At 27.5% G+C, this 288,358-nt stretch overlaps 5 protein-coding genes and 1 long non-coding RNA gene across 9 annotated transcripts; 5 read left to right on the plus strand and 1 right to left on the minus strand.

The window, feature by feature from the left end:
* The first annotated feature begins 16,660 nt into the window (after positions 1-16,660).
* Positions 16,661-22,650, plus strand: LOC122504610 (ribosomal RNA small subunit methyltransferase NEP1). Its single transcript, XM_043615791.1, has 4 exons — positions 16,661-16,906; positions 16,983-17,226; positions 19,601-19,809; positions 22,443-22,650. The coding sequence occupies exons 1-4, from the start codon at positions 16,763-16,765 to the stop codon at positions 22,554-22,556; spliced, it is 711 nt and encodes a 236-aa protein (XP_043471726.1). The 5' UTR covers positions 16,661-16,762; the 3' UTR covers positions 22,557-22,650.
* A 1,713-nt stretch (positions 22,651-24,363) lies between these two features.
* Positions 24,364-208,202, plus strand: LOC122504633 (rho guanine nucleotide exchange factor 12). Of its 4 annotated transcripts, none has more exons than XM_043615817.1 (27): positions 24,364-24,749; positions 34,419-34,660; positions 40,909-40,958; positions 43,172-43,229; positions 97,347-97,819; positions 103,376-103,594; positions 107,156-107,410; positions 111,055-111,330; positions 112,391-112,519; positions 114,639-114,752; positions 117,626-117,724; positions 118,241-118,333; positions 118,638-118,831; positions 118,948-119,237; positions 119,646-119,825; positions 119,946-119,999; positions 164,482-164,617; positions 171,360-171,441; positions 178,883-178,935; positions 190,595-190,851; positions 192,551-193,852; positions 200,292-200,408; positions 201,255-201,431; positions 204,025-204,239; positions 204,480-204,630; positions 205,057-205,103; positions 205,568-208,202. In XM_043615817.1, the coding sequence occupies exons 2-27, from the start codon at positions 34,477-34,479 to the stop codon at positions 205,664-205,666; spliced, it is 5,304 nt and encodes a 1,767-aa protein (XP_043471752.1). In that variant the 5' UTR covers positions 24,364-24,749; positions 34,419-34,476; the 3' UTR covers positions 205,667-208,202. The 4 variants fall into 4 exon arrangements, with proteins under 4 accessions (XP_043471752.1, XP_043471754.1, XP_043471755.1 ...); XM_043615819.1 differs by having other exon boundaries at positions 97,347-97,600; XM_043615820.1 differs by lacking the exon at positions 107,156-107,410.
* Positions 122,808-131,087, plus strand: LOC122504635. Its single transcript, XR_006301852.1, has 2 exons — positions 122,808-123,470; positions 130,947-131,087. It is a non-coding gene; the product is annotated as an uncharacterized LOC122504635 (long non-coding RNA).
* A 1,610-nt stretch (positions 208,203-209,812) lies between the features above and the next one.
* LOC122504604 lies at positions 209,813-212,037 on the plus strand. The gene is made up of 2 exons (XM_043615786.1): positions 209,813-210,101; positions 211,706-212,037. Exons 1-2 carry the CDS (start codon positions 209,967-209,969, stop codon positions 211,775-211,777), a joined length of 207 nt encoding a protein of 68 aa, XP_043471721.1. The 5' UTR covers positions 209,813-209,966; the 3' UTR covers positions 211,778-212,037.
* A 239-nt stretch (positions 212,038-212,276) lies between these two features.
* Positions 212,277-213,966, plus strand: LOC122504602. The gene is made up of 3 exons (XM_043615784.1): positions 212,277-212,561; positions 212,888-213,121; positions 213,408-213,966. The coding sequence occupies exons 1-3, from the start codon at positions 212,313-212,315 to the stop codon at positions 213,543-213,545; spliced, it is 621 nt and encodes a 206-aa protein (XP_043471719.1). The 5' UTR covers positions 212,277-212,312; the 3' UTR covers positions 213,546-213,966.
* Positions 213,967-230,069: 16,103 nt separating this feature from the next.
* On the minus strand, positions 230,070-230,828 carry LOC122504615 (secreted RxLR effector protein 161-like). The gene is made up of 2 exons (XM_043615797.1): positions 230,423-230,828; positions 230,070-230,308 (listed from the first exon to the last, which is right to left on the minus strand). Exons 1-2 carry the CDS (start codon positions 230,826-230,828, stop codon positions 230,070-230,072), a joined length of 645 nt encoding a protein of 214 aa, XP_043471732.1.
* Between the last annotated feature and the right edge of the window lie 57,530 nt (positions 230,829-288,358).

A 288,358-nucleotide genomic window follows, 5' to 3' on the forward strand; every position in this document is an offset into this window, starting at 1 on the left:
GGGGTAGCACTGAGCGTGATTTTTCGGCACATAGCACTTTAGAGGTTAAGGAGGATGGAGACTGTCTTTTCGGGGCAGGCGGCGAGAGGGGAATTCACATGCTTTTACATATATGGGATTAAAACTGCAAATACCAACTGTTTTAATATATATTTTATAAGTGAAATATGCAATACTTAATATATTAGACATAAAAAAATAGTATTTTTAATAATTCCAATTCATTATTCTTAAAAAATATTTTAAAAAATAATTATTTAATTACTTAAAAAAAATTTTGTGAGCATGGAGATCGCGACAACAGCGCATTCCATATGCATGCTAGAAACAGTGTTGGTAACACTGAATAAGATTTCATTCGTATATGATAGAGAGGTTAGAAAATCTGTAATTTTACGTCAGGGTACAGTCACACGATCTAATGCATCTGCATGATGCATGCATGCAGAAACATTTGACCGTTCACACCTCATTTTTCGCTTTCGGAAAATCAGATTTCTGGCGGGATATTTAAAATTGATTAAAATTTTAAATATCCCGCCAGAAATCTGATTTTCTGAAAGCGAAAAATGAGGTGTGAACGGTCAAATGTTTCTGCATGCATGCATCATGCAGATGCATTAGATCGTGTGACTGTACCCTCAGTTTTAATGTTATTTCTCAAAATGAGGACAGTCGGTTTACTCAATTATTTTTTAAAATTATTCCAAAAGTATTAAACTTTAAAAGAGTATGATTTTTAAAAAAAGTTTAACTTTTTTACACAAGTTATTATCAAAATAGTGCACTTCACATAACACTCCCCATAAGGCTGGAGTCCCATGGTAGCGTTTTGCGTTGCGTTTTGTAACTAGGCCATGAGTGCAAATAGAGCAAACATATATCTCTGTCTCTCTCACACTCATGGCCTAGTTACAAAACGCAACGCAAAACGCTATCATGGGACTCCAGCCTAAGGCCGCAGTCCCATGGCAGCGTTTTGCGTTGCGTTTTGTAACTAGGCAATGAGTGCAAATATAGCGAACCTATATCTTTATCTCTCTCACACTCATGGCCTAGTTACAAAACGCAACGCAAAACGGTGCCATGGGACTGCACCCTAAGAGCCCATATAAAAACATGCAATTTCAACAATTAAATTCTTAAAAACGGGACAGTAAAAAATTTAAAAAAAAATTGTTTTATAATTTAGACATTCTTAACAACGAGTTTTTTCAAATTTTAAAAAATTCTTAACATTTTTATTTGAGTCACCATTAGAGGTGTGCAAAAAGCTCGAATAGCATGGTCGAGCTCGAGCCGGGCTCGATACTCGAGCCAGGCTCGAGTTTTAGTTACTCAAAAATATTTGAGTGCTCGAAAAATTCAAGTGCTCAAAATTATTTTAGGTTTAATACTGCACGTGTCGGATGGAATTTGGTTCAAGTTCGGATTGATTCTGCTCAGCTCTGCTAGAAAAACGAAAAGCTTGAAATACTCGATCGAGCTTTTTGCACAACTCTAGTCACCATCCTCCTTAAATAATTTTTAGAAAGTTCTTCTAGAATAAATTTAGATATAATTTATTAAGATATAATATTTTCAAAATATTATATCTAATAAAGAAATTTTTAAAATTACCTAATTTTTTAAAAATATTCTTAAATAATTTTTGAAAGATAATAGTTTTTTAAATTGAAAAATTTCCAAACAATTGAAATTTGGTAAAATCTTTTAAAAATAATTGAATTTTTGAAAAATATAAATAAAAAAAATCAAAATTTTTGAAGAGTTTTAATTATATGTAAATGATTTTTTCGAAATTTTAATATGTCAGTTTAAAAAAGTAAATTTTTATATTTTTTGTAGGTATGTATATTTGAATTTTTGGAAATATGTATTTGAAAATAGAATTAAAAAAAATTAGAAGCTTATTTTCATCAATTTTCATTTTTATGAAATACATTTAAAAATTTTCAATAATTCATACCTAATATTTTGAAAATTTGCAATTAAAATCCCACACAGCACATGATATTTCCTAAATATTTCACTGAAAGATTGAAATATTTCAGTGCAACGTTCTTGAAATATTGCTGCAAACAGGAAAATGTCCGCTTATATGTGGAAATATTGACGCGAAAGTTGAGAAAATATTTCATTGAAATATTCCTGCAATATTACACATGACTTTTCTGCAATATTGTGAAAATATTTCACAAAATGAAAAAATTTGTTAAACACCTGAAACCAATAGGAATTTTTTGAAATATTTTAAAACCCATAGGACTAAAGGTACACTCTCACCTCACTGCATGCCTGCCTGCGCAGGCAGGCGCAATGAGAGTGAGAGAGAAAAAACATTTAATTTGAATTTTCTGACTCTCTTACTCTCATGCGTTACCGTGACAACCTGCAGGCAGGCAGGCAGGCAGTAGGAGTTGTGCTAGCGCCTTTAAAGTTGAGTCTCCAATGTGAGAGAGGTGCGCATCGATGTTCATAGCTATAGGTATACTAAAGTATGCTGTGGTATATCTATAGCTATAAACATCGATGCGCACCTTCTGTCATTGGAGACTCAACTTAAAAGCCAAAAACTACTGCGCAGCTCTACAGGCCATAGAAACTGAGTTCGGCCAGTGCGCATCATTTCAGTTGAACATTTCCAAAATATGTCAATGAAATATTTTCTCAACTTTCGCGTCAATATTTCCACATAAGCGGACATTTTCCTGTTTGCAGCAATATTTAAAGAACGTAGCACTGAAATATTTCAATCTTTCAGTGAAATATTCAGGATATATTTAGGAAATACAGTCAGGTCCCCATACTGTTAGATTCCAAACTGTTATGTCCTCAGTAGTGTTATGTTTTTTCATAACCTCCAAATTCAGAAGTGTTAGGTGACGTCACGTTACGTCACCAATTTTCAGGGCCGTATTCTTAAGCCCAAAGAAAAGGGGGCATATACTTCTAGGCCAAACTTGAGGTGCGTATATATTTACGTTCCTGAAAGGTGCGCAGTAGGCATACTTTGAGAACATAACAGAGCTGAGTCTGGAGGAGTGGGAAATTTCTGGAAATGTAACAGTATGGGGACCCGACTGTATCATGTGCTGTGTGGGATTCTTCAAGAATATTGATTTTCAAAAATATTGTAGCAAAATACATGAAAAAATTAATTATTTTCTATTAAATTTTACAAAATTTCAATTATTCAAAAAGATTTTTATTGTATAGATATATTTAAACAATTAAATTATCTTAAAAAATTATTCAAAAATAATTTTTGAAAGATTTGTTTATAGTTACTTTTTCGCACTATAAAAATCGAAAATTTTATACTACAAAACGTGTTATTTTGTTGCAATATTTGGAAGAAAAGTTACAAAAATCGCAATTTTTGAAAATACATAAATTGAAAAAAGTCTCAAATTTCTTTATTTCCATGACAACAAATTTTTTTTCCTGTCATTTAATTATTGCGAAGAAATTTATAGAAAATTTATAAATAATTTAATTCCTGTGAAATTTTTATTATTTATGAAAATAATTGGACTGCACTTGGACTGCGGGAACTGTTTTTGTAAATAAATAAATAAATAATTAAATATGTCACTTTGGCAAATAAAAATTGAACTCGATTTTGCCAACGTGGTGAGAATAAATAAACTGAGTTAATTAATCAAACTATTTAATTTATTTCAAAGAAGAAAAGCACTCCACAAAAATTGTCTCTCCTTTAAATATTATGTTACAATTTATATTAAAAATTTCGAGTCACTAATTATACTCCTATCTCTACTAAAGTTATTAGTCATCTGCCTAATTGTCGATTACAATGAATTGTCTCCTCTCTCTAAATCTATTGTTGCCTCTCTTCAAATAATTCGCGAAGCGACAAAATATTTGCGTAAAATTTTATTAAATTTTTTTTAAATAATTGAATTCTTTTGCAAAATTTTATTAAAATAGATAATATTGAAAATATTATATAGCGATTCATTTGTTTTTAAAAATGCAAGTTAACAATTTGAAAATTTGCGAAAATAAATATTTCAAAAAAAAATTCTCCTGATTGCCAGAATGGTTTAGCCCGCTTGAAATTCATAGGAAATGTTCATAATTATTTTAAGAACTTGTAGTAAAAATTTGAATAGAAAAAAAGGTGGTGTTTTTGAGAAAATTGATCTTATTTATTTTCAGAAAATCATCCCCTATTTTTACAATTTTAAATATTTTTTCAAATTTCAAACTGGATTTTGAAGAGGACAAGACCATCTATGAGCAATTCCACGGGAAGTGATCTGAAGAATTTTCGATGATTTTAGCAATATTAATAATACTTATACCGAATTTGTTCCCTTATATACATGGAATAAAAATGTATAAAAGTTTTTTCAAAATTTTTTGAGTTACCGCTTACTCAAAATTTTGGTCGGTTTTTCAAAAAAGGCACATACACGGAGAGAAATTTATAGTAGTGGGTAACATAATTGTGGTTAGGGTGACCATCTTTAATGCTACGTATACAGACAGCTATCTTAAAGTGACCATATGGAAATAGTGTCAATGCGGGACGCCCGCTTATTTATATGATTTAGTAAAAAAAAAAAGGTTATTTGTCACAAGAAAAAAGAATCAGGGAATTTGTTGGAGTCAATTGGAGCGGATTTGAAACAAAGGCGCGTCTTATGACATTTACATATTTATATTATGCTTATTTTGTAACATTAAATCACATATTTTTCTAACGATCGAATTTTTCTTAAAATATCACGAAGTCTATCTCTCTCACACTTATATACGCTACTGTGCTAATCTGTAGATGCAGGATATTCTTAACTATTTTCCGGGATATGCAGGACATTTTATGTCAAATGCGGGACGTTTTGTGGGACGCTGGCCTTTGCGGGACAAAGGGGAAAAATCCGGGACAGTCCCGCACAATCCGGGACGTATGGTCACTTTAGATAGTCACCGTTACCATCAATATCATCAGGAGTAACATCTTGGTAGTACGGGGTAGCATAACTATATTTTTTTAGCATCTGTGATGGTTGTCAGTAGCATAATGATAGTATCGTGTAACATCATCTTTTTAACATCAAAATCTGACTATCCATTTCTCTCAGTGTAACTTTTTTCTTTGTTAACCGATTAAGATAATTTTTTTTTTAAATACATACTCATAATAAAAAGCACTTCAAAGAAAAAAATAAAAAGAAAAAAAAAATTTTTTTTTGCCCGAAAAAATTTAAAAAAAATTTTTTGAATCAAAATTTTGAAAAAAATACCTCTTCGATTTGAAAAATTTTTTTTTGTAGTTATTGTCTATAAAATCAAGAATACTCCTATAAATTTAATTATGGGACAACAGTAACTTTACGAGAAAAAAAATAAAATGTCCAGCGCGGCATGCCGGGACTCGTGCATGTATTCGCTTATGGCGGCGCAAGTTTCGTTCCAAATCACTCTACAAGTCACAATTTTTTGCCAAAACGATTTTTCTTTTTTTCTAAATCTTCGTAATTAAGTTTTCTATCGATCTCTCGAGCCCGGTTTTGAAATTTTGTTTTTAAACATTTTTTAATAACAATAACTTTTAAAAAAATCATAAAATCGTAAAATATATTTTTTTCAGCTTCAATCATTCAGAAAATTAATCAAAAAACCTATTAAAAGAATGTTTGAGTGTTTCTGATGTATAACAAAAGTATACCAATTTATTAAATTGTTTAAACAATTAATTGTTATTTCTTTCCTAAACTGTACTTAGGGTTAGAAACTTCTAGTTTTTTTAATTGTGCATTTTTTTTGTTTAAACAATTTATTTTTTGTGAAGTTTTCAATTTACTGAACTTAAAACTAGAAACTTATTATTTAATTTATAGTTTTTTATTTTTTAATGAATTGTACTTTGAAAAAAATAGAAACTTTAGCCCTAAGTGCAATTTATGAAAAAATGGCAACAATTCATTGGCTAAACAGTTTTATAATAAATAATTTTTTTTTATCATCAGTAGATGTTTTACTCATGAAAAATTGTAACAATTGAGAAAAAACTAGAATTTTCAAACCTTAAGTATATTTTATGGAAAAGTAACAACAATTAATTTAAAAAAAGACAAATCAGTAAACTCAAATATTATATAGAAATTGTGTAGAATTAAAAAAAATTATTAAATATTATTATTATTATTATTATTATTATTATTATTATTATTATTATTTTATTTTATTATTATTATATTATTATTATTATTATTATTATTAAAATTATTTTATTGCCAAAATGCAGCCGAAAATCGAACTTAAATATAAAATCGACTTTTAATCTTAAAAATCCGCTTGGAAGCGTGAAGTTTTTAACAAAACAAGAGAAGATCTTATGTATATTCGTTTGCAATTTTATTTTTCCTGGAGCTCGAGTCGATTGTCGTCTGCATTTTGGCAATAAAATAATTTTTTTGCCAATAAATTTATATTCTTAATTATATTACAATTTTTATACTCACTTTATAATTTTTCTATAGTTATTAATATAATTTTTCTATAATTTTTCTATACAATAATGCAATTTGTAATTGTTTTTGTTTAATATTTTTGAGAGATAGGATAGATATTAATTTAGCAATAATAGAGGGGTAAATAAGGATTTTATTTAAAAAAATTTAATTGACGAATAAAGTTACAAAATTTGGTCGAAAAATTGAGATTCAATAACATATTTTTTAAAACTTTTAATTACATTATTTGGCTTTAATATAATTTTTAAAATTGTAACGGTCTGTGATACCTAATTATTTATAACTTTTTTTTATCGTCACTACATCTTAAGGCTCGATTTTAATCATCAGAGCTTCACGCTTTGATCAGAATCTAAAAAAAAGAAGTCACATATTTTAAGAGGTTAAAATAATGAAATATTTATAGAAATCAATACCATTGTCAAATAATTAATAAATTATTACTCTTTCAGGCTTCGCACTCGACAATTACTTTTAAAAAAGTAGCAGAAAGTAGCTTTAAATCTGAAAATAGTAGTAAAAAGTAGCAATCGAAAAATTAAAATTTGACGATTAAAAAAATCTCGTTTTAATCGAATCACAAAAAATTGATTGAGAATAATTTTTTTTCAATCATTAGAGGATTTAAACTAATGTAATTTGTGAAAATGTATCTTTTAGTGTCAGAAATTTGACAAAAAAAGGAGTAAATAGTATAGATTTTAGTAGATGAGTGCGAAGCCTGCTTTTTTTATATATTACGTTTCCAAAAAAAAAAATTATTTTTTAAAACATTAGGTACTGTTTTTAATATAAATACCATTAATTATAAAATAAAAATTGGAATAATTTTTCTAAACTTCCGTAATATTTGAAACTTTATAAGAAGTCTTATCATTTCTAAAAGTATGAACGTGAATTCAGAAAAACTTTTACGTTAGCTAATTTAAAACATTAATTAAATGAAATTCAAATTAGAAAATAGAATTATATTCAATATTACAATTGTTAATAAATTATATTTTATTTGTCTTCAAGAAAATTTAAGTACTTTCTAAGTTTAAAATAAATGCAATTAATTTATAATTATGAAAGTAAAATTAAGTATAATACAATAAAGAATTCTTAATCTCGTTATTTAATTAAAATACAAACTAATTCTATAAAAATAAAGAGCTTTTGAAAATATCAAAAAATCTTATTATTAAAGGAATTATTAAATTATTCCAAAGAAAAAATATAAATAAAAACGATTTAAAAATAAAATGTTTCATAAATTAGTTATTAAAAAAAATTTCCGCATTTCTTTAAACAATAATAATAATATTTATTATTATTATTATTATTAATATAAAATAAAAACAGCAACTTACCTCAAAAATGTTATCCGCAATTAATATAGAACATTTAATTAATTACCAGTTAATTATAACACTTCACTTAAATTTATTTTCACTATACGGAGCGAAATTGGCAAGAAATTGAATTCACTTGACAAATTTCTATACCGTAACGAGCGACTATTATCTCGCTCGAATCGTGATTCGATATTAATCGAAATGCGATTAAAAGTCGCGGGAAAATATAATATTAATTTTATATTTAAAATAATATCCTGTCCATAGATTGAGAAGAACTTTCTGCGTTCGATTTAGTAAATATGTTCCTAAAATATTGTATTCTTCAAATATCTCTCTATCAATAGCCGAAATATAACAAAAGATGAAATACATATGTTTCGCAGACACAGTATGTCTTTGAAAATATCGCTACAAAAAATAGTAAGGTTTAAACACATTTCCAGCAATATGAGTTTGTGTATTGTCACTCTGAAGACAATATACCCTTAAAACTCAAACACAATTGTCAACCATAAACTAAGAGAGATAACCCCAAAGATGTCATAAAAAACTGTCTTTCAATTCTCAAGTAGACCCTCTTTGGAGGTAAAACCATAAAACACATCGGTTGACCAACGTACATTTTATCCTTTTTCTCAGGATAAAATCACGTACTGGAAAAACCCAGTTTTCAATACTTTTTAGAAATGTTAATTATTCCACTACTTTTATAAATAATTGTAATTTGCATATTACATTATTTCTATCAATCTAACATCTAATCAATTATTATAATATAATTGATAATGAATTAAGACTTGTAAATAAACTACATTCAAGCTTTATAGTTAAACAATTAATTTGTTATAACTATCATGACCATCAACTATGTATAATTCTATATAATATTTACTATATTTGTAACACGTATGTGTCATGTACAGGTGTAAATATAATTATTATAAATATAAATATTATTATTAGAATGTATGCATGTGTATATATATATTGAAATAATTGTCATGTGATAATTATTGGAATCATAATGTTATGATGAATGTGTATGTATCAACATCGACAAGTATGACGTATGAGTCAGTATTAGTATTAGTGAAGTGCATAAATGTATCTACTATATAGTGGGGATACTACTATACTATACTACTGTATAGTGGGGGATGCGCGTCATTTAGAACATGCGCATTTCCTCCAACATGGACTAACAGCGGAGAACAAGTCCGCTGGACTGTAACTACAGATGAGATTTAAGTTGACTATAGACTAGAAAGGTTGCTTCTAAGGGCCAGTTTCACCAAACTAGTTCAAGCACTGAACTCGTTCAAAGTATGAGTTGAACGAGATCAAGTCTCTGCGTACGTTTCACCATCTACTTAACCACGTTCAACTCGGTTGAACTAAGTTTATATTTTAATCGCTGAATTTTGTCGGTTTAAGCAGAGTTGACCGCGTTCAACTTGCCGAACTCTCCCGAAGCGCAGTGCGAACTTTTACGATTTGTTGATTTTCTTAAGGGACCACTACCTATAGGTATAAAAAATTAATTAACATTCAGTGTATTATTTACTTAACAAAATAAGTGGAATCATTATATATACAAAGCATTCTATCCTAAACTGACCCACTATCAAAACAATATTGCATGTAGATGCTTTGTTTCAACAGATTTAACTTTATTAAATGTAAATTAAATTTAAAAAATATAAAGAAAGAAGGATTTTAACAAAAGAAAAATAAATCTGACAAATGTTTAGAAATATTCATATAAAAGCCTTTACAAATTTTAAATGGTCATTTAATTGACATTCGTATTGAAATTTACAAATCTGATCTACTACACCACAATCACAAAATATGTATGCACTATTATGTTATTAAATTAAGAAAATATAAAAAAGGACTTTAAAAAAAGTTTGGCTCTCTCTGTCTAATTTTGCTTTCAACAAAAAATTTAAATTTTGTAATTTTTGAAATAACTTTTTTCTTTATTAAAATTTTCATTTACTCTTGTCAAAATTGTATTTCTGCCATGAAAACGAATCGATTCATGTATATAAAGTATATATTTTATCAATATTTATAAAATTAATCGGACGATATTTTTATTTTTAACAAAAAATTCAAATTTTGTATTTTTTGAAATTTTTTTAAATACTTTTAAATAATTATTCTAGAATAAGAAATTAAGCAATTGGTATATATTATATTGTGGAAGCTAAATGATCATGAAAAGAACAACTTGTTTTTTACTCCACTACTCATTTTTATTAAGGTTTTAATTTAAAATAATAGATATTAAGCTCAAAAGAACCTATGCGACATTTATATTTTAGGTTAGTTCAGTTGTTTATTTACATTCCGTGGTTAGATTTAAGCGCCATAACCACTAGGAAATTCTAGGGAATGTAGATTAACTAAACGCGTTCATTTTAAACTGGGATTAGGCTGGTGAAACGCACTAGCGGTTAACTCTGACGATCAAGAGTTGAACGAGTTCAGTTGAACCAAGCTTAACCGCCAGTTGGTGAAACTGGCCCTAAGGAACCTTAGGGCCAGTTTCACCAACTGGCGGTTAAGCTTGGTTCAACTGAACTCGTTCAACTCTTGATCGTCAGAGTTAACCGCTAGTGCGTTTCACCAGCCTAATCCCAGTTTAAAATGAACGCGTTTAGTTAATCTACATTCCCTAGAATTTCCTAGTGGTTATGGCGCTTAAATCTAACCACACACTGTAAAAAAATCTGCTGTAAATTTACTATGTCCGACGTTGGAAAGTTTGGTCACTATGTCCGACGTGGTATTTTTACACGCCGACTGTAATCTACATAACCTGCAAATATTTTTTGAAATAATATTTTCAGTCGTAACTTTTTGTATTTATGAAATATAGCCCAAAACTTTTTGTTATATTATTATTTACTTATAAATTAGCATATACTTTCTATAAATGTACATTATATACACTTTTTTAGAGTTATTTATAAAAACTTGAAAATTTTTTGAAAATCTTAAAGGAATAAGGCTGGAGTCCCATGATAGCGTTTTGCGTTGCGTTTTGTAACTAGGCAATGAGTGCAAATAGAGCAAACCTATATCTGTATCTCTCTCACACTCATGGCCTAGTTACAAAACGCAACGCAAAACGCTACCATGGGACTCCAGCCTAAGAAAATTACATTCGCCATGTAATTGTACAGATCGTGCGACGTAATATTACGTCAAAGTGTAGAAATACACGCAATGTAAAAATACCACGTCGGACATAGTGATCAAATTTTCCTACGTCGGACGTAGTAAATTTACACAAAACTATTAAATTACATAGTCGTATAATGTAAAATTATTAAAAATAGTAAAACTACTTTTGGAACGAAATAAATTTACTACGTACAACCTATAATTTTGATGTGTGAAATTACAAGTTTCGTGTTATTTTACACCAGATTTTTTTACAGTGTGTGTACCGGACAATAAACGACGGTGCACATCATTATACCTCGACGTCAAACCTGCATTCTCTCATTACAACGCAACGCAAAACGCTGCCATGGGACTGCGGCCTTATACTGGCGTTGCGCTCATTCGGCCATGACTAGGGATGGGTACGTAACATACTTCATGTATGTTACCTGGGTTTGTTACTGTATGTTACCTAGTATGTTACGTCCTTACATTGTTACATCCATGTATTTTTCGAGAGTGGGGGGGTAACATACGTATGTTACCTCATGTAACATACATGTAACATACGTAGAAAACCTCGAGTCGAATGCTAAAAACATCGAATCGGCATTTAGTAGAGGTGTGCAAAAAGCTCGAAAAGCCGAGCCGAGCCCGAGCCGGGCTCGATGTATCGGGTACCCGAAATTTTCGAGTACCCGAAACATTCGGGTACCCGAATTCACTCGAGTACTCGAATATTTCGGGTACTCGAATGAATTCGGGTAACCGAAATTTTCGAGTACTCGATTTAATTCGAGCTTTTAAATTAAAAAAAATTTTTTTTTTAAAAAAAAAAAAATTTAATTAAAAATTAATGTAGAAAATTTTGGATTTTCTCAAGGGCTCGAATCAAATCGAGTACTCGAAAATTTCGAGTACCCGAAAGTTTCGGGTACCCGAAAAATTCGAGTACCCGAAATTATTCGACTTTTTATAAAGCTCGGCTCGGCCCGAGCTCGGCTCGAGCTCGAACTGAATAGGCTCGGCTCGGCTCGGCTCGAAAAATGAAAAGCTCGAAAATACCCGCTCGAGCTTCGGGTTTCGAGCTTTTTGCACACCTCTAGCATTTAGTCGAATGCTTAAAACATCGAATTGTCAATACGTCGAATGTTTAAAACGTCGAATTATCAATTCGTCGAATGTTAAAAATATCGAATCGTCAATATGACGAATGTTCAAAACGTCGAATTATCAATTCGTCGAATGTTAAAAACATCGAATTGTCAATACGTCGAATTTTCCATTCGTCGAATGTTCCAAACGTCGAATGATCAAAACGTCGAATGCTAAAAACATCGAATTCTCAAATCGTCGAATGCTCAAATAGTCCAAACGCCATCTGTTCGAAATGTCAAGTAGTAGAATGGTAAAGTAGTCGAAACGCCATCTGTTCGAATTGCCAAGTAGTAGAATGGTAAAGTAGTCGAATGTTCAAAACGTCGAATGATAAAAACGTCGAATGCTCAGAACATCGAACTGTTAATTCGCCGAATGCTCAAAACGTCGAATGATAAAAACGTCCAATGCTAAAAACATCGAATCGTCAAAAGTTGGAAAAAGTTCTTTGTTTTAAGTTAATGTCTACTGAAGACAAAGAACTTTTTCGAACTTTTGACGATTCGATGTTTTTAGCATTGGACGTTTTTATCATTCGACGTTTTGAGCATTCGGCGAATTAAGGCTGGAGTCCCATGATAGCGTTTTGCGTTGCGTCGTAATGGGAGAGAAAAAGACGCAAATATACGTTTGCTGCATTCTCTCTCATTACAACGCAACGCAAAACGCTGCCATGGGACTGCGGCCTAACAGTTCGATGTTCTAAGCATTCGACGTTTTTATCATTCGACGTTTTGAACATTCGACTACTTTACCATTCTACTACTTGGCAATTCGAACAGATGGCGTTTCGACTACTTTACCATTCTACTACTTGACATTTCGAACAGATGGCGTTTGGACTATTTGAGCATTCGACGATTTGAGAATTCGATGTTTTTAGCATTCGACGTTTTGATCATTCGACGTTTTGAACATTCGACGAATGGAAAATTCGATGAATTAACAATTCGATGTTTTGAGCATTCGACAAATTGATAATTCGACGTTTTGAACATTCGACATGTTGACGATTCGATGTTTTTAGCATTCGACATTTTTATCATTCGACGTTTTGAACATTCGACGTATTGACAATTCGATGTTTTTAACATTCGACGAATTGACAGGGATGGGTTTTGACGCGTCACTTGAGGTTTTATACGTATAATACATTTTCGACGTATTATACGTATAAAACTGTATAAAACTAGGTAAAATACATAATCATGATGGCAGACTTATTTTGACATATTTACCCTCTTTACCATAACCTCAAATGTTTGTTATTTATTATTTATATTCCCATTATTCCTATATTTAAATTTAAAACAAAATTTTGATTGATAAAAAAAGTTTTGCACATGTTACACGTACTATGACACTAGTGAATATAGGTTATGTTGTATGCTTATATTATACATCATATACATATATTACTGTGACGGATATGATTAAATTTCTAAATAAAAGAAATTAAATATGTAAAGATTTTAATTAATAAACATTTTATTTTACTATTAACAAAACGATAAAAAATTTTGTTAATTTAAAAACTAAGAAATTTCAAAATACCACCTTTCAGTTACCTAGTTACGTCATCATATGTAATATACATAATGTAGAAAACCTAGGACCAGGGTTCGGAAGTTACGCGTAACTTGAGAGTTTTTGACGTACACTGTAAAAAAATCTGCTGTAAATTTACTATGTCCGACGTTGGAAAGTTTGGTCACTATGTCCGACGTGGTATTTTTACACGCCGACTGTAATCTACATAACCTGCAAATATTTTTTGAAATAATATTTTCAGTCGTAACTTTTTGTATTTATGAAATATAGCCCAAAACTTTTTGTTATATTATTATTTACTTATAAATTAGCATATACTTTCTATAAATGTACATTATATACACTTTTTTAGAGTTATTTATAAAAACTTGAAAATTTTTTGAAAATCTTAAAGGAATAAGAAAATTACATTCGCCATGTAATTGTACAGATCGTGCGACGTAATATTACGTCAAAGTGTAGAAATACACGCAATGTAAAAATACCACGTCGGACATAGTGATCAAATTTTCCTACGTCGGACGTAGTAAATTTACACAAAACTATTAAATTACATAGTCGTATAATGTAAAATTATTAAAAATAGTAAAACTACTTTTGGAACGAAATAAATTTACTACGTACAACCTATAATTTTGATGTGTGAAATTACAAGTTTCGTGTTATTTTACACCAGATTTTTTTGAGACGCATGAATATCCCCTAATCGCCAAGTCGTCGAATGATCAAATAGTCGAATGCCAAGTAATCGAATTGACAAAACGTCGAATGCTAAAAACATCGAATCGGCATTTAGTCGAATGCTTAAAACATCGAATTGTCAATACGTCGAATGTTCAAAACGTCGAATTATCAATTCGTCGAATGTTAAAAATATCGAATCGTCAATATGACGAATGTTCAAAACGTCGAATTATCAATTCGTCGAATGTTAAAAACATCGAATTGTCAATACGTCGAATGTTCAAAACGTCGAATGATAAAAACGTCGAATGCTAAAAACAACGAATCGTCATGTAGTCGAATGCTAAAAATATCGAATCTTCAGTTAATCGAATGCTAAAAACATCGAATTCTCAATTCGTCGAATGTTCAAAACGTCGAATGTTTAAAACGTCGAATGCTAAAAACGTCGAATGTTCAAAATGTCGAATGCTCAAAACGTCGAATGATAAAAACGTCGAATGCTAAAAACTTCGAATCGTCATTTAGTCGAATGATAAAAACATCGAATCGTCAATACTTCGAATGCTAAAAACATCGAATTGTTAATTCATCGAATGCTTAAATCATCGAATTTTCCATTCGTCGAATGTTCAAAACGTCGAATGATCAAAACGTCGAATGCTAAAAACGTCGAATTCTCAAATCGTCGAATGCTCAAATAATCGAAACGCCATCTGTTCGAAATGTCAAGTAGTAGAATGGTAAAGTAGTCGAATGGTAAAGTAGTCGAAACGCCATCTGTTCGAATTGCCAAGTAGTAGAATGGTAAAGTAGTCGAATGTTCAAAACGTCGAATGATAAAAATGTCGAATGCTCAGAACATCGAACTGTTAATTCATCGAATGCTCAAAACGTCGAATGATAAAAACGTCGAATGCTAAAAACATCGAATCGTCAAAAGTTTGAAAAAGTTCTTTGTCTTCAGTAGACATTAACTTAAAACAAAGAACTTTTTCGAACTTTTGACGATTCGATGTTTTTAGCATTCGACGTTTTTATCATTCGACGTGTTGAGCATTCGACGAATTAACAGTTCGATGTTCTGAGCATTCGACATTTTTATCATTCGACGTTTTGAACATTCGACTACTTTACCATTCTACTACTTGGCAATTCGAACAGATGGCGTTTCGACTACTTTACCATCCGACTACTTTACCATTCTACTACTTGACATTTCGAACAGATGGCGTTTCGATTATTTGAGCATTCGACGATTTGAGAATTCGATGTTTTTAGCATTCGACGTTTTGATCATTCGACGTTTTGAACATTCGACGAATGGAAAATTCGATGATTTAAGCATTCGATGAATTAAAAATTCGATGTTTTTAGCATTCGAAGTATTGACGTTTCGATGTTTTTATCATTCGACTAAATGACGATTCGATGTTTTTATCATTCGACTAAATGACGATTCGAAGTTTTTAGCATTCGACGTTTTTATCATTCGACGTTTTCAGCATTCGACGTTTTAAACATTCGACGTTTTGAACATTCGACGAATTGAGAATTCGATGTTTTTAGCATTCAATTAACTGAAGATTCGATATTTTTAGCATTCGACTACATGACGCTTCGATGTTTTTAGCATTCGACGTTTTTATCATTCAACGTTTTGAACATTCGACGTATTGACAATTCGATGTTTTTAACATTCGACGAATTGATAATTCGACGTTTTGAACATTCGTCGTATTGACGATTCGACGTTTTTAGCATTCGACGTTTTAATCATTCGACGTTTTGAACATTCGACTAAATGCCGATTCGATGTTTTTAGCATTCGACATTTTGTCCATTCGATGTTTTTAGCATTCGACGTTTTGTCCATTCGATTACTTGGCATTCGACTATTTGATCATTCGACGACTTGGCGATTAGGGGATATGCATGCGTCTCGTATAAAACCACGTATTATACATCATGTATTATACGCACCCATCCCTGCAACTTGGCGATTAGGCTGGAGTCCCATGGTAGCGTTTTGCGTTGCGTTTTGTAACTAGACCATGAGTGTGAGAGAGATGGTGATTTATGTTTGCTATATTTGCACTCATGGCCTAGTTATAAAACGCAACGCAAAACGGTGCCATGGGACTCCACCCTTAGGGGATATGCATGCGTCTCGTAAAAATTTTGTAGAAGCGAAGAGGATGTTCCCAACCCTGCCAGTGTAGAAAATAACGCGTAGCTTCCCATCTCTGCTTACTCATCTAAATCCTAACCTAAGTTATACATCACGTGGTGTTTTTGTCTGTTGGCGGATATAATCGGTATAAATAAAATCAATTAATCATTATGGGTAAAAAAAGGAAAAATAATGAGAAAGACGATGAATTTGAATTTGATCCTCTTCCAAAACACCTTCAAGTTCGTCACATAAAGAATCAGGAGAAACGTCTTATTGTAATTTTAGAAAATGCCCAATTGGAATCAGTCAAAGTAAGTTAGAAATTACATTTGAATCTTTATATTTATTTATTTATACACATTGTACTATATTTGAACTTTTCAACAGGTAGGCAACAATTTTCAACTTTTGAATTGTGACGATCATGCGAGTATTTTAAAAAAAGATAACCGTCCACCCGGTAATAGTAGACCTGACATAACACATCAATGTCTATTAATGTTAATGGATAGTCCTCTCAATAGAGCCGGTTTATTACAAGTCTATATTAAAACGGAGAAAAATGTACTTATTGAAGTAAATCCACAGACAAGAATTCCTAGAACTTTTAATCGATTTGCTGGTCTTATGGGTGAGTTATTAAATGTCAAGAAAACTTTTACTTTTTGACCATGTCTATACGGCCAGTTAACTGGCAGAATAAGGTGGTTTAATTATTTGGCCAGTGACTAGAAATAAAGGAATAGCTGGCAGAATAAGATGATTAAATAATTCTGCCAGTGCACTGTCAGAATAAGGAGGTTTAATTATTTGGCCAGTGACTAAAAAAAGAGAAAAGCTGGCAGAATACGATGACGAAATAATTCTGCCAGTGTACTGGCAAAATAAGATGGTTTTACTATTTGGCCATTGTATTAATAAAGCGCCTATCAGGTATAAATATATGTTGGATGGTTGTTTGTTTATTTAAAATTTTAACCAATCTTGTACAAATTTTTAAAAAAATTCCAAAACGGGTAAATTGATTCTGCTTTAAGTGTGACATGAACTAAACTTATTAAGAAATTTTTGTTAAAATTTATATTATAATTAATATTATAAAAATAATAAATATATAGGGAAAAGAGCCCCAAGATAGACATTTCGTTTAAAATTTTTGTATAAAGTAGGAGCACCTTATGCTTTTTGTTGTTTTTGTTGTTAGTATAGAAGAAGTTCTTGATGCACATTTGAAGGAAAAAAAGCAATTTGTTTTTATTCTGCACACATTTCCTAAAATTTGTGTCTCACGAAGTTTTCTTATAATTTCTTCCTAAATCGGTAAAGTTATTTAAATTATAGCTTTTCAATAGGCCAAAAAATACCTAATATATTGTCAGGGTGGTCACAAGTTTCAGATTATCAATTTTCCTGACAATTTACTGACATTAAAATTATATTCCCTGACAAATTTTTTTTTACAGGAAAATATGAAAGTTTACGGAAAATGAGTAAAATTTATGAATTTTAATAATTTCCAAAAATAACAATTATAATCCTTTCTAAATTCAATTATTTTCTATAATTTACTACCAAACTTCATCTCTACATCAATTATTTTAAATAATTTTTCGAAACTTCTATTAGAATTTAATTATTCAAATACAAAAAGTAAATTTTTTATAATAATTGTAATTGTCCAGGTTTTTTTCTAAAGTTATTAAGGTATAATATTTTCTAAAAATTATAACAAATTTTTAATTCTTTTAATTCTTACAATTAATTTTTTAAAAATATTTTAAAATAATTTTTGAAAGATAATAGTTTTTTAATTATATACACAATTGAAAATCTTCTAAAAATAATTGAAGTTTTGAAAAAAGTATCTAAATAAAAATAATCGAAATTTTGAAGAATTTTATTTATAAATATGACCATTATTTCTCAGAAATTTAAACAATATCTAAAACAGTAAATTTTTATCAATTTTTATTTATTTTGTTCGAAAATAATTTAATCTTAAAAAATTATGATAAAACAATTCGAAGAATTAGTTATTAATAATATTTTAATGTAATTTTTCGAAAATAATTGAATTTCTTAAAAGAATTTTTGTATAATTTAAAAAAAAAACTAATTAATTTCTTATAGAATTTTAATTAAAAATTTTGAACACGTTTTTTTTCTCCAAAATGTTAAAAATAATTCTAAAATGTTATTACTTTTTGTATATATCTGAATTTTTAGAAATATGTACTTAATTGAAAATATTGAATTTTAAAAAATTAGAAGCTATTTTTCATTAATTTTCATTTTTAAAACATTTAAAGAATTTTCATGAAATTTATGATAATTCAATTATTTTCAAAATTTACAATGAAAATTCTTCAAAAGTTGATTTTCAAAAATTGTAACAAAATACTTGAAAGAAATAATTGTTTTCAATTGTTTTAAAAAATGATTCAAGAATAATTTTTGAAAAATTTGTTATAGTTTTTTTTCGCACTATAAAATGAAAATAATTTTCATTTTATACTAAAAGATGAGGTATTTTGTTGCAATTTTTGAAAATAAATCGAAAATTGGCTCAATTTTCTTAGTTTATACCTACCAAAAAAATTTGTTTTCTGTCATTTCCCTGATTTTACTTTTTCACCTTTTGCACCCTTTTTGTTAAATTGTCTCTACCTCATATATTTGGTTGTTTTTTTAATTTATCAAAATGTCAGCTTGCCCGTATATTGAAATATTAAAAACTGTTTATTTTGACTGGCCAAATAGAGTCCCTTTTTTATTTGGCCTGATTTAGATATTAATTGTATATTTTTTTAGATACACTGGCCAAATAAGAAAACTAACTTATTCTGCCAGTTCACTGGCAGAATATTTAAACCACCTTATTTTGACAGTTAACTGGCCGAATAGACACTCCGTTACTTTTTACTTTTTTTTTTAAAAATAATTTTAAAGGAGACAAATATATTTAATTTTTCATTGAATTTCATAAAATTATTTCTCTATTTTAGTTCAACTGCTACACAAATTTTGCGTCCGTTCTTCGGATAGTCCAATGAAATTATTAAAAGTTATCAAAAATCCAGTAACGAATCACCTTCCTGTTGGTTGTAAAAAAATTGCCATGTCATTCAGTGCAAAAGAAGTTAAGAATCCACGAGATTTGGTTCCTTCCGATGAACCCATTGCTATTATTGTTGGAGCAATGGCACATGGACAGGTGAGTTGATTTTTCTTTCAAAATCATCTTTTACTCTACTAAATAAATATAAAACATCGAAAAAGATACTTTGTTGTCAGTCAGGGATTTTTATTAAAAGAACCTTATTTGTTTGCCTCATAAACTATGAAATTACCACGAATTCTAATACAGAACCTTCAATTTTTTCCATTTCTGACAATAATTATTTCTTTTTAAATAACTTAATTCTTCAAGAACTATCATAAAATTACCTGTTACTTATAAATTATTTTTATTTTTATTTGTTGAAAACACTAAAAAAAATTCAATTTTGGAGAAATTACAAATAATTGCAGAAATTCAGTTATTTTGAAAAAAAAATAAAATTTTTCTTATAAAATTCAACTATGTTCAAAATTTGAAAAAAATTCTCGTAAAAATCCCAATTATCTTTATAAATTAACAAATTTCTTCTCCAATCTTCAATTATTTTCAGAAATGTCAAAAAAATTCTTGTCCTAATTTCAATTATTTGCAAAAATTTGTCTAATTTATTATTTTAATAAAATTTCCTAAAAAGAATTCAATTATTTAAAAAAAATTTTAATAAAATTGTATGCAAACATTTAATTATTTTCATAAATAATAAAAATTTTTTAAGGAATTCAATTATTATTTTCATAAAAAATAATTTTAAATTCTAGAAAATAATAATTTAATTAAAATGATGAAAATAATTTTGATGAAGTTACAGTAACAATATTCTTATAATATATAATAATGATTTTATCTCTTGGTCATCTTTAATTATTAGAAAACCTGAAGAGTCTTTGACTCGGAACAATCGATATCTTCATGTTTTATAACAATACTTTTATAAGTTATTTAATTTAAAATAGGTTTGAATTTGAAATTTTTGAATGTCTTAATTCCTGTGGAAAATCCTGTTCCAAAAATAAGATTAAAAATAGGAATTGTGCAAATATTTTTCTTCTTTTTCTAAAACAAAATAATAATTTTGTTAAAAAAATTGTGATTCATAAACAAAAATAATGCAAAATAAATTAATTTCCCATTTCATAATAACAGTGGTTTAACAATTTTCTAATTTTGTTTAGAAATAAGGAACAAAAATCTGCATAATTTCAATTTGACAAAACATAATATTTAACAAAATTTTAATCTTTTAATGAAAAGAATTGAAAAAAAATTCTGATGATTTCTATTTGTCATTACAATTTTGAATTAATTATATAATAAAAATAATTATGACATAATAATAATATACAATATATCTAAAGATAACAAAAAACAAACAAAAACAAATTAATTCAATTTTTAAAAAGTTGCGTTTACAACTTTCAAAAATAGATAAACTTCAAAAGGATTTAATTTGAAATTTTATAAAATTTTAATTTTGAATGAATTTAATTAGAAATTTTAAACAACTTAGATGTTCAGAAAATTTTAATAATTCAAATTCTTCTGAAATTAGTTAAATTTTTTAAAATACATTTAATTATTTATTAGAAATATTTGATCTATAGAAGAATTTTAGTTAAAAGCACTAAAACAAAATTGAATTTTGGAGAAGTTCCAAATGATCGTCAAAATTCCAATTATCTTTAATAATAATATAAATCTTCTCTGAAATTCAATTATTTTAAAAAAATTTCCTCAATTTAGTGATTTTCAATATCTACTATTTTAATAAAATTCTCCGACAGAATTCAATTATTTAAAAAAAATGTTGATAAAACTGTACCTACGCAAATATTTAATTATTTTCATAAATAATAAAAATTTCACAAGAATTTAATTATTTACAAATTTTTTATAAATTTCTTCACAAGAATTTCATTATTTTCATAAGTAATAAAATTTATTTTTGGAATTCAATTATATTCATAAATAATAAAATTCTTTTTTAGGAAATTAATTATTTTCATAAATAATAAAACTCATCGCAGAATTTTAATTATTTTTAATTTTAATACAATTTTAATCAAATTCCTCAAAAAATGTAATTATTCTTGAAAATTTTATTAAAATTCGCCAAAAGAATTCTTTATGAGAATTCAATTTTAAGAAACATTCAATTACCAATATTTTATTTTTTTGTATTTATATAATTGAATTCTCGTAGAATTTTTTAACAAAAATTGATTTTTCTTCAAGGAAAAAGAAATAAAGAGTACAGTAGGAATTCAATTATTTTTATAAATAATAAAACTCATAGCAGAATTTAATTATTTTTAACACAATTTTAATCGAATTCCTCGAAAAATGTAATTATTCTTAAAAATGTTATTGAAATTTATCAAAGAATTCAATTATTTAAAAATTTCTTGATAAAATTTATAATTTATAGAATGAATTTTTAGAAATAATTGATTTTTGAAGAGGTTTAAAATTTATTTATTTATTTATTTACAAAATCTGTTAAAAATTAAATTAAATTAAAATCTTTAAAAATCTAAATTTTTCATACTTTTAACTAACAATTCTTTGAAATTAATTTTTTTGAAAAAGTGTAATTGTATTTTTTTTTAATTAATTTGAAGTTTTTATTTTCTAATGTACATTTAATTGAAGAATTTCCGAATAATCGAAATTTCGTAAAATTGAATTCTAAACAAATGGATTTGAAATTAATTAAAATTAAATTGCAGGTAAAAACGGACTACATGGAAGACACATTTTCCATAAGTAATTATCCTCTCTCAGCTGCTTTGACATGTGCTAAATTATGTTCAGGCTTTGAAGAAGTATGGGGAATTGTTTAAGTTAAATATTTTAATTAAAACATACTTAGAATAAGTAATTTTCTAATAATAATAATTGTAAATATCTTTGTAATACATTTTGATAAAATTGTTAGTTCATTGGAAATTAATTAAAGCAATTTTAATTACAAAATAAATGCATTTTAAATATACGAAAATTCATTTTTAAACTTAAAGAGTAAATATGTAATCTCTTAATTTTGAATTTCAGGAATCATGTTTAAAAACTACTGATCTACTTTTATTTTTAAGTGTCTAATATTCATAATAATTTTCCAACTTTTAAAAAGTACATACATTTTAATTTTAATTTATAAACATTTGAGTTTAATTTAATTCTGCAAAATCGTTAATTAGAATTTAAATATTATTTTTATTTGAATTTTTTTTTTTTTTTTGATACATAGTTCAATTATTTATTAATATCTTTGTAAATAAATTAATTTTTAATTTATGATAAAAATTAAAAATTTAATAAATATGTAACAATAAAATCTATAATAACAGAATTCTCTTTTATCAAATTTTGAACTCTGTTTTATCATTAAAACTTTTCAATTTTTAATTAGTTAAATTTATAGGTGGCTCTACAAATATTTTCGAAATTGTTGTCTTACTTTCTGGCAATCGTATAATTATTGAAAAGTTTTTAATAACACCTTTTGATGATAACAATTTGAATATTATAAATTTTAATAAAAACAATTTTCAAATAAAAGCGGCAATAATGCCCAATTAACATGTAGCATTTATCGCATGCGCAATTAAAAAGAAAGGATCTACTTTTATTTTTAAGTGTCTAATATTCATAATAATTTTCCAACTTTTAAAAAGTACATACATTTTAATTTTAATTTATAAACATTTGAGTTTAATTTAATTCTGCAAAATCGTTAATTAGAATTTAAATATTATTTTTATTTGAATTTTTTTTTTTTTTTGATACATAGTTCAATTATTTATTAATATCTTTGTAAATAAATTAATTTTTAATTTATGATAAAAATTAAAAATTTAATAAATATGTAACAATAAAATCTATAATAACAGAATTCTCTTTTATCAAATTTTGAACTCTGTTTTATCATTAAAACTTTTCAATTTTTAATTAGTTAAATTTATAGGTGGCTCTACAAATATTTTCGAAATTGTTGTCTTACTTTCTGGCAATCGTATAATTATTGAAAAGTTTTTAATAACACCTTTTGATGATAACAATTTGAATATTATAAATTTTAATAAAAACAATTTTCAAATAAAAGCGGCAATAATGCCCAATTAACATGTAGCATTTATCGCATGCGCAATTAAAAAGAAAGGACCAAAATTAAAACAACTTACCCTTAAATGACAGTTGTTAATTAACATAATTCCGTTTAAAAATACAATTTACTATAAATTTACGATTTGATTTTTGCCTATTTACGGAAATGTAGAAAATATTTTGAAAATTTTGTCAAATTTGATATTAGACGGTTTAAATAAACGCGCGCGTTTTTCACCAATGAGCAGTCGTTAATCGACGCATGCGCAGCGATTTTCGGATCACTTTTGCTATGTGTTTCGGCAAACTTCCCTCTGGTTTCCCTCCTCATTTCTTTATATCTAATATTAAAAGAAAATCTCTTCTACTTTATCAACTACTACTTTCAATTTCACTACTACTTTCAAATTTACCGCCTCTTTCTATTTCATCTCTCTTACTGTTAAACCTCATTCACACACCAGGTCATGGCCAAATATACAGGCGCAACGCCAGTATGGGCCAACGTTAATTATATTCTATTCTATTTTGCTATGTGTCCAGAGCCGTACAAGATGGCTGACACTTGTTAGTGGTGTGTATTTTTATTTCAAGTCAATGTGCATTTTCTAACGAAATCCGAGTGCTTCGCTTCGGCGTGAAAAGCGTGTATTATTGTGAAAGAATATTATCGTTCGTTTTGTTATTATTTGAAACAATTTTTTAACCGTGTTTCGTCGCGATGTGTCGTGAAAGTGTGTGAGGCCCAATAATTACCCGTCACTCAGCCATGTTCATGTGAGTTCTTTTGTTATGACAATTGCAGTGAAATTCGCGTGTGATTATTGTAAAGTGCCTGTGGTGGGATCATTTTTTGATCAATTCGATAAATTTGATCAAGAAAATCTAACGAGATTGATAAAGTCCGAAAACAATAGACTAAATGAAAGGTAGGCGTTACTTCTCTAAATGCATTGATCTCAATACTCCCCTGTGTTCAGAAAGTCAAATGTCTTGTTCGTGAGCTCATGCAACATCGCAGGAAATGATTTTTAAGGTCACGATTGTTGTCATCTGCTCGATATGTTGTTTATCTGATAAATTAATTAATCGATTGGTTTTATATAATATTTATTTATTATTAAATTTTGTCGGAGAGAAATCTCCTCACTCTCGCGCTGTCACAAAACGAGCGTCTCTCTTTTGCGGCTGCTGCTGCTGCTGTCAAATGCTTCCTAACTCCCTGCAATATTTTCTCCATTCTTCTTAATAATTCATTGTCTTTAACTTTTAATATTTCATCCGATTCTTCTAAAAATTGTTTTATTGTCATTTTTCTTCTCTTCTTGAATAATTATTTTAAAAAATATATACAAATTCAAGAGGTTAGATTGTTTATATTGTTGACAGTTTTAAAAAGACAACAATAGACATTATCCTCGTTTTTTCCAAGTAGAATTTAATTACTCGCTTTTTAACTGCTTGAGTAGTTGATACTTCTTGTGAAGGAATAAACATAGAGCGTTACATATGGCTTTAATCTTGGGAGTGATTAAATCTTCTGACCTAATCATTCAAATCACTCGTAAATCACCGATAAACTACTTTGCTTTTACTATTCGTTATTTTCACTATTATTTCTTATTCAGAACAAGTTTGTTGGATTTATTTAGTTTCTAATATATGCATTTTATTTATTAAGTCAAATCACAAATTACTTTTTTATGTATATAATTTTTACTGCTTTGGAATTTACGACTTCTATGTGACGTGGTTCTTCCGTCTTGCGAAATGAAATCATTCCTTTTTCTTCATTTCGAAAAGAAACAAACAATTTTTTATTTTCTATTTTAGTCTAATTTTTTAGAGCACTTTTTTAAATTCAAATTTCAGTAGTTTTAATTTTGTTAAGATGAACTTGTCAATTCAAATTTTATAAATTTATTTTCCATTATTTTTTTCTACTTTATTTTGCAAAAAAAATTTGGAAAAGGTTTGTTTTTGTCTAATAATTATTCAGTCAGTCTTGAGTCATCTTTAAAAAAATATCGCATTATTATGCACAAAAATTTTACTAACCTGTTACCTTCGAGTCTTGATTTTTTTATTTTTTGTTTTCAAGAGAAAAACTAATATGTTTTTCAAAGTGTATAAATTTTCGTTTTATGAATACAAAATGATGAAAATATTGCAAATAATGGTAAATTGTAATGAAACGAAACGCTTTCACTTAAATAAATATGATACAATGATGATCGTTTTTAAAAAAACACTTATCTCTTGGATTCTGTCATTCAATTTGCATAAATCGTGTGAGAATCGACGAGTATTATTTTCAATTGTTGAATTCTTATATATATATATATATATATATATATATATAAGAGACATGGTCATGGTCACTTACGTCAAAGTTTTTCAAATATTAAATGAAGTGTTGAAATCTTACTTAAATGAATAGATGCATGCGCTTATTTCTATTGTGTTTTTATGCAGTCTATTGTTTCAACAATCAATTAAAAGAGAAACAGTTTGTTTTTTTCTTGCAAATTTTTTTGTATTCAAATAATCATGTTCTATATATATTTCAATGTACCAAATTTGCTCGTTTTTTTACATTCTCATCACATGAGAAAGTATTAGTTTTGGTCGAAAATTGACTTTTGATAATTTTATGAAATCTTTACGTTTTGAGGTCCCCTGAACCCGAAAAACATGGTCCGGCGAGTCCGTCTGTCTGTGTGTCTGTATGTCTGTCTGTCTGTCTGTCTGTCTGTCTGTCTGTCTGTCTGTCTGTCTGTCTGTCTGTCTGTCTGTCTGTCTGTCTGTATGTATGTATGTCCGTCTGTAGACCAAAATGTTGTTGACACAATAACTTTTAAAAATCTTATCTGATCGTTTTTAAATTTAACACACTTAAAGGTTGGTGAAAAAATAAAGGTTAAGTTCGTTAACCAGCCATTTTCGTTGAAAACTACAAAAACTGCGGTAGTTTCAAAATTTTGAAAACTCAATTTTTTCAAATTTCAGAATTTTTAACTTTATATTATTTTAGATTAGGAAAATACAAACAACTTTTCTTTATAACATTTTTTTTAAAAAACTTTTTTTTTTTTTTTTAAGTTTTTGGGCCCGACCAGTTCTACTGTGTTAAAAAAATTTATTGTTTTTTAAAATCTTAAAACTTTTATAAATATCTGTTGTTTAGAATACTATGTAGTTATTATTATTTTATTATTTTTCTTATCTAAAGCGCCTAAAAACTAGGGTTATTTTTAAATTTTGCAAATAATTAAGATGTTCATAAAAACATAAAGATATTTTATGATTTAATCAATTTGAGCAGCAGTTTATACAAATAATGGTTATTGACAAATGAAGGGCTGGCTGCAATAAGGGGACGAACGCGTGGTTGAAAGGAATAATACTAGTCAAGTAGCAGTGAGCGGCTTAAGGCTTGTCACTGTTACCCGACTTGTATTTTTAAAATATTGTAGCTTCTTCAACAACCCATATTTCTGCGAAAATATTTAGTAGTTAAAATAATTTCTCATTTTCGATCAGCAAGAACAAAAATTTGCATTTAAGTTCACTTAATCTCGCAATTATCAGCAAGCAAAAATATGTGATGAGAATGTAATCCTTATAAAGTCGTAGTAACTTTAAGAAAAAATAATTCCTTGAAACATATAATAGAAAAAAGGAAAAGAACACAAATAATGCACAACGGTCGTGGATGACTGCGAGCTATTTGCGCGCAACAATCCTCGGAGCGCGAAGCGCGACGACCAAAATTCGCGCGCCCCGAGGCGCGCTGAAACTTGCGAGCCTCCCGCGCGAAGCGCGGATGAGAATGTGTCCGCCCGAAGGGCGGGCAGGTTTTTTTTTTTACTATAAAAGTATCAAATTTTTCATCTCATTCAAATTTTTTTACATTCTGACTTCGAGAATTGTCTCACAAAGTTCACAACATTTGTGTTGAATAATAATTAAGAAGAATAATTATTTTTCAAAGCAAAAATATTTACAAATTTAAAAAAAAAATTTCTGATATTTAAGCAGAAAGATAAAAGTATTTCTGATACATTTTAAAAAGAAATAATTTTTGAGATAAAATATAATTCTTTTTTGCTTTCCGTGTGAGAAATAATTTTTAACCCTTCAATTGTTGATTGTAAAAGTTTTGTGAATTTCCGCTAGGTAAATTTTAAGTTTTTCGGAAAATAACATTTAAAATTCTTTTGGATAATTAATAATATAAAATTTTCATTTTTTTAAAAAATATTTTGTTTGAATTAAATTATGAAAATAATCTGAATGAAAATATTACTAAAGGAAATTAAATTAACGTTTTCGAATTAATTATAATAGACGAAAGATTTAATTAATTGTAATTGTAATAGATAACAATTGAACTGTTAGATAATAGTAAATTGCAAAATAATAGGTTTTCCATTTGTTGTTTTATTGACACTAATTATAGAAGATAATAATTATTAGAAAAAATGAACGATAATTAGGTAAACAATAGCAATTTTAACTATTATATAATTAATTAGAAGAATATTAAATTTTTTTCCAATATCTAATGATATAGAAAATCGCATTTTTTGGCCGAAAATTTAAAAGAAAAAATTACAAAAAATTTTATTAAAAAAATAAATTTAATTTTTATAATTTTAAGCATTAGAGAAAAATTATTTGAAAATTTTTAAGTGCGTTTTAACTGGAAATGGTTGAAGAAAATAATTAGTCAAAATTTATTGCAACGTAAACTTTATTTCTGAAAAGTGTTTACTTTTGTTTTCTAAGCAATTCAATGAACAATAATGTTTTGATTAGTTTTAAACATTACTTTTAAATTACTGTTTATGTTTATAGCAATAATTTTTGCCATTGCGTGTAAAAATTATATTTATTTATATTTAAATCAATGAAAATTTTATTTTTTTTTGTACTTCTTCTTTCGATTTTTTTTCCAAATATTTCAATAAAATGTAACTTTTTTGCTATAAAATTCAACTTATTTAAATTTTTACAGTAAGAAAAGTAACTATAGTCTAATCTTTCAAAAATTATTTTTTTAATGTAATTAAATTTTCGAAATAGAAAATTATAAAGATTTTCAATAATTAAAATTTTACTGAAAATCATATTTCGAAGAATAAGAATATCAAATTCTGAAAATGATTGAATTCTTAAAAATTTTAATAAAAAATCTTCAAATGAAAATTAGCTTCAAAAAATTAATTAAAAATTTTTTTTGAAAAAAGCAATTCTAAGAATTTTCTTATTATAATTAGGTTATAAAAATTCAATTATTAATTTTCAATATTTTCTATTATATTTGACTGTGAATTCAAATATCTATAAAAATAATTACAAATAAAATTTTTTAAAAATCTAATTTTTTAGAATTGTTAATATAGTTTTTAAGAAAACAATCATTCTCGTAATTTTTAATAAAATTCAGATTCTTCAAAAAATTGATTAGTTTCTTACAAATTGTCCGAAATGGGCCGAAAATTCTTTAAAAAAATTTAATTGTTTTCGAAAAATTACATTATAAAATTTTTAAAAAACTACTCCTAAAATTTTCTTTATATTTTTTTTTGAAATTCAATTATCTTTATTTTCATATTCAAATAGGTTCAGAAATTTCTGTACTAAAATGGAAAATAGGATAAATTGAATATTTATTTAGTTCTAATAAATAATTTTTTATTAAACAAAATAATGACTTTTCTCAATGAAATACAAATTAAAAGAAGTAACAAAAATATCACCGTTCATTTGAACGTTCGAAACTTTAAGAACATTACAATTGTAATTTTAGTAGAAAGTAATTAAATTTTGGGAGGTTTGAAATTGAAATTTAACAAATTTTGATTCCTGCGCGAAAGAACTAACATTGAAGTTAATGATATTGAAGGAAAAAAAATAGTTTCTTATGTTTGAACTACATTAATTTTTGTTGTAATTTCAGATTTTTTTATTGAAAAAGCATTTTTCAAAGTTTTTGGATAAAAAAAATGATAAACAAAAAGATTTTGTTTATTTTTGTTTAAATAGTTGTCAGTAAATTTTTGTAAATTCAAAACTCGACGGTGTTTGGAGAGAGAATAAAATTGAAGTTTTTTATTGTTGTGGTGAGAATTTAAAATGTATATATCTTTCATTTGAAACTCTAATTGGCACTCTCCACTTGTGGAACTTAATTTAACCCAAGAGTAATCTGCCTCACTCTAAATCTGCACAGTTTCTGCAGTTCAGTGATTTTCAGTGATATTACATGAGTGATAGTGGCTTTTAGAGTAGTACGATAGTTGCTTTTACACAGTTCGTTAAATTTACCAGACTTCCGGTTTCACAATGGCACACTCTGTTCATTCTGGCGATGAAGGGTTTTTGCCCAGGAGGCACCATGACGATATTTGCATTTTGGTTCGTTTGTAGGGAAATGTAGTTATCGCTCTAAACACCTGACAGACCACTATATACCTGAACCACTTTCTATTGTCACTACTTTATAAACCGCCTTGTTGTTTTGCCAATCTTTTTTATTTTTTTTCGTCTCTCCTCTTCTTTCTATATATGCAGAGCAATTATCAAATCGTCCTTTGCTCTCACAACCCTTGAAATTTTTCTCTCGCAATGAATTTATTTTCTGTCCCTGTGATTATTATCGCTTTAGGGACGAAGGTGCTATATTTAACTTTAAAGATTTTTTTACGCTTTTCCAATATGTTCAAGTTGAATCAATTTTACGTATTTTTGCAGGGCTCGAACTAGGTCCGTAAATTTTCTTGTCACTTTTATTGAAAAAAATCTCCATAAAGTCCGTAATTTGATTGAGAAAAGACGAAAAGTTTGTAAATTGTACGATATAATTTGAGGAATTTTAGAGAAATTAAAAATGATTGCAAAAATTCTATTATGTTCAAAAATTTTTAAAAATTCTTGTCAAAATTTCAATTATTTACAAAAATAATTCAATTTTTCTACAATATTCAATTATTTTCAAAATTTTTTGTCAAAATTCCAATTATTTTCAAAAATAGAATTCTCCTCAATTCAATGATTTTTAATATCTACTACTTTAATAAAATTTTCCAAAAGAATTCTATTATTTAAAAAAAATTTAATAAAATTCTACACAAACGTTTAATTATTTTTAAATAAAAATTCCACAGGAATTCAATTATTTACAAATTTTTTTATAAATTTTTCCACGATCAATCAACTATTTTCATAAGTAATAAAATTCTTTTTAGGAATTCAATTATTTTCATAAATATTAAAACTCATTGCAGAATTTCAATTATTTTCCATTCAATTTTAATTAAGTTCCTCGAAAAATGTAATTATTCTTAAAAATTTTATTAAAATTCGTCAAAAGAATTCAATTATTTAAAAATTTAAATTGACAAAATTTTTTATGGAAATTGAATTTTAAGAAACATTCAATTATTCAATAAAATTTTAGATTATAATTGAATATTAAAAGCATATAGAATCTTTAAAAATCTGAATTTTTCATATTTTAAACTAACAATTCTGAGGAAATAATTTTTTTGAGAAAGTTTATTTGAGTTTTTTTTTAAATTTTTGGAAGTTTTCATTTTTTGATAATATATTTAATTGAAGAATTTTCAAATAATTGAAATTTTGTAAAATTGAATTGTAAACAAAATAATGAATTTAAAATTTCTGAGGCATTTCACGTCAGAAATAGGGTAAGTGTGGGTATTCCTGCGAGTGACACAATTATTGCGATTTTTAAAAAATTATTATTTTCATTTTGAAATATACGCCTAATTTTTTCAAAATAATTACAAAATTTATTTTGAATCTTACTTGATAGAATAGCTCATAAAAATGTACATTCCGACAATTATTAATTTCTTTATTTAAATTTAAAATATATTATGACAGAATTCTGTGACATTATCAAATATGTCAGTCATGAATGCATATTAAAAACCGTTGATATTTCCAATATTCACTATAGTATACATGTTTCAGTGTTACTAATGAAAGAAGTACACTTTATTATTTGAAAAATATATTAATTTACCCATCTATTATTGATTTTTAATTAATAATACTTAAAACTATATTAGTAGCAGAATTTTTACTGCCGCATGTTAGTATTATTGCGATTTTTAAATACGTTTACTGCGCAACGCATACTAAACATAACCTCTTTTTTGACAACCAGCGCGCTATGCGACATCTGATTTTCTGCAATAATGCTCGCACAATAATTGGTGTTTCCTTCATAAATGTCACACAATATTACTCGCGAGTCAACAATAATACATGTGTTGACAATTAGTTTTTAATTTACTTTTTTAAATACAAATAAGTAACGAAATTTGATTGAGTTTAATTGTTTGGAAAATATAATAATTAAACTTTAATTTGTAAATGAAAAAACTGCATTTCATTTTTTCGTAAACTTAGACGAGCTTTGCAAAGTTAACCTACACTAAAAATTCGCAGAAATACCACACTTACCCTATCACGATTCGCAAAGGGTATGCCGATTTTCGCATAACTTAGTGGAATTATAGTTCTATATAAGAGACTTCTTTCCCTCAAATTTTTTTTAAAAAAATTCAAAATTGTTGAAGATACGCCATTTTGAATTTTAATATTAATTTTATAAAATTTTGAAAATCTCGGAATATTGTTTATGGATTTTTATGAAATTTACACATTTTGCAGGTAAAAGTATGTACTTTAAAATGCAAATAAAGTTAATAAAAAAAATTTTTAAACAATTTTTTGTTTATTTACTCCTTTCTGAGAAAAATGTTATTAGCATATTTGGATTCCTTATGAATTCACCTTTAATTTCATAAAAAAAAAATTGATGGAGACTCAACAGGTTCCGGAGATATTGAATTTTTTGTAAAAAATAGTCATAGTTACAGCAGCAATGCACGACTGCGGTAACGTACTACGCGACTTGTGCAGTATGGTGCTATGGCGCGGCGATGCTTTTTTTTTACAAAAAATTCAATATCTCCGGAACCAGTTGAGTCTCCATTAATTTTTTTTATAAAGTTAAAGGTGAATTCATAAGGAATCCAAATATGTTAATAACATTTTTCTCAGAGAGGAATAAATAAACAAAAAATGGTTTAAAAAATTTTTTTAAAATTTTTTTATTTAAAAATTCATTTTTTTTATTAATTTTATTTGAATTTTAAAGTACATACTTTTACCTGAAAAATGTGTAAATTTCATAAAAATCCATAAACAATATTCCGAGATATTCAAATTTTTATAAAATTAATATTAAAATTCAAAATGGCGTATCTTCAACAATTTTTAATTTTTTTGAAAATATTTGGGGGAAAGAAGTCTCTTATATAGAACTATAATCCCACGAAGTTTTGCGAAAATCGGCATACCCTTTGCAAATCGTGATATTTCTGACGTGAAATGCCTCTTCTCAAAGAACTTTTTTAAAAATTATTAATAATGATTATTAATAATAATTATAATTATTATAATTATAATTATAATATATAATTATTAATAATAATGATTAATTATTAATAAAATTATTAATAATGCATTTATAGAAGAATTCTATCTCCGAGTCGAAGAAAAACATTTTTTTACATTAGAAAAAAAAATTTGATCGTAAAAATAAATTAAAGATTTAGAGTAATAGTTAAATTAAATAATTCGCTTTAAATGGAAAATATAGTAAATAGTCAATATTTAATTACAAAAATAGTTAATAATTTAAAAAAAGTTTATTTCTGTCTTTTTATCTTATATGTAATGGACTAATGGTAAATTCAGAAAAATAAAATTTGAATATCATGCGTCCCACATTGTACCTATAAAATAATTTGAATTAAAAAAATGTCTCTAAAATAAATAACCGCAATTAAATATTTTTAAATATTTATTGATAAAAAAATTGATTAAAATTTAAATTGAGAGTAAAATAAAAATACTTTTCCGAGTGGAACATTTATTATTAATAAAATATGTACAAATCTAGTTTTAAAATATGATTTAGACGTTAAATATTTGAGGAGAAATTATGTTGATTAATAAATATAGAACATATATTTTCACCTCTGGACGTCTTAAAAAATTCGACAGAATTCAATTTCCGACAACACTCTTGATTTGTCAATAAATTTTAAACAATTCGCCGGATATTTCAATTACTTGGAAGAATTTAAATAATTTTGGCAAAGAACGTAACTATTTTATGACTAATACATTTGTAAATAAATAAATAAAATTATTATAGTAATAAACATCGAACGAGTAATAAACATTAAAAATAATTTTTTTTAACTGATCGTTTTTAATTTATCAATCAGTAAAAAATAATTCAAAATTGATTCCTTGACAATTATTAGAATTATTCTTTTTATTATTATTTTACTTTTGAATTTTTGCTTTTATTGAATATATATTTTTATTTTTGTATGTATTTCTTCATATTCAGCTTATTTTAAAATGAAAATATTTAAAATGAAAAATATGAAGATATTTGAAATGTAAAAAACTAAAAATTCATGTGTATAATAAATTTTTGTAATGTGGGCATTATTTTAATATTGGAATAATTTTGAATGCAGGAGTTGCGGACTGCTGGTGTCATATGCGGAGGTGAGGTGAAGCTGGAACATAGGAGGGATGAATGGAACGGCGGCTTTTCGGCACAGCGTCGGTGGAGGTGGGGGTGGTGTCGCCAGCCCAGGTGGAGGGAATCCTGGCGAACTTATACCCGTCACCATCCTCGTCATCTATAAGGATGATGCTGGATATGGAATGAAAGTGTCTGGCAACAACCCCGTCTTTATTCAATCTGTCAAGAAAGGTATAAGGAAAAAACGTATTAAATATTTTTCCTTTCACAAATATTATTAAACTGGCAAATGTTACGCGCACTAAACGCGGTATTTCATTTTATTATTTTATTATTCTGCAAGTTAAAGAATTTTTTATTAAAAGTTCCTCAGTTCAATGATTTTCAATATCTATTATTTTATTAGTATAATTTTCCAAAGGATTCAATTATTTACAAAAAATTTAATGAAATTCTACACAAATGTTTAATTATTTTCAGAAATAATAAAAAATCCAAAGGAATTTAATTATTTTCCTGAATAATAAAACTCATGGCAGAATTAAAATTATATTTTTTAAACAATTTTAATCAAATTCCTCGAAAAGTGTAATTTATTATTCTTAAAAATTTTATTAAAATTCGTCGAAAGAATTCAATTATTTAAAAATTTGTTGTTAAAATTCTGTATGAGAATTCAATTTTAATTAAGAAACATTCAGTTAGTCGATAAGTTATTTATTTTTGTATTTAAATAATTGAATTTTCGTAGAATTTTCTAATAAAAATTGATTTAAACATGAATTTCAGTTAAAATTTTAGATAATAATTGAATACCTATTAAAAGCATTATAGCTAGAATTTTTAAAAATAATTGACCTTTGAAAAAGTTTAAAATTAAAATCTTTAAATTTTTGAATTTCTCATCCTTTTAACTAACAGTTCTGTAGAATTAATTTTTTTGAAAAAGTTTAATTGAATTTTTTTCGAAATCATTTCAAGTTTTTATTTTCTAATATTTATTTACTTGAAGTGTTGGAAATCAAAAATGTTTTACAATACGCGGGTTCACTTTTTAAACTTTTGTTCTGATCTGTTTATATATTCGTGTGAATATATTCTATCGTCTTTTATTTCTAAATCATATCTTTTCTGCATTTTCTGTCTTCTATAAGCAGCACACAAATCGTGTATATCTTTTAATTACTCGTTTATAATAAATACGTTTTACCAGTTTACTTCCTTTTAAATTAATTAATTATGACCTGCTCATATGAAGAATTTCCGAAAATCGAATTTTTGTAAAATATAATTGTAATCAAATGGATTTGAAAATTCTCAAAGAACTTTTTCAAAAATTATTAAAAATAATTGACTTAAAGAAGATTTTTAGTTAAAAATTCTAGGAAACAGTAATTAAATTGAAATGGGGTTAGAATTCGTGAAATTTCCACAGAAAATAAAAAGTATTTCTTTTAAATCGAAATGTTGAAAAAACATTTCTATTTGGCCTTAAGATTGTGTCCACCAAAAAACAGAAAAAAAATTATTTTTTATAAAAGTTATTGCAAAATTAATTTTTTTGCAACTTTTTAAACAAAATTTGATTTCTCCTAAATGAATGAACCGATTTAAATGAACCAAGCGGGAATATAAAGGGGATAAAATATACTTTCGTTCAGAATTAGAAAATTTTTAAAAAGTTTATTTTTTAATAATTATTTAATAAATTTTTTATAAACAATTATTTTTTTTTAATGATCTACATCTTCTAAAAATTCGAAAAAAATATTAACATACACTTAAAACTATAAGAAATCAAAATCCGTTGAGAAAATTTTGGAGCGGCAATTATTTTAAATGATATAATGGAAATTATATTGAACGGAGATGCGATTTTGATGATTTTCAGAATAAAAACATTATTTTTTTATTTTTTACTACAAAACACTGTCAAATTAACATTTTTATTTAATTATATAACCATAAAAATTGATAAAAATGATCAAAAACTAATTTCAGCGTTGATGCACTACACTGCGCCAATATAATTTCCATTATAACTTTTAAAATAATTGTCGCTCCAAAATTTTCTCAACGGATTTTGATTTCTTATAGTTTTAAGTGTATGTTAATATTTTTTTCAAATTTTTAAAAGGTGTAGAACATTTAAAAAAATTAATTGTTTATAAAAAATTTATTAAATAATTATTAAAAAATAAACTTTTTAAAAATTTTCTAATTCTGAACGAAAGTATATTTTATCCCCTTTATATTTCCGCTTGGTTCATTTAAATCGGTTCATTCATTTAGGAGAAATAAAATTTTGTTTAAAAAGTTGCAAAAAAATTAATTTTGCAATAACTTTTATAAAAATAATTTTTTTCTGTTTTTTGGTGGACACATTCTTAAGGCCAAATAGAAATGTTTTTTCAACATTTCGATTTAAAAAAAATATTTTTTATTTTCTGTGAAAATTTCACGAATTCTGACCCAATGATAAAAACATAATTTTGAAGAAAAAAATTACTGGAATATGCAACGATTATTAATATAGAAAATAATTACAGGGTGTCTACAACACCTGGAAAACCTGGAAAATCGGGAAATGTCAGGGAATTTTTTTCATCATGACTTGAAATACTCTTGAACAATATTTTTAATGCTACCAATTAGTTTTACAAATTTTTAGTAAAAAATTAATACTAATAATTAATATTGCCTTTCTAATTTGCAATTCTATTCTATTTTGAGAAATAATATGAACCACAGACATACATATAATCAAATAGAAAAAATTGACAATATATGTCAATATATGTCAAGAAATTGATAATTCTGAAAGAAGTTGAATTTTTTGAATGCTTTTGATAGTCATAGAAAATTTAATAGACAGTTTTCTAAATTTTAGTGAACGAGTTTTATATATTGATGACAGTTTTCTAAATTTTAGCAAGCAACTCGTCACTGATTGTGACTCAAAGTATGTTATCCATTCAATGATTTTGTGTCCCGTCTCAAAGTAATATACTAGTCTATTAATGATTGACGGACTTTTTCTTTCCGTGTATTTAATTGAAGAATTTACGAATAATTGAAATTTCGTAAAATTGATTTAAAGAAGAATTTTAGTTAAAAATTTTTGAAAACAATTGAATTGATAATGATTCTATCACTCGGTTATCTTTAATTATTATAAAACATGAAGAAATCGATGACTCCGAGTCGAAGACTCGGAGTTATCGATATCTTCATGTTTTTTACATAGTTATGATTATGAAAAATTTAATTTAACTCGTACTGGTTATATTTTTGTTCGTAAATGGTACGTAATTTTTCATTTTCGTTCCGTAAAGTACGTTTTTTTAAATACTGTGTCACTGGTTCGAGCATTGATAATTTTTTTTTCTATTCAGACTTTTGTATTAATAAAACTTTTACAATGTTTCTTGAACAAAAAGTTTAAAAAGGAAAATTTTGTAAACGTAAAATGTTTTTTGAGTGAAAAACAGTTTTTTCTTTCAAATCGTTGGTGACAAACATTGTGAATACTTCTCCCACATCATTTATAAGTGATATCAAATGAAATTTAAGCAATGTATTTTTTGTAACCCTTTATTATATGTCAATTCTTAAAACCTGGGAAAAAATTTTTAGAAGGCCTGGAAAACCTGGAAATGTCAGGGAAATTTTTTTCAGATTAGTTGTAGACACCCTGAATTAGTTTTTTCAATTTTTTGGAAGATATGTAGAAAGATGAAAAAAATACTCATTAACTTTTTTATAAGACACTTTTTTCACCAGCGCATTCAGTTTGACTGAATAAAAATAAAAATAAAAATGAAAAAAATAGTTAAGCAACATTTTTCTGATTTGTAATTTTTAAATTTCATTTTTTCGACTTCTTTTATTTATTAATTATTTAATTTTTATTTCATTGACAAAATATTGAGATGTAACACAATTTAATTAAGTAAATTGTTTAAAAACCTTTTTCTTTTTAATTTTATAGATTTTAATTTTGAAATTGTTTTATATTTTGAATTTTTAATTAAAGAAACGTGATGATGAGATGGCAAATCAGTCTACCTTAGCATAATCTTATGAAAAAAGTAAATGAATGTTTTCTTTTATCTTTCTACTTAACTTCCAAAAATTGAAAACAATAATTATTTAGAAAAAATCAAATCTTTACATAAATAAAAAACAATTCAATTTTAATCCAAAATTTTCCATGAGACAAACTTACAGTTTTTAAATTCTTTAGAATATAAAAAGTTCGAACTATTAATTTTTGTAAGAATCACTCATGTAAAAAAGGCTACAGGCCTATTGTTACATTACTTGTAAATAAAAAAGAAAATAAAAAATTAATAAAGAAATAAAGAAATAAATATAAAATATAATAAATAAATAATTAAAAATACAACAAAATTATAATAATAAATTACCTGAATTAAATTAAGAATAATTATTTTGTCTCTTTATATTCTTAGAGTAAAAAAACTTTAATTAGAAAATTTCCCATTAGAATTTCAATTTTATTCTTCGGAGGAATAGTTTTGTACTCTTTTTATCTAAAATAAGATTTGAAATAACACAGTTATCAATTTACAAACAAAAAACAACTGCGTTTGTTTAGAAAATTTTTCGCAGTGTTTTTTTTAGATTTTTATACAATTATTTATCGATGATTTAATGAGCTACGTTTATATGAGAAGTGTTTTCCATTTCAAAAGGAAGTACATCACAGTCTCGTGACATTACTGCCACGGAAAAAAATTAATCTCTAAACTTGAAATAATATTAATTTGAAGTCCAATGAAATATAAGTGTATCTAAATTAAACATTATAGTCACAATTACTGTGATAAGTTGTGTTTGATTCTGTCAAACTTTATACCAGAAAACGCCATAAATTCACATCTCTGATTTAGAGATTTGTTAATTTCACAACTTTTTTTATATGAATTAGGTACATTGTGTTTTAAGTTAATCAGTGACAAAAAAGATTTAAACCATTTTAATTAATTAAGTATTAATTTTATTTTCAAATATCCAAATAAAAGCGAAGGTCTGTGAAATTTTAAGGTTACAATTGTCGCCCGACAAAATACGGCACTGACTGATTTAAATGACGTAAAATAGGTAAATAAACATTTTCCAACCACTTTTTCTCTAAACACAGACACTTTTTACAAAATAGACCAACATACAATGGGTAAGAATCTTCTTAATAACCTAAATTCAAAAGATTGTTTAAATTCATGCAGAAACGCGGTTGTCAAGCGGTTGTAAAATGTAAAATTGGAAATGATTGGAAAGTAATGTAATGACAGACAACAAGAAGCAGATTACTGCCAGTCGCCAGAAGAGGGCAGAAGCATGCAGAGAGCACAATGGTCCAGCTGTTATATTCTTAGCATTACATCACTTTCCAATTTTGCATTTTACAACCGCGTTTCTGCATGAATTTAAACCATCTTTTGAATTTAGGTAATTAAGAAGATTCCTACTCGTTGTATGTTGGCCTATTTTGTAAAAAGTGTCTGTGTTTAGAGAAAAAGTGGTTGAAAAATGTTTATTTACCTATTTCACATCATTTAAATCAGTCAGTGTCGTATTTTGTCGGGCGATAATTGTAACCTACAAATTTTACAGACCTTCCAACGCCGTTAAAACAAAAAAATGAAATAAAAATATAAAATTCGTATTGTGTTTTAAAAATATCCAACTACTTTTTTATACTTGTCAATGTATAGTTCATACAGGGAAAACAATATAAATATTTTGTGAATAATTCTCACTCCAAATTGTGATAAATTATAAATTCTTATTACATCGAGTTATTACAAAAATACGAATTATATAAATATACGATTAAGATTTTTAATATTGTTTATTCAAATAATATATTAGATTTGAATTTATTCAAGTAAGTTGATAGTTTAGAACATATGTTCCATGTCATAAAATTTGAGATTCCTAATATCATTTTTAGGCATAAGAAATACGTGTTCTTCACAATACTAATATTCGGATTAGATATAATACCAAATTTCAGTTTTAGTGATCTGCTTACATCTTACGTCCGATTCCAGTGATAGTTTATGCCTAAATCTCAGATTTAATCTCTAATTTAGAGATTAATTTTTTTCCGTGTGCGGCAAATGTAGTTAAAAAGAAAAGAAAACTTAAATTTGACATAATATTGAAATAAAGTGAATCTTACAAGTGCGATTTTAATCAAGTCTTATTTTCAAACATAGTATTATCAATGAAGATAAATCAGTTGAATTGTAAACGTTGTCGAATGATAGAGTATTGTATTGTTAAGAAAATTATTAATAGGCTAGATCCGTTTAAAAAGTTTATATATTTATACCTCTTTGCAAAGTTTCTATCAGTGTTTATATATGTATTTAGAGAAACTTAGAAAACTTGTTTTCGATAAATATATATTTATTGCAATTTTTTAATGCATCTTTATTTTCCTGTAGGCGGTGCTGCAGCCAGAGCCGGAGCTCATGCTGGAGACAAAATAATCAAAGTGAGTTTTATTTAGTTGAATATTTACTTTATAGACAATGACTCATTGCTATTTTTTAATTGTCATTTTTGTATTCTCTCTCGATTTTTTAATTTTGTTCACTTCTTTTTTACTTTATTCTGTTTAATTTCTTTTTCCCTGCTTTATTCTTTATTCTTTTTTTTACATTTCATTCTGTCCAATTTTTTCCACTTTTTTGTACCAATTCTTTTTCTCCAGTTTACTGTGTCCAATGCTTTTTTCCACTTTATTCTGTCTAACTTCGTTTTTTTCGTTCTGTCTAAATTCTTTCAATTCTACTTCATTCTAAATTTTTTTCACTTCTTTGAATTTTAAGTTCTTTACACTAGGAAAATCAAAATTTATATGTAAATTTTGTCGTTAATATTCTAATTCTATTGCGAAGTGTTTTTCTACAAAAAAAATGTACTATACTTGGTTTTTAAAAAAGTTTAAAAGTTTCGTCTTTTAAGCTTTACAACAAAATAATCTACTTGGTTTTTAAAAAAGAGTTTCAGAAAATAATTTTTTTAAAATTCATACTGAAACACTGTTTTTAAATTTTTTATTATCTGATTATCAAAAATTCGACTTTTTTTTCCAAATATTGAAACATAATACATAAATTCAACTTATTTAGATTTTTATAGTGTGAAAAATAACTACAGACAAATCTTTAAAAAATTATTTTAGAACAATTTTTTTAAGATAATAGATAGAATTTTTTGTATTCTAATTTTTTTAAATTCAATTATTTTCAATATTTTTAATTAAATATTTCCGAAAATTAAAATTAAAATTTTTCAGAATTATTTTTAACATTTTGGAAAAAATAATCTTGTTCAACATTTTTAATTACAATTATTAAAAAAATTAATTATTTTTTTTTAAATTATACAAAAATTCTTTTAAAATATTCAATTATTTTCGAAAAATGTCATTACAATATTTTACAAAAACTAATGTATAGAATTATTTTTTTATAATTTTTTAGCAATCTATTATCTTCGAACAAAGTAAATTAAAGTTTTTTAAAATTTACTTTTTTACAGTTATTGAGAAATTTTGGAGAAATCATGTTCATATTTGATAGTTGAAATTCTTCAAAAATTTGAGTATTTTTAAAATTATTTTTCAAAAATTGAATTACATACCTACCTACTTGTAAAATATTTTACGAAATTTTAAGTAATTGGAAATTTTGTTAATTGTACGTATATAATTGAAAAACTATTATCTTTCACAAATTAATTTAAAATATTTTTGAAAAACTTATTTTAAGAATTCCTTTATTATAATTTTTTGAAAATATCATACCTTAATAACTTTAAAAAAAGGACAGTTACAGTTACAATTATTATAAAAAATTGAATTTTTGTATTTAAATAATTAAATTCTCGAATAGCTTTCGTCGAAAAATGTTTAAAAATAATTGATTTAGAGACGAAGTTTGCTTAAGAATTATGGAAAATAATTGATTTTTATTTCCCGTGGAAAAACAAATTAAATATTTATTTAACAAAATCACTCAAGTTTTGAATAATTGCATTTAGAAATTAGTGAAAGGTCAGGAAAATGCAAAATAAAATTTTTGTGACAACACTGAATTAAATAAACGAATTTTTGTATTTTTTTAATCGACTAAAGCGACTTTTTTTGCGGCTCAAAGTCGGTCCGAGGCCTGAAAATATTTTTAAACTTTTGCTCGAATTCCCTACTTTTATTTTATGATCAAATCAAATGGATTCTATTATTTTGAAGTGGAAAAAATCATGAGAAATAATATTTTATAAACTAGTTGATTTATAATTTAAGGTAGTTCTCCGGCTACTTATCTTGAAAAAATTGATTTTCGATAGATTTTCTTCAAATTTTGAAAAAATGTTTCTTATAATGGCCCTTAAATGTGGTAAAAATTTCGAAATCCTTTGCGATGCTAAATTTTGAGTTATTCAAGTTCAAACTTTAACTTTTACATGCGATTATGTTAAAAATAAAAAATGTCAACCACAATATCTCGTTTTTTGACATGGCAAAGGGTTTTAAAATTTTTACCATATTTAAAGGGCACCGAAAGAAACATTTTCTCAAAATTTGAAGAAAATCTATCGAAAATCAATTTTTTCAAGAGTAGCAGCCGGAGAAATACCTTAATTAATTGATAATAATTGAGGTGTAAACATAGTTTTTTTGATTTTATTTTTAACTTTTAGGTGAATGGAGAGGATGTAATGCACTCGACACATGAGGACGTTGTGAAACTTATAAAAGGTGAGTTTTTAAACCTTTCCCTTAAATTAAAAAAATTAAATCATATTTAAAAAATTAGATCAATGTTGTACATTTAAGCAAACTCAAAAAAGATGGAATTTAAAAATTTTTAATTTTTGAATTACAAAATAAATAGTACCTACAGAAAAAAAAATTAATTAATTAATTAATAAATAAATACTAATAAAAAAATGAATAGCGAAGAAATGGCCAAATAGACCTTTTCATTTAAGACCGGAAGTTGGAGCTACGCCATGACAGACGGCGCGATTTCAAAATTTTCGAGCAACTTTGTGTCAGAATGTATATTCAGGGTGTCTAGCGAACCGGGAAATCGGGAAAAACCCGGGAATTTGGTTCGACCTCAAAAAACCGGGAAAAACCCGGGAATTTTCTATTTATAGGGTATTTTTTGAATTATGTATATAAAAAATTATAATTTTTTTCAAAATCGTCAAGGGTAAATTGATAGTATGAAGCAGTAGTAAAAATAATAACTTAAATTTTATTTAAAACTAACTTTAGTATACGTTATATTATAAAAGTTAAAGGATTTGTACTATTATTATTTTTATATAACAATTTATAGGTATACAATACGTAACAAATTTTATAAGAAGAAATTAAGAATCTTCTGTGATATAGGAAAGGCAAAGATTTTACTTTTTAACCACTTGAGCGGCAGGGCGTCAGAATTGGCGTTAGACGTAGAAGTGACAGAAGCGGCAGAAAGGCGTCAAGACTTGACTCCGATTTTCTAATTCTGTAAGGAGATTTATAATATCAAACTGAAGTATTTTTTTTTAAGATAAAAGAACAGACTTATGTCTTCTTTAATCTTAAAAAAAAGATTACTATATTTTGATATTCTAAATCTCCTAACAGAATTAGAAAATCGGAGTCAAGTCTTGACGCCTTTCTGCCGCTTCTGTCACTTCTACGCCCGACGCCAATTCTGACGCCCTGCCGCTCAAGTGGTTAAAACTAAATATGGGGCATTCCATTTCAAAATAATCCTCTTTATAAACAATTGACATTGTAAGGCAATTTTTAAATCATTATTTCTCATATTTATTGAAGCCAAACTTTATTTACTATTAGTGGTTTTAAAACAAAAATTTCTCAACTTTATAATGGTAGAAATTTTTTTTTTTAAATAATAGAATTTATGAAAAAAATTAAGTTTGAAAGATAACCTTTTTGAATATCTCAAAACACGTCGCATCCGATTTTCTTGAAACTTATGTAAAAATAAAGCTTAAATATTCTAGTTTAATTCTATGTAAACATTATAATGTGCAATTCATGGTTTGAGAAATTAATTAAATTTTACAAGTATTTCAAAGGGTATAATGTATGTACCGAGCGGAATTTTTTTTTCAAAAAAAGTTTTTCTTAAATTCCCCTGAATTGACAATTATATTATAAAGTTGAGAAATTTTTATAAGTGAATTTTGATATTCTATGTCAAGTTTTTAGAAATTATTGTATAACTTTAATCATTGTAATTTAATAAAAACAATATTTAATTACGTAAATAATGTTATTGATAAACATTTAAATATGTTTTTAAATCCTTTGTGAATATCCGGGAAAATTATTCAAGAACCCGGGAAAAACCCGGGAATTTTAAATTGACGATTCGCTAGACACCCTGATATTGTGCTAATAACAATTCAAATAAAAAACTCGATGAAAATGACATTCTAAAAGCAAAATTAATGTTTGAACAGGTAGAGAAAAATACTGTCTGTCAATTAAAAATATGGTTATAAAGTAAAGTGACCATACGTCCCGGATTGTGCGGGACTGTCCCGGATTTTTCCCCTTCGTCCCGCAAAGGCTAGCGTCCCGCAAAACGTCCCGCATTTGACATAAAATGTCCTGCATATCCCGGAAAATAGTTAAGAATATCCTGCATCTACAGGTTAGCACAGTAGCGTATATAAGTGTGAGAGAGATAGACTTCGTGATATTTTAAGAAAAATTCAATCGTCAGAACATATGTGATTCAATGTTACAAAATAAGCATAATATAAATATGTAAATGTCATAAGACGAGCCTTTGTTTCAATTCCGCTCAAATTGACGCCTACAAATTCCCTGATTCTTTTTTCTTGTCACAAATGACCTTTTTTTTGTTTACTAAATCATATAAATAAGCGGGTGTCCCGCATTGACACTATTTTCATATGGTCCCTTTATTATAAAGACGAAGTCAGTGTTTAAAGGGTAAAAAAGTCTATATTGTTTACATGTAAATAAGGTTATGTTATGTTATGAACATAACCTTACCAACAGGTCTCATTTTCGACATACTTGACAAGTTTTGCAATTACTTCGAATATTTTCATTCCTAATATTTCATTTTCTAGCTGTTAAACGGTTTTGGGAAAGAAATAAAGTAATAATTTTCAGTCAAATAAGACTTGCAACGAGTATCACTTTTGCAATTCTCAAAACAACATTTCTTTTGTGCATCAATTTTTTTCCTTTGTGGATTATTTTTCTCAGGGATACTGCTCATTTTTAATACACGCTAATTTTTTTTCTACATTCATTAGTAATATTTTTTAATTACTTTTCACTATTGGCACTGTGCATTTTGTACAAAAAGTGCTCGAAACTTTGTCGGAAGTTCTATATATATTCCGCGCTTGCGCAGTACAGATTCCTTAAATGAAAAGGTCTATTATTAGCAAAAATACACTGCGAAATGTAAATATAGAACTGGACCGAAATATGATAATTTTCAAAGAACGATAACAGGAAAAATTAACATCAATGGTAAATGTATGGATGATAAATAATATGTACAATGTGAATAGTAATTGCTTCTAATTAACATTATCGTAACGATTGTATTATGAAAAAAATTGTTTATTTTTTGTCGATCGCAATATTATTTTCTATATTTTTCTTATATGGATTTTCTGCGTGACTTATTTTTTTTCTCCATTGCGTTTCGTCCTCGCAATTTTTTTCCAATTATAATTTCATTGAAGGCCTTATTAACAGGATTGAAACTTTGTTATATCATTTTGATTACATTTTAATCACGTGAGTTTATAGCAATGACTTGTTTCAACTTTATGTCCTCTCTTTGACACTTTGAAACTCTGTACAACAGGTAAAGATCATAGAGTCATTCAGTCATTTATTCTACTTTTCTTCCAAATATTTCGACAAAATAACACTTTTTTGGTATAAAATGCAATTTTTTCGATTTTTATAGTGTGAAAATTAACTGTAGTCAAATATTTTTTTGTATAGGGTCTTTTTTTGCAAGTCTTTTAGCGCATAAAACAAACTTTTCTTCTCACTGTAAAAAATATGGTAAAATTTCAACAATATTGATAGGGAAAATTAAATGGAAAGAACTAATTTAACGTAGGGAACTATTTATTTTAACTTGTCAGGAACGAGGCTTTACAAATACTGTTAGCAAGGAAATTAGAAGAAGCGTAAGGCGTCTATTTTAGGTGACATCTATATCTTGACTGGCGCCAAGTAAACAATAATTTAAAAATGAAATGTCATAAGTGTCTTTGTTGATTCTTCAACACTCCGCCTCAATTAAAACACTGATTTTTAAAAAAAACGAAAAAGTCCCTTTAATTTACAAAACTTTAAGTCCAATTCACTAGCACATTTTTCGTGTTTCACTGCTGGAAGAGCTTTGGTCAGGACGTCTGCCGTCATCTCCTCGGTGGGAAGGTACACCAACTCTATGGGGTACTCCTGGATTGCGTTCCTGATGAAATGGTAGCGGATCTCAATGTGTTTCGATTTCGAGTGAAAAACGGGATTGAGGGCGAGTTTTCCGGCTGATTGATTGTCGTTAAATAAAATAATTCTCGATAAGTTCTTCAGATTTAACTCCTTTAATAGTGTGATGAGGTAAACTGCCTCCTTTGCAGCTTCGCTGAGACTCATATACTCCGCCTGAGTCGACGACAGTGCTACAGTCTTCTGTTTTCGGGAACACCAGGACACTGCTCCGCCGGAGACGATGAAGCTATAGCCGGTGTATGATGTTCGATCGATTGGACAATTTCCCCAATCTGCATCGGCATATCCGGTTACCTGTTGATCATTCCGTGAGTAGACGAGCTTCATATCAGCTGTGCCTTTGAGGTAGCGCAATATTCGTTTGGCTGCCTCCCAGTGACGTCGTCCATGGTCGTTGTTGAATTGGCTGAGTAGATTCACCGCGTGGGCGATGTCGGGACGAGTCCCGATTGCTACGTATGAGAGAGCTCCGATCAATTCCCTGAATGGAAACGATGTCATCCTCTCCGATGCTGATGGTTTTTCCAGCTTGTTTCCGCAGACGAGAGGAGTCTTCACCGGTTTGCACTCAGACATGTTGAATCTGGATAAAATTTCATTAATATATCCGGTTTGACATAATGTTACCTTATTTAGTTTCCAGTTTTTAATGCTTCGAGCATTCTCCTTGTTTTTCGAAGAATGACTGCGTCCTTTTCAGTTTTCACTATTTCTTCAAGAGATTCCTCTAACAATTCTGGAACTTTCATGAAAAGAAGGGTGTCGATTTCTCCGTTGAGGTAGGCCGCTGTTATATCTAATTGATAAATTTTTAGATTTGATTTTGCTGCGAGAGCTGCCAGCAAGCGGAGAGTTTCGAGCTTTGCTACCGGGGCGAAAGTGTCGACGAAGTCAATACCGGGTCTCTGGGAGAATCCTTGGGCAACTACCCTCGCCTTTCTCCTATTGACTGTACCATCCGGGTTGTACTTGTTTCGGAGCACTGTTCTGCAGCCGATGATCCGTTGATTAACTGGTTTGTCTACGAGTTCCCAGGTGTCATTGCTTATCAGGCACCTGGTTTCCTGATGAATAGCCGTCATCCATTCGTCGCGTTCGTTTCCAGTGATTGCGTCCTTTAGAGGCACTTCCGATACATTGAGGGCAAAATTGATGTCGAAGTATTCGTCGTCGCTGTTGCTCGAGCTACTGAGATCTTCCATTGGCACTGTATCTTCTGATCCACGGGAAATTGAGAGATCGTTGGTTGAATGTTCGTGATTCATTTGCCTCTCGAATCCGAGGAATGGTGATCTGGTGCCTGAAGACAGCTCGTGATCACTTTCTTGTTGAGATCCGAGGGATGGTGATCTGGTGCCTGATGACAGCTCGTGATCACGTTCTTGTTGAAATCCGAGGAATGGTGATCTGGTGCCTGATGACATCTCGTGATTACGTTCTTGTCGGAATCCGAGGAATGGTGATCTAGTGCCTGATGACAGCTCGTGATCACCTTCTTGTCGAAAACCGAGGAATGGAGATCCGCTGCTTATCGAGTTGTTTCGTTCTTCCACTGCGGGTGGATGTTGCTCATCGACTCTGGCTGTTGAACTTCGACTGACTAGTTCAATTTCGACGATTTTAGGAGCATCGATTGGAGCGTTGACTATTTTTGATGATTCTATGAGGTCCTCTTCCTTCAAAAGTGGAGAATGATTACTTTTCGGCTCAAAAGATTCGAGAAATTTTACGTCTCTGGATGAAACGACTTTTCTTTGCTCTGGTATCTAAATGCGATACGCTTTGGATTGATCTGCGTAGCCCACGAAGGTTCCTTTTATTCCCCTTGGATCAAACTTGCCTTTGGTAGGAATTTTGTCCAGGATGAAGACGTTTTTCCCGAAGGTTCGCAGGTGAGAGATGTCGGGCTTTTCCCCAGTCCATTTTTGATATGGAGTTCCTTTCTCGATACCCTTGGTGATGCAGCGATTCCGGACGTGGTTTGCGGCGGCCACGGCTTCGGCCCAGAAGGTGAGTGGTTTTCCCGATTGTGATAGCATGCAGCGAGCGGCTTCGACGAGCGTCCTATTTTTCCGCTCTGCAACGCCGTTTTGTTGCGGCGTGTGCGGCACGGTTAGGCGATGGTGAATTCCGAATTTTTTTTAGCACGACACTCAAACTTTTGTTCACATATTCACGGCCGTTGTCCGATTGAACGGCTTTTATTTTGTGTCCCGTTTGATTTTCCGACATGTTTTTAAACTCGAGGAATTTTTCAATCACTTCGTCCTTTTTACGAAGAAAATAAACTTGGCACCACTTACTGAAGTCATCGATGAATGTGACGAAGTAGAATTTCCCTCCGAGAGACTCGTTTCTCATCGGCCCGCACAGGTCGGTGTGGATTAATTCCAGTGACGCTTTCGATACACTTTTTCTTTTAGGAAAAGGGGTACTCGTGAATTTTCCCGACGCGCAAGTTTCGCACTTACTTAAATCGGTTGACACGTCAAAATTAAAGCCGGTCACGTGTTCATTTTTGAGCATGTCGATCATGTCCTTTTTGTTTAAATAGCCGAGACGGTCGTGCCAAATTTCGGTATCACTTTTGGTATTTACCACTGCACTCACTATATTTGATTCACTTGGGTTTTTACACAGATAAAATAAATCGCCAATTCGGTTTGCCGTCAGTTTAACTACTCCTTTCGCGTCTAAGATCGTACAACAGTTTTTCTTGAAATTCACTTCATAATCGTTATCGACGATTTTCGAAACGGAGATCAAATTTAGTCTTAAATCGGGAGCGTATAGAGTATCTTTTAAGTTAACTGAATTCTCCGAATTATTTATATCGAACTTCACGTTTCCCTTCGCGATTACCGGCGTCGTGGCACTGCTCGCGAGTTTGACACTTGATTCTGTTTTGACGATGTCGGTGAAAACACTTTTGTCGTGTGACAGGTGAGAGCTGCATCCACTGTCAATACACCATAGGTCACTCGCGTTTTTCGACGTTTTTTCAGAAAGGAAGCATAGGGACGTTTCTGCTACACTCGCGGATTTATTTTCGTATTTTCGTTTACAAAAGCACTCACTTTCTCTGTGTCCTTTTCGATCACAGAAATTACACTTGCCGTTGAACTTTTGTTGTTTTTTCGAATTCCGCGTTCCTTCGTTTTGATTTCCGACTGTTCGTGTTCCGGAGTTTCGAGTTCCGTCGTTTCGCGTTTCGTTTTTCGCTTTGTTGAATAAGTTTCGATTTCGGTTTACGAACATAGCGGAATCGTCTTTATCCTCCTTTCGCTGTCTCGCATTATATTCCTCTATTATTTTAATTTTTAAACTTTCCGGATCCGGCAGCTTGTCGCGGGATTCAATTGCTCAGCGAAAATTTTCGAAGCTGCTCGGAAGGCTGTAGAGTAGTATAATAGCGAGAAAGTCTGCGTTAATCTCGATTTCCATGGCTTGAAGTTTGTCGACTACGTCGAAAAATTCTCCGAGGTGTTGCTTCGCGTCGTCCTCCCCTTCCGCCATTTTATGTTGAATGAGTCGTTTAAGGAGGGTGGCTTTTCTAGCCGGTCCTTTCGATACGTAGATTCTCTCGAGTTTGGTCCAGATCTCGTTGGATGTGACACATCCTTTGGTCTGTTTTAGTTCAGAAGGGCTTATGCAGAGTATGAGGTCAGATTTTGCCTTCCGGTCGGTTTTCAGCCATTCCTTGAGCGCGGCTTCGGCTGCCGGTCGCTCTGCCTCTTCTTCTGGAATTTCGGGTTGTGGTATATCTCCTGAGACATAGCTCCATGTGTCATTTTTAATAAAGAGAGCTTCAGCCTGTATCCTCCATGTATCATAGTTGTGTCTCGACAACATTTCGATTCGTATGGAGTTCGTGCTTCCGCCGTTCGCCATTTTCGACCGAAGTGAGGTTATGCGAGAACACTCTTGATAACGGGTGGAAACGACACTCCCGAAATTACTTTCGTATTTATATCTAATTCAATAATTAGGATACGATTTTCGCGGGGTCTGGGCCCATAACCTGATAGGGAAAATTAAATGGAAAGAACTAATTTAACGTAGGGAACTATTTATTTTAACTTGTCAGGAACGAGGCTTTACAAATACTGTTAGCAAGGAAATTAGAAGAAGCGTAAGGCGTCTATTTTAGGCGACATCTATATCTTGACAGGCGCCAAGTAAACAATAATTTAAAAATGAAATGTCATAAGTGTCTTTGTTGATTCTCCAACAAATATTAATTTAGAATCTATTTTAGGTACTAAAATTTCATTTGTTTTATTTGAATACCTAACAACGACTTTGATTCGAAACCCTTTGTTCTAATTTGACAACTATTTTACAGTTCAATTATTTTCAAAAATTTTATGAAAATTTTTCGCATGAATTCATTTTTTTCACAAATAATGAAATTCTTCGCTGAAATTCTATTATTTTCAATAATGACTAATTTAATACAAAATTTTTCAAAAAAATTTGTGACGCGATCTGAAGAAAGGGACCTTAGAAGCAAATCATTTTAAGGTTGGGTTAGAGTTACTTTTTTCTTGTTTGAAAGTTTCTTTTTACTTATTTCGAATTAAAATCAGTGTTTATTAAATATTTTAGTTTTAATGAAGACTTAAACATCAATGATTTATATTGACAGTTGATCCTTTTTTTGTATTTTCATTTAGAAAATTGCAAACATAACCTATAATTTTTTGCTTCTAAGGTCCCTTTCTTCAGATCGCGTCACATTTAATTATTTAAAAAAAATTTTAATGAAATTCTTCGCAAAAAATCGGGTATTAACGTGGAATTTTGTATAAGTCATACTTCCAATTGGTTTAAAAGTTATAAATGAATATATATGACCTTGTCTATGAAAAGGGACCTTACGTGCGAAAAACCCTTGTAACTTTTTAAAATATTAATATTTTTTAATTGTAATATTGAGTGAGAGAGTATAATATATGGTCTTTTAAACATTGAAAGAAACATTTTGTTCTAAACGATGAGACTAATATTTTTTAATTAAATTTGGCTTATTTTCTTCAGTGAGGATCACAATATTAAAATAAAAAACATACAAGAAAAAATTTTTTAATAATTTTTCATATAAATTTATAACAAAATCCCCAAACATAGAAAAAATAATCTAAGTTTTCCAAATGACAACAATAAGTATAGATAAGTGATACATGTTTGTAACGGATTTCGAGGCCGCTGATTACGAATATGATGTTAAATTGACAATTTGACTGTATGTCCATGGCCTCTATAGGGCCATCGAAAAAAAGACATTTAAAAGCTAACGAATCTGGCTAGAAATGCTTACTATGGGGTTTTCGGGGTCGCTGAATACAAATCTGTGGTCCAAAATTCAAAATGGCGGCTTCAAAATAGCAAATAAAAAGATTTTAAAGTTAAGGAATTCGTTAACTTTAAAATTTTTTTAGTCCCCATTTTGAGTTTTGAAGTTTTGACCATGTCAAAAAACCTGTCAACTTTTCTAAATAATAACAAATTATCGTCTTCGTTATTTTAATTTAAATGATAACAAAAAAATCAGTTTTTTCGTATTTGTAGGGGAGGATGGGGCAAGGATAGTTAGTTGCTGTTATGCTTAGACGGCTTGCTCAAAAATTGCGTAATTCATGGTATATTCGCGTTTTAACACCAAAAGATGATTGTAAAAATTGCAAGTCAATCTGTCACCATTTGCGAAGTTGGGAGATTATTTTTGAAAAAAGTCTGTTTTGCTAAAATGTCAACGTAATGTTTATCATATTGTTTTCTACATTAGAATTTCAGAATATTTTTTACGTAAGTGTTTTCCAGAGTGTTTTCCAGAATTTCCTGCTGAACACGAATATCGTATTTATTTTCAAATTAATTCACGTCGTTCCTTAAAATTTAGAAAAAACTGAAATATGTGCTCACGGGGTAAGGATAGTTAGAGATAATGCGGCACGGTAAAATCCTGTTAATGCCATTGCAAATTTTAAAAAAGTGTTTAATTGTTCTTTTTAGGTTGATATACATAATGGTGCGTAATTATATACGGGAAGCGAAGCTTATGACCAAGAAATTGGTGGTCGTCTGAAAGAAATTGGTTAAACCTCTGATTCTAGTTCAGATGAATTTTAATACAATAATTGCAATTCAGAAAATGTTCCATACATATTTCTAATACTTGAGATATTAATATTGAATAGTCTAAATCCAGTAAAATAAAGAAAACAAAAATATTTTCATTCGTATCTCGTAGGGATTTGAGTCTACAGTAAAATAATGTACAGCAAAATTATAGCCAAATAACCAGGCTTTCCAAAAATACTTTTCATTTGCAGATACATATTCAAGTTTGTCCGCTAGATCCGAAAAGGTCTTACCTAACCATTCTTGCCCCAACCTCCCCTACTCTTGTTGCTCTTGATTTTAAACAAACTTTTAAAAATATTTAAACAAATTATGAATTTTTCGTTTTCACCATCTTATGAGGGTTTCAAACTCTATCCGAATCAACAAAAAAGTGAAAAATGATTTTTTGGCTCGTAAGATCCCTTTTCATAGACCAGGTCACATATATGGTTTTGTTTTTTATTTTAAATGAATATTTAAGCTTTTTTTTTCTTTAAAAAAAAGTGGACCGCCTGAGCTTTTAAGTTATCTGACAGCGGAAACGTGAAATAAATAGTGCGAATAGCAGCACCGCACCTAGAAACCGTAAGAAATTAAGTTCCGCGATAATCATATACGTTATCGTTTGATGTAACGAATTTTTAAGAACACAAACTAAAAAAGAAGTCGTTCTTACAATGAGTAAAGTGATTCGGGAGTGTAAAAGTAGTGTAAAATTTAAGTTTTAAAAGGTAACTTATTTTTTCCCTACTACTTTGGACATTGAAATTGTTTGTCTTAGTTTAATTAAGTGATAATTTTGACTCAAAAAAAATTATGGTGGCTGCCATAAAAATTTTTAAAATTTTTTTTCCGTATAAAAACAAACAAGAAGTATTTAAATATTTATTTAACAAAATTATTCAAGTTTTAAATAATTAAATTTAGAAATCAGTGAAAGATCAGAAGAATAAAAATAAAATTTTAGTGACGACACTGAATTAAATAAACGACTATTTCGACTTTTTTTCACCTTAAAGTTGATCCGAGACCTGAACCTTTTTCAGACCAACAAATTTTAAAACATTTTTAATAAATTAATTAACAGAAAAATAATCAAAAATATAATACAAATTATAATGTCTTAGGTGTCAGGTTCAAGGAGTGATTTTTTAAAGTCAAAAATTTTTTATGTATTATTTGAAATATTCATTAAAATACAAAATACTGTGATAATACCCACTTTTACCCTATTTAAAAAAATTAAATAAAATTCTTGGAAAGAAATGAGTTTTTCAAAAATTTGTTTATAAAAATTTAACTTTCATAAATAATCAAATTCACCGCAAGAATTCAATTATTTTCATAAATAATAAAACTCAACGCAAGAATTCAATTATTTTTCATGTAATTTTAATTAAATTATTCAATTCAATTATTTTTAATACAACTTTAATGGAATTATTCAAAATAATTAACAATTAGTTGTTTAAATTTCAATAAATTTCTTTGAAACAATTTAATTATTTTCAAAATATTTAATAAAAATAATTCGATTATTTCTAAAAATTATAATTGTAATTATTCTTCTAAAATTCAATTATTTTCTAGAATTTTTAACTAAATTTATTCAAAAGTTGAAGAATTTTTTTAAATGACTATTTAAATATTTTTATTAAATATTATCTATTAAAGTCTTCACACAATTTTAATTTCAAACATATATGTGACCTGGTCTATGAAAAGGGACCTTACGTGTCAAAAAATCATTTTTTTACTTTTTTGTTGATTCGGATAGAGTTTGAAACGCTCTTTAAGATGGTGAAAACCAAAAAGTCATAAGTTGATTAAAAGTTTTTTAAAAAAATTTTAAAGTCAAAAGAAACAAGAGTAAAAATACGAAAAAATTGATTTTTAGTTATTATACGAATTAAAATAACGAAGACGATAATTTTTTATTATTTAGAAAAGTTGACAGTTTCTTTGACAACTGTCAACAGTTAAAATTCAAATTTGATATCATATTCGTAATCAGCGACCTCAAAAACCTTATTACTGTCTTTTCATAAAAAACGATCACTTTTTAGAGAAGTTGACATAGATGTCAACTGTCAACAATTTAACATCATATTCGTAATCAGCGGCCTCGAAAACCTTTACAAACATGTGTCACTTATTTATACTTATTGTTGCTATATTTAGAAAACTTAGATTATTTTTTCTGTGTTTGGGGAGTTTGTTATTATTTACTTATACAAACAAATATTAAAAAAAAATTTCATTACTTGTATGTTTTTTATCAATTTTTTTAATAATATTCGCTAACCAACTCTGTTGAAAAATAATTTTCGAGAATGATTAAGTACCAAAAATGGGGAAAACGACTTGACGTTAGATAATTATAAGTTTGATGTCACACTGAGAGAAATGGATAGTTGGAATTTGATGGTTAAAAAAAAGATTGTTCGTGGTACCATCATTATGTTACTGGGTACAATCTACTATCCACTTTTTACAATCTAAGATGTTACCCGAGATCATATAAATATACTAACTTTCTGATTGTAGTCACTACTATCAAATATTGTCAAAGTTTAACTATGACAACACGTTTCAATGCAATTGAAAAAATTCGTGAGTGTTTTCGGATTCATCTAAAATGGACAATTTTGTAAAAAATATTGCAGTGTTGTGGAATGTGGAACCTTTGATTCCAACTATTGTCAGTTAGTTAATTATTTTTATTATATAGTTAATCAAAGACTATAAAATTTATACATGTTTATAACCTCAAAATTTCAAACGATTGGATTTTCTTTTAAAATGACAGGTCAATGCTTGCACAAGTTATTCTCATTTTACAATAAATTTTTTTAAGTGTTGTAAAGTCTTTGAAATTTGTAGGTTAAATGAGATTTCCGATATTATCGCCCAATAGAACGGCACTGAAAAAAGACCTGAAATAGGTAAACAAACATTTTCTAACAAAGTTTTCTCTGAACACAGACACTTTTTACAAAATCTGCTTGCATGCACTGAATAACCGTCTTCTAAAATATAATAACCGAAAAGATTGTTCAAATCCATGCGTAAACGGTATTATAAAATGAAAAATTGGAAAGCAATGTAATTCAAAGTATATGACAGCTCGGACATTGTGCTCGCTCTGCATACTTCTGCCCTCTTCTGGCGATTGGCAATAATCTCTGATGGTATAACCCCAACCAACCATTTTTAACATCAAAGATTGTTACCTGTACAATCAAATTTCAATAATCTTTTGATAGTAAATACTACAATCTAGATAGCTGTCTGTATACGTAGCATTAAAGATGGTCACCCTAACCATCATTATGTTACCCACTACTATAAATTTCTCTCCGTGCAGCTTCATTAATTTATAGATGTATGTAAGTGAGGAATGCAAAGTAGTATTTAATAGAGAGTGAAGATTACGCATACACATAATGTAATTATTGTAAAATGATAACAATTCTCGTATTCTCCCTCACTCTGGAATACTATATTTTACAAACAAAAAACATCTTGGAACGTATACTGACGATGTTTAAAAACTAAGACCTACTTTATAATCACAAAACGATAATAATGAAACAACAAACACTGAGATTTTTTCCATTTTTAAAACTACTGTACATTCCAATTGACACATCTGCGTCTCGAGTTATCAACTATCTTGAAGGACTTCGACAACTTTCCAAAGCAATAAGAGTCAAATTTAAAAATCAAATTTTTTATACCTTTTTCTTTCCTCTCAGTTTTTAATTATTTTATTTAATTTTTCGCCAAGTGAATTTTAATAAATAAACATAAATATATTTAATATTCAATAATTAATAAATTCTTTTTAGAATTTGAAACTTATACATACTTAACTAAAAAAAATTATTTTAATGGACAAAGTAATAAATTTGAATTAACATGTAATTTTAAACCGAATAAAATTTGATTAGACTGCAATTTGGAAAAATTATTTCAATAGACTAAAATTTGGATTAAACTAAAATTTCAATAGCTTAAAATATGAAACTGAAGTTAAAAAAAAAAATTTTTCAGGATACAAATTTTTCTTGTTTATTTTTAACCCAAGTAAACCCTCTAAACCCTAAAATAAAAAAAAATCGGACAAGTGCGAGTTTCACTCGCATTAAGATCGAGGGTTCCGTACACCAAACTAAAACTCATTGTTTATAAAAAAATTATTTCAAAAATTCTTACAAAATTTGAAAAAAATAATTAAAAAAATAGTAATATATTTTTTTAAATTTCGAATAAATATTTTTATTATTTTATTTTATTAATAAATCTTTATATTTTTTCTTTTATAGTACTTATCTTCGCCAATCACATTCTCTTTATTTTTTCTATAATTTGCACTTGAAAAAGAATATACAAGCTGAATCTTAACTCACCAGGTTTAAATTTATAAAAGTTAAAGTAGGGACAGTGTAATTTTTTCGAAAAATTCAAATTCTTGCCCTTCAATTTCGCAAATAACTCCGCCAATCAGGTTCGCTATATTTTTCCTGTAATCTTTACTTAAAACTGAAGATCCCTACCGAATTTCAGCTCAACAGATTGAGATTTGTAAAAGTTAAGGGGGGGGACAGCCCATTTTGCGTGGCTGGGACGGACACACGAGTGATTTCATAAGGGTTCCGTCAGTACACCTATGGTGTACGGAACCCTAAAAACGTGGGGAAAGTAGTGATTTTTACTTTTTTTGACGAATTTTTTTAAAAATCACGCAATTTCAATTAAATTAATAATTCCTCGCCTCGGTAGTCATTTTTTTCTTTTGATAATTGTTTATTCTGACATTAGACGTTATTTTAAAAAAAATTCAAGTGATTCCAAGTCGGGGAAAGCAGTGATTTTTATTTTTCTTGTCGAATTTGTTCCAAAAATCACGAAATTTTAAGTAAATTAGTAATTCCTCGCCTCGGTAGTCGTTTTTTTCTTTTGATAATTGTTTATTTTAATATTAGACGCTATTTAAAAAAAATTTCAAAAGATTACAAATCGGGAAAAACAATGATTTTGGTTTTTTTGGCACGGATTTTTGGAAAATTCGAGAATTTCAAGTAATTTAATAATTTCTCGCTTCGGTAGTTACTTTTTTCTTTTGATAATTGTTTATTTTAATATTAGACGCTATTTAAAAACAATTTTAAGTGATTCCAAGTCGGGGATATAGCAGTGATTTTTAACCCTAGAAGGAGTAACTGGGGTGTCTGGACACCCCAAGCAAAATTCAAAGTATTCCCATGGCTTAACCAATAATTTTTTTACGCTCAAAACTCGTTGATAATTTAGTTTGAACCTCTATCTTTTGACACCTGTATGTGCCGCCAAAAGTTTTGCTCAAGAAAGAGCTCTATCTCCTGTTAAAATATGTCTGGGGTGTCTGGACACCCCAGTTACTCCCTAACGTTAGAAAAATTGTCAAGATAAGTAAATTCAAATTTTTTTAAAAAATCGTTTTTAATCAGTTCAAATCATCTGTTAAAGTATAAATTGATAGGTTATGCATGAAAAAGTTGTATTTTATAAAAAAGAAACATTTTTATACAAAAATTCTATTTTTATGAAAAATAGACATTCTGTATTTGTAACAACTTATGAAATTTGAGTTAAGATTTATTAAAATTTTCTGTGCTCTACAGTCAGACATTAAATTCTAATACAGAAAAATGTAGTATATGACAGTCAAATTTAAATTATAAATTCTATATTGTTAATAATATTTTAACATACCGTCAACTGGGGCTATTTTGTGCATCCGGGGGCTATTTTGTGCACGCGAGTTTTTTGATGAAAAAAATTATTAAAATGAATTATTTTAATCTGCTATTTTGTAAAATGAAAGTTTGATTACATGACAATAGAGAGCACTAAATGTTATTATTTAATTCTTTGTCAATTAAAAGAAAAAAATTCCTAAAAACGGAAAATTTGTTTAAAAAATTTTGAAAGTTCGGAAAAATTATACCAGATCTTCTAGAGTTTTAATGTGTCTCATAAACTAAGTTAGATATTTGTTGTCAATTGTGTTGTGATGATACATACGTAATGCGCTAATTTTTTATTCATTATTTTAAGAGAAAAGTGGAAAAAACTGAAAAACCAGGATTCCATGGGGCTATTTTGTGCACTTAAAAAAATCAAATATTTTTCATAAATGTTTTATTTAGTAAGTAAAGAAGATTCTGTTTATCATTTTAATACAATTTTGTCTTACTTTTCTGTCAAAAAACTGTAAATACGTTAATTAAAATCATTAAAACGATTAAAAGCTCAACCGCTGCACAACGTAACCTCAAAAAATGAACATTAATTAATATTTATAAGTTTTTCAAATTAGTTTTAAAACTATTTTCTCGTTTCTCTTAAAATGACTTGAAAAGCATATAAGATATTAAATTGTTATCTATTTAACCTTAAAAATATTTATTTCAAGTTTTTTAAAAATATCATTCAAAACTATTAAAAAAGCTCCTATTGAAATGATGTTTTAAAGTTATTTATAAGTGTTTAAACGATCATTTTATAATTATATTAGTATATTATTATAAAATATATATATTAAAAAAGAAAAAAATGTTATTTACTATCTGCGTAATATACAATTTAAAGAAAGATTGTTAATGTTTAGTAAATTCAGATTTTAGCAAAATTTTAGTGCTTTATTTTATATTTTTTGTATAATATATCTACAAAAAAAATTTTACTAGGTCATTCTTTTTTTAACTTACTCTCAAATATATACACAAAAGATTTCATGAAGCAGAAACGATTAAAAAAATGTTTACGCAACATTATAGGAAAACAAAGTTCGATGCACAAAATAGCCCCATCCCGGGAGTTATTGTGTGCACGACTTTCAATGACTATAACTAAGACAAAAAAATTTTTTTCTTTGCCAAATTTATAGGAAAGCTTCAGAAGGATGTCCACAACATATATCAAAAGTTGATTTTCTTTATTCTCTTAATTCTGAATTTAAATAAATCTTTGAATAAAAAAAAAGCTATTTGGTGCACAAAATAGCCCCGGTTGACGGTATATTAGAGGTATTAAGAATTGATAATTAAAACTTTGATTAAATATTAATTTACAGAATCATTTCATAAGTTATTAATTTTAATGTTAATATATTCAGATATATTAAGTTTGTAAAATTTTAAATCTATAATACCATTTTTAATAAATATTAATTGTTTAAGTCCATTTTATAGTTCATTTTTATGATTTTCACTATTCGTCAATTGTCTTTAATTTCTTTCACTTCAGATGTTCAAATAATTATGTTTTTTGGAAGTAATACAAAAACTAATTTTTTTCCCTGAAAGTGTATCTATTTAACTTTAAAAACCTAAAATAGTTTTTAAATTAGTCAAATTTTTAAGAAACTACAACGTTTTTTGTGAAAAAAGTCAATTTTGCAATTTTTTGGTGTTTTTTTGGGGTTTTATGATTTTTTTTTTTCAAAATTTTTTTAATTTATTAAAATATGAATAATGTTATTGTATTCCTTACTAAAAAACCAATCAATTCATTATAATAAAATTTTTTTACGTCAAATATAAATCTTATAAAACAAGTTTAAAGCGTGGGGTGTCGGGACACCCCAGTTACTCCTTAGAGGGTGAGTAAATTAACGTACTCCCTCTAGGGTTAATTTTTTTGTGTCACGAATTTTCCAAAAATTCCAAAATTTCAAATTAATTAATGTTTCCTCGCCTCGGTAGACATTTTTTTCTTTTGATAATTGTTTATTCTAACTTTAGACGTTATTTTAAAAAAATTTCAAGTGATTCCAAGTTGGGGAAAGCAGTGATTTTTTTTTTATCTAATTTTTTCCAAAAATCACGAAATTTTATTAAGAATAATCAAAACGTAGAGTGTTTTCAGGACCTTAATTTTTGTCAAATAAAATTGTTTATATTGTGGCCTTGGGTCCAAAATATTTAAAAAAGTTGTTAAAAATCAGCAATTATTACTTTATTTCATCGAATGCATTTTCACTGTGAACACAGCTCATCACTTTTTTAAATATTTTGGACCCAAGGCCACAATATAAACAATTTTATTTGACATTAAGAATAATCAAAATCACTGCTTTCCCCGACTTGGAACCACTTGAAATTTTTTTTAAATAGCGTCTAATATTAAAATAAACAATTATCAAAAGAAAGAAATTACTACCGATGCGAGGAATTATTAATTTAATTGAAATTGCGTGATTTTTAAAAAAAAATTTGACAAAAAAAGTAAAAATCACTGCTTTCCCCACGTTTTTTTTTATTTTATTGTTTAGAGGGTTTACTTGGGTTAAAAATAAACAAGAAAAATTTGTATTCTGAGAAAATTTTTTTTTAAAGTTTTTCGTTAAATCAACGTTGGTAACTTCAGTTTCATAAATTGGTAATAAATTTACGATTCACTGAATTTAATGTTGATTAGAATTATTATAAAATTAATTTAAATTCAAATCAATTGTACAACTTTATTAACCAAATACTTCAGGTAATTTAAATTATCTATTAATCTATTAATAATCTATTAATTATCTATTACTTTTAGAGAAAATAAATAAAATTTAAAAAAATTATTAAAAAAAACTTAAAAATACCGTATCGCAACTACGTTGTTCAATAATTAGTGTGTCTAAGCTTCTTTTTTTAATATTATTGAAACGAAACTCTTTCATTAATTCAAAACTCTTGAAAACTTGAGTGTTCATTGCAAACAAAAATATGATCTAATCAATGACTATTGAATTAATTTCTAAATAATTTCTCGATTCTTATTCAATACACTCATCTCGACACATATCTTTCTTTTATATTTCTTTTGATTGAAAAAACACGTGACATGTATATTTGAAAACATGGCGTTGAATAACGCCAAGTGCTTCTTTCGTGATGAGATCAGTGAATGTACTTCCGCTCCAATTACGAGGAATTAATATACAATTGAATGAACGAGAAATTCCGAATCTTTGAAGAAGAGCCAAATATACAAAAAAATTGTCACATGTACACATACATATAAATATACATATATATAAACTTGAAAATTTATTTTCACAATTCTCATACATTTGAGAATTATCTCGGGGGATTTTTTTCTTTTTTTCCTTTCTGATGCTAATTGAACGTGACGAAAACTAATCAGATTTCCCTAGTGATGCCTAGTGTGGTTTAGAAGATGAGATGACAAGTGTTAAAAACTTAACGCTCCATTACACTGTTGCACAATTTCAATAGAGTGTGTATCGTTAATGTATTTAAAACTCTATTTGTTAAATGACTCTCCAGGCCTCGAATCAACTTTAAGGCACAAAGAAGTCAAAAATGTCGTTTCTTTCATTCAGGGTTGCCACAAAAATTTGATTTTCTATTTCCCTAACTTTTCTGTTGTATCCAAAAAATTTTAAACTTTTTTCATTATCCCAGGTTTCGGACTCACGCGACTGTATTGATACTTTTTGTCACTTTTTTTACTGCACGCAACTGTTTAAATTCTACGATTAATGGTACATAACTGAAAATTTTAATAATTTATACAAAGATTGCAGCAATCGACAAATTTGACAAAAAAAATTAAAAAATAAATTTTTTCAACCCCTGCACATTTTTTAAAAATTGTAGAAAAAATGTGAAACTTACATAAGTGTGATAACTTAACTCTTATCTTTAATTTAAGACCGAAAGAGTTTAAAAATCTTATTCCGTTTGTGAGATATCATTATTAACGTCCGAGCATGTTTTTTGACAAATGCATTGAATTGGTCGATTTTGAACGGTTTTTAGCTGAAAATGCTCGTCCGTTTATAATGATATCTCGCTAACCGATTAAGATTTTTGAATTCTTTTGGTCTTAAATTAAAGATGAGACTTGAATGATCACACCTATATAAGTTTCAAATTTTTTCTGCAATTTTTAAAAAATGTGCAGAGGTTGAAAAATTTCCAAAAAAAATTGTATTTTTAAAATTTTTTTTGTCAAATTTGTCAATTGCTGCAATCTTTGTATAAATTATTAAAATTTTCAGTTATGTACCATTAATCGTAGAATTTAATAATCTTTCGAATGGTATATTTGTTAATTTTCTGACTGTAATAAACGAATTAATTATTAACAATAATTTAACCGTTACAATAAAAGATTTTAAAGGAATGTTACAGGGATAAAAATCTGAAACCGATAATTCCCGACGGTAGTATATATATAGTAGCGATTTTTATTTTTCAAATTCGTCAAAAATAATGCAAAAATTTTTTTTCTTAATTCTAATAATACTTACCTATTTATTATAAAATATGACACTTATGATATAATATATTTAATTAATGAATTTCCGAATTATCGATTTATTATTCATGAAAATAATTGAATTTATTCAACAAATTTTATTATATTTTTTAAAAATAAATTACTTCTTTTGAGAAATTTTATTAAAATACCTAGTAGATTTTAAAAATATTTTAATTTCAGCGAAGAACATTATTTGTGAAATATAATTGAATTCAAAATATTGATTGGAAATCAGGGAAAAGTCATGGAAAACAAAATAAACTTTTTGTGTTAACCCTGTCTAAGTATAATAAAAATCTTTTTCAATAATTGAAATTTTGTAAAATTTAACTGCAATTTAATTTAATTTACATTATTTTCATAAAAATAATTAATTTTTTTCAAGTATTTTGTTATAATTTTTGAAAATCAACTTTTGAAGAATTTTAATTGCAAATTTTGAAAATAATTGAATTATCAAAAATTTTAATGAAAAATCTTTAAATGTAAATTTAAAAATGAAAATTAGCTTCTAGTTTTTTAAAATTCAATATTTTCAGTATTTTCAATTGTACACATTTCCAAAAATTCAAATACATACAAAACATTATAACATTTTAGAATTATTTTTAATATTTTGGAGAAAAGAAAATCATGTTCAAAATTTTTAATTAAAATTCACCAAAAGAATAATTAGTTTATAAATAAAATTATAAATAAAATAAACGATTTTTCCGACTGTTTTTGAACTTTTTTGCTCCTTAAGAGGGTATTTATTCTAAAGGAAGTCTTTTTTGTAAATAAAGTATAAAACTGTAGAGAAAATTTTTTTTTCTTCAAAATGAAAAATCGATTAGTCATTGAGAATTTGGAACTAAATAGAGAAATAGAGACGAAGAAACTAATTAAATGTCTAAAAAGAATGAAAATAATGAAAGGAGAAATATTTTTTTAAAGAAGTGTAAACTTGGAGAAAAAATTGTAAAAAATTGAATAAAACTATAAAGAAAATTTCTCTATTTGCTTGATTTCTAAAGGAAAATGTTTTGATTGTTTGTGAAGAGTAATGAAATGAATATGATTATTTGGAAATTTTCGATTGAGATGTAATGAAAGTCACTTAAAATTCTAATTAATAGTTGCAATGTACATTTTTTCTCCATAAAATAAGGAAGATTCTCCTTGGTAAAGAAAGCTTGAGAAGTTATGGTTGAAGTCACGCAGGATTGAAGTAATCGTCGTACTGCTGCTGACTCAATAAGTTTTTTTCTGGTCTTTCCTTATTGCCGAGGTTCTCAACTTTTATATTTTATTTCTAACAATTGTATATATATATATATGAGGGGCTGGATGCTATAATGTGTTACGCGCCATTCACTTAGCATGGCGCGTAACACATTATAGCATCCAGCCCCTCATATGTATATGTTATTTTTTTACTTCTTATGTAGTTTTTTTTCTTAATGTTCATGTATAGAATTTTCTAGAAACTAGTAGAAAATATGTATACATATATGTAGTTAATATAAATATGTTGTTGAATGTTGCCAGATGACGTACTAGTTCCATTTATAGAAATTACTTTTTTTTAAACAAAACTACCGTTCGCTGATTAATAAGAGCTTGTTGTTTACAGTTAATTTATTTAAATACTCTCCACTTTATTCCTCTTGATTTTATTGATTTTGTCTCTCCTGGTATTTTAGATTCTTTTTCTTCTTTTTTTCTATTTTCTTCAATTTGATAATGACTTTGCTATTTTGATTGTTTTTTGGTTTATTTAATATTTTTGCATATTTTTTATTCTTTTTGTTGTTTTCAAATAGTTTTTATTTTATTTATTCTTTATAAAATTTTATTAATACTTTATTTCTTCTTTTTTAATTTATTTATTTTGTAAATATTTTTTCAAATAATTTTTCTAAAAAATTAAACCTTCAAAAAGTTTTATTTAAAATTTTCAAAAATTAGATTTTTATAATATATATTTAATTTCTATTTTTTAAAGATAATAATTGATTTTTTATAAACACGTACCTATTTGACATTTTTTTTAAATTTGCCAAAAATGTTTTTCAAAAATAATTGAATTTTTTGAAGAATTTTATTGAAATTTTTGAAAATAATTGAGGGAAGTTAGCCACAGTAATAAATTTCATTTTTAAAATAGGGAGACACCCTTAAAGTTTGAAGTCAAATTTTTGCTTCTAAAAATCATCTTTTTTATAATTGAACTCCCTTTGAATTTTTTTGTTTCGTCACTCTGTATAGATAATCAAAAGTTTGTTCAATGATTTACGAAATATACTATTTTATTACAAATATTTTTTTATTATTTTTCAGTAAAATTGTTTTATTATTTTTGATTCAAAAGAATCTTTACCAGTTTTTTTACTATTTTTCCAATTCTTAAATATTTTTTTGCTTATCTTAAATTTAGTAAGAATTTTCAATTTCTTTCCTACAATGTGTTTTTTTTTAATGTATTATGCTAAAATCTATTAGCAAGTAAATATCGGATAATTGGACATTGATTAATCGCATAATGAAAAAATAACAGTCAATTAAACGTGACAAAGATTTTCAATCGAAATATCGATGAGAATAATGAATTTAATCAATTATTGATAAATTTTTGTAATTTGTATATCATTTAGAAAATTGTCGTTAGGAAATGATTGAAATAATATTCGTATTCATGTAGAGTAAATAAAATTATAATTTTCAAAAGGTCCATTCACTTTTCAAACATACGAGAAATCCTGTTTCATTCATATATACGTTTATATGTATTGGCTTGTTTGATTTAAATTATTAACATTTTCAAGTATCTGTATATAATATATAATATATGAAACGTTGTTAAAGTCCACAGGGTTCGAGAATTGATCTTTAGTACCAAATAAAATACGTATTCTCTATCCCTTATTGGCCGTGTGTCTCATCTTCTATCTAGGAAACGAAAATCATTCTTCCGTCTCTCTTATTCGGAGAGATTTTCAAGTATAGGTGCTAGTCCAGCAGATTATTAAATGGTTTCGAAGAATTTTAGTTAAAAACACTAAAAAAAGTTGAATTTCGGAGAAGTTACAAATCATTGGAAAATTCAATTATGTTCAAAAATTGTTTTTAAATTCTTGTAAAAGTTTCAATTATCTTCATATAAAAAATAAAATTCTTCAAAATTCAATTATTTTCAAAAATTTTTTTATTATTTTTAACAATTTTTCGAAAGAATCCCAATTATTTTTAAAAAAATTAATTAAATTCTACGCAAATATTTGATTATTTTCATAAATAATAAAAACTTCACAGGAATTCATTTTTACAAATTGTTTTATAAATTTCCTCACAACAATTCCATTATTTTCATAAATAATAAATTTTTTTACAGAGATTCAATTATTTTTACAAATAATAAAACTTATCACAGAATTTCAATTATTTTTAATAATATTTTAATAAAATTCCTTGAAAAATGTAATTATTCTTAAAAATGTTATAAAAATCGTCAAAAGAATTCAATTTTAAGAAACATTCAATTTTTTAATAAATTATTTATTTTTGTATTTAAATAATTGAATTCTCATATAATTTTCTAATGAAAATTGATAAAGAAATAAATTTTAGTTAAAATTTTAGATAATATTTTAATATAAAAAGCATTGTAGCATGAATTTTTAGAAATAATTGAATTTAGAAAAGGTTTCAAATTAAAATTTTTGATAATATGAATTTTTCATACTTTTAACTAACAATACTGTAGAATTATTTTTTTTGAAAAAATTTAACAAATTGAATTTTTTTTTAAAATTATTTTAAGTTTTTATTTTTTATATATATATATTTAATTGAAGAATTTACAAATAATCGAAATTTCGTAAAATTGAATTTTAAACAAATGGATTTGAAAATCCTTAAAAAACTTTTTCAAAAATTATTAAAAATACAACGATTATTGATATAGATAATTGATTTAAAGAATAAGAATCTGAAACCAGATGTTCGAAATTCAAAATGTCGGACGAACCTAAAATTTTTCTTATAAATTGATTAAATTTGCTTGAATCTCGCTATTCGAGGGTTTTTGAGATCACTGAATGCGATTATGAAATCAGATTTAAAAATGGTGAATGAGGTTTTTTTTAATTAATAAAATTTGATTAAATTTCGCTGCTTATTTGGAAAATACTTTGCAGGTTTAGACTTGCAATTGACTCGCATGAACTAAGGTATGAAAGAAGACACAATCTCCTTTTCTATGTAATTTTTATTGTCAAAGAAGTGTAGTTGTGAAATAGAACCAAATTCATTGAATTATATTCTTTTTAAGAAGCAGTTGAAATTATGTTTACCTTACCCCGACTTTTCAAATTCTCGGGGTAAATGTAAACAGTTTATTATTTATTAACTAAATTGACAAAATTAAAAAATCAAAATCAATAGCATTAATTAGGAATAATTATAAATTTTTGTTTGAATTTTTAGTTTATTTTTATACAAATGTGAGTATAAAAATACTAGGACTGTGAAACTTTGATTTTCAATATTTTATTTAAGAGTTAACTTGGAGTGCGACATTTTCAATTGTCAAAATAATGTATTGGCTTAATTTTAAATCATTAAATTAGTCTCAAACATCAACTGTTTACAATTACCCTAAATAACTTTGTCAATTGATAGAATATTATATAAACACATTCATTACTTATTTGAAGTGTCGTATTTCCTGAGTTGAATGCAAAAAAGAAAACTTATTTATCTCTAATCGTTTGAAAGATAAGAGCATTTAAACAATTTTGAGCAATTATTGTATCTAAAAAACACTTTTTTAAAGTTTGAAATTTTATACGAATAAATGTAATATTAGGTACCAAGTTTCAAGTGATTCGGTGAGGCTGCTCCGAAACCATTTAATAATCAGCCGGACTATAGAAGAGAAGAAAGAATTTGTATGTATTTTTTTCGTGCGCGGTCCAGTGATGTGTCTCTTTGGTTAGGTCGCGTGTTAGAGAGTGTAAACACTGGACCTCGTCATTCATATTAATATACACCTGGGCCGAGGTTCTTGGTACGAATATTACCAACGAAACGCCCGCGCTACTATATGCTAGATACTTTTGCTTTGGCTCTCGCTTTTACGCAGTTTAGTCTTTGATTCCGAAACATACAAAAGTGTGGCGGGTTGAGAAAAAATAATAATAAAGTGGAAAGAAAAATTAGTGTCAAAATATTGAGGGATTTTTTCTTTTCAGTATTCTGAATGTGCGATTATTGCTTGATTCGTCGAAACACGATCCTCTACATGAGAACACCTACCACATACCACCTGAAACGGGCCTGGGATCAAGCTCCCGTGGAGCTTTATTTGGGTAGCCACTAGTTTTCACTTTCTCGAGATTTCTTTCAATTTTGCAGGAAAAATTACATTTTTTCGTTTAAAGAGTATAGGAAATTCTGTCGAGATTTAGTGGTAAAATAATTTCTGTCAGTAAAGCAAAAATGGAAATTTACTCCCATACATTTTCGGTTTTTTATTCTTAGTCTTTTTTAGAATTTTAAGACACGTGTCATAATTCTTTCAATTTTTTATTGAACAAATATTTCTGTTGTTTGCTAATTTCGACTATTATTTTGTACAAAAAACATTTGTAATGGTTAAAAAGTAAAATATTGCTTAATTTTTTAAGAAAAAACTCGGAATCGCAATTTTTATAACGAAATCGATTTAATTTAATTTTTATTTAAATATATATTTTCCATTTTGAAAAACTAGCAAATACAGAGGGAATTAAATTTTTTAAATAATTTCAGTTTAGAAATGTAGCTTAAATTGACATTAACAATTAAAAATACATAATAATAATTTGCTATTCCGTGAACAGAAAGTGTCGTCTTTTTTTTTCTATAGTAATTAGTTTTGATAGAAATTTTGGTTATGAGTATTCCCATTTATGTGTGATAACCACTTGATGCAAAGAAATTTTTTTACAAATTGAAGAAAAATGATCAAGACGTGGATCTATTCAACTGATGTTAAAAATGGTAAATACATGTAATTTTTTCAAGAATTCTCTATTATTTTTTAAATTCTTATAAATTTAATGAAATTCTCAAACTTGGTATTGATAAAAAGTTTAAATTCTAACATCGAACAATTTTTTTTACAATATTATTCAATTAGGGAACTGAATTTTATTTGCTACTTTTGTTTGACAAAAATAAATTGATTAAAGACACTTAAATTTTGAAGTTTAAATATTTAGTATGTTTTTTATGATTAAAATAGTGTTTTTTAATTAAATCTTTAGAATTTTTATTTCTTTTGGTAAATTCAGTCTCCTATAAAATGATAATTCAATAAACTTTAAAAAAAATTCCGCATTTTTTACATTTTTTGATACTCTTGCCATTCCGGTTACGCAGAATCGGGTACTTTACTTATTTCAGAAAAAATAATACTTATAAATTCTATTAAACATTTCTTTCCTTCAATTATCAACATTTCAATGTATTCAATATATTTTTCGGATGAATACTAACAATTATTAGCGTAGGCGAACACTATTTTAAAAAAAAGTATTTTCTACACCTTTTTGTCTAAAAAGGCGATTTCTAATTAAATCTGTTTTCTGAAAAAAGTTTTTATAAAAAGTTATAATTTCTAACGTTTATTTTCCTAAAATTTCTAAAATTCCATAATTTTGATAAAAATTAGAAAATTGTTTAAAAATAAAGATTAAATTTTCTGTTTCTCAAATGTATGTGAAGTTGGCCCCCCACTTTCAAAAAAATTAAATTTTTTTTAGAGTTCTGACTTCCTCTACAATAGTTCTAGAGTTCCTGATAGTTTTTAGAAATAGTTCCGGCGATTAAATGGTAAAAAATAGGTTTTTTCATAATGGGGGGCTAACTTCACGCAGCCCCCCACTATTGAAAAAATGGATTTATTATTAGAGTTCTGAGTAGCTATAAAAGAGTTCTAGAGTTCCCTACAGTTTATTTCAATAGTTCTCATAATCCAAAATCATAAAAAAATAATTGAAAATTCCAGAATTTTTCAAAAAAATTAAAATGTTACGAAAAAAGAGTTCTGATCACAGTTCTGTTAGCCCCCCATAGTGTTCGACAAAAAACCTGATTAACAATTTTTACAAAAACTACTAAACTACAAGACTTTGAATTTTCAAAAAAAAATTTGATCTTTTATATTTTGAGAGTTCCATGATTTCTTAGTAGAGTTCTGCTAGCCCCCGATAGTATTGGACAAAAAACCTTCTATACAAATTTTTTCATAACCCAAAAACTACTGAACTACGAAACTTTGAATTATCAAAAAAAAATTTATTATAAATTGGGAGTTCCATGAGTTCTGAGCAGAGTTCTGTAAGCCCCCCATAGTCTTCGACAAAAAACCTTAATAACAATTTTTACAAAACCCAAAAACTACTAAACTACAAGACTTTGAAATATCAAAAAAAAATTTGATCTTTTATATATTGAGAGTTCCATGAGTTCTGATCAGAGTTCTGTTAGCCCCCGATAGTGTTCAACAAAAAACCTTAATAACAATTTTTACAAAACCCAAAAACCACTAAACTACAAGACTTTGAATTTTCAAAAAAAATTTGATCTTTTATATATTGAGAGTTCCATGAGTTGTGATCAGAGTTCTGTTACCCCCCGATAGTGTTCAACAAAAAACCTTAATAACAATTTTTACAAAACCCAAAAACCACTAAACTACAAGACTTTGAATTTTCAAAAAAAATTTGATCTTTTATATATTGAGAGTTCCATGAGTTCTGATCAGAGTTCTGTTAGCCCCCGATAGTGTTCAACAAAAAACCTTAATAACAATTTTTATATAACCCAAAAACTACTAAACTACAAGACTTTGAATTTTCAAAAAAAAATTTGATCTTTTATATTTTGAGAGTTCCATGAGATCTTTGCAGAGTTCTGCTAGCCCCCGATAGTATTGGACAAAAAACCTTCTAAACAAATTTTTTCATAACCCAAAAACTATTGAACTACGAGACTTTGAATTATCAAAAAAAAATTTATTATAAATTGGGAGTTCCATGAGTTCTGAGCAGAGTTCTGTTAGCCCCCCATAGTCTTCGACAAAAAACCTTAATAACAATTTTTACAAAACCCAAAAACTACTAAACTACAAGACTTTGAATTTGCAAAAAAAAATTTGATCTTTTATATTTTGAGAGTTCCATGATTTCTTAGCAGAGTTCTAAAAATTTCTTTGGAGAAAATAAAACATTACTTATTGCCGTTTCTTAATATTTTTGTAGAAAATTCTCAATTTTTATAAATTTTATAAATTCTATTCTTCAATTGCAAATTTTAATTGAATAAGAAATTATTGGAAATTCTTAATTTTTTAAAAAATAAAGGAAAAATTTCCATGTACCTTCAAATTATTAAAAAAAATTAAATTAAATTTTTTCAAAGAAATTTTAATTCTTCAAAATTACGGGTTAAAAATATTTATGAAAATAATTTGCAAATATTTGAGTTCAATTTTATTAATAAATTGAATTCTTTTAGGAAATTTATTAAAATAGTACCTACTTTTGAAAATCATTTAAATCAGGAAAATTTTTTAAATAATTGAATTTTGGAGGAGAATTTTGTTATTTATAAAGGTGATTGTGATTTTGATGAGAATTTTTTTTAACTTTTGAAAATAATTGAACTTTTATAAAAAGAATTTTGTTACTTTTGAAAGTATTAAATTTCTGCAATCATTTATAACAAATTTATATTTTATTTTTATGAAAAAAATTTGAATTTAAAATTTCTAAATTCAATTTTTTTTTAAATGGCTAATTTTATTAAAAAAAGTATGTAAGAAATTAGGCGTTAAGCAGTATAATATTAATGTAGTAAATCTATAACCTTAAATATCATGTACATTTATTCAAATACAAAATTTTTTATTAATAAAAAGAATTTACATATTTTATTTTTTAAAGAAAAAAATGCAGATTCCTAAATAGTTTTGTTTAAATTTGCTTTTATTTACATTTAATATATTATCCGTAATGACTTTTGAAATTATTCTTACAAATTATTAAATCCCCTCAATTATAAACTAAAGGAATTTAGCAAAATTAATGTAGATTAAAATACAATATTTTCTATTTTATAGAAAATTTATTTCATAAATAAAAATTCTTTTTATTGTTTTCTTGTCAGGGTTTTTACAAGTCCCAATCTCTTTTTCTATGTAATGTTACACAGCCAAAAAAGTGTGGTTGTGATTCAGTAGTTTTTTGGTTTTGAAAAAATTGTTATTAAGGTTTTTTGTCGAAGACTATGGGGGGCTAACAGAACTCTGCTCAGAACTCATGGAACTCCCAATTTATAATAAATTTTTATTTGATAATTCAAAGTCTCGTAGTTCAGTAGTTTTTGGGTTATGAAAAAATTTGTATAGAAGGTTTTTTGTCCAATACTATCGGGGGCTAGCAGAACTCTACTAAGAAATCACGGAACTCTCAAAATATAAAAGATCAAATTTTTTTTTGAAAATTCAAAGTCTTGTAGTTTAGTAGTTTTTGGGTTTTGTAAAAATTGTTATTAAGGTTTTTTGTCGAACACTATGGGGGGCTAACAGAACTGTGATCAGAACTCTTTTTTCGTAACATTTTAATTTTTTTAAAAAATTCTGGAATTTTCAATTATTTTTTTATGATTTTGGATTATGAGAACTATTGAAATAAACTGTAGGGAACTCTAGAACTCTTTTATAGCTACTCAGAACTCTAATAATAAATCCATTTTTTCAATAGTGGGGGGCTGCGTGAAGTTAGCCCCCCATTATGAAAAAACCTATTTTTTACCATTTAATCGCCGGAACTATTTCTAAAAACTATCAGGAACTCTAGAACTATTGTAGAGGAAGTCAGAACTCTAAAAAAAATTTAATTTTTTTGAAAGTGGGGGGCCAACTTCACATACATGTTTCTCAATTACACTTCTGTTTACAAAATTATAAGTTCTTTTTTGAAAATGAAGAAAAATTTTTATAAAATTACTATTTCTTATCACAATTTGTTAACAAAATTCTATTCTTCTTTGAAAAAAAATAATTTGCATCATTTTTACATTTAAATTTCCAAAGTTAATATATTTATAAAAAAATTTTTTAGAAAATTTTAAATATCTTTAGGGAAAAAATCCCTATAATTTGTTAATTACGATTTTTAACTAGATTATTTAAAAATTTTGTTAAGTAATTTGCATAATTTCTATTTTTTATTATAATTTTTTAACGAAATATCAAGTATTTTTTTAAAGAAAAACAAATTAACAAATTTTCGTAAATTTTATTTTTTAATCATATGTACTTATTGATCGTGATTACAAAAATAGAATATTGTTAGAAAAAAGAAAAATTTTGAAAATTACCTTTATTAGAAAAATAAATTTTTAGAAAATTAGCTTTATTAGAAGACAGAAAATTTCAAAATCACCTTTATTAGAAAAAAGTTTTTTAGAAATTCACCTTTATTAGAAAAAAAATTTTTAGAAAATACGATTTAGAAAAACTGTACCCCAGTCATTATTAGAAACAGGGTCAAAATAAGTGAAACCGGCCACTTGAAAAATTTTTATCTCCAATTTTCAAGTTATCTATGATTTTTAGTAGATATATGAGTACACTTTTTCCCCCTAAAATATTTTTCAAACAAAAATTTTATTTTTGAAGTAATTAGGTATTGAAGTTTTAGGTAATTTTATTTTCATTTTATTATTACTTTGAAACAAATAAAGATAATTAAGTAATTTTTTTTTAAAATTAAAGCTTAAAGTCTATACTTTAAAGATGAAATAAAGCGATTGCTAAAAAATGAAAATTTATAATTGTTATTAACAATTCTTTTAAACAATTGCAAATTGAAGAATGTTCTCAATGTTTTTGAAAGATTAAATTACGATATATTGATGCGCAAAACTATAAGGATTCATTTAAAAAAAAGAAAAATGAGTAACTTCCAATATTATAGAAATTATGTAAATTTTGCTGACAAAATGCAAGCAAAAATTGACTCAAGTTCCTGGAAAAAGATAAAATTGCAAACGAATAAATAAGATCTTCTTTTGTTTTGTTAGAAACTTCACGCTTTCAAGCGGATTTTTAAGATTAAAAATCGATTTTGGCCTGCATTTTGGCAGAAAAATCTACACAATTTCTATAATATTGGAGGTTACTCATTTTTCTTTTTTTTTAATGAATCCTTATAGTTTTGCACATCAATATATCGTAATTTAATCTTTCAAAAACATTGAGAACATTCTTCAATTTGCAATTGTTTAAAAGAATTGTTAATAACAATTATAAATTTTCATTTTTTAGCAATCGCTTTATTTCATCTTTAAAGTATAGACTTTAAGCTCTAATTTAAAAAAAAAATTACTTAATTATCTTTATTTGTTTCAAAGTAATAATAAAATGAAAATAAAATGACCTAAAACTTCAATACCTGATTACTTCAAAAATAAAATTTTTTTTTGAAAAATATTTTAGGGGGAAAAAGTGTACTCATATATCTACTAAAAATCATAGATAACTTGAAAATTGGAGATAAAAATTTTTCAAGTGGCCGGTTTCACTTATTTTGACCCAACATAAAAATGAAAATTAAAATATTTGCAGAAATTATAATTTAAATCTTTTGAGTTTGAATTTTATTGCATTTATATGAGCTTAAAAAATGTTTGAGGGATTTCATGAGAAAATTACATGTATAAAAATTACATTTGAAACTTGAGTTGAGTAGAGGCATCTTTTTCACTTGGTAATTATATTTATTTTAATAACAGAAGCCATTAAAAAATCGCAAAAAGGATCCAAGGCAAGAAAAGTAGTAATTTTGATTTTTCGAGGATTTTCTAAAAATCTCGGTATTTAAACTAAATTATAATTTCCACCCCTTGGAAGCAATTTTTTTCGTTTGATAATTATTTATTTTAATGTTAGAAGTCATTAAAAAATTTTGCAAGAAGATCGAAGGCGGGGAAAGCAGTGATTTTAATTTATTTTATATTTTAGGATTTCTGAAAAATCCGTGACAAAAAATAAAAATCACTGCTTTCCCCGTCTTCGATCTTCTTGCAATTTTTTTAAATTGCTTCTGAGACGTGGAAATGATAATATAGTTGAAATACCGACATTTTTTAAAAATCATAACTATTGTAAACATGCAAGAATATAAATTAAAATTATTAAATTTTTTCTGAATTCTTTAAATCATTCACGCGCGCATCGCGCGCGTAGGACTTTGCTAGTAGTAACAAATAAATTAGAAACACATTTTCTTGAGTAATTTTTAGAGTGAATCAGAATATTCTTTAGGGTTCGGAAAAAAATGAAAATTCTTTCTGGAAATCAGGGAAAACAAAATAAATAATAATAAATATTTTTAAAATTTCAAACAAAAAAATTTTATAAAATTCTAACGTTGATGAAGTTCATAAGTTTTATAATTATTAATAATTTAGAAAAAAAAATACTTTTTCTGTTAATATTTTTATAAATCTTTGTTAAAAAAAATGTTTACGTACTTTCTTGATCTACTAAATTAAATAATTTGAAAACAAAGAATTTGATCATTTTATTGATTAAAAAATATAATTGTTGTTAAAAAATCATTGAGCAAAGTAGTAAATTTTAATATTCTTATTATCGAATTCTATTGAAAAATAAGAGAACAGGCATTTTTTATTGTTACTATTATTATTTATTATTGTTGTTTATTTTTGTATAAACCTAATTTTTTGGTTATTTTAAACAAAGATTGTTTAACCTGAATAAATATTTATTTGACTTAAATAAACATTTCATTCAGTCTAATAAATATTACGTTCGAAGAGAGTATTTGGCTATCTGAAGAGAATTTTTATTGAGACAAATTTTTTTTTGGAAAAATTTTGTTTTTTCAAGTAAAAAACTTTTTTCTCATTTATTCGAAAGTGGAATTTTTAATTCAAAATTAATATTTTCAATTTTAGTCTGGGTAAAGAATCAATTAAAGAATAAAAAAGGAAAGGAAAGGAAGAAAGGACAGGAAGAGAAAATTGCAAAGAAAAACTATCAACAAAATTATTTCCTAAAACTTCATGTTCGAAACTATAAAAGTGTGAATATTATTTTTTTTTTATAATGACTGCACTGAAACATAATTTAAAAACATTAACTTTTAAAATTTTAAATCACAGTTTTTCTAAGAATATTAAATTATGACAAAAAAATTTATTAAAATGATGCATCACAACAATTTTGACACGTTTTTTTGTCTCAATTTGATATCTTTAGAAAAACTATGATTGCAAAATTTTTGAATTTTTAAAGTCTCTATTGTTTTTTTATCAATTTAATATTTTATCATTGTTAAAAATTATTAAAATATTCAATTTTTCTCAACTTAACTGCAATTAAAATAAAATTATACCTAATGAAGTTAAAAAATTTTCTTTTTTAGCTTTTAGTTAAGATAGGTATCATGAAATACATTAAATTTATTTTACTCAAATTTTGTTGCGTAAATCTAAAAAGTTTGTATGTAGACAAATATCACAAGTAAATGTGAAGTCAAAGCTAAATATGTGTTTTTTATTAAAAATAATTCTTTAATTGTACTTCTAATTCCCAAATAACTTTTTTTCATTTTATAGTCAAATTTTGATTTCTCAAAAATCTGCTTGTCTGCTGAAAAATAGAGAATATAATCGAGATTATTGTTTGGATTTCAATTCTCTTTGGCCGTTGCGCAGTTCGTTTAAGACTTAGATATCAGATTAAAGTCTTTAATTTCTCTCTTCCACTCTGTCAAAAAGCTTTAAAAATTTTGTAGTTTATTGAGAGCATGTGGTTCCATGTAACGTAACTGAAAATAAAAATTAAGGTCAAGGCAAATAAAACTTTAGTTACGGAATTTTTGTTTTTCTATATTTTTGCCTTCTTAATATAATTTTATACGTAGTAATCGTAGTAATAGAAAAACGTAATTTTATAATTTAGAAAAAACTTTTGAGTATCGAGGGATTTTAATAAAATATTTTTAAAATCAATAAATTATTGCCATTACGAAATATTTATATGGAATTTTTTTTACTGTTTCTTTAATTTAGAAATGTTATTTGTTTTATACTTTTTAGAGTTTTTTAATTGAAAATTAACCAACATATTAAATAATATAATATAAATATTATTAAATTTTTCTCTTGAAGCGAGTAGTGAAAAATATATACTTTTTAAAAATGTGCTTTCGTAAAATTTACTAGTCCATTTATTATTTTGATAACACTTGATGAAATTTTTTGCACAACTTTAACTTTATTTTGTTGTTTTGATAATATACTAAAGTTCGTGTTTATATTTTTAACATCTTATAAATTTGTGGACTGGAATTTGAATACTTAAAAAAATATTGATCTTTGCAGTTCTTTATTGGTTGAAAAATTATATATTTGAATTTTTAGATGTAAAATTTGCCTCTCAAGTATTTCTTTGAGTTTCTTGAAAATAAATTGAGCATTAGTCATCTTAAGGAAAGGCTTTTGGCACGAATTCAGAAATTGCCCTGTACATTTGCAAGGTTGATATTGTCACCCGGCATTTCCAAGTAATAATTAGAAAAATTTCTGAAAAGTTATGTTGACATTTTTCTGGCAAAAAGTAAACTGTCCCAGTTTTACACTTATTATGAAATTTTCTATAATTTTTTCGAAAAAAAATGTAAGTGTAGGTAATGTAATTTAAATCATTAATTTTAAGCGATTTTATACAAAAAAGAATTCACAACTTTTGTAAAATTTTCAATACTATTTATTTTATTATTTATTAATATTTATTTAAATCGTACGATTGAGCATTGAAATTAAAATTTAGCAATTGAAAAACGAGTAGTTGACTGAAATTATAGAGACTAAATTTATCAATTTTTCGTTTCCTTATTTATCGTATCAATTAATTGCGGGAAATTTCGTATTCAAGTGAGAGAAACATTTTTTATAAAAGGTTGAATTCTGAAATATTTAATTATTTATATAAATACTGGGGAAAAACTCTTGATTATATATTTCCTAGAAAGGATAAAAAAAAATTCCAACTCTCATATAAAAATGTTCAATTATTAATTTTCTTGGATTCGAGTTGTTTGTTTGAAAGTGTGTAATGGAGATTTCCGGATTCCTGTTCGCCTGCAATAATTTATTACGATGACATAAAACGCCTGGACACAATAAAGCAGAAATCGAAAGAGAAATAATTTTATTTTCAAAAGGACGAATCTGGTTGTCAATAATAATCATACATTCGGAGAGAAAGAGAGAAAAATGTAAAGGAGTTCAAGAGGAAGTTTCAGAACGCCAATGACCTACCAAAAATTTTTCATCGATGACCGTAAATCATACACTTAAAAACAAGAAAATGAGGAATCGAATACCAAAATAATTCTTTGGACAATAGGGAAAGCAAAATAAACAATCAAGCGTAACGAGAGCGACGTGCTTGAGAGAAAAATTCCATTTTTCGCTCCGAATACAATAATGAAAGTCGAAAATTCGTTTTATTCGATTTGCATTACTCTAAACTGAAATGAAAATAAGACTTTGCACTCATCATCTAAAACCTACTGTACAACTACCCAGTGCTGCCAGACCAGGAAAATCAAAATTCTTCAAACTTCTAAAACTTTTCTTCAAAAATCTTCAAAACCTTATGAAAAAAATCTTCAAAAAAATCTCCAAATTTTAAAAAACTTAGAATCAAGAATATTATGAAATTATATAATTATTATAACTAATATTTGATCTGAAAGGTTTTGCATTAGATCATAGAATATGTTTCAACCAAACAAAATTTATTCTCTGATGGTAAATTGTATTCTGCTGCAAGAGACTGTTCTTACGTATATCAGGGTGAGATACCATGTGAGCAGAATACGTCTACCGAAAGCAGAAAATCATGAGAGTGAAAAGAACAACAATATCTACCTATCTTTTTTGCACTCATGGTTTTCTGCTTTCGGTGCAAATAAAGCGAACATATCTCTCTCACATTTATGCATTTACGGTTTAGTCACAAAACACTACCAAATGGTAACAATTTACATTCATCTCTCACCATTCTAGTGTTATTTAAAAAAGAAATTAATAAAACTTACTTCTTAAAAAAATTTCTTCAAATTCTTCAAATTTCTCAAAACTACAAATTATTCTTCAAATTTGAAGAAAAATCTCCCAATCTGGCAGCACTGCAACTACCAGTGCGTCCAAGCTGCAATGGAAACAAGCGATATAGTCGGTAGTTCGGCATCTCGGGGATGATGGCGCGTCGATCGACACAAATACATAAATATTGTGTATACAGATATACAACTGTTTTAACCCTTTGCCGTTGATATGTTACGAAATGTCGTCTAGAGTCCTTTTTGGGGGAACAGCCAATGAGAAGAGGCGTTTATGCTTGTGTTGATAAGTTAGTTATGTGTGAGTATGTAAGTGTCTAAACTTGCAGGATCGTACCTTCTTAAAATTGGAACCCATTTATATTTTACAATAAATTATATTTAATTATACTAATTGATCACTAAAAATACGATTTTTTGTGTAAAGTGCAAATGTATATTTGCAATTTATTACAATTTAAAAATGGTAAATTTGATTGTTAAAGACTTTTATCAAACATAAATATCCTATGTAAACATAACCTCAAAATCAAACTAACATCCGGCCCTGATATTGTCAACGTGATTCAACTGTCAAACTGCTTGTTTCTGAGGTGGGGAAAACTTAAATATGTACGGCAAAGAGTTAATGTGTTAGTGTCAAATTCAAAACATTACATGGTTTTAATAACCAAAAATTCCAAAAAATGTTTATTTAATAAACAATAAAGAGATTTTAACAAAAATAGAGTAAGTACACGGAAAAAATTAATTTAGTACATTTTACGAAACTAATTTTGGAATAGCGGATACGGAGAGGAGTTTAGTATAAGATAAAACAGAATCAATAGTAATATATGATGACTGCGTTTCTCGAAAACTCAAAAAAAATTCTATGGAATTCACAAATGATCGGTTGGACGTTCTAATTCAAGAGTTTTGTAAAATGTTTAGCCTGAAGCGCATGCGCCACGGAAAAAAATATTCACGGAGAAAAAAACGAATAAAGCAGAAAAAAGAATTTCTTAATGTACCAATGAGCTCTCAAGACCATTTTTTCTCGTCTTCTATAGGAGATAGATGATTGGTTCGACACATGTGACTGTACTCTACAACGCAATGGTTCGCTTGGATTGGCTTATTTTATTCTGACACTAACTTAACGGAAATACGCATACATATAAATGAATTCTGACGCAACGCACATACAATATAACTCGCACTTGTAGATGAAAGAATTGAGTTTCTTTATATACTAACTGAGGAGATTAAAACTGCGCTTGTGAGAAATGTCAATATACTGAATATTAATTTTAAAAAAAATCATTTTTTTAAAAGTTATACAAAATATTTTATGGTTTTTAAAATAACATTTTTTGATTATAATTAGTTATAAAATCTCTATAAAATTTTTCAATTTTTAGAAAATAATTTTATTCTTAATTTTAAATTATAAATAAATTGACAAAAAATTTTCAAAATTAAATTCAAACTCAAAAAATGTTTATATTAAATTGTCTAAAATTTGAAGTAATAACAGTTAAAACTTGAGAAATTAATATATATATTGTCATCGGTAAATATTATGATAAACTATAAAATTTATTGGAATGTAAATTAAAAGAAATTAATAATAATTAAAAGTTTGGATTACAAAAGCACCTAAAAAAAGGTAAGAATTTGGAACAATGAAATGTGAAATATGTAAAAGAAAACAATTATCCAAATGTTACCGGCAGGTAAAGCAGTTCTCTTTTTCCTTCCACATATTATCTCTATATACAGCAGACAAATACCGACGCGACGAGACAAGCTTCAACATATCTATTTATAACGCGACTTTTGGTACACCCCGTATAGAATTTTACGAAACTTTGTGTTCGAGAATTCACGATAGACAGCGAAGTGGAAACTCAAACCACGCGTTTTTAGATTGCACGAAACATTTTTACCATTTTCTGATAAAATGTTCACCAGAAAATACGAAACATTTCTACATTCAAGCTTGTTTTATAAATTACAACACTGGTTGCAGTTTCTCGACAATTGTTCTGCTTAAAGTAGTGAAAGTTTCTGGGTTTTTGAAAAACTTCGTCAAGGAATCTTAAATATCCGCTAGTGCGAAATTAGTTTCGTAAAATCTGCTGAACTTATTTTTTCCGTGTATGATAAAAATCAATATAAAAACATTTGCTGTGATTTATATACGATAAAAATATTATAGTAGAATAAATGGAAATACAAAATAACTAACGTTTTAAATATTTTCTTACCGTTTGCGTATACATTTTATTCTTTACTGATATTTATTTATTAATTATAAACAATATTATAATTTTTTAAACTTAAGAATAAGTAAATTTTTTAAATTTAATTTATTTTCAGGTTACATGAAAAATTATAGTGAAAATTATAATGTACAATTAACCTTTCCCAAGCGAAATTGTATTTTGTATTTCCATTCCTACTATAATATTTATATCATATATAAATCATAGCAAATGTTTTTGTATTGATTTTTATCATACTTACTCTATTTTTGATAAAATCTCTTTATTATTTATTAAATAAACATTTTTTTGCATTTTTGGTTAATACAACCATGTAATGTTTTGAATTTGACACTAACACATTAAAACAGTTGTATATCTGTATACACAATATTTATGTATTTGTGTCGATCGACGCGCCATCATCCCCGAGATGCCGAACTACCGACTATATCGCTTGTTTCCATTGCAGCTTGGACGCACTGACAACTACTTTTTTTTACAATTTGTTACTGCGCTTAGATCCTTTTTTTAGATTTGTACTACTAAAAACTAATTTTCTCTTGTTTTTTCGTGAAAATTTACCGGCTAATACATATACATACATACATTATAATAATCGTAAGTTTCCTTTCCGTTAGCAAATTATCTGCATTCATTTGTTTGTTTTGAAAATTAAATTTTGTGGGTTAAGTATTGGCATTTTTTATATTTTTTAATGTCAAACTTTTTAATGTGTTTTGATGTGTTTCAATGGTTATGTTTTATATTATTATGTGTTTAATTCAATTTTTAACTTTTCAACTATCATTCATTCTGAAGGTAAATACTTTTTTATAATTTAATTTAATGTATATAATTTAATGTTAACATTATTTCAATATTATTAAAAAAAGTTATTTGATATAACATTCAATTGAATTTTATTTTCATAAATTTCTTAATTACAGAATATTTAGTTTTTTAACTTTTTAATAATTTTTTAACTTGCAAAACTCGAAATACTGTAACTATTAAAAATATAATATTTATTTTTCATAATTTTTGACAGATATAATTATTATTAGAAATAATTACTATATTATTAAAGACTACAACATAAATTTAAGTTATCAAAGTATATTTTACAAAATAGTAATTTAATACAATTTTTATTTCTTATAATTTTTATAACATAAAAATATTGTTTAATATAATGTTAATTTTATAAACTTTTAACATTTTTTTATGTTTTAAATTAATACGTGATTCACAGAATATTCAACTAATCAATGAAAATATATTGTCAATTTTTTCAATTAAGGTATTAGTCGCGCAGTTGTCTCTGGTCAAAAATTTACCGGGCCGCTTACTTGAGTGGGGCAGTGAGAGTGAGAGAGATAGTTTAACTCCCCACTCTATTCGTTCGTATGAAAATTCATATAATTTAGTTATTTTTTTAACTTTCTGTCAATATATTTATAGTTTGGCGCGGTCAAAAAATGTCATGTTTTTTTTATTTATTTGTTTCATCTAATTGAATACTTTGGTAGTTTTATTTCAAAATCTGACAATTAGTTATCATATAAATAATTATTAAACACAATCAATACATGCATTGGGTGCTCCCTCCACGCAAAATGTATGAACTTTGAATTCATTTTTTGAAACTTTGAAACGGTCAAAATTAATGAAATTGGTCTCATTCTGTAGATAAATACTTCAGGAATAAGTATTCAAAATTTGAAAAAAATCTGACGAAAACCATTTTACGCGACGTGACTAATACCTTAAAAATATATTACATCAAATATATTTTCTCTATATTTAAATAATGTTAACATTAAATTATGGACACATACCTGCCGAGTAAATGATAATAATTATAAAGTTAAAAATTCAATTAAACAACCAATGTAAAGAATTAAAATTTTGGGGCTATGGTACGCCTAAAAGTTACCTGGCATTTTTTTCGTTGTTTCTAAAAACGAATTTAGAATTTTTTTTAATTTGATGCTTCATTATATTATATTACATCTTGTAATTAAATAATTAATGCAAGTTATAATTAGTATTTTTACTACAGATTTTTTGTTTTCCAAAGAAATTAGAATTAAAAGTTGTTTAACTTTATCATTTTCAATTAATTTAATATTTTGCAGTTATGTTAGATTCGAAAGATACGGAATTCTTTGTTTAAAAAGCTAAATGAATAATTATTTTTTTAATTTTTAGAATAATTAAAAGTTTTGTTATCAAAATTATTTTTAATTTTTAAATTATTTTGAAAATAAAAGTATAAAATATGTAACAATTTTTGCGATATTCAATTTTCTTCGTACAACAAGAAAGTTTAACAGCAGTAATAGCATTTTAACAAAATTTATCGGATTCACTTGTAATTCGTTTCTAATGCGTTAAATTTGACATTAAATTTTAGAAATTCAAAATAGAACTTCCTTTTCAGGATTCCTACAGAAATCCGAATTTAAAATTCCATACCTTTTCGATGATTTCCAGGTCAAATTTTTACGAAATTCCAGTGGAATTTTAAATCTAATTTCAATATTTTTGGGCTCTTTAAAAACACTTTACTTATTTAATAGTCTCCACCCTTTGGTAAAAATTCTAAAATTATCAAAATTTATCAAAAATTCGAAAAACCGATTTTTTTAAAATTCAACATTTTTTCTTCTCTTTTATGGGATTTAGATTCATTATTTTTGTGCTCTTGGAAAATACTTTACTTATTAAATAGTCTCGACTCGTTGGTAAAAAATCTAAAATTATCGAAAATTATCAAAAATTCAAAAATCCGAATTTCTTAAAATTCAACATTTTTTCTTCTCTTTTATGGGATTTAACTTCATTATTTTTGTGCTCTTGAAAAATACTTTACTTATTTAATAGTCTCGACTCTTTGGTAAAAAATCTAAAATTATCGAAAATTATCAAAAATTCAAAAATCCGAATTTCTTAAAATTCAACATTTTTTCTTCTCTTTTATGGGATTTAACTTCATTATTTTTGTGCTCTTGAAAAATACTTTACTTATTTAATAGTCTCGACTCTTTGGTAAAAAATCTAAAATTATCGAAAATTATCAAAAATTCAAAAAACTGAATTTCTTAAAATTCAACATTTTTTCCTCTCTTTTATGAGATTTAGCTTCATTATTTTTGTGCTCTTGGAAAATACTTTACTTATTAAATAGTCTCGACTCTTTGGTAAAAAATCTAAAATTATCGAAAATTATCAAAAATTCAAAAATCCGAATTTCTTAAAATTCAACATTTTTTCCTCTCTTTTATGGGATTTAGCTTTATTATTATTTGAATTTCTATTCAAGAGAAAAAATGGAAAACTGAAAAATTTAGAAACTTTTAAAAATTTCAGGCCTTTTCCATTATTTCCCTGATTTCCAGAAGTCTTTTAAAAATTCCATACCATTTCCATGATTTCCATGATTTCCAGATTCTGTAGGAACCTTGCTTTTGTCTGACTTTCTTCTAAATTATCGAATTCAGTGATTTCTGGGGTGAATTTGGCTAAGTTTTAAAATGATTAACTTCTATTTGAATTCGTTTTTTTTAATTTAGAAAATCTGATGTTAATTTAATTTTTTTTTCGTTATGCACGGCAAAAAATATTTAGCTGGATAAACTACAGATTTTACATTAGTAGCGAAATTTTTCAGTGCTTCAATTAATACTTTCGTTATTCTAGAGAAACTTATCGCTATTTCAAGTAAAACTTTTTTCAGTGTGTAGGGTAGAGTGGGGTAAAAAAGCCACATTTTTACTTTTGATGCTGTAAAATCTGTATTTAAAATTTTTTTCTCAAATTTCCAATTGTTATTGAAAGTTTAGTTATTAAGCTTGAAAATTCTTGACGAAAATAATTTTTATCTCATGAAAGGACTAAGTTATAAGAGTTTTACGAAAGCACTGCAAGTGGCTTTTTTGCACCACCTGGTGGGGTGAAAAAGCCACCCTACGATTTTAGCAAATCATGTTATCAATTTAGGTATTTTTATAGTTTTCCTTTATTTATATGACAAATAGTCTTATTTGAAAAATATTTTAATAAATATGAAAGAGTTTTTAGCAAGCAAAATTGAAAATTATATTAAGTTTACCTGTTTTCGATTTTCACTGCCAATTTTTCGTACCTTTTTTAGAAGTTCTCTTTAAGTTTCACCACAGATAACATATTTCGTTGCAACCGTTTATTCATTGTTTATTTTTTAAATGCACTTTGAACTACTTTTTCGTCGTGTTTAATTTATTTTATTAAATAAACACGAGAAATTTTGTAAAATAAGAAGGTTAGTTTAAATAGAAAACAAGTGAATTTCACAAAATATTCAATGGATTTTTTGCCCTGGCTTTTTTACACCCAAGACCAGTTATTAAAAAAAGCAAAAATAAATTGTTAATTCAGTTCAATTTCCAAAAATTAACATTGTATACGTTTTCGGTATACTTTTCTCCTTATGTACAAACATTTACTTTTATTATTCGTTCACTTAATCAGGTTGTAATATGTTTGAAAAGTTCACCAAAATGTTTTCAAAAAAGCAACAAAAAATTAAAATTACAATAAAAACAATATTAATCTAGGTACAACATTCAAATTAGATTCAAAAGTTGCGTATTACCTAATAGTATTTATATTCTAAACAGCTGATAAATCGGCTTAATAGTTTTTAAATAAAACTCAAATGGCTTTTTTACACCATGGCTTTTTTACCCCACTCTACCCTAATAATTATTATTTCTTAAAAATGTATTTAAATTAAAATGGGTTTATAAAATAAGCAATGCAAAAGATGACCCAGATACTAATTGGAATTGTTCTATCCATAGTTTAAGTCTAGTAATGTAAATTCTATTTAAATTGAGACCATTGAGTGAAATTATTTGAATTTTAGTTATAGTTAAATCTCTTTGTTAGGTAATAATAATTATTTCTTTAAAATTTTTTAAATTGTTTAAAATAAGCAGTCCCATACAACATTCCCGCGCGCTTGCGCGCGGATAGTGTGGCTAGTAAGTGAAACAAAAGAATTATTCTCAAAAATTTTTTTTAAATTCTTAGAAATTTTTCTTATAAAAAAATTTTTTTCCCAAGATTTCAATTATTTTTGTAAATAATAAAATTTTCACAGGAATTCAATTATTTAACGTACAATTTAAAAAAAAATAAATTTGAAAGAAATCCATTACTTAAAATATTTTAATACAGGGCTCGAACTAGGTCCGTAAATCCCGTAAAAGTCCGTAACTTTGCTTGAAGTCCGTAAAAGTCCGTTTTTTTGAAAAAAGGTCCGTAAAGTCCGTAATTCGATTGAAAAAGGTCCGTAAAGTACGTAAATTATACGATATAATTTGGATAATTTTAGAGAAATTACAAATGATTGAAGGAATTCAATTATTTTCAAAAGTAATAAAGTTCTTCGCAAAAATTCAATTATGTTCAAAAATTTTTAAAAATTCTCGTCAAAATTTCAATTATCTTTAGAGATAGAGTAGAACGGGGTGAAATAGTCATGGTGCAAAAAAGCCATTTGACTTGACTTTTATTTGAAAACTATTAAACCGATTTATCAGCTATTTAGAATACAAATACTATCAGTTAATACGCAACTTTTGATACTAGTTTGGATGTTGTACCTATATTAATATAATTTTTATTGTAATTTTAATTTTTGAGTTGCTCTGCGTATAATATTTCGATGAACTTTTCGAACATATTACAACCTGTTTAAATGAACGGGTAATAAAAGTAAATGTTTGTACATAAGGAGAAAACTATACTCAAAACGTATTCAATATTAATTTTTGGAAATTGAACTGAATTTAAAATTTATTTTAGCTCTTAGAAAAACTGGTCTTGGGGGTGAAAAAGCCAGGGACAAAAATCCATTGAATATTATGTGAAATTCATTTGTTTTCTACTTAAATTAACCTTCTATTTTTACCAAAATTTCGCGTGTTTAATTAATAAAATTAATTAAACACGACGAAAAAATAGTATAAAGTGCGTTAAAAAATAAACAACGAAAAAACGGTTGCAACAAAATATGGCATCTGTGGTAAAATTTAAGGAAGACTTTAAAAAAAGGTATAAAAACTTGGCAGTATAAATCGAAAACAAGTAAACTTAACATAATATTCAATTTTCCTTGATGAAAGCTCTTTAAAATTTATTAAAATATTTTAAAAATAAGATTATTTGTCATGTAAATAAAGGAAAACTATAAAATTACAAAAATTAATAACATATTTTGATAAAATCGCAAGGTGGCTTTCTCCCCCCACCAGGTGGTACAAAAAAGCCATTTGCAGAGGTTTCGTAAAACTCTTATAACTAAGTCCTTTCATGGGATAAAAAATATTTCCGTCAAGAATATTCAAGCTTAATAACTAAACTTTCAATCCCATTTGGAAATTTGAGAAAAAAATTTTTAATTCAGATTTTATAAATTAAAATGTAAAAATGTGGCTATTTCACCCCGTTCTACTCTAATTAAATTCTTCTCCGAAATATCAATTATTTTCAAAAATTTTAATAAAATTCTTGGAAAAATTTCAATTATTTTCAAAAATTTTTCCCAATTTAATTATTTTTAATATCTACTATTTTAATAAAATTGTGCAAAAGAATTCAAATTATTTGAAAATTGATTGATACAATTATTCTTTAAAAGAATTAAATTTTAAGAAACATATGTAATTATTCAATAAATTGTTTTCTTTGTATTTAAATAATGAAATTCTCGTAGAATTTTCTCATAAAAATTGATTTATAAATAGATTTCAGTTAAAATTTTAGATTATAATTGAATATTAAAAGTATTAGAGCGTAAAGTTTTAGAAATAATTAAATTTTGAAAAGGTTTCAGATTCAAATCTTTGAAAATTTGAATTTTTCATATTTTTAACTAACAATTCAGTAGAATTATTTTTTTTTTTGAGTAAGTTTAATTGCTGATTTTTTTATATTATTTGAAGTTTTTATTTTCTAATACATATTTAATTGAAGAATTTACAAATAATTGAAATTTCGTAAAATTGAATATTGTAAACAAATGGACTTGAAAATTGTCAAAGAACTTTTTCGAAAATTATTAAAAATAATCGATTTTTAGAAGAATTTTAATTAAAAATTCTTGAAAATGGTAATTAAATTGATAATGATTTTATCACTCTATCTTTAATTATTATAAAACATGAAGTAATCGATCGCTTATCGATATCTTTATGTTTTTTAGTTATGAAAAAATCTAATTTATAGTTTTAAGTAAAATGTACTCTTATATATTTTTGTCAGTAATTGGTCCGTAATTTTCCATTTTTGGTCCGTAAAGTCCGTATTTTTAAATACTTTCATTGGTTCGAGCCCTGTTTAATAAAATTCTTTGAAAGAAATTAATTATTTTCAAAAACTTTGATGAAATTCGTTTGTAAGAATTTAATTTTTTTTAATAAAATTTTTATTTATTTTCTCGAAAGAATTCAATTTATTATTTTCAAAAATTTTAATAAAATTCTTCATAAATTCAATTATTTAAAAAAATGTAATAAAATTCGTTGCAAGAATTCAATTATTTACATAAATAATAAAATTCTTCGCTCAGGATTTTAATTATTATTATTACAATTTTAAATTAATTACTCAAAAAATTGTAAATATTTCTTAAAAATTTAGTAAAAAATTTTGATAAAATTCTTTATTAGAATTCCCCCCAAAAAAATGGAATTGAGGCCTTAGATCCAATAACTAGCCCGACGCTCGGAGGAACGCGCAACTGCCAGTCAGTGAGCAGTGAGCGCCTCTGGGCCACTCACTGCTACCCGACTGGTATTAGCGCGTGCCTTCGAGCGTCGGGCGAGTTATTGGATCCAAGGCCTCAATTTTAGAAGAATTTCAGTTGTAAATTTTTCTAAATAGTTAAATTTCAAAAAGCTTTTATATAAAAACTATTTGAAATTTTAACTAAAATATTTATTTTACAAAAATTATGGAATAGGGTCAATTGGGGTAAATGTAAACGGAATATGTATCTTTCACCAAAAACATTAGTTTTTTTTGTTAAAAGGTAAAACGGACTGATTTCTTTTGCATGAACTTGTTGCTAGTGTTCCCTAGAAAAATTTTATGAGGTACAAAAAATTATTGATGCACCTGAATCGCCTAAAACTGACTGTTTACATTTACCCCGAGATTTTGAAATTTTCCTAAAATTCGGGGTAAATGTAAACACCACTGTAGTTAAGCGAGGTTTAAGAAACAAGTTATTTCAAGTATACTACTGTTTTAAGGGATGGAAAAACTGAAAAAAATTCTTCGTAGATGTGTAGTAAATCAACCAGTTGACTGATAATTTATCATATAAAATAAACAATTAACCATTACAAAATTAGTAATGTAAAAACTTGAATAACTCGAATAAATTTTAATAGATTTTCATTCAACTTGGTGAAAAGAAGTTTTTAAGGTTGCTCAATAAAAATCTGAATCTGGCTACTCGGGGGTTTTTGAGGTCGCTGAATACGAATTTGAAGTCAAATTTTAAATTTTCAAAATGGCGGATAAACCTAAAAAATTTTTTAAAAATTGATCAAATTTTCAAAAAAAAATTTTTTTTTTTTTTTTTTTTTTTATCAAATTTTTTTTTTCAAAGAGGACCTAATTTCCTTTTCTATGTAATTTTACATTGCCAAATTAATGAAATTGTGAAATAGAAGCAAATTTATTCAATTATTTTCTTTTAAAATGTAGTTCAAGTTCTGTTTACATTTACCCCGAGTTTTCGAATTCTCGGGGAAAATGTAAACACTTAATTATCTATTAACTAAATTGACGAAAATAAAAAATCAAAGTCAATTTTTGTTAGGATAGGGCATTAATAAGGAAGAATTACATATTTTTGTTTGATTTTTTAATTTATTTTTATGCAAATGCGAGACAAAATACTGAAACACTAAAATTTTGATTTTCAATCTTTTTTGCATTAAAAAATAACTTACACTATGGCATTGCCAATTGTCAAAATAAAATATTGGCAATACTCAGAACATCTTGTAGGTGAGCTGAGGTAAAAATATTGACGTCGTACTTATTTTTAAATTTGTAAATATAGCTGAAACATCTACTGTTTACATTTACCCCTTGTTTACATTTACCCCAAATGACCCTACCTAATTTAATTTAAAAAATTAGTCTTTTGAAAAATTGTAATTAAAATTTTTTGAAGATATAGTTAAATTCCCGTGAAATTTTTTTAAAAAATAATTAAATTTCCAATTAATTAGGATTTTTATCAAAAATTTAAATTCATATTTAAAATTTTTTTTTAATTTTAAGAATTATTTTTAAATGTAATCATATTTTGATGAATTTTAACTAAAAATTTGTTAAATATTTGAATTTTTTGAAAAATTTAGAATTGAAGTTATTAATTAATTTTTTAATTTTTATTAATTTTTATAATTTATTAAAATTATAAATATTTTTTCTTAACTAAGATGAAATATTGTAAAAAGTGTATTAAGAAAATACTTTAAAAAAGGACTTGTTACACTTGACAAGGTCACGGTTGCGCTGAAAATAGCAAATATCATGAATGTGAAAGTTTGTTAATGAATTCACCGAAAGTAGTTTTTTTATAGTTCTTACATTGACCATTTTAACAAAATTTTGCAAGATCATTTAGAAACAATTAGAAAGTCAGGATTATCTTTACATAGTTTTCGTGTAATTCAGTTACTCTCTGACTTATAGCTTAATTTTGAAGAATTAATTGATTTAAAAATTTTTATTTTTTGATTTATTTGACAATGTTTTTTAGCTGAAAAAATTATAACCGGTTTTTTTATGGAGACCTTCAATTATTATTATTGCATTGATTGAGAATTTTTTGTTATTAAATAAAAAAAATAAACATTGTTGAATAATAGAAAATAAATGAATTAATTAAAAAGTAGGAAAAAAATAGTGAAAATTAATAAGTAACAAAGGAAAAAAATATTCGGAAAAATAATAAAATGAAAAATAAATAGGAAATGAAAATAAATAATAGAAATAATAATAATAAATAAATAATTTAAAGTTTGAAAGAGGAGAATGTCGCTGGCGACAACAACCTGAAAGACAATTGTTGAAGAAAAATACATATTATATCTATTTCAATAGGAAGCGATGAGTTTCTTTTTGAAGTGAATGCCTCGAGTACTGTTTTATTTTACTTTCTTCATAAGTGGCAAGACATTTCATATGTATACACATGTGAATAAAATTTTGCTGACTTAAGGAAAATTCATTGCAGTTATTCGAAATAATCCTACAATAATAATAACGTGTGCAGCTGTGTCACTGCCGCTGCCGACGACTTAAATCTGCACCACTCTGTGTATTCGTAAAGGTTTTTAGTCTCTCGAGGTAAATTCAACATATCCGTTGAAATGCATTGGTTCGTACACTGAAAAAAAAAGTATTGAACCAAGAAAATTTTTCTTGGTTGAAACAAATCGTGGGATTGAATACGGCCAAGACTATTAAAGTATTGATTCAAGAAAACGATTTTCTTGACATAGGATATTTGGGAGAAGAACATATATTCTTGATCCAAGAAAATATGGAATTCGACCAAGAAGTTAGTCTTCTTATACGAAGTATGAAATGTATTAAATGAATAAAATATTTTCTTGTTCTAAGAATATATATAGATAATTGAATTATTTTATTTGATTCATTCAATTTTTTGTAACGTTCGTTCAAGTAATTCAAGATTTAAATGAAGAAAACATTTATTTTGTGAGAAGAACAGATATTCTTGATCCAAGAAAATATGGAATTTGATCAAGAAATTAAGTAGCATGTAAGAAATGCAGAATATATTAATTCAAAATCATTTATGTATCAAATCAAGAAAGTATGTTCTCTGTCCAAGAAAATATTTTCTTGATTTGAGAAAATTTATAGATTTCAATCAAAAAAATACTTTCTCAATACAAGTAAATTATTTACTTAAATTCCCCCCCCCCTTACCCCCATCCCATCTTTTCTAATACTTAGGTCAAACATTTTTATTATTTAATTAATTAACATTTATATTTTTTATTTAAATAATTAAATAATTGTTATTTTACATATATATTTACATTTAATTATTACTTAACACAAATACAACAAATATACCTTGAAATAAAATTTTCCACGGTCGGAGGAATTGAACTCGGGTTGCACGCACCAGAAGCCGTCACGCTACCACTATGCCATCCTAGCCTCAATGGACAGTTTTCAAAAACTGATATTTAAGTTGCATATACATTTGAAGAAAAATATTTTCTTGGATCAAGAACACTGGCATTGTGTTAAGTAAAAAAAAGTTTCAAAGCAAATAAATGAAATGATTCGATTCAAGAAACATGAATTCTCCACACAATACTTTATTATTTCGCTAAAGAACATGATATTCTAGATTCAATACTTTTTGGTACTTCGGAAAAGTAAAATATTTGGTTGAAATAATTACATATTGAGTTCTGCCAAATACTAAATTGTTAATTCAAGAATTCTGTTCAATGCTAATATTTACTTGACACAAGAAAATGAATTTCTTTCTTCAAATAAATATGGGATTAATTGAATATAATTTTTAATCGACTTGAAACAAATATTTACTTATATTAAGATCTTACACTTAATTGAATTGAATAAATAAAATATTTCATTCCAGAAAATATAACATTCTCGCAAGAAATTAATGATTTTGAAACATGAGAATATAGAAATGCTTCAAGTAAAAGAAATGCTTAGATTAATTAATATTTCTTTGAAACAAAATAATTTTTAATTGAGTTGAAACAATTATTAACTTGTATTAATCTTCCCATTTTCTTGGCTCAAGACTATGGGTGTTGGATGAAATAAATAGTTGCTTTAAAGGAAATAAAAAAATTATTTGACTCAAGATACCAAATGACTCAAGGTAAATTACTTGACGTGAGAACATGATATTCTTGATTCAATACTTTTTCGAGACTTGGCGCATGTAAAACAGTTCGTTTGAAACAGTAAGATATTTACTTATGTCAAACCCATATTTTCTTATTTCAATAACTTTGATCAATGCTCAAAATTACTTGACACAAGAAAATAAATTTCTTCCAATAAGAAAATATGGGTTTGTTTCAAATAAATCAGGTCAAGAAAATGCATTTACTTGATTCAATGAACTTTTTTTTTCAGTGTATAGTCGAAATCTCGCGAAAATTACTCAACCCGGTATTTAGGGCATGAAACTTTATACATATATGCGCAATTTTATATATATAGTGATATGATTCCAGCAAATATATACATGAATATGCATTCCTTTTGTTGCATCGAAAAAACAGTTTTAAAATTTCTCAAATTTATGGTTCATTCAATTTTAATTAATTTTAAATTCTTCTTGTTTTAACGAAAATACATTTTTATTATTTAAATTAAAAATTAAAAATTGACACTGGCCGAAAGAGTAAAAAAATAACCATTGATTTTTGGGTACTTTGAAAAAATCGTAATTTTTGTCTAAAAATAATTATTTTGTTCCTGAAGAAAGGAAGAAAAATGTAAAATTAAAAATTCGTTTTCTTTTTTCACTATATAGAGTACTTGAAATATTTTTCATTACTCATCTTCTAATCGCAGTGTGCGACGATAATTTATCGAGATACAAAGACGAATAATTGTGTTTTCAAATCACTAATTAAATTATCAGTAATAGAGAGGAATGCGATTAATAAAAGTTAGTGACTTGATTACATTATACAGGAAATTATTTTGGCCTCGATTTTTTTTCGTCTAAATTAATTAATTTTATTAATTAAGGTTATTTTTTGTCATTTTCTCTTGTAAATTAATAATTTTTTGTCCCACGTGTATTGTGTGCGAGAAGCAATGTTGAAATTACAATAATAATTACAAAGAAAATTGTGTAAAAATTTACTAATTTATTTCATGTAATTTTTTTTTGAAATTTTTGTTCTTCAGAAAATAACAACACGGATGTAATAATTATTATTAAGCTCGTTTTTTTATTATTTCAATGATTATTATTAATAAATTTGCTAAGCAAATATTACAAGAACAAAAGAAATGTTGTAACGAAAATTTTAGATTTTTTTTAGTTTTAGTTCATTTTTTTATTTTATTAATTTTTTAGGGTTGCTACAGGTCAGAGAATTCAAGGGAAAGTCAGGAAAAGTTGAATTGTTCAGGGGAATCGGGGGAAAGTCAGGGATTTTTATTAAAAGTACTAGAAAAAGTAAAATTTTTAGATTTTATAAGAAAATCCTAAATTTTTGTGTCTTTTTTGTTTGCCTCATAAACTAAGAAATCACCACGAATTCTAATACAGAACCTTCAATTTTTTCTATTTCTGACAATAATTTATTTTTAAATTTTAATATAACTCTTAAAGAACTATCATACAATTATTATTTAGACGTTAGAAATTATTTAATAAATAATTTTACTTAAATATTTCAAAATTAATTGAATTTTAAGTTTCCATTAAAAGATGAATTTCTAAAGGTTTAAACTTGAAATATTTTATAAAATTTCGATTTTCAATGAACTTAATTAAAAATTTTAAAGAACTTATATTTTTGAAAAATTGTAATAATTCAAATTCTTCTGAAATTAGTTACATTTTTAAGTGTTTATTTAATTAATTATTAAAAATAATTCCATTATTTTCATAAATAATAAAATTCTTTTTAGGAATTAAATTATTTTCATAAATAATAAAACTCAACCAAGAATTTCAATTATTTTTAATACAATATTAATCAAATTTCTCGAAAAATGTAATTATTCTTAAAAATTTTATTAAAATTTATTATTAATAAATAGAAAATAAAAATAAAAATTCGTCGAAAGATTTCAATTATTTAAAAATTTATTGATAACATAAAATTCTTTCTGAGAATTGAATTTTTAGAAAAATTCAAGTATTCAATAAATTATTTATTTTTGTAGATATTTAAATAATTGAATTCTCGTAGATTTTTCTAATAAAAATTGATTTAAAATTTCACTTTCAGTTAACATTTTAAATAATAATTGAATATTAAAAGCATTATAACGTGAAGTTTTATAAATAATAGAATTTTGAAAAGGTTTCAAATTAAAATCTTTAAAAATTTGAATTTTTCGTACTTTTAACTGACAATTCTGTAGAATTAATTTTTTTAAAAAAGTTAATTTAAATTTTTTTAAAATTATTCGTAAAATTGAATTGTAAACAAATGCATTTGAAAATTCTCAAAGAACTTTTTGAATAATTAATAAAAATAATTTATTAAAGAATACTGGTCATCAAATAAAAAATAACTTGATATCTTTCCCTGAAAAGCTTGTTTAAAAATCAAAATTCGCGCTTAATAAAGAAATAAATTGATTCTCAAGGGATTGAGAAATAAAGTTCATAGAGTACATTTTTTCTTATCTCCTAGAAGTATTAGAGAAAACGTATTTTAAAAGTCCTCGGCTCTTTAGGAAGTTTACGTAAATACGTAAATGAGGCATTCCATGTCAAGTGATCCAGGTGTCTTACGGTGTAATGCTTATTTCGATAATTTTTTACTCTTAAACTATTAAACATAAAAATTTGGCAAGGTACATTTTGGAAAGGTTTTTTCATGCTCTTTCGATTGAAAATAAGCATTTAAAAAAAAAATTTTTTTTTGACCCAAAAAAATCAAAATTAAAAATAAATTTTAATTTTTTGGAAAAAAGGTCCCATTTTTTTTTTTTTTTTTTTTTTTTTAACGAAAGCTGAGGTTTTTTCCTAAAAGGACATATAAATGAAAAAGTGGGACAAGAATGTTTAAACATTGAAAAAATGAATTTTCTCGTAAACAGAGCTAAAAACCGGGTTTAGAGAGTAGAAACCTCTGTTTTTCAATGTTTAAACATTCTTGTCCCACTTTTTCATTTATATGTCCTTTTAGGAAAAAACCTCAGCTTTCGTTAAAAAAAAAAAAAAAAAAAAAAAAATGGGACCTTTTTTCCAAAAAATTAAAATTTATTTTTAATTTTGATTTTTTTGGGTCAAAAAAAAATTTTTTTTTTAAATGCTTATTTTCAATCGAAAGAGCATGAAAAAACCTTTCCAAAATGTACCTTGCCAAATTTTTATGTTTAATAGTTTAAGAGTAAAAAATTATCGAAATAAGCATTGTACTGAAAAACCCAAAAATTTAACCCCCTCCCCCTCGGAAAATATTGGACTAGGTAAAAAAATATTTTCACGAAAAATTACTATCTATTAGTACTACAAAAGCCCCAAGTTTTGCTACGATTGGAGAAAAATTTTTCTCCACCTGGATCACTTGACATGGAATGCCTCAAATATGTATTTTTGATATTTATTAAAATAACTTTTTTAATTTTTGCAGCCTCGACAGAAGTGGTTTTGACAGTGCAACAAAAACCAGTGAGTTCTGGAGCATCGGGTTTACCAGGCGATCATCCGGGACAACAGCAACAACAACAACAACAACAGCATCATTATCATCATCCAGTTGGTATCACCACAGTGGGTACAATGGTATCACCTTCGCAACCTGCCACATCCCTCCACAGGGCATTTACCGCACCAGCTGGAGGTGTATCGTGTACCGATCGCATTACTGGGCCACAACCCGTCGACGTAAGTCCCTATCATCATCATCATCGCACGAATTCTGGCATTGCTTTTCATATCTACAGCAACGAAAATAATAATAATAATCATCATCACAATACTTCTAAATCTCCACGCTTAGATTCTTATTTTTCCCCTGCTTCTTCATTCTCGCCTGATTCACCTTCACGTTTGTTACGAAATCCGAGAACTTGGAGGCTTTTTGCCAGTACACCAGTTGTTAATGTAAGCTCGTTTTTTTATTATTTTTTTTCCCATGTATTTTTTTACAGCTGTATATGAGGTGCTATATCTTACTTTAAACATTTTTTAATAATTGCAGGGATCGAACTAGGTCCGTAAATTTGCTTCAAGTCCGTAAAAGTCAGTTTTTTTAAAAAAGGTCCATAATTTGATTGAGAAAAGACGAAAAGTTAATTGTACGATATAATTTGGAGAACTTTTAGAGAAGTTACAAATGATTGCAGAAATTCAATTATTTTCAGAAGTAATAAAATTCTTCGCAAAAATTCAATTATTTTCAAAATTTTTTTTAAATTATCGTCAAAATTTCAATTATTTTTAGAAATAATTAAATTCTTCTCCGAAATTCAATTATTTTCAAAAATTTTAATAAAATTCTTGGCAAAACTCCAATTGATTTCAAAACTTTTTCCTCAATTCAATGATTTTTAATACATATCTACTTTTTTAATAAAATTTTCCAAAAGAATTCAATTATTTAAAACAAATTTAATAAAATTGTACGCAAACCTTTAAATATTTAATAAAATAATAAAAACTTTCACAGGAATTCAATTATTTACAAATTTTTTAGCAATAATTCCATTATTTTCATAAATAATAAAATTTTTACAGGAATTCAATTATTTTCGTAAATAATAAAATTCTTTTTAGGAATTCAATTATTTTCATAAATAATAAAACTCATTGTAGAATTTCAATTATTTTAAATACAATTTTAATCGAATTCTTTATGAGAATTCAATTTTAAGAAACATGCAATTGTTCAAAAATTTGTTTTTTTTGTATTTAAATAATTTAAATCTAGTAGAATTTTCTAATAAAAATAGATTTAAAAATGGATTTTAGTTAAAATGTTAGATTTTAATTGAATATTAAAAGTATTAGAGCTTGAATTTTTAATAATTGAATTATGTGGAATTAATTTTTCTGAAAAAGTTTAATTGCTGTTTTTTTTGAAATTATTTCAAGTTTTTATTTTCTAATATATATTTAATTGAAGAATTTACGTGTAATTGAAATTTCGTAAAATTGAATATTGTAAACAAATGGATTTGAAAATTGTCAAAGAACTTTTTCGAAAATTATTAAAAAAGAATTTTAGTTGAAAATTCTTGAAAATAATAATTGAATTGGTAATGATTTTATAACTCGGTCATCTTTAATTATTATAAAGCATGAAGAAATCGATCACTCCGAGTCGAAGACTCGGACTTATCGATATCTGTATATGTATTATAGTTATGAAAAATTTAATTTATAGTTTTAAGTAAAATGTTTTCTTATTTGACTTGGATTGGTTATATTTTTGTCCGTAAATGGTCTGTAATTTTTCATTTTTGGTCCGTAAAGTCCGTAAGACGATCGGGAGAAGTGTATTTTTTAAAAGAATTCGAGGCTTCACACATTTAATTATTTAAAATAAAATGTTCATTAAATTTTTTCGAAAAAAATCAATTATTTAAAAGAATTTTTATGAAATTCTTCGCGGGAATTCAAATATTTTAAATATAATTTTAATAAAATTCTTCGATGAAATTCAATTATTTTCATAAATAATAAAGTTTTCAATGAAATTCAATTTTATAAAATATACAATTTTCATAAAATTTTCGCAAAAAAATCAATTATTCTAAAAAATCTTTATAAAATTCTTTTTAGGAATTTAATTATTTTCATAAATAATAAATTTTATCTTGCAATCGCAATTTTATTTAGCTACTATTTCATCTATTTTACATTGTTTTTTTTTTTAAATTCTTTGCTTAAATGGAATCCCATTAACGTAAATATGCTTAAAACAATAATGTAATAATTTTCTAACAAATTTTAGAAATACTTTTTTGTAAAAGGTCGCTTGACTAAAATTTGCGGTACCTTCCTCCTGAGAAACACTTTTTTATTCCTTATTTTTAAGGAAGCAGGAATTTCTTTATTATTATTTTTATTAAATTTTTATATTGTCGAATAAAATACTTCATGTACGTGTTTATTAAGCGCCAAATCTAAAGTAACAGGAAATGAAGCAAATTTTCCGTTATTTTTTTTAAAGTTGGATAAGTTATTTGGAAAAATGGAACTAATTTTCCGTTCGATAAAATTTTTATTCAGTGTAATTTATCGTTTACTATAATTTGTATTTTTCAAAATTTCGACTTGGAATTTTGATTTTTTTCCATTCTTTCGAAGTCTCTGTTTGTTACAATTTTCATGCTTGACGAATTTCAGTTCATGAAAATTTCTATTTGGCTGAATTCACATTTTACAAAATGTTTTATAATAACTGAATGTGTTTAGAGAAATATATAAATTTTATTTAACAGTATTTCCAATTAAAAATAAATGCTTTAAAAAAATTTACACTTCGATACCTCCATGTATTACAATCCTATCTTACGGTGAAGGTTAATACAGTCCTATCTTGCGGTAACGTTTTATACAGTTCTATCTTGAAGTGACGGTTTATACCATTCTATCTCAAAATTTTCAATTTTTCAGTTTTTTGCTAAAATTATAGAAGAAAATATTCTGTATTAGATGGTAACACCTAAAATAGTTATATTAATTAGGATATTTATAAAAAACAGTAATTAGAAATAATAACAAGTTTTATCTTCCAAGTAAAAGTGTTCTATCTTTCTTTTGTTTTTGTATCTGTCAAAAAAAATATACACATGTGATTCGTATAATCGCGTTAGAAAAGCAAAAAAGAACAAAAGGTAGAAAATGGATATCCCTTTGGATTTAAGTATGCCATCAGGAAAAAAATTCTTTACTGAATAATAATAAAAATATATAAATTTATAAAGTGATTATTTTATCTGTTAATTTTGCTTTATTTTAACTTTTCTTACACCAGGAGAGACTTGTTCTGACGTAGAAATTGAGATCATTCGAATTCAGACTCGGATTGACTATTTTGACTAATATTACAGATACTTTTATTATTATAATTATATTGTAATTTATAATCTTGTTATCGTTTGTGAAATATATAATAAAATACTAGTATAATATAATCCTTGAAACATACTTATTAATTCTATATTGGAGTGACGTTTTCAACGTTTATTAAAGTAAAATAATGTAGATTTTTAAATTATTTTATTATTATTCTATTTGTATTCTCACTTGTGTAAAAATTTTCTACAATCAAAACCTCGTTTACTTACTTATTTAAATATTTGTATCTATACTTAAAACTCATAAAAATGATACGTTTATTTTAACTAATAATAATTGATAATTAAAATTAAACAAGAAAACTAACAACATTATTTTTATCATTCCACTATCCCGTGAAATATTAACCTGTCATAAAATTAGGTTAATTAACCTTTGTAGACGTATTAAGAATGCATTTTCTTGGCTTGATTTTATATAATTGTGTTTTATTTATGTATATTATGATAGAAAAATCTTTAAAGAATTACATAAAAATTATCTTATGAATATCAAACTGTCATTAATATTTTTAATATGGAATTTACTTTTAATTTGGCTCTTACGCAAAATTGGCAAATTTGAGATAGAATGGTATAAACGGTCACTTCAAGATAGAACTGTATAGAACGTTACCGCAAGATAGGACTGTATTAACCTTCACCATAAGATAGGATTGTAATACATGGAGGTATCGACTTAAGTAACTTTTTTATTAATTTTATTTAATAAAAGTTCTATTGAAAAGAATTCTTTTAAACTAAATTTCTGCAGAGAAGAATTTATATTTTTCCAAATCTCTATTTATCTTAAATTATTTATGCCTATAAAATATTTTGTGAAATGGAAATTCAATTAAATAGGTATAGAAATTTGATTTAGTAAAAATTTGATTTAGCAACAAATTCTTGTAAATGAAAATTCGATTTAATAGAAATTTTTCTAAATGGAAATTCGGATTAGTAACAATTTTTCTCATTGAAAATTCGATGTAATAGAAATTCGGTTTAGCAAAAATTCTTCCAAACGAAAATTTGATTTAATAGAAATTCTTCAAAATGGGCATTCGGTTTAGCAGAAATTTTTCTCAATGAAAACTTTTTTTCAATTTCCAAAATTTATTTTTAATTTACAGGAAAAATGAATGCCTACGCTTTTTTTAATTCGTAAAAATATATTTTCGTTTGTTTAAAATATTTTTCTTGATAGAAGTAAACTTTTCACTGTCAGTCAGAGCCATTAGTAAACAGAAATATAAATTAACGAGAAATATGTATTTTTGAAAATTCTTTACAATTTTCATAACTTTTTATACATTAATATCTCTTTAAAATTGGATATTATTTCTGTTTAACACTTTTTTGAATTTTTAAATTCAAGACTATGGGATTTTTTCCTACAAACATATATAGATTTTTTTTTAAAATCAATAAATTGTAAATCAGTTTTTGGAAAAGAATAATATTTTTGTCGTTAGTAGTTTTTCAGTAGATGCGTAGTACTCAAAGACATTAATGAAATGACGTATCCGGTACAACAGACTTGTTTATTTAAGGGTATTTACTGATAAAAATTATTCTTCTGCTTCTTACACTTTTTCATATTTGAAATTATCATTTTTATATTTTTTTCTCCTTATGGGCATTTTTGTAGAGTTTTATGTTAATTAAACATTTTTTTAATTAGTCTTAAAAATTTAATTTTTAGCTTTCAATTTAATTTTTCAATGAAAAGAAAGTATTTTCAGAGTAAAATTTTGTTGTTCATTACTTTTTTTTATTTAGAGAAGTAAAGATAAATTTTTGTAAAGTGAAAGAAAAGTATATAGAAATTAATATTTTACGCATGTGTTTTACTATATAATAAAACTTTCTTATTCTTTATTTGCTGTTTTCTTTAATATATATTATGCTTTTTTATTTTTGAAAGGACGTTGCATTTATTGGCAATAAAGTATTTCTTTGCAAAAGGTAATGTAAACAAACAAAATCTAGAAATCCTTAAAGTAGAAAGTTGATAATTTTAATTATACGTTGAATAATCAATTCGATATTGAAAATGATCTTTGATAATAAAATTTCCGAAATCTTTTCTGTAATTCTTTTCAAATTGATAATGAACAATCTTATATCTTAATTGCTTAATTTTTTTAAAGTGCTTAATTCTCTTAATCAAGTTCCATTTGCGAACTCTATTAAGTAATAAATTTATCGATCAATTTGAATTAATCAATAGTTTCTTATATTGTTTTTCTTTTCGAATTGTTATTGTAGAATTATTTCATATTTATTTCAAGCGCACTTATTTTAAAAATTTTAATGCTCAAATGAACGAATGTTTGTTGGAAAAAATTATTTTGTTCATTAGCAAAATTATTTCTTAAGTAAATAAAATTGTTTAATTTACGTTATTTTTTATATTTTTTATTTATTTAAATATAAATTTAGTACAAAATTTTAATTTTTCAAAATATTTGAATAGAAGGAAAATGTCTTTCATTTCAACGTTCAGAACTTTAGGAAAATTTGATTTTATCGTATTTTAAAAGATTTTTGATTGAATTGAATAATTGAATATTGTATTTCTTTTTTACAGCACGAAAAGAAGCGTGAACTAGAGACTGCAAAAGTGCATACAATTCAATTAATGTTGGAAAAGGAGCAAAGCTATGTAGACAAACTTCGCAGTGAACTAGCCAAAGTCGGAGCTGGAAACTCCAACAGCATCGCGTCATTACAAACTGAATTAAATGGAGCTGAACGAAGAGTTCGGGTCTTACAAGAAAGACTCAAAGCCGTATCGAACAATGATCATGTACGTATTTGTTTATATTTTCCATATTTTCACAAAAAAGAAAACGGAACTGAATTAAAAAAAAAATCGATTCCTCTTCAAAACCGAACTGGAATTAAAAATCAAATTCCGGTGTCGATAAAAAAATTATCTCATGATTTTTCATTATCCCTTATTAATTATTTCTTATTGAATAAGATAAATTTTCTCTTTTTTTAACAAGAAATTTTTTTTTGTTACGAACTGATACATTACTTTAAACTAGAATCAAATAACATTTTTAATTTTTTTTGTTTTTTTTTGGGTTTGAAATGGAATCAAATATAATTTTTAATTCCGTTCCAGAGTTTGGAAACGAAATATAATTTCCGTTTCAGTTGACAACTACAAGGTTATTAATATTGGTGCGGTTTATTACACGTAAAATTCGAAGGGAGATTTGGCACTTGTAAATAAGCTTTGAAACAATCGTTAAACAATAAACTTTTATTTTAAACACATCACTTTGCTTAATTTTGATGTAGTTCAAGTTTACAATGTTTTAAAATCGAAAAAATATACAAAATCAAAAACTGTTTTTCAAACCTTTGTTTATTGATAATATTGAAAAAATCCAAGTCTGAAATTAAGTAATTTATCATTTTTATTAAATATTAATTTACTGTAAATGGTGTTATTATTTTAAATTTAAATTTACTTACATTAAACGGATTAAAATTATATTTTATCATTAACATTTTTTTATTGTTACTGACTTTTGTAATTATTATAAATGATAGATCAATATTACGCTAATAAAATTCAATGATTAAAATTTTTATTTGGATTTCTTGAGAAAATTGAGTGTCGAAATTGTTATGTTTTGAATGATTGTAAAACTAAGTATATTTATTTCTTACACTGTGTACAAAAATAGGGTCAAATGAGACAACTTTGTGTTAGGAAAGGATTAACATTGCCAAACTTGAGCTACATCTTAAATTTGAAGACTGACTCATCTAACATTATAGACTAGAAATAGATTTATCGGAGATTGTCAAAGGGAGCTAGGGATTTAACAGAGAGCATGAATATTCCCTAAAAAAACTCATTATTTCGAATTTTACAGGGCCCAAACTTTTATTTAGTTAAATTTTATAAAAAAAAATTAGAATTAACATTTAACGGTAATTTTCCAATATAGAATTTTTCAATTAAACGAAGTTTTAAAAATTCCTACGATGGTCAGATTTTCTAAATTATTGATTGATTTATTTCATTTTGATTTAACCGTATTCAAATATTTTTTTTAAAGTTTCAATTTTGCCAATTGTAATATATTATAATTTAGCAAAATTGAAATTTAAAAAAAATGAAAAATTTAAAATTATTATAAATGCAATTTCAACGATCTGGAAAAATTCGCTAGAAAAAATTTTCGTTTTGCAAGTCTTTATGCGCAAAAAACAGATTTTTGTCCTCGCTGTAAAAAAATTGGCAAATTACAACAATAAATTGATATTATTTTGGAATCAATTTTAGGTACTAAACCTTTATTTATTTTATTATAATACCAAAAAACGGCTTTGATTCGAAACTCCTTTGTTCCAATTTGACAATTTTTTACAGTGATAATTGTAAATTATGAACTCATTGAAACAAATTTAAAAACTTTAATATATTTAATATTTTTAAAAATTTATTTTTGAGTTAGACTTTTTTGAAATTAAACAAAAAAATTGAATGTTTGGTTTTAAATCATTTAATTCTCGAAGAACTTTCTGAAAATTATTAAAAATATGTAATTAATTTAGAAAAGAAGTTTAGTTAAAATTTGTAAAAATAGTTGAATATTGGAAGTTACAGTAAACATTTTTAGAAATAATTAAATTTTAAAAGATTAAAATTTTTGGAAACCTAAATTTCGAGTAAATTTACTTAAAAATTATAAAAAAAACTTACACTGCCGTCGGGAAATATCGGTACGGCTGCACAGCTTTAGAATAAATGAAATTACGCAATATTGAATAGAAAACAATTAAATTTTAGACGAATTTTAAGTGTACTTTCTATTTTTTTAAACTAAAACCTATGAAGAACTTTCTAAAATTTATGAAAAATAATTGATTTAGAGAAAAATTTTATTTGAAAATTCTTTAAAATAATTGAATTTTGGAGAAGTTACAATAACAGTGTTTAGAAATAATTAAACTTTAGTAGATTTTAAATAAAAATTATTTGAAGACTTCAACTTATTTTAAAAAATTATTAAACTTTTGTATAAATTTAGTTGAAAAATCTAGAAATTATTTGAATTTTAAAATTACAGTCGTAATTTTTAGAAATAACTAATTTTTTATTATTGAAAGAAATTGTTTGTTTTTAAAAATTTCATCATAATTTTTCAAAGTAACAGTGTTTTTTGAAAAAATTATTTAAAAATAATTAAATTTTATAAAAACTTAGAATTGAAGCTATTATTATTGGAATATAAGTGAATAAAGTTAAAAGAATTTTCTATAAATCATAGAAAAACCAGGAAAATAAAAAATTTAATTTTTGTAGCAACTCTGAATAAAATAAACTACTTTGTCGACTTTTTTCGTATTCACGAATCAACCAAAAAAATTTTTTCGGCGCCCTAAAGTTTTAAAGTTTTAAATTTTTATTTTTAGATGAACTTTTTTCTAATATTCATACAAATACAAAATGCTTAAAAAAATTGAAATTTTAAATCCTTTTTTTTATTTAAAAAGGGAAAATTTTAAGTCTTAAAAAATTATAACCGGTTCTTTGATCTGGACCTACAATTCTTAAATTTTCTTTTTCACCTTATAAAAATCTTATTGAAAAATTATATTTTTGTACTTAAATTATTTAATTCTTGAAGAAATTTCTTAAAATTATTTAATATAATTAACTTAGGAAACTGAAATTTAAAAAATTTTAATTTCTGTGGAAATGTAAATAACAATAAGAACCTATTCAAATATTTATTTAACAAAATTATTAAATTTAGAAATTTTTAGAAAATTAGGATATATATAAGATTAACTTTTTTTTAAACAAAAAAAATTCTCGAGTTAATTGAACAATTTTTTATATTTATTTTATTTATTTACACACATATTTATAAATTGTACACGTTCACTTTTGTAAAAATTGATTGCAATAAATCCTTCATTGGTAATAAAAATTTTTATTTTATTTTGGTTATTCGGAATTTTTTACATTCGGTCCAGCGGCATTCGAGAAATTCGATTCGGGAAAATGACCGGATACCTCAATCACGTATAAAATAAACGACTTTTTAGAAATTTTTTGAACTTTGAATCGGCTAAAACGACTCTCCTGTGCACCTTAAAGTTGATCCGAGGCCTGTTTTTCGAAATGAATTGAAAATATATAATTTTGAAAATTCGAATCAATGATTTTTAGGGAGCATTCATACGTTTTAGTTTAAGAAGGGAGGAAAAAAGTTGTGTAGCAATTAAGTAAAATAAAGAAGGTGTCAGTGTGTTTGTGTACAATTGCGTTTGTTTGTTCGTGTAGGCTTTTTTTAGCTAACATTGTTTAACAATGCTTTTGTGTTGTGTCTTACAGCTTTGCTCGGTAACAAACACTTCATCTTCCCCAAGTCATTTGGCGGTTCTTGACTTACCCTCGAGCAGCCGTTGCTGTGATATACCGCCACCCTTACCTTCCCGAAAATCTCTCTCCATGCAAAGTCTTTCCCCACCCCCACTGCCACCTCGTCCACTACCACCCACTTCAAACACGCACAACACAGTCCAGCTGGAGCGACAACTGCTGTCACATATAATGCCTCCCACCACCGGTCATGGCATACCTTACTCTGTAAGTAGTTTAATCGCTCTCGTGACAGTAACTCTTGTCAAAAAAAGAGGAGAAGAGGAAGAAAAAATTTACATTTTCCACGATTTTATCAGCAAATAAACAGGGGTTAATTACAGAGTTCATAATAGGGGTGCTTGAACAGTTGAAACGTTTTTTAATATTAATAATCATAATAAGAAAAATGGTGTGCTTGATACGATAATCGTGATTCGAGGTGATAACGATCGGCAAGCTTATCTTTATTTTTTATTTATTTACGTATAATTAGTCAATTCTTTTATTTTTCTATTTTTCTATTTTTCTTTTTATTTATTCTTATTATTTAAAATTAAATAACGTTACATGTATAAATAATTAATCATTTTTTTTATTTTTATACTATTTCAATTATTTATTTGTTTGTTTATTTATAGCAGGCCTCGGATATTATGCCTTTTTTCGACTTATTTTCAAACAAAATAACACTTTCTTGATATAAAATAAATTTTAATTATATATAATTAAAATGTTTTGAAGGGGAGACTGCGTTGAAATTTTTAGTTATAGGTATATGAAGTAATTAATTTAAATCTCTGACAGAATCATTGTTGTAAATTGTAATTTTCGAGAGCTCAAAATTTTTAATTTTACCATTTTCAAAGCTGTTTTTTTCGATTAAAAAATATTATTTTTAACATAATTTTTAAAAATTAAAAAACAAAAAATTAATTTACAACTTTTAAAAATATTTTAGAAATTGAATAACATTTTTAAAAACAATAAGAAATAAAAATGGGATAATTACATTGAAATAAGAATTTTTTAACGTTGAACGTAAATAATTTCTAGCAAAAAAATTACTATAAAAATAATTTTCTCAAAGATTTAATCTAATTACTTTATATAGATGAAAATTTTGGCGCTATCTTATCTTAAATAATTTAAATTTTGTAAAATTTAAATAAAAATTAAGTTATTTTTACGTAATTCAATTCAATTAATTAAATTTCTTCAAAAAGTTGATTAATTTTTTAAATTGTTCAAAGATTAAATTATTTCCGAAAATTTTAATTAAAATTCTTCAAAAAATTGATTAGTTTTTTAAATTGTTCAAAAATTGTTTTAAAAAACTCAATTATTTCAGAAAGTTGGATTACAATATTTTAAAAAAAACTATTTCGAATAAAATTGTGTTATCATAATTTTTTAAAATTAAATTATTTAAAAAAAAGTAAATTAAAATTGAAAAAATGAACTATTAAAATTTTGGAGAAAAATTGTTTTTTCATATTTGTAATTACATCTTTTAAAAAACTTGATTATTTTTAATATTTTCCAAAAGTTTTTTAAATAAATTCAATTATTTCTGAAAATTTTTACTAAATTCCAATTATTTAGAAAGTTTTTCAATTCTATATAGGGTAAATGCACTAGTAGTCGGACACTTAAGGATACGATCTAATATTATGCTTTTTTTCTTGAAACAACAAATAACTACTGTATTTATATGCACATTATCAATTAAAGGAGTTCTTCAGGATTAAAAATCATATAAATTTGTTCCAAATACTTGAGTATTTAATAAAATATATGCATTTCAATGAAAAATTACAAATGCTTCAGTAGTCGGACACTTTTTTCTATATTAATATACATAACATTAGTCAAACATTTTTTATTTATAAAGTAAGAAAGATAATTTTTTAATTATTTCCTGCTGGAAAATTGAATTAAAGCTTGTTAGAAGTTAATAATATAATATTTAAATCCTATAATTCATGATATTTATAATTTTAATTATCAACAAAACTTTGTGCTACTCATTGCGCTACTCGAAAATGGTTTGCATCTATAGTCGGACACTATGATTTTTAAAATAATGAATAAAATATTTCTTGGTTAATTATTTTGTAAAATTCTATTTTCCTAAAATAGAAACTTTACACATTCGTCCAGTGTATTCTTTAAAATAAGTAAACTGTCCGACTATACCTGCACTTAGCCAAATTGAAATATTTTTTATCTTTGAAAAATTAGTTAAAAATCTATTTAAAACTATGATTTCAAAATTTGTTTAAAAATAAAATTTTTTCGGTTTATTTTTGTCAATAATTTATATTAATATCTTTTTGAAACAAATCATGAATTATCATATAGTTACAATCATTATAAAAAATTTAATTCTTATATTTAAATAATTAAATTCTTGAAGAACTTTCGGAAAATTATGAAACATTTGATTACTAAAAGAGGTTTAATTAAAAATTCTTGAAAATACTTGAGTATTGGAAGAGTTTTAGTAGAAATTTTTATAGATAATTAAGTTTAAAAAGGTTTCAAATTGAAATTTTTGTAAAAATAAAATTTTTATAACTTGAATTATAAATTGTTTATTTAAATTTTTGTAAAATTAGTTGAATTTCTTAATACATATAATGTTTAATTGAACAATTTTTAAATATACCTATAACAAAAACAATTAAATTTCTGAGTAAACTTTTTTTTTTTGAAAAATTGAATTCTCGAAGAGCTTTCATAAAATTATTAAAAATACTTCATTTAGAGAGGAATTTTAGTTAAAAATTTAAAAGAATAATTGAATTTTGGGAAATTACTGTTGTAACATTTGGAAATAATTTCATTTTAGAAGATTTGAAATTGAAATTTTTTAAATTTTAATGCCTGTAGAAAATTATATACTAATTTTTAAAATATTTACATAACGAAATTATTGCAGTTTTGAATAATTGAATTTAGAAATCAGTGAAAGGTCAGGGAAATTGAAAACGATATTTTTGTGACAGCACTGAATAAAATAAACAACTATTTTGATTTTTTTATCTTTCATAGAGTAAAGCGACTTTTTTTGGACCTTAAAGTCGATCTGAGGACTATTATAGCAATAAACGGGCTACAAGAAAGAAAATTTCGTGCAATACTATAGTTCGTATAGGTTTTTACTTTTTTCGTTCTCAATGCGATTAATTTTTTTTTATTTACTCAGGTATGTGAAGGAAGTTTGCGTCCATTGTGAATAAATACATTTTGTAAATAATAAATCATGGTAAATTCGTTGGTATAAGGTGAAACACATTTTGTAAAAAGAATATCATTAACAATTCACTCAAAATTAAACATTATTCCCTGTACACTACAGTCCTTAGATTCTCTACCATTTTTTATATAATAACATCTGTCATCCAATAACATTTGGTTTTTAGATGAATTACATTTTTTTGCAATTATCGAGTGCAATTGTTTTATTTCAATTCAATTTATTTCTTTTTTTATAGATAATTATATTTAAATAAGTAAATTTTTCATCTCTGCAGATTTTTATCTTTTTTGATTTTTCTATGTATTTTAATTCCCTGTTTAATTAGTATAATAAATTTAATTTAGGTATTAAAATTTATTTATTCAATTAAATATATATTATTTAATTAATTTAATTATTAATTATTTTTAAATATTCTTTTACTTAAAAAAAGAGAAAATTATTCTAATTTTAATATTTTTTCTATTATGAAATATGTTTAATTTGAATTATTGTGAATTTTAATATAATGAATGAGAAAATGTATGGAGTACCTAATAATAATTTGTTTATTATAAATTTTTTCTAAATTAGAATAAAAATTGAATAATGAAAAAAAACTGTATAGTTGTCGCAGGGAGCGCATTTAGGATCGCCAAGTTCACTCAATAAGCATCATCGAACGAAGTCGAGCCCCGAACAATTAAGTACGACGATGATATCGCCCGCGGAAGCCAGTAGATTATTGATTGCTTCGGAATCGATGAAAGATCTCTCTCCTCCGAGACATGGACGTCATAGTGGAATCGACCTGGATGATCCTCCTCACATCACACCTCCAGGAACTCCACCTCCTCCTTATCCTCCCAGTTCTAATAATTCGATATCTTCCGGATTAAACGATGTAAGTTTCAAGGAAACATTTATTCATAATAACTATAATATTTTCTCTGGTGATAAGAATCTCAAAATTTTAAGTTTAGAATTTGTTACTTAAGAACATTTTTTAAAAATTTAAATATTAAATTTAATTGTCAAATTAATTAAAGAAACTTTTCAAAAAATTTAATTCTTGAATTTTGATCATTTATGGAAAATTGAGGGTTCACGTGCAATAAGGGGATACGCATGGAAGTGAAAGTCCCCGCGTACAGCGATTCTGCGGCTGCGCGAGGGGTTAACGAAAAGCCTGCGCGTCCCCTTATTGCCCGTGAACCCTCAATTATTTTATTTCTAATCACATTTTTTAAGAAATGTTTATTTCAATTTAAAAACAGTTAATTAGCTTTTTTGTTAAAACGAGTTTTTTAACTAATACTTTGTAATAAAAATACGGAAATACGTATTTAGGTCCTTTTATTACAAAATTATTAATTTTTTCAATTAAATTAGATGTTTATTGTCAAGTTTATTTTTTTATTTTATTATTAAGTTAAATAAATAAAATTGATATTAAATTAAAATTATAATATTGATATTAAGAACTGTCAAAATCTCGGTTACTTAACTAAATTATATAGTTTAGTAATTAAAAATAAATTAAAAACCGTATAAATACTTTGTTTTAAATATCGAAATTTCGAATATCGAAATTTTTAAATATCGAAATTTGTAGATATAATAATTATTCTTTATTAAAAATTATATTTAAAAGATTGTGGATGAACATTTTTAATGAAATGAAAAAAATCGCCAATAAAAAAAAATCTTTTCTAATTTTAATAGCTGGATTTTTTATTTTAGAAATATTTTTGTTCAAATTTTTTTTTTCTAAATTCTGTATTTCTAAAATCTTTTTTCTTTATTAAAAAAAAATCTTTTTCATTATTTGAAAAAAGTATTAATGACTAATTTTGTGAAAAACAAATTGAATCAAACGAAATTAATAAAATATGTCAACGATAAAGAGTTGTGAATATATTTTTCATTAACTTATGTGCTAATGCTGCGTTTCTTATTTTTAGAGCTACAGTTTTTTGACGACGTCGTCACCGAAACATAATGCGAGTCTTGGCGAAAGCAGTCCTGGTCTTCCAACTGTTCAAAAACCAATTATATCGATGGAAGATGACGATATGAGTGATCAAGAAGTGGTAAGGATTTATTTCATTTATCAACAAAATATATATAATTTTTTATAAACAATTTCTCCTGTTTTTCTTTGCAAAATTTTTGTACTTTTTTTATTCTAATCGATAGAATTTCATTTTAACTGAAAATTTAGAAAATTGTAGAAAATGTTTTTTTTTTAAATGAAAAATTTGTTTTTACATTTGAGTTACTTTTAAGAAAATCGAATATCATTTATTTATATGAACGTGAGTTAAAAAAAATCTAATTTATTTTTTAATATTTCTAAAAGAAAAATATTTTTTAATTAATATAATCCAGTGATTAAACTCCTAATAGTAATTAAAAAAAATCGGTTCATTAATTTCAAAATGTATAGTTTATCTTCGATGTGAAGGAAAATTTTTTATGTGTTTGGGGATTGTTGTTCTTTCTGAAAAATTTGATGAGGATGAACTAAACAAACTCGGAGAAGGATTTCTTGTGTGATCTTCATTTTTCATTTGACATAAAGTACTGAAACAAAATTTATTTCAAAAATAATTCATATTTAACATGAAATTATTTTTGTATTGGGTCATAAAGATTTGATGAATTTAATATTACTGGTTAATAATATATGTAATTGATTATTTTAGAATATTTTTAAAGAGCAATGCTTATGATTAATTATTTAAATAGTTGAGTAATTTTGTAAATAATACGATAAATTTTTAATTATCAAACGCAATTTGCCTTTTCTTTCAACGCTGATGCACGTGAGCATAGAGTCATCATCGCCTTAGAATTTTGTATTTCATAAATCTTTCGCTGAGATGATTCCATTTCTGCTTCCAGTTCCTGAAGTCGTTTTTGTAAAACTCTATTAGCTTCACATTTTCTTTTGTACTCATCTTTTATAAAAGCGTATTTCGTTTCCTATAAATGCATTTTTTTTAAATCATTTTATTAGAATTTTATCTACATAATTAATATACAATAATAATTTAATTTTTTTAAATTTAATAATAAAAAATCATTTAATAAGTACGAAACAATATTATAATCCAAATGGCTTGTATTGAGGCATGCATTGATGTAAACAAATAGTAAACAAACTGTTCTTCATAGCTCACTATTAATTAGTGTCTCTTCTGGCTTTAAATTGTACATACCATTCGAAATGAGTAACGAAAATTTTATTCAAAAATAGAAAATCGATTTTTATGCGGCGGTTAATTTTTTTTTAAAATCAATTTTGGTACTCCCGCAACTTCTAAAATGTCATATCTTTTCAACCTTCTGTACTTAAGGCTACTTTTTACTCCATTTAATTTTCCACTTTTCACATCCTTTAAAATATCATCATATTTCTCTTGCACAATTATTTTATAATTTGCAGATTTATTTACCGCCGCATAAAAATCGCTTTTCCATTTTTGAATAAAATTTTCGTTACTCATTTCGAATGGTATGTTTAATTTAAAGTCAGAAGAGACACTAATTAATAGTGAGCTATGAAGAACAGTTTGTTTACTATTTGTTTACATCAATGCATGCCTCAATACAAGCCATTTGGTAAATTGAAAAAGAAATTCTTTCAACTAAGACTATTTTCTTATGATCAATTGCGTCATAGTAATATTTTTTGCAATAAATTTAATTTAATTCAATTTAGTTTGATTTTCAATTTGCCTAAAACGGCCTTGGCAAAACCCGAATTGCCTAGGGAAATCGGGTTTTGCCTAGGCAATTCGGGTTTGGCCTATGAATCTCTAGGAAATTCGGGTATTTCCTAAAATCATAGGCAAAACCTGAATTTCCTAGGCAATTCGGGTTTTGCCTGGACTTCGGGTTTTGCCGGTAACATATATATGGCTTTCGGCATTTGGAAAATAATACAAATTTTTGTTTTTAAATATTTAAATAATTAAAAATGAACTTTTTTTATTTTTTATTGATTAAGATAATAATAAATCAATTAAAATAGTTAAATACTCAAGTTAATAATAAATTTTACAAATTTGAAAATAATTACTTATTTTTGTTTTCATTTTGTTTAAAAATAAATAAATTATTTATTTATAAGTATAATTGTTAATTTTATGAAATAATTATTTGTAAAATAAACAAAAATATATGGTTTTAATTTATATTTTTCAGGGTCAATTGGAAGATCACGGTCCGTTTAAATATCTTTCCAAATTATGGGGGCATCACGCACATCTTGCAGTTTTTATAAATTATGTTTTGTCCACTAACGATCTCTCCAGTTTGGTAAGTTGAAACTGTTTCTTTTTTATTCTTCACTTCAGTTTTGAACGTTCAAATGAACGGAATTTATTAATTTGTTCTTCAAATTAAATTTTTATTGCAATAATTTTGTGTCACTTAACAAAAATATTAATTAAAATTGTTTCCAATTGTTAAATTTCAGTTTTTATTTTTTATTGCAAAGAATAGTTTATGCAAATTTTTTTAATAAAAAATATTTCGTTCATTTGAATGTTCAAAACTTGTGGATCATGTTCACTTTTTTCATAATACGTTTTTCCTTTTACAATTATTCAATTTAAAATCTATATTGTTTACTTTTTTAAACTTGTTGATTAGTTTTTAAAAATAACTTTTAACTATTTAATTAATAACGTATAGTAATTTTTTCTGATGGTTATTTTATTTAATACCTAACTATAAAAATTATTATCTCTTTTTTCTAAATTTATTGCTAAGTTCTTTAACCCTAGAAGGAGTACGTTAATTTACTCACCCTCTAAGGAGTAACTGGGGTGTCCCGACACCCCACGCTTTAAACTTGTTTTATAAGGTTTCTATTTGACGTAAAAAAATTTTTTTATAATGAATTGATTGGTTTTTTTAGTAAGGAATACAATAATATTGTTTATACTTTGATAAATTAAAAAAAATTTGAAAAAAAACCGTAAAAACCCAAAACAAATACCAAAAAATTGCAAAATTGACTTTTTTTTACAAAAAACGTTGTAGTTTCTTAAGAATTTGACTAATTTAAAAACTATTTTAGGTTTTTAAAGTTAAATAGATACACTTTTAGGGGAAAAAATTAGTTTTTGTATTAGTTCCAAAAAACATAATTATTTGAACATCTGAAGTGAAAGAAATTAAAGACAATTGACGAATAGTGAAAATCATAAAAATGGACTTAAACAATTAATATTTACTAAAAATGGTGTTATAAATTTAAAATTTTACAAACTTAATATATCTGAATACATTAACATTAAAATTAATAACTTATGAAATGATTCTGTAAATTAATATTTAATCAAAGTTTTAATTATCAATTCTTAATACCTCTAATATATGTTAAAATATTATTAACAATATAGAATTTATAATTTAAATTTGACTGTCATATACTACATTTTTCTGTATTAGAATTTAATTTCTGACTGTAGAGAGAGCACAGAAATTTTTAATAAATCTTAACTCAAATTTCATAAGTTGTTACAAATACAGAATTTCTATTTTTCATAAAAATAGAATTTTTGTATAAAAATGTTTCTTTTTTATAAAATACAACTTTTTCATGCATAACCTATCAATTTATACTTTATTAGATGTTTTTAACTGATTAAAAACGATTTTTTAAAAAAATTTGAATTTACTTATCTTGACAATTTTTCTAACGTTAGGGAGTAACTGGGGTGTCCAGACACCCCAGACGTATTTTAGCAGGAGATAGAGCTCTTCCTAGAGCAAAACTTTTGGCGGCACATACAGGTGTCAAAAGATATGGGTTTAAACTAAATTATCAACGGGTTTTGAGCGTAAAAAAATTATTGGTTAAGCCATGGGAATACTTTGAATTTTGCTTGGGGTGTCCAGACACCCCAGTTACTCCTTCTAGGGTTAATAATAATTTTTTAAAACTTTATTTAATAACAATAATAATTTGTTGTCAACATTATTTCATTGAATAGCTACAATCATTATTTCTTTTTTTAAATTTGTTACTAAGATTTTTATAATTAATTTCTTTCTCACAGTTTTATTTAAAATTATAAATATTATTTGTTGTTAAATTTTTTTTAACTTATTGTTAAAAATACTTTTTTATTATTAAAGTTATTTTGTTTAATAATAATAATTTGTTATTGTTTTCTTCAGTGTATACCCTTTTTAGGTTCTTACACATACTTTAGTTAATAACTAAAATTATTTATAAATAGAGATGATAACATCGATAATATCATCTCTATTATTAAATACCGCTGAATGATAAATTCAAAATAATACTGTAACTATTTTTTTTTAATTTAGATATTAATAACTTTTCTTAAGGGGTTATAGACAGTCACGATTTTTAAAAAATCGATTATTTTTTTTGCATCTTCTTAAAGTATATATATTTGCCTGTTGTGAAAAAAAATTTTATTAAGATTCGAGAAATATTTTCGAAGTTGCAGACAAAACTAGAAACGCGCGCCGCGGGGTGTAGAGTAGGTGCAGCGTCTTTAAGGGGTTCTATACAGTCACGATTGCATTTTCTTAAGATATATATATTTGCCTATTGTGAAAAAATTTTTTATTAAGATTCGAGAAATATTTTCGAAGTTGTAGAGAAAACTAGAAAGGCGCGCCATGGGGTGTAGAGCAGGTGCAGCGTCTTTAAACTCGCTTTTCTCAAAACTATGTTTTTCAAGTCGGTGAACACGATTTCTCAAAAACCGTTGAAAAATTAAAATTATAATTTTAATCAACATTTGAAGACGATTTTTTTCTTCATAAAAATGAACTTTTTTTTTCTTTGGCTGCCATTTTGTCAAAAAGTGATATTTTTTAATTCCAACGATCAAAGACTACATTTTTTCATACATTAACAGAATCTATTTAACTTTTTGATCTCAGATGATTCTATCAATTGTTATCTTGTTCACCGCGGGGCACTTTTTTTCGTGGATCTTTGGGAGATAAGCTACAGACGCCAAAAAAAATAATATTTTTACAAATGAAATATATTTTTTTAAACTTTAAAAGATGTAAAACATTGTAGGAAAACTTTCGCTTTAATAAGTTAATATTCCTTTTTAAAAAAAAATCCTGAAAAACTGCATTTTTCCGACCGCCTGACTGTATATAACCCCTTAAGAAATGATATGTTTTTACAGTTATTTTATTTAATAACGGATCTGTACAAAGAAGGGAATGCAAAGGAAATGCGAAAATGGGCATATGAGATACACTCTAGTTTTCTCGTTCCTGGCGCTGTAAGTATTTTCAAATATAATTAATTGAGTTATTTATTTACATATGTATTCCGCAGTATTTAATAGAATCAATGTGTATAATAGAATCAAATTTAATTTATTATATGCAAATATGTAAATTTTTATTTTAAATATTATTCATTTTTATTTATTAATTTCTTTTTATTATATTAAAACAATTAAAATATAAAACACTAAATGTGTAATAAAATATTTCTGGATATTTATTAAATGATAATTCATAATTAATTAATAAAAACATTAATCTATAATAGGGTCAGAATTTTTAAAACTGATCATCTAAGATTAAACAATTTTATTTTTCAATATAGAATAGATTTTTTTACTTCTTTTGAGATCGAAAAAACTATAAAAATCTATTCTTCATTGAAAAATAAAATTATTATTAAATAAATTCGAACGTTATACGTTTGAAAAATCCTGACTCAATATAGAATCTTTAATTAATTTTATTTTTAATATAGAATATTAAAATACTTTTTTTCCCATTAACAGCCTCTTCGTCTAAACAATGTGGACGAAAATGTTGCGCGCGAAATTGATGACGTTCTTTTAAAGGAGTCTGATAAAGAAGAGATTCTAAGAAAGGTATGTATAATTTTTATTGTGTATTTACTTTGATATTATATATTAATATTACTTGTAAATAAATGAATAAAATCATTAATTTGAAATAATAATTTCTTACATATAAACTTTTAATGAAAATATTACAATTGTTTCCAATTTTTTCAAGAAATTAATTTTATCCTTTTTCTGTTTTTTCTCCTTTTTAATTTTTTTCTTATGACAATTTGAATATTTATAAAGAGAAAAAATTATAATTTAAATAAAAGCTTTATAGCTTTTTTTAATAAATAATAATTACAAAACTAATTAAAAATCGTTGCAGATCTTTTGGAAAGCAAGAGCCAGAGCCAAGGAAGAATTAAACGAGCAACTCGCTGATTTTCAAGTAAAAAGAATTGCAGGTTTAGGAACATTATTTGGACCCTGCGATCCTGAACTTGATGAAAGTAAATCAGATAAAAGTCGAGAAATTAAAATTATCGAGAAATATCTTTTACCAAAAGTTGAAGCATATTTGTAAGTATTTTTTTTATAAGAAAACACTTTTCGTTTCTTTGACTTTTTTTTCTTGCTTTCTACCTGAATTATTTCTTCCAAACAATAATTTGCTTCTATTTTTGCTTTTCTTGCAGAGAGGACATAGAGAAAGAGAATGTTGATTTACGTCAATTTTTAACAGCTGCAGGTTTAGCAACAGTATTGACTAAAATATTTCAAATTCGGCCAGTGTCCATTGAACGAGTCCCAATATTCGTCGCTAAAGATAAAACAAATATTAAAGCGCGACTGCTCACGGGAAAATCGCGAAAAATGACCATCAGAGGTCATCATTTTATAGCTCATCAATATTTTACTGTAGATTATTGTAATCACTGCCAGAATATTATCTGTGGAATTGGACCTCAGGGATATCAGTGCAATAGTAAGAAAATTATTTAAATCTTACGTTTCTCTTGTTAATTAAATTAACGATTTTAATTCTCTAATTAAATTTAACATTTTTTTCAATTTAATAACCATTCACTTTTATCTTCTATTTATCTTTTTATTCTCTTTTTTTTATATTTTATTTTTGTTTTACTATTTTTTTGTAATATACTTCTTTAACATCCGAGTGTTAAGTCCATAATAAAAATAACGAAACTTTCGGGGAGTCAAAAATTAAATAATTAAATAATAATTAATAAAATTTTGTAATAAAGATTAGACTGACATTTAAATTGAATTCTTATTTATTCTTTTTTATTTAAGTCAGTTTTTTTTAGTAAAAATTGTACTGAGAATTATTTAATTTAAATTGAATTCTTATTCTTTACTAATTTCTTGACAGATTGCACTCTCAATGTACATCGTCAGTGCGTTCGAGTTGTCGAGGAAAATTGTACCGGTCCTTTAGTTCGAAAGGAAAAGGGAAACGATCGTATCAGCAAATTCATGGAACGTATTCGTCCTGAACGGAAACCACCCTCACATCATCATCACCATCACAATCAAAATCACATGCATTTCAGTAAGTTTTAGAGAACTTTCATTTTGAAAAAAGATTATTTTTACAAAAAAGGAATTTAAAGTTTCATGTTTTATTCGAATTTGAATAATGTGTTTTAAGTAGAACTTGTGTTCATTTCAGTCGAACGTATCAAAAGGTCAGAAGAAGAAGCTACGTTAACTGACGGTGAAAACGGTGAGTTTTTCCTTTAAAAAAAAACTTTTTTTTCTATTTTAAAATTTTTCGTAAAATTCTGGAAAAAATGGAAATAATTACGAAACACGTTCTTGGTATTTTTAGTAAATTTCAATGTTTTTCTCCACAATTAATTTAAAAATAATGAAAGAAGAGTTTCAACACTGATAATACTTTTCTTTTTTTGTTGTTGCTGAAATGTTTGATAATTAATTTTGATTGGACCTTTCTCTCTCTACACCTATTTTCTTCGATTCGTCATCAAAATTTATGACGCCGAGTTATTATCAGAATATTGAGCATGCCTCGAGTATATATACATTATAGAGCGTCGTGATAGAGGGAAATGCGCGTTTGATTTTTACCGCTGTTGCACTGATTCTGCTCGTGTTGTTCATAAATTTCAACCTCTCAAGGACGTGTAAGATGCTCTCAACAAGCACCACATGTTCTTTAATATACCGTATTTTCATCGTTTACGTCATGTTCAACTACATAGAAGATTCGCTGTTGAAAAAAAAATTTTTTTTCCCAAACATCTGCTACCAATCCACTAATATAGAAAAAAACAAGATTGTCGCAAATTTTAATCATCGTCCGTTGATTTTTATAGCTCATCGACTATTTTGCTGTTGATATTTTTAGTGCCTCTGACATGATGCAATTAGTTTTTTCTTTAAAAAGATTTTAATGAATTTTCATTTAATACTATGTATATTGAAATGAAATTTTTTTTTATTTTAAAATAAAAATCACAATTTGTATTTTTAGAAAATAAAAAAAGGACTTTAATTATGGAGAGAGTATCTATTTTAATTACGAAAAAAATACAAATTTCGATTATAGAGTGAAAAGTTTATACGTAATAATAAATAAATTGTAAATTTAATTAAATTGTGATTTTTAATTTCTCTTAAAAATATGATTTTTATTTTATAAAGAAATTTGTAATTTATATTATATATATATTTGCATGTAAATTACAACATTTTTTATTGTCCAATATAAACTTCAATTTTGAAATCATTTCAGATTAAAAATTACATAATATTATTAGTACATAATTATTATTGTTTATTAATTTCAAAAATTTTAATAAAATTCTTCGCAACAATTAAATTATTTTCATAAATAGTAACATTTATCGGAAGAATTCAATTATTTTTATAAATAGTAAATTTCTTTGCAGGAATTCAATTATTTTTAATGCAATTTTAATAAAATTTCATGAAAGAATCCAATTAAATTGAAAAATTTTTAGTAAAGTTTTCCAAATGAATTCAATTATTTTCTACAATTTTAATTAATTCTTCAAAACAATTCAATTATTGTTGTACATAGTAAAATTCTTGGCAAGAATCAAATTCTTTTCATAAATAATAAAATTCTTAGGAATTCAATTATTTTGAATACAATTTTTATGAAATTTAATAATGAAATTTTTAATTATAATTTTAAACAGATACGATTATTTTGAAATGTCGAAAAAACTTCTTTGTTTAATTCAATTACTTTCAAAGTTTTCAATTGAGATTATTAAAAAAATACATTATTTTCAAAAAACTTAAAGAAATTCTTGAAACGAATTTAATTATTTTCTAAAAATTCTAATACAATTTAACAATCGAATGTTTGATTTCAATTATTAACAAACATGATTATTTCAAAAACTTTAAAGAAATTCTTCTTAAAATTCAATTTTATTATTAAAGCTTTATTTAAAAAAAAGTTAAAATTTAAATTTATATGTTTTGGCTCTTGGTATATAAAAATAATTATACCTAAGTAGTGCAAGTTTTAGTTAAACGAATTATCTTTTTTGAATGAATGATTTCTGTATTTAAGAGCACTAATTTAATTTAATATTAAAAAGGACAAATTGAAGAATAGCTTGTAATTTGGAATCGAAAACAAAAATAAATCTTTCGCTCGTCTGGAAACAAAATATAAAATTATAACAAAAAGAAATCAAAATTATAAAGAAGGAAAAAGAGAATTAGAAACAAATTAAATTTATTTATAATGATTAATTTTATTTGTTTGTAATAATTATTAAAACAGTAATAATTATTGAAAGAATAATTATTTTAATAGTAATTATTAGTGACAAGTGTTTATTTGATAAAAGTTAAGGAGCCGAACACTAAAATAAATTTATTCAGTGTCATTTTTCTTCCATTTTTTTTTTTCAGAAAAATTGTTATATGGGTTAAATAGTTTGAAATCCACGTTTTAGAAATGCGTCGTTGAATCGATGATTTTTCACAATTAACGGAAATCCCTATCAGCTTAATATAAAAGCCATTAGATAAGTTGATTTTCAAGGTCTCTTCCTTCTCTAAGATTATTAATTTTCATGAGGAGAACTTTATGGCTCTGATGGTCACGTACGTGACTCTTTTAAAAGGCAGGTTTTTTTACGCCAATTGTACGAGTGCGTGAATAAGAGAACAAAAGATTTCATTGACCCCTTCAACAATCATTAGAATTATCGACAGAAATTATACTTGGTTGAATGATTTTTTTTCTTCATTTTTCAACATAATTTGAAACAAAGAAAATTATTATAGGCTATTATAGGCGTTGCTAAAAACCAAACGGAGCGATGAAAATCGAAAAACAATTCAATTATATTACGAAAAAAAGCAATCATGGAAATATTTCATTTTAGGTACTTTTTTATTTTAATTCTTCACTTTTTAACTTTCGCTTTTATTTACATTTATCGTTCCATATTTTGTTAAATTTGTTTTTTTTTTAAATTTGTATTTATAATTAATTATACTCGAAATTCGAATTTAATTAGTAAATTAAATAATTAGTGTATTGAGAATGTCGAATAAGAATAATTTTGGAAAATAATAAATTCAGAATGTAGTGTTTGAGTTATTTATTATGATAATTTTTGTAGGGAAATTAATTATTTTCAATAAAATGACAATAATATTATTTAATCGGATGTCACGTTTTTACAAGAATATTTATTTATTTTTATTTTCTCTTACGGCCCTGACGCAACGCTATACACAGTAATATCATAAGTTTATCGGCAACGTCCTGCTGAACTCGACAGAATTAAGCTAATGAGACACTGACGTTCACAGGCATCGTACCACAAGTTTCGTTTGTCGTCTGAAAAGTTTTTCGATTTTCTTCTCCCAACTCGCGCGCGCGCTATTAATTTCAATATACAAAACCAAAGTCTTAGTTTTTGTTTGTCTTTTGAAAATTTTTCACTAGTGTAATTTTTTTTCCTACTGTTTTTCCCCGAGAAGAATTAAATTTCCGATTTGAAACAAGATAATGAAAATAAAATTTTTCAATTTTAGTTAATAATAAAAGATTGTGTAAACCAGTGAGGGGGAGGGGGAGACAAAAAATGTCTAGTAGAAGTGAAATTATTTTTTCAAAATCAATTTGTTTTTAAAGTGAAAAATATTTTTAGTGATTACGTTTGGTATTTTTAAAAATGTAATTAATATTGGAGATAAGAAATATCGAAAGATAATCGTTTTATATATTCGATATTAATTTTATCAGTCGAAAGGAAATTTCTGTTCCGTTTGTATTAAAATTAATTTAGATTTTTATTTTTTTATTCTGTTTTCTAAAAAATAAAAATTTTTCCCGAAATCTAAATGTTTCAATTGAAAAAAAATTTTGTTTCTATTCAATTAGAAAATATGTATTTTATTCGCTTTTCTCGACGAGTTCGTTAACTTTTCCGTGTGTCTGTCGGAATCACAAAGAGCGTAGGCACTTATCGAGTATTAAACGCGCAACAATTAACAGCTCGAGAGAGTCTTGTTTAACAATAGATTATATCTGAGTGCAAAATTCGATACGAATGTGGGAGAGTATACCGTCCTCGTTTCGCGCTTCTTTGATAGCAAACTTGGAGAAGTGTATGTGGTGTAGAGGAAAAAAAATTGAAGAAAAAAGAGAAAAGAAAGAGAAGAAAAGAGAGAAGCGAGTGGAAGTTTGGTGGGAGACCGGAAGTTGAATATACGGTGGGAAGGAAGCAAATCGCTTTAGGAGAAATTAGTGAAGCCAGTTGATAGACGCAACGAGACGAAGTAACTGTGAAGGTCGCAGATGTTGGAATTACAAATTCAGGACCCCTTGGATGGGGGTAACAACACTCCCAGCAAATGTTCGCCGGTGGTCAGCAATTTCGGGAGCTTGAAATTCAACTCCGAAAGATACAGAAATAAATTTCACCGAAAAATCAAAATCGATGGTAAATGAGAGGAATTACTCTGAATCTCGGCACAATAAGTGATCCCAGTTTTTTGAAAAACGAAAAGTGAAATTTCATTTTCAATTTTTATTTCTAAAAAAGCAAAAAGTGAAATTTTTATTTTTTCAGAAAGTAAAAAGTATTTTTCAAAAAGATTGAGTGTTTTGAGAAAAAAAGTGAAAGAAGAGAAAAGTGAATTCTCCCCTCTGTTAAGTAGGTTTTATTTTTCTTTAGAAAATTTATTATATTTTCAATTTAAATTTTCTTTTTTGTCTAAATTCGAAAATATTAAATTACTTATTTTTCTATTTTATCAGGGTTGCCACAAAAATTTAATTTTTTTTCCCAGATTTCCAGAAAAAATTCTTACTTTTTCCCTGACCCCAAAGAATATTCTGGTTCACTCATAAATTGTTATATAATATTACAAAATAAAAACTTCAAATAATATAAAAAAAAATTCAATTAAACTTTTTCAAAAAAAAATTAATTCCACAGAATTGTCAGTAAAAATTATAAAAAATCCAGATTTTTAAATATTTTAATTTGAAATCTTTTCAAAATTCAATTATTTCTAAAACTTTACGCTATAATGTTTTTAATATTCAATTATTATTTAAAATGTTAACTGAAATTAATTTTTAAATCGATTTTTATTGAAAAACTAGCCAAATTATCCGCGCGCAAGCGCGCGGGAATGTTCTATTGCACTGTTTATTGTAAAAAATTTCAAGTAATTTTAATTTAAGTAATAATTAAATAATTAATTTTCACTAATAATAAAATCTTTCATGATAATTCAATTTTTAAAAAAAATTTTGATTAAATTCTTGACATGAATCTAATTATTTTCATAAATAATAAAACTTATCGAATGATTTCAATTATTTTTAATACTATTTTAAATTAATAATCGAAAGATTCAGTTATTTTTACAAATAAAGTTTTCCACTAGAATTCAATTATTTAAACTAATAAAATTTTCATAATATTTATTATATTTCGAAAAAATTAATTATTTAAAACAATGTTCATAAAATTCTTATGAAGAATTCAATTACTTTAAAAAATAATAAATATTTTTTACAGAAATTCAATTCTTTTTAAACATTTTAATAAACTTTTCCGCAATAATTCAATTATTTTCAAAAATAATAAAATTCTTCTATGAAATTCAATTATTTTTGAGAGTTATAATAAAATTCTTAGCAACTATTCAATTATTTTCATAAATAATAAAATTCATAGCAGGATTTCAATTATTTTTAATACAATTTTACAGTAATTATTTTTAAAAACTTAATTTCAATTCCACGAAAAAATCAATTATTTAAAAAAATGTTTTTTAATATTTTTTGGAAGGATTGAATAATTATTTTCAAAAATTTAATAAAATTGTTCGAAAGAAATTAATTGTTTTAAATACAATTTTAATTAAATAATTCAATTATTTTTAAAAATTTTAACAATATTTTTTCTAAGAATTCAATTATGTCGATAAATAAGAACATTACTCCCGAAAATGCAATTATTTTGAGGTATTTTAATAAAATTCTTTTCAGAATTCAATTATTTTCATAAATAAGAATATTCATCACAATAACTCAATTATTTTTAAAAATAATAATTTTATTCTTGGAATTACATTATTTTAAAAAAATTCTAATAAATCGTTCACAAGAATTCAATTATTTTCAAAAAAGTTTAATAAAATTTCCAAACATTCAATTATTTATTGACAAATTTTTTAATTGAATTCTTTGTAAAATTTAATTATCATTAAAAACTTTTCGCAATTCAATGATTTTCAATATCTACTATTATCATAAAATTTCCAAACAGAATTCAATTATTTAAAAAATGGTTTGTAAAAAGTTTCGTAAGAATTCAATTCAATTTTTATAAATATTAAAATTCTTTGATGAATAATAAAATTCGTTGCAGGAATTCAATTTATTGAAAGGATGAGAAAAAAGTAAATATTTTTGATGAAAATTAGGAAAAAGTCAGGAAAACAAAAAATATGGAATGGAATTTTTTTCAATTTTGTGAAGTGAATAAAACGAGTTTTTTTTGACATTGAAAAAAAATGACAATAACCCACAAAAATTAATTTTTGCTAACGGAAAGGAAACTTACGATTATTATAATGTATTCTACGAGAATTCAATTGTTTGAATACAAAAATAAATAATTTATTAAATAATTGAATTCTTTTGACTACTTTTAATAAAATTTTTAAGGATAATTACATTTTTCGAGGAATTTCATTATAAAATTGTAATAAAAATAATTGAAATTCTGCAATGAGGTTTATTATTTATGAAAATAATTGAATTTCTGTAAAAAATTTTATTATTTATGAAAATAATGGAATTATTGCTAAAAAATTTGTAAATAATTGAATTCTTTTGGAAAATTTTATTAAAATAGACATTGAAAATTATTGAATTGAGGAAAATTTTTGAAAATAATTGAAATTTTGCCAAGAATTTTATTAAAATTTTTGAAATTAATTATATTTTAAAGAATTTTATTATTTATAAAGATAATTGACATTTTAAATAGAATTTAAAAATTTTTTTGAACATAATTAAATCCCTGACTTTTCCTTGAATTCTCTGACCTGTGGCAACCCTGTTTATGTAAAGAATATAAAACTTTTTTTTTTGAATGACGAACATTTGAACTATTTATATATTTTTTTATTGAAAAACTGATCTATTATAATTTTTTTATTTAATGAAATTAAGGAAGAAACTGACGGACAGTCAGAATAAAAGTTAGTTCAATGTTTTGTCGTTTTTTAAAAGAAAAAGTCAAATTGAATTTTTAATTTCTTTTGTCAATAAGAAATATTTGTTAAATATTAGATTATGTTACCTAGTCGTTTCTTATTGACAGAAAATTGTAATTTTTATTCAAGTGCAACTTTTAAATTCTTTATACAATTCTATCTAAACGAATTTAAGTTTTTCTTTTAAAATACGAAATTACAATATATATTCGAATAACTTTCGTTCCGTTTGTTTGTCGTGTATTCCTATGTTTTTAATGTATTTTTTTCTTGCATTCAGATTTTGTAAATAATTAAAAAATTTCATTACGTTTATTGTCAATATTTTCATTTCTTGTAAATTTTGATTTAAATTACGGAACTAATTGTCACTATAAAAGTAAATTATTTTTCTTTCGCGCTTATTATAAATTTTTTTTGTTTGGTTTCTTTTCTCCTTTTCTCATTATCTCATTATTATTTTTTATGTAAGTAAAAATAAGAGAATGTAATTTCGTTTCAAATTAAATGTTTTTAAAGAATTGAAAAGAATAAAGAATGAAAGGTTCTGCTTTCTCGTCAGGTCCCAGACAATTTGAATTTAATGGCTTGAATGTGAGGTTTTGCTTAGAGAGGAAATTGAATAGGTTCCGGGCCTTTTCACTGGGTTACAGCCCTTGACTAATGCAAATGATATCAAGTATACTTTTTGCACAAGCACCTTGTTTCTTATTGATTTTTTTAACGCTGCTGTATATCAAATTTCTTAGGCATGCTGTTTTTTAAATGCGTAACTCTTTTTGTAGTATTTTTAACAATTTTTTATTTTTGCAAAACGAATTATTAAAAAATACCTATTTTTTTACAAATCTCGACATGTTCATAATTATTTATTTACCGGCATTGATTGATTAATCATAATAATAATATTGATTTTTTCTCTAATTACAATTAAATAAAAATAATTGTAACTTACGATAATTAATTTTTTTTTATTTTCAAAAATATTTTTAATTAAATTGAGAGGAAGTAAAGAATGTTCTTTATTTTTTAAACAATTGTTATTTTAATTTTTATTAAGATTGATAAAGTATTTGTCGGGATTAAAAAAAATATTTAGAATAAATTTTCATTATTTATAATTCTTTTGCCTTGATGACGTCTTGATGACTCAAAAGAATAACAAAATTATTGTTTTGCTTGACATTTGGTGTATTTTTGCCCCAATAAATACATATTATCTCATCGACTAAAACTTACAAAGTTGCGTAATATTTAAATTTTAATTTATTAAGAATGCGGGAAAATTTAAATGGATTTTTACTGACACCTGTAGAATTTATTTTACATATACGATTTCGATAATTTCAAACGAATTATTATTTTCTTTTTCCCTTCACTTTTAATATCTACTATTAATATATATTCATTTTAATTAATAACTTAATTCGTTTTATTGAAAATTAAATCTAGAGATTAAGCAAATTGGAAATCAAATTATTACTGAGTTGCGAAAAAATCTAATTTAATCTGACTTGATTTTTCGATTTTTCGTATTAGTAAATAAATTTACGTATTGAATAATTATATAAATAAAGATTTATTTTTCTAAAATTTACGAAATTATTTCATTTAATTGCAAAAGAGTTATAAAATAGGAAAATATTTCAAAATCAATCTATTGGAAAAGTCAGGGATTTTTATTAAAGTACTGGAAAAAATTGAATTTTTAGGAAGTTACAAATCATTGCAGAAATTCGATTATTTTCAAAAATTTTCTTCAATTCAATGATTTTCAATATCTACTATTTTAATAAAATTTTTCAAAAGAATTCAATTATTAAAAAAAAGGTTGATAAAATTCTAAGCAAACGTTAAATTATTTTCATAAATAATAAAAATTTCTCAGGAGTCCAAATATTTACAAAGTTTTTATAAATTTCTTCGCAATAATTCCATTATTTTAATAAAAAATAATATTTTTTACACAGATTCAATTATTTTCAATGAATAATACAATTTTTACAAGGATTCAATTATTTTTATAAATAATAAAATTCTTTTTAGGAATTCAATTATTTTCATAAATAATAAAATTCTTTTTAGGAATTCAATTATTTTCATAAAAAATAAAATTCTTTTTAGGAATTCAATTATTTTTAATAAAATTGTAATAAAATTCCTTGAAAAAATTAAATTATTCTTAAAAATTTTATTAAAACTCGTCGAAAGAATTCAATTATTTTAAAATTTGTTGATAAAATTCGTTATGAGAATTCAATTTTAAGAAACATTCAATTATTATTCAATCGATTTAATAAATTTATTTTTGTATTCAAACAATTGAATTCTCGTACAATTTTCTAATAAAAATTGAGTTAAAAATGAATTTTAGTTGAAATTTTAGATAATATGATCCTAAAGTTCTGAACGTTCAAATGAACGAAATTTATTTATTTTCTTCTTTAATTTGAATATTTATTACAATAATTTTTGTCGATATAAAATAAATAAATTATAAAGTTTCTAAGTGTAAAATTTAAGTTTTTAATTTTTATTGCAAACAATAAATTATAAAAACATTTCTAATAAAAAGTGTTTCGTTCATTTGAACGTTCAAAACTTGTGGATCATTAGATAATAATTGAATATAATTACGTAAAATTGAATTGTAAACATATGGATTTGAAAATTCTCAAGGAACTTTTGCAATAATTATTAAAAATAATTGATAATTGAATTCTAACAAAGAATTTTAATAAAATTCTTGAAAATAATTACATTTTTCTAAGAATTTACTAAAATTTGTATTAAAAATAATTAAAATCCTGCAAAGAATTTTATTATTCAGGAAAATAATTGAATTTTTATTACATTTTTTAAAATAATTGAAATCCTTTGAAGAATTTTATTAAATTTTTTTAAATAATTGAATTCTTTTGAGAAATTTTATTAAAATAGTAGATTTTGAAAATATTTGAATTTCAGCGATGATTTTCATGACTCGTGAAATGTAATTGAATTCTTGCAAACAATTTTTTAAAATAATTACATTTTTTAAATAATTGAATTCATGTGAAAAATTTTATTATTTGTAAAAATAATTGAATTATTCTTGCGAAGGATTTTATTTTAAATTTTATATAAATTTAAATTATTATAAGTTGTTGAAGTTCGTAAAGGTTTGAATTTGAAAAATAGTAATTAAATATTTATTTAAAAATAATGTTATTGGTGTTTTTTGATAATTTGACAATTAAGGAAATTTATAAATAAATATATCTAATAATCTTTAGAGTGAACCAGAATATTCTTTAGGTTGAGGGAAAAAGTGAAAATTTTGTCTGGAAATCAAAGAAAAGTGAGGGAAAAAGAAAATACATTTTTTGTGGCAACCCTGGTGAAATTCTATCTGCTGTTTTCAACGAAATATTTGGATTTTTAATGCGAAAAAAATGTTACTTCCATTTTCGTTTAATTTTACTAAAAGTAGGTACTATTCGTTTTATTTTGATGTCAAAAAGAATCGTTCTTTGTTAGAAGTTGTTTTCGTTCAAGGATGAAAATTCGCGAGTAATTGAGAGAAAAAGAGAAAAAGAAAAAAAGGACAAAAGAAAGAAAAACGCGTGCATTCTTGAGAAGTTTCATATAAGAATCCCGAAATTCGCAAAAACGTTTCATTCTACTGTATAAAGGGACGTGAAAGAATTCTTGGTATTTTCACTTGAAAAGGGGAAGCAGATGCCGGAAAACGTGCCGGCAATGTCGAGAGGGAGTCTTGTCTGTGCCGAGTTCAGCAGCAGAGTTTCCTTTACAAAAGTTTTTGGGCTTTCGCCGACGAGAGAGGACAGCATTGCGCGCGCGTTAACTCTCTCGCCGGTGATCGCAGTCCGGAAAGGGTGTAAAAACAACACGACTCTCTCTCTCACAGTAGGTAGTACTTCAGTGCCCGATAAAGTGAGTCGAGACAACAAGATTGCAAAAAAAACAAAATCAAAAACCATCAAGACAAGATCGCCCCATGGAAATAGAAGTTCAATAGCGAGCAAGGTCTGGGACACATTGGCAGCAGTGAAAAAGAGTCGTGGACCACATGAGATTGTCGATGCCGGCCTGATTGTACGTTTAGACGGTATCACTGGACCTACGTGTTATGTGAACCCCAGTGGTGATAACAGTAATTCATGCCATGGTACTTTTATAACCGGATACAACGATTTAAATTCCGCTCCTACACCTTCACAGGATCAAGATTTATCCTCAGGTTCGTTTTTTAACGTTAACAACTTTTTTTGCCTTTTTTCACCTTTTTTCCTTATAACTGTTTGAATTCTGACTTTCTGCAAATATCAATATTGCCACAAGTTTGAGAATTCAGGGAAAAGTAAGGGATTTTTATTAAAAGCACCTACTGGAAAAAATTTAATTTCGTGACAATTTTTTTTTTTTTTTTTTTTTTTTTTGACTCATAAACTATGCAATTTTTTCCAATTATTATTATTCGGGAAAATTTTACAAAATTCGTCGAAAGAATTCAATTATTTAAAAATGTTAATTATCTTTATAAATACCCAATAAATTTCTTCTCCAAAATTAAATTATTTTCAAAAATTTTAATAAAATTCTTAAAAAATTTCAATTATTTTCAAAAAATTTCGAAACAAATTCAATTATTTAAAAAAAATTTTGAGAAAATTCTTCGCAAGCATTTGTATAGGGGAGAGTGGGGCAAACCGGCCAGGTGTCAATATCTCCGAAATGGCAAAATTGTCAAAAGTGCTATTTAGAAATTTGAAACAACCATGTGTAGTATACCTTATTTTTTCAATTTGACATTTTTTACTTTTGTTTTTGCAACGCTGGGAGCAAAAGTGTTTTTTAGTTCTTTTCTACACTTTTACGAATTTTTTCTTAAGGAAATTCTGAGGAAATCGTGTAATATTTCCAAATATTAGGTCTTAGGTTTTGAAGGTACACACCTCAGGAATATTTACCACCAAAAACTTTGATGAATCTGCAAAGCGGTTTTTTTAAACAAATATTAATTCTCAAAATGGGCCTGTAGGGCAAACCGGCCATAGGATATTTTCATTGTATCAGAGTTTCACGAAAATTATTATTAATTAGAATGTTTTTTTCATTAAAATATTTACTTTCAATGAAAAATAATTATCTTCCAATGAGAATTAGACCCTTAATATTGTTTCCCTGATAATTTCAAACATTTTTATTTTTTTATTAAAAAAAATATTTATTTAAGGGGCCGTACACATAATACGTCACGCGGCTAGGGGGAGGGAGGGGGTCTGAGAATTGTGACTAAGTGTGACATGGGGGAGGGGGGGGGGTGAACTCATGTGTTACGTCACAATCTTTTAAATTCAAAGATTATAAGAAATTATATGTGACAATGGCACTTTTTCTAAATAAAACATGTTAAAAATGCTCTAAACTATTTAATATCTATTATATGTACCTGTTTAACATCTATTGGTATATTATTTATAATATGATAAGTAATATATTCTCTTAATTTGAATCAGTTAAAAATCATGGTTTAAACTGGCAATCAGCAGTGACTGTCTTTTTGTATCTGAATCAGTTAAAAATAACTGAAAAATTATCCACAAAACACCGAAACTTTTCTAAATATATGTATATTAAAGATTTGCTTGCATACTTCGAAAAGTTTACTAGCAATTAGTTTATTTAAAATTGTGTAAAGATTTAAATTTCTCACTCCAATAAATGTTTATCGTCAAATTTTCTTAAAAATATAGCTTGAAACTTTCCTGAACATTTAATTACACTTTTGACTATACTTTCGTAAAAATTTTGCTGAAAATTTAAGTTAAATTTTCAGGAATGTTTCGCGCTAAACATTTATTGAAGTGGGATATTTAAATCTTTATACAATTTTTACTAAACATTGCATTTAAATATTTCGAAGCTTGCCTTCAATAAATTGTTAGGAAAGTTTCGGTGCTATGTAGGTAGTTAAACGTGACTAATAATTAAATCAATCCAAAAAAATTTTATTGAAACATCAGTTATTTTTAACTAATTGTCAGAAAAAAAATATTACTATTTGAATTAGTGACTGATTTCTTGCTTCTAAATCAGTTATTTCTAACTGATTCAATAATTTAGAGTGTTGTATATAATATATAATGTCCAATGTATAAAATTTACAGTGAAATTTACGTGTGTGACGTGACGTAGGGGGAGGGAGGGGTTCAAGGTTTGTGACGAAGTGTGACATAGGGGGAGGGAGGGGTCAAAAATGGTCAAAAATCGCGTGACGTATTATGTGTACGGCCCCTAATTAAAATTCAATCCTGTATTATTATTTACATTATTAATTATTAATTACCGCACCACGGTAATACCGGATCCCTGTACTTCCCGAGACAAGCCCTTAAACATTTCCTTTCAAAAACCCGAATTCTTTCCATCGTAAAACAGCTCCTTGTGACTAAAAAAGGTTTTGCTAGCCTTTTCCAGTACCGCATCTGCATGAATGCCATATTTGAGTCTATCATCTAAGTAGACACCAAGATATTTCACATTGATGCTGTGCGAGATAGGGCTGTTTTCCTCCTCATCGTACTTTATTTTAAAGTCTCTCCATACCTTACAGTATTTTATGTTGTTGATATTACTGATTTTTGGTCTGAAAAGGACAGTCTCACACTTATTGTAATTACAATTTAATCGCCACGCTGCGAAAAATTTATACACCCTTCTAAACAAGTTCTGCAATTCATCTTGTGCCTTAAACATACATTTATGGATAACTTAGATTATTATGTCTTTGGCAAATCCGATCGCTTTTTTATACTCAATAGTATTGAGTCCCAACGATTTTAATAATCCACAAATATAAATGTTGAAAAGAAGGGGAGAATTTACTGCCCCTTGCTGAAGGCCGTTAACCAATATATACTGTCTGCTATTATCTTTATCGGATAAAGAAATAAACATTTTTCTACCTGTTATCATACTCCAAACAATTCTGATCAGATAATTAGGATAACCTTTTTTTATTAATCTAAAGAGAAGACCTTCCAGCCAAACGGAGTCAAACGCCTTCTCCAGATCGATAAGGGCTGCAGCCGCGAATTTTTTTTTGCTAAAGGCCTCACTAGCTTCGGATACAAGTTTGGTTATTGCATGAGTCGTGGATATTTTATGCTTAAAGCCAAATTGTTCATGAGGTATTATTTGGTTTTCATATGTAAATTTAGCTACTGATCTATTAATTGCAACTTCAAATAGTTTACTTAAATTCGGTAGTAAACTAATTGGTCTGTAACTTTCCACCAATCTTGAGTCTTTATTTTTTTTAAGAAGCCGTATGACTTTCGCCACTTTCCAATTGCTTGGAAAACAACCATTATTAGGCATATTATTAAATAATATAACTAATTGTATAACAATGTTCATTGGTAATCTTTTTAAAGCTACATTTGGTATCCTATCGTTTCCCGATGATTTTTTATTATTTAATTTATTTAAGAGAGGTTTGAGTGAAATATAAGAACAAAAAAAATTCGGGTCCTCAAAGACCGGATCGGTAGCTTTGTTTGCTGCATTAAATGTTATCAATGAATTCGTATGTGGTGAATTTGGGTTATTATCGAATGCGGGCCCCTCGCGTGGGCCCTCAAGGATTTGCCCTCATGGATCAGCCCTCGTCGGCCCCCGCCGGGGGCCCTCACGTCGTGTGGGCTTGATGGGGACTTTTTCCACACGGGTTATTGAATTTCAAAATGTTTCAAACTAAAATTTTATTACATTAAGTTTTCGTCACTTAAGCAAAGTAATAGGTAATTGAAATTGTTTCTAAATTTAAAATTTTAGTTTTCATTTTTTATTGCAAACAATAATTGATTCTAAATGTTAAATTTTAGTTTTTATTTTATATTTTTTGCAAACAATAATTTATGAAAATATTGCAATGACAAATATTTCGTTCATTTGAACGTTAGAAACTTGTGAATCACTTTTCAGCGAATTATCAGTAAAATAATTCTTTGCGAAATACAAAAAATATTTTTGAAATTTTTTTGAAATTTAAGTGCTTAATTTTTTCTTTAAACTTACAACTCGAAGTTATTTGTTTAGAATAGAAAAATAACTGCACACATAATTTAGAAAATAAATATTTACCTAAAATAAATTAAATAATTTCTGAGGGAAGAGATAAGAGAATGGAAAATATTGAAAAAGTTAAGTGCTTAAATTATTAAATCACTATTTATATTAATGATTTTTTATATATTTTATCTCTCCCTGTTTCCACCTTAGTTATCCATTTTTCAAATGTCAAAGGTTAGAATTTATGTAATTTATTTTTATTCGTACATTTATTTTGATTGTCATTATTAAAAGGAAATTACCATTTTTTATACAATTCATTTATTTACAACGTCAGAGGTAATAATCTTTTTTATTGATTGACAATATTATTAAAAAAATTTAACAATGTATAGAAATATAGAAAATGGGAATAATTTTAAATTTATGATTTTTAAAGGAAAATTAGTTATTTTTATACCTATATGCATAAAATATTATGGTTATTTCGCTAAAATATTTGTTTTATAGATATTGTGGTTGGTTTTTTTCTTATTCACAATTTTTTGCTTGATAAGAATTTCAATATTTCATTCGTACATTTACCCTTGGAAATTCAGTCTCCCTTTTTCTATTAAATCACTCCCACCCAAAAGCTATTAACTCAAGAGTCAAACCCACATATAAAATAAAAATATATCTTTTTATTATTCCTTTTTTCAATTAAATAAAAATCTTTTTCTATTTAAATTATAGCAGGGTTGCCACGCAACCTGGAAACCTGGAAAACCTGGAAATGTCAGGGAATTTTTATAAACCTTGAAAAAACCTGGAAAAGTCAGGGAATTTTCATTGGAATCCTGGAAAATTATTGTTTTCTGAAGTTATTGTGCTTATTCTTGAAATCTAATTTTTCTTTAATTCAATTTTCTTAATTCAATTTATTTTAAAAGAGTTGCCTTTACAATTTTTCTTCGCAATAATTCAATTATTTACATAAATAATCAAAAAATTTATAGATTTACAATTATTTTCATAAATAATAAAACTCATCGCAAAATTTCAATTATTTTTAATACAATTTTAATGGAATTTCTCGAAAAATGTATAATTATTCTTAAAAATTTTATTCAAATTCATCAAAGAAATTCAATTATTTTCAAAAGTAATAAAATTCTTCGCAGAAATTCAATTATGGTCAAAAGTTTAAAAAAATTTATCGTCAAAATTTCAATTATCTTTATAAATATTAAAATTTTTCTCCAAAATTCAATTATTTTCAAAAATGTTAATGAAATTCTTTTTAACAAATTCAATTTCTTTTTCAAAAATTCTCCTCCAGTCAATGATTTTCAATATCTACTATTTTAATAAAATTTTCCAAAAGAAATGAATTATTTTCAACATTTTTTATAAATTTCTTCGCAATAAATCTATTATTTTCAAAAATATTCAATTTATGTTTACAGAGATTCAATTATTTTTATAAATATGTAATACGATTTTTTACAGGGATTCAATTATTATTTTCATAGATAATAAATCTCATTGCAGAATTTCAATTATTTTTTATACAATTTTAATCAAATTCCTCGAAAAATGTGATTATTCATAAAATTTTATTAAAATTCGTCAAAATAATGCAATTATTTAAAAATTTGTTAACAAAATTCTTTATGAGAATTCAATTTTGAGAAACATTCAATTATTCAATAAATTATTTATTTTTGTATCAAAAATAATTAGGTATTTAAAAAGAAATATTATTAAAAAATTCGTCTCAAGAATTCAATTATTTTCAAAAGTAATAAAATTTTTAGCAGAAATTCAATTATGGTCAAAAGTTTAAAAAAAGTTATAATCAAAATTTCAATTATTTTTATAAATATTAAAATTTTTCTCTAAAATTCAATTATTTTCAAAAATTTTAATAAAATTCTTGACAATATTTCAATTATTTAAAAAAATTTTAATAAAATTCTTGACAAAATTTGAATTATTTTCAAAAACTTTTCTCAATTCAATGAAATTTTTTTTCAGAGATTCAATTATTTTTAATACATTTTTAATCTAATTTCTCGAAAAATGAAATTATTCTTAAAAATTTTATTGAAATTCGTCAAAAGAATTTTAATTACCTATTTAAAAATTTGTTGATAAAATTCTTTAAATGAGAGTTCAATTTTAAAAAAACATTCAATTATTCAATAGATTTTTGTTGTTGTATTTAAATAATTGAATTGTCGTAGAATTTTCTAATAATAATTGAAAAGCAGGTCTCAAATTATAATCTTTGAATGTTTGAATTTTTCACACTTTTGTAGATTTAATTTTTTTTGTAAAAGTTGAATTGATTTTTTTTAAAGTTTTTATTTTCTAATATATATATTTGATTGAAGAATTTCCGAATACCTGAATAATCGATGAAATTTCGTAAAATTGAATTGTAAACAAAAGGATTTGAAAATGTTGAAAGAAATTTTTCAGAAATTATTAATAATAATTAATTTACACTTTATAAAGAAGAATGTTAGTTAAAAATTGTGGAAAACAATAATTGAATTAAAATAATAAAAGTAATTTTGAATATGTTACAGTAAACAATATTCTTATAATAGGTATAAAATGATGATTTTGTCAGTCCAACATTTTTAATTATTATAAAACATGAAGATATCGATTGCATTGGAGTGATCGATATTTTCATGTTTTATAACAATTTTTTATCAGATGTTTAATTTAGAAAAGGTTTGAATTAAAAATTTTGTAAAATATAAATGTAGTTTTAAAAACCTGGAAAAATTCCGTTTTTTAACCTGGAAAACCTGGAAAAGTCAGGGAATTTGAAATGAGCAAAAGCGTGGCACCCCTGTATAGTTAATTGCGTAAGTAGAGATTATTTGTAAATTTCCTGTAATTAAAATGTTTTCAGACAAAATTAATAATTTAAAATTTATAAATTAATTTCAGTTGTCGATAAGTAGATTTGAGATTTGTTTTCTATAATTGAACGAAATAAATAATTTGTCAATTATTAGAGCAAATAATGTATTATTTATTAACAACTTGCGGGGCAAATAATACATTAAATATCTTATTTTTTTAAAATTCGATTGTTTGAAAAAAAATTTTAATAAAGTTTTAATTTAAAGGAAAAATAAATATATTTCTTTAGTTTGAATGTTTAGAACTTTAGGAACATTATTTGCATACAAAAACAACTAATAGTTACAGTCAGAAAATGTAGATAAGAATATAATTTTATTAAATTATAATATTTTATTAATAAATAATTAATACTTAATAAATATTTTATTAAAATATATTTAAGAAATAAATTTTAATGCAATTTTGAGTGATCTTTTTGAAAAAATTGTTTTCTTCATTTATACTATTTGAATGAAAGACAATTAATAGCTTCATCATGGTGTTTTTTCTTTTGTGTTGAATAAAAAATTTTTTCCATTATAATTTAACGAGAAACCACATCAATTTGTTTTAATTCAATGCCATCTTTTCAAAGGCACCATTCTGAATTCGAAATTAATGGTTTTTCTCTTATTTTCCATTGACAAGTTTTAGACAGTAAAAATCATTAATTTGGTTGTTTTTCTTTTTCTTCTAACTAGTAGTTTATAGACAAATTAAAGAAAAATATATGTACAAAAAATTCTAAACTTTCAAATTAACGTATATGTTTTCCATATAAATTATTTCTAAAATTATTGACTGAAATAAAAATCAAAAAAGTAAATTAAACATTTTTAAATTATAAATTATTTTTTAATACGTGACGGAATTTTATTTTATCATAATATTTGAATTTGAAAAGCAAAAAATTAATTTTGTTCATTTGAACGTTCAAAACTTTATAAACGTAGAAAAAAATTAATTAATTTTCTTGAAATGATAAAAAGTGCCAAAAAATTGAGTAAAATACAAAAAGTGCTAAATTTAATATTTTAACTTTATTAAAATTTAAAAAATATTTATTTCTTTTTTTCAATGAAAAATTTTAATTCTAAATAATATTGAAATTTTATCTCTAAATTGAGAGTGTTGAAAATTTCCATTTTGAAAATAAGAAAACATAAATCTTATTTCATTAATTTAAAATTAAATTTTCTACTTAAAAATGTTAAAAGCATATAAATATACACATGCTTCTAGTTTAAAGGCACGTAAACTTAAAAGTGTCTAAACTTAGCTGCTTTCAATTTACTTGAATGATAACTGACGAATAAATCGAAATTTATGTCTCTAATGTGATTACAAAAATTTTTCATGAAATTTTCTTTTCTTTACGTGTTGTTATTATTTTTATTATTATTGTTATTAGTGTCTTTATTATTTTTATTATCATTACATATTGTTGTATTTTTATTACTGAATTTAATAAATTTTCGAAAATTTTAACAATAATCAAAATACTGATATTCAAATTTGAGAAAAGTGATAAAAAAATAATCTTTTAGAAAACTTTGAACCAACGCAATCATCTTAATGATGCTTTTTTGTAATTAATTTGATATTTCGAGTAAAAATAATAAGGCTTGAATATTTTTTATACAAGAATAATTTTCATTATTGGTGGAATATTTTTATAATATTGTTATTTCTGTATTTTAAAAATTCAGAAATTGGTAATTATTAATTTTTGAAAATAAAAATGTGTATAATGCGTGAATTATTGTTGTAATCGGCAAAATTTTTTGCGATATGAAGTTTCCCGGCACTTTATATGGAATTTCACAAAACTTTAATGTAGATTTTTATCTGCATCATCATTCAACATAAATATTCTACAGATAAGAAAATTTACGATCAAGTATAGTGTCTATGGTCAAGTTTGCATGAATACGCTGATTTCCTGTGAGGAGAAAATACAACAAACTTTGCTGTTGAATTCATAAATACTAACGAGAAAATTCGATCTACTTTAAAAGTTTGATGGATTTCTTTAATTTTTTTTAAAATTTTTAATTGAAAGAGAAATTGAACATGTTTTGCAATAAAAATATAAAATATTTATTTAATAATTTTATATATCACAAAAGTGATTTTTCGGAATAATTTTAATTATCAAAGAATTTTAAGAAAGTAAGTAGTTTATAGTATTTTTTTGTTTCTATTGAAGATTTTTGAAAATATATATAACAATTTAGTGACGAATTATTATACTCTAAAAATCATATCTAAAAAATCTAGAATCGAATTTTGGGAAAATTGGTTTTTTAAAAAATTATTATTATATTATTATTATTATTTACTTGTGTCAGATAAATATTTATTAGTTATAATCAAAGAATTCTTTTTTTAATTTATTCTATAGTAAATAAACCTTTTTTTTCCTTTTATAATTTATTTTTGTCTCCTTGTACTCTTGCAGTCGTTAAATATTATTGTTTAGTGAAAGATTAATATCTTTATTTATTATTTTATTTACTTTTAACCGCAGTAACGAATAAAAACTGTGAGAATTTTAATTTTTTGTGATTAAACATTTTTTTATCTATTTTCTTTTTAAACAAAATGAAAGAATGAAAAATTGTAAATAATAATTTAGTTCTGTGCAATTAAAATTGTTATTCATCTGCATACATGACCTTCGTGATATTTAGGGGTCCTTGAAAATAATTTCACGTAAATTTTTATCGTCTTAAACGTTTAAACATTTTTAATTTCGTATGATTTCGATTTTCAATTCAATTGGATATTTATAAAATTATGTTAAAAAATTATACATTTTACAATTGTAGAATTATGAGGCAATAGGGTAACTGTACCAATTGTCGAGGGTTTTAGGCAACATGTGACTTTGACATTTTTTTTCTCGGAAGTAAATGCACTTTAAAATTTGATTTTTGTATATTTGGACGAAGGATCTAATAATGTTTAATATTCATTTTTATTTTTTTAATATAAACTAAATTGTTAAGCAAAAAATATATTTAAAAGTCAATCGAGCAAAAGCACCATTTGTCGATGGTCTTGTGCTAATTTCTCGAGGGTCTGTTCCAATTGTCGAGGGTATGACATTTTTAAACATATAACCCAATATAACCTAACAATTAACCTGTACAGATATTAGAAAATCGAGTAGATATTTATTTTTTCGATAAAAATATTATAGAACATTACCAGAAATCAAATATATTTATTTAACTATAATTAAATAATTTATAATATCGATATAAAACATTTTTATAGTAGACGATACAGGACAGAAAATTATTTAACTGTTTTTTAAACTTTTATAAATAAGTTAATTAAATTTAATCAATTTTGTTAATCAGACACTAATTGAAAAAATAAATTAATTTAAGTCACATTAAATTTGTAAACGAATAAAATCAACTTTTATTACGAACTGTAAATATAATGGTTAATTATAATTAAACTATAGTACAAAATTTTTTAGTTTTAAATAATGCATTTTTTTATTAATTTTTTTTCGGTCTTCCTCGTTTTTTTGGTTGATTATTTTCTGTTGGTTGTAAATTTTTGGAGCATTTTTTTTCTTTTTCTCTGTACCTATAAATGTTTGGCATTTATGTATTTGACGTTTAGTAAATAAACACTTAACCATGGATAAATGGTGCATCAGCGAAAAAAGTGACTACACCAATTTTCGAGTCATTACCTCGAAAAATGGAACTGTCAAAAAAAGGAACCAAATACCGATGATTTGCTTTTAAAAAATATGAAATATTTTTTTTTAACAAAAAAACATGCATACAAAATTAATTTAGTTCGTGTACAAAATTATAATAATAATTTTGTACACAAAAAGTCATTATAAATACGTTTAATTTGCATTTCTAAAAATCTCTTTTAATCAACCTGAAGTATTAAGAAAACGGAGATTCGTGTAAATTTCACAGCAGTGAATTATAATATTAATTAAATAATTATTTTAGTAGAATCGCTACGAAATTTGTATATATAAATATACAGTTGAAAATACAAAGATTATTTAGAAATTTTTTTTGTTCTTAAATATTATATATTATACTATTTATCTAAAAAAGAAAATTATTATCCTCGACAATTGGAGCACCCTCGGCAATTGGTGCAGTTACCCTACAATTTTTTAAAATCGTTTTTCAATTTTTGATATTTTACAATAGAAACAAAAAATTACTGTAACTTAAAAAGTAAATATTACTAACTCAATAAAAAAATATTCACTTGAAAATTCGTTGCTAATTAAAATTATTCATACAACTTTAAAAATTTTCAGTTTCAATGAATTGTCGACGTAAAAAGTGTTTTAAGATTTTCAACACAAAAAATAAGAAATTTTGAATTATTTAAAAATTTTCACAAGAAATACATAATAATAATTTGCTATTCCGTGAACAGAAAGTGTCGTCTTTTGTTTTTCTATAATAATTAATGTTTTGATAGATAATTTTGGTTATGAGTATTCTCATATGTGTGATAACCACTTGACGTATAGAAATTTTTTTTCAAATTGAAGAAAAATGATCAAGACGTGCCTCTATTCAACGGATGTTTAAAATGGTAAATACATGTAATTTTTTCAAGAAATCATTATCATTTTGTAATTCTTATAAATTTAATGAAATTCTCAAACTTAGTATTTTTATTTCTTTTGGCAAATTCAGTCTCCTTTAAAATGATAATTCAATAAACTTTTAAAAAATCCCGTATTTTCTACATTTTTTAATACTCCTTCTCGATTCTCCATTAAGATAAATTTGAGCAATTTTATTGAAGTTTTCTGTAATTAAAAATGGAATTTTTGCGACTACACTGAATATGTAATATAAACGACTTCTTCGACTTTTTTTGCACTTTGTATTAAACCTGTATAGTGAATTTGATACTTTTTTTGTAATTTTCAATTCAAAAAGCCTTTTTTGAAAAATGAATCTTATTTTTGTTAGGTTCCTCTTTTTTTATTTTTTATTATTTTGATTGGAAAGCTGAAATTTTTTCCAATAAGTTATGTAAATATTGAAAATTAGACAACAATGGGTTTTTAAGAAAATGAAAAAAGTGTTTTAAAATTTGTTCTTTTTTCATTTTCTCGAAAGGATATTATCCCACTTTTTTTAATAAAAGATGTTTTGGCATTGTAAAAAACACTAGGTCCGTAAATCCTGAAAAGGTCCGTAAATTTGCTTGAAGTCCGTAAAAGTCAGTTTAAAAAAAAACGTCCGTAAAGTCCGTAATTTGTTTGAAGAAGTACGAAAAGTTCTTTTATTTTTATAAATAATAAAATTCTTCTTCGAAATTCAATTATTTTCAATAATTTTAATAATATTCTTGGCAAAATTTCAATTATTTTCAGAAATTTTCTTCAACTCGCAATGATTTTCAATATTATCTACTATTTTAATAAACTTTTCCAAAAGAATTTAATTATTTTTAAAAACTTTAATAAAATTGTTTGCAAAAAAAAAATCCTCGAAAAATGCAGTTATTCTGAAAAATGATATTACACTTCTTCAAAAGAATTAAATTATTAAAAAAAATTTTATAAATCTCTTTGCAAGCCTTCAATTATTTTCATAAATAATAATATTTTTAATGGAATTAAATTATTTAAAATACACTTTTCTTAAAGATTTTCGTAAAAAATCAATTATTTAGAAAGTTTTTAATATAATTCTTTGCGAGAGTTCAATTGTTTAAGAAAAATTAATAAAGTTCTCTGTAAGAATTCAATTACTTTTAAAAGCTTTAATAAAATTCGTTGCAAAAATTCAATTATTTTCATAACTAATTAATTTTAATTATTTTTAATACAATTTTAAATTAATTCTTCGTTAAATGCAATTTCTCCAAAAGAATTCAATTATTTAAAAAAATTCTGATATACCTAATTTTTTTATTAGAATTTAATCATTATTTTCAATACATTTTTAAAAAAATTTCTTAACAGAATTGAATTATTTTAAAAAAATTTAACGAAATTTGTTGATAGAATTTATTTATTTTTAAAAATTGTAATGAAACTTTCACATAAATTCCATTATTTAATTAATTTAGTTTAAATTCTTTATAATAAAATTTTAAATTAATTTCGAGGGGGTATTTTCTAAGAAAAATGGTGTACACAGTAATCCCTATTACGCACATTACGGCTAATACATGACTAATACCCCTATTACGCTAGTATTACGCCAATACGTTATATTACCCGAATATTACGCTATATTACAGGAATATTACACAATATTACAGGTGTAATTCTGATGAATCACAAGTTTTAAACGTTCAAATGAACGAAATATTTTGTATTTATTTATTTACTCTCCCTACAATAGGTAGGGTTCGAGACTCCCAAGTACATACATAATAATCTTAACCTATATTTACAAAAATCCTTACAACTAAACATTCTCTACATACAACTTAATCTAAAACGCAACTCTCTCCACGCTCTCAACCTTACGCTCTTAACCTATCGCCAGTGCCGGGCTTCCGTTTCCAGTTCCTTCTATGCCTATGCTGGCTTCAACCCAATTCGCCCACCCTTTTTCAAAAACCTGCTTTCCCACCTCTTTTACACGGTCCAGTCATCCACTTTTATCCATCCATCCATCCAAGCAAAATCTTCTCACCTCATTCTCAGCCTATCCCTATCTATCACACTTTACACACTTCCATCACTCCACCCATATCCTCCCCCACAACATACTTTACCCCATCCACCCAAATACAATCCTTACCCATTCATACCTGTTTTCCAATCACTCTCTCCGTCCCCGCTCTTTCTCTCAATAACCATCTCATTCTTCTCTCTCTCCAACTTCTATCCTCATCTATTCTTATTACACTTCCTTTCAGTCTTCCTTTCAACCTCATCACCTCCATTTTCTCTTCCTCACTACTTAACTCCACCAACCATAACTTTGGCAAACCATATTCACCCCTTCCTAACGGTTGTACCATTTTCACCGAGACATTAACCCCCACCCAAGCCAACACTTTTTCCACTGCCCTTTTACCCTCCATCACACCTACATTCATACCTCTGATCACTACATTCTTTTTTCTTTTCTCCTTTTCAACTACATCCACTCGCCTTGTCAAATCCGCCATTTTCCACTTCAACCTATCATGTTCACTTCCCTCAACTTTCTCTGTCCCCTCATTCACTTCCTTTATAAATTTTTCTAATCCATTCATTCTTCTCCACATGCTTTCCTTATCCTTTTTCCACCTACTATCCCATTCATTCCACATTTCCTGCAATTTCTCCAACCTCTCTTCAATTTCCACTATCTCTTTGTCCCTTGATTCTCCATCCTCACATATATCCATCAAATTTTCCCTTACTCTCTTCGCTCCTTCATCCATCGCGTCCTTCATCATCCATACTAATTCTAACAAATCCATGCAATCCTCACACGTCATCTTTTTTCCATTCTTTCCTATTCCCCTTTCAAATACCCGCGCCTTTTTCTCATTCTCGCTAACACTACTTGAGTCAAACTCAGCCATTCCAGAAATCTACCTTATCACTCAAATGCTCAAAATTTTTCCACTGTCTCTCTCTCCTCTCTCTCACTTCAAGCAACCTAACCTCACAAAACACACTTCTCTTTTTTACCTTTTTTATCACTTATACATTCACTACTCTATACAAACATACCTTTCCTTTACACTACCGCAAATTACACTACACACTCAGCACTCTACACTACCCACCCTTTTTTAAAACCTTTATATTTCTCAAAAAACTCTTAACTCTTTCCAAGCGCGTGTACACCGAAACGGTACCGGAAACGGAAGCCAACGAAATATTTTGTATTAAAAATATTTTCGTAAATTATTGATTCGAATAAAAATTTAAAACTTAGATTCTACATTTAAAAACTTTAAAAATTAATTTTTTTGATAGTAACTCAAAATTATTGTCATAAAAATTGAATTTGAGGAAGAAATAAATAAATTTCGTTCATTTAAACGTTCAGAACTTTAGGATCATTAATTCTGAGTATTTTGGATGAAATAAATAATAAAATTCAGTTATAAGTACATAGGGTAAATGTGGGTATTACACTGAGAAAAATAAACATGACTGGGTGCTGTCCAGACAGGAATGGTTCCTGTCCAAAAAAACAATTGAGTTTGGCAGCTGTCAGTGCTGTTTGGACATGAACGATTAATGTCCAGACATTACTGATTCCTTTATAGACAGGAATGGTTCCTGTCCAGAAAGCAAAGAGTACTGTCTAATTACAAAAATTTTTTGGACAGGAACCACTCCTGTCTAGACAGTACCCAGTCATGTTTATTTTTCTCAGTGTACCGTGGTTTGAAATCTAATGCAGACTTAGTCAATAGATTGTGAACAAACCTCACAAGATATTTGTATAATTTTTTTTTTTAAATTGATCTTTGACTTTATTTGATATAATAAAAAAATTTAGAATGTCGTAGTGCGTATATTTTATTAAATAATAAATATTTTTGAAAGTAATGCAAGTGCTGGTATTACCGTGGTGCACAAAGCTTCATGATCGGAATACCGTGTGCCATATACCGTGGATGATCTAGTTACCGTGTGCCTTATACCGCGAAAATTTCAACTTGTAGAATTCGCAAACGGTTGAATGAAATTAAGCAAATTTGAAACAATGGTTTATTAATTTAACAATAAATATTCTTATATTTTAGCAGATACTAATAATAATCACAGAATTCGTTATAAATCTATTAATAACTTTATTTAGTGCCTTTATTAAGTACATACATTCCTAATAATATTTAATTAAATATTTTTTATGAAAATAGTAATTATTATTAAAATAACAATAGTATTTGGTGTAAATCATTTTGAAATTATTTTTTAATTCCTGCGGTTCTCCTTTAACTTGAAAAGCACGATTTGTTACTTTACATATTATTTTTAATGATAATAACGACCCACGGTATTTGGCGCACAAGTTCAAAACGTTATCCAACTACCGTGTTGATAAAATAAAAATAAAAATACGTTAAATCATAATTTACCACAAAGTTTTGACTTTAAAAATACATTAATTAATCGAATATACAAAAATTAACAAGTTTAAAAGTATTAATAATGAAAAAAGCGATTTATATAAAACTGTATTTTTGCATTACAATGAGCAATTTATCAAACTTCCGCACCTACAAAATTTAGAATTTTTTAAAACGAGAAATGTAAGTTAAATAACAATAATGTTTTATTTATTAAACACATACAATATGAAAGTAACTATCTGAATTTTTTTGATTAACAAATTGGAATATAAATGGTAAAATTTGACAAAAATAGCGAAACCACGGTAACTCACGCACCCACGGTAATACCCACACTTACCCTAATATTTACTTTAAATAAATAAATAATGCACATGAAACGAAATGAAAAATTTTCATTAATTTACAAGAATAACGAGAACATTGTTTTAAATCATGAAACACTTGAAGCATTTAAAATCGAGTTTAATGTACATAGTAACTTAAAATTATTTTCCTCTATTTGAGGGCGTGGTATACTGTACAAATATAATTTTTAATATCATAGTACCCATGAACATCCATATTTATAAGAGTCAAATTTCTGTGTTTGACAATCTAGTTAATTAATTATTTGATAAATTGAACTATGCAAATAACAATACTATTACGCGACTATTACTTACTATTACACAGCTATTACTCGGTAATACGCTATATTACTGACTATTACGCACCATTACGCACTATTATGGGTATTACATAGCTATTACCAGGCATGTGTACACTCCAATACGCAAGAAAATACCCCCTCGATTAATTTAAAAAATGCAATTATTCTTGGAAATTTAATTAAAGTTCGTCAAAATATTTGAATTATTTAAAAATTTGTTCATAAATTTCTTTATGAGAATTCAGTGGTAAGAAACATTCAATTATTCAATAAATTATTTATTTTTGTATTAAAAAAATTAAATTATTATTTAAAAAAATATTGATTTAAAGGATGAATTTTAGTTAAAAATTGTAGAAAATAATAATTGAATTGAAATAATGAAAATAATATTGAGGAAGTTGCAGTAATGTTCTCTTATTTGACTCGGACTAGTTATATTTTTGTCAGTAATTGGTCCGTAATTTTTCATTTTTGCTCCGTAAAGTCAGTATTTTTAATACTTTCAGTGGTTCAAGCCACTGTATCAGGACATCATTATCCCTTAATATATCATTTTTTCGATTAGATGATTGCAGATGGAATTGCTAAATTATAAAAATGAAATTCAGAGGTTTCCAATTTTGTGGCAAGCAAAAGTGAAAGATTTGTTTAGAACAAGAAAACTTAATTTTACTTTGGAAGCTTTTTCCCCTCCCTGACCTCACGACTCCTAGACTTGTGTTTGACTACCACTACTATGTGTTTCAAAAATGTTTGACCCTGGAGAAAAATTGATATTACTCAGTAGAAAAAAATCTCTATAAAACAAGACAAAATGCAAGAAATAGATTATTTTATTCTTCATATAATTTCCATTCATAACATATGACTAAAAATTTTTTTTACAAAGATATGAATAAAAAAAGCGTGAAAAACAGGAACTTTTGAGTGATTTTTACTAAAGGACACTTTGACTCTATAAATTTCATAGAAAAAATGGTAGGAGAAATGTGAAAAAATTCATCAACATTCCTTAATATCTACTTTCAACATATTTACAAATTGTTTTTTAAAAAATTTTAAACAATTGTCTACATATTTATTATTAAGGAGAAGTGCAATTTTGGCTTGTAATTGTGCTAGAAACTTCAAACAAAATTTAAAATTTTTTTAATAAATTTTTTATTCTAAATTTAATAAAAGAATTATTGTACAAGTGTAAATTTCTTTTATATTAACAATTCTTTTTTTCGGAATTTTTTTTCCTTTGCATACAAAGAGGGCAATAAGTTTCAATAACACCCTTGAACTTCTGGAAGGATTGCTATCCAGCGTAGTCTTTTTTTGCATGGCACCTGAAAATAGGAAAAATGACATAGCCATAAACGAGACAGTACTACCTGAGTTTTCGGAGGGTATCAATTACTTTTCCCTATTGAGTAACTTTTAAAAAAAATTTTAAAAAAGAATTGTTAATATAAAAGAAATTTACACTTGTACAATAATTTTTTTATTAAATTTAGAATAAAAAATTTATTTAAAAAATTTTAAATTTTGTTTGAAGTTTCTATCACAATTACAAGCCAAAATTGCACTACTTCTTAAAAATAAACATGTAAACAATTGTTTAAAATTTTTTAAAAAACAATTTGTAAATATGTTGAAAGTAGATATTAACCCTTTAAAGCCCGAATTATTTCCACCGATTCGATTTCAACCACACTTGGTATATAATGGTTTTTGGGGTCGCTGATTACGAATCTGAAGTCAAAATTGCAAAATTCAAAATGGCGGATCCAATATGGCGGACGAAAAAATAAAAAATAATGGGATTTATATGAAACTTGTCACTCGGGGGTTTTTGGGGTCGCTGATTACGAATATGAAGTCGAAATTGCAAAATTTTAAATGGCGGATCCAATATGGCGGACGAAAAAATTAAAAATTAATAAGACTTATATGAAACTTGTCACTCGGGGGTTTTTGGGGTCGCTGATTACGAATATGAAGTCAAAATTGCAAAATTAAAAATGGCGGATCCAATATGGCTGATAAAAAAAAATAAAAAATAATGGGATTTATATGAAACTTGTTACTCGGGGGTTTTTGGGGTCGCTGATTGCGAATATGAAGTCAAAATTACAAAATTCAAAATGGCGGATCCAAAATGGCGGACGAGAATTAAAAATTAAATAGGATTTACTTGAATATTGTTACCAGCTGACTATCATTTGTTCTATTTCATTCAAGTCATGCGCTCCAGGGTTGTCAATTGTTTTTATTGATTGGCCAGCTGATTTTCATTTGTTCTTTTTCGTTCGAGTCAAGCGTTCCAGGTTTCCTTTCACAAATGGATTAAATATCTTACTTTTATTAAACATAATTCGCTCTATTAAATCCACCATTATGATTCTTAACATTTTAACCTCAGAAACCCCAAAAACTCTAAGCATCAAATTTAATGTCAATCCCATTAATTTGTTATTTTTTTGTCTTTCATATTGTATCCGCCATTTTGAATTTTGCAATTTTTACTTCATATTCGTAATAAGCGACCCCAAAAACCCCCGAGTGACAAGTTTCATATATCTCCCATTATTTTTTTGTCCTCCATATTGGATCCGCCAAATTAAATTTTGCAATTTTGACTTCATATTCGTAATCAGCGACCCCAAAAACACCCGAGTGACAAGTTTCATATAAATCCCATTATTTTTATTTTTTTTGTCCGCCATATTGGATCCGCCATTTTGAATTTTGCAATTTTCACTTCATATTCGTAATCAGCGACCCCAAGAACCCCCGAGTGACAAGTTTCATATAAATCCCATTAATTTTTATTTTTTTTGTCCGCCATATTGGATCCGCCATTTTGAATTTTGCAATTTTAACTTCATATTCGTAATCAGCGACCCCAAGAACCCCCGAGTGACAAGTTTCATATAAATCCCATTATTTTTTATTTTTTCGTCCGCCATATTGGATCCGCCATTTTGAATTTTGCAATTTTGACTTCATATTCGTAATCAGCGACCCCAAAAACCCCCGAGTAACAAGTTTTAATCGAATCTGATTAATTTTTAAAAATTTTTTTGTCCGTCATAGGAGAAAATGTATCTTGACACTTTTTTTATTTATTATTATTTTAATTATTTATTATTATTTTTTTACTTTTGTTTTTTTTAATTATCTGCTGGAAGAGTTTTACTAGAGCTAAGAATTTAAAATTTGTAGTAATATGTACTAGTTTCAAAGTTATGATGACTTTAATGCATTTGTGGTACAGCGTATGTACCACTGGGCGTTAAAGGGTTAAGGAATGTTGATGAATTTTTTCACATTTCTCCTACCATTTTTTCTATGAAATTTATATAGTCAAAGTGTCCTTTAGTAAAAATCACTCAAAAGTTCCTGTTTTTCACGCTTTTTTTATTCATATCTTTGTAAAAAAAATTTTTAGTCATATGTTATGAATGGAAATTATATGAAGAATAAAATAATCTATTTCGTGCATTTTGTCTTGTTTTATAGAGATTTTTTTCTACTGTGTAATATCAATTTTTCTCCAGGGTCAAACATTTTTGAAACACATAGTAGTGTACGTGTATTATGGTAAAAGAAAGTAAAATAGTATAGATGATAGATTGACGACTTAAGACGAGGCTAAGTTTAGACCACCAAGAGTTTAACATGGAGTGTGCCAGAGTATGTCGACAAAAAGTTCGGGGACGGAAAAACAAGAAGAATCACTGTATAGCCACACGGTCCCGGTCGATGTCGTCGAGACGGGAAGGAGGGTCTCTGATGGTTTCCGGCCCATAGCGACACGCGTCCATCGAGGGACCTAAAAATACCCGAATGCATGCCAGATTAGATTTTAGCTTGCATACTCCAGAGAGAGAGAGAGTAGAAGGACGTTACCCTTACTTCTAATCTTCTAAACGGTGATTAAGGCACATCTTCGCACTTTTCTGATCTCCTTCGTATCACTTCACGAGGAATTCGACAGTAAACAGGCTTCTAATGATGAAATACTCCTCTTTAATGTCACTATTAAAGTCTCTAAAGAATTTTCCATTTTATGTTCCCTACATCGCCTGTTGAGACTTTACCAAAATTAGTATATAACGAGCAGTGAATATTTTTCTTCTTCCATTTTTTTCAACAGGTGGTTCGCGTGAACGAATACGTTAAAAATCCTGTTCATGATTCAACCATGATAATAACAATTATATCTTTTTGTAACAGCAATTCCATGTGAACTGATCTAATCGAAAAAATTCATACTGTGGTCCCTAAATGTTCATCAAATTCTGGTCCACAAATTTTAAATTGTTATATTAGTTAAAAATAATAAATATTTATTTATTTATTACTTAATCTAGTATCATTGATACCTATAGAATGCGAATAATGATATAAAAGAATTTATTTTACAATTTGTTATTTTCACGATCCAACCCTGTGTCGCTGACACTGAACGTATTAAGAAACATTGATGCATTCAAATTCATATAGCTTTAACAAATATTAAGAACGAAGGTGGTGCCATAAATTGAAGTTAAGCGACCTTTTACAAAAAAGTATTTTTTAAATTTGTTATAACAGTGTTATATAAAATAACTTTTATTTCAAAGAAAAATACAAATTGTTTGGAATTTTTGACAAATTGTATTAATTTTAGAATAAATTTGACTAAATTTAAAGTATATTTTACTAATTTTCAATAAAATTTATTATGGATATTATAAAATTTACTTTGGAAATAACGATTTTTAATAGCAAAATTTACTATTTACAGTGTCCACTTTTTTATAAAAATTAATCAAATTTTCCTGGAACATTACAATTAGCTATTAAATATTCTTACTTTTATAGTAAATTTTACTATATTTATAATTTTATATGAAATAAATTTTCATAATTTTTATAAAAAAAATTGTCTTTGAAAATAATAAGTAATATTCCGAAAATAACAATTTTTAATATTAAATTTTACTATATTTGAAAGAAATTATTACAAGTCCCAAGTTCATTTTACTATAATTTTTTTCTGAAATTTACTTCGTATATCGTAAAATTCATGTAATTTTAAAATAAAAGTATCGTTATAATACATTTTTCATTAAAAATGTAAAGAAAGTTATGGACTACGGAAAAAAATAAAAATATTTATTTATTTATTTATTTATAACAAAGCCCAACAGTAAAAACCATTGACAGGGCTACTATAATTACAAAATTAAATTGTTGCTGAATACAAACTGTATATATATACATTGCTTAGAGTCTAAATTACGATGTTTGTTTGATAAATTTACGTGTTGCAGATATAAATTCACTTAATGACATAGAAAACAGATCTAAATTCACACAGTCAGATAGAAGAAACATATTATTGATATAAGAACACATTCGATAAAGTGGAGAATGAATATTAAGTACAGACGGTATATAGAAAGGAGCCGTATTTCTTATTGTGTAACTAGGGACATTGAAAGGTACCATCTCCAAAACAAAAGGACATTCAATCATACCTCTAATGAGTTTAAAGAGGAATATTATATGGGCAAATTCTCGTCTTTCTCCCAAAGACCACACACCAAATCTAGCTTGGAGAACCTTAAATTCAGTTCCTCTAGGAGGATAGACTTTGTCTTCTCGCCAAGCTAAAAATTTTAAAAATTGCTTATGACAATTGTCAATTGCATCAGAATACTTTTGAAAAAAGGGAGACCAAATAACTGGTGCATATAAAAATTTTGATGCAACAAATGCTTGAAAGAGAACCATTAAAGTTGATTTCTTTTTAAATTGTTTAAATGACCTAAATAAAAAGCCAAGAGTTTTGTTAGCACTATTAACCATATCTGAAACATGATCCTTAAATGACAAACTAGGTGAAAAAGAAACTCCAAGATCTTTGAACGCATTAACCCTCTCAACATAGTTTCCCTCAATAGAATACTGATAAGAGACCATCGCCTTCCCCCTCACAAATGACATTACTTTACATTTATCAATATTTAAATTTAATTTGTTATTTTTACACCAATCATTAAAATTATTTAAATTATCTTGAAGTACTTCACACGAATTGGCATTAGTAATTGGAAGATAAAGTTTTACATCATCTGCATAAAGTAGGTGATAACAAATTAAAGACGGAGTTAGGTCGTTCATATAGATGGTGAAAAGCAATGGTCCAAGATTAGATCCCTGAGGAACACCAGATGAAGGGAAAAAAGGTTTGCTTTCAAATCCATTATATTGAATAAAATTAGGTCGATTAGATAAATAAGATTTAATTACTTGTATTAATTTATCCGGCAATCCAAGAGTAAGAAGTCTACCCATCAGCAACCGATGATCAACTGTATCAAATGCTTTGCTAAGATCTGTGTAGATCACATCAACTTGAGGATACTCATTTAATAGATCATAAATATGTTGTGTGAAAACTAATAAATTTGTAGTTGTTGATCTTTTAGGGATGAAACCATGCTGATAAATAGAAATTTCACTCGATAACTTGCCAAATATAATCTCATAAATGCACATTTCAAAGATCTTAGAGAAATTATTTATAATTGAGATGGGTCGGTAATTTGTCACTTCAGATCTGTCTCCCTGCTTGAAAACAGGACAAATTCTTGTTCTCTTCCAAACACTTGGGAACAAACCAGATGATAAAGACTTATTGAATATAAGTGTGAGAGGTTTAATTAAGACTTTAGAGAGTTTTACTATTGCAAATGCAGGAATGAGATCATGACCAGAAGTTTTCTTTTTAGACGATAACCTTGCAATAGCCCTTTTTACATCTATTTCATAAATTCTTAAACTATCTCCAAGAAACTGGGGTTGATCATAATTCGAAGGAATATCCAATACAGAAGTATTCTTGTTATATACACTATCAAAAAACTCTGCAAATGAGTTTACAATAACATTTGCAGACCTATATTCAACACCCCTGAATTTCATTATTCCAGGTATTCTAGATTCACGTCTGATTCGATGCATGTGATTCCAAAAAACAGACGGTGATAAAGAAATATTATCCTCAACATTTTTTGTGTAATTATTATATGCAATTGTAATACGATTCTTAATATCTATTCGATAATGTTTATATAAATCCAAATAATATGATTGTCGAGTTTCCTTAAATTTAATTCTAAATTTCTCTTTTAAACGAATATCTGTTATAATGTCAGATGTGAACCAAACTGGGTATTTCTTATTATTGTTTACAATTCTTGGTACAGATTCTAAAATTGCATTATTCAATACCTCATAGAAAATCATACAACATTCATTAACATCATAACAATCAGTTAAAGCAGACCAATCATTATCAAAAAGTCTTATATAAAGTTGATTCCAATTGCATAAATTCCAATTGTAACGGAGAGAACTTTCATTTATAGGACAATTAGTTATCTTTTTTTCAGTCACTAAATCAGAACACATTATCAGTGATGGGTGATATTTATCTTCTGGAAAAATTGGATCCAAACATCTTTCAATATTAACTTTAAAGTTTACAAAGACTAAGTCAAGAAGCCTATTTAATGAATTAGGAATACTATTGACCTGTCGAAGTTCCAATGTTTGTGAAAATAAATTTAAAAGTAAAATTTTATCATTAAAGAAGATGTTATTCTCACAAAATAATTTATAACTAGGAATATTAAAATCTCCAAGTATAATAGTTTTGTAAGTCCAAATTTCTTTAATACATAATAATGAGTTGAAGAGATCATCATAATAATCAATTGACAAGACCGGAGGTATATAAAGAACAATAACAATTAAAACAGTATCATCAAAGTAAATCTTGACTCCAACCAAATTAAATTTATTTGTTGATTGCAATTGATTAAATTCAATAGAAACACATGGAAACTTACTACTAATTGCAAGTAAAACTCCTCCACCCGCTCTATTTTCACGATCGTTTCTGTATACATTAAATAAGTCAAGATCAAAAAACTCCGACGAAGATAAATCTCTCTTTAACCAAGTTTCAGTAAATGCAATTATATCAAAATTATAAATATTGACAGATTTAATAAGATAAGATAATTTAGTTTTAATACCTCTTATATTCTGATAGTATAACTTCAGGTTTTGTTTACATTTTGTTTTAAGGTTGAAACTATTGTAGGGATATTGTCTTTGTAAATCAAGCGAAGATTCTTCTCTCCCTCGGAGGTTCGTTTCATTATTTCTAGTCTGGCTTCCTTGAATTGACGTTGCTGCATAGGCGTTCGATCCGGAGAAATAATAAGATTGGGAATCAATGTTCTTTCCTGAATTTCTTTGCGTTGTCTGGTAAATGCTTTCAACACCTGCGTAGATAAAAGTTCCGTTTCAAAAATAATTTTCATCGGACGTACCAATAACTGAGATCTTTTACCCAATCGAAAACACTTAATATCACCAATATTAGAGTCATTATAAAATAACTGTATTAATTCTTTTGTTTTTACAAAATCTGTATTTATAGTGGGATCTTGAGATTCAGGAAAATTAAATAATATTAATTTTCTCTTACGCGCATCACGTTGAGAGAACTCCACAATCAAGGATTCAAGGGCTGTAGTAGACGCTGCATTGACAGTGCTGTTTTCAAGAGATTCTATTCTGTCCTCCATCCTGTCAACTCGAGCCTCCAAGACGGTGAATTTCTCAGAGAAATTGTCAACTTTAGTTGACATAGTTTCAACAGAAGCTTTCACAATTTGAAAATCACGTTTAATATCAAAACTATGTGTATCCAATTTATTAGTGATTGAATCCATATGACCGGTGACAATTTGGCCAATCATGTTCTTTAGTTCATTAATATCAAAAGAAAACGGGGCTTGTTCATCCTGGGGAGAGGCTGATCTAGAACCACAACATTTAGCAAAAGTACCATCTGCATTCTTTCTCAGTTTGCTTGCACATTCAGAATGAAATGAAGCCAAACAACCTGTGCACTTAATAATTGAACAACCATTAAGAGGTTTTTTACACTTTCCATGTGCACACAAATTTGAAGAACCTTGAACTTTAAGAAACTTATCATTTTCATCACTCATTTTGAAAAGTTTTGAAAACAGACGAATTAAATGAAGAGTTAAGTCGAAGGGCACAATGATAACACACACCAAGAAAGCAATGCATGAATCATGAACACTGCGAGTAAAGGAAAACAAAATATCTAAAACTTAGAAGGTCCAAAACGATAAAAATATCTGTCAAAACATTATTTATAAAATCCCATTGTAAAAGATAAAATTTTCGATTCAATTTATTTAAATAACTTTGTTAATTAACAAAATATTGTAAACGTGTTTATTATTTATTTGAAATTTTTTATTTCCTGAGTTGAATGCAGAAAACAAAACTTGTTTATCTTTAATCATTTAAAAAGGTATGAGCATTTAAAATATTCCTAAAGTTCTGAACGTTCGAACAAACGGAATTTATATATTTCTCGTTCAAATTAAATTTTTATTACAATAATTTTTTATATTCTAATAAATAATTAATTTGTTTATCAAAAAAATTACTTGCAATGTTTCTAAATGTAAAACTTGAGTTTTTAATTTTCATTACAATCGGTAATTTATGAAAATATTTTCCCATAAAAAATATTTCGTTTAATTGAACGTTAAAAACTTGTGGATCATCATATAAATAATTTTGAGAATTGTTGTATCTTATAAATAAACAATTATTTTGGCTCTAAAAGTTGATTTTCTAAAACTTTATACGAATAAATGTCAAGTAATTCGGTGAGGGAGGGTGCTCCAAAAACATGAAAATGTCTCCTGGAGTTGCACACATTTTTAACTTTTTTTTCAAAAATAAATTGATATTCTGTGATCACTGAATCGTATGATAGTATGATGAATGTTATATAGTTTTCAAGAATAGTTATTATACAACTGAATAGTTTTTAGTTACAAATTACGATTTTGATTATTATTCGTTGAATGCAATATCAACGTGTCACATATTGTCATGTGGAACATTTTTCAATTTAACTCTCTCTCTCCCTCTCGAAATTGCTGATAAGCATTGCATCTCGTTGGAGAGATGAGGAATTTTTTGGAAACCGGCCAGATATTTAAACGAGGAACGGCCAATATTCAAATGCTGAATGACATTTGATTTGTGTGATATCGAGTTTGGTACACGCGAGGGCTGTGGCGTTTTACTAATATAGCTCCCTGACTATGAAGACTCGATTAAAATCGAACATTCCAAACAAATTTTATACATCATATATTAACTCTCACTATATATTTTACACATAATTTTCCATGATATAAAAATATTTTTATCTTCCATTTGGCGCGTGTTTTTGCCTTCGATCAATTTTCTCAGATTGACGGGGAAATTTTAATATCGAAAATATTGTAAATTTTCTTTTCTTTTTTTATAAGGATTCTTTTGGCATTTCTTCTTTTTTATTAAAATCAACATACTACGGAAAATTGTAGGTATCATTTTTTGAAATGATGTAAATTAACATTTTATATTTTACATTTAAATATTTTAAAGTTATAAATCGCTGACTCGTTTAATAAGGGCATAATTTTTTTCATTTATTTTTAAAAAATAAAATTTTTTTGAAAACTGTGATTAAAAAATAAGAAATTTAGGCAAATTTTTAAACTTAAAAAAATACTTGAAATTTTGTTAAATAATTTTCGAATTTTTTGTAGAATCCAGTAAAAAAATTCTGCATAATTTTAATTGGTCAAATAAAATTATTTATCAGAACTTTTCGTTTTTTAGAAAAGAAAAGGAATGAAAAAAATAGCATGATTTTGATTTGTCAATTACATACAATTTTTATATTATAAAAACATTATAATAATTTCTTTTTTGAAATAAGGGAAAAAATGTGCGTAATTTTTCTTTCTCATTTCAAAATTTAATTTAAATTTATTTGAATTATTAAAAAAAATGCGAAAACTTTTGTAAAAAGAAATGTGGTTAACTAATTAAATTATATAACAATTTTTCTAATTATTTTATAAATCTCTTTTAAAATTCTCAGTTTTATTTTCAATTCAAAATTGTGATTGATAAATCGAATTTAAAAAAAATGTTTTCTTTCGTTTAAAAAAAACTTGGAATTTCGTTGAAAAATTATAATTGAGAAATAAAAATGGTGCAAAATTGATTTCTTTTTTCAAAAACAAAAAAGATTTTATATAAAAATTGTGACTACAAAATAGAAATATGCAAATTTTTGTAATTAATTTCTAAAAAATTACAATTTTGTTAAAAATTGTTATTAAAAAGTAGAAATTATACAAACTTTTTTTCAAAAGAAACTGAAAATTTTATTAAAACAAATCAGAATTAAGACAATTTTTTCCTTTAGTTTATAAAATATTTTTAATATTTTCAATTTTATTTTCAATTAAAAATTGTAATCGCCAAATCCACTGCAAAAAGAGGCGTCTTATTTTGCAGTGTCGAAGTTATAAAAAAAATTCTTTATTTCTTAAAAAAACCTTGGAATTTTGTTTAAAAAATTGTGATAAAGAAATAGAAATTATGCTAATTTGTTATTTACATATTTCTAAAAAAATCGTGATTGAATAAGAATTAATGCAAATTTTTCTCCCAAAAGAAACTTATAATTTTGAGAACAAAATTGTTATTAAGAAATAGAAAATATATGAAAAATGAGTACATTTTTCATTTTTTAATAATAAATTGTCAATACTTTTCTAATATATTTTATAAATAAAAAAATACCTCTATAATTTAAATGTCATACAAAGCTTTTTATATGAAAAAAATAAAAACTAACTTCAAATTAATGACAGAATGAATGAAAGAATACGAAGATTATTATATATATGTAAAATAAATAAAAAAATTAAAAGTAAAATAAACATTTTTTGCAATTTTCTATTATTTTTGTTCATTATAGGTATTTTTTAATTGCTATTTTTTCTTGAAATTTATTTGAAATTCACGAATATAATTTTTCTTCCATTAAAGTAAAAAAGCTTTATATAGTATATCTAGGTAAATGTTGGGGAGGAAAAATGAAAATTCTACGAAGGATATCGCAATGATTAAAGGAGGTAGAAACTGTTTAAATTTCCGGTGGACAATCTGATAAGACAGACGACGTACTATTGTTGGCTTAAGGATATAAGAGCCTTCTTCCAAGTACAAAGACTATCTGTTCCGACGATAATAAAAGATGTATGAGACGATCGATTTTTAGGGAGGTTTGCGAATTTAAATTGAAATAGAAAGACATCTGGCTTCCAGCCTTCTAGATTTTTTTTCTATCCAAAGAGAAGTGAACTTTCTTGTTTCTTCAATCGTATATACAGAAAAACCTTCACCAGAAAATTTATTTCCCTTTGCAGACATTCTTCACTATTCAAAAACTTTCCTAAAAATTTTTATTTTCACTTCAAGTCAATTTTTTAAATAAATAGAAAAAGTAATTTTCGTTAAATTAATAATATCGCAGAATTCAATAATTGACAATGAAATTAAATTAATAATAAAATAAATTATTAAAATAAATAATTATTATCGTAAGATGAAATTTTTAGAACACGATATTTTCTCTCGACAGAAATTCTTGAGGAGAGAATAAACTTGGTAAAGTGATGAATCTGAGTTTAACAGAAATAAAAGAAAAAAAACTTGGTTCTTAAAACGAAAAGAATGTTTAAGTTGTATCAAGCACTCTCAAGGTATATAACTTCAATTGTATCAAATATTCCAGCGAAAAATTCTCACGAATTTAATAGTCGCTTTGTTGAGGAAAATTGTAACAATACTAATTAATTATATCTATGTTCTAAAAGTAATTAATTCCTAATTACTCAAACATATTTTTTGCCACAAGTCAATTAAAAATTGAAAAAAATCCATAACTTATCCCTGCCCGTGTGGAAATTTTCTAATGGCCCTTTATTGGTTCTACCTAGATTTCCCCTTTATTAACTTGGTCCTAGCTTGTTTATCCTTGTAGGCCCTAGGTTGAAACGTCACGCTCTTCTAGCCTAGTTCTACCTAGAGAATCTAGTTAGGCTCAATAAAAGGAACAGTTTAATTAACTATTTAAAAAAAATTATTTATTCTTATTTATTATTATTGAGATTCATTATTTCAACTTTTTTTTACCTACTTTTTTTATCATGTAATTTATAATACTTAATTCCTATATACTAACAGAGAAAAAATCCCCACACGTTGGGAGTTGAACGCACGACCCTAACATTCGTAAACCGATAACCTAACCACTTAACCACGCTCGCTCGGTACGATGCGTTGCATGATACTTCAGGTTATTCTTGTCATCATAAGTCATATGAACTATTCCATTATAAATGCCTCAAAATAATAAAACTGAAGTCAGTAACATTTTCGTTGACGCAAAATGAGAAAAGAATTTTTTTAAAGATCAAGATGCAAATAATTTCTGATAAAAAGAACTTAATTGTTCTTTTCATTACATCCTGCATAGATTTTTAATCCAATCGGGGAGGGAAAGTCAATTGTTATTTAAAAATTGAAGTTTTTATCTGATTTCGTCGACGTAAACGTTGGAAACTTCAGTTTCATTCAACAAAATATGATTTTAACAGAAGTTAACAAATCCGTGAACGGTTTTAAAAATTTAACTTAAAAAATATATTGTAACGAAAATTTTAATTGAGTTAATTAACTGAAGCTTAAATCAAAGCTCATGAAACTTTAAATAAATCTTTAATGTCAGCAGTTTTTCAATGTTGGGTGCAAAAGTTAACTGAACATTGCATGAAGTAAAAATTTTTTTAATTTAAATGAATTTTTTCTTTAAAGGAGGAAGTTTAAAGAAAATTTTAAAAAGTTTTGAAAAACTTAAAAAATTAAAGAAAATTGTAAACATTCATGCAATGTTTAGTCAACTTATGCGCCCAACATTGAAAAATAATCTGTCAAATTTTACAAATGAAAAGTTAAAAGTAAAAATTTCAGTTCAATATTGTCTCAATTTTGCTATGAGATGTTTAAATATCACTTCAAATTACACATAAACAATTACTGATACATATTTTTAAATATATTTATAACTTATAATCTAACAAGAAGCTCTAGCTATTACCAAGCTAGGGCCAGGTTAAGGTACATTCCAAGCTAGGACCATTATAGACCCAATAATCAATATTGGCAAACCTTGGCAATTTCCACACGGGTGTCTCTAAAAGTCGTAATTCCAATTAATTAAATTTTAATTCATCAATTAAGAAATAAAACAAAAAAAATAATATTCAATTTATTTTCACTAATTTAACGAAATTGAAAAATTCAATAATTAAAAGAGAAACGAAATTAACTTTGTTTACAGAGGGGAAAAACGTTTTTCATGATAAAAAATTAAAGTAACGAGTTTTTTTTCTTTCTTTTCTTTAGTTTCCGAAAAAAATAGAGTAACGTGAATTTCCATTCCCAAACTTGTAAAATAAACAGAGAGTAATACGAAAGATTTTTCTTTTTTCATTCTAGAAGTCATGCGACAAAAATAAAAGAAAAGAAAAAAAATTCTTTTTTTAGCTTCCGAAACAAAAAAAAGCAAAGAACGAAGCAAACTGATGGTTACTTAATATTTTTTTTCTATTGTAAAGAAAACTTGCTGTGTCTTTTGTCATTTAAATCGATCATGCACACGCAGTAATTTAATTATTCTAGTCAAATAGAATCCAAGTTTAGATACAAACTGTTGTCAAACTTATACAATTGAAACGCATTAAGATTTTTATTGAGAGAGAAAATTCAAGTATTTAGTCAAAAGTAAAGAAAAGTTTTCTTCACTATAAAAATTTACATAATAACTATTTAAATAATAAAAATAATAATAAAAATAATATTAAACAAAATAATAATTTCGTTCATTCGCAAAAATTTTTATTATTTATAAAAATAATTGAATTGCGACGAAAGATTCATTAAAATTTTAAAAAATAATTGAATTTTTTCGAAAATATTTTTAAAAATTAAAAAAATAACTTTTAATTAAAACCTATTAAAAATTGAAATCTTTAAAAATTTCTATAATTTTAATTAGTCAATCATATTTCTTTTTACAAAATTTTTAGTATTTTTTTAATAATTCAAAAAAATGTTTATTAATTTTAAAAAATAATTGTTTTCATTTATTCAGTTTTTTTGCTTTGTCGCGCTAAATTTTGAAATGAGAAAGAAAAATTATGCAAATTTTTCCCTTACTTCAAACAGAAATTATAATTTTATTTTTATTTTATTTTATTTACAACTTTAACGGGTTATACCCTTGATTACATTTACAAAAAAGAAAAATTATAATAGTATAAGAAACATATATAAGCAGTACATAAAAACATCAAGCATTTTCGTATGCTATTTAAAACACATTAATCAGTGACAACTTCAACTGTCCTTTAAGAGCAGAGTGTGAGGAGCCAAAAAAATTTACATCTTTATAGAAATTTGCTTCTCTGCAAATACGTGACAATGAACAATTCTCACCATAATTAGTACGATGGAAGGGTATACGGAAAGTGGCAACACTTCTAGTGGAAATAATCGGCGCTGATAAAGAAATAAGAGATAATATAGAAGGAGAATCGATAAGTCCGTTAATAGTCATGCGAAAATCTGTCATAATGAACATTAAGCTGATACGCCATAAATCTAAGAAAACGATTTTGGACCCGCTCTAGCCGTTTTTGGTGACATTCATAGTAAGGGGCCCATATTATAGAGGCAAAATCAAGAACTGATCTTACCAAAGTAAAATAAAGCGTTTTTAACACCAAGGGATCATAGAAATCTCTCGATGATCTAACAATCCGCCCCAGTACTCTTAAAGCTTTATTTACCGTTATATTTAAATGTTCTAGAAAATTTAATTAAGAGTCATAAGTAATTGAACTAATTGAAAAATTAAAATCATGCCATTTTTTCATTTCTTTTCTATAAAAAACTAAAAGTTCTGTTAAATAATTTTGTTTGACCACTTGAAATCATGCAGGATTTTTTTATTTATTTCTCAAAAAAATTCGAAAATTATTGAACAAAATATTAAGTATTTTTTTTTTCGTTAAAAAATTTGCTTAATTTCTTATTTTTGAATCACGATTTAAAAAAATTGGGATTTCTTAGGAATAAATTTAAAAAATTGTATTTGATAAGCAATGTTTGTTATTCTACGTTAATTAATTGTTAATATTAATTTCTTTCTTCTTTAATTATTACTTTAAATGTAATAATGTAAATAAACGATGAACATAAATTGTAGGTATAGTTTTAATTAATGATTAATGAATCATTAATAAATAATTTTTTATACAATTCTTTTAACAATTGACTTAGAATGTGCACGCGCTTTTTAGCGTGAAAGCTCTGGTCGTAAGTAATTCAGTAAAAGAAAAAAAAGTTAATTTTTTAATTATTTAATAAGCTCCTAAATTTTTGGTACTATTTCAATTTTTACTACTATTCTATTTTTACTATTATTGTTATTACCACTATATTATTTTCTATTGATTCGTAAATTTTTTTTGTTATTGGTTTTCGTAATTTTTCCATTTTTGAATTATTTTACGCACGGTTGTCAGTGTTGAAAATGAAATAAAGCATTTTCTACTTTTAGAAATTGGGTTACTTGATAATTTTTAAACACTTTTGACTTTGCAGACCTTGGACATGGCAATAAGCTCGACTTCGTAATTAATTAGTTTATTTACATTTTCAGGAGATCATCGTGGAGGCGGCGCTACCGGAAGTACACGTAGTAGCAGCGAACGGGGACGCGTTTCCGCTTATGGTGGAGGTAGTGATCACGCTGATAGTATGGACGATCCTTCCTCGAGGGAGGACATTTCCGAAATGTATGTTTTTCCAATTTCTGCATGTGGTTTAATATCGAAAGTACAACTAATTTTAAGTTCGCTTCAATAAAACATTCACAGAAACATAAAAAAATTGAAAAATTAAATTATTAATTGTTTCTTTTTGCACAAAAATTAATTTTCCTTTTGCGAAAAAGTTGAAAATGTTAATTATTTGTTTCGCTTTGCAAAAAAAGGTTAAAAATTTGTTCACAAAAGATTTGTTTATCATCGTGAGGAATGTCCCGTAAATTATTTTTAGATGAAGAAATTAATCAGTTATTTGGAAAGAAACAAATAATCTTGTGATTTAGTTTTGTGGAATTCTGATTCAGAAAATACCAATTTAACAAATAGATTCTAATTTGAAAGCCAGAGAGATATGTGATCTTTGAGGAAATCTTATTCATCTCCTTACAAGATATTTATGAATTTGGCCTCCATCGAAGAATTTCACGAAACACTTTTCAAAAGCTTGAGATTAAAAGATAACGAAATGGTTATTTTTACCTTAGATTATAAGTTTAATCTTGGACTTGAAAAATATATTTCAATTACTTATACTTTTCCTACAATGATTCATTAAAAAACTTCTTTCACAAGTTCAATGAAAAGATTTTTGTCGCTGTCTTCGTCTTTTCTTTCTTGTAAAATCGATAAAGCAACTTTTCTCAACATTGTTTTCGAAATATACCAGCAGTTAATTTTACTTTTATTAAAAAAAAATTAATGATTAGTTTTTAATTTTATCTGTAAAGAATTTTTTTATTTTTTAAGTTTCAAATTTGCTTAACGAGGAGTAAAACAATACTTTTAGTTATTGATTGGGAAAAATTTTTTAAATTATTTATTTTTCAAGTAATAATTATTTTTTTTAAGTATTTTTTTTGTATTGAATTTGAATTTTCATGTTCTTTTTATGAATTTTGTCACTTTTATCGAAACTGCCGAAAAGTCAAACGAAATCCGATACAAACTTCCGCAACGACACACATTAATCGCTCATACAATCATATGAAAGCGATAAAATTATTATATTTCTGTTGGATGCGTAGGTGCTATTCAGTTATGTGATTCTAGTATCTGTTTCATTCATACGTACTGCTTTCGAATAAACATTAACTATTTTACATTATTTCATTTTGTTTATTAGAATATTTATTGTTTTATATTTATTCTTTTTTATATTTTATTTTTAATAATAATTTTTTTAATGTAATTTCATGTGATGAGAATGTAAATATTTTCAAATCATTTCATCAATTTGTAATTGCACTGAAAAAATTCATTTGATTTAAATAATCGGTTGTGTGACAATTTGTCAAACAAATAAATATTTGAACTAAATCATTTCTATTTTAATCAAATATTTTCTTTGTCTTTGGTTTTTTTCCTTTTTGCTTTCGAACCAATAAATATATTTTTAAATTGAATACGATTTAATTCATTAAATTTTTTTTCTGAGTAAATAAGTAATTAGTAAATAAAATAATGTTTGATTATGTAGTCGAGTAACGGAATATTTGAATAAAATGAATTTTTTTCAGTGGAACAATTTGCTAAATTATTACATGGAAAGAAAGTACAAAATATTAAATTTTATAAAAGTATTTTACAATTTGGAGAGAAAATGCGACGAAGCGAATTTTTGATATAAAAATACTAAACTTTAAAAATTGCATCAAATTTAATTTAATTAATTTAAAATTTGATTAATCAGCTTTGCCACAAATCAGGAAATTCAAGGAAAAGTAAAATTAGTCAGGGTAAAATCAGGGAATTTTATTAAAAGTACTGGGAAAATATTATTTATTATTAATTTAATTCTTCTTGAATTTCTTTTTGTTTGCCTTATAAACTTTGAAAATACCAAAATACCAAAATCTTTGGAAGCAGTTAAGTACGAAAACGAAAAAGAATTAATAACAAAATTCGTATATATTTTACTAGAAATAGGGCGAAAATTAAAACAGGCAAAACCATTGCTGCTATTATATTGGAAATTTAGACACTGTTTAACAATTTATATTTATTATCATTTTAAAAAAGGCCTTAAAATTTATTTAAATAAAGTAATAATATTAATTTAAGTTTAACTATGTCAACATAACTTAAAGACATAAATAATCTCAGAGTAAAGTTACTAATGATTCATTTATTTACCTTTTTGTTCAGAAAAAGGTCCAAAAATGTATTTAAATGAAGTCAAAATAATTTAACAGTTCATTACAGACTGTTGAATTTTATTTTAATTACTATCAGAATTTGATATCTTGATTATTCTTGAGATTTTCCCCAAAAAAATGGGGGGTCGGTTTCGGACCACCCATTTTGAAAAAGTTAAAAATGTAAATTTTCGCTTTTTCTTTAGATCTTTTATTAATGACAATCAGAAACCTCGGCAACCGTCAGAAAACATTGAAAAATAGTTCCTTTACTCAAAAAAATTTTGACGAACACATTATGGCACATTTTTAGCCTTTGCACTTTAGGGGGTCGGTATGGGACCACCCTCCCCTAATAAATTAATAAATAGTTTAAATTTGTTATTAAATTTTTAGTGGAAATTTATTCAAAATTTGTAGAAATTTTTACTAATTTATATTTATATTTAGAGAGTAGAATTTGAAAAAGTTTGAAACTTAATTTATTTTTATTTACACGGAAAATACAAAATTCTGCTGAGAATTATAGGAAAAGTCAGGAAAAAACGAAATCAAATTTTTGTGGCAACTCTTTTAATGATTTTGATATTTGATATAACTATACAAATTTCCTGAAGGTTTTTTTTTAAATTCTGTTTTGTCGAATTTTTTTCTTAAATTGTAAAATACTTTTATAAAATTAAAAATTTATTTTCTTTCCGTATAGGAAATAAATTACTTATTGCCTCTAATAAATTTTGTTAGATTGTTACTAACTTAACATTTTTTTTTATTTTCATTAAAATGGGTCAAACCATTTTATTTCGCCTAATGTATTTTTGACCTTTATAAAAAATTTCAATACTTCGGGAAAATATTCTTACATGTTTTGGGATTACGAAATGCACAATGATTTGTAAAAAATAATTTCATTTCATATAAAAAAAGATATTATAAATTGAGAGTAGGGGAGAGGGCCCTAAGGTGGTCACCCATCTTTTGAACGACTGTAGATTTCAAATGGAATTATATATAAAGGTCAATAGTACGGCGTTTGAAACTTTATCTTATTACCTAACTTCCTATCATAAAGTTTTTTTTATTTCATTAATAAAAAAAAGTTATGGCACTTTTTGAAAAAAGTTGAAAATTCGACTTTTAAAAAAGTGGCCCCAAGGTGGTCACCATACAAAAATTCACTAAAAAAGTTTTAAAAAAATGTAAAAAACGTATTACTAAGTTGCTTATTTAATATTAATTGTTTTTCAGGATCACAGAAACATATTACATTTTTTTTTGCACTTTGTCCTTTCGTCAAAAATGATACTTTTTGTGTATGTATTAGATAGGTAAAATTTTGAAAATAATTCTATTTCATTATTATTATTTATCATAAAACTTAAAAATTGATAAAATTCACATTCACAGTGATAAATGTTGATAAATATGGCGTATAAACACATTTTCATAAAAAATCAAAAGTGACCACCTTGTGGCCAAAAAAGTGTCCACCTTAGGGCCAAGACACAATTTTTTAAACGTCAATGAAAAAATTTTTTAAAGTACAATACAGTCAGGTCTCGCCAAGTGTCGTTTTCAGTAAGTGTCATGACTCACAAAGTGTCATCGTTCAAGACCCAACAAGTGTCACTTTTCCCACTTTTTTTTACCCTCTCCAATGCTAAAAATGGACTTCCCCAAACCGGTTTGCAACATAAACCAATGAAATGGCCACTTTTATTAAAGGGGCGTGGCTTAGGCCACTGACACTTACTGAGACAGACGGTCTCAAAAAATTCCCAGTGACGACACTTAGCGAGACCTGACTGTATTAATTATATTCATTTGGAATATTATTGTACGATATATAAAGATAATTATAACGATTTTTACTAATTTAAAATGGTTAATTTCGATGATTTTAACACCCTGAGAAAAAAATTTCTTGATCATTTAAAAACAGAAATTTTACGACGTTCATGTTACAAAGAGACTAATACGACTATTTACCTCAAAACTTTACTAAAATCTTTGTCTTCTCAAATAATAACAATAACAAAAAACATTATTTGAAGATACTAACTAATATACAAAAATTTTCTTAGGGTGACCACCTTAGGGCCCTGACCACCTTGGGGCCTTCTCCCCTACATGAAAAAAGGTTACATTGACAGGCATTACAAAATATTTAAAAAAGGAGTAATCTCTTTAAGAAATATAAAAAAAGCGATTGCTATTTATTTTTAAAGACTTAATTTGTGATTTGAACTTGATAAAAGTATCAAATAATTTATAATAAACTGTAAAATATGTTATTTAAGTTTCTGTATGAAATGTAAAAAATCGATCATATTTAACAATTTTTTTTTGACAAAGTAATTTAATTTTCGTAAATCAGAATTATTTAAATAATAAGTATTTTAAATACACTTTATTATTATTTAAATACTTTTTTGATTATCAACTGAGAAATATAAAAAAATTTACCTTAAAAATGAACCATTCTTCATTTTATCGGGATTTTGAATGTTTGTAACTTCGTTGGAGAAAACCCGATTTATGCCAAATTTTTGGAGCATGTTGATTGAAACAATATCTTCCTGCTACTAAAATTTCGCGATGGGTTTTGCACTAGTTTTCAAAAAAAAATTGATTTAAAAAAAGTGTTTATTTTGAAGGTTAATGACAAGTATTATAGCTGACTTGAAGTTGGTTTGTTTTAAACTGACTTTAAAAAAATCGTTTTATTTTGAATTTGACTTTTATTGCAAGTAGCAAACCAACTTCAAGTCAGCTATAATACTTGTCATTAACCTTCAAAATAAACACTTTTTTAAATCAATTTTTTTTTGAAAACAAGTGCAAAACCCATCGCGAAATTTTAGTAGCAGGAAGATATTGTTTCAATCAACATGCTCCAAAAATTTGGCATAAATCGGGTTTTCTCCAACGAAGTTACAAACATTCAAAATCCCGATAAAATGAAGAATGGTTCATTTTTAAGGTAAATTTTTTTATATTTCTCAGTTGATAATCAAAAAAGTATTTAAATAATAATAAAGTGTATTTAAAATACTTATTATTTAAATAATTCTGATTTACGAAAATTAAATTACTTTGTCAAAAAAAATTGTTAAATATGATCGATTTTTTACATTTCATACAGAAACTTAAATAACATATTTTACAGTTTATTATAAATTATTTGATACTTTTATCAAGTTCAAATCACAAATTAAGTCTTTAAAAATAAATAGCAATCGCTTTTTTTATATTTCTTAAAGAGATTACTCCTTTTTTAAATATTTTGTAATGCCTGTCAATGTAACCTTTTTTCATGTACTCTCAATTTATAATATCTTTTTTTATATGAAATGAAATTATTTTTTACAAATCATTGTGCATTTCGTAATCCCAAAACATGTAAGAATATTTTCCCGAAGTATTGAAATTTTTTATAAAGGTCAAAAATACATTAGGCGAAATAAAATGGTTTGACCCAAATGGATTTCAATTTTTATCTATTTTTATTGAATTAATGACAAAAAGTAATAATTTAAATATTGATTTAATAGCGCGGAGACTGAGGCGAAAAGTTAAATTTTGCATAAATGATTTTTTTTAGACAATATAATCCTCTTAGATGCAAATATTTATACATTAATATTGTAGGGCAACTTGTCCCCTACAACTTTCAATAAAAAAGTTTCTGATATTTTCGCATACAATACATGTTTTGTCCTTTTTTGAAAATTTTTTTTTTTTTAACTTTTCGCCCCATGCTGGGGCGAAAAGTTAAATGGCTGGGGCAAAAAGTTAAATTCTATTTTTAGCCTACTAAAACTATTTTCTGATAGGTGTTGAGTAGTAGATAAGTTAAAGTATACGTAAACAAGTAATTTAGTTAATAAAAGATCTTTGTTTACTTAACAAAAGCTTTAGAATAGTTATAAAGTTAATAAATTGAAATTTCAAAAAAAAAAAAAAATTTGGTTTATTTCACGTCAGCGGTCTTGTTTTTTGATAGAGTACTTGCCTAATGTCAAATAAATCATTTTTAAACAAAGAAACCCAAAAAAACGAAAAATAAAAAAAAAATTTTAACAACATGTAAAAATACATTTAACTTTTCGCCCCAGGGTGCGTTTTTGGCTTTAACAACAAATATAAAAAATCTGACTAAAGATATTTAGCAAATACATTTAGGTATCTCCTAAGGGGACCCCAATAATGAAGTAAAAAAATTGCGGTGAGAATAAATGCAAAAAATATACTTCAAAATTGATATTTTCTTTTACGAAAAAATTTTCAAAAGTAGGGTGAAAAAAAATTTAAATATGGACACCACAAAAATTAGCAGAATGTCACATAACTCCGGACATTTATTCTGGGTGATAACACCCTTCTATAGTTAATAATTCGCAAGAAAAATTTAAATAGTGTTTAAACTTTCTAAATGTGATTTGTTTTTCTGGTATTTGTACTACCGGGATAATTAATTGTTCCCATAAATTGTAAAATATTTTATAATTACTGTTAAATCGCATAATTTTAACGTTTTTTCAGAAATTAATTTTTTATTATTTACGATTGTTTAGGGTGCAGCAACATATATCCAGTAAGCCAAAGACATCAAACATAAACAGGTCTGAAAGTTACAAGGAGCGGATACATCACAAGGTAAAAAATACCAAGAATTTTTATTTTTTTCGGAATTGTTTTTTAATCTTTACAATACCTCATTTTATTTTGTTGTAAAAATCTCCATATTCACAGATAATTTTTTAAAAATTTTTTCCGTCCTTTCCTTTTTTCTCTTTATTTTTTCAATAAAACTTTCAATTTCGATTGAAATAATTTTCACAATATTTTTTCATTTTTCCAATTATTTTTTCAATTTTGGCATATACAGTCAACTCTATCAACAGTGCCGCAAAATTGCACAGCGTTTACGACTTTTCTTGGAACTGTAGTACCCCCACTGTTTGTATATTTCTCTCTTAGGGGAAACTCGAAATTCAGAAGCCGTGCTGAGTCACTAAAGTGGGGATAGAGCTCGAGCGAGAAAGAGGAGAAGTGGCACTATTGATAGCGGCACTATTCGTAGAGTTGACTGTATATATTTATCTATTGTAACAATTATTTTCTCTTCCTTTTCATTTATTTATCTCTTTATTCGCTTTCCAAATTTCGAATATTCATTTGATGTGAATTTATTTTTTTTCTGAAATTCCACTCGTTAATAGAGTTTTCATAAACTGTTGAAATTTCCAATTTTATTTGAATTTATTTTTCATTGGATGAGAATGTTTTCCTCGACAAATGATTTTTAATTGAAATTGAAAGTGTTACTTATGGATAATAGTTTTTTTCAAATAACGATCATTTTAATCAGTAGTAGAATCAGTTGTTATTTGTTAATTATTGTTCCAATTAATTTACGAATTATTTCAATTAATTGCGGTTCGAGAAAATATTTTTTGCTTTGTTTTTAGTTTCATTTTATTTTTTTCAAGTAATAGACAAATTTTAAAAACTTGTATTTCATGTAAATATTGCAATCACGTTTTGCGTTTGAAAAATTATTAATTTATATATACACGGAGAAACTTTTTCTTATAATATTAAATATATTTGGTTATGTTTATTCTAAAAGTACGTTAGAATGTGAGGATTTTTCGTGCGTTGTGCTAATAATTTCAACATTAATACGAAAATATGATAAGTTCGTTATATATTAAGCAACCTTCGGTGTACAAAAATTACTATCTGCATTAGAAATAGTCTTATTTTTCTTTAGAAAAGAATAAGATGCCATTTTTTGTTTGTGAAATAATACGGTAATTCTAACCTTTTTTACACATATAGATAGAATATATAAGAGACATTCTAACGTAACATACCAATTTTGGAAGGACTGCGGGCGGACTTAACCGATTTCACCCGAGCATCACCGAGTCCATCACCTGACGTCGCGAACTAACCCTAATGTTTTCGAAGTTGAAATTCACACGTGTATGAAAGAAAAAATCCTTTTATTAATAAACGTGAATGTCTCCTCATGCCAAATTAAATTCAAGAACTGTTCCTCAATATAACATAATTTTTTTCACGACTTTTACTTATTTACATAATTTGATTAGTAAGTTATTTTAAAAAATGCTCTCTCTCGAAGGCACATATTTTTCCACTCGTTTAATATATAAGGACGATTCAGCTGTGTACTTCTAACGAATCGTGCGATCTTTCGGTTTCCGTGACCAATCGTCGTGTCTACTTGCGTGTGCGTGTGTGCGTTAATAATATAGGTTAGGTTCTTACGTCGTGTTAAATATATTTACCTACAGTTACAGTGACATACACTAATGCCATCTACCATCAGATCCAAGTATCACTATCGTCTCTATGAGTATCTATAGACAATTAATTTGTTGTGTTTCTTTTTAATTCATGGCTTTCCCAACTTTGCAAAAATTATTATTTTCTTTCTAAAACAACATACTAATTTTCGTTAGTTTCCTTATGAAGAACTGTAAAATATATACTGAATGAGTGTTTTTGATAGTCTCAATAGCAATTTCTATAACCTATGTCGTTTTTACCTTGAATCTAACCTAACATACTAAAATGTCTCACCAGTTTTAAGAATTAGTGGTATTAAAAGTTTCTCCGTGTAGTACATACTGATATGAATTTTATTATTAACTAGCAAAATCCTACGCGCGCGTGAATTATTTAAGGAAATATCACGGTAGCAATCTGTCTACCTGCCTTCCACAGAAAAAGTTTAATAAATTTAATTTATATTATTCCATGTTTATAATAGTTCTAATTTTTTAAAAAATCTCGATATTTGAACTAAATTATCATTTCCACGTCTCAGAAGCCACTTAAAAAAATTGCAAGGGGATCCAATGCGGGGAAAACAGTGACCTTTATTTTTTATCACGGATTTTTCATAAATCCTAGAATATAAAATAAATCATTATTGAAAAAAATCAAAATCACTGCTTTCCCCGCCTTCGATCCTCTTGCAAATTTTTTAATGACTTGTAGTATCATTAAAATAAATAATTAGCAAACGAAAAAAATTACTTCCAAGGCGTGGAAATTATAATTTAGTTTAAATACCGAGGTTTGAAGAAAATCCGTGAAAAAAATAAATATTACTTCTTTCCTTGTTTTGGATCCTTTTGCGATTTTTTTAATGGCTTCTGTTATTAAAATAAATATAATTACCAAGTGAAAAAGATGCCTCTACTCAACTCAAGTTTCAAATGTAATTTTTATACATGTAATTTTCTTATGAAATCCCTCAAACATTTTTTAAGCTCATATAAATGTAATAAAATTTAAACTCAAAAGATTTAAATTATAATTTCTTTAAATCTTTTAATTTTCATTCATATATGATTCTAATAATGGTTGGGGTACAGTTTTTCTAAATCATATTTTCTAAGAAATTTTTTTGCTAATAAAGGAAATTTTCTGTCTTCAAATAAAGGTAATTTTCAAAATTTTCTTTTTTCTAATAATATTCAATTTTTGTAATCACGATCAATAGGTACATATGATTAAAAAATAAAATTTACGGAAATTTGTAAATTCTTTTAAAAAAATACTTGAGATTTCGTTAAAAAATTATAATAAAAAATATAAATTATGCAAATTTTTTAACAAAATTTTAGAATAATCTAGTTAAAAATCGTAATTAACAAATAGAAATATTATAGGGATTTTCTTCTTAAAGATATTTAAAATTTTCTATAACATTTTTTTATAAATATATTAACTTTGAAAATTTTGGTGTAAAAATGATGCAAATTATTTTTTTTCAAAGAAGAACAGAATATTGTTAACAAATTGTGATAAGAAATAGTAATTTTATAAAAATTTTTCTTCATTTTCAAAAAGAAACTTATAATTTTGTAAACAGAATTGTGATTGAGAAACAGAAAATATGTAAAATAGTTTCTATTTCATAATCTTAATTTTTTAACAATTTTCTAATTTTTATCAAAATTATGGAATTTTTACAAATTTTAGGAAAATTAACATTAGAAATTATAACTTTTTAGAAAAACTTTTTCGGAAAACAGATTTAATTAGAAATCGCCTTTTTTTAGACAAAAAGGATTAGAAAATATTTTTTTAGAAAAAGTGTTCGCCTACCCTAATAATTGTTAGTATTCATCCGAAAAATATATTGAATACATTGAAATGTTGATAATTGAAGAAAAGAAATTTTTAATAGAATTTATAAGTATTATTTTTCTGAATTAAATACAAAGTACCCGATTCTGCGTAACTCATAACCAAGATAATCTATCAAAACATTAATTATTATAGAAAAACAAAAGACGACACTTTCTGTTTACGGAATAGCAAATTATTATTATGTACTAGCAAAATCCTACGCGCGCAATGCGCGCGTGAATGATTTATAGAATTATCACGGTAGCAATCTTCCTACCTGCCTTCCACAGAAAAAGTTTAATAAATTTAACTTATATTGTTCCATGTTTATAATAGTTATGATTTTTTAAAAAATCTCGGTTTTTCAAATAAATTATTATTTCCACGCCTCAGAAGCCATTTAAAAAATTGCAAGAGGATCCAAGGCGGGGAAAGCAGTGATTTTTATTTTCTGTCACGGATTTTTCAGAAATCCTAGAATATAAAATAAATCATTATTGAAAACAAATCAAAATCACTGCTTTCCCCTCCTTCGATCCTCTTGCAAATTTTTTAACGACTTCTAACATTAAAATAAATAATTAGCAAACGAAAAAAATTGCTTCCAAGGCGTGGAAATTATAATGAAAAAAATTAAAATTACTACTTTCCTTGCCTTGAATCCTTTGCGATTTTTTTAATGGCTTCTGTTATTAAAATAAATATAATTACCAAGTGAAAAAGATGCCTCTACTCAACTCAAGTTTCAAATGTAATTTTTATACATGTAATTTTCTCATGAAATCCTTCAAACATTTTTTAAGCTCATATAAATGTAATAAAATTCAAACTCAAAATATTTAAATTATAATTTTTTCAAATATTTTAATTTTCATTCTTATTGTTTCTAATAATGATTGGCGTATAGTTTTTCTAAATCGTATTTTCTAAAAAAAAATTTTTTCTAATAAAGGGGAATTTCTAAAAAACTTTTCTCTAACACTGGTTTACAGTGAAATTGTCAATCGAACAAAACAATTTTTTTTCGAATAGTAGGTGTTTTTTGAGTAAGAAAATCATGGTTTTAATTTTTTTCCCTCGTGCAGTTTTTCTGTAGCTTCAAATTTTGCATTTTCGAGGTGCGACGCCACTTAAACTTACCTGTAGGAAAATAAGCTTAAAAAAATATTATATATAATAATATATAATATATATATATATATATATATATATATATATATATATATATATATATATATTATTTTATATTTATTTTTTTAATAAATGAGGTATCATTGGAAAGGTTATTAAATTACCTTTCGATCCATAGGTCACAGAATAAAATTCAACAAAAATTGAGAGAGTTACAGTCGATTAAAGATGAAATTTCATGACAATTTTGATGATTTTTAGACATTTGAGTAACTTCTACTATTTTTTTCTACATCAAACAGGAAAGAATGTTTAGGTTTTAATTTTTTTATTGATAAACTATATCATTACACAAATTTTGAGCCCTTGTGGACCTCGATTGGATTAAAAATGACAATTCTACACTAAATTTAGTGAGCGAAACTACATTCTTCATTTTTAGTATCCCTTAAACATTTGCAGCAAAAATTGAAGTAATAAAATTTAGTTAAGCTCTAAAGTTACTAAAATCACTAATAAAGGATTTCTGAAATCGTAGATTTCGAATCCAATGTTAGTTTTCTAAATTTCAAAATGGCGGATCCAATATGGCGGACAAGTTTTTAAAAATCGATTAAATTCGTTTTAAATTCGTTACTCGGGGGTTTTCGGGGTCGCTGATTACGAATCTGATGTCAGATTTCAAAAATTAAAAATGGCGGATCCAATAGGTGCGAATTCGATGGATTTTAAAAAACTCGTTCACTATTATGAATCCATCCTTTTCAATTTTCGAAATCCGACATCAGATTCGTAATCAGCGACCCCGAAAACCCCCGAGTAACGAATTTAAGACGAATTTAATCGATTTTTAAAAACTTGTCCGCCATATTGGATCCGCCATTTTGAAATTTAGAAAACTAACATTGGATTCGAAATCTACGATTTCAGAAATCCTTTATTAGTGATTTTAGTAACTTTAGAGCTTAACTAAATTTTATTACTTCAATTTTTGCTGCAAATGTTTAAAAGATACTAAAAATGAAGAATGTAGTTTCGTTCACTAAATTTAGTGTAGAATTGTCATTTTTAATCCAATCGAGGTCCACAAGGGCTCAAAATTTGTGTAATGATATAGTCTATCAATAAAAAAATTAAAACCTAAACATTCTTTCCTGTTTGACGTAGAAAAAAATAGTAGAAGTTACTCAAATGTCTAAAAATCATCAAAATTGTCATGAAATTTCATCTTTAATCGACTGTAACTCTCTCAATTTTTGTTAAATTTTATTCTGTGACCTATGGATCGAAAGGTAATTTAATAACCTTTCCAATGATACCTCATTTATTATATTTTGACAAGCTAACTTTCCTACAGGTAAGTTTAAGTGGCGTCGCACCTCGAAAATGCAAAATTTGAAGCTACAGAAAAACTGCACGAGGGAAAAAAATTAAAACTATGATTTTCTTACTCAAAAAACACCTACTATTCGAGAAAAAATTGTTTTGTTCGATTGGCAAAAAAAAGTTTTTAATTTGTAAACCTGTGTAATAAAGGTGATTTTGCAGTTTTCTGTCTTCTAATAAAGGTAATTTTCAAAAAATTTATTTTCTTATAAAGGTAATTTTCAAAATTTTCTTTTTTCTAACAATATTCAATTTTTGTAATCACGATCAATAGGTACATATGATTAAAAAATAAAATTTACGAAAATTTGTTAATTCTTTAAAAAAAATACTTGAGATTTCGTTAAAAAATTATAATAAAAAATATAAATTATGCAAATTTTTTAACAAAATTTTAAAATAATCCAGTTAAAAATATCGTAATTAACAAATAGAAATTATAGAGATTTTTTTCCTAAAGATATTTAAAATTTTTTATAAATATATTAACTTTGGAAATTTTTGTGTAAAAATGATGCAAATTATTTTTTTTTCAAAGAAGAACAGAATTTTGTTAACAAATTCTGATAAGAAATAGTAATTTTATAATATTTTTTCTTCATTTTCAAAAAGAAACTTATAATTTTGAAAACAGAATAGTGATTAAGAAACAGAAAATATGTAATATAGTTACTATTTCTTAAACTTAAGTTTTTAACAATTTTCTAATTTTTATCAAAATTATGGAATTTTAGAAATTTTAGGAAAATAAATATTAGAAATTATAACTTTTTAGAAAAACTTTTTTTAGAAAACAGATTTAATTAGAAATCGCCCTTTTTAGACAAAAAGGAGTAGAAAATACATATTTTTTTAGAAAAAGTGTTCGCCTACCCTAATAATTGTTAGTATTCATCCGAAAAATATATTGAAAACATTGAAATGTTAATAATTGAAGGAAAGAAATTTTTAATAGAATTTATAAGTATTATTTTTTCTTAAATAAATACAAAGTACCCAATTCTGCGTAACCGGAAGGGCAAGAGTATTAAAAAATGTAGAAAATACGGGATTTTTTAAAAGTTTATTGAATTATCATTTTAAAGGAGACTGAATTTGCCAAAAGAAATAAAAATACTAAGTTTGAGAATTTCATTAAATTTATAAGAATTACAAAATGATAATGATTTCTTGAAAAAATTACATGTATTTACCATTTTAAACATCAGTTGAATAGAGGCACGTCTTGATCATTTTTCTTCAATTTGAAAAAAAATTTCTATACGTCAAGTGGTTATCACACATATGAGAATACTCATAACCAAAATTATCTATCAAAACATTAATTATTATAGAAAAACAAAAGACGACACTTTCTGTTCACGGAATAGCAAATTATTATTATGTATTGGTAATTTTTGTTTTACAGAGACAAGTACGGGAAAAGCGAAAAACCAGTGATCCAAATCTATCCAAAACAAAGTGAGTATTTTTTCATTTCTTTATTAGAAATTGTCATTTACAATTTAGTAAAAATTTCGTTTTTACAAATTTACAAATTTTTTTTATACAAACAAAATTTTTACTTTTTTTCATTTTTCAATTTTCCAAAAATTGAAGAAAGTTTTTTCTTGATATTGTATATATATTTTTCTTTTCTTTTTTCTTCATTCATTTTTGTTTGTAAAAACAATTGATTAAATCAAACCCTAGAATTGACGTTCTATTGGAGGGTTGTGTGTGAATCGTCACTTGCGTCATAGGAAAAAAATATATAAAAATAGATTTTAAGGACCATTTCATCATTGGAAGTTGATTGTAATTGAAGGAAAAGAAGGAGAAAAAAAGGGAACATGAAAGAGAAGAGGATAAAGCAGGATTCTTTACGCAGGCTTCCTGGACGACCACGACCTTCAAATTTGTTAGCTATAGATTTTATTCCTTTTTTCTTTTTTGGCAGAAGCCACAAACTCTGAATATTGTGAACGCAAGAACGTGAGTTTTAGTTAGGGGAAAATGCGCAGGCTTGAATCTAGAATCGTTTATAAAGGTGTAGCTGGACTTTCAGTGTGACGTTAAACGTTCAATTCCGCGGACATAGACGGCGATTCGTAATTACATTATTTTATCAATGTAACTGCCTGCACGTAAACATTACCGGCCGATCCTTTGTGAAGCAACAAACCATAATAGGTGTTGACCCTTTTTCTTTTTCAATTTTTTTCTTTTTAGTTTCGATTAGCATTTTTTTTTATGAATTATTTTCTATTGCCGGTTCCCTTTGAAATTTGAATTCGTTTTGGATAATTGAGATTTATTTGCAAAGTAGAATTTTGAAAATTTCTTTCAAAGTTGAATTAAGACTAATTTGAAGTTTGTTTTGTTTGTTAATTTTTTTTCATGATATATTTAAATTATATTTATTTAGTTTTTCATTGTATAGTTTTTTGTTATTTTTTTTATTTATTTCGTATTTTGTTTTATTCTTATATTTGCATTTTTTCTGCCTTTTTGTATTCATTTTCTATTTTTTTAAATTTATTTTTCCCTGGTTCATATTCAGTTTTATTCTGTATTTTTTCTCTATATTTTATATTCATTTAGATAGTATTTACTTCTTTTAATTTTTATTCATCTGTTTCGCATTCGTTTTCCAGATTTTATATTTTTTATTAATTTTTATCATTAACTTTTTATATTTTATTTTTATTTATTTTCCCTTTACTTTTATATTAATTTTCTATTAATGTTTTTAATTTCGTACTTTCTGTTTAAAGTTTAAAATAATTTTTTTAATTCTGTTCATTATTAACTTTTATTAAATTTCTATTTACTTTTCTACAACTTTTATTAATTTTTTATTTACCTTTTCATTTATTAATTAATTTACATTTGTTGAAGTTGAAATTTAAGGATAATTTATAATAAATATTAGTTGTGGTTTATTTGTTTTTAGTTGAAACGAGAAGTGTGTTAAAAAGATAGGAAGGAAGATTTTCCCTTTAGCGTCGACTGTGATTCGTGTAACTCTTAATATTCCATTAAACCGTGACGGAAAGCATTAAAAACATTGTTGGAGAATTATGAATATTTTTGCCGCCAAAAACGTTTATTTTTGGTTTAATCAGAACTTTTGCCAAAAATTTTGCAACGAAAGATAAATTATTTCTGACATTTTAGAATCATTTGTTAAAATCAGATATTGTCAAGCTTTTCGGGAATTTTTTTTCTATTTTTCACTTTTCTTTGTCATTTTGTAAAGCAAATTTTGTTAGTTTATAAAATTTTTATCTTTTTCAGTTTTGATTACAAGAAATTAGGAAATTTAGTGTCTGTTTTAAAATTTAATTTTGAAACTTCAATTAGCAAAAATCTGAGAGTAGAAAAATTATTTAAAAGGATAAAATTTAAGAGAAAAATGGTATTTTTCGAAAATTAAGTTTTTTTTTAATGGAAAGTTTCAGAAATTCACGTGGGATTAAGAAAGTTTTTGCTTCAACTTTTTTTTGTCTTTCAAAGACCTTTAAGCTCCATGGGATTTCTTTTGAGTCGTCAAGTTTTGTGAGTGTCTGAAAAGCCTCGTTCGCAATTCTGACCCCGTGTCTGAATGTCTGAACAAGTTTAATGCACCGACCATATAATATTTGTGTGTTCACATCTTTGACTTTTGTCTTTGAATAAATAAACCGGGGATAACGTTCACGTTCATCTTTTCAATCTGAAAAAAATCGAAAAATCTATTTAGTCTACACGTTTCTTTTCTCTTGAAAATTCATTAAAAACAAGTTGGAAGTTTTCGAAAATAATTAATAATTTTTATTTGGCAAATATTTCGCCCTGTTTATTTTGCCAAATGAAACGAAATATTTAAGAAGAAGAAGAACTTGATCGACTGGCTGTTTTGATTCTCTTCAAAAATGGAAAAATGAAGATCAACATTTCATGGAGTTTTCAAAATGATATTTTAAGAATAAACAGGAAAATTTTCAATCTTGCGATGGATAATATTGAGAATGTGTATTGCGTCTGCGCTTTTTTGATGATATAGGCTCATCGCTCGTTTTGTCATTCATTTCTTGGGAAGCTTATATTAGTTTGGGAGAAGAGTGTATATTGGCAAATCCTAAAACGCCCCCCAGTTAATTGACAAATGTCAGAACCGCGGCTCGCACATTAATCTTCAACAATTTATTAACTAATTATCTTCACTGTAAACCTCACTTCATTATCAATGAGTTTAGTGTCGAGCTTATGGGGTCCCCTATAAAACGCTCTCTTATTAAAGGAAATTAATTTCATTTATTTTTAAACCAATTTCTTCTTCTTTTAATTAATTTATGGACTATTTAATTAATTTCTTTAACTATTTCTTAAACGTTCAAAAATTAATTTTCAAAAATATTTCTTTTCAAATAAATTCGATTATTAATTATAATCTATTAATTATATTTTACTTATTATTTATTATTATTACATTCTTATTATTCATTTCTTAAATTTATTTCTAAGAAAAATTATAATTTCCTTAAAAATCGTGATTAATCAATAGAAATTATGGGAATTTTTTTCCAAAAGAAAATAAGCATACATTTTTGTAAAAAAATGTGGTTGATAACAATTTTTTTGATAATTCTTTTTCTTAATATAAAAATGTTAATTGAATTTTTCGAGTTCAGTGATTTTGATTTTGATAACGAGAGAGACAATTTTAATTTGAATTAAATGTATTCGGGGTGAAATAAAACTTTTTCTATTAGGTGGTTGGAAGTTTTTTTTCTTTCGTTTCCATTTTGGAGTGAACTTGGGAAAATTTTAAAGTAGTTGTCGTGTGATTGTGCGCAACTTGTCAAATAGGGAGAGGCTTCGTGTGAACGTTACCTCGTTTACATCCGTAGAAATGTAAATAGTTGAACGAATTATCCCGAATAAAAAAGATAATTGCGTCGTTCATTTAATAAAATGATATAATGTTTCCCAAGGGGAAAAAGATGGTTACATATATATTCAATATCTCACAATTAAAATTTAATATTCTCAATTGTCGGGAAAATTTTTAACTTTGATTACTTTAGGAAGAGTGTTGAAAAAAAATTGTTTTCTAATTGCCATTGGATGACGTAGAACGAGGGCATTTTGATTATTATTAATGGTTATTAGTTTTCTTAGTAATATATAACAAATTTAATTCTCGTGAAATTAGAACGGAGAAATTAGAAATTATTATTCTCGGAATCAATTTCATTATTAGTGTATAATTCGAATTTATAGAAATTTATTTTTCTCTCACTTCTATTATTTTTTTTTTGTATTAATAATAACTTTATTTCAATCATTTGGATCAGAAAAGGGATTTTATGGTTTTTTTAAAATAGATTATATTTATTATTGTCCATTGAACTTGGTTTTTAATTTTTTAATCTTTTTTAATTTTAATTTTTTCAAATTTTCCACAATTTATTCTATTGCAGTGAAAAAATGAATCCAATTATTTAAGTATATAAATAAATAGTAAAAAAAATAATATAACAATATAATAATAATAATAATACAAGAAATTGTTTTTAATATTATTTATCATTTGCACTAATAAAATTAATCGCTCACAGTTTAAAAAAAATTGTAAATTTTTATAAGTGATATAAATGATAAAACTTAGATTTCAAATTTATGAACATTAAATATAACTTTTGAAGTTTATAGACATTTGTGTAAAAATAAAAATTAATTCCGGTATTAAAAGAAAAAATTTATTTTATTAACTGTTTATATATATATATATATATATTTTGAATAAAAATGAACTTGATTTAGTAACTTTTACCCCATTTTTCTTATATTTTTAGAACATTAATATTGTCAAAAACTTAAGAAATTGTCCGGAGAGCTTAAAATTTTTAAATATTTTATTGTTTGTTGATGTTTTAAGAAAAATAAATCCTTCATTTTTGGTTTAAACTTTCAAATTTTAATTCATTTTTATTAACTGTATAATCGAGATTATTGTAAAATTTTTAGAATAAAATTAACTTTTTTTAATTTGTTGGAAGTATGATTATTTTTATTTGTGAACAATTTATTATTATTTATAAAACATATTACTAATAGACCTTTTCATTTCAATTCGGAAGTCGCGAATGCGCCTGCGCAGCAACCATGACAGTTCACCAATTTTAAAAGTTTCGGCCCTGTTCTATTAACATGTGTTAAAACTTTACTTTTGCTCATGTTTTTATAGAGAGAAGAAAATGTGTCCGGTGCAAAATTGGTATCAAATTTAAACATAAAAACACGCAGTTAAATTTGCAATTAAAAATATCACTGCAGTGCAGAAAACAGTCAACTAAAAGAAGAAAAAAGAGTTGGTTCCAGAGTGAGGTTATGTTTACTATATATTGACATATTGTTATTCGCTGATGAAATGTGAAAAACACAATAGTTACCTCTTTCACTTTTATTTATTGTTTTTATTAACGTTGCATGTAGAAATGCAAAAAAAAACTAAAATAAATTATTGATATTTCAAAAATAACTTATTGATAAAATAATTAATATATGCTCCGTCCTTAATTTTTTCATTAAATTTATTCCAGTATTTGTTAAAATTATTATATTCCATTTTTATGCAACATATAATAATTATTAGAACACTTTTTATAATTTTTTCATATCTGAATAATGCAATAGCTGTAAACAGGGCCGAAACTTGAAACGGAACTTCAATTCCATATAACGCATGCGCAAAGAAAATAATTGAAATGAAAATGAAAAGGTCTATTTTTCTAAAATATATTTTTATTATAATATTAATTATTTTTCTATTAATAAATTTTATTTAAATTATTATTGATAGAAAATTAAATTCTTTTGATCAATTTTATTAGTTTTTTTAAAATAATTTCTTTTTATAGAAAAATTTCTTTCAATTGTTTAAAAATAATTGAGTTTTTTTTTATTTTAATTGAAAATTTTGAAAGTAATTGAATTTTATGAAGAATTTATTTAAAATTTTAAAAATAATCGTGTTTATTAACAATTGTAATTAAAAATTTGATTAATGAATTTTATTAAATTTTTATAGAAATAATTGAATTCTTCCACTTTTAAGAATATTGGATTCTTCAGAAAAATTTTATTCCAATTTTTAAAAATAATAAATGAATCCTTTCGAGAAATTTGATTTAAATTGGATTTAAAAAAAATTGAATTCCTGAGATAAAATTCTTCTTATTTATAAAAAAATAATTTAATTCTTGCGAAGAATTTTACTATATTTATAAAAATAATTGAATTGTTTGGAAGAATTTTATTAAAATTGTTTTGAAATAATTGAATTCAATGAGTAATTTCTTTTAATTTTGAATCTAATTATTATTCAAAAATTGAAGTTGATATTTGAAAATAAAAAATTTTGTAATTTGAATATCATTTTTCGCGCTTGAACATTTGCTGGAATATTAATAATATAATAGGTATTATTAATTGCTATTGTTATTATTTTTTTCATTATTTTTTTAACGTGCCCACTTTTATTTTTTTATTATTTCTTTTTTTTAACGCAGAAGTAATTGTAGAGAATAAAAAACTTGAAAGAAACTGCAGTAATAAGAGCTTTGAATAACGAAGATATAAAGTTTCAAGAATTTTTCATATTTAATGAAATGAGCGATGAATTGAAGAGTCGTAATAAAAAAAGTTTTCTTCTAGGATGTTGAAAAGTTTGGAAAATTTTCCATTGAACGATGAGAATGGGGGAGGCACTCAGAGGGTTGCGACAAGCGTTATTTCTCGCGCGTTTTAATTAAATTTGGAACACGTGCGTGACGTCAGTTTTTACTAGAGATCGATTTCAAAGTTGATTTTCTTTAGGATTTTATCATTAAAAAAATACATAATAATTATTTGACTAGAAAATTTAACATTTTTTCGAATATGGGCTTTATATCAGAAGCCGTAGATATAGATAATTTAATAAAGAAAGAAAAAAAAATTATTATTATTGTCTAAAAAAGGAATCTACCCTTTTGACAAGACATGTATATCTATTGCAGGAATGTACTTATTTTTTTGTTTTTTTTCCTTCGGCAGACAATCGATAGGACTCGAATCAATACCGCAAGCATCACCGTCTCAGCTTCCAGACCATTATATTATAAACGCGGGCGTGAATGAAAACGCAGACAGCTAAATAGAAATGCAACGAACCATGAAAGCAAGTCGGTTATAGTTGTCGTCGTCGTCGCATACACGTGGAGTGAACTACATAATTATTATAGATATAGATATATAGCAATCTATATAGGTGCAGAGGGTTGATTAAAGTGATGAAGGAGCGGCAATGGATGAAGCTTAACCCGATTCTTGTCAATGAGACCAAAGTTTTTTCAATTCAATTCACGAAGAAATCGTTTGATTTTGAGAGTAGATAGACGAGAAAGTGATTTAAACTTTTGTGGCGCGAGAGGAAATTGAGATTTTCAAGAGCAACTTGTTAGTTTATCTTTTCATTTTTTTCCCTTTGCTTCCTGTTCATTTTTCGAGAAGCAAAAAAGAAAAGTAAATTAAACAACCAAGTCGATTTAAATTCAAAAAGTAGATTTAAATCTAATTCAAAGACTGATTAATTTTTGTCCTTTTGAATATTTTTCACGAATGCGAATCATGAATTTCAAATTCGAAATTGAATCAGACGCGAATTGTAAATTGGAATTAATTTCAAATGCTAATTGATAATTAGCAATTAAATTAATCGCTTTGTTCGAATGTGGAAAATTTTCCTAATCAAAATTAATATTCCTGGTGAGTTTGGAGAATTCTATTCTAATTTCTGGTAGTAATATAGGAATTATTGTCAAATTTCGTCTACTGAAATATTTTTTCACCTTCTATTTTCTAAAATTAAAATAAAAATTAAATTGACAATTAGTTTGTTTCTTCTATTTTTTTAATAGAAAAAAATTTCGCAATGAAATTGAAATGATTGAAATTGGTGCCTTTGAATATTTCTTAACCTTGCTCTCTATTTTTTTAAACTTATTTTTCTCTGACACTATTACAGAGATTGGAAATGTCAATTCTCATGTACTATCCCACTTTAATTTTGTCAGGTAACCTTTGTATTTTTTCCCGAAGGCTCAATATTCTCGATTTTACATTGACCTATTGTTCTATAGTATTCAAAACCGATTAAAAAAATATATTTCACGAATAGAAAAATAATTAACGTTTTGTTCGCCTTAAATGTCCATATATTGCAAAAGAATAAATTGAAGGTCAACTATTTTTAGAAGCAAGGATAAAAAACTAATTTATTCCAAATCCATTCGATTTTGCCCAAATTTCATTTTTTTCTTCGCTTTATTTTATTCAGAATCATTTTCTTCTTTATTTCTTTTGATAAATTAAACGTTTGTTTTGTATTATTGATATTTAATAAATAAATTTTCATTTTAATGAAAAATATTTTACCTTTATGAAGTTTAAAAATTATACCTATTTTTATTTTATTTTCAAATTATTTATTTACTGGCAGAAGTTACGCACGAAACGTGGTATTTGGTTTATTTTACAAAATTTTTTATTTTCAAATATCAAACTTCAATTTTTAAATAATTTCAGATTCAAAATTTTAAAACTTAACCTTTTAATTAATTAATTATTATTATTATTTATTTTCTATAATATTAATAACATTCTTAGAAACAATTCAATGACTTTCAAAAATGTTAATAAAATTCTATGAACGAATTCGATTATTTCCATAAATAATACAATTTTTTTCAGAAATTCAATTTTTAATAGAACTTTAATAAAATTTGTAGAAAGAATTCAATTTATTATTATTAATAAATTTTTATAAAACTCTTTATATAAATTCAATTATTTTCAAAAATGTTAATAACATTATACATAAGAAATTAATTTATTATTATCAATACAATTTCGATTAAATTCGTTGAAACAATTTTCAAGAATTTAATGATTTTCATAAATATCATAAATTCTTCGCAAAAATTCAATTATTTTCAGTACAATTTTAATAACATTACTCGAAAGTATTCAATTATTTTGAAAAATTTTAATAAAATCCTTCACATAAATTCAATTATTTTCAAAATTTTTTTATAAAATTCTTTTCCAAAAATTCAAGTACATTCAAACAATTTTACTAAATTTCAATTATATGGAAATTTTTTAATTATGTACGTATAAATGAAAAATTTTTCGTCTTTTAAAAATATTTTTAAAAAAGTAATATTAAGAATTATTAATTTCAATTTTTTCAAAATCAATTATTTAAAATTTTTTTATAAAATCCGGTCCATGAATTCAATTATTTTTATAAGCTATAAAATTTTTCAGAGGAATTCAATTAATTTCAATACAGGTTTTATTGAATTTCTGGAAAGAATTTAATTATTTTCAAAAATTTGAATAAAAGCCTATGCAAGAATGAAATTATTTTAAATAGAAAATTATAGAAAGTTTCAAAAATTAAAAAAAGTACCATAAAAATTGTTATAAAAAGGTATCAAAAATATTATCTTTTAAAATAAAGAAAAATACACATATTAATTCAAAATTATGGAAAATAAATTATTTTTAAAACCTTTTTTTTCAATAATGTTATAACAAAACTTATTATCTAAATTTGATTTAGTAAAGATTTAAAATAATTAAAAAAAGGTGATAAGAATTTTCTAAAAATTAGTTTACATATATAGAAGAAGACATTAAAATAAATGAAATACAGTTTTTTGCTTCTTTGTAACCGAACATTTAAAAATGTTTTTTACTTTTTTTAAAATGTTTTGAACTTTAAAATAATTATTGTATTGAAAATCATAAAATTTTCTAAAAATAATTGAATTCTTTCGAGAGATTTTATTAAAATTGTATTGAAAATAATAATTGATTTGTCGCAAAGAATTTTATTTTATTTTTTTTTTAAGAATTTATTTGAATCTTTCGAAATAATAAAGTTTTTTTAAAATAAGTTTTATTGAAAATTTTGAAAATTGAATTTTTGAAGTAATTGAATTTTATGAGAATTTGATTTAAGTTCTTAAAATAATTGTGGTTATTAATAATCGTAATTAATAATTTCATTATTAAATTGTATCACAATATTATTGAGAGAAAATTTAATTCTTTTAAACAATTCTATTAAAGTTTCTGTAAATATTAGATTTGAAGAATTTCTTTAAATATCTTGAAAATGCTGTATTTTTTAAAAATAAATTTAATTAAAAATTTTGAAAATAATTGAAATTTACAATGAATTTTTTGGATACTTTTGAGAATAAGTTAATGTTTCAGAAAAATTTTCATACAATTTTTAAAAATAATTAACTGTTTTGAAGAATTTTATCAAAATTTTAGGAAATAATTTAATGCTTTCGAAAAATTTTATTAAAATTGTTTTAAAATCATTGAATCCTTTTGTGAAATTTTATTAAAATTGTTTTGAAAATAATTGAATAATTTCTGTGATGAATTTTTACTATTACCAAAAGTAATTGTATTCTTCTAAAGAATTTGCTTAGAATGTTAAATTAATTATACAAATTAAACTATGATTTTTTATTTAAAACAATTTTGTTTAATTACTTTTATTATTATTTTAATCTTGAAAACATTAAATTATAATTTTATTAATTTAAAAATTCTAAACATTTAAAATGAGAAAGTATTAAAAAAAATTGGAAAACGAAAAGCAAACGATAATTATGAATATAGTAGATTTATTAATTTAGCAATTAAATAGACTTTGAATAAAAGTAATATTACTTGATATATAATTATTATTTTGTTATTTCAATTAAAAGGAGCTGTGAAAATAAATCTCAACCGTGGAGGAACAAATAGTGACACTGACATATAGAATTTTTGTTTGACGACAAGTGTTTAATAAAACAAGAACACGAGTGAAACCAATGAACTCTTAGAAAAATAATAATAAAAGAAAGCCCTAATGGCAAGTGCGTGTTGAGTTGACTCTAGAAACCCACTGAGTTTATAAGGGTAATGTTGAAAGGAATGAGGCAACAAAGTCTTTCACGATTCGGTCGTTCTAACACTGAAGACACCATTAACACATCCATTACTCACACACAGTCATTTGAACAATCGAACGGTATTGTTAAAAAGTGTCTTCAAGCTAGAGAACATTTTCATGAATCAACTAATATTAAATCGCCCGCGAATTTGACAGTAACAGATCGACGTACCAGATCTGAAAGGTATTCTCATTTTTGATTCAATTATTTGAATCAAAAATTTAACAAAAAATTGAAAAAATGCTTTTATTTCGTCTTTTATTATTTTATGTATTTTGTGACGTAAAAGACGATTCCGCTTTATCATTATATTTCTTGTTTTAGTAAACTTTATTTAGTAATTATTCGTTTTCTACTGGTATAAATTAATTTTGTGACGATTCACAAAGGAATATTTCCTAGATTGAGAAATTTGATTTTTCAGTGATTTAAATTTCATGAGACCAAAAATAAACTATTTATTGTGAACAGCGATAATTATAATTTTTCATTAGTAACTTTTATATTTATTTACAATTATTAAGATGATGAAAAAAATCGATCACTCCGAGTCAGGAGTGATTTCTGACTCGGAGTGATCGATTTTTTTCATCATCTTAATATTTTATCGACCGAGTGATAGCATCATTACTATATATATTTATTTACAATTGTTTATTTACACAAAATGCAAAATAGTATTAATAAAACAATTATGTAAATAAAGTTTAAAGTTTTCCACTTTGTTCGATTGCAATTTTAATCAATAAAACTAAACTAATTTAAATTAAAATAGATTAAAACTTGGACTAAGTAAATTTTGAATTGATGAAAATTGTTCTTGTAAATCTTGGATCAATTCAACTAATTCTACAGTGCCTAAATTAATGTTCAGAAATACAATTGAAGAAAAATTCTTAAATTCACTGAATTTTTATATAACAGAAAAACGAATAAATGATTTTTGTGAAATTTTCATTCAAAAGTTTCCTGTTTTTATTCCTTTGTTTTTTCACCAAGAATTTATTGTGACGTTGTTGAATTTGAATGTTAATTTTCGATTTTCTGAGTGGAATTGAAATAAAAATGGTTTAATTCGACTTTAGTGATTGTGACACAACTGGAGCTTTTCCTGGAAATTCAGCGGGTAGTTCATCTAATAGTAGTTTATCAACGAGAAGCTTAGACAGTCCAAGCACAAGTCTGGAACAGGTTCCCACGACCTCGGCATCAAATACATCGACTTCCTGGGACAGCGATGTTGACGTCGAGCCAGATCCTCCAGACTGGAGTCATGGAGTTGCCGAGGAAGTACTGGCACGTCTTAGCAATTCAGAAAAGAAGAGGCAAGAAGTTATTAATGGTGAGATTTACACATTTTTTCTAATTCGTCTTTTGAATCTAAGTTTCTTTTTAACGTATTCTGAATCTAAGTTTTTCTTACATATATCGATATAAAATCTTCAAACCTCGGATAATTATGATTTTTTAGGACATTTTTTCGACTATTTTCCAAAAAGGTGATTTTTTCAACTTATTTTTAAAAAATGCGATTTCTCCGACTTTTCTTCTAAATATGCAACAAAATTATACTTTTTTGGTATAAAATGCTACTAATTTCGATGTTTACTGTGTGAAAAATAACTATGGTCAAATCTATAAAAAATTATTTTTGATTAATTTTTTTAAGCTAATTAAATTTTTGAAATACATAATTGAAAACAATTTAAATTATTTAAATTTAGTAAAATTTTATTGATAGGTAATAAATAATCTATTTTTAAAAGTATTCCATTAAATTTTGAAAAATCGAATTTTGAAGAATGTCAATTGCAAATTTAGAAAATAATTGAATTCTCAAAAATTTTAATCAAAAATCTTCAAATAGAAATTTGAAAAATAAAATTAATAAAAAGTAGCTTCCAAAAATTAAATTATAAAATATTTTTTAAAAAATTAATTCTTAGAATCTTATCATCATCATAATTTTTTGAAATCACATTATTTTCAATATTTTCGAATATTCAAATATCTCCAATAAATAATTAAGTACATTAAACTATTTTCGAAAAATTATTACATTCAAATATTAAAAAAAAACTAATTCTTACAATTTAAATTGTTTTATCATAATTTTTAAAATTCAATTATCTTCAAAAAAATGAATTAAAATTATTTAAAAAATTCGTTTTTAGATTTATCATTAAAATTTTTGAAGAATAATGTATTTTCATATTTGTATTAAAAATTCTTTTAAAAAAGTTCAATTATTTTTATAAAGAATTTTAATAAATTTCAATTATTTGGAACTTTTTCAATTATATTCATATAATTGAAAAATAGTTTATACTTGAAAAATTATTTGTAATTTTATATTTGTCATTGAGTAATTTGAGAATAAAAATTAATGAAAATTAGCATCAAGAAATGATATTAATTTTTTTAATTAAACAGTTATTAGAATCATTTCATTGTAATTTTTTAACATTCAATTCTATTTTCAATATTTTCAATTACTATTTCTGAAAATTCAAATATCCACAAAAAATAATTATATTAAAATTTTTTTATAATCTAATTTTTTATAATTATTATTACAATTTTGGACATATACTTTTAAGTAATTCAATTATTTACAAAAACTTACATTACAATATTTTTAAAAAATTTATTCTTAGATTTTTTAACACAATTTTGTAAAATTTAATTATCTTAAAATTTGGAAGTTGTAATTTTGTAATTGCAGTTGTAATTTTTAGAAATGATTAAATTTTTGAAGATTTGAAATTTTTTAGATTTTAATTCCTGTGGAAAAATAAAAATCAAGTATATTTAAATATGAAAGTTTTGAATAATTTAATTTAGAAATCAGTGAAAGGTCAGGAAAATAAAAAATGGAATTTTTGTTTTTTTTTAATAAAGTTAACGACTTCATCGACTTATTTATGGAAAAATCGTCGAAAACGATTTTTTAGCTTTAAAGTCGATTCGAAGTCTGAATCTTATAAATCTTTGTTCATAGAAGTTGAAGAAATAATAAAACTAACATTGTAATTTTTCAGAATTATTCCACACGGAACGATCACACGTGCGAGCGTTGAAAGTTCTATCGCAAGTCTTCCATAAACCACTATTGGAATCGCAAGTACTTCCCGTAGACCAAATACATCTACTGTTTTCGAATTTAGATGAAATGGTGACAATTCATTCAAGTTTCAATCAGGCAATGAAACGAAAGAAAAAGGAGAATCCCTGCGTTGAGGACGTGGGTGAATTACTACTGGAAATGTTTGATGGCGAAGCAGGCGATGCTTTTGAATGCGCCGCGTCAATTTACTGCGCCAAACAACAAGTTGCACTCGATGCACTTCGCGATCGACGTCGCAAGGATCCAAAACTCAATAGTTTTCTGAACGAAGTGGAGGCAAATCCACTATGTCGAAGACTACAACTCAAGGATCAAATTCTCACTGGTATGCTCAGGTTAACCAAATATCCTCTTCTATTTGAGAATCTAACCAAATATACACCCGAGACTAATGAAAAGGAAAGGAGTGCAATTAATCGCAGTCTCGAGCGTAGCAAAGAAATACTTAGTCGCGTTAATCAATCGGTTAAAGAATACGAGGACTATCAGAGACTCGCTGAAATTCAACGCACCATTGACAAATCGGCATTCGAGAAGTGCACCGACAATCCAACAGTGCAAGAATTCAAAAATCTCGATTTCACAAAAAGACGACTCATTTTCGAGGGACCATTGCAATGGAGAATTGTCAATCGAGCGAAACTTGTTGATCTACATGTGGTTCTACTCGACGATATTATTGTCCTTTTGCAGAGGCAGGATGAGAAGTATCTATTGAAATTAGTCAACAGTCAGCCGAGTACGGTTCTGAGTCCAATTGTTAAGATTTCGACAGTCCTCGTTAGGCACAATGCAGTCGATCACAATTCTATTTATCTTGTGAATACATCGCAGAATGGAGCGCAAATTTATGAACTAGTCGCATCGTCGCAGGCTGAACGAAAATTGTGGTTTAAACACATTTCCGATACTGTGGAAGCTTACAAGACGAAGGATAGGGAAGGTAGAAGACCGACACCATCGGCAACGATAGCGCAGGAAATAACTCCTCTCTCGGAGGAACCATCTGCACCGGAAACTGAGGTGATTGGCGAGAAATTGGATCACGAGAAGGAGTCGAAGGAATCGATTGAAGAGGCGACGTCAACGACAACAGCAACGGCGACGACGACGACGACGACGCGTGCAAAGGAAGAAGAGGAAACGCCGGATGCGCCTGAAATTCCCGAAGCGAGTGAGAAAGCACAACAGCCGAAAACTGAAGTACACGCACCAGGTTCGTTGCAATTACTTCCTTTCGGAATTGAATTAATTTCAATATAATTTTAATAAAATTTCTTGTCAGAATTCAATTATTTTTAATAATGTCAATAAGATTTCTTAACAGAATTAAATTATTTTTAAAAATGTTGATAAAATTCTTTAGAAAAATTCAAGTAGGTAATTTCAGTTCAATTTAAAATTAAAAAATTCTATGCAAGAATTAAATTATTTTAGATTCGAAATCATAAAAATTAAACAAATTAGGATGACATTTTCGGTTAAGAAAAGTTTTATCTTTTAAAATAAGAAAATCAACTTATTAACGCAAAATTATGGAAAATAACATAATTTATAAATTATGAAAACTTATTTTCTGAATAAGTAAAATAATAATAAATTTAAATCTAAATAAGTTTGAGTCTAAACAATTAACATTGAATTTATTTTAATTAATTTATTCTTAAAAAACTTTTATATTATCATTATTATTATTATTATTATTATTTTTTTTTTTGCTTAGGGAATTTTGGGAAATCTGCCCACAGACACCTTGGATTCCGCACTCCAAGGTTATGTGGGGTTGGTATGATAAAACAAAAGGAAATACAAAAAAAAGAAAAATAAATCTATAAAAAATTAAATTTAATACACTGGCGACCTACTACCAGCCCGACCCACTAAAACCCGCAACCCTTCTTCTGGAGCCCCCCACCCTCCCTCGGAACTGTTGTAAGACTTTAGCCCTCGAGGGTGGCGCTCCAACTCTGTCGCCAATGCGACCTTCTGCCCCTCTCTGCGGTCATCCTGCGTTAATAGTTAAAAATTTAAAACTATTTCACAATAAAGCGGAATTAACAGCACAACAATAATTAAAAATAACAAATGTGTAATTAAGTGTAAAAATTAAGAAGATAAAATTATAAACGGATATATAAAAAAAAGAAAAAACAAACGCGCATAAAAAATTGAAAACATAAAACTGTACAAAGATGAATAAAAAAAACACAAACAATTAAAAAATGTATAAGGACAAATAAATCACAAAATAAATTAATAAAAAACAAACGAACAAAATTAAAAGCTGTTTAAATTACGCTTTTTGGCGGCCGTCGAGATCCTTCCTCGACATAACCGAGATTATGAAGTTCTCGACTTGCCGCCAATTCTCTTCCGACTGGGTCATCAGCGATACCATGTTCTCCGGTGTAACTTGACTGTTTACACCTTCGAACATGGCCCGACTCTCCAAGTCCCATTTCTTGCATGAAAAGAGGGTGTACTCCGCGTTGTCCTCAGGAAACTAGCAATACGCACACACCTCGTTCTCGCGTAATTTAAAGCGACACAGGTACGAGTTAAAACACCCGTGACCTGTGAACGCCTGAGTCAAGTAATAGGAAACCTGACCGTGTTTCCTATTTATCCAGGTGGCGAGTGCCGGGATAAGGCGATAAGTCCATCGACCTTTCTCCTCACCATCCCATCTTTCTTGCCATCTTTCTATGAGCCTGTGCCTCGCTTCTTTGCGGATCAGGCCCTTGCTTGGTCTTAATTCCTCATCCAAGGAACTTCTTTCTTTAGAAAAGAGAAACATTTCTTCCCTTTCCCTCGCCAAAAGATCTGCTGGCGGGACACTTGCAAGGACCTGCACAGCACTCGTAGATACCGTCTTATATGCAGAGATGATACGTGTTGTTATCGATCTCTGCGCCGACAGTACCTTTTCACAGATGGTCACACATCTTTTATTCCTCAGGGATGGGGCCCACGCTGGTGCTGCATAGAGCATTTTAGCATGGGCGACACTCGCCACCAGTCTCCGTTTTTGTTCACGGAGTCCGCCTACATTTGGCATTAACCGTGAAAGATTAGCCGCACACTCGATCGCCTTATTTGACGCCGTAGCCATGTGGTGGTGGAAGTTTAACCTTCCATCCAACTCCACACCAAGGTATTTAATTTGTTTACTCCACTTGACCTCGAATCCGTCTATCACGATTCGTGGGAGCTCATAACCACGTCTGTCTGTGACCAGCAGTGCCTCGGTCTTTTCCAGGGCCATTTCAAGACCTCTGGTATCCAGCCAGCTTTTTGCTAGTCGCAGACATTCGTTCACCAATGTCTCAAGAGCCTCCTCACTTTCGGCAGTGCACACGAACAACGCGTCGTTCGCAAAGCCGATGATCACCGCACCTTCGGGTAGATCCATTCGCAGAAAATCATCGTAAGATACATTCCATACAAATGGACCCACCCTCGAGCCTTGAGGAGCCCCACGCTGCATCTCTTCCTTGAGAGTGCAGGTGTCTCACTCATATATAACCCTCCTGTCGCTAAGATAATTATCCATTATCCGCAACAAGTAGGGCGGCATGTTTTTCTTTTCCATCGACTCGATGAGATCTTTCCATCTTGCGGAATTAAACGCTTTGCGTATGTCAATTGCTACCAACGCGCAGAAGCTCTTCTTTTTTCCGGGTCCCAACTTGTTTTTTCCTGCTTTGGCTATGTCCACAACTGCCTGGATGGCATCAACTGTGGACTTGCCTCTACGGAAACCAAATTGGTGATCCGATAGACTATTCTCTCCGGTCAAGTGGCTTTGCATTCTCTGCAGAACCATATCCTCTAGAAGTTTACCCATCGTATCTAGCAGGCATATAGGCCTGTATGATAAGACTTTATCTAGAGGTTTTTCACCTTTCCTCAGGAGGACTAACCTCTGTCGCTTCCAGTCGCGGAAGAACTCTCCTCTCTCAAGGCAAAGATTGCAGCATCGAAGCAGAATCTGGGGTGAAGTGTCGACTACCAACTTTAGGATCTCGTTACTTATCCCATCGATTCCAGGCGCCTTGCCTGTTTTCAATCTTTTGCCTGCTTTTTGCAGTTCACTAAGTGTGAAGAGTTCTTCCTCTTCGACTTTGCAAAAACTTCAGTCGCTTCTAAGGTATGGCTCTGCAGGAGGAAACAAAGAGCTTATTATCTTTCTGACCCAATCGGGATTGTCCAGGTCGGGGGTCTTTTGCCTCGTCACTAATTTCTTAGTCACGATTTTAAAAGCCAGACCCCATGGGTCCTTATCGACTTCCTCGATTAGGTCCTTCCAGCTACGGCGTCGCGATCTGCGGATCTCTTTTTTGAGGCCCTTTTTCGCCTCCTTGAAAGCCTCTTTTAGCAAGGGATCTCCCTTAGATCGGGTATATGTCCTTCTTGCTTTGAGGCATTCCTTTCTCAAGGAGGCCAGCTTCTCTGACCACCAGTGCAAGGATTTTTTCCTTGGAAAGGCGCCTTTGCGACGTGGCATCGACGCATTGCAAGCGGTGACGATTATATCTCGCACCGCTCGCACCTCTCCATTTAGACTTTTCGGCCTCCTCACCCAACCAGAATCCTCAATTAAGATAGATTCTTCTAGGGAGCGGCTGAACTTCTCCTTGTCGAGTTTCTTAATGTTTCATGAGGAGGTTTTGCGACTAGGAGCTTCCTGTCTTTTTCCTCCTCGTGTGTCTCCCATTGAGACTGAGAACTCAATGTACTGGTGGTCACTTGCTGTATATTCCTCAGAGACCCGCCAGTCGCTTATGCGGCTAAATATATTAGATGATGCGATCGTTAGATCTATAATCGATCCGATTGCACCTCGTCTAAACGTCCATGTTTTTCCCCGGTTTACAACTAATAAATCGTTCTTGGAGATCATTTCTCCAATCAGAATTCCTCTCTTGTCGAGCCTCGTCTCACCCTACTCTGGCGACTTTGCATTAAAATCGCCAGTGATGACATCCAGCTTGGATTCTATGAGGCTCGATTCTAGGTCTTCTATATTGGCTTCGAAGGTGGTCAGCGGGTCGTTGGGTGAGAAGTAGCAGCTATACATACGTATATTAGCCACCTCTATCCACACAAACCCGCTGCTTGTCTCCAAGAACTTGTCAACCCGCAATTCTGGGTTGCACAGCTTGATGGCGGCTCTCTTCGCCTTATCCTGATACCAAGGTGCGAGGTCGCTTCCTTGATGCTGCTCACTGCAGAACAGGATATCGACCTCATTTTCCCTAGCTGTTTGCATCAGGAGCACCTGTGCATCCTTACTTGTATGCAGGTTGACTTGAAGGAGCTTTAAGGATTTGCCCTTTTAAGTTTCTCCAGTTCCTCCTTGTAAACCGGGCAGGAAATTCTTCCAGGGATATGGTTGACTTCCGTTTTTCCCAAATCTGTACACGTAATGCACTTTGGCTTGTCGCCAGTACAACTCTTGGCGAAATGTCCCGCTTCGCCGCATCTCCGACAGTTTTTTGTTCTGTCGGGGCCCTTGCAAATTCGGGTCACGTGTCCATAGGCCAGGCACTTTTGACATCTTGTCACTTCTAAGTGCGTTCGGATGGATGCGTTTATTCAACCAATACGCACTTTGAAAGTTACTTTGAAAGTTACTTTGAAGTTTCACCCCCCTTTTTGACCACAACAAGAACCTCCTTTTTAAGAGTTCTCCTAATTTTCACAATCTCGGTGCCAGTTTCCTCTGGCTTTACCGAAGTTGTTGCCAGTTTTATAAGATCATAGTAGGTCTCTGGATTCCGGGCCGAAATTTTTATTGCCTCCGTGGTTCTAATTTTGGGGGGCGCTTCTGAAGTCTCTCCCTCTCTTCTGCTTTCTTCAAGGCCTTTCTCTTACGGGCATCCCGTTTCCTATTGGAGACGGTTTCGAAGTCATTTTCGTTTTCGGGCTTATTTTCCACAGTTGCCTCCGAATAAGAAGCAACCTTGGCCGAAGCAGCCTTACTCACCTCCGTCTCCATAACAGTAGGGTTTGGCTTGGTCTCCTTGCTCTTAACCCTCTTACCCTTGGGAGTGGTCACAGTAGAATCAGTCTCCGGACCTTCATACTCTCTAGGGCGCTTCCTTGGGTCGATGGGCTTGCTCTCGCTAGATGTGGCGTGCGACATCGATCTAGGAGTTTCAGGATTTGACTTTGGTTTGCTTGGGCTAATGAAGGGCCTAGGTATAAAACGCAGGTTACTGCGAAGCACCTCGTGCACCTTCTCCAATTCCACCATTCCATCCTGAACATCCTTGCTAATGTTTCTTTGTTTCTTGCAAGCACGCCACATGCTTTCAAGTATTTTAGGGATCAGATCGACCTGCTCTAAAACATTATTTTCGAATCTGCTAAGTCCCTTATCCTCGGAATGTTTGCTTTGGCTCCCCCCAAAATCCTTCGAGCCGTCTTCACCGACTACCGGGGCTTCAACCCGATCAGAATCGGTGGTGGGATTACCCTCTACAGAGGTACCCACTTGGAGTAATTTATTTGATTCTTTATCCATTTCATTTTTTTTATTCTTTGCCCCGTATCGAGGGAACGATCGAGCCTAAACAGGGTACTACCATCTGGCCAAGATGGACCCTGAACCGCCTTCGTTAGTTACATAGACGTTATAGCATTGCATTATTATTTATAAATTATAAATTATAAATTATTTAGCGAATAATTTTACTTAAAAATTTAAAAAATAATTGAATTTTGACGTTGGTGAAATTGACAACCTTTATTATCAAGGATTTAGAAAAGAATTTTTTTTAAATATTTAATATCATTTCTTGATCAATTATTTAATAAGGAAAAATTTTATAAAAAATTGAACTTTATTTCAATCCATTTCAATTTTTATAAAAATTTTTTAGAAGATGTTCTACTTAGTTTCTTGTCAAATTATTTAAAAAGTATTTTTAAAATTTTAATTTTAATCATTTCTACTATTAATTCGTGAAAATATATAACTTTATAAATTGTTTAATTACTTTTATTTTAATCAATCTCAAAATTCTCTTATATTACAACTTAAATTCGTTTATAAAATAAATTGAGCAACAAATAGCACATATTTCATTCATAAAATGTTAGAATTATATTTAAAATATTTAATTTGAATAAATAATCATATAGATATTTAAAAAATTTTATTTTTTTCAATATAACTAAAGTTTTAAAATAGTCGAAAGTAATTGAAATATTTTATTAAATATAGAATAATTTTCATTTTGCAAATAATTCCACAGAAAAGTTTGGTGTCTATTAACAATCGAAATTTAAATAAATCGAAGTATAAAAATAGATTTTACAAACAGAGAAATATGAAAATAATGAATAATAAATAAATATTATAATTCGTTTTGAGGATAAATAAATTAGAGCTAAATTGTAATAATTTAAATGTGAGTTAAGTAAAAATTCTATTAACTAAAGAACAATTTAAATAAAAAAAAGTCCAGTGTGAAAATTCAGTTTAATATTAATTTAATTTCATTCGGCTAAGTAGAAATTCGACCCACTAGAATTTTCAACTATTTATTTGTTTTATTAATTTTTCTATTTTTTATTTTTATTTCTTTTTATTGTTCTTGATGAAATATTTAGATACAAGACGATTGTATTAATTAATGTATATATAGGTATTGGAGAAACATTGCGAATTGTTACCTGTACACAATGTTCCCTTATAGAACCAGATGAGGTTCATATTGAAGAGCCACTTATTCTTGTTGCTGAAGAAGTGATCACGCCAATTGGTGAGTTTCTTTTTCAGAAGGAAATCAACATTTTTCATCTGCTCTTCTAACGCTCCTACTTTTATTTCACGCAACCTGTCAACGGCGGCTTTATACTTCTCTGATTTTCGATTGTCTTCTTCTCTTTCTCACTCTTGGTTCACGAATACAAAATTTCTAATTACTTTATATGTACATTATTACATTTGTTCTATAAAATTTATTTATTCATTTACTGAATTTGAATTTAATTTTAATGATCAATTTTACTAAGAGTCCAGAAAAAGAATCTAACACTTAATTTGTTTTTGAATCTATTTGTAAAAACAAAGTTAAATGTGTTTAATTTATTTGTTAAAAATATTTTGATAATACGTAAAGTTTTGTCTCCGTGAACCCGGAATATAATTTATTTTGTTCTTGCTGTGTTTGTATCCATTTCTTGTTCTGCCTTTTGTCTATCTTGTTTCATCTTACATTCATTTTTGATTTCTTAACTAAAAGAACAAAACTTTTCTTTCTAATACAAATTTTATATTTTTCATTTTCAATTACTTTTGAATTGTAGTGAAAAAGTACGTTTGTTAGTTTTTATTAACTTTTTACTTATAAGCTTTTTCTTTGAATTTTTCACCGATTTAGATTACAAATAAATTTAAAATTATTTTTTTTCAAGTTCGAAATAAATAATCTATTTTCTATAATTTATAAAATAAATAAAATGAAATAAATTTATAAACTAAAGTTTTTAGTTGAATATTTAGCATGATAAATGATTTATATATATATATATATATATATATATATATATATATATATATATATATATATATATATATAATGCCGTGTGTGTTATTTCTGCTGCAGAACATTTAAGACGCAAGGATGAAGCGATCAAGCAAGCTCTAACCGAAAAGCAAGCTTTGGTTGCCGATATGTTAAACCTATCTCGAGAAGATTTTGAGCATGTCGCAGATATTGCAGCAGAGCCATCTGAACTCGAGAAAGAACCTGCTGAACTGATTCTTGCTGCTATTAACCAAGGTGTGTTTTTATACCATTTTAATTATATTCTCTCAGTTTAATTTGTTTTTTGTTTTTCATATTCTTATTTTATTTAGGTCTTTTTAAAGATATTTTTTAAAATATATTTTTTTCAATTTTTTATAAATTATATTCTTATTTTTCGTTTCGTACTTTTTTAAATTAGATTAGTAACATTACTTTGCACTTTAAAATAATACACAATAAAATATTAAATAAAAATAAAATAAAAAAATTAGTTAAATAATAATAAATGAAATTAGTAAAAAATTATTTAAACACGCGGTCAAAAAGGAGGCGCATGAAAAGTCTCCAATTTTTATTTTCCGAATCTTTATTTTATCGAAATTCTTTTTATCTAATAAGAATTAATTATAATTTCTTTTAATCGAAAGAATAATTGTCAAAAACATTATTTTTTTGAATGACTAATTAACAGAATGTTTCATACTGCGAAAGAAAATTTTTTATAATCTTCAAATAACTGAATTATCATTTCTAAAAATTATTATTTTTTATATTTCTTATTAACACTAATATTTTTATTTTCGAAATGTCAATTTTGATAAATATTATTTTATAGATTTGTTAATAATTATATTCCCGAATTATTATTCAATATAATTCAAATATTACCGAATTACCAATTCTTAAAAAATTTATTGTTCCTAACAATATTTTTTTAATATGTGTAAATGTTCTAAATTCTAAAGTCTCTAAATTTTATTTTATCGAAATATCATTTGTTATAAAACTTTTTTCTTATAAATGTTTTTCAAAATAATTTTAACTTTTTCGAATTAACATTACTCATAATTTTCTTTACTCCTAATCATTCTTATTTATAATTACTACATTTTCTAACTTGTATTTCTTCTAACTATAACTTTACCGAATTGTCACTTCTCATAATTATTATTATATCGAAATATTATTTTTCAAAATTTTTGTAATATCTAATAATTTTTTATACCTACAAATTTTTTTATTGTATAATAACCAGTTTTTATAATTTTATTTTATTCGAATAATTATTTCGTATAATATTTTTCTTACCGAAATTATATTTTAAATAATTTTTTTTAATCGTTTTTTTATTTTTCCGAATATTCATTTTTCCAAATAATTCTTTTTCATAATTTTTATATTTCCTAATTCGTATTTTACATAACATCCATTTCTTCTAAGATTTAAATTCTCTAATTTATTATTTGCCTAACCTATAAATGTCATAATAAGAATTGCACCGAATAGTTATTTCACATACAGAATATCCGGTTTCGACGTTTCCCATCTCTGAAGAATATGGCGCCAAATTTGAAAATAGTTTATTATTTTATTATTTAAAAATGATTAATTATTACAAATATTGTTTAAAACAATTTCCCTAATGATATTTAGCGTAGTTTAGCGACAATTATTTTAAAAGTTCTAATGGAAATTATATTGGCGCGGTGTTGTGCATCAACGCTGAACTTAGTTTTTGATCATTTTTATCAATTTTTATGGTTATATAATTGAATAAAAATGTTAATTTGACAGTGTTTTGTTCATTTCGTAGTTAAAAATAATGTTTTAATTCTGAAAATCATCAAAATCGCATCTCCGTTCAATATAATTTGTTTATAACTTTTAAAATAATTGTCGCTCCAAAATTTTCTCAACGGATTTTGATTTCTTATAGTTTTAAGTGTATGTTAATATATTTTTCAAATTTTTAAAAGGCGTAGAACATTAAAAAAAATTAATTGTTTATAAAAAATTTATTAAATAATTATTAAAAAATAAACTTTTTAAAAATTTTCTAATTCTAAACGAAAGTATATTTTATCCCCTTTATATTCCCGCTTGGTTCATTTAAATCGGTTTATTCATTTAGGAGAAATAAAATTTTGTTTAAAAAGTTGCAAAAAAATTAATTTTGCAATAACTTTTATAAAAAATAATTTTTTTTTCTGTTTTTTGGTGGACACATTCTTAAGGCCAAATAGAAATGTTTTTTCAACATTTCGATTTAAAAAAAATACTTTTTATTTTCCGTGAAAATTTCACGAATTCTGACCCAACAATAAATTTTTTAAGAATTGGTAATTCGGTAATATTTGAATTATATTATATAATAATTCGGGAACATAATTATTATAATTATTAACAAATCTATAAAATAATATTTATGAAAATTGACATTTCGAAAATGGAAATATTAGTGTAAATAAGATATATAAAAAATAATAATTTTTAGAAATGATAATTCAGTTATTTGAAGATTATAAAAAATTTTCTTCCGCAGTATTAAAATTCTGTTAATTAATCATTCAAAAAAATAATGTTTTTCACAATTATTCTTTCGATTAAAAGAAATTATAATTAATTCTTATTAGATAAAAAGAATTTCGATAAAATAAAGATTCGGAAAATAAAAATTGGAGACTTTTCATGCGCCTCGCAAAAAGACAATTTATGTAAACATTTCCCTCATAAGTCGAATATATCAGTAAAAAATTTGCAGAGGAGAAGAATCTCTTTTTGGTAAAATTCAATTATTTCATGGAATTAAAAAATAATTTAACTGTGATGATTTTATTATTTTCAGCAAATCAATTAGTAGAAATGTTAAATTCCGCGTTGACTGTCAGTGAATCGGAAATTGTTCTCGCTACTAGAGGTGCTTCGTCATCACCCGCTGGTTGCGAGGCAACGAGTTGTTCCTCGTCTCGTGTTGAGCCGCAAATTCAACAACGCACCGTACCCGTTACAAATTTACAACCAATTTGTACAACTCTTAACACTCAGCTTACTGAACTTCTTGTGAGTTAATTTTTCAATTTCTCTATCAAAAAAACCATTTTCTTCTATAAAAGACAAGTAGCTGTGCTGCTTTGGTTCCTTTAGACTAGCATTAACATAGTTACTGTTAAAAATACAGTAAATTTAATTTGAAGAATTCAAGTTTTAAATTTTTAATTAAATAAGTTAGTTCATTTAAATTAATAAAGTCAATTGGAAATAAATTTATTAATGAAAGCAAATTTGAATTTAAATCTACAGAGAATTGTTAAAGTCAGAGAAGATGAACGAGAGAATTTACGAAGGGAATTGCGAAGAAGTCGAGAAAAGCTTCACGCAATGGATAATAAAGCACAGCGAGAAGAAAATTTAGTTACTTCAACGTCTAACATTCACACACAAACAGAAATTGGTGAGTTGATTTTTTTGAATGATAATTTTAATTTAGAGTACACAAAATTTTAATTTTAATTTCAAATTAAAAAGGAATTTAATTTTGTAAGGTTATAGGTGAGAATGATGTACAAGTGTGTGTATATATAATTGTAAGAATGATTGTGTGTTTGTTTTTGGGGTTTGAGAGATAACGAGAAAGAGGATCAGGTCAGTCTGTACTGAGGTCTGCGAGCGAGGAGACTTTTATTGTTAGACCTGACAAATAAATTTGTTTAAATTAAATTAAGTTTTATATTTTATTGTGGCCATCCTGATCTCACAATTTAAATCTGTATTTACTGTAAATTGGAAATTATAAATGAAGGGATTATTAGTGTTAATAAATTATAACAATCAATTAATTAGTAATCGGCTGATATTTAAAATATTGTTTTTTCTACAGATGAGGAACCTAAAGGGGAAAGCTGCAGTGAACAAGCTAACAAAGATGTAAGAAACCATTTTCTTTATTTTTTATTCAAATAATATTTTCTACTTCATCCAAACTTTAATTAATTTTCATTTCAATCAATCTCAATCACCTTGTGTCAACTATTTTCGGAGAATAATCCACCTTTTCCCGTATTTTCAAGAAAAAAGAAATTGTCATCCTTGTAATTAAAATTATTAAAAAACTAATTCATTTCACATTTTTTTCATAAACTTTTGATATCTCGAAATACTGCAACATGTTTCCAAAACTACTAATTTTTTAAAATATTTTGCAGTTTTTCTATTAAATAAAATTTGCTTCACTTGTTCACATTATACATTTTTCAATATTATTTCAAAACTAAGAGATACAATTTTTTTAATGCTTTCTATTAATATACAAAATTTATAAAGATAAATTTGATTTTTGAAATATTAAATATAAGAAATCACTCACTAAAATCTGTGAATTCTACCATTAGGATTTTGTCGACGCGGAGAGTGAACCGGAAAATGAAATTGAAGAGGGTGAGGAAAAAGTGAAAGCAGTAACCGAAGTAATGGGAGACAGTGTGGGTTGATAGCTCCACTAAAAATTGTCAGGGAATTTTTTGCGATAATTTGGTGCATTTCACAAAAAAAAAGAAAAAAATGAAAAAAAATCGAGCAGGTTCGAGCCATGAACGCTCGTACTAGAGAAAATCAAAAAATTATGTAAAAACAAAAAAAAAATGAAAAAAAACAATGAACGATGGCTAGTAGCTGTTTATCGAATGTAACAGTGTTAGATATCTATTACAGATCAATGGGTCTAAGCTTAAATCATATCACCAAAGATTTTATGTAAATGGATTCTTTCGGTGTTGTAGCAGTCGATTCGGTGTCTTAAAAGTCAACGAATTCGTAATCTACAGTGCTTTAAAAAAAAAAATGCTCTGCAATTTTTTCAGGAGAAAAAGAAGCATTGAAAATAATATTTGCCTGGATGGCGAATTTGTATTTATATATAGTCAATTTAATTTCGTACTCGATATTCGACGATTTTTCTACTAAAAAAGCCTCAAATACGATGTTCCAACAAGGCGTATTTTTTACACAATTTTCTCACTGGTTTACCTAAGAAAAACAAGAAAAGAATGCATGTACATAGGTATTCCAGTCAGTCCGATCTTGATATTTTCTATATCACTTTTGATGTTTCCTAGTCCATTTTTTTCGTATAAGAAGTATTTCTTTTCTTCGGGGACTGAAATATTGCAATTTTTTTTATTTATTTCTCGTTTTTTTTTTGAATTTGCAAAAAAATTTAATTCATTAGTTTCAAAAATTTATTTAAAAAATAGTTTTTATCTTTAAAAAAAATTGAATTAAATGCTTCAGTTTCTATTTTGACATTAAATGAAATATTTAAGTGAATAAAATTGAATATTTTAAATTCTGTTTTCAAAATTTTAATACAGTATTATTTTGAATTAAAAATTAAAAATTTGATTTTGCTAATCAATAAATTGATTTATTTATTTATCTAATCTTTGAGAGCGTAATAAAAAATTCCTTTTATAAACATTTTTTTAACGAAATGTTCCATTTTTATATGTTTACAATATTGGGATGATGAATAAAAAGTACGAAATTTTAACCAAGGACTTTTGCCGAGCCTAATTTATAGAGAAAAACAAAAAAACAGTATGCTCCGCGGCATTGAAACGCTAATTATGATCGATATATTGATAAATATAGATTTTTGTTCTTGTTATACATTATTATTATCATTATGATTATTATCTATTATTATTATTATTATTATTATTATTATTATTATTATTATTATTATTATTATTATTATTATTATTATTATTATTATTATTATATTATATTATTATTATATAATGTGCATGTGGCAATTAAAGCAGTTTTTAAATGAAACATACATCAAGTGCCTGTTTTTTACATAATGCAATATTTTAGAATAATTGTACTCATCGAAGGTATACAAAAAAATCCATTTTTCACTAATGTAAAACAATTAATTGTCATTGTACTAAACATTTTTAAAGCGATTTTACAAAGTAGGTTTTTCTTTCATGATATTTTTCATTTAATACGCAAGGAACGAGAAAGCTGATTTGATGTGAAAACAAAATTTCGGTGCTATTTTTTAAACTATATTATATAAAGTTCCTCATTTAAAAAAAATCGTTCGTGATTTTCAAACTCCAAAATTTTATTTTGCGAGTTTTTTCATTCTTTAATGAGCGAGAGACCAAAAATACATTTTTGTCAATAAAACATATACCTGCCTTCTTTTTTTGCAGTGAATATACAGGTATCGAAATATTTTCTTATTTAATCTTTAGAAAAAAAGAAAAAAAAATTGGTAATTGGAATCGTCTCTCGATTTTTTTATGTCCAGTGTTAAATGCATCCAATATTGGTAAACGTAAAACACACTGACAGGAGTTCGAAAGTATTCTAGTGAATAAGATAATAGTCGATTGCCAGAGGTATTCATTATAGAATAATGCAGCTAAATTAGACTATTAGTATATATTATATATGCGATAAAAATAATATTTGCTCTAAGGCGAAACTTTTTCGTAGGGAAAAAATTATAACAATATTCTTCTTCCATTATGGAGTCGCAAATGAAAAGGAAAAGAAAAAATATACCTGTTGTCTTATTCATAGACAGCCGAGCAAAAAGACTTGTCTACTTACATAAAATCTTTGTGACTGTTAGATATACTAATATCATACCTAATACTGAACTTTGAAATGGTTATATATTATAAATAGAAATAATAATGTACATGTATAAAAATATTTAATAACATTATTAGTTACTATAATAGTAATTATTATTGCTATACACACGCTTTCAGTGAAAATTTCGGTTAAAAACGACAAATCACGATTATATAAGAAAAAAAGAAAAAAAGCTGAGACTTTTTTCATGTATCCAACAAAAGTTTGACTTCCATGTTTTTAACCGAGGTTTCAAATTAGTCGTATTATAAGTCGTATCTTATTTTTTTAACACTTGAGCTTTACTATTATAAAACCAAGGAAAGATTTTTAGAATATTTATAATATTCAATAAATTTAAGTTAAAACTTATAAAAAAAAGTTGGGAGTATTTTTTACATTTACGGAATTTCTTGGATTGGACAATTATATGTTTTGCATTTAAATACAAAACTGAAAAGAAACAATTGAAAAAACTAAACAATTTCTATATATTTTTAATAATTTAGATAATTTCTATATTTTGTATATATATATTTGTGTAGAAACATTCGATTTTATGAATAAATTTTGTAAAATAAGTTAATAGATAAAAAAATAATAAAAGAAATAAATTAACACAAAAGAAGTAAAATAAATAAATTAAAAATAAAATTTTCTTTGATATATAAAATATTTAAAAAATTAAAAATATTAAAATTAAAACAAACTGGATGTCAGTATTAAGACATGTCTTAGAATTTTTAATGTTTCGACAGGTGATGTCATCACAATAATTATGTCAATATGACCTTAATCATATCTTTTACTCAGCTTTAAAAATAGTCAGAAGTAAACTATTCTATTTTTATTATAGTATAAAGTTGTTATGGTATTCAATAACAATCCCATAAAATATAAGTGAAAAATGTTTTTGGATTCCAAAAATATAAAAAATTAAAATTTTAGTATTTAAAAACCGATCCGAGAAGTTCTCTTGTGATTTTATAATAATAAAACCAAAATTTCCCAAATATTATTTTCAGAGTACGAAAAATTCAATTGAAAAAAGAATGGAGAAAATTGAAAAATTCTATCGATATGATGAGTTTTATTTAAAAAAAAGGATTATTTCGTTTCAATAAAAATCGATTTTAAAAAAAATCTTATGCACAATTTTATTTTCTAATAATACAATAATTTAAAATTTTTTTGCTGCAACAAAATTTGTTTATCAAATAAAAAGACATGATAAATCTTCTTATCACCTGATGAATATATTATCAAAGAATTTTAAATTATGCAATACAGCATTTTAATCATTTGTTGTAAATAAATGTTGAATTCAAAAAATTTCCATTACAATTATTTCTCAACTAAAAATACGCGTGAGTAATGAAGAGAGAATTATTGCCATAAACATTTTTGTTTATAACTATGTAATTAATATTCTATAATGATGAACAAAAAAAAAAGAATAAATAATCTGTAATAATTAGTTCAACATAAATTTTTACTAATGAACTGCTTAATAATTGTCTTCCAATTAATGTTAATAATTCTATACGTGCAATTTGTTAAATCAGTTTTTGTCACAAACTACGTCGTAAATTAAATAAAACATTAAATTTTCGAATTTCGAGACAAATGTTTAAGCTGTTAAACATTTTTTATTTGTAAACAATTTTTTAACGTAACTAATAATTTTTAGTGTTTTATAGAAAATAATTTTTACTGCGAGTCATATTTCTAGTGTAGAAAAATAATTCTGAATTATAATTTTAAAAAAGAAGAAATTTTTTCGAAATTGATTTTTAATGAAAACAAAAAACTGTTGCGACAGAAAAAAAAGAAAGGTGATGAAAGAATTTTGAAATGACAATTATTGATAATCTGACATTTGTGACCTGGAGGTAGCATCATCCGTAGCATCATTATCGTATTCCCCTCTCCTTTAAAAGTGTGACTCCCTCTTTTCTAAAGAGAAGAGCCACATCTGTGGTGGGTGAAAGCGAGTTGTAGTGGGAGTTGAAGAGAAAAGGAATGCCAGTGTAAGAGGCTATAGTAAAAGAGGTCTCTTGTAAATTGAGTCACAAAATCTATTTGTAAAATTATTTACTTGATTATTCTTTGGAGTGTGAAAGAGAAAACATTACAATGGCCTGCAGCAATCCAATTATTTGTATTTTTTGGCTACTTGTACTTGTGTTTGTTTCATTTATCGTGGCATTTTTCTTAGCTCCATTCTATGTTATTGTACACTGTCTGACTGCGTTTATAAGTGGACTTGATGTAAGTATAAAACACTTCGTCTTTAACTATGGCTAAAGGGTGGGGCATAAATTGTAAACAGATTTATCATCAACTTAAATCTGGAATATTCTTTTAATTTCATTATTTTAATAAATTATTCAAGTATTAAAAATTATTAACAAATTTATATTTAAATGTATTTACTAAATATTAACTGTCTAGTATTTACATTAATTATTATTTATAAAATACAATAATAGTAAATAATATAAAATTAATAATAAATGAATATTATTAATTAATATTATTAATTATATTTTTGTTAAAATTGTTTTTCTTAATCATTAATAAACTAATAAATATTAAAACTACTATATTATTAATTACCAAAAAATTAATACAAATTTATTTATTTATTGGTGTAAATTTAATTTCTTAGCAATTTTTTTATTAATAAATTTAATCACATTTTTAAAAATTTATTTTTTTTATTTCTTATTTTTAGTAGTTTGTTGAGTAATATTGTAATAGCTTAAAATGAGAACAAAACTGTAATAAATTTTATTTCAGAAATTATATTGCTTTTTATATTGATGTCTATGAATAAAAATGATTTCAGATATTAATAAACACGATTGAGAAATCAGATTTTAAATTTTCATTTGAATTAAAAATAAATTTTCTAATTTAATTTTAATTCATAAATCAATTAGTTTTCTCTATTTATTACCATACATAGAGAAAACTAATTGCGTTCAATAAATAAATTTCTAAATTAAAATATTTTAAAATTACTTATATAAAATTTTTGTAAGCTCGTTTTTATTATGTAAATAAATAAATAAATATTCCATCAGTCTTAAATGAAAATTCTAATTTTATTGAATTAATATAGTATTTTTAATTTACTTAATTCTCAAACAAAATATTTAGTTAGTAAATAAAAATTTGAATTTAAAAATGAAAAATTTCTTTTAAATTAGGTTTACAAATTCAGAAATTCTTTTTTCTTTAGAACAGAGATTGCGAGAATAAATTTTATCTTGATTGGAAAAAGAGGAATTTATGTTTCGTCATTTTTTAAACGATAAATATTTTTTACATTATATTTAATTTTATTCGAAAAAAATTATTCCATTGGGAAAAAAATGACAAATTGTAATTTAATTTCGGAAAGTATAAAAGTTTTATTTTTCTAAATATTTTGAAAAATAATTTTCGAATAATTAAAATTTATTTATTTTTTTTTATTTACAAGTAATGTAACTATAGGCCTGTAGCCTTTTTTACATAAGTGTTTCTTCTTTTCTCATTCTACCCTATTCACACAAACAAAACGCTCTTATCTTTACTAAATTGTTTACGAAATAGAATAATTTTTTTAGATTTTCACCGTTATCTACATTCAGCATCGAATAATTAATAATAAAGTATTTTATTGAAAAGAAATTAATAAAATTGAAATAAGAAAAATTCTATTTTTTAATACCGTAAAAATATTATTGTAATGAAATAAAAATATTAGTAATAAAATAAAAAAAATATTGGTAATAAAATAAAAAGATATTACCAATAAAATAAAAAAAATTATTAGTAATAAAATCAAAAAATTATTAGTAATTTTTAATTTTTATTTGTTACAGGAATGCGCAAATTTACTGTTGAAGGGAGTCCAATTTCCACATCATTGCGCGAAACAAATGTGCAACAGTTGAAAAAATTTTCTTTAATTTAAAAAAAATAAATATTAACTTAGTACTTAACATCATGGAATTAAATTATTTTTGAGAATTCAGGAGAAATGTGAAGAAGCTATATATATTTCACATATATTATATATAAAAGCATGGCTTTTTGCAGTACCTGTTATATTAATTATATTTATTTTTTAATAACCATTTTGTGCCAATAAAAAAATGTATTCATCACATATTGTTAATAATATATATGTAACATAAATGTATATTCTAAAGTATAATAAAATATTTTCATAAAGGCAATTTTTCGTTCTCGTTTCATTTTATATTAATGAATAAATTAATTTAATATTATAACAAATTTTTAAATTTGAAAATATACATGAAAGTATATGAATGAACTATTTTTAAATTTCACGCACGCGCAATTTATTGTGTGAAATATTTCAATTTCAAATGAAATTTCGGTCATTTTTGTAAAAAAATGTATAGAAATTTAATCTGTGAGAATATTTCACTTTGAAATATATTGTTTCGTTTGTCACATGGTCACATGTTTTATTTCCTTGTTTTCACAAGCAGAAAAAGTGTTTATTTTAGAAAATTTGTAAATTGTTATCATTGTTTGACAAGTAAAAATATGAGGAACATAGAGATTAAGGCTAAAGTTGGAAATCCAGAAGAATTTTTAGTCAAAGTAAAGGAAATCAGTGATTCTAAAGAAACTGTAATTCCACAGAGAGATGTATTTTTCAATTTACCTAAAGACAAGCCAGGCAGATTAAAACTGCGTAATTATCAAGTAAGTCTCAATTTTTTAATTAACTTCTTTATTTTAGTAGATAGTATGTTATTTATTTACTAGAAATTGAATTTTATTATTTTTTATAATGAATTTTAAAGGAGGAAAATGCAAACAATTTTTGTTTACAAAAACATAACCTCAAAATAAAAAGAAGGTTCAAATAGTTGAAATGTTGAAATTTACGCATTATTTTTAAAGTGCTTGCAATATTTACAAATATAATCTACCTATATTTGACCGATTTAAATCGTTTTTAAAAATTCTTTTTAATATTGCAATAATAAGAAATTTAATTTGAATTATCAGTAAACAATTAATTTCAGGATGGAACGGGAGAACTTATTTTTTACGATCGTCCAGACATTAAAGGACCAAAACTTTCTAGTTTTGAGAAAACATTTTTAACATCTGATGCTTGCAAAGGTATCGAAGGAATTCTTACAACTGCATACGGAACTTTGGGAATTGTCGAAAAAACGAGACTTTTGTACATGGTGGGCCAAACTAGAATTCACGTTGATCAAGTCAAAGGCTTGGGATCATTTATGGAACTCGAGGTTTGTTTCCTTTCTCAATTTAATATATCTAAATAAAATAATTAAAACTTTTTAGCCCATTAATAAAAATATCTATTGTAATTGCTTATCTCTAAATGTTTGTAAAAGAAATGCGGCTAATTTAAAATTAATAAAATAAATACAAATCTATAATTAAATATTTAAATTGTATCAGGAGAATGACTGTTAAGAATAATAATTAATAAGTTAATAATAATACTTATTCATAACATTTATAATTAACGAAATTTAATTTTGAAATATATAATTTGTTGTTAATTTTCAGGTGGTTTTGGCTGATGACGAGAGTATCGAACACGGAGAAAAAATTAGCAACGATTTAATGGATAAATTGGGAATTACTAAGGATTGTTTAATTTCGGGAGCTTATATGGATTTGCTCTTAAAAGAAAAATCCATTTAACAGGTTTCAAAATAATTTCTTCACATTAAACGTTTTTTTAAAAAAATAGTCATCTGGACCAATTTATATTCGATATTACGTTCGCTAATAAATAAGAAAACATTTTTCTAGTTTTTAAAAAAAAAATATCTATTAATTAAATACTATTCCACTTGACTACAGTTTTAATTTATATTATTTAAGTATACCTATTATACTATTTGAAAAAGTATCATACCAAACTTTCGTATTATATTTTTATGGTTTTAACTTTTAAAACTTAATGTAAGGGTTTTTAGGTCATTGAATTTAAATCTGATCACAGACCAAAAATAATGTTGGACATAATTTTGGATCCACCATTCTGAATTTTCAAATCTTGAGGTCAGATTTAAATTTAACATTCCCATATAATAATTTCAATAAAAATTTGTTAAACAGACGATGTTCTCTCAAAAAAATAAATAATATTTATTTTAAATTAAATAAATGAATAAATAAATTAAATTAAATAATAAATTAAATCAAATTGAATCTTACTTAACATCGGTTTAAATTAAGTCTGTTATAATTTTAACTTTTTTTTAACCAAGACAGTAAAATAAAGTGTGACGTTTTTTTAAAAAATAACAATCGAAAAGATCATAAAGAGCAAGAAGATAAAAAAGAGCTACCACATGCCTAGAGTAAGATCTGTTCGTATTAGAAATAATGGATAAAAATGTTCAAACATTATTATAACTTTGTTAAATACAAGTTTAATCTAATAGTAGGGGAGACTGGGGTAAACCCGCTCACTTTTTTTCAGATCGGTAAAAATCTAGGAAATTATTCTCTAAATCCAAGTTAATTTATATCATTTGAAAGCTTATGATTTCTACTAAAAAAATAAAAAAGAGTTTTTGATTTATCTTTTTTAGTTTTACTTAGAGAAACTTTTTAATACACATATACCAAATTTCGAAATCACAATTTTCCAGGGTAAACCCGCTCACTTTATCTTTTCAAGACGAAACAGTTTTATTTTTTAAATATTAAAATTCGTCTTATTCCCGTCTTAAGTATGATTTATTATTGATAATTTATGAGTTATATAAACATTTCTATAAACAACAAATTGGTTTAATAAATAATGAACATAGATTTCATGAATTACAACTATGGATTTAAAAATAGTGTTATATTTTATTAAGAGAAAGTGAAATGTAGTTACAATTTTGGTTTTAATAAGTCATAAATTGTGTTATTGTTGAAATATAATACGTGAAATTATTTTATTCTAAATTTTAAATTAAAAACTAAGTGAGCGGGTTTACCCCGACTTCACGTGAGCGACTTTACCCCGAGTGTATTCCTCACATTTCAGAATAAATTAATAGATAAATTAATACTCAAAAATAATGATCGAAAAACTTAAAAATCCAAAATACGTTTTTTTTCTGACACCTCTAAAAACATTTGATCGTCTCTGATTCTATGGTGAATTCATGAAACTAAACGAAAGTTCGTTAATATAAGTTGGATGGTAAGTACTATTCACAGTATCAATATCTCCATCTTAAGTTGAGTTCATCGCGTTAAATCGCTAGTGAGCGGGTTTACCCTGTGCGCGGGTTTACCCCAGTCTCCCCTACTTTAAATTTAGAAGAGATTTCATGTTTAGTTTATAGAATATAATGCGGAAGTTAGGAGAACTATCAAACAATATCAAGTAAATTACGAAAAAAGGAAAATTTTACAATATAAAATGTCGACGCCCCCCGTCAATGTAGTTTTTATTCGAACGCCAGTGCAATAAAGTGTTAATTCAGAAAATTGTGCTATATGGTGCCTATTCATTTGTTTGTGTAATATAATCTCAATTCACGTTGAGTTCATTAAAGGGTAAATTTAATTTTTAATTCCAAATTACAGATCTGCAATATTTTCATTTTTCTATTATATTTTGTAAAAAAAATTACAATGAATTGATAAAATTATATTGCACAATTGTTTGAATATATGAACTTTTTAAAATTAAATTAACCCTTTTTTGAAATCAATGTGAATTAAGACTATATTAGACAAACAATTGAATAGAAACCATATAGCACAATTTTTGAATTAACGCTTTATTGCACTTGCGTTCGAATAAACACTATATTGACGGGAGGCGTCGATGTGCTTTATTTTTTATAAAAAATTTTTCTTCAATTTTTTCAATGTTTTACATCTTATAATAAAGAAATACAGGTTACAAGTCAGAAAATTAATTAATTTAAGAAATAAATATTATCGTGTGTACCGCATTTGAAATTTCTTCATGACATTTTTGAAAAAAATATAATGCATACGGTAATATATTTAATCAATTACAATTTTTTACAAAAAGTTACATTACAAACTATAGATTGACTTTATTGAGTTCAAAGCAACGAATTTGACAATGGACTTTTTACAGCTTTTTATCGCCTCCTAACCCACTGTGCTGCACTTACAATAAGGTCAAATATTTCAGCCTATTTTAATAAAAGAAGTCTGCGTGCAGATGTATCCTGTACGAAAGCGCGGGTGTTTCTTACTTTGTTACATCTTGTGTTAAATTCAAAGGGCAAAATAAAAAGACACATAAAATTAGAGTGGAGTCACTATGTCACAATACTTTATTTTAATTTCACAGAAATTACAGACACACTTGTGTCGTCGTCAAGAGCTTATCAATAACTCGCCCTACAGTCCCTACTCTTTCTTAACTTTAGCGCGATTTAGACTCTTTCCCGCATTTTCTTCTAAAATTTTCCAGCGAGTATACAAAATAGAGGGTACCACCTTATCTACCACGCATTTTCAAAATAAAATAAATTATGTTAGAATTCATACCTTTTTCAAAACTGATTTACAACATCTTGATTTAATTACATTTTGATTTTTTGAAATTTTTTTAAATGTAATTTAAAATTTATTTGAATTTATTTTCATGTTCAATTTTAATAGAATTTTGTAAAAATACATGCCTTTCTTATAACAACTTTATTGACTAAAACCTAATATGGACAATAATGTTCACTCTTTGTATTATGAAGTAGACTTTGAATAACTTGAAAGTTTGGTACAAACCTAATCTAATTTTTGACAATATTGAAATTAATTCTGATAAGGTCTTTATTGACCCATTTACATTAAAAAACCGGACAAGTGCGAGTTGAACTCGTACTAAAACCGCGGGTTCCGTACCAGTACTGAATTTTTCTTGAAGTCTAAATATAAAAATATATACGAATATAAATCTGCAGTCCACTAGGTCAAGAATTGTAACCGCCATAAGGATGAGTACACACTTTTTTTACTACATTTTCAAAAATATCAATTTTTTCGTTGAGAACCATATAAAGATCAACTCTAAATATTTTTGCTATATTATTCCTAAAATTTACACATGAAAATACATAAATAACACAGCCCCACAAAAAAAAAGTGTTGTGCGCGGCAGACCAGACTAGTCATTTCCTATGTATTTTGACGCGCTGAACACGAATCCGAAGTCCGTTTTGCTCCATCACGTCAGGATTTTTTTCTAACCTCAAAAAATCTGTCGGATTTTGAGAGGTAGGCTATTTTTTCTTAAATTAATGGATTTACTTCAAACTTGGTAACTAGGGGTTTTTTGGGTCGCTGATGACAAATTTGAAGTTAGATTTTCAAAATTCAAAATTGCGGCTCCAATATGGCGGACGAATTTTTTAAAAGTTAATGGATTTACTTCAAACTTGGTAACTAGGGGTTTTTTTGGGTCGCTGATGACGAATTTGAAGTTAGATTTTCAAAATTCAAAATGGCGGATCCAATATGGCGGACGAATTTTTTAAAAATTGATAGATTTGCTTCAAACTTGGTATCTAGGGGTTTTTTGGGTCGCTGATTACGAATTTGAAGTTAGATTTTCAAAACTCGAAATGGAAATTCTTATATACATAAGTAAGGTATTCACGTCCTTTTATGGTAGCGCACTCTTTTGTCCTCAAAGGATCTGTGTAATGGTTTTCGTTTCAAATTGGTGCCTCCAGGTACAATATCCCTTTTCAGCATCCAACAGTAGTCGGACATCATATTTACATCCCATCTTCCTTGATAACGACGCTCAAATTCTTTAAGATCTTGATGGAATCGTTCTCCTTGTTCTTCACTGTAATCTCCCAAATTTTCAGGGAATCGATCCCAATGCGAGTCTAAGTAATGCATCTTTATGCTCATTAAGCATCCTAACTTACCAAAATTTTTAATCATATCACTAACTATTTGCTCCCAATTTTCACTCTTGTGATTACCCAGAAAATTTTCGACAACTGCTTTGAAACTAAGCCATGCGGCTTTCCAGGTATTTAAAACAGTTTCCTTCTTTATCTAAGGTTTTGACAAATTGTTTCATTCCTCCCAGTTTCGTGTGTAAGGATGGAATTATCACCTTTGAAGGGTCGATTAGAGGATTTTCTATTATATTTTTTGAACCTGGTTCGAAAGAATTTCTTTTTGGCCATTGTTTTTTAATGTAGTGATTTGCTCGATCTCTACTGTCCCACAAACACAGGAAACATGGTGTTTTTGTAAAACCTGATTGTTGTCCAAGTAGTATGCTTAAAATCTCCACAAATTTGCCAGTTGTGTTCTCGGTATCTAATTTTATCCAAAACTAGTTTCATATATTCATAGTTTTCTTTTATTTCCGTTGAATGCGCTATTGGAATTGGAGCATAAATATTAGTATTATGTAGTAGTACTACTTTTAAACTTCTTTTCGAAGAGTCAATAAATAGTCTCCAATTTTCATCTTTGTATATATTTGTTTTTAATTTATTCATGAGTCCGACAACATCTGAGCAATATACCAACGACGGATTTTCATCTTTTGTAAAATATTGTCGGAATTCTTTTTCTCTGTCTCGATAAAAGCTAGCTGTTGTGCCTTTTGATAACAAGTTTTTCTTTTTCAACACTGATGCTAGGTGTTCTGCACAATCCTTCGGCAATTTTAAATCTCTAATGAGATTGCTAAGTTCTTCTTGGTTAAACGTTTGTCGAATCTTTATCTCCTGTTCATCATACGGAAGGTAATAGTCGTCCTCATCATCGGTTCTCATGTCTTTATTTTCAAAATCTAGAACATCTTCAGTTGAACTGTCAATTTCCAAGGTTTTGGGAGAAGAAGGTGGATTGCATGAAATTTCTGGTTTTTTTACAGTGGGGACATTAGCATACAATATGTTCTTTTTATTTTTGTTATTATATCCTTGCACATTGGTGTTGCAAAAATAACAATCTTTTTGATTTAATGGGTTTTCCCACAAAGTTGGCTTTATAAACTTTAGTTTATCCTCTTTTTTATGATTCCAACGAGTTAACATTGTGTAACAGGAACTGCAAATTTTGTGTGGAACAAAATTTTTATCCTGATTGGTTATCTCAAGATCAAAATAATCTTTGTAGATCTGTTTGATATTTTCATTTATTGATTTACGATTTTTGGGGACATCGAATTTTTCCACATATGTAACAAAATGCATCTGCATTGCTGTCGCATAAGTGTTCCGACGTTGTTACTGCAAAATTAAGTTTTGAAGCCTTTGGAGTTTTATTATTGTTTTGATTTTGAGAAGCCATGATTTATGTGAAAACCTGCACGTTAGGGATCCTGGCCCGATCGCAGGTGAGTCCGACGTCCTAGGGGTAATAACCCTCATACCTCCCCAGGCCTAAGTATGAGAGCTTTCCGACTTTGACGAGGACAAAGTCAACTCGTCGTCGGACACACTACGGCATCATCCTCACACCCTAACGTCCCACTGCAGGGCAGCGCGCCTACGCTGGCTTCGTTACTTCGATAAACAGGAAGCGAATCATTCTACACATCCCCTTTCGGGGCAGTTGTCATCGCCTACTACATTTATCGAAGCAGCAGGATTAGTATTGTGCTGAAACACAATAAAAGTGCAAAGCGTACAAGGTAAACAATGTATTTTTAAGGAATAAGATAGTGAAGGATAGAGGATATTAAAGTTCCTTTTTATCTCGTTGCTTAAAAATTTATTATTTAACTTTTACATCTTATTGTCACATTATTACCTCAATGAAAAAAGTTTTGTGCATTTGCCGAATTGATCTCTATGATGCAATGAGACCCAACTGTCAGTTCTTGAGAGTAGTTCATTACAAAACAAAAAATTACAGTTCCCGCTACACAACACTCTACCAAAAAATCTTTCGGAGCAGCCACACGGAAAAAATTTCTGTGCACTGTTTATCTCTATATGTGCACCAATGGTCCTTAATTACAGTACAAATCTTACACTTTGAAAAGGGATCATATACGGCCCTTTTTAGAGACAGCAAACGCACTTCCATCGGACAACCTCTGCATCAACTGCACTGGAAGTGAGACAAGCGGTGCACGGACATTTTTTCCGTGCAGGGGGTTCAAAATGTGAAAGTCTGACTATAGATTCGTAATCAGTGACCCAAAAAACCCCTAGATACCAACTTCGAAGTAAATCCATCAATAGTTAAAAAATTCGTCCCCCATATTGGAGCCAACATTTTAAATTTTGAAAATCTAACTTCAAATTCGTAATCAGCGACCCAAAAAACCCCTAGATACCAAGTTTGAAGCAAATCTATCAATTTTTAAAAAATTCGTCCGCCATATTGGATCCGCCATTTTGAATTTTGAAAATCTAACTTCAAATTCGTCATCAGCAACCCAAAAAACCCCTAGTTACCAAGTTTGAAGTAAATCCATTAACTTTTAAAAAATTCGTCCGCCATATTGGAGCCACCATTTTGAATTTTGAAAATCTAACTTCAAATTTGTCATCATCGACCCAAAAAACCCCTAGTTACCAAGTTTGAAGTAAATCCATTAACTTTTAAAAAATTCGTCCGCCATATTGGAGCCGCCATTTTGAATTTTGAAAATCTAACTTCAAATTTGTCATCATCGACCCAAAAAACCCCTAGTTACCAAGTTTGAAGTAAATCCATTAATTTAAGAAAAAATAGCCTACCTCTCAAAATCCGACAGATTTTTTGAGGTTAGAAAAAAATCCTGACGTGATGGAGCAAAACGGACTTCGGATTCGTGTTCAGCGCGTCAAAATACATAGGAAATGACTAGTCTGGTCTGCCGCGGACGACACTTTTTTTTTGTGGGGGTGTGTAATGAAAAACTGGAGTTCACTATAACAATAAGCCAAGAATTATGAAAGCCAGGGGTGTAAAATCTCTTCTTTACTAAATCGTAAAAAATTTCTAGTTTTTCTCTAAAAAAATTTAAACATCTACTCTAATCCTTTTCTCTGTATTTTTTCTGTAATCTACACGTGAAAATAAATAAAAATGCCTATCGCTAGTCCACTAGACTAAGAATTGTGAGAACTAGCATAAGTACAATCAGAAACAAGCTGTTCATTTCATGACCATTTAGCTTCCTTAATATATAAATAGAAATTCGTGACGCAATTCACGTACAAAATTTTAGCAAACTCCATCTAAACATATGTATAAAATTAAATTTATCCCATAGAATCGGTTTTTTGTGAAAAAGAAAAATATTTATTAATTTTATAAATTTTAATAAAATATATACTTTGTATACATCAATCGATTCGTTTTCTTGTCAGGAATGTAATTTTGAGAATAATTAATGAAAATATTAACAAATAAAAAAATTATTTCAAAAAATAAAAAAATAAAATTTTCTAAATTTTAAAAAAATTGGATAAAAAAAATTTTGTAGATATTTTTGAAAATCCTTGTGTCAGATTTTAGGTATTAATGACTGCAATAAACCTGCAAAATTTCAGGACAATCCATCAAAAGGGTCTGAGATAATTTATACACAATTTTTTGTGACACACACACACACACACACACACATACATCTGGACATTTGCTCAGAATTGAATATACATATGTGACTGTCCACGAGAAAACAAGGCTTAGCTCCCAAACGTGAATTTCACAGAGCGAGCGATTGAAGTACTACGATTGAAGTTAACTACGCTTGACATACCCATCTTTAAAACGATATATTGTCGAAAGTAATTGATATTTTTAACTTCTGACTTTTGCATTTGAAAAAGCAACACAAAATCTGTCGATTACCATAAAAAACTCAAATTGATTTTTTCGACCTAAGCCGTGTTTTATCGTGGACAGTCAACGATTGAGGTTAACTACGCTTAACATACCCATCTTTAAAACGATATATTGTCGAAAGTAATTGATATTTTTAACTTTTGACTTTTGCATTTGAAAAAGCAACATAAAATCTGTCGATTACCATAAAAAAATCAAAATTGATTTTTTGGACCTAAGCCTTGTTTTCTCGTGGACAGTCACATATGTTCTAGATGAAAATGAGTCCATATAACCTTCTTTTGAAAAATTGAAAATCGTCTCGAATGCAAAGCTTCCTCATGAGGAAGCAAAAGAGTTAGCTACCGTATCCAACTAAAAGTTGCTGGAGCGCGATCCAATAAATTGGTTAACACATTCAACTATTGGATACTGTTTCCATGCGAAAAGGTACCCAAGCTATTGCAAAGATAATGCAGCTAAAAAGTTGGATGTATCACCCAAGACATAGTTGCCCCATCCAATTAATTGGATCGCGCTCCAGCAACTATTCAGTTGGATACGGCAGCTAACTATTTTTCTCCGTATAATTATCAACAATTTGAAAAAAGATTTTAGGTTTTCGCTGAAAACACAATAAAGATCAATTCTAATCATTTCCGCTATATTTTTCTGCAATCCATTTTTTAAAATACATATGCATACCAATTTTCATCTTTCTAGGTAAAAAACTGCGAGCGCTAGGGGGGGGGTTACATGTTTTTCGCGGAAAACTCTATGATGATCAATTCCAGTACCAATTTTTAGCTCTCTAGATGAAAAACTGTGATCGCTAGGGGAGGGGTACATGGTCATTTTTCGTAACCATTTTAATAAGGTTCCTACCGGGAAGAGGTTGAATTTCTACCAAATTTTGAAGTAAGGGAACGACCGATTGTAGGGCAAATATGGTTCCTCTTTTTGACTTATAGGTTAATGAATAGGTCAAATTTGACCTAAAGGACCCCGCACAAAATCTGCTGAACAAAAAATGCTAATGGCAAAACTCCCTAAAATCAGTAGTTTTTCAGCTACATCATATCGAGTCTTAAAAAATGGGAAAAAATAGCAAAGCTTGCTGAACACTTTTTAATTGAAGGTAGAAAGCACCTCTGATTTTATTTTTTTGTTTGCTTCTATGACTCTTCTGAATATGTTTCCTACAAAAATAAAAATAATTCCCTGAGCTCTTTTTGAGAAAAGTCGATTTTAGTGTAAAATAAACCCCACTTTCAAACTTTGGTTAATTACTTATTAATTTTTAAAGATTAGTTTAATTAATTTTCAATTTTAAACCAATTTTAATATAATAAATTAAGTAATATAATTATTTAAGAAGAAAATTAAAAGATAATTTTATTGAATATCTGAACATAATCATGTGATACATACTTTGATGGAAAATTAAACGTGTTGACTATTGTATTCTATTACAGATTTTAATAGATTCTTTGCATAATTAATGTGTGTTTTTTGAAGCTTATATTTTGACCATGTTTTTTGGAAATCGGAATGAACCGATTCCATGGCCTGCTCGCAGAAATATCCAAGTCCTTTCTGCGTTTTTTGACAGTAGTCTGATACATGGTGAAAAACCGCGTGCACTTTTGGAGTTATAGAAATATTTAAATCGATATAACTTTTGCGAAATTCTTCTATGTATTCAAAGAAGTGAGAATCCAAGTGAAGTGAAAAACAGGCATCAACTACACGTCGAAAATCTTGAAAACATTTGACGAATTTTAAACAACCGAGGTTTCCATTAGCTCTTAAAATGTCTACTTTATTCAGAAGCATTTCATCGGAGCATTTAGCTAATCCAAGCAAAAGCAATTTTTTTAATCCAGAATCTTTAAAATTCTTAGAAGAAATACCTTCTTGATATTTTTGACGAATGTGATCATTGCTGTTATCATGGTCTCTCATTAATTGTATTGACAAACAAACTTGAAGAAATCCTCCTCCACCATCCACACCGAATTTTAAAGTAACACTTTCTGTACATTGCCTTAACTCTTTAACATAGTCAATTAAGCCCTTTACATTGTGACAAAAAACCAAATTCCGAACGTTTTCTTTCTTCTCTCCTTTTTTCATACTGACAAAATTACACTCACGAACTTCGAAATATGTATCGAGAATATGATTTTAATCAATGATATCAAAGTTGTCGTTAAACCGGGTTCAATTAATTTCCAATCGTTTGTAGCAACGCGCAGATCCGAGGCAAGACCACGAATTTTCTTTAAAGATAAGGAATATTTTAATCCTATTTTACACATTTCTTCATTAGATATTTGTTGATGCTTCAGGTTCTTCAGATTTATATCAAACACTGGTTATATTTAGGCGTTTTACTTTCTCAGTGTAACTATAATAATTTTTATATAGCACACGCGCAGATATTAACATAAGTTCTACAATAAAAAACAGCAAACATTAAATAAACTTATTAGTATAAATATTTTCACAATCGTTTCACGTAGAACCACAAAATTTATTTGACAATTATAGAAGAAAGCATCAGTGTATGTAAACAACTGATAAACAGCGATTAATCATGTGAAATTTGTTCGTACCGTGCATATGCTTAAAAAAGATCTGTCTTAACAAGAAAATGCAAAATCAAAACTCCTTTGGTGTTTTAAAATAGTAAATTTACGAGTACTTTGGTACTCGTGTGTGTGCTAATTATAAAAAAATATTTTATATATTTCTTTGAGTATAAATAATTGACCAAATTTTGCTTAGAACACGACTTTATTGAAAGTGGGGTTTATTTTACACAAAAATCGACTTTTCTCAAAAAGAGCTCAGGGGATTATTTTTATTTTTGTAGGAAACTTATTTAGTAGAGTCATAGAAGTAAACAAAAAAATAAAATCAGAGGTGCTTTCTACCTTCAATTAAAAAGTGTTCAGGACCCCCGTGGTTCGAGGCTTGCTGATGGCTCAAGGCTTGATTATGGCTAAATCATGGTTCAAGGATTGAACATGACTCAAAGCTTGAGCCATGATTAAGCCTTGAGCGACAATCAAGTCTTGAGCTATCAATAATACTTGATCTGTAATAAAATCTTGATCCATTAGAGTAAGAATTTTTGAAACGTGCCACCTAAAATTCAAAAAATTTATTTTTGGCCAAAATGTTGTTTTTTCTATAGTGCTTTACATAAAAAAACACTATGTCAAAGGATTTGCCAAAAAAAATTTTTTGTTATTGTTATAAACAATTAAAGTTTTCAGACACTTTTTTTTTAAAAATTAATTAAAAAGAAACTTGTTAACCGATTTTAATGATTCAAGAGGCATTCTTTTTTATTTGAGTCAAAGTTTTGAATAAAATTTTTTTCGTAAAAAAATATTGAGATTTAATAAATAAACAAATTATTTATTTATAACAAATTAGCAAAAAACCATGTTCTCAATCGAATTTCAAAATGAAAAAAATAGTACTTATTCTCTGATTACCACTGAGTAATATTCCGTTGAGAAAAAAAATGGCACGGCTTGGACAACTGACTTATTTAAACATTGTTTATCCCGAGCAGAACGGGATTTGCATGTGACGTCACGCGCAGCGGTCCTTTGACGCGGGAATCTAAGAGAATATCAGAGGAATATCAAAAATAATATTAAAATAATGTTTAAGTATTTCTTATGGACGAAAAAAACTAACAATTTAATTAATTGTTTAAACAATTAATTTTTTTTATTTTTTCATAAACAGTAGTTAGGGCTAGAAATTTCTAGTCTTCTCTCAATTTCTCAATTTTTCAATGAGTAAAACATCTACTAATGGTAAAAAATAAATTAATTAAACATTGTTTAAACAATAATTAATTGTTGTTATTTTTTTATAAACGGTACTTAGGGCTAGAAATTTAAAGTTTTTTCAATCCTGCAATTTTTTATGGAAAAAAATCTACTGATAAAAAATAAAAAATTATTTATTTAAAAATAAATATAAATTAAATATATATATATATATAGGTTTTTTACTATAAAAAGTTGCATTATTGGCAAAAATGCAGGAATTTATAATTGATTATAAATTATAGATGCCCTAAATTTATAATCAATTGAAAAATTATAAATGCTCTAAATTTATAATCAATTGAAAAATTATAAATGCCCTAAATGTATAATCAATTGAAAAATTATTAATTGTTTATCAATGGTTAAATAACATTCTTTTAGTTTTACTATTATAATTAAGTGTTTAAATTATAAAAAAAAATTTAAAATTGAGAAAAACTAAGGAATTTCTAGTTAAGTACAGTTAATTAAAAAATTAACAAAATAAATTGTTTAAATAATTAGATAATTTTTAGTTTTGTTATACTTAAGTGCTTTCGTTACAAAAAATGCATAATATAGAAAAAGAACAAGTAATTTCTAACTCTAATTGCAGTTATGAAAAAAATAACAACAATTAATTGTTTCAACAATTTAATAAATAAGTAATTTTTAGTTTTAATTATTAATATATGTTTACGCCTGAAAAATTGCATAATTGAGAAAAAACTTTAAATTTCTAGCCCTAAGTACCGTTTATGAAAAAAATAACAACAATTAATTATTGTTTAAACAATGTTTAATTAATTTATATTTTACCATTTGTAGATGTTTTACTCATTGAAAAATTGAGAAATTGAGAGAAGACTAGAAATTTCTAGCCCTAACTACTGTTTATGAAAAATAACAAAAATTAATTGTTTAAACAATTAATTAAATTGCTATAGTTTTTTTCGTCCATAAGAAATACTTAAACATTATTTTAATATTATTTTTGATATTCCTCTGATATTCTCTTAGATTCCCGCGTCAAAGGACCGCTGCGCGTGACGTCACATGCAAATCCCGTTCTGCTCGGGATAAACAATGTTTAAATAAGTCAGTTGTCCAAGCCGTGCCATTTTTTTTCTCAACGGAATATTACTCAGTGGTAATCAGAGAATAAGTACTATTTTTTTCATTTTGAAATTCGATTGAGAACATGGTTTTTTGCTAATTTGTTATAAATAAATAATTTGTTTATTTATTAAATCTCAATATTTTTTTACGAAAAAAATTTTATTCAAAACTTTGACTCAAATAAAAAAGAATGCCTCTTGAATCATTAAAATCGGTTAACAAGTTTCTTTTTAATTAATTTTTTAAAAAAAAGTGTCTGAAAACTTTAATTGTTTATAACAATAACAAAAAATTTTTTTTTGGCAAATCCTTTGACATAGTGTTTTTTTATGTAAAGCACTATAGAAAAAACAACATTTTGGCCAAAAATAAATTTTTTGAATTTTAGGTGGCACGTTTCAAAAATTCTTACTCATTAGCAAGACTTGAGCCATTAATAAGACAAACCATGATCAAACCTTGAGCAATGGTCAAGACTTGAGCGATAATCAAGTCTTGAGCTACAGTCAATACTTGAGCTATAATCATGTCTTGATCAATTAAAAGACTTTGCCATTATCAAGTTCTGAGCTATTAACAAGACTTTAGCTATAATCAAATCTTGATCAATAATCAAGTCTTCATTCATTAAGAATACTTCAGTCATACGGAACAAAACAGACATCTTCCGTATCTAACTTGTTGGATTCTAGAACGCAATCCAATTAATTGGGTGAAGCAGCTTTTTTTCGGTTGATACATCCAACATTTTAGCTGAATTTCCTTTGCTATAGTTGGGGTACTTTTTCGCTTGGATACATTACACAGCCACACAAAAAAAAAGTTCTGATCTGGGGGTCTCACTATGTAGACTTTATGTTTTTTGGGTCGCTGAATCTGAATCCGAGGTCCATTTAACCCCATCAGATCAGGATTTTGACATAACCTCAAAAAACCAATATGGCGGACACATTTTTGAAAAGTTCATCGGATTCGCTTGAAATTCGTTACTCGGGGGTTTTTGGGGTCGCTGATTACGAATTTCAAGCGAATCCGATGAATTTTTCAAAAACGTGTCCGCCATATTGGATCCGCCATTTTGAATTTTTGAAATCAGACTTCAAATTCGTAATCAGCGACCCCAAAAACCCCCGAGTAATGAATTTCATGCGAATCCGATGAACTTTTCAAAAATGTGTCCGCTATATTGGTTTTTTGAGGTTATGTCAAAATCCTGATCTGATGGGGTTAAATGGACCTCGGATTCGGATTCAGCGACCCAAAAAACATAAAGTCTACATAGTGAGACCCCCAGATCAGAACTTTTTTTTTTGTGTGGCTGTGTTATCCAATAGTTAGATATGTTAACTAATATATATTGGTTCGCGCTCCAGAATGTAACGAATTGGATATAGCAGCTAACTCTGTTTGTCAGTACATGATTAAGTTTTGAGCCATCAACAAGACTTGAGCCATGATCAAGACTTGAGCGACAATCAAAACCTGAGCTACCAACAAGACTTGAGCTATAACAAATTTTTATTCATTAACAAGACTTGAGCCATTATCAAAAATTGAATCATAATTAAGACTCCAGCCTTAAGCCATCATTAAGCCTTGAGCTATAATAGAGCCTTGAGTCATAATTAGGCTTTATGTCATAACCAAGCCTTAAGTCATCATTAAGCCTTGAGCCATAACCAAGCCTTAAGACATCATTAAGCCTTGATCCATCAACAAGCCTTGAGCCTTGAGCAAGCTTTGCTATTTTTTTCCATTTTTTAAGACTCAATATGATGTAGCTAAAAAAACTACTGATTTTCGGGAGTTGTGCCATTAGCATTTTTCGTTTATAAGATTATAAGCTACAAAACTGCAAATTTTAAATAAATTTGTTCGAAACTTTTTCAATGTATTTTGTGCGGGGTCCTTTTGACTTAGGGTATCGACTCATTGCAGGACCCTCGGAAGGCCTTAATAGTTTCTCTTTTGATCTGTAGGTTAAGTAATAGGTCAAATTTGACCTAAATGTTGACCTCTTGGGTAGCCTAAGTAGGGCCCCTTTGGACCTGTAGGTTAATAAGTAGGTCAAATTTGACATAAATTTTGACCAAGGGTATCGACCATTTGCAGGGTCCTCAGAAGGGCTTAATAGTGGCTCTGTTGACCTATAGGTTAAGAAATGGGTTAAATTTAACATAAATTTTAACCTAGCCCATATTTGGCCTCTTTTTGGCCTGTAAGTTAAAAATTAGGTCAACTTTGACCTAACTTCAAAGGGTAGCCATAATTTACCTAGATCCGACAATGTGTCATGTGGACTAACCAGAAAATCCTATTAGTAAAAAAGGATAGACGTATCTTCTTACTGTAGGAAAATTAGTTAATTGTGTTTTTGAGTTTATAATTATCGAGATATACCTAATTATATGCAACCTGTTTAACGTCTCGGTCATCGTTAAAAGTCGGTGAAAAATGTAATATTTCGGGGAATCGCGTAATGGATTCGGAGAGTGGGTTGAATTGGGGGGTAATCTTTTCGCTGCATTAAATAATCGCCCCTCTAATTCTCTTTCTCATTCGCTTTCTAAAAATTGATAAGGGAAAATCCGCGCTATACGCGAAGTCCGATGCCGTAGACCTCAAGGTAAACTTTTACAATCTCGATACAGTTTCTTTTTATTATTTAATTAATTTTGTCTCATTTATTTATTTTTGTATTGTTTAAATTTTAATTAGTGTGGCGCTTTTAAATCATGCGATGGGCGGAAATATATGTCGGGTGAAATTAAGGAGTGAAATGGAGAATTAGATGGGCGATTTCAAGTGACATGCAATCCTGTTTAAGTGCAATGCCATAACTCGAGACCTCAATAATATTTTGGTGTACAAAAGACCTACGATATTCTCCGAATACACGCCGTTCGACATTTCCCGCCAATGAAAGAAGCGATGAGTATTCTACTTATATTTGTTTTATCACTCGTCATAATTCCCCACAAAATATGTTTATCAATATTCGAGCGTCACAGAAAATCCCGGGGCTCAGGAATTCTTTCCAAAAGACATCACAGAAAAAACCTAACTCAAAATGAGTAGCATATGATCTTCTTATATGCATGTATTTCACTGAAAGGCGCATTACAGTATAAATCCTGTAGATGACAAGCGATCGCATACATACATAGTCGCTTGATTAGGTCCTAACCGTCCTAACCTTATTTTTGCTGTATTTTGAAATTAAAAATAATTTCAAATAATAAATAATATAAAATTATGACTGTCGGTTATTTCTTTAAAAGAACTTATATTTTGAACAGTAACTTGAATATAAATACAGGAAAATAAAGAGTCTTGTTATAATGATTTTGCACTAGAACACAAGAGAGATAAAGTTTGATTAACACTATAGGTGGCGTATTTATCACGTATACCCGTGTTGCCCTCTTTAGAACGCGGGAACATCACCCACTTTCAACGCGGGTTAATTATCAACACTTGATAGTCAAAATCCTTCGATGCACTTTTTGTGACTTGGTTCGAAGAGTTCCTTGGTGAAAACATCTGCGATCATGTTGCTGCTGGCTAAGAACTTGACGTCAATGTCTCCATTTTTGTAGACTTCCCTCACATAGTGATATTTTATATCAATATGCTTCGAGCGTGAATGATAAATTGGATTTCGCATTAACTTCTGCGCTCCTTGATTATCACAATAGACGATGGTTGGTTCAGCGCGTTCTTCTAAAAATCCAATTTCTTTCAGTAAATTTTACAAGTAGACTGTCTCTTTGGCCGCTTCTGCAAGTGCCATATATTCGGCTTGAGTACTTGATAAAGCAACGCTTTTTTGCTTACGAGCTTCCCAAGTAACTACTGCATCTGCTAATTTGAAGACAACTCCGGTGTGAGAAAAGCTACCGTCGATATCACTAGCCCAGTCGGCGTCAACGAATCCAATCAGCTTTTCTTGAGTTTTTTTGAAGGTCAATCCATGATCTGAGGTACTTCGAAGATAACGCAAAACGCGCTTTGCTGCAACCCAGTGCATTCTTCCTGGATTCACATTAAATTGACTGAGAACACTAATCGTGTAGGCTATGTCCGGCCTTGTTGATACCACTAAATATATCAGTGCTCCGATGAGTGACTGATAGGGCACGTTTCTCATTTCATTGATTTCTTCGTTTGTTTTCAGTGCATCTTCTATCGAGAGTTTGTTATTGCCATCCAAAGGAGTTTTCATCGGTTTTGATTCTTTCATTCCAGTTGCTGGAATGAAACGTCGATGATGTCATCGACGTAGACAACCAGAATCATGATGAAGTCTCCAGATTTGATGACGTAGATGCACTTATCTCCATTCAGTGATTTAAATCCAAGTTCTTTGAGTTTCTTATCCAACTTCTTAAACCATTGCCTGTCGGATTGATTCAACCCACATAGAGATGTCTTTAAACAATACACTTTTTCTTCCTCTCCTGGTTTGATGAATCCGTCGGCTTGTTCCATGAAGATTTCTTCATCGAGGTCTCCATTTATATACGCCATCACAACGTCCAATTGATACAAGGTAAGTTCCCATTCAGAAGCCAGAGCTACGACGATGCAAATTGAACTTAATCTCGCGACAGGGGCAAAAGTTTCCTGGAAATCAATTCCCGGTCGTTGGAAAAAACCTCTCGCCACCAATCGAGCTTTTCGACGATCCACACTTCCATCTGCGTTGAATTTAACCCTAAGGACCCATCGACAATCGATCGTTGGCCAAGTTTGTTTCCTGCTTCGAGTCTTCTTCAGGAATTTGCACCATGTTGAACAATTTTCTCCGCCTTCCACGTTGACCTGTTCTTTTGAGCGTTGAACGTTCTCGCCCCCTCTTAGTCTGATAAACTGGAGTTTTCCGAGGTGCAAGTGATGATGATTTATTGAAAGAATCTTGATTATCTTCAATTTTGCTATGATTTCTGTCCAAAATGTGATTCTCATCTTGATCTTCGGGTTGATCATGATTTTCAACTTGATTTCGATTTTCAATTTTATTTTCTTGCTTGTGATCTTTAGTTTGACTTCGCTCTTCACCTGGAACGTGATACTCAACTTGATTTTCAGCTTTACATTGGTTTTTATCTGGAACTCGACTCTCAGCTTGAATTTGATCTTCGAAGTTTTGCTCATCTTCGTCAACAGCTATATCATTCTCAATTGAAATATCAGATCGGGGGAACAACATCTCAAACTCCAAGAAAATATCTTCTTGCTTGCCTAGATTTGGAAGGCCCTTGGATTTTCCATAAGAAATGACGTCACGACTCTTAATGATCCTCTTTGATGTGGGATCCCATAGACGGTACGCCTTCGATTCATCCGAGTAACTAATCAAGACACAGATTTTGGATTTCGGTCCAAGTTTGTTTTTATTTGGATCTTTATCCAAAGCGTAGGCCCAGAATCCAAAAGTTTTCAAGTTAGAGACATCTGGTTTAAAACCAAATCTTGCTTCAAAAGGTGTAATACTGTTAAGACTCCTGGATGGACAGCGATTTTTTATATATGCAGAGGTGGCGATGGCTTCAGCCCAAAAGCTTGGTGGCAATCCAGATTTGATTAATAAGCATCTTGTCATCTTAATAAGAGTGCGGTTCATCCGTTCCGCCACTCCATTTTGTTCGGTCGTATGAGCAACTGTGCGTTCTCGTCTTATTCCAGCTCTCTCGATTTCCTCAGTGAACTTGGTCCCAAATATTCCAATCCATTGTCCGTTCGTAATGTTTTTATTTTACACTTAGTCTGGTTTCCAGCTAAAGCTTTAAAATTCAGAAAAAATCTTTTGACATCCCTTTTAGCTTTCAGAAAAGATACTTCGACATACCTAGACTTGTCATCAATGAACGTAGCGAAGGACGTAGAACCACCGATTGACTTGGTCCTCATTGGTCCACAGACATCCGAATGGACAAGCTCGAGTAATTTGTTGCTTCTTGTCAGTGATGCTTGAGGAAATGGCTTTGCACTTTGCTTCCCTAAAATGCATATTTCGCAGAATGGTAATTTTTTGGAAGAGTTAATTGACACACCTTTGATCATGCCTTTGACGCTGAGGTTTTTAAAATCTTTTTCATTCAAGCATTTCGCCATTATCAGAACTTGCAGCAGCTGAGCTTTCACTAAAATCATCGATGTAGATTACCTTTTTTTTCAGCTTTCACGACAATTTTACCTTGTGGATTTAATATTAATGCATGAGAATTTTTGAAATTTACATCATATCCGTTTGCAGTCGTTTTCGAATTAAATACACTACCGGTCAAAATTGAGAGAACACCTATTTTCAGGTGATTGAAAAACATTTTAAAACATAAAATGTATAGAAACTAAAATATTTTTATTTTTTGAAAGATGATAAAATTTTGAAAAGAACAAGATCTTTTAGAAGTCATTTGGCCAATATTTTATGTAGATATTTTTAAAAAATCGTCATTTTCAATGTCTTACAAAAATTTGAATAACTTCTAATATAATGAACGCTTTTTAATGATCTTAGGCTTATTCTAAAGGACATTTGCTACACTATAAGAATTACTTATAGGCAATAACGTGTAATTTTTTTCTTAGAAAATGCAGGCCGTCAAACTTGGACCAAAAAAAATCAAAAAATTTGGAACAATTTTTAAGTACTAAAAACTATTTTAGAAAATGTATAAAACATTATATGGTGTAGATTTTTCAAGAAAATTTAATAAAAAAAATACGTTTGAATTTAAAAAGTTATTTTTCTGTTAATAAGAATGTTTCAAATTTTTAATATTTTTTGGTTCAAGTTTAACGGCCTGCATTTTCTAAGACAAAAATTACACGTTAATGCCTATGAGTAATTCTTATAGTGTAGCAAATGACCTTTAAAGTAAACCTAAGATCATTAAAAAGCGTTTATTATTTTAGAAGGTATTCAAATTTTTGTAAAACATTGAAAATGACGATTTTTTAAAAATATCTAAATGAATTGTTGGCCAAACGACTTCTGAAATATCTTGTTCTGTTCAAAATTTTATCTTCTTTCAAAAAATAAAAATATTTTAGTTTCAATAAATGTTATGCTTTAAAACGATTTTCATTCGCCTGAAAATAGGTGGTCTCTCAATTTTGACCGGTAGTGAAATAAATTTGTTTTCAAATCAGGTACACATAAGGTATTATTTAATTTTATACTTTTGTGGTTGGAATCGTCTGACACAGATAAATGAACCGTACCTTTTCCAATAATTTCTTTTGCTATCGCTATTGATGCTTTCTCACTAACAGTTGCACAATTCACTACACTTTCCTCTTTAATAAATTCCTTTATAATCACACTATCCTCTTCAATAGTCGTTGAATCAATAATCGAAATAGCCCGTGAACGCTTCTTCCACGTTTGAAGAACTTTGTTTATTTTCATTCTTTTTCCAACATTCCGATGCTTTGTGTCCACTTTTACCGCAGTAATTGCACTTGTAACTTTTTCGTTGATTATTAGGTCCGTTTCGATTATTAGAATTGGTGAATTTTTGCTCGTTGTCTCGATTTTGCGAATTATTATTTTTGAATTGATGAATCTTATTTTTATTTTCGAATGTTTTTGCTTAAAAAGCTCCCTGTGAATGTTGTTCTCTTTGTGTAACTTTTTCCTTTCTAGCATTAAATTCCTCCAGGAGTTGTATTTTCAAAGCTTCAGGCGTTGGCAATTCGTCCCTAGCTTCTATAGCACACCGAAAATTTTCGTAGCTATTTGGGATACTGTAGAGAAATAGTATAGGAAGTAGATCTTCGGCCTCTAAAATCTCCATCTCGCTCAATTTATTGACGGTTCCAAAGAAATTGTCAAGGTGATCCATCATGCTTTCATTGTCTCGCATTTTTGTAAACAACTGCTGTTTTAACAGGGTTGCTCTGCGAACAGGTCCTCTTGAATGATAAACTTATTCAAGTTTTCTCCACACTTCGTTTGAAGTAGCAGAATGCTTGATATGACACAACTCATACGGGCATATGGACAAAATTAAGGCCTTGGATCGAATAACTTGCCCGACGCTCGGAGGAACGCGTAACTGACAGTCAGTGAGCGCCTCTGGGCCACTCACTGCTATCCGACTGGTATTAGCGCGTGCCTTCGAGCGTCGGGCAAGTTATTCGATCCAAGGCCTCAATTATATCCGCTTTGTCTTTCTGATCAGCCCTGTCCTATTTTATAACTGCTGGAATATTTGCTGCATCCACACCTTCTGGAACCTCTGGCCGAACAATTGTCCCATTTCCGTAAAGCCAATAATCACTTTTCACCAAAATTGCTTACATTTGTTACCGGTCACCGTGTGGAGGGAGGGGACCGGGCAAAGAGTTACAAAGTTTTAAGAGTATACTAATTGGAAACTAAATTTGGGTTTCGGTTTAAGTAGGAAAAGAATTAGTAGGAACTTTGGTGGGAATTTTTAGGACCAATGACTATAAATAATAAGCGTAATTTTAATAAATAAATGATAAATATATTCTGTAAACCCCCATTTCCCCAATGCGTTCTTTAGTGATAACGATGAGTGGATGAGCAAGCAAAATAAATAAAAACAAGGTTAATTAGCGTCGTTGAGATTTGAAACGTCGAACAACATTTTTAAGGCGTTGCTCATTAGTCTTCTTCTTGAGACTCACAGTCGGGGTTGGTGGAGGGGGATCCACGGGTCGATCGTAGGGGCGATGGCTTTGTGGATGCTTGGACAACGTGGTCCGTATTGAGCGAGGAACCTCCAGGTTCTCGGGAACGAGGACTGGTAGGTTCAAGAGGGACGGTATTGATACAGGAGCGGCTCCCCACAGTTGCTGACAATGAGACGGCTTTTCTTTGATGCAGACCAGTGGTGGAGTAAGAGTCCTGGAGAACGGCGACCCTGGGATTAGTTCCAGGATGTCGTCATTGTCTGAGAGGTAAAGCTGGTCCTCTAAGGCATGGAGGGCCTCGGGTAATAGACTTGACTGACCTCGGGTCAGATTTCGGCGGAGTGACAAGATTGACAACCACTGGTTCCTTTATCGGGGTCAGAAGGAGTTGAGGCGAGGGAGCTTCATAAGTAGCTGCCTTCAGGATCCTCGTGAGTGCAGCAATTCCTTTTATCTATCGACGTGGCGTTCCTGGAGCAGATGGTGCCCTTCGGCGTTGGTACGTAGGTAGAGCCGTCGTTGAGGAAGGTTCTTCCTAAGGGTAGATATGGTTCGTACCCTGGGGCCTTCCTCGATGAAGTTACTGACCAATCTCAGGCTGATAGTGAGGTCGGTATAGGCAACTGAATTCCAGGAGTCAAAATTTCTATTTTCCGGATGGTAGGCCGGCTAGCGGGATTGGCACAAGGGGCTAGGTTTTCCTTATAGCCGAGAGAAAGGCGGTTGTTGTGCAGGTCCCTTTGCAGAGGTGTTGACGGCAGATAGGTGGTCAGAAGCTCGGGTCGTCGAAGTGTCCCGGAGGAAGTCCAGGCGAGGAGTTTGGCCTTGAATTTCTCGGACTGTCGCTGATTTCTCAGAACACGAGAGGCACACTGTCGTCGTTTATGAGGTTGATGTACCGGCATCTCCAGAACGAGGGTTATTGATTATTTTTATGCGCGTAAGGGATAGGAGGTACGAGTTAGGTACAAGGTTATCAGGAGGGGACAAGAAGGGAATGACCGTCTTTGCGTACAGGACGTCGGAGACAGAGAGGTAAGGATGTCCGCGTGCACGACGACGAACCAGAAGGGTATTTGCGAGCAAGACGGCGAGCGAAGAAGGGAAAGAAAAATACCCGCGTGCAAGGCGACGTGCGGAGGAGATGAAACCCGCGTACAGGACGACGAGTGGAGGGAGAAAATAGGGAGAGTAGAAAGGAGGAAAGAGAAAGTAGACCCGCGTGCAGGACGACGAGCGTGGAAGAGGAGGGAGGTTAACACGGAAGTATTGCTTAGGTACTTACGTTTGAGAGAAGAAAGCCTCAAGTTCACTTAAAAACACTTTATTTGCAGTTAGCAGGGAGGTACATTGTACGTGGGCGGAAAAGCGACTGACGACTGGGCCTTTTCGTCCCTTTTTAAACCTACGAAAAATGCATAAAAAATTTCCTCTGGAAGGGGTAGATTTTTTTGCACGTACGTTAGGATAAGGAGGAACTGGTCTAGCACAGTCGTCTTACAAAACTTAAGATTTAGTTTAAACTTATTTTAAAACATACAAAATATCTGAAATTCAATTATAACTTAGATTTAAGTGACAACTTATTTAATCCCTTTTGTTTTTTACTGGTATTGTAATTATTTACTGTTAAATTAGTAATAATTTAACAATTAATATTCTAACCAACTTAAAGGATTTAAACATGTCTTTAGCCTAGAATTACTATATTATTCTCCACTTTATTTGTCAACATTAAGCTATTAATTCCTTTGTTTAAGTAATTAATAAACTAAAGAATGGAAAAAGTAAATGAATGTTGTTAAAATAATTTTATAACAATCGTAGAATAATTCCAAATTAGAAGCGTAATGATAACACAGCCACACAAAAAAAAGTGTCTTGATCTGGGGCCGAGACATATGTATTCCGATGTATTTCGACGCGTTGAATCCGAATCCGCCATCAGAATGTAGCCAATGGGTCCTGGTTTCGCCCTAACCTCAAAAAATACCTTAAAACCGTTAAAATTGTCACTTTTGAATTATCAAAATTGAATCTAACCACATATTTATAATTTTCTAAGATCCCTTAATTTAAATAAACTATTCTATAAGTTTTTCAATTAAAAATTCATATATATATAACATTAAATCTATCGAACCTAACCTCAAAAACACATCAAAGTTTCCAAACAAACGAATTATACCATACAAAGCGCAATCAAAAATAGGTAAGCTCATGAAAGTTACAACTTAGGTGTTTCTATGATTACTGATTACGAATCTGGTATTAGTTTATCAAAATTCAAAATGGCAGATCCAATATGGCGGACAATATAATTAAAATTTGTTTGGATTGGCTTTGCAAATCTTTACTCGGGGGTTTTCGGGGTCGCTGATGAAGAATCCTATGTCGGTTTCTAAAAATTCAAAATGGCGGATCCAATATGGCGGTCTTTATTATTTTAACGATTTTTTAAAATTTATTACTCGCGGTTTTTCGAAACCTTTGATAACGAATCCTACATCAATTTTTATAGAATTGTTTTCTAACAATTTTTTCTGACAATTCGTAAGACTTTAAGATTATAAAAATTGATAAAGGATTCGTTATCCAAGGTCCCAAAAAACCGCGCCATATTGGATCCAACATTTAAAATTTTTAGAAACAGACATGGGATTCGTCATCAGCGACCCCGAAAACCCCTGAGTATCGATTTTCAAGCTAATCCAAACAAATTTTAATTATATTGTCCGCCATATTGGATTCGACATTTTGAATGTTGATAAAGTAACACCCGCTTTGTAATCAGCAATCATAGAAACACCTAAGTTGTAACTTTCATGAGCTTACGTATTTTTTATTGCGCTGTGTATTGTATAATTTAATTGTTTGGAATCTTAACCTAACCTAATCTTAGGTTAGGTTCGATAGATTTAATGTTTTATATGAATTTTCAGTTGAAAAGCTTATAGAGTAGTTTATTTAAATAAGGGATCTTAAAAAATTATTAATATGCGGTTAGATTCAATTTTGATAATTCAAAAGTGACCATTTTAACGATTTTATGGTATTTTTTGAGGTTAGGGCGAAACCAGGACCCATTGCTCAAATTCTGATGGCAGATTCGGATTCAGCGCATCGAAATATATCGGAATACATATGTCTCGACCCAAGATCAAGACACTTTATTTTTTTTGTGTCTGTGTTATCATTACTGTTAATTTTGATATTAAAAAAATTACATAACTTCGAAGCGATATTATTTTACATTAATGTTAGTTACAATAATAAAAAAATGAAATCCAAAATAATGCTAAAACAATAATAATAAAATTAACATAAATACTGTAAATTTAAAACAATATTTACGCATAGTTTTATCGATACCTTATAACTTTTAAGAATTGTCATTGAGTAACTTTTTATTCTAATGGTAGAGCTAAACTGTTTATATTTGTAAACACGTGTTGCGCACGTGGTAGCCGGGCCATGCGGGTCCTCGCGAGGGTCGAGAGAGAAGGAGGAGAAAGGAGATAGAGCGGAGAGAGGTAGAATTAGGAAGGGAAGAGAAAACTCAGCGCGGTTGGAAAAACCCACGATGAGGCCCGGCGAAAGAGAAAAAAAAGTACTTCCGATGTCTAAGCACGGCCCAAGGGAAAGGATACCACAATTTTCGCGTAGTTTTGAGACCTTCAAAAAAAAGGATCTCAACTTGAGCAGTGGCGCTTTTTGTCGCGAAGATTCTTTATTAATGTAACCGGTATCACATGTAACGATTGATTTTGATTAAATAAAATGAATTATATTTTGAATTATAAATAATAAAAATTATAAATTCGCATGAAATTAAAATATGATAATACAATTATAACGGTTTCTGATAAATATTGCAACGGGCTTTTATTTGTAATTTTTAAGATATGATTTTTCTTATAAATTAACTAAGACCTTTTAAAAATAAACAAACACACAAGATTTAAATAAACAATAATGTTATGTTAAAGTTTTGAAGCCCAAACAATTTAGAGGAAGGAAATAGTATTCCACATTTTTCTCGATAACAAAATAATAAGATAGTGTTGAGCGCCACACAGTGGGTCAAAAGTGGTTTGTCGTGGACAAATCAGTCTAGAGGTTACAAATATTATTCGCTTTTAATAATTTTTTTTTAAAAGAAAACTTATAAAATTGCGCATTGGTCTGTGGTCGTAGAATTTTGAAAATTTTTAAATATTTTTTTTTATTTAACAATAAATATGAAAAAAGAGAGAGAAAAAATTGTATTCAAGTATATTTTTTATTAAAATGCATTTCTATTCATCTATGTTACAATAATTGAAAAAGAAGTTTCAGATAAACAATATTTATAAGTGTAGACTAAATAAAAAATTTATTTAATTAGTTATAAACAAATAAATTTACGACACGTACTTTTTAAGACAAATTAAAGTTTTTATGTTTTTAACACAATGTTTTTTAAAAGAAAATACAAGGATCTCATTATTTATAAGTACTACTCGTATAAAATAATTATTTAATAAAAATTTGTTTAAAAAATGTTAGTCAACAAATGCATAAAACAGTCAATTTGAAAGATAAAGGGTTCGTTTTAATTCACATTATTTACTAATGAACAAAAGTTATTATAAATACATTTTATGGACATTTTCTGCAAGATTCCAATATTATTTTATAAACAATAGTTAATTAACAAATGAATAAAAATGTCAATTTGGAAGATAAAGGGTTCGTTTTAATTCACATTATTTACTAAGGAACAAAAGTTATTATAAATACATTTTATGGACATTTTATGCAAGATTCCAATATTATTTTATAAACAATAGTTAATTAAGAAATGAATAAAAATGTCAATGTGGAAGATAAAGGGTTCGTTTCAATTCACATAATTTACTAATGAACAAAATTTATTATAAATACATTTTATAGACATTTTCTGCAAGATTCCAATATTATTTTATAAACAATAGTTTTTTATTAAATAATTATTTTTTACGAGTAGTACTTATAAATAATGAGATCCTTGTATTTTCTTAAAAAAACATTGTGTTAAAAACATAAAAACTTTTATTTGTCTTAAAAACGTACGTGTCGTAAATTTATTTGTTTATAACTGATTAAATAAATTTTTTATTTAGTCTACACTTATAAATATTGTTTATCTGAAACATCTTTTTTAATTATTGTAACATAGATGAATAGAAATGCATTTTAATAAAAAATATAGGAGAGACTGGGGCGAAAAGTTAAACTGCCAAAACCGTTAAAATTCATTATCTTTCGAACGAAAATAGTTAGAGCATTGCAATTTTAATTATAGAAGGGTGTTATCACCCTAAATAAATGTCCGGAGTTGTGTGCAATTCTGTTTATTTTTGTGGTGTCGATATTGAAAATTTTTTTTCAGCCTACTTTTGAAAATTTGTTCGAAAAAGAAAATATCAACTTTTAAGTATATTTTTTGAATTTATTCTCATCGCGATTTTTTTAGATCCTTATTTGGGTCCCCTGAAGAGATACCTAAAGGTATTTGCTAAATATCTTTAGTCAGATTTTTTATATTTGTTGTTAAAGCCAAAAATGCACCCTGGGGCGAAAAGTTAAATAATGGGTGGGGCGAAAAGTTAAATGTATTTTTACATGTTGTTAAAATTTTTTTTTTATTTTTCGTTTTTTTGGGTTTATTTGTTGAAACATTATTTATTTGACATTAAGCAAGTACTCTGTCAAAAAAAGCCGGTTAACGTGAAATAATCCAAAATTTTTTTTTTTTTTGAAATTTCAATTTTTTAACTTTATAAATATTCTAAAGCTTTTGTCAAATAAGCAAAGATCTTTTATTTACTAAATTACTTGTTTACGTATACTTTAACTTATCTACTACTTATCACCTATCAGAAAATAGTTTTAGTAGGCTGAAAATAGAGTTTAACTTTTCGCCCCAGCATGGGGCGAAAAGTAAAAAAAAACAAAATTTTCAAAAAAGGACAAAACATGTATTTTTTGCGAAAATATCAGGAACTTTTTTATTGAAAGTTGTAGAGGACAAGTTGCCCTACAATATTGATATACAAATATTTGCATCTAAGCGGCTTATATTGCCAAAAAAAATCATTTATGCAAAATTTAACTTTTCGCCCCAGTCTCCCCTACTTGAATACAATTTTTTTCTCTCTTTTTATCATATTTATTGTTAAATAAAAACAATTGTTAACAATTTTTAAAATTCTACGACCACAGATCGATGCGCAATTTTATAAGTTTTCATTAAAAAAAATATTAAAAACGAATAATATTTGTAACCTCTAGACTGATTTGTCCACGACAAACCACTTTTGCCCCACTGTGCGCCAGTCCTTTCTTGAGACAGTTTACAAAGAAATTTTACGAATTTTAAAAGAAATGCGCATGCCTGAGAAAACAAGACCACCAGGTTAATTCCACAGCGAATACCATTTCAACAACAAAATTTAATGACGAAATCCCATAAAATACACGAAAAGAAACTATTATCGAGAAATATTGGAAAGTAAAAGGGGAAATGGCTGGTAACTCAGAGTCGCATGACTAAGAAGTAGAGTGTCAGGGTTCGAAGAAATTATACTCTTAAGGAGCCGTTCAAAAAATACGTAACGCTATTTTTCGGAAATTTGGACCCCCCCTCCCCCATATAACGCAATGTTGTATACATTAGCTCCATTTTTTCTGATGACCGTAACAAAAAGCTTGACCCCCCTCCCCCCTAAAGCGTTACATATTTTTTGAACGGCCCCTAAGATGTGAAATATGAAAATTACACATGATTTATTCAAATAAAACTTAAGGAAAACTTTACAATTAAGGGGTTAAACCACTCTAGAGCGTCAAAAAGAGGTTCTAATTTTAACATTTTTTTAAAGGAAAAGTTTAAAAGTAATGAAAAATTTGTTTACATTACTCTATCAGGTACACTTTAAAGAGAAAAAAATATACTTTATAAATTTTTTTTGTTTAAAAACAGCAGATGTTCTGTTCTAGGATGAAAATTGTACCAAAAAACTTTCCGGCCGCGAATGAATTCTTTTTACAAAGGGTTTCCGTCACGTACATGTACATCTGCTGTTTTTAAACAAAAAAAATTTATAAAATATATTTTTTTCTCTTTAAAGTGTACCTGATAGATATATGTAAACATATTTCTCATTACTTTTAAACTTTTCTTTAAAAAAATGTTGAAATTAGAACCTCTTTTTGTTGCTCTAGAGTGGTTTAACCCCTTAATGTTAGAAAAAAGGGAGGCTATTTACACAATTTCAGCTCCACTCTTCACATCTCGACGAATTGCTCTTCGCGAATATCTCTTAGATCGAAGTAACAAAATTCTTAACACTAAATGGTCAGTGTTACATACAAAATTTTAACTAAACGAAGTACAATAAATAGGTAGCGTAGTTCACTTAATATAGGTTTTTATTTTAATCAGGGAACTTGGTAACCTTTTACAAAGTAGTTAGGGTTTATTCTAATTAAACAAAAGGAGTGTTTATTCTAATTCACGGGTTTGGTGACTTTTTGATAAAAAGGAAGTTCCTATCATTTTAATTAGGGTTTGGTAACATTTCACATAAAAAAGGGGGGGTTACATCACAGAAATTTTTAACTATCAAATCTGAGAATTCCGACTACACGATTCCGAGTGCAATATTGAAAATGAATTTAGCACAATTTACTAAAATAGACAACATCTGACAATAAGAAAGGAAGGAAAGTTGATTTTTAATTTTAATTAACTCTACAACACAAGAAACAATATAGGAATTAACCTAAAGAGAATTTCAACTTGCACTAGAAAACGTGGTCGTCGACTGACCAAAGACTTATTAAACTAATTTTGACGTATTGTGTTGCGACGTTACTCAATTAATTTGAAGAAGGCGAAGAACTTCTCCAAAGAACAGCCGAAGAGAAGAAAACTAACCAAAAAAGACACTATATAAAAAGAGAACACTGGAGGCTTGCTTCCGTCGCCAGTGACCGCTGGATGCAAAGAGAACGAAAGTTGGCTTTCTTGCTGCTGCGTAGCGTAGCTTGCCTTTCTCCCACTTTTCCCCACTTCTCGCCGTGAGTGAAAGTAAGGTTTCAGCCAGGAGCGTAGTTACCGATGTAAAAAGGGACTGTTTACTATTTCTCGATTCAGTTTTCGTCTTCCTGTGCAGTAATTAATTACCCGAATCCTTTTTGTTGTCAACTTTTAAGATATACCACACTGAAAAACTTTTTGTTTCAAACATTAATAGAATTCATTTCAAACTTTAATATGAAGTATTTGAAACAGGGGAAAACGATGTTTTTATGTCATTTAATCGTACGAACGTATCAGCTTTTAACAAAGTAATACAAAAAATTAGTATGGTCCATGCCAATCTTTAGTATAAACCATATAATAGTTGATACGTTAATACGATTAAATAACATAAAAACATGGTTTTCCCCTGTTTGACATGATCATGTTAAATTTTGAAATACAAAGTCTTTCCGTGCACTCAACTTGGTCCCTTGGTTTAGGAATACTCGAGATTAAAAGATATAAACCAAGGCCAAATATTCTGTGAGATTAATCCGGGGGTGAACAACAGGTTGTCTCCTACAACGGTAGATAATTGACGAAAAGATTCTCCCATAGATTTTCCTTCATTGGAAATACTTGATAATTATTAAATTTTTGGGAATTAAATGACAAGGAATCTACGGGTTGGGTGTAAAATAGGTCACGATCAAGATTTGGGGTTTTCTCCAGCGGAAGTGTTTTGACTTTTCTCGTACAAGGCAAGCGGAAGTCACTAGGCGTGACTAAGTTCACATGGACGATAGACGGCAGGCGGGAAACTCTTCCTCCATTTGAATGGCTCGGTGTATATAAAAAATAATGAAATTTACAAAAAAAGTATAAGATTTATTTACAAACAATGACCTCGATCTGAGAGTTGCGGCGATCACCGGCGACTATTTATTTATTTTATTTGTTTACAAAAAAGGAAAAAAATGTGCAACGTCACAATATAAATAATACAACGAGCAAATTATGATCTTGGATATTTAATTTCTTAATAAAATCAAATAATATTTCTACAATTTCGTCTATATAAAATAATTTTTAATTCGCGTGTCCCGCAACACACATATCGTTCATACACACACAATTAAAGAAAAAATGAAGATATGAATTAGATCAAATCAAATTCGTGTTGGTGATTGATTGTAAAGATCGAATCAAAATTAATAAAATCAATTGATTGAAAAACATAAAAAATATATCAAAAGGGACAGGGAACAGAAAACAATAAAAAAACAAATAAAACTTATCCAGTCGGTGGATTGTGAAGAGTAGAAATGTGGATTACAGCGTGGCTCCAAATTAGGTCCCACGTGGTGTAGGCACTATCGGATTGCTCTCGTCAAATTCAGTTATTTCGACAAAACGATTAATATTTTCAAGGTTCCTTTCGTCAGGGCCCAATAATCAGGAACACCTCGAAATTGATTCCCACAGGAGAACTCCGCCTCCGGACTCTAAACCACGCCGTCCTCAATTCCCTCAAGGCCACAATTTTAGCGCCACACTTTTTAATTAATTGACAAAAATTTACAAATTATAAAATTTGAAACAAAGAAGCAAAGAGAAAACAAAATTTTGAATCAAATTTGAAAAAAACTAAAAATACTAAACAATTTAAATTCAAAGAAAAAATACCTTTGTACTGTCGGCGACTCGCAAAATGTGGCTCTAATTATTAATCCACCGGACCATGAAAAGTGAGGACGACGCGATCGCGGAAATTAGTTTTATTACCCCCGTAACGCGATACCCCACTACTAGGGAAATTCTCCCTCTGTCCATCAGTGCCCACACCTCGCTGACCCATTAGGCTCTCTTTTCAAGAAATGTGCACGAAAATCACCGAAAAGAGACCTAGAAGCACAAGACTTATTTTCATAAATTCGAATATGATATCGCGCAAAATTCAAATACCTGTTTATCCCTTTACACATTTGAAGCTTCCATGTATCAAAGTTTTCTTTCTCTAATTTTTCAATATGCACTGAATGGTTCGACATGGTTTTAAATTAATTTTCGTGATAATCCTCGTAAAATCGCACAAAACACGACACTTTTGTTTTTCAGTATTTTTTTAATAAAACAGGAATGTATTCAACCACACCACGAACAAAAAACTTTTGAGGTTAACTTTACCACGTGCAACGCGTTCTTACGAGTTTCAATATATTTACTTATTACTAATATTATACAAATACACAGAACTGATGTAGTTAGGGATTGGGCCTATATTATTATAACAAATAATAACATTCTTCGGAAGAATTCAATTATTTTCAATACAATTTTTATAAAACTTTACGAAAGGATTTAACTAAAAAAAACAAAGAAATTCTTCAAAAGAATTTAATTATTTATAAAAACTTTAATAAAATTGATTAAAAGAATTTAATGTTCTATCAATAATTTTAATAAAGTTTTAATAGGCACGTGACCACTGAATAACATGACTTTTATAGTAAAATTATTAATTACAATTCTTAACATAACCTCAAACTAAAAAGTGATTTAACAATTTTGACAAATAATAGCTCATTCTATTCTGTTAAACTTTTTCTACAATTACACTCGTTAAATTTTGTTTAAGATATTTTGTTCAAAAGTTAAAAAACAAAGAAAATAAAGAAAAAATTTCTTAATAACTTTTTGAACAAAATATTTTAAACAAAATTCAACGAGTGGAATTGTTTCATTTGCTGTTAAAAATCATTTTTTAGTTTGAGGTTATGTCAAGCGATCGACACTCCTCAGTCAAAAAATCTGGAAAAAGTCGATTAGCCGCATTTTTTCACAAAAAAGTCGCACAATCCGAGCCCTGTAATACAGACTTTGTATTGTTATATAATTATTATTATATTATATTTATAATTTGAATATATACTATACATGAATTTATAAACTTATAGAAATCCATGTTTATTTTAAAACTTCAGCTATATATGTGATCGTTGCGCGCTATACGAGAAGATTCAGAACTATGAATTTTTGACATAAAAATTGTGGATTGCATAAACACTACATTGGTCTCCTTATGTCTATACTCCCTGGTCAGAACAAAATATAAAGAAGAATAAAAAATAGTAAGTGTCCATATCGTATAAAAGTGCAAGCAAAATAACGGCGTCGGCAGCGATTCGGCAAGATGATCAGCCAGTTATGCAATCCTTGGTTACGCTGAGAGGCGTAAGCAAAGCCGTGTAAGGACAGGTTTGATGTGGAGTATGGTTATTTATAAAATATATATCGAAATTGGTCTAAGAGATGACATTCATGTAATATATGTTTTAAGGTTTTCCTCTCAGCTCCGCACGGACAGCCAGACTCCGCCATCCACCGAATGCATTCAAAATGTTCGGCCGTATAGGTATGGAAAGGACGTAATCTGGTTATCGTGTCGATCGAATTCCTCGGAAGTGAGATCCCCTCAAACCAGGGTTTTTGTGTTTTTTCTGTTACTTTGGAGAAGTATGGATGAGTAGATCGATCGACCTCCTCATAAGGCCACAGGGCTTTTTTCCACGAGATGTGATTAGGAATCAATAGGGATTGTAAAATATCTTCCATAGGAGCCCCAAAGTGCGTACGAAGTGATTAGCTTTACGGCAATTGCTATCTGCCCGCTCGTTGCTAATGACGCCCCTATGAGAGAGAACCCACATGAGGCTGAATTTGGAAACTCTGGGGTTATTGTGATTGTCAAGGATGAGATGACGAATTTTATAGACAAGAGGAGAGTTTTGTTTAAATAAAAGGGAGTTTCTAATTCTCTCCAGAGCAGAAAGTGTGTCTGAAACTATAAGTGTATTTGTGTATCTATATTTAATTGAGTGGAGAACAGCTCTGAAAATAGCATAAAGTTCTGCTAAAGTTCTGCTAAAGAAGCCACTCTGTTCATCATAGAAGGCCGAAGCAGAAAGAGATGATGTAGGGTTGATTGTAGCGTCCGTGTATATGATGTGGTAGTTTGGAAAAGAGTTATTAATGTGTGTACCGGTTGTAGTGTCGCATTTAATCGGTGTTGATAGGATTTTCCAGGACCAGTCGAAATATGATCTTTTTTTGGTTTGAAGAGAGAGCTTAGTGATGGGGTCTAAGCGACGGTATGCGTTCAGTAGAGATATACTGGTCGTTCTGAACGTAAAATCACCCCTTGAATCCTTTTCACTAAGAAGAATGAGCTTAGGAATAAGTGGATTCTCGCTCCAGGAGAGACTACGCAGTAGAAAGGTGTTTGTAATATAAGTTCCTCTGAGAGATAGAGGAGATTCATTGAGTTCTAAAAGTAGGACAAGTATAGGTGTGGACTTCATAGTACCAGATACCGTTCTCAAGGCAGCATATTAAACCCTGTCCAGGATCTTTAGGTTAGTTGTGGCTGCATCAGCGTATAAGGGAGCCCCCCGTTCAAAATGACCTGAATAAGATTACGGTAGGCCAGCATCGCTATATTGGCGGAAGAGCCCCATGTGGACTCCCAAGTGATTCTTCTATCAAGCATAATGCCTAGGTGTTTTAGAGTGTTTTCTATCTTGATTTGGGTGTTAAATAAGTTTATGTGGAGATGGTTGAAAGTGGATTTGGACCTGGAAAAACACAAGCCGTAGTTTTTGACGGAGCTACCTCAAGACCAAGAGTACCCAACCACTCAGCGAGTATTCGCAAGCTGGCATTGACTCTGTCTGAGATGTCCTAGTCTTTGCGGAATCTTGTGTAGAGCAAAAGATCGTCAGCATACGTGGTAAACTTTATGCCTATTGGAAGGAAGTCAACTATGTTTCTCAGATACAATTTGAAGAGAATTGGGGAAAGGAACCCCTCCTTGGGAACCCCAACCCCGCAAATCTCTGGATTCGAACCATCATATTGTAAAGAAATATAACGTTTAGCGGTGATAAAAGAAATGAAATTTACAATATAAGGGTTAATATTTAGATCAAGAAGTTGTTTGTTAAGTATGTTTGGACGTACGTTATTGAAGGCACCCTTTATATTAATGGAAATCGCGAGAGTACTAAGGGAGGATGCAGAACCATTGTAAACGTCCGTGACAAACGAAGCTACCGAGTCCGTTGATGATCGTTTGTTAAGGTAGCCATATTGAGACCACGTATCTCACCTCGTGTTCTAGCCTAAGTTGTATTAGTTTCTCAAAGATCTTAGAAAGAACCGAAGTAAAAGCAATTGGGCGAAAGCCCTTGCCGCCAGGGAGGAGCATGATTATTCTCCAAATGTCATTTGTCCGATCTGGCATTTTACCGAATTGCATTTATCCGAACTGTTATTTTAACGAAATGTCACTTTTGTGAATAGCTATTTTTACGAATTGTCACTTTTGCAAAAAGTCATTTTTGCGAAATATCATTTTTACGAATTGTTATTTTTACGAAAAGTTAATTTTTCGAATTGTCATTTTTATGAATTGTAACTTTTGCGAAGTTATTTTTGCGAAATATCATTTTTACGAATTGTTATTTTTACGAAATGACATTTTTACGAAACGTCACTTTTGTGAATTGTCATTTTCACAAATTGTCACTTTTGCGAAATATTATTTTTACAAATTGTTATTTTTACGAATCGTTATTGTTCCGAAATGTCAAGTGTTTGAAATGTCATTTTTACAAAATGTCACTATTGTGAATCGCTATTTTTAAGAATTGTCACTTTTGCGAAGAGTAATTTTTGCGAAATATCATTTTTACAAATTGTCATTTTTACGAATAGTGATTGTTCCGAAATGTAATTTTTTCGAATGGTCATTTTTACGAAATTTCACTGTTGCGAATTGTCATTTTTGCGAAAATTGCTATAGTAAATCTATATATGCATACAAGTTTACTGTAACAATTTTCGCAAAAATGATAATTCGCAACAGTGACATTTGTTAAGAATGACAATTCGAAAAATGGCAGTTTGCATTAATGACAATTCGAAAAAATTACATTTCGGAACAATCACTATTCGTGAAAATGATAATTAGTAAAAATAAATAAAAGATGTTTTGATTCTTCAGTTTGGCCTAATGGCTTAAGTATATATTTATATCCTTATTAATAAAATCAGATGTCTGTCTGTACATTGCTTAAAACTTCAAAATGTTAACATGATTAGTTATTATGGACATCAGAGATTCCAAAAATGTTCTTAAAAAATTTAATGTATGTATGTATGTATGTATGTATGTATGTATGTATGTATGTTTGTCTGTCACAAAAACTTTGTACCCCAATCACACAAAAACATGTGAATCGATTTAAGTCCAACTTGGTAGGTTATTAGGTATTGACCCAAGGAAGGTTTATAAATTTACAGATTTAAAAAATATTAATTAGAACGGGAGATATTCAATTTTTTCAAAAAATTCAAAAAATCGAAAATTTCAAAATTTTTTATTTTTCATGGATTGCTTTTGAAGTTTATATACTTGAGTATTATATGTTATTTAGTCACATTATAGCATAACTTTGCAAAAAATAAAGTCCTATAACTAATATGTAAGTATAAAAATGTTTTCAAAAAATCGAAAATTTCAAAATTTTACATTTTTTTATGGATTGCTTTTAAACTTTCTATATTTGAGTATTACATGTTATTTGGTCACATTTTAGCATAATTTTTCAAAAAATACTATTCTACAACTAAGATGTAAATATAAAAATATTTTCAAAAACTTGAAAAATGGAAAATTTCCAAATTTCACAATTTTTAATGGATAGCTTTTAAACTTTCTAAAAATGAATATTATATGTTATTTAGTCAGATTTTATCATAATTTTGCAAAAAATACTATCCTACAAGAAATATAAAAAAATTTTCAATATATCAAAAAATCGATACTAATTACTATATGAAGTATAATTCAGTAGTATTTTTGGAGTCTCTGATTAATATTTTGATGTCAAAATAGTGCAATTCAAAATTATTTATCAAATCAATCTAATATTTTCAAGAAGTTCAGAAATATTGAAAATGGAAATTTTTTATGATTAAAATGATTTCGCAGGATGTCAAGAATTGTAAGTCACCTGTGATACAATACAAGCATATTATGCCACTAGGCAAAAACTTACATGTTAAAACGTTTTTTCATTTTAACTCTAGATTTAACTTTAAGAGATGTTTTGAGCAATGTAAAGACAAAAGTTAACACGGTGTCTATTTTTGTTTAACAAAATTCCCTGCTTTGTCCAAACTTTTCACGGTTTATCTCTTTTTTGTCAAATTTAAATTTACTTGATTTTATCCATAAATAAATCTACAAATGGCTATAAAAATTTACTTATTTTATGAAAATACTGTTTCTTAAGTTCATATAAATATAGATTGTATTACTTGCTGTCGTACAGTTTTCTGTTTATACTAATACATTTAACTGGGTATCTACCAAACGGGAAAAAACTGTAAAAAGCTGGGAATATGCCGAACCGGGAATTTTCCTATCAAATTAAGAAAAAGTTTCATTATATTAATTCGCTTTTAAAAAATTGCTTTTTACTTCAATTTTTATTGATGTATAATATTTATGAAAACAGACCCGAGTCAAAATTTAAGCCCTACTTTCAGCCTAAAATTTAGGTCTTATGTTAGGTTTTAGCAGTCGTAACGTAGGGTCTACTTGCGATACAATTAGTTCCAATTAGACTCTACTATAACTCCAAAAACTGTATGGAAAATTTAATTTTTTTAATACATTAATTAAAGTACTACAAATTGATAAATATTGTTCTCTGCATTTGAATTGGTTAAAATAACTAATTTGATAACAAAAAGTCAATCACTGATTCAAATAGTAATATTTTCCTACTAAAATAGCTATAATGGTAACTAATTATTATTTTTTTCCGGTCAAATTAAATTCCCTAGCTATTTCCTGATTTTCCAGATTGGTAGAAACTTAAATGTATTGGTAGAAACTAAAACCCGTCGAAGACGGGTACGACAGCTAGTTTACAATAAGATGACGCGTTTCGACATGTTTTCACGTCATCTTATTGTTCATATAAATATATACTGAAGCCATTAGGCCAAACTGAAGAATCAAAACATCTTTTATTTATTTAATTTTATAGCTTCCAAAACTATTAAATTTGTAAAAATGATATTTCGCAAAAGTGACATTTCGTTAAAATATCAGTTCGGATAAATGCAATTTGATAGAATGACAGTTCGGACAAATGACATTTGGGAAATAATCATGCGCCTGACACCAGACTTTTTTTTGTAGTCGGAAGTGGAAAATCTGTAAATTCAGATACCTTTTTTAGATAAACCCAGATTATGTGGGGATGACCGCTCATAAACGGCACTACCGTCAGGCTTTAAACTTCGCAAGTGGTGGTCCCCTTGTCCTGCTCCTTAACTTGCCATTAATCCGCTCATGCAATGTGTGAGCAAGGACGGGAGGAAAAGCTAAATGTTTTCCTCCCCCCACGCTCACACACTCCTGAGCACTGGATTCTTCCGGTCAACCTCGTCTTCCGTCTCTATATTTTCCCCATTATTTTAATAATTAAGGATTAAATGTCTACACGAGTCCAGGTTTTGAACCATGATAGACACCATGTTATCGACGTTGATTTCAAAGCCAACTGCCGCAAACATGGCCCTTCTATCATGGTTCTCCCTATTTTCTTCGCGTCCTAGACAAAGTCTTCTTTGCTTCCTCTAAGGCAGTTCTGAAGACCTTGCAGCTTCCTGACCCTGCAACGTGGTTAGTTTTCTCCTTCCTGTCGAACTTCTTTTCGCATAAGAAGCAGCATGGGGCCATACAAATTGTATTGCTTTTTTCTGGGTTTACCTCCTTACGAATCTTTCCCAGAAATGCTGCGAACATCGAATCTTTAGCCACCTTAACGATCATTGATGATCTCTTTTGTGGCCTTCCTTATTTCTGTGTTTTGTCCTTCGGCTTTTTTGGAGGTCCTTCATTCTTTGTCTTCTTTGAGTTTTTATTCAACTCAGGACTGTTCCTCTTCCGTTACTGACCTTCCAAGACGACATTTCTTAACACTACACCGTTTAAACGGTGGCGTCTAACTCTTCGATCTTGTCTTGATTCCTCTGACCACACTAATTATTGGTAGAAACTCTCATCTACTTTTTTTGCAGCTGCATGCTTTTCCTTAATCTCCTGTATGAGTGTTGTTATGCTTTTTAGTTCGTCCTTAATCGTCATATTCACGTTTGTCTGGACATCACAGGACTTCAGCATCTTACTGGCCTCTTTCTCCATTCTTTGAATGCAAGCTGCTTCCTCCTCGCGCAGCCTTAGAGCTTAATCTCGGTCTTTATTGCAGCAAGCAATGTCATTAGCCGAAGAATTACTGAAGACAGAAATGCAGCTGGCTTGACTTGTAACGCTGCTCGTACTTCCTCGTCTATCTACTCTTTCCAAGACAATTTTTGGTACCACCGACGCGTTGTTGCCCTCCTGCATCTTTGGGCCACTAGCCACCGCCCCCACGCCAGGCGCTTGACGATTGGAACCAGTAAGGGATTTAGCCGAAGCATTACCCCGCAGGAACTCTTCCATGTTTTTACAATCGCTCATACTTGATGTTTGTCGCGTATCGAGAGACTATCGGACCTTAACAGGGTACTACCATCTGGCTAAGATGGACCCTGAACTGACTCCGTTAATTTCATAGACGTTATAGCATTGCCGATACATTGATGCGATGTCTATGATATGCAAGGGCACGTGAACTTGTTTGTTCGGACGTGGAGGTCGATGTATCTCTCCAAGATAGCAGGAAGTTTCCGCGGAGGGAATGTATCCTGGTATCTCTTCACAGAGTTTACCCTCCTCCCACCAGGCTTAGACAGGGGTTTATACCTTAGTATATACCTTAGTATATAGTATAAAGTCAAGAATCCGGAAAAGAAGAAAGCAACAACATACGGCTAAAGAGGGTAGAGAGAATCTCAATTGCGACAGTACCTTAACCCTTGATGATCTCGTTTGTAATTCCGTCTACTCCTGGTGCTGTATTGGGTTTGTAAGATGCTATGACTGCTCTGAATTCAAGAGAGGAAAATTGTAGGATTGTGTTAGGACTATAAAATGTGGGTGCCTTGAGATAAGGAATATTGACAGGAGGAATGTTTTTGCATATTAAATCACTACGGAATTTAGTGAAAGCTGGAGTCTGAGCATCTGTGGATATGTTTGTAGATAGTTGGTTCGTACGTGAAGATAGTCCTTTTAAAGTGCGCCATAGAACTGATGTACCTCGCTCAGGTGACACAGTTTCGCAAAATTTAAATCCCAATATCTTTTGTTGTCTAAGTGGATGTTTGATGGTCTCGTCTCTACGTTTAAATTCCGCTCTGTTTTTGACTGACTGATACCAGCGATAATTATCGCTTTGTTTGTGGTATGTATGCCCCATGATTTAACAGAGATTGCTTAAGCTTAGCGATGAAACAGTCGTAGATATCAAATAGAGAATCAGCTGTACCAAGGGACAAGGAGGATTCTAAATATATCTGCTCAACAGAGGTCCGGAAGGCGATCCAATCCAGATCTTAATACAAAATTTTGTGCCTGTAGGCAATGCTTTTTTGGGTAATTCAAATATTTTAATTCAGAGAACATTAAATATCTGAAATATTTGAATTTAAATGAAATTGGTTTTTTTCGAAAGAGTTTTTCCAATCAACATTTGTGTTTTATTACTAATCCTATAACCTAAAATTATTTATTATAATTAAATAAATAATTATTTTAAATTCAACGACGATATAAACATTTAAGTATTCCGCTATTAAGTGGATCTATTGGTTCAAGAACTCATTTTATTTGTGAAACTACACTGATCTAACGGAAAGGTATTTCCGTTGAATCTAGGATGTGACAATGCGAAACATAAAAAAGATAACGGCGCCACGCGCATCAGACAATTTCTACAGTTGTTGCCAACATAACACAAAAAAACTAGAACCTGATATTTTTTCATTTTAAGTTCATTTGAAGTTGACGATTACTCATTTCGAGTCACTTGAAGTCGTCGATTACTTAATTCGAGACGGACTTTCAAATGAGTTCCAACAAAAGTGAGTCAGGTTTTTTTTCTGTGATTTGATCACTTAGCCACTTGGTAGAATGGCATTTGATAGAAATGTTACTAGATATAATTAGCATTTTATCAAATGACAATTCTATCTGGTGACTTTTCTATCAACTGACAATTCTATCTAGTGACTTTTCTATCTGCTGACTTTTCGATCAAATGACCATTCTATCAAATGTCATTCTACTTGGTGGCTAGGTGATCAAATGTCTTTTGGGAAGAATTCCTGCGCCTCTAAGATTCATAAAGGTAATAGGGAAATCTGACCAGATCCATACGAGGATCCTACTGTAATTTCTACACTGGGTAAGGACCAGATCCATAACTGTATTAACCAGAGTTTAAGCTCGAGTTTAAGTCAGTGAACTCGGTATAATCACATTATTAGATGAAGATTCACACGGGGTTAAGAATGACTCATAAAAAGAAAATAAATTTTCGAGATTTCATTTGAGTTTAGTCTATTTCATAAATCGATCATATATTTAATTTCAATTTTTAACCTTACCGGAAGTAGTGACGCTCTCTTTAATATAGCTTTGCGGAAATAGATAAAGAATGAAAGGAGATAAAGGGACGCGTCATTCTCTGGCTAAATTTCGAACTGTGAACACTTATTTTAATAAAGACTTATATTTCAATTCTGAAGATATTGTGTTTCTTCTGAATATCCAAATATGTAGTCTACATGAGTTACATTGAGCAAAGTAAATAACCACTTTTATCCTCTCAAAATTGACAATGCTATTTTTTAGGCTAATAATGTGTGTTTATATATTGTTTTAGAATCATCTTCAAATGATCACTCAACAAAGTTAGACTTCTCTGTACATTCTAGATCGAAATGATAAGATGAAACCATTGAAAACCCTAATTTTTCTATCGATACACTTGATAAAAAAATCTTTCGCAAATCTACCGAAAAAATTAAAAATATTGAACAATGAAAAATGTATAAGTAGTGTACCAAAGTATTCTAGAAATATACAAGACAAAATTTTAGTCTACGCAATCACTGTATCCCGAATGATTACCCTAATGGGTTTGTTCCATTTAACAAATAAATAATTATTGAATGAGTGGAGTAGAGAGCAGAAAAACTAATTTAACATTATTAATGCATTAAGGAAGAAAAATTCAAGAGCAGATGAAAGACATTCAGAATTAACGTCCTTAATAGACGAGTATGATTGTCCACTCCCGAACAGCATCTATGTCACAGATCGGATCCAGATAATTTATGGAATTTAATTCCAGATAATTATTATTTATTTATAATAATTTAATTTTTCTGAGGAAATTTACCTAAATTTGTGAAAATCGAAGACTAGGTAGTGGTTCTTAGACTTATCGGTTGCAGGTAATTTATGGTAAAATAATAATAAACAACTGGAAGTTCTAGGAATTACCCATGTGCAGATAATTTCTGGTCAATTTTTTCACTTTAGTAAATTTCTTCAGAAAAATTGACCATAAAGCCATGTTTCATTTTAATTTCCTCTTAATAATTTCCTAAACATTTTTGGTCACTAACGTAAGATTAACCTGAGTATGTTTGGCGCGGTTTTCCGTGACCAAACATCATAAACATCATGGATATAATCGATAGACCGAGTCGTGGTTGCAGTAGTAGAAAGACCGTACAGATTGGTATACACTTTTCCCAATTGACTTTTCCGAATGGGTATTTTCCCCAAAAAGTGCCATTCCCAAGAAGTAGTAATTCCCAAAAAAAAAATTTCCAAAAAATCACGTTCCCAAAGTACTTTTTCCCCAAAATTTCAAAAATAATGTTTTATTTAACTAATTTTAAAGTTTTGTTTTATATTTGCTGATTTTCAATACCAGTACATTAAAATTGAGAGGCTGGATCTTAAAACAACACATAAAATTTCAACAGCGGTATTCGTTGGCTTTTTTTCAAAAACTGTTATAAATATAAAAAAAGTCATGAGAAGAAAAAAGATGCGCAAGGAAATTTCCTATAAGACAGTGAAAAACTTTATTTAAAAAAATTACTTTTCGAGGTGTCAGGAGTTAACGAATACCGCTGTAGAAATTTTATGTTTGCATGGCTAAGCTCCGATTGCTGCGGACCTTTTTCAATAATAATATTTTGTTTCCACGTGCCCGAATGTTTGCAATATAAAAAGTTGATTGGGAAAAGTGTCGACCTACCACGGTACATTGTGGTATCCATTCAGAGGTAGACGATGATGCGAAAAATGAGACACGCGAGATATACTTACTGCTTAGAAAGGAGGAGGTGACTTGCCTCGATAAAATGGAGTTGGGGATATCAAAGATAATGAAGCCTCGCGACAGTCAAAAGAACTTTAACAGGACTGTAAAGGATGGCCTCAAAATCATCCAAATCCTGCTGAATAAGGCAAAAGAGAATCATCCCGTGGCATGGTGTCGCTATTGATTATTAAAGCAGGATATCAGCAGGGTTTTTTATACTAAGCTCACATAACCTTAAATGTGGAATCCAAAGTATCTGTAAGCAGATTTTCCAAAAGTCTCTATGCACAAAAAGTTATGTATGTATGTTAGAAACAACTGAAATATAATCGTAGAGTAAAAGATAATACTCACCACATAAAAATATTTACAAAGAGGGCATGAAGGAATCGAAAGCCCAAACAAGGTAAGAGACACAATAATTAAAATGTAATTTTTGAAAAAAACAGGATTTTGAAGAAGTTTTTAACACCCTATTAAAAATCTCTACGTCGTATATTACGTCGTAAACTACGAAAAAAATCACTTTTTAAACTACGTTGTAAACCATGTTGTAATTTACTCCTAAGACAACGTCGTAAACTACGTTGATTATTACGTTGGAAATTGGAATAGTAGACGACATAGAGTATTACGTCGTATTCGACGTAGTAAAAAAAATTAAATGTACAGCAAAAAATTGCCTAGCATCTTTTAAAACATTCCATTTAGATAGAGTCCATTTAAATTTAATGAGAAAATAAATTTTCAACGGACGTAATTTAGTAAGAAAAATAAGTTTAAAACAGAAAGCGCACAAATTAAGGATGGAAAGTAATTTTTGAGTAGTGGAAATTAAAATTAAGTAGAAAAATTGATTTTTGTGCACACAAATTTCAAATTCAGTAGAAAAAGTTAATTTTAAACAGACAAAATTCAAATTAAGTAGAAAAAATAATAGCTTAACAGACAAAACCCTAAGTATGTAGAAAATGTTGTAAAATAAAAATTAGAAAATGCTAAAATATTTAAAAAAATAATTCTTTATTTTCTTTTTTATTTATAAATATAGAAAATTAAATACTGTTTTCATTCAACATAAAACAATTTTTTAATCGCAATTAAATATTTGAACAAAACTATCGAATTACAGTCAATCAAATGAAATAAAAATACTCTTATTAGTCCGTATTTGTTTCAGTCTTATTTGTTTGAATTGAAATTTTATAATTTTTTAAATTAATATAATTTTAACGGGATAAAAGAATAATTGTAAAATAAGCTTCGATGAAGAAATAAAAATTTGAATAAGCTTTTTAATAAAAAGTGATGTGATAATATTTCGTCTGTATCAATAAAATTAATTATACTCATTTAAAGTTTTCAATATCAAATTCATACGAATTGTATGCATTATTTATTATGTCTATTATCTATTGATGATAAAATGGAGCAATGTTAAAGGTAAATTTACGGTTCTATCAATAATGACATAAATTAGGAACTGCACAGAGATATTCATTACTTTTGTTTTGTATGTGTACACACACCCTGGCAATATTGTCAGTTGGTACTGCTGTTTCTTCTTCATCAATCTTAGAAATTTCTTGCAACATACTGTAAGCATTACCATACGTGTTAGATGTTTGAATTACTTGAACTAGCATGTATTCTGAATTTATACTGGTATCAACTACAAATGAATTTAATTTTACATATGTGCCATCCTGCAACTGAGCAAAAGAATTGTTTGAACGCTGATTGATTTTTGTGGAAGTCATGTACAGACAACCATGTTTAACTATTTTATTATACAAGGATGCATATTCAGATAAGTTCAATTTTTGTGACCATAATTTCCTCAGTTGTAATGATGAACCAAAATAGCGAACATTTTCTGTTTGGATAGTCTTTTTAGCTACTTTTGTGCCTATAGTATCACAAAAATGTCTTACAGGAAATGAAGAAAAAGGATAGATATGCTCTTTCAACGTAAGAAAAGTATACTTTATGCTAATACGTCGACATATTTGGCTATGAATTCCCTTAGCGGCATGTATAACTTTCAGTAAATCCCCGTTTTCAGATTCAAAAGAATATGCGTCATGACACCAAAGTGGACCCCAGTCTAAAACAGTCTGTGCTAGATGTAAGAGCAAGTGGACGTTAAATGTCATTGATACTTTCGTATACAGTAGTTCTACACGACCGACAAATTCGTGAAGTAACCTGTCAGCATAATCAATTCCATTAATTGTAAGTTCTTGTTTTGATAAAATGTAAATAGCTTCAACAAAGTGAGCCCAGTGCATCAACAGATTTTCTGGTACAATGTCCTTAAGAACAATCAAACTGTAATAAAGGGTCCAATTTTCCCACTCACGGGCCTTCCAATATGCTCGTTCAGAGAATGCTCTAGTGAGTCGAGAAATTTGGTTGGGTGCTTTAATAGTAGCCATAATTTCATCGATGTTAGGAATATGGCTTCTTGATAATAATCCAACCTTTTTTACAGTTCCAAACCACATAGCTGCGAATTGCTTCGCAATTCCAGAGCAGCAATGCAAGGGCTCAACAACACAACCATAAATTATGTCGTAATTTAACAAATTTATCAATTGTGATGGACGTTTAACTCCAAAAATAGGTTTTTTCGAAGTAGAAGCAGTTTTCATATGTTTTAGAGTATCTTCGACGTTTCTTTTTTTTGGAGCTTCTTTCATTATGGGATATTTAATGTTTGCAGATCGCTCATTCAAATTACTATTTTTAACCCACTCACCCGGATGAAGGCATAAACTACAACCATATCTACCATTAAATTGGGTAAAACCTTGAACTGGTGCACGGGCTACCGAATCCACGCAACAAATCAAATTAAAAATTTTAATTACTCTTTCTACTCCATTTATGACGCATTCGACTCCTTTTGTCGAAAGTTCGCGCATCTCGTCTACATACGGTTTAAGAAATACATTCATATCTGGCTTATCTTTTCCGAACCAGAGCCCAGCAAGGATTAATTCTTTGGTTCGGACCTTAAATGGTACTTCATTAACCATCAAAAAGATAGGCCAGATAGAATAGGATGAACTTGTGAACAGAGGTGCACCATCAGTATTAAAAACTAGTGTTGCATAATTACGTTTATCTGATTCACTTAAATTCTTTACGAATTTTCTATATTTCCTGCCATCATAAATGTCCCGAAATTTACCTTTTTCATACACTCTATTATTTACTATATTGTCATAATATGTACTGTTTGATTCGATTAGTTTAGAAATTAGAGTTGCAACATTCATCATAACAAAGAAGTCTTTATATGATTGATTTTTAACATTAATTTGCGTTTTGCATATTTTGCATTTGAGAAACCGAGTATTTCGATCGAATTTTCCTATATATGAAACACATTTTGTACAAGTCGCGTGAAGTGTCATTGTATTTTTTGGATAAAAGAGTTTATCTATCAAATACTTGCTTGTTGGCAAAATGGATTCAGCAAAAATACAATTAATCATAAGAAAAAGGTCAGTTGTTTCAGTCAGAGAAAGAGCAGGAACAAAACATTAATAACTTGTTTTTTAAATAAATATTTAATCATTAAATAAAAAATAAATTTTTTCAAAAGAAAGTCAATTATTTACAAAAATTCTAATAAAATCGTTCGCCAGAATTCAATTATTTTTACAAGTTACATTCAATTATTTAAAAAAATGTAATAAAATTCGTTGCAAGAATTCAATTATTTTTACAAATAGTAAAATAATTATTCTGTAAGTAATTTTTAAATAAATTTCAATTAGAAAATTCTACGAGAATTCAATTATTTAAATACAAAAGTAAATTATTTATTGAATAATTAAATGTTTCTCAAAATTGAATTCTCATTAAGAATTTTATCAACAAATTTTTAAATAATTGAATTAATAATAATAATAATAATAATAATTTATTTTATTGTACCCACATAGCACAATCATTTTCTGAAAATTTGCGGCAAGTTTTCAAAGCCAAATTCGAAAACTTGCCTGGCAAATTTGCAGCAAACTTGCGGTAAATACCAAAATGTCCGTTTGGTGGCAAGTTTGCAGAGCAAATTTGCATGGCAAAGTAAATGTTAAATGCATGCGCAGAAGTTTTCTATGACATCTAGAGCTGCGCACTATATTTATGTCACCTTCCCTGTTAGGGAAGGCAACGTTTATCAAAATACTTATATTTTGAATACAAAAAGATTTTTTTTGAAATTTTTAGGTTTTTTGAAAGTTTGCTGCAAATTTTCCTCAACTTTACTACAAAATTATCTGCAAGTTTGCCACGCAAGTTTTCTGCAAATTTGCTCTGCAAACTTGCCACCAAACGGACATTTTGGTATTTACCGCAAGTTTGCTGCAAATTTGCCAGGCAAGTTTTCAAATTTGAAAACTTGCCGCAAATTTGCTGAAAATTATTGTGCTATGTGGGTATGTCTTTTCGTAGGACCTTTACAATTTCTTTTACACTTAAATTAAACCTTAATTAATAATTTACTTGTTATTTTTCATCTTTTAATTTATTTTCAACATTCTTCACGTACAAACATAACTCCCCTTCTAGAAAAGATCGATTGACCACGATTCAAAACGATAATAAGTTATCAACTCTCCAATCGTTTACAATTGTCGCCAATTGGGATACAGTTTAACACGATTCAGAACAATTGGAAGCTAATCGTTTTCAATTGTCGGCAATTGTAAGATATTTAACACGATTAAGAACGATTCAGAGCTAATCGTTTTCAATTGTCGCCAATTGGGGTATATTTAACACGATTCAGAACAATTGAGAGTTAAGAAGTGTTATTCTGTAGGGAGTATGCGCAGTGTTAAGTGTGCATTGTCATGTATCTGATCATCTGTTTTTATTCTGTGTTTCTTGAAAAATAAAAAGTTAAATATTATTGAGTTTTCAGTGAGTATTGTGTCTTACAAGTTGTGAAAAATTTTGCCATGCAGTTTTATACGAACAGTTCGATTTGTAAGTTTATGTGTGAAAAAGAGTGTCAATATTTAGGTTATATAATAAGAATACATTTTTTATAGGTTAGTTGATAAGTGTCAAAGTGGATACGAAGAATTATTGTGCACTATAAAAACTAAATTCTTAAAGTATTTACAACTTAAACGTGTTTTTTCTTACATTCGACTCATTTTTGGGGTTAAAAAATTAAGGAAATTTCCTTATAGGTCTTGAAATCAATTTTCAATTCAGAATTTTAGTCAATATATGGACTAATGGTAGGTTGTTTTTGTTAATCAAAAAGAGTGTTGTAACTTGTGTTCTTGTTAAAGTCAGTGAATAATAAAAAAATTTCAGAAAAACTGTAAACAAGTTGAAATTATTATTTCTTTTATACATAAACCTACTATTTTTTTGACAGTCAATAAATAACTCTCAAAGAAGGTGCAAGGAATTTTCATTGACTTTTTTGAATCTCTCATGCAGGACTCTATAACAAAGAGTATAACATTAATTCGCTATTTCAATAAAAATATTTATGGAATTTAATTCAATTTCATATTTTGTTTATTACGGATATTTTCCTTGCGAGTTTTTACGTTGAAGGAGGTTGTTTACAGGTATGCAGACATTTAGAAAAAATATTAAATTGACATTAAAGGATTTTTTAATATTATTGTTACTCGTATCTTCTGGAAGAACAAATAGTAATTTTGAAGAAAAAAATTTGAAAATTAATTAATGGGTGATTAAATTTAAAATGTCATTTTCATGTCCTGCCCAAAAATGTGGAATACTAGTTCATATATAAAAGTTTTTGAAGTCAATTAATATTCTTAATCACTCCTTCTACTTAAATTAATAATTCTTAGTCGCTAAAAATTCCCTGAAAAAATTTGGCAGAAGAATTAGAAGCAAAATGTCAGTGGTGTCCCTTGTCCGCACTTAAGAAGTCAGAACTTTACCTGATAATAAAAATTTTGATTCTCACACTTTTAGTACCAGAAAAATTATTTTGTACAGCTAAGAGTCTATATTTTTATATAGTAATTGTGCTTACAGAATAATTTTGATCCAGTGCTCGAAAAAAAATCAAAATCGCCTGTCGGTAAGTTTCATATTTTTAAGTAATTATCGCAAATTTTCAATATCATGTCTGATATTTAAATAACCTAGTGTAGATAATTGCCTTATTTGGTTGGTGGCAGAAAGCAAGTAACACTTTGTCGAGCACACCATGTCAGTGGTGTCCCCATCAAAAAATTGTTCATAATATTAATATTTTTTAAATTTTATTGTATCTCGTTTTCAGTTATTACACGTACTTTAAAAACCGCACCGACTTGAACTTAAAAATAAAGTCTTTCTTTTTCGAAATTGAGAAATGAAGCAAAATGTCAGTGGTGTCCCTTGTCAGTGGTGTCCCATCAAAATTCTGTTTCTTGCATCTTATTATTTTATTTTTAATAAATTTGTGTTAAATTTACTCCTTATATGCAGTTAATGAAGATTTGATACTGGATTGTAATTTATAAGCTGATTTTATTCTCACTATTCAACAAAAATTATCAGTGAAATCTTTTAAAAATGTCAGTGGTGTCCCTCAATGTTCATATGTCTTTTTGGTCTTCAAAAGTATATTAATTTATGGCAGAACTCATTACAAATATTTTTTAAGTCATGTTAAAACATTCATTATTGTAATTTGAAATATTTTAACTTTTTAAAGTTGTAAGAATTTATTTGAGAAAAGAATAAACGAAAACAGAAAATTTCTTATCATTTCTGCCTATCGTTTTTCACCTGGTGAAAATTAAAATTTGCTTCCACCTGCTCGACCACTATTATTTTTGTCCATCATATATTCTAGTCAACCAAAATAGAGTATCGTTAAGTTCAAAATCCAACATCGAAAAATCAAAGTTATTAGGATCAAAAATGACATTTTAAATTTAATCACTCTAATATTCATAATATTTCATACAATTATACTGAATTTTACATCAGTTTTTTAAAAATTTAGTATTTTTATATTAAAATTAATAATATATTTCATTTATTTAAAAATAAGAATAATTTAATTCATTTTATTTTTTCAGGTCTACCCTTTTGGCTGAATAAATAACAGTGTCATAAAGATTATTTTTTTAAACAGAATTTAATTATTAAAATAATATTTGATGTATTTGTCAACAATTATTATTTACAATTTTTTCAATAAACTATAAATACTTAGTTTTTTGCAGCATTATTCAAAGACGAATAAAAAAATAACTTAATTTTTTGCTAAAGTATCTTGTTTTCTTTCTGAGTGACAAATGCATTGATTAATATTTTAATTTTTAGTCCAAAAAATAATCTTTTAAACAATGTTATTTTTTTAATAACAATGTCAATTAATAAATAACCCTTTTTAAAATTTTCAAATCTCCCACCAAATAGTGCATGCAATGTAGCCGATAGGGCACGATTAAGAACGATTAAAAAGTCAATCGTCCCCAATTGTAAGAACACGATTAAGAAACACGATTGAGGACAATAGACAATTCTTTTGAATTGTTTTCAATTGTTTCCAATCGATTTTTTCTAGAAGCTTCAACAATCTCTCCAGAAGAATTTTATTATTTATAAAGATACTTGAAATTTTGATAAGAATTTTTTAAAATTTTTAAACATAATTGAATTTCTGCGAAGAATTTTAATCAAGTTTATAAAAATAATTGAATTTCGGTGAAGAATTTTTATAACTTTTGAATATAATTGAATTTCTGGAATCGTTTGTAACCTTTCCAAAATTCAATTTTTTAGTACTTTTAACTAAAATTTTTCTATCAATCTAAAGTTTATGAAAGTTGTAAAAATTATTCATTAAATAATTTATAATTTTTTCCAGTACTTTTACTAAAAATCCCTGACTTTCCCTGATTTCCCTGACCAGTCATACTTTTCCTGACTTCTACCTGAATTCCCTGACTTGTGGCAACCCTACTAATGTATAAGACGGGTTCCACGTCAAGTGACCCAGGTCAAAAATTTACATGGAATATTTGAAAAATTTGTAGTTTCTTTAAAACAAAACGAAAATACGTTTTCTATTTTGGGTTTTGCTGCTGTTTTTCAACACTTTCTAATAGTGTGAACAAATGTAGAGAAAAAAAATTGTTTGACCTTGAAAAATTAAATTAAAAAATAAAATTTCATTTTTTTATCAAATGGGCAGTTTGTATTTTTTTAAAAAAAATTTTATCATAAAGGTAAGGTTTTTTCCTAAAAAAAATGTATAGGTCAAAACGTGGGACAAGAACTTTTAACTAGTCAAATTAAGCATTTACTTCTGCCGTGCACCGTCCCACAGTGGAATTTTTTTTACAATTTACTATTAAAAAATGTCTATAGCTTACAATTTTTAACCGATTTGAGTGTTCTTTGTCTTAAGTTAAAGGGGAATAAATTCTTAAGACATCCTTCGAGGCAGATTTTGGAGATTTTAATTATTTATAATTTTGTTTAAATCAAAGTTAACAAATTAATACACTTTTTGAAAAAAAGGAGGTTTATTTTCTTATTTCGTTGATGCACATGATCTAAATCAATTTAAATTCATCCAATATGACCACCAGATAATTAATAAAGCATAAAATAATTTATTTCAATTGTTATAAACAATATATAGCCCAACAACGAGCAGGGGCGGTGGATTGCAGAAGTAAATGTTTATTTTGACCAGTTAAAAGTTCTTGTCCCACGTTTTGACCTATACATTTTTTTTAGGAAAAAACCTCACCTTTATGATAAAAATTTTTTTAAAAAAATAAAAACTGTCCATTTGATGAAAAAATGAAATTTTATTTTTTAATTTAATTTTTCAAGGTCAAACATTTTTTTTCTCTACATTTGTTTACACCATTAGAGAGTGTTGAAAAACAGCAGAAAAACCCAAAATAGAAAACGTATTTTCGTTTTGTTTTAAAGAAACTACAAATTTTTCAAATATTCCATGTTAGACCAAAAATTTAAACTTTGACCCCCTCCAGTTTTAATATTTGTTTAAATAAATTAATAATATTTGGTATTTTTAATTGTATCTAATAGGACTACTGTTTCTGCAAAATTTTAACCCGATCCCAAACATTTAAAATTTTGACCTGGGTCACTTAACGTGGAACCCGTCATAAATAATTATTTTTTAAATTATCATTTTATTACTTTATAATAATATAAATTAATATAATAATAAATATTTCCGCAAATTTAGGAGTACCGAGAGATTGAAATAACATGAAATCACATTTTTTGAGAAAAGGGCGTAGAGGATAAATTCAGAGTAAATATGCAAAAGTAACTTTATTTGTATATTTATATTTATTTATGAAATTTGGATCGTTTAAACCAAAAACTGACTTATTTTCACAGCATATTCAAATTTATTTATTAAAAATGGTTAAATAGTTTTCGAAAAAAATGAGTTTTTATATTTTTTCTTCCTCCATAAGTCCCACAGGACGTCGAATGGGGGTTAATACTTGCAGAGTGAGTGATTAATTTTTTAATTATTATAAATTAAATGTTACTAATTTATATTAATGTTAAAGTATTAAATTAAATTAATTAAATGACTAATTGCAGTGTGACATTTTATTTTGAAAACTCTAATATATACTTTTTAATTTACTGGAAAAACAATTATTAAACTTGGAAAATATTATTTTTTCTATATTATAGTAGCTAAGATAATTCTTTTGTTTCTACAGTGCTATATGTATAATTGAAATGAGCAGGTTAGATTTAAATTTATCGATAAAGTTTATAGAACTTTTTCTTGTGTTAATTTCTGAAAACTTAGACGCTAGATATCAAATTTAATATAATCTTTTGATCTTTTACTGTAAAAGATATAGAAAATGTTTTGAAATGAGCTGCAATTAATATAACAAAAAAATATTCATTATCCAGAAAATAGAATGTCTTAAGTAAATTACGTCTTCCATTATTATTTATATACAATAAAAATTATGAATTCACCTCAATATTGTTCTTTACTTCATTTTCAATCGAATCAATTTCATCAGCCAGTGACTCCAAAATATTGGAAATTTTTGCTTCATTACTATTATCAGATGTTGAAGTCTACAATATGTAGGTTAATTAAAAAAAATATTTTTAAGCTGTAACCGTTAATGCGTAAGGTTCTATTCTTATAAATCTCAGATATTTAAGATATCTTTTAGACATTTAAAAGAATTTCCTGAATAACCAAGGGTTGAAGACAGATGCTTACTTGAAAATCATCAATATGAGTTTCTTCAAGTATTTCATTACTGTAAAAAGATTCAGAAATTTCCATGGGCTCATCGGCAGAGTATGTATCATAAGATTCTAAATTTTCTAAATCTTCTAAATTTTCTAAAGTAATCCGTTTGTCATTCTCACTCTCGATTTCAATGTTTTGTTGATGCTGATTTCCTCCCTTCAATAAAATAAATTGTATTTTAAATTAAAAAACAAAAATTGATATTAAAAAATAAATTACAAACAATAATAATATTAATGTAAAGGGACCATTTATAAACTATGTTACCAATATAGGGGTGGAGGGGGTAAAAAAATCTACAAAATTGCATTTAAAGCAGTGGCTACGAGGGGGAGAGGTTGTCTAAAAAATCTGAAAAATTAGTAACGTAATTTATGAGTGTCCCGAAACTAGTAAATAAAGTATACTTAACATTTATTACAATTTATATTTATTAATCATAATAACTATTCAAAAAAAGTAGTATAGCTATGCCGGTTCTAGGACATATCGGTAATGTAGATTCCTACTTACCGACCGCGAGGGTAAGTTACAGGGCGTTAGCTTGGTGGCCAAAAGACTAAATTGCCATTTCGCTAAATTAAAATTTTACACAGTAAGAGGTTAGGTTCGAAACACTCAGTCGGTAAAACAGTTTTGCTGTGCGTGGTTTAGCAAAATGGCAATTTAGCCTTTTGGCCACTAAGCGTTAGTGGGGTATATGTCGGTAATTTACCAGCCATTGGTGGGGGTATAAGTTTCTGTCACTAGATGGCGTTAGTGGGGTATATGTCGGTAATTTACAAGCCATTGGTGGGGTACCTGATTTGCATATATTTAAATTAATTAACCCTTTTAATTGACGTTAGTGGGGTATTTGATTTGCATATTTAACTTTCATCGTTAACCCTTTTAGTTTATGCAAATTCCACCCACTATCCACCCTTTTGGACGTAGAATATGCAAAATACCACCCCCTCCCACCACCCACTCACCTATGTAAAATACATTGCTCTTAGTTAACCACCACCCACTTTTTTCCTTTATATGTATATTTCCAATACTACCACCCACCACCCACTTAGTATAAACCAGAAATTTCAAAAATCATATGTGACGCGACACGAGAAAAGGGACCTATCGCCGCAAAAGAGAATTTTACAGGGAGAGCGTTTAAAGCGACGTCATGCGCAGAAAACCCGTGTATTTACGCGTACATGCTTAACTTTTGGGCTTTATATTATTAACACTATTTAAGTTTTTTAACTTTTGATTTTTTCACGTGAAAGAGCAAAGAATAATCTATCGAATAGCACCATAATCTCAAAATCGATTTTTTTAACGATAGGTCCCTTTTCTCGTGTCGCGTCACATATAGAGAAGCGCGAGGGACTAAGCGTTCGCGAGATACCGCGCAGGCGTTGTGGATAGTGGGAGTGGGTGGTGGTGGGTGGTGTGGTAAGGCCCAGTGCGCAGCAAAAGTGCGCGTACGGTTACCGCGTTGAGTGAGTGAAAGTTCTATGCGTCAGACCTGTCTGTCTGACTCTCACAGCTTGCTTCACTAATACTATAACACCATAGGGATAAATGTATTGTCCAAAAATATGTAAGCAAGTTTCAACTTGCCTTTTTTCAAGATAACAATAGTATTGTTTGAAAATTTTAAAGCATGTTTCAACCTGCATCTTGAATAGAATAAAGAGCTTGTCTAAAAAACCTTCAGACAGGTTTTAACCTGACTGTAGATGAGAACAAAGGCATTCCTTAAAAACCCTTTTAGTGACGTCATTTTATGCGAGTTTGAACACGTCTTCTAAATGACTCTTCATTTGAGGTAGTTGCGTGCGCAGTCGTTAAAGTGGGCGTAAAAGAGTGGGAGTTGAAGAAGAAGAGTGGGGGTTTAAGGGATATAAGGTAGGTTGGAAGCAACGGTTCGACACTTCTATTAAAATTTCCAGCAATAGCAGCAACAGTATTAGCAGTATCAGCAGTACCAGCAGCTTCAGCATCTACAGCAGCATTAGCAGTACTAGCAGCTTTAACATCTACAGCATCATCTTCTCATTTGATAGGTAAATTTCATTTCTTTAATAAAAACATTTTGTATTCCAAATTAGTTTTTTAAATTTAATATTAAAAAGTCCATCTTTTTTTCTTTGCTTACAGATATTAAAACAATGGACTTCCAAAAAGTCAACGCCACTGGTCGCATGGAGAGATTTCTACCAACGAAGCCGCTTTCTGAATTTAATGTTATTGAATTTGAATAAAATATATATTCAAAGGTTATATTGTAAAAAATTATGTAAATATTTAAAGATTTTAAATAATAAAAAAAAATTACTTTTAAATGGTTTGTTTTATTATTCTACCTTCATATTTTAAATAATTTTTAATTAATTGTATTTTATATAAAATTATATAAGTAAATTTTTATTAAAGTTAAAGGAAAAAAAATGTTTCAAGTATATAATATTAAAGGAGTAGGTATATCAAGAAAGAAAGAAAGACAACATTTTTTAAAATTATAAAATTCATTTATTCATATGTATGTTGAAAATTAAACTTATTACAATAATGTTTCATAATTTTCATAAAATGATTTTAACTTAGTATTCACATCATCATCATCCACTTCGTCGATACCATTTGAGAAGTTTCTCAGTTCACTCGTTACATTTAAAAACCAATTTCGAAGCTTAAATATATTGTTTACTGCACAATTCTCAGTTTGTGTAATATGATGAGTACATGTAGGTGGTAAAAAATCAGTTTTAATATTCTTTAACGCTGGACAGACAATTTCTTCTAAATTGTATACATTCATTAAATACTTTTCTAACCACTGTTTTTTTTCATAACCTTTAACATAGATAGTTTTTGCTCCTCGTAATGCATCTTGTCAAATGGTTCGCACTTCATCGTAACACACACACATCTCCAACCATCCAAGGGATTGAATGATAGTTGTTTGTTAACCACAGGTTTTCACTTTTATAACGTCCAGGTAGAGAATTCCAAGCACAAGGTGGTTCAAAGAGGTAAACTCTTGGTTGAGCATCTGCCTCCAGAGGAACTATAGCCAACTCTTTGAAAATAAACTCATTGCAGGATTTTTTAAAACCTTGAACGTCTACTATGAACTCCATTTTAGAATAGAAATGAGTATCCGCTTCAGAAATATGTCTTACATACCTTTCCACTTCATCCTCCCACCACTTTGTTTCCCTCTCCACTTCTTATAACTTATTAATAATCCCAATGATTGGTTCGTACTATACTACACGATCATGTATAACAAGGCAATATGAAGTTGATTCTTCAGGCAACGTCATTATTCACGTAAATATCAGTGAATATTTGCATGAAGACTTCCACTGTCACAAGAATACATCTTATTAAGTTTAAAAATATTAATGTAAAAAAGTTATATATATATATATATATATATGTATATATAACGTTTCTTAAAGTTGACTTGAATTTTCTACAAAGTAAATTCAACTTTTCCAAATGTTAACTTTAATACTCTGTCTACTAATGTGACAGTTACCATCTAAAATCTTCTACTTGAGTTGTTGGAAAGAAATTGACTAATGACACTTTTGCATCTACAGTTCATGCTTACACAGAATTCATTAAAAACGGTTACAGTCATAAGCTTCTGCACTAGCAGTCTGTCATTCTGACTCAGTGAATTGATCACATGATTTCAGCCACATTGTGAGGCTTTACTAGATTTGATAGATGTTTAACTTCTTCAAATGTTAGCTTTAACTTTTATAAAAGTTAACTATAACTTTTCCAGTAGTTAACTTTAACTTCCTAAAAGTTAATCTTAACTTTTTCAATAATGCACAGAGAAAAATGAAGTATTCAACAAACTATCTGTAGGGACAAACAGACTATATTTGAGGTTAAATGTTTTGTAACCATCTCGGAGGGATAAATAGATACTTTAATGATTAAGTTGACTATCTCAGAGGAAAAAGTTAACTATCTAGAGAATCAGGCTAACACTTAAAACCTAACCCTCTAACTTTTGCTATCCACTTTTCTCAGTGTGAAGGAGCAGAGAGAATTTCTTGTAAACAACATATATACACGGAAAAAAAATTCTTGTAAAATTTACAGGATTTCCTACGCCATCTATGAGCCACGGTTGTAGTATCCACAAACGGCCGAGTTTGGGGAATACACAAACCAAACTGTGTGTGTGTGTGTCACAAACTGCAACAGACGAACTGTAGGATTTCTTGGTGCTATTGGGATCTGAAATACTACGATACGCCATCTAGTGAGAGCCTTGTTGTGGTAGCCATCTTTCGTTTCGTCTCTTTCTGATATACGTCCAAGAAAAAGATAAAATCCAAGATGGTTGCCACAAAAAGGCTAAGGGGTGGGTCAGTTTCACGTGATTTCAGATCCCAATTACAGATTGATTTGTGCTACACCCAAACCAGCTTGTTGAAAACACTACACTGAAAAAAATGCTTTGACATTATCAACAATAAAAGTTTGGTTAGGAAATTCTTAGTAACTTGAAAATAAGGTTCTTTTATTTTAGCGAAACGCATCATAATAACAATAAACACAATTTTGAAAAACATAAGTACTACTTTGGCTGACAAAGTTATTCAGAGGATACATTTATTATATTATAATTCTGTTTCAAAAATTTATAAATGACAATATCAATCATATTTAAATGTAACTCTGTGATTTGTCTCTTTGTATTACTACAATTTTTATATTAGTTTTGCCTATTCCGTTTTCTGTCTGATTCAACCATACTGAGTGTCAGTATTAAAAAGCCAAGCTTTCGTGTGTGAAACAGGATGTTAGGTGCGTCTGTTAAAAGCGTTGTGCGCAGACAAAACAGACGAAACAAACAAAATGGAATGGCAATATGGTTGTATTAGCCAGAATTATCCCAGTAGTCACGAATCATTTCTTTCAGTGTCAATTCGCCTGTATAAAGCACAAGGGCATCCGGGAAATAATACTGGTTTCGTGATAGACGTCTCATTTAAAAAGAAAAGAATATTTTGAGTCGGGATTTTTTGGTAAATATAGAGAAATGCTCTGGGACCAGCGGTCCTCTCGGAAATTAGAGAAATTTTAATAAATAATAATTGAAAAAAATTGTTTAAATATACGGAAAAAGGGGCTTTTTACGGTTCAGTATAGACGTCTCATTTTGAGAGGATAAAATATTTCGGGTTCATATTTGGAGGGGTGACAGAGGAAGACTCTCCGAGAAGCGGCCCTCTCCGTTTTGCAATAATTTTGCGAGGAAATTATTTTATTAATGATTGAAAGTGGAGTATTTTGAGATTAATACATTTCCTTAGTTCAAGTCGCGACAACTTCCGTGAATTGGCGCCACCTCCTTGACCACTGACACATAGATCAACTTGTCTCTGTGCTCGCCGCCATATTGTCTCTCACTTTCGCCAAAAATCCAACTTTTGTAATTTCGTTATTCAATATTTATTTCAAAAATTACTTGCAAATTTCGAGAATATTTTTTATCATCATGAATTCCCCTAATTATCATGATAAATCCGAACTAAATATCTCTAATTATTTAAGAGTGAGACGACACGCGGGAAAACACTTTTTGGGCTCGATTTTTCATGGATACCCTTAACCTATTCGTATATTCTACAAAAGACCTTGTGTTTTTCACAAGAAATTTTTCTCCGTGCATGTATCCTGACGCGGTGGATGGGACCATGCATTCAAAAAGTGAGTTATACAGAAAGTGTAAAATTCAGCCCCCAATTAATAACTTTTGCTTAAGCAATACAGTTCCAAAGGTCTCTCAGTGTAAATTTTGAGGTTATCATGCTTATACTAAGTTAATTAAAAACGATTACAGGCCTAACACTTTAGCATTCTAACTCAGTGAATTGATAACATGGTTTCATTGACATTGTGAGGATTTAATAGATTAAGTAGATGGTTAACTTTTCCAATAGTTATCTATAACTTTTCTAAAAGTTAACTTTAAGTGTTTTCAATAGTTGACCTTAACTTTTGTAAAAATTAACTTTAACTTTTCCAATAGTTAACTTCAACTTTTCAAAAAGTTAACTTTAACTTTTCCAATAGTTAACTTCAACTTTTCAAAAAGTTAACTTTAACTTTTCCAATAGTTAACTTTAACTTTTCAAAAAGTTAACTTCAATTTGACTGGTATCATTGTTTTCTTAATACAAACAGTATAGTAAAAATACAATCTTTGAATTATAAGGACACAATGATGCCAGTCAAAATAACTTTAACTTTTCAAAAAGTTAACTTCAACTATTTAAATAGGTGCCTGCAACTATTCAAATAGTTGACTTCAACTATCCAAATAGTTGAATTCAACTTTTCAAATAGTTGACTTCAACTTTTCAAATAGTTGACTTCACTATTCAAATAGTGGAATTCAACTTTTCAAATAGATGAATTCAACTATTCAAATAGTTGACTTCAAGTTTTCAAATAGTTGACTTCAACTATTCAAATTGTTACCGGTCACCGTGCGAAGGGAAGGGACCGGGCAAAGAGCGGATTGCTATTTTCGTAGCTCCTTTACAGTGACGTCAGAGTAGCTGGGCCTTAGGGGAAGGCAGTTTCTCCGTAGCCGGCGTTAAACAGTGACGTCAGCGATATATCGATCTCTCGATGTTCGATAATCGAGAATCGATTTCTCGAAGTTCGATAATCGATAATCGACTGGGCACCTCGAGATTTAAAGGCTCAGACACCCCTGTCCGTCTTTCCCAGAAATTAGTCAGCTTAGTGGTTTGCACTTTAATGTGCAAAAAAGTTCCTCGAGATGGCGCAGTACTCACTACTCGTCAGCAATATTTGTTACCTCATTCATTATTGTATTTGTTGTGTTGAAATCGGTTAGAAATCTCAACTAAATTTTATAAAAAAATGTGAAAGTAAAAAAAGTATTAACATTAAAAACTATTTTAATGTTGTAAAAAGAGCATATTTTTTAAAAAGTGAAAATGTTTTTAATAAGTAGCCGGCAAAGCTTGCCTTAGTTTAAAAATTTTAAAAAAAGTTTAAAACTTTTAAATTTTTATTTAATATTATATTTTTTATTCATTGTATACGTTCATGTTTGTTTTTGTCTTGAGTAAAATTTCATCTCAAATAATAAATAAAAAAAATGGATTAAAGTTAACCCTCCGTCACACACCTAGGGAGGGATTCCCCCCTGCTGGAAGTAAATAGATAGAAACCTTTTCTCTTTTAATCCCTTTCTATTGCTAATATAGAAAGAGATATGAATAATGTATAACTTTTAATCTCTTACCTATACTTCTTTATGCCTTTCTATTCCTACCTTTATCAACTTGTTTGCTATTTCTTTTAATCACCTTTTTTGAATAACTTTTAATAGCCATTTTAAACCCTTCTATCTCTTTTTATATACAATCTTATTACAACTTTTTGTTATTTCTTTCAATCACCTTTTCTCTATTACTTTTAAAATCCTGTCTATTTCCTTGTATCTCTTTCAATGTTAGACCTTATAGACACTATTCTTTATACCTATTAATAACCTATTCTCAATACCTTTTAATAACCTGTCTATAAACTTCTATCTCTTTTTATGACAGAAGTTCTCGATACTCTTCTTTCTCCACATTTATAACCTTTTCTTAATAACTATTGATATCCTATTTATACCCTTCCATCGCTTTTTATGTAGGATCTTATTAACACTTATTTATTACCATTATTCCCATTATTGAGATAGAAAAAGATAGAAATGCGAGACTGCAAAACTATAAACCTTTTTTATTCCTTTTTATCATTCTTCTTTTCCGAATGTTATTCTTTTAATCTTCTTTCAATCCCATATTCTATCTCCTATTACTTTATTTAGAAGAGATAGGGATAGTTAAGAATATGGGGATTTGAGGAGATATAATAAGATTATCTCTTCTAATCTACTGTAGTATATCCCTTTCTATATACATACTCATAAACTTATACGCGCATGCGTCGATCTTCCCAGCTGTTATGTGTCATGGCGTCGGGTCAGTAGATCCGTAGATCAGAAAGCGTGTGTTATGCACTGTGCGATTGTACGTTTTTGTTTGAGTTTATAACTTCCATATTTTTATAGTTTATTGTAAATATATTTAACCAATAAATGTTTATCAGTAATAGACAACCAAAATTAGTTTTAAACTCACAAAGCATCGAAACTTTTCTAAAAATGTATTAAAGATTTACTTGCAAATTTTTTATAGTTAATCGTAATGAATTAAAACAACACGATTAAGAAACTCAATTAACAACAATAGAGAAAGTTTTTAATTGAAATTAATCGATTTCTTCTATAAGGGGTATCTCCTTTTTTACTTTCCTTTGGATTAGAAAGGATGTGAAAATGGATAGAGGAAGACAGAAATGTATGAAAAGAAAGAGATTGAAAAGTTCTATCTTCTTTAATTCACCACTTTGCATCCCCAATTTTTTATCTCTTTCTATATATTTTTTTCTATATATTTCTATATCTAAAACTGTATATAAAGAGATTAGAAGGGATAAAAAGATATATAAATATAAAGTTATAGAAAGAGATAAAAAAATTGTATCTCTTTTAAGTATCCATTTTGCATCTCCAAACTATTATATTTTCTAATCTTTTTTTATCCCCTTTTTTTAATCTCTTTGTATCTCTTTACTTCCAGCAGGGCCTCTACGGTTTCAGTATTTTTTAAATAACTTTTGTTTTCCTCATTGCAAAATAAAATCAGTTTCTATACCTTTCGACAATTTACTCCTCAACACATTTCTAAAAAAACATTTAGTTTAAACATAATTAATATTTAATTATGAAGCTTCAAAGCCAGAAGAAACTCGAAAAAGTGAGGTTATGTTAAATAAAAAAATCAAGTTTTAAAAACATTTTTTGTTCCACTGTTGGTTGATGACAAAATTATATTATAAATATAATTAAAATTAATTGTTTAATGATTTTTTTGCTTATTTGTTAATGTTACATTATTTTTACATGTCGAGTGGAATTTCTTTGAAGATGTGCATTTGTGTAATTAATTTTTATTTATGAGACCGAAAATTAATTTGATTAATTTTATAATTTAGAATAATTTACTACATATTTGTAAGTTTGTGTTAAAACTAAATTTTTGTTGATTCCTTTGTTTATGTTGTAATGTTGCTTACTTTACAATGTGGTGAGCGATTCCCTCTGAACGTGTGTAAGGTCGGAATATTTTTTCATGTGTGTGACGGAGGGTTAATGCTATTTATATTATCTAAATTTGTTTTCTTTATTTTAGATATACTATTTATCTATGACTTTCCTTTAACTTTTATTATAAATCAGTTTATCTGATAATTTAAACGATTTAAACGAAAGTCATCAGTTTATTGTACAACACATTTATGTACTTTCATACTAATTATTCAATTGTTCTATCATCTTTTATGAGTTAAAAATACAATATTATTTCTTATCGTGTATTTTTAACATCACTAACAACAAGATTTCATTATAAAACAAATAATTTATTCGTTTCTATGATATTTTTCTATTGCTTTAGTGAATTTTGAGCGAGTGTTGAGAACAGCGCCATCACGTGTTACTTTTTGGCACATGAAAACGCAAACCACTAAGCTGACATATTTTTCCTTCAAAATACATAGGAGTCGGACTGGGGTGGCTCAGAAGCAGACCGAATTTAGGGGTTAGCTTTTCTGTCAAAACAAATGCGAGCGTCAAGTCGAGGTGGAATTTAAACACATAAACGTAAACAAACTTGAAGGTTAGAAGGGTTTATTTACATTTCTGGTGTTGGAAATGTGCATTTACACATAATTAATTAATAAATCTGTAAATGGATGTTGGTTAATGGTTCACCTATGAGAGAAGTTCAAAATTTAGCAAAGTCTGAAAGTTAATAATTAATTGTTATTAATCATAAAATTCAGGAAAAGTTTACAGATAAAGTTGTGTACTGTTGTGGGAAGGGAGAGAGTTACACAATAGTCATACTGCTGTCGTCTTGAGAAATTGCCTCCTGCACAGAGCTCAGAACAGGAAAAATTCCCGCAAAGTTCTGTCAAAGGTGGTGGTTTTTCTCAGTGACGTCAGACCCATTAACCCCAAAAGCCATCGTCCCGTTCGACCACCTCACGCATTAAGCAGAGCAAGGAATTTCTTCCTGTAGTGCTATAATCAGTGTGGTAGTAAATTGGGGTTAAATAGCTTGTGGGTGTAAGGGTTTCGTCGAAAGTTTGCCTCCTGCACAGAGCTCAGAACAGGAAAAAAATTCCCGCAAAGCACTGTCAAAAGTGGCAACTCTCAGTGACGTATGATTGTGCGTAACTCTCGTACGGGGTGAAGTGAGTACTATAGTACCGACTCACGCGCAAAATCAGGAAATAAATCCCGTATTGCCAGTGTGTACGGTAGTAGTGCAAGAGCTGGTGTAGTAGTGTAGGTAAAAGAAAAGAGACAACAGTTTAAGTTGGTCTTTAAAATTTTATTTAAAGTTTTATTTAGGAGGAGACTACGGAAGTAGTTCCGTTACAAGGGTTGGCGGCGAAGTGACTCCCTGACTGGGCATTTTCGTCGCCTTTTATACCCAATAACTCTATGCATAAAAAATCTGCCTCTCGGAAGGGGAAGATTTTTTATACATGTAAGAGGGATAACAAGAGACGAACCTGCTATAGTCAGTTTACATATAACTAACTTAATATTAAAATATAAAATAAACTAAATTAAACATAGAAATCCTAATTTTACATTAATATTATTAATTGAGACATGATAAGCATATAATTTGCTTAACGTTGTATAATTATATTATAAATATAAGAATATATTTATCTCTTTATTTAATTTAATATTGATTTATTAATTATTTAATTAATACTAATTCATTTATTAATTAAACAATTAAACAATAATCAGAATTAATACCCAAGATAATATAAACGTATTAATAATAAAATTATTATTTTTAAACATTAAAAGAATTATTTCTCAAAGGAAAAAACAATTAACATTAAATTGCTAAAATAAACAGCAATTCAATAAAACATAATAGTGTTGATAATATTAACAGTATTAATAATAACAATACTAATATAATAATAATTATGATAATAAGCATAATAATATTTATACTTAATCAGTCAAATATTGTTAAACTAATTCTTAGTAAAACAATATAAGTATAAGTATCAATGACTATTAAATCATTATTAAAATATATCCAGTTAATTTTTAAAATTTAAAACGAATTGTAATTCGAAATGTATATATATATAGATATAGTGGCTGCTGGGCCCTTTGAATCTTTGCTGGGGAGGAATGCGAAAGAGGAAAAGCGGAAACGTAGAGTAGAGAGAGACAGAGATAGAAAAGACAGAGAAAGGCGCGCGGTCAGGGAAATCGACGAGTAAGGCCCAGCTAGACCAATTTTTTCTACATGTCGATGTCGAAAAAGTCAACCCAAGGGAAGATACCACATTTTCACGAAGTTGAGACCTTCAAAAGAAGGGTTCTCAACTTGTGCAGTGGTGTTTTTCTTTCGCGGAATTTTCACATACATGTGACCGGTATCAAAATAGTTGAATTCAACTATCCAAATAGTTGAATTCAACTTTTCAAATAGTTGACTTCAATTTGACTGGTATCATTAATTTCTTAATACAAACAGTATAGTAAAAATATAATCCTTGTATTATAAGGACACAATGATGCCAGTCAAAATAACTTTAACTTTTCAAATAGTTGACTTCAACTTTTCAAATAGTTGACTTCAACTATTCAAATAGTTGACTTCAACTTTTCAAATAGTTGACTTCAACTTTTCAAATAGTTGACTTCAACTATTCAAAAAGTTGACTTCAACTTTTCAAATAGTTGACTTCAACTTTTCAAAAAGTAAACTTTAACTTTTCCAATAGTTAACTTCAACTTTTCAAATAGTTGACTTCAATTTGACTGGTATCATTGTTTTCTTAATACAAACAATATAGTAAAAATATAATCTTTGTATTATAAGGACACAATGATGCCAGTCAAAATAACTTTAACTTTTTAAAAAGTTAATTTCAACTATTTAAATAGTTGACTTCAACTTTTCAAAAATTTGACTTCAACTTTTCAAATAGTTGACTTTAACTTTTCAAAAAGTTGACAATTGTGCTAAGCAAGAATCTTTTCGGTGATTATAATTTAGAAGACGCGTATTTAGTGTATAAATGCAGATTTTGTAAAAAGTGTCTGTGTTCAGAGAATACAAATTTCACAGACTATCCAACACTTTTAAAAAATTTATTGTGAAATAAAAGTAGCTTGTGTAAGCGTTAACCTGTCATTTTAAAAAAAAATTCAATCCTTTAAAATTTTGAGATTATAAATATATATAAATTGTATAGTCTTTGATCAACTCAAACAAAAATCATTAACTAATTGACAAAAATTGGAATCAAAGATTCCATATTCCACAACACTGAAATATTTTCTTACAAAATTGACCATTTTAGATGAATTCGGAAACACTCACGAATTTTTTCAATAGAATTGAAACGTGCTGTCATAGTCATGCACTCACGTTAAACTTCGACAATACTTGATAGTAGTGACTACAAGTAGGGGGAAGTCCTCTAGTACCGGACACCTAAGCGTTTCATAAAAATAAAACTAATTAAAAAATATGACTTCATTTATGAATTAATTAACTCTACAATATATAACACCAAAATCAATTAACAAAAATACAATATTTTCATAAACTTTTTTTAAGTTCAATTTAGTTTTGGTGAAAAAATACTGCAATTTTGATATTTTTCCTAGTACCGAACAGTCTAAAACTTTCAATTTTTACTATCCATTTCTCATAGTGTAGAATTTAAATATTATATTATTAACTTCTAATAAGCTTTAATTCAATTTTCCAGCAAGAAGTAATAAAAAAATTATCTTTTTTTACTTTATAAATCCAAAATATCTGACACATGTCCGACTATAGAAAAAATAAAAAAAGTCTCCGCCTACTAAAGCTTTCGTTATTTTTCATTAAAATGATTATATTTTATTAAATACTTGAGTATTTGTAACAAGATTATATGTGACCAGGTCTGAGAAAAAGGACCTACTTACCAAAAAATTGATTTTTTTAAGATGGTTTCTTATAGTTTAAGGTCCTAGAAATACAATGCAATCATTCCCGATTGTTAAAAAAATTTTTTGCAATTGTTTAAACAAATTAAAAAAAAAATTTTTGCAAAAATTTTTTTTATGAAAATATAAGTAATTTTACGACAAAAATTACTCTTGTTTGTCTAAGTCAAATTGAAGTCAACTATTTGAAAAGTTGAAGTTAACTATTTGGATAGTTGAAGTCAACTATTTGAATAGTTGCAGGCACCTATTTAAATAGTTGAAGTTAACTTTTTGAAAAGTTAAAGTTATTTTGACTGGCATCATTGTGTCCTTATAATTCAAATATAGTATTTTTACTATACTTTTTGTATTAAGAAAACAATGATACCAGTCAAATTGAAGTTAACTTTTTGAAAAGTTAAAGTTAATTTTTACAAAAGTTAAGGTCAACTATTGAAAACACTTAAAGTTAACTTTTAGAAAAGTTAAAGATAACTATTGGAAAAGTTAACCATCTACTTAATCTATTAAATCCTCACAATGTCAATGAAACCATGTTATCAATTCACTGAGTTAGAATGCTAAAGTGTTAGGCCTGTAATCGTTTTTAATTAACTTAGTATAAGCATGATAACCTCAAAATGTACACTGAGAGACCTTTGGAACTGTAGCGAAACAACATAGGTGACAGCGGCTCCACTACAGTTTTGGTGCACTGCCGTACAATTTTTGGTGTGTGACTGTCTGTGTGACTGTCTGCTGCTGACCCAAAGCTTTCTCAGTGTAGTATATATTTTACATGAATTCATATTTTTAAATATTTAAAAGAAATTCAATTTTTTCAGTTTACATTTATTAACTTGTAATTTGAATTTCATATGTATTCTCACGAGGCAATGGGAACCTTACGTCCAAAAAATTAAGTCTTAGTTATTAATACAATTCTATATAGTTTTTCAGTTGTTTTTTCATATACAAAAGTCAAAAATTGTTTTTACTTATACATTTTTTTTATTATTAACGATAAAACTTTTGTCAATTTGAAGTTTTCTACATGCAGATAGAAGGCACTTCAAAAAATCAGTCCCTCTGTACCTTCCTCTACTACCTTACATGTCATTCACATACTTTTGTTTTGACTTTAACAGAGCCAAAATAGATAAATATATCTTGAACAATGCGTAGTCTTTGCAGAACTCCATAATATTAAAACAATGTAAACCACAGTATCGTCGATGTAGAGGTTATGTATTGCTTAAGCAAAAGTTATTAATTGGGGGCTCAACTTTACACTTTCTGTATAACTCACTTTTTGAATGCATGGTCCCATCCACCGCGTCAGGATACATGCACGGAAAAAAATTTCTTGTGAAAAACACAAGGTCTTTTGTAGAATATACGAATAGGTTAAGTTGTGCTTTATACAGGCGAATTAACACTGAAAGAAATGATTCGTGACTACTGTGATAATTCTGGCTAATACAACCATATTGCCATTCCATTTTGTTTGTTTCGTCTGTTTTGTCTGCGCACAACGCTTTTAACAGACGCACCTAACATCCTGTTTCACACACGAAAGCTTGGCTTTTTAATACTGACACTCAGTATGGTTGAATCAGACAGAAAACGGAATAGGCAAAACTAATATAAAAATTGTAGTAATACAAAGAGACAAATCACAGAGTTACATTTAAATATGATTGATATTGTCATTTATAAATTTTTGAAACAGAATTATAATATAATAAATGTTTCCTCTGAATAACTTTGTCAGCCAAAGTAGTACTTATGTTTTTCAAAATTGTGTTTATTGTTATTATGACAAACACTGGAGTTGATAAAAATCCTAGGCGTTCGTAAAATAATAATGGTATGTTAAAATTTGTAATCAATGCTTTAAGGATTGTAAATATTCATATATAAACACTTATTCAGACAATTCAGCTGTCAGTTCAAACAAAAAAGTTTGTCAACTGTCAATAAATAATAAATAAATAATAAAATAATAAATAAATAATAAAATTTCCGCATTTTTAGGAAGAGATGAATCTTCAGAAAGTACCAGTACTAGGGGAAATCATAGACCTGAAAATTTTGAACTTTTGGACAGTCCAGGGGCAGGAGATCATCGTAGATCTGAACGTAATGGACCTGTTGATAATTCTGGACATGTTACAGGAAACAGTCTTAGGGCAGAAGATTATCACAGACCTGAACGTAATGGACCTGCCAGAAATTCTAGACCTTCTATACAAGTTGCAGGAAACCGTCCTAGGGCTGTAGACCAGCATAGAGCTTCTATAGAAGTTGCAGGAAACCGTCCTAGGGCTGTTGACCAGCATAGAGCTTCTATACAAGTTGCAGGAAACCGTCCTAGGGCTGTAGACCAGCATAGAGCTGAACGTAATCCACTAGTTGAAAATATTAAACCGAACGGACAAGTTGCAGGAGATCAACAAAGGGCTCTAGATCATCGTCGACCTGAATATTATGATCCAGATGGAAATCCTCGACCTTTTGAAAATCATGGAACTAATAGAAATTTTGCAGGGAATCGCAACGTTAATGAAAATGATTGGGTATGTTTACATAAATCATGAGATAACTATGAAAATCATTATTAATATTAGCAGACACTATAAAATTAATAAAAAAAAATAATAATAAATATTTTTTGTGCTTTAGAATTAGAAAAAACAAACCTTTAACTTTATATTTTATTTGATCTGTTCAAAATAATGAATGTCATAGGAATATAACAACCATTATTCAAATATTCTACATTTCAATTACTTCATTATTCACTTACTACAAATTAATAAATTTTCAATAATTGACTTTTTCTTATTTAAATTTAGAATAAAGAAATTTATTTTTGAATAGAATATGAAAAACTTATATTTTTAAATTAGTAAAATTTTTAATTATAAGAAATTTAGATTGACTTAATTCTTAACTGGTTTGAATTCAGTATAATTCAATTTAACTCAACGGAATGTAGAACAATTAAATTTATACTTGACAAAAATATTTAAATAGTTTAATATACAATGGATTAGAATATATTATTATTGAAATGATAAATAATTAAGTTTAGAAGAATTGAATTTTAAATACACTAAAGTTTAAATTAATTTTTAGTTAATTCAACCAAATAAAAGTTACTGATACTAATTTTTTGATATTATAAAATTTAGAATACTTGAATTATTAAAATAGTGTTATTGTTATAACAATATTCAATAGAAAGCAATTTTATGTGGACAAATGTTTTTTTGACAAAAGTTTTTTTAAAGAAAATATTATTTTCAGTATTTAAAAAATAATTCCGGATAATCAAATAAATTCCCTGATTTATTCTGACAATTTAAATTTTTTGACTTTTCCGATAGTTTAATAGAGTTAACCTATTTATATTTTTTCGCTTCAGGTATATCTTCGAGAAGACAGAAAAGTACATCTCGATGTATGGGAGTCAATGAAGACCCGCTCAGATTCAAAGTTTGTGCGAGATGTAGCGGAAGTATTATGGAGTAGAGAAGAACTGAGACAACGCTGCTTAAGTGCTGAACGAGCCAATATGAATAGAGTTGAAGGAGAAGAAATGAGAAGACCATTGCCTCCTGCAACTTATGAGATTTTAAAAAGTTATATGATCAATCAATATTCAGCGCTGGCACTGTCTTCGCGGAAAAAATTTAGTTCATCAGACGTTTCTACCAGTTATCCCTATAACTTGAAACAGCAAACACACAGGTTTTTGGACAGCAAACGCATCAAAAGAGGTATCTTCTGCATTGTTGGTGCATCAGAGATCCCAAGATGGTGCACGTTAGTTGCACCGAGATAGCGAGCTGTTTTTAATTTGCTGCCTCTTGAGTGTTGATGCAACCGAGTTTACAACTTGGGAGTTCTGGAACACCAAGTGGTGCAGGATACACTACAATGTGTAGATGCCGGCTGTTCCCAGAAAATACATATGCTATTCAAAGTGATTGGAGTCAACTCGCAAGAGCTTTTACTGCACTAAATTTTTTTTCGCGCAGTACAGTATATTTCATGTTAATAAATTTCCAGTTAATGTATGATTTCTTATAAAAAATATTTAACCTTCAAAATTCTATCTGAAAAGAGAAACTAATTTATGTTAATTTTCACTTAAATCAATTTAAATAAATTTATGCAGACCAATAAATTTAATAATTAATTTAGAAAATTTAAGTATTCTCAGATTAGATCGTACCATGGTTATTTCCTACGTCAAATACGACGTTGTAAACGTGTCCAACGTTGCAATCGACGTAGTTTGCAACGTTTATTACGACATGGTTTTCTACGTGGTTAAAAACGTAATTTATTTAGTAGTTTACTACGTAATATACCACGTAGTGTACGACGTAAAAATTTTTAATAGGACATCTAATAAATGTAATGTTAAACACTGAGGGACCTTTTGGACTGTAGCGCAACAACGTATGTGGCAGCTCCACTATGGTTTGGTGCGCTGCGGTAGTTTTGGGCGGGTGACTGTCCAAAATGTGTGTGAGCAGTAGGGTGGTCAAAAAAACTAAAAGTCAGAATTTTTTTGCTCTCACCCCCCAGAATTGAAGTTTATAGGAAAAAAAATACCTCCGTTTTTTTTCTTCATAATAAAATAATATTAACCCGTGCCTCAAAGTCCCTCAATTTTCTTATGTATTTTAAATGAGAAAAAAAACATTTTTCGTAAATTTAATATAAAATCTAGAGAAAAATTTTTTTTTCACTCGGTTAAGGATGTTTTTCTTCTAGAGTTTTTGAGGCACGGGTTAATATTATTTTATTATAAAGAAAAAAAAACAGGGGTATTTTTTTCCCTACAAACTTTAATCCTGGGGGGGTGAGAGCAAAAAAATTCCGACTTTTTTTTTCTTAACGTATTTTTGGACCACCCTAGTGAGCAGCTCACCGAAGTAGTGGGGATGCCGCTTTTGGTTTACAGTTGGACAACTTTTGGATAGTTACGCGCCCAAAATTGTACAGTAGCAACCCAAAAGTATGGATTGCGACACGACACAGTAAAATGTTATACAGTTTATGATTCGGAATCAGCAGTATTTTAATAAGAATATAATAAAGAATTTTGTTCTAATTCCACAAGATCACATTGATATGTCACATTTTTTATACAAATAGGGGAGCGTGGGGGAATTGGAGCCCCTTAAGGAAAATCCTTAATAGAAAAACAGCTAATTTTTCTTGCTGGGTTTAGATGGTGACAGTCGTGATTGGTGTTGAAAATTGCATAGTGACGGTCGTGATTGGTTGAAATGCCATGACAAGTTGCGCGCGCAACTGTTTTTACGTATAGTTTAGATGGTGACGGTCGCGATTGGTGGAAATGACATGACAAGTTGCTTGCGCAACTGTCTTTACGTATATTTCATGATAACGGTAGTAATTGGTAGAGATGCCATGACAAGTTGCGCGCGCAACGTGGAACATAGTCAATTTAATTTTACACACAGCGTGTGGACATTCGTTCCGGATTCTCTCTTGAGTGAATTGTGTGAATGAAGGAATTAAATTAAAAAGTAAATAAAAGGTAAGTTTTTATTGTTTATTATATAACATATATAGTTGCATACATGTATACTACGTATATTTTTTATGGTTGGTCAAATTGTCAAATTTCTGAGAAATAATTTTTGAAAATCTAATTTTTTCAAAGTATACATCTGTTTAATTACTTATATAACTTGAAAATATTTCAATTTACAAAAATTTTATAATTTTTATTAAAAAATAGATTGACAACAATTTTTTATAAACAAAAAATAATTGCATTCTTACTGTATATACATACAGACATAGATTATATACTTGAGTTTCACTAATTATTAAAATTTGTTTCAGGTATCCCAGTAGGTGTTATTGGTTTTTGGAAATTTGTTCTTGGAAATTGTTTGTTGTAATTGTTTTTTACCTATTTGGAAGTTGACTTTTGGATTGTTAAGTTATTGTTGAATTACTAGATTTAATTACTGGATAAATATTGTAATTGATTGGTTAAGATTTTGTTGAAATTTGTATTTGTTGTTTTGAATATAGTGTCAAGCAATTTTTAATTTTTTTATTTGATAATGAAAAAGAACTGAAAAATTTGATATTTGAATGGTTTATTGAATTGGATTAAATTAGATTGGCTCTTAAAGGTTTTTATTAGATTAGATTATTGAATTTGATTGTTGGATAAATATTGAGATTGCGATTAATTGTAAAAAATATGTAAAGAAAAATAATTTTTTGTGTTGAAAATAACATTGAAGTTTCTGAAGATAAAATTTGTAAATTAATTCTTAATTTTTGTGTTGATAATTGCATTAAGTTTTTGAATTTGATAGTTGTATTGTGTTGTTAAATTGGTGTATTTCATTGGTTTATTGAATTGGATGAAATTGAATTGTCCAATAAATATTGTAATTAGATTGGATTATAGGATTGGTTTATTGAATTGGATTGTTGGATAAATATTGAGATTGCGATTAATTGTAAAACGAATCTAAGAAAATATATCTTTTTGTGTTAAAATACTATTAAAGTTTCTAAAGACAAAATTTGTAAATTAATTGTTAATTTTTGTGTTGATAACTTCATTAAATTCTTAAATTTGATAATTGTACTGGGTTGTTTAATTGGTGTATGTATTTGATTGGTTTAAATTGGATTGATACATGTGATAAATTATAAGCACCATAAGGAAATATGTTTTCTCATGTTAAAAGAAAGATTAAAGTTTCTAAAGATGAAATGTTGGATGACTAGAAAAATTATATAGTTTAATTTGTGAAATAATACATCACTGGTCCAAATTCAGAAACCACCCATTTTCAGATGAATAAAAATCATTTTCTGTTGATATTTTGAAAGAAGATAAAATTTTGAAAAGAACAAGATATTTTAGAAGTCGTTTTGCCGATAATTTATTTAGATACTTTTAAAGAATCGTCATTTTCAAAGTTTTACAAAAACTTGAATAACTTCTAAAATAATGAACGCTTTTTAATGATCTTAGGCTTATTGTTAAATAACTATAAAAATTACTTATAGGCATTAACGTGTAATTTTTTTTAGAAAATGCAGGCAGTCAAACTCATACCAAAAATATTCAAAAAATTTAGAACCACTTATCTATATTAGAAACTATATTTAAAAATATATAAAACATCATATGGTGTAGATTCTTCAAGAAAATTAATTAAAAAAATACGTTTCAATTTTAAAAATTACTTTTTTGTTAATAGGATTGTTTCAAATTTTTTGAATTTCATTGGTACAAGTTTGACGGTCTGCATTTTTTAAGAAAAAAATTACCCGTTAATGCCTATAAGTAATAGTTATAGTGTAGCAAATCACCTTTAAAATAAGCCTAAAATCATTAAAAAGCGTTCATTATTTTAGAAATTATTCAAATTTTTGTAAAACATTGAAAATGACGATTTTTTAAAAATATCTAAATAAAATATGACTTCTAAAAGAGCTTGATCGTTTCAAAATTTTATTATCTTTCAAAAAATAAAAAGAAAAAAATTTTAGTTTCCATATATTTTATGTTTTAAAATGTTTTTCAATGACCTGAAAATGGGTAGTCTTTCAATTTTGACCGGTAGTGTACCTCGAATATTACTGACAAGATTTATTTTGTGATATCATTTTGTAATAATACTATAAATAGTACTATAAATAGATTAAATGATTATCTATTTTTCACGTCTATTGTGATTTAATAAAGTATTTTATTTATAAAATGTTGAATATTTTATTTTTGAATTATTGTAGTACATCTATTGAATAAGAAATTAGTTTGTATTTCATGTTTTTATTTTTTATAACAATTTATAAAAGTTTGTTTTATGAAGTTGCTTTAATTTTTATAAACAATTACATTATTTAGGACAATTAGATTGAGTAATTTAGTTTCTATTAAATTTATTATTTAAAATTTATAATAAAATAATATTTTTTATACTTAATAAAAAAAATTTTATTATGTTGAATTATATGATAATATATGGTTAAGTGAGTAGCATCAAATCAAGAGATAATTAGAAAAAATAAACATTATAGTATAATTTATGCAATATAATAGGTAAGTATGTCAATAAAATTTCCACTGTATAAAGCCTGTCATATGTTTTGATTATTGTCGAGTTTTTATATTGATGAAGCTGAAACTAGCACCCACTTATTTTAGAAATTAAATTTT

This window comes from Leptopilina heterotoma, unplaced genomic scaffold (assembly GCF_015476425.1).
Source record: "Leptopilina heterotoma isolate Lh14 unplaced genomic scaffold, ASM1547642v1 Lhet_307, whole genome shotgun sequence".
In the NCBI taxonomy this organism is placed as follows: domain Eukaryota; kingdom Metazoa; phylum Arthropoda; class Insecta; order Hymenoptera; family Figitidae; genus Leptopilina; species Leptopilina heterotoma.

Bases quoted from the DNA above. Each gene is read 5' to 3' on its own strand.
- LOC122504610 (XM_043615791.1), top strand. From the start codon at position 16,763: ATGGGTAAAAAAAGGAAAAATAATGAGAAAGACGATGAATTTGAATTT. The intron at 16,907-16,982 runs GTAAGTTAGAAA...ACTTTTCAACAG, and splicing joins CCCAATTGGAATCAGTCAAA to GTAGGCAACAATTTTCAACT. The intron at 19,810-22,442 runs GTGAGTTGATTT...ATTAAATTGCAG, and splicing joins GAGCAATGGCACATGGACAG to GTAAAAACGGACTACATGGA.
- LOC122504604 (XM_043615786.1), top strand. From the start codon at position 209,967: ATGGCCTGCAGCAATCCAATTATTTGTATTTTTTGGCTACTTGTACTT. The intron at 210,102-211,705 runs GTAAGTATAAAA...TATTTGTTACAG, and splicing joins CGTTTATAAGTGGACTTGAT to GAATGCGCAAATTTACTGTT.
- LOC122504615 (XM_043615797.1), bottom strand. From the start codon at position 230,828: ATGAAAGAATCAAAACCGATGAAAACTCCTTTGGATGGCAATAACAAA. The intron at 230,309-230,422 runs GTAAGCAAAAAA...TTGGATTTTTAG, and splicing joins AGTAGTTACTTGGGAAGCTC to AAGAACGCGCTGAACCAACC.
- LOC122504602 (XM_043615784.1), top strand. From the start codon at position 212,313: ATGTTTTATTTCCTTGTTTTCACAAGCAGAAAAAGTGTTTATTTTAGA. The intron at 212,562-212,887 runs GTAAGTCTCAAT...AATTAATTTCAG, and splicing joins TAAAACTGCGTAATTATCAA to GATGGAACGGGAGAACTTAT. The intron at 213,122-213,407 runs GTTTGTTTCCTT...GTTAATTTTCAG, and splicing joins GATCATTTATGGAACTCGAG to GTGGTTTTGGCTGATGACGA.
- LOC122504633 (XM_043615817.1), top strand. From the start codon at position 34,477: ATGAATGGAACGGCGGCTTTTCGGCACAGCGTCGGTGGAGGTGGGGGT. The intron at 118,832-118,947 runs GTAAGTATTTTT...CTTTTCTTGCAG, and splicing joins CCAAAAGTTGAAGCATATTT to AGAGGACATAGAGAAAGAGA. The intron at 190,852-192,550 runs GTGAGATTTACA...GTAATTTTTCAG, and splicing joins GAGGCAAGAAGTTATTAATG to AATTATTCCACACGGAACGA.